The sequence below is a fragment of the Ornithodoros turicata genome, chromosome 3 (genome assembly GCF_037126465.1).
Source record: "Ornithodoros turicata isolate Travis chromosome 3, ASM3712646v1, whole genome shotgun sequence".
Classification (NCBI taxonomy): Eukaryota; Metazoa; Arthropoda; class Arachnida; order Ixodida; family Argasidae; genus Ornithodoros; species Ornithodoros turicata.
Window position 1 is genome coordinate 16,015,145 of NC_088203.1, and position 250,630 is coordinate 16,265,774.

Here is a 250,630-nt window from a genome sequence, read left to right on the forward strand (position 1 = left end):
CGCCGGAGATAATTGGAGGTGCGGAAGGAGCGGATCGGCGAAGATCTGAGTGACGGCAGAGTTTTGAAGACATCGCAGGGAGCTGCGACAGAAGTTGTGCAACCCAGAATTTTGAAGACATCGCAGGGAGCTGCGACAGAAGTGGTGCAACCCGGAGTTTTGAAGACATCGCAGGAAGCTGCGACATTTTGTGAGAATTAGTTTTGTGTGTGAGCGTGACCAGGAAGAAGGAAAGCATCCGACGTGATCCAGAGGGCCGCCCGGCAGTATCGACTGCAACGAAGCCGACCGCCTCCAAGTATCGTCCGCCTCAGAGATAAGTTGTGTTTGAACTTTGCTTTTCATTGTACGAACTTTGCGGAACTATTTTAGACAGTAGTTGGGCAATCGGTGCGTATTTCGCGTTAGGCCGCATAGCATCAGTGGGGTGCAGTATATGTCTCATTTATGTGTCGGGATTGATACTTGAGCTGTTCCTGTCGTGTGCTACTTTGATTGATGTTATGTCTTTTGCGAACGAGTAAATTGTTGTTACTGGTTACGAAAGCAATGTGTCCTCGTCCTCTTGTTCATCGACTGGCCAATCTCCACCCTACCCGCTGAGTTCGAATACCTTCATCGATCTCGGAGCTGGGGGATATCACGCACGATCCCTGAGCCCCGTGACAGTGGCAAAAACCTAGTAGAACAAACGCCGTTGACCGCATGTTTCTAGGTGGAGTAGTTTTTTTTTTTAATTTTTTTATTATTATAATTCAATGACACGTTTTCTGGGACACCCTGTATATGTCATTAGTGCCTACGCTTCACCTGGCTTTAGATCCCATCACTGCCACACAGACGTAAATACACGATTTTGTCCTTGCCAACTCACGGACAGCTTTTGTTTGGAAGAAGAAGACTGCGCGACAAGGAGCTCAAATACCTGTTCAGGGTTTTTTTTTTTAAATTCCCTTCGCTCTCCCCTGTTCCCACAATCATGTTTCCTCTCCCTAGTGCTCTTTCTCTTCCTTTTCCCCCCCTAGAGCGTCCTCCCCCCCCCCTTCTCCCCAACCATCACTTCTCCTCGACTACCCCCTGAAGAGCTGAGATTGAGAGCAGCGAAACTTGGACACTACCATTTTGTAATAAAACCACCTCGCTAACTCTTTATCGCCCAAACGTGAGTTAGAAACATGCGCTTCGCAGCTCGAAAGATATTAATGTAGTGCAAATTTTATGGCACATGGATGTGAAAAGCATATCCGTTGACGTACATCGTTCATGACACCGTACGTTTAGACTTCAGCGATGGGAAGGGGACGCTCAAACCGCACGTTTCATATTTATCGCTTCTCGGCCCTTTCGGCTAAGATCAATTGTGTAGTATCTGTTCTTATCAGCTTAATATCTGATACGGGTTCCAATGGAACCTGGGGTATTAACGCTATTTTTGTACGTGGACGGTGTGAACGAAGCTAGCTTCGCCGCTGTCGCGGGTTGACTTGGCATAGCACTACAGTCAAGTTCAGCCCACAAAAACATATCGAAAAGTAGAAGCAACCACTTATCTAGCCTCCTCCTTTTGGACTTCCATTCAATGAAAAGACGACTCTACTCTGCAATCGCAAACTTTATTTTCGCGCCATGTGCGATTGTTATTCGTAGATGCACTACTACTATTGTGCTGATGAAACTCCCGATTCATAATTTCAACATAAAGTTGTGACTATTGTGCTGCATGATCCCGATTCTCTAAAATGCGGTTCGTGTAACCATTAGGCTTATCGCGAAGCAAACAAATGAAGTCGCGAACTGTAGCACCCAGAGTACGCGAATATGTACCCTGTGCCAGATTCGCGAAAAATTTTGGGCCGCGAGATGTATTACAGTACGTACTTTTCTCACTGCGAATTTTGGTGGTCATTTTATGGCAACACGGCCCAGCCCTCGAAAATTGCTAGGTCGACGCCCGTGCTGGATCACGTGACCTGCCACCCGAGCGCGTGTGCCAGAAATATAAATATAACGGTTTTAGCCGCTTGGATCACGCTAGGGGCATCGCGGTCGCTCGTCTTCGGGTTTCGTCGTCTGCTAACCCACGTGAACTCCGACGTGTGGGGCCAATGAAGGCCCTCGCCACCCTCATGCTGCAGATGTGACGACGCCGGATATGCATAATTGGGCATTCCGCTGCCCGGTCACTTCGAGGCCGGGCGGAAAAAGTGCTAGCTGGCAAACACCTGGCGCTCCGAAAGCGCCACGCGGACATGCCAGACTTGGCAAAACTGGCGGAATCTAGCAAAACAAGTTGCCACGAAATGACCTCACGAAATCACAGTAAGTGTCTCAGTTCGAGCCCTTGTCCGCGTTGAGCTGTGACGTCAGATCCTGCGCACGAGAGAGGGTGAAGTTTGGAGAAACCACGTGACCAAGTATCCGTCCAATCACAATGCAGCAATGAGGCGGTGTCCGAAGATAGGCATGGGCTCACAGAAGAAACCACGCTTTGCAGTTTGCATGCTTGCATGCAAAGCATGCCCGCGACCAGGCCGCGCACTGCAGTGTAGTTGGCGATAGCAGCGCCGCCGCTACTTTCGCCACTTGCTCCATGACTTGCTCTGGCATCCAAGGGCCACTTCGGAGAGCCACGTGTTTGTAGCGAGGGAGTTGAGCTGATTGGAGTAAAGGCTTATCTGTTAATCAGATAGACCACTTTCTGGCCTAGAAAAGCCAAATGAGATGTTCTTTCTGCGCTCTGCGCTGTCGTTTCTGGTTTCGGCTCAGTTGCATGGCTGATGGCTCATTTGCATATTTCAAAGTACGTGCTCATCTCAGAATATTTAACAAGCACTGTGGATTTAAATAAAGACTGGCTCCAATTCTGCTATCTCGCATTTCCCTGAAGACATCTAATTAATAAGTTAATGAATTCTAGCTGATTAGTGATTCAGTAAATGCGCTTTCCCACTGGACGTCCGCAGTCTCCAAAAATTACATCAGTACTGCTTTCACAGCTTTTTTAAAGAATCGGTGAATGAAAATAATAATAATAAAAGAACATCCTATGCACAAGTCTTGGTTCCAAGAAAACCGTGGCTAAAGTGACTAAGGTATATACAGGGTGTCCACGCTATAAGTGTGAACAGACTTTTTAAAAATATATCAATTACTTTTTCCGAGATGAAATCAATTGCAATATAGCATATGCTGAAGGGCACTCCCTAGGGGGGCATTAACAGACTCCTAAGGCAATGTCTTGATTAACTTTCAATAATTAACTTTTTAATTATAAAAGCTACGAAGTTGCTCCAATGAGAACATCTGATCGCTTCGGTCACCAGATACCAAAACCGTTTTCAGAACAAAAATCCGTTCGATAGATCGTCCGCAAAAAATTCGTGAAGGAACGCCTTTTTTTTTTTTCTTTTCGGAATGGAATTGTGTTGTCAAGCCATTCCAGGAGTGGGATCTGACCATAGCTTTTCATTCCGAGGAATTGAAAGGAATGGAATTGGAACGGAATGGGAGACCCCATTCCGCAACCCTAATACCAATACCATTCCTAATACCACGCATGGTATTAGACTGCCGAGGTCAATTGATACTCTATGTAAGGACTGAAGTTGAGGGGCGGGGGTCAGGACATCCGGACCCCCCGCCCCCATAAATCCGACCCTGGATGCAAGACGCACCTTGCTCCCGCTGGTGGCATTCGCTTGGGGACGCGAACTCACATACCGCGGAGAGTAGCCACTCGAGCCCTCCATTCCTGTCGTGCGGAAAAACTTGGCTCTGTCAACTGAATTCACCATTCGGTGACCGATGACCAAACATAGATACGTATTTATCTTAAGCCGCTTAGCACGCTCAAGACACTATATATATGAGCACAAGACGAAACCTCGCTCCATTATAGAAACAGCAATTTGGAAGACCGGTTTCGATTTGGAGTCGGCCTTGTTCTGAAGCTATACAGGTGGCCTCGCAAGTTATGTTTGGCCATGGTGAGAAAAATAAGCACGGAATACAAACACTGGCAACGAATATATTTTCTGAAAATGCGATGTTGTAATTTTTGTGTCCCTGGTGTACCATCCGTGCTCTCGTAGAGTACAATCTCCGTATTGATGTATCTACAGTATATCGTCGGCATTAGAAGTTAAATTAACACTAGTGAATTATAGCACTGCCACGCATAAGTTGGCATTTTCATAGAAATTCATTCAGATCATCATGATGGGCCTTACTGACAGCTTATCAAGTCGCATTAACTCCACAAACCCGCACCTTCAAAACCCATCACTGGAATTTAACTTCAAAACCCACCATTCGACTTCTCCAGCATCACAGCACATCAGATCCATCACAAAACATCACATCATTCTCCATGATGTGATGATGGTGAATGATGTGGTTGATGGTCATCATGAGTCAATCTGCAGACCCCTGCAAGTATGTGGTCTGTGGATCTCTGCAGACCTCTCGCAATACCTAGAGCAGTTATCCCCACTGAGAGCTCACGAACCCTCTTACGACCAACGTGCATCAACAACGTTCTGCCTCGCCCGCGCCCCCTTTCCAGACGAGCACTGCGCTTACGTCATACCAGGGCGGAGCCTCCGGGAGCAGGGGCAATCTTCTAGAAAACAACCCCACAAAATAAGTCCTTCTATGCATCCCAACGCTTCTTTATTTACATTCGCGTCAGAAACTGTTCTTTCTTCGCAGTAGTAGAGAGAGTGGTATCAATCCACCCCCTTAACGTATCACGAAGGTGCAATGATGGACGGAAGCTGTGGAGGAACCGTTACCCTTCCTAGAGAACAGAGCACTGGAGTCCGAACGTGCATGAGGAAGAACGCACGAAGGGAGTAGAAAAGTGGCAGCCTCCGTCCTGAATGTCTTCGGAGGACACACAACTGACATCGAAGACCAAGTTCGCAGAATACGAGACATAACCACTATACGAACTTGAACAACGTTCAGCAGTTGCTGCCTTCTCTGGAGTGAAGCTCCGCGCACTTGTTGCACACGCGCCGTGCGCGAGCTGCTTATTAAAGGTTCACTGCACGAATACGAGCCTCACTCTCCTAAGTACAATCACACTGTATGCTGCACGGGCTTTGCCAGCCACCGAAGGCTTTCTCAATTTCCGATGCGACAGCGAGGCACAAGTGATCCTGGTAGGGCCCTGCTACGACTTGGACGCCTACGGGTCTTCCGTCTTTCGTCCGTCCCACGGGACACCCGGTGGCCGGCACTTTGGCTACGTTGAAGGCCGCCGTGTAGCCTACCACGCCGATCTTACAGGTGTGCATGTTGTGGTACGGGGCCGGCTCCATGTTCCCGGGGTAAATAAGAACGCCGTCTTCCCCCAGGGTATCCTTCAAGGCGGTGGTCAGGTTGTCTGCCATCTGCAGGAACTTCTGCACGATATTCGAAGTTGGCTTGGGCAGCAGTTTGGTCTCCAGAATGGTCAGCAGGATGGAAGGAAATGTGTGCCGCGACATGCACGCGCAGCTCTTCAAGAGCTCAAGGAAAGTGTTGATACGTTTTCCGTCTGCGTTCATCGTCTGCAAGGTCGTTCCTTGGCTGGCGGCCGAGAGCTTAGCCAACCACATCTCAAACCCGTAACGTGCGTCTGACAGGTTCACTTGCTCAACCCGTGTTCCGTGCTTCTCCTTGAAGTGCTTTACCACCTGCGCAGGAAATGTCGTTAGTGAAACCTAATGTACAGGGTGTGTGCAGAAAAACGCAACCCACATTCTTACATGTAACTCGTTGTCTACTTACCCGAGGAACTTTCGGTGGCGTACGATGGCGTATATATGCGTGCTAAAGCTACGAAAATATCCTGGAAGCCATCCTTAGCGTAAAAAAAATAAACAGAGCACGAAAACATCGGCTTCCATTCATTAGAATAGGGCGGTCATGACAGTGCATGGTAGTGCATGGCTGTCTCAGTGTGCAGGCACCGCTAGGGGCACTACCGATGAGCATCCATGTGGGACTTCGTTTCGATTGCTGCACCGATAGCTCCCCTATAGCGGTACCTGAACACAACTCTCCTGCGTCCGCCATGTTGCCCTATTCTGATGCACGGAGGCCGACGTTTTCGTTGCTCGGTTTATTTTTTAAGCTGAATATGGCCTCCACGATTTTCCTGCAGATTTCGCACGCATAAATGCGCCATCGTGCGCTACCGGAAGTTCGTTAGTTAGCTACACAACAAGCTGCGTGCCTCAATGCGGGTTACGTATTTCTGCACACACCCTGTATATCTTACGACATATTAGTGAATTTTAGTGTAACGTACGCTGTCGCCTTTGCGTATGTAAGGGGTAGCGTTGGTGGTTCTGCGCACTGCGCGAAGCTCCTCTTTCTGTTATGGGCGTGCGCGGAAGCATCAACGCTATCCCTTACGTACGCAAAGGCAATACCGTACGATGTACTAAAACTCTCTATTCTCGCTTACGTTCGTAACTGCCGATCGCATGTCTTTGTGAACCCTGGTGAAGAATCGACAGCCTTCATCCTCCATGTAGTATAACTTGATGGCTCGCAAGTCCACCTAACCAATAGGGTAAAGTGACTAACCCGAACTCGAGTAACTCTTTTCTCTCTACCTGGTGATCTAGCTTCATCTGGTTGTTGCTAGGTCCAGCCATGACCCTGAAGAGAGGTAGGAGGTCGCTGGCGTACCGGCTCATGGGTCCCGTTACGTAATGTTCCATCATGACGTCGCTGAAGTAGTGGCGATGGCCAGCGTTCGAAACGATGCCTGTTGGGGGATACGCTATGAGATGTACAATATTGCACGGAAGAAAAGGTCGTACATTCATTTGCAACTTATATAACTCACGACATATCGACCTTTCGTTTGGATGTACGTGGTTGGACCGAGCGATATCCTAGTACACTATGAACTATCCCATTAAACACCGCGGTCACCGTGACGCTGCCAATGTGAACAAACAGATGTAAATGCAGATGATTGCAGTTTCATAGCGCATTAACGGCTCCAACGCCTGCTTGTGATGCCTTCCGGCATGGGCCAAGCTGTCCACGGTTAATGAAGGTCAAGCTATAGTAAGGTAGTCGGCAATGAGAGGAAAGCGAAAAAGCTACCTACGCAGATGGAGACGACACGCACTGTCGATTAGCTACCTTGATTGCCGTTAATTACATGCCTGTTTACTTCAGTTCGCTCATTAAGGGGGCCTCAAAACTTACCAGGTGTCGGCGTATGTCCAAAGACGCCGCAGTACACGGCTGGTATGCGGATGCTTCCTGCAATGTCTGTGGCCACTCCAATAAGTGCCGCTCCAGCACCCAGAAGGCTGCCCTCTCCGCCACTGCTGCCTCCGCATGTCGTCCTTGTGTCGTACGGGTTTCGCGACCTGCCGTGCACTTTGTTGTAGGACTCGGTCCAGAGGCATTGCTGGGGAGTGTTTGTAATGGCCACGAAGATGGCGCCGGCTTCCTTGAGCTGCTGGATCACGCGGGCGTCTTCAGTGGCCCGTTCGCCGACGAAGTTAGGAACGCCCAAGTCGATGAGACAACCTGTATAGTTGAAGAAGCGCGCTGTAGGCATTAGTTGCCTTCGATTCGCTAAAACGTCTAGATGACGACAGCCAGGAGCGGAACCTGACCCCCATCCTTCTTTTTTTTTTTTAGGGGGGGGATTCTTTCTCGAAGCGCGTGGAGGGGAAGGGAAGAGAGGGAAATCAAATGTCTAACCTGACGATTTAGGGAATCCCCCCCCCCCCGGATCCACCACCCACGACAGCACGTAGGTGCTGCCTTCGTGCAAAGTACGCTAGTGTATGCATCCCGATCTCTTGCCACAGACGTTTGCACTGCACCACGGTGCTCTGAGAGTCTGTTGCAAGAACCAGCCGATATCTTACCAAAAATTATCGCCACTATGTACTAGAACGATGATAAGACACCGCTAACAACCACAGCTACCCTATTCGCGTCGAAAAGGTTGAACGGGCGATGAAGGAGCTGCTGCACTTTTGTAAACTAGTGCTGTACTCCAGAGGCACCTTTTCGACTCGAACTGACAAGCGCATAGTGCAAAAGGCTCTGCTGAATGGAATGTGAACACTTGCCTGGTTTGCACCAGTTCACAAAGTGTTGCCCAATAGCAGACATGCTATTGTCTCGTTCGCAGATGCGATGCATTAATTGCCTCACCTTTGACACCCACCGAGTTTTTTGTAATAAAGGGAACTCCGAGAAAGGGCTTAGTGACTTCTAACTCCTGCGGCGAAACGCCTTGTTTGACGAGCTCGTCCACCTTCTGCGCTTCCTCGATGGCCTCCTGGAAACTGCCATCAACGACAGCGTTCAGTAGCGGGTCTACTTGCTCGATCCGGTTGATGTACGCTCGAACCACGTCAGCGCTACGAATCTGAAAGTGAACCGAGGAAATGAGACATGGCTTAAAGTGCCACTACGGACTAAATCTCGAGTCTTCAGAATCCTACCAAAGTTACGTTACTGAAATCTCCTTGTCTCACTTTACGTTCCCACGAAATATTTTGGCTCTACGTGACGCGAAAGCTAGAGAAAATTGATTTTTATTTTTGAGAACTGTGACGTCATGTTAGGTTCAGACGGAGGAGCGCAGCTCTCACCTCGCTCTCACTTCGTGTCCTCCGGGGTGTACACTTTTTGCACTCCGTTGACGGAGCCCCATGCGACATATCACCCGACCGCTCCGACTTCGAGAAACCACAAAGGAGGGAGAAGACACCTCTCCCATCTTCCCCTATTTCGATCAGTGTCACGTGATTTCTCCACGACGTGACTCTCCCCGGACGCCGGCGTCATCGCCAGAACATGACATCATTGCAGTTTGTGGGCTTATGATTAAGTCTCCCGATCCTCGCGTGATCGAAACTTGTGGGGGCTCAGTACGTCTTCAAAAATTGACGGAAATACACAGTGTTAGCAAACAGGGTTGAAATTTCGCGGATAGAATCCTTTAGGCACCTTCTTTTCATGGACTAAATAATATGAACGCTGTTTTCCGAGTCCGGAGTGGCACTTTAAAGTATCACTAGTGACTAAAAACTAATAAATAGTGACTAAAAAGGGCGTTTTATTTCGTACTCTACTCGCTCAAAGACCTGGTACCCAAAATTCAATGGACATTGTGGAAAGAACGTTCTCTGGCTCTATTGTTCCACCCACAACCGCGTTTTGGAGTAGCCAGTCCTAACTGGGTCGGGACTAACCTCTCCATATTTTGCTTTCATATCCAATCCAACCCAACGGTCATAGTTTCTGATTCTCGGAGAGCAGATGACGTCACTACGATCTTTGGCGCCTGTCTCCCAGCAACACTGCGCGCACCCTCCCGGTGTCTGCACTCCACGTCAAGTTGGAAGGCTGCCAGCAGCTGGGGTGAGAAGACGGACATTGACCTTCGAGGGGCAATGTTGCCAGAAGCGTTGATAGACTGCATAGCCTCCAGCGTTATACCTCTCAAAACTAGAAATTAATTTCGAGAAGTTCAATTAGGACTAAAAATCAACCAGTCAACCAACCAACCAACCTCTGCGAACGACTCAACGAACGCACCTGACTACCTTGGCAACTTTCGTTTTCTTGTTTGTTTTTTCTTTGCGCGTGGAGTCAACGTATTGCACCATTTCACGGGAGTCACAGGGCGCCTCCGAAGGTGTCAAGTGTCACCCCGTGTATCTATCCAATGCCCATTTCGAATTGCACGGTAGTTATATCTCAGAACGCTGATTCACCAACGTTTCTCGCCGTATTCTTCACAAACGCAAAACCCGACGCGAGACCCGATCTTTGCGGCACGCTGGTCTCGCTTCCCGGTAATTCCCGCATTCTGGCATGCCGGGAAATTCCGGAAACACGGCGCGTGGACACCGTAATCGCTTCAAGTTATTTTAAGCATCACTTAGCATGCAACGGCGCACTCCGACGCGCATTTTTAGAAACCTAAAGCAGCGATGCAAGTGGATTAAAAGTAGTCTTCACATTCTTGTGAACGACTACAGGTTTTCCCGGCGATTTTAATCCAAGTGCCAGCTAGATTAATCCCAGTGCCAAACAAATTAATCCAGGTGCCATTTAAATTAATCCAAGTGCCATACAAAATAATCCAGGTGCCACTCAAATTAATCCTATATAAATGCTTGGGATAGTAGACACTTTGCGACATAGGTGGTGCGGTCTACTACGTGGAACCCAACTTTTTGTGAGTCACGTATGTCAGAGTTGCATGACATGACATATACTCACTGTTGTGGGTTATGGCAACTGTTTGTGACAGTTTTCGTCATAGCGTGACCTTCTAGGGCCTCACCGTGTCGCAGCTGTATGGAACGGTAATTTACGACCATTATTGACTACCAAACCTTTTTGCCACAATTTTGGCGAAACCGCTTATGGCGTGACTTTTTGGGACTTCTTCATGTCAGAGCTCTATGATAGGGTTGTTTAGGACCATTATTGACTACTACTACACCGTTTTGGGAGGACTTTTGTGATGCCGAGTGCGACTGCGGCGTGCCCTTTTGCCACTTCCTCGTGTCGGAGCCATATGGTGTGGTGCCATACAATCATTATTCACAACTACACCTTTTTGGAACAATGTTCTGGAGCAGGCTATGGCGTGACTAGTCAATATGGCGTGGTAGTAGTCAATAATAGTCATAAACCACAATACGATACAGCTCCGACACGAGGAAGCCACAAAAAGTCACGGCGTAGCCAGCATTAAGAAAATTGTCCCAAAAAGGTAGAGTAGTCAATAATAGTCGTAGACCAGCCTGCCATACGGCTCTAACATGAGGAAGTCCCAAAAGTCACGCCATTGCCTGCTCCGGAACATTGTCCCAAAAAGGTGTAGTTGTGAATAATGATTATAAGGCACTACACCATACGGCTCCGACATGAAAAAGTGGCAAAAAGTCACGCCGCACTCGGGATCACCAAAGTTGCCCCAAATCGGCGTAGTAGTAGTCGATAATGGTCCTAAACAACCATGTCATAGAGCTCTGACATGAGGAAGTTCCAAAAAGTCACGCCATAACCGCCTTCATCAAAATTGTGGCAAAACGGTTTTGTAGTCAATAATGGTCGTAAGTCACCATTCCATACAGCAGCAACATGGTGAAGTCCTAAAAGGTCAGGCCATACTCGGCATGACGAAAGTTGTCGCAAACAGTTGCCATAACCCACAATAGTGGGTATGTGTCATGTCATGCAACTCTGACATACGTGAGTCGCAAAAAGTTGGGTTCCGCGTAGTTGACCCTACCACCTTTGTCGCAAAGTGTCGACCATCCCAAGCATTTATATAGGATTAATTTGAGTGGCACCTGGATTATTTTGTATGGCACTCGGATTAATTTAAATGGCACTTGGATTAAAATCGCCGGGAAAACCTGTAGTACCTTCGGAATGTGCCGTGTGAGCGATCCCTACTAAACGACCTGGCAGTCCTTCCTGTCTTATCGTAGAAAGTGTGAATGTCCCTGTTCTGTGCGCCCCGACTCAGAGTTATGTCACACACGCGCACCATCCGTACTGAATAGAGAATGCTCTGTTTGGGTTACGCGAGTGACAAGGCCCTACAAGAGCCACGACACTGTGACGTAACATAACGTCACCTGCGCATTCCTTCAATGTCAGCCTTAGCCTTGAAGAAGCACATCGCACCTGCAAGTATTAATCGCGTCAATGGGGGGTTCGCCGTTCCACGTTTTCCGATCCTATCATTGGCGAGACGTGCGGAGAAAAAACTTTGAGAAAGTCCGACGTGACTGTGGCCGCGTTTGCTCCCATCCGTGGTGAAACTCAAGGTCAGCTTACGCCACACGAGGAAGTCGCCTTCACGTGCAATTACCGGGGCTTACGGGGAGAGCGTCCACACAAAAGGTATAATATCAGAGGCGAGCTTTACATTTCAAGCAGCCGCCGTTGCGAACTCGGAAAAGCGATGAGATAATACAGCATGCATAAGTGAAGCGCGGGCAAGCTGGAGGATAAACTCCATAGTAGGAGAAGCCTGACACTAACCGTGTATTCACACGGAGGACATCCTCACGGAAGATTCTAGTGGAAGGAAAAGCGAAAACACTGCTCACAGAGACGAAATTCCGCCCCATCCCATGTTATATCCAGCATTCACAAGGCGCCATTCATAGCAGACGACACTTGGCAGACGACATCGTCAGCGTCCTTTCTGTCGTCTGTTACGGAATATCTTGCGGCTGTGTCGCAGGACAGCAGAAAGCTATGACGTTTTCTTTTCTTCTTCTTTTTTGCATTTTCCGTTGTATTCTGGGGAATGTCCTTCGTGTGAACACACAGTTCTTCCTAGAGCTGCGGCTCAGGCTTCTTCAGTGGCGTAACCACGGGGGGCTAGGGTGGGCTCGGGTCGTTCCCCCTACCAGCCACAGGCCGACCCACGGTTGGGGGTCCGGCGCAGGGGCGGATCCAGACCTCGGTTTGGGGGGGGGGCGGTTTCTTTATCGGAGCGCTTAGTCGCGGGAGAGGGAAATCCAATGTATAAACTGACTTTTTTGGGGGGGAGCGATCTCCCCCCCCCCCCCCCCCTGGGATTCGCCACTGGTCCGGCGTGACGATCGCAAAAGTTCTGTTCCTGTTCTTCGACTTCTGTTGTCCTGTTGTTTCGACATCCGTTTCGTCTATAGCCCAGACTCAGGGTGACCCAATCTATCACCTTACACTAGCTCGCTTTGTTCTACATCCTCTCTGTCTTAACGCTAAACGCGGGTTGGCAGCCGCGTCTTTACGGGAACTCTGAGATTACTGGGATGAGTAAACCCCCCCCCCCCCCCCCGCACGTGCCTTTGGTTAACGAGTTTTAAGGTTGAATGACTCCAGTGCTGGGCTCAAGGTCTCTCTTCCTGACGTTGGACGTCTCGCCAGCCCCTGATAACCTTGAGCGGTGGGCTCGTGCAGGCGATTTGAATATTTCTTCAAAAGCGTTAAAATATGGGCGTGTTGGAGATGCGCCTAAGATCTGTGAAACCCACATGCCTTGTGCCTGTACCTCTCACGTGTTTCTAGAACAATGGTTTTTACAGTTACTGATTTTATAGTTATAGTCAAGGGTATTGTGTTACTGTTAAGTCTCGCTGTCTGTGGAGTCACTAAACCCTATTTAATGACTCCAGCTGCCGAAAAAAGCGCTTGCTTCGACTTTCTATGAAGAAAGCACTGTGACCAGTACATCTACCGCATGTGCTTCAAGCCGATGCTTTAGTGCAAACCATGTTCTGCCACGAAATTCTATAGGTACAGGAAAGTTACGTAAATAACTGTCAGTACGTCACGCTTAATACATATGCTGCTATCATATGCTCGCTCCAAAGCTCGTTTCCTCCTTCAAGCATCTCCTGGAGACACGAGGCATTACGTAATCCTCCACACGTGGAGAAATCCAGCAAACTGGCTTGGAAAGACAATAACAGCAGCAGGGGCCAAAGCACAAGGTGGCCTCGAATATTCGCCTCTGTCAGGTGATGGTTTCCCCCATGTCCGACAAGAAGCGCGTGGTGATTCTTTCTTCGTTCTCGGTGAATCACTGGGTACGCAATCTATTTTTTTTTTTTTTTTTAGTGTAAAAGTATTGTTCTATGCCGAACACCTTTATGGTGTAAGTTTCACAACACAAAGAAGGGTGTCTAGTAACACCTTTCTAAATGGTGTGTCAGTCTACAACAAGCAACATTTCAAAGGGGATATTCTACAGAAAACATAGAATAAGAGGGACGTATACAATTCCACGAAAAAGCACTGTTTCAGATGTCTTCCACAAGCACCCTTTTGTTATTGCTCCAATCAACTGAACCAGTGGAACAAAACGAGTGCACCGATTTACAGAAAAAAAAAACATCCCTTTTTCAAGTTGTAAGGTGTAAAAAGTGGAGAGTTCAGACAGTATTAAAGTGGGGGTAAAAAAAGTGTAGAAAGGTGTAAAAAGTTGAGATTTATAAAGTAAGGCGTAGAAGATTACAATGTGATGCAATGAATGTGAGAGGCTCCCAAATGTTGTTCTCTGTGTTCGGAGTAGTGCATAAACATAAATAAAGAGGCTACATAAACAAACATGCAAATGAATGCAAATCCCGCAATTATTGGTGTACTACAATCCGAGATGGTGCAACACATTCCCAATCAGTGCTCAAAGGTTGTGCAGTAGGTTTACGTGACAGTGAACGACGTCAGTAACGCTTAATTGATGGCCCTGCCCCGCTTCGAGACCCTAGACGGGTTACTATACATGCCAGAAACGAGGGTCAATTTAAGTGTGGTCGGCTCTAACTGGGTCTATACTGTCTCTCAGCTACTAAGAGCGAAATGGTGCATACACAGTCCCCTGACTTTTTCCTGTTCGACATTACGCAGTCAGTTGCGTAGAAAACGATGTCGCACATATCATTTGACCCAGAACCAGCCCAAGAGAGCTCAACTGACAAAATTTGTAGGGGCACATGACCTGAGAGAAGTAGTTGGAAGTGAGCACCTTTTAACAGCGAGACTTTACTTTGGTTCCACCTCGATTAATGTGTGCTGTTGAATCACAATAATAACAACAAGAAAAAAATAATGAAAAAGAAGCAATCTGAGTCAATTAGATTCCCAAGCAGCACGATGTACTGAAAGTCGAATGCAATAGGGGTGGACGGGTAGGTGGAAGGCCTTAATGAGACTAGTGAAACTAAAGAACATTGATAAGACACATACCGTCCACCCCTGTTGCACTCGACTTTCAGTACATTGTGCTGCTTGGGTTGGATAGAGGAGAGAAAAAGCACGTTTACCACATGACATAAATTAAGATTTGCATAAACTGGCATTTGAAACGTTCTTGGAAATCAAAACGAAACAGGTAACATAAAGTTTGAGTTTCCACAAGTTTCAAGGAATGGAACTTCCGCAAAAACTCCAAATTTCCAAGAAACTGAAAACCTCTGGTGAACACCCTCCTGCCAAACTCCGAAAAACAAAAAAACAAAAACAAAAAGAAAACGCAACCCTACCAATGGATAAACAATTTGTTTTCTTCCTTCAGACACGCCCCGCAGTCAAAGTCTGTACACACCAGCCCCAAATACGTGCTTTTTCTCTCTTTTTTTCGCTCGCTCAAACTAATGTCACTGAAACACGTACCTTTCCGTGCCGTATATCGTGCGCCAGCTCGACAGCGGGTCGTAGCAGAAGTCTATCCGCGATGGGGGCGAGACAGCTCTTCCGCCGCCAACAGTACACCAGCCAGAAGATGCCGTCCACAACGAGGTCGAGACACCGCAAGAGAAGTTCGGCCAGAAAAGTCCGAATCGCAGCGCATCCGCTTCGCACTTCCATGGTGGCCTGTCGGGGATCTGTACCGCAAGCCGTTCCTTCGCGCGTTCCTCTCTCGGAGGAAGTGACAAGCCGTCGGCGCAACATGGGAACAAACTTTCTCTCCGAGAGAAGAGCGCCGCTGCTCTTTCGCGGTGGAGGCCTGACGGGAGGTACAGCCGACTGAACATCCAGCAGCAAGTGGCCGGCCGTTGTTGCGAGACAGGTTGAACGGACCGAACCTGAAGTGGAAGAAGAGGGGGTGCGAATGATCAACAAACATTTGGCAATGGGAGCGACCTCCTTTTTGGGTGACCAGTCTGGAAGAGACGTCGTGGCGCGCCGGGTAAACAGAGGCTGCTCCAGTTGCATCCATCAAGCATCTGACGACATGTGAAGGAGGTATTTGTTTGCTCCGAAATCAACTCAACGTCAAGTCTTAGCGCGACATTTGTTTGCTTACTCCAAACAGACGAGGCGGGACACGAAACTTACAAAAAAAAAAAAAAGAAAGAAAAAGAGGGACAGAAAAGAAGTGAAGATTAAAGAAGGAAAGGGAAGAAAATATAGTATTTGTAGAAAAGTAATTTAAAAAAAATATCGTGGCTTTCGAATACGGATTACAATAGATGAGCCACCACGATTGTACAGTGTTGTTACTTTTGTAGTTTAGATACGTACGACCAGAGTGTAAGAAGCAACGTCTAATTTGCATATTGGTCCTAATACGAAGAATCATTTATACTCATTTTTAACTGCGTAATAATGGAGAATTTATCATTAATGCGCTACATATGCAACGTCCCTCAAGCTCAAGGCTCTCTCTCCCCATATGCATTCTGTATATGGCGCACAGTTGAAGCTTTTTGTCCGTAACCAGTGGTCAGATTTTAATGCGAATGGTATTAGTGGAAAGGGGACGACAAGGTCTGTAACACGTAAAGCTTGGGATTTTGAAATTATTCTCAGTTATTTCGTGAACAAAGTTTGGACGGTATCCACAAGAAGCCTAAGACAAATTCTAAAATTCCGGGCCCTACACGCCCCAGATCTTGTCGTCCTCTTTCCAACAGAGGGGGCGAGGGGGGGGGGGGATAGAGTGGCGGCACTTTGCTCGGGGAAAGGATGAGAGGGGGTGGGGGAAGGGGGGTAAGCGAAGAGGAAGGCTCACACGTCTGGTTCTACAGTTCCTTGCACTACAACCGACCGCGAGGGTCCACTGCCTTCAGAAAGTTCGGCAGGGCTCTCTGTACGGATTTGGAGCTCGAGAGGTTCTGCTCAATCTGGAGCTTTGATGTTCCAGGGTGCTTCCTGGAGTTCCCGTCTGGCGTCGGATGTAGCCGGACACACCATTATAATGTGTTCCTCCGTTTCTGACTCACCGCATTGGCGACAGTTTGGATTGGAAGTGCGGCGAGCGATCTTTCCCACGATACCGCAGGTATCAAAATTTGACCGTGGATTGCCGAGAAAAAGCATCACATCGCGCGCCATAGAAACTGCACGCGGGAAAGGAAAACTGGTACCTGTCGTCATCCCATAACGCGCGTTAAATGCGTCACTTCGGCCCATGATTCGCCACGAGCTCTGACACGAGCCTATCAAAGCGGCTTTGGAGCGTGCGAACTTTAAATATAACGATAACGATCGCTATGTGAAAGGTGAAGATCGAGGCCCAGCTATAGCCGCCATCCTCTCAGTTATCTCAGCTCAGCAACGAGTGCTTACAAGCATCGCACGTCACTCGTGCTAGGTGATCGATTATATAAGGCGAACTATGTAATTTATTAACTGATTCAAGCGTCACCCACCACTTTCAATGTCCATATTCCCAACGTTGGCCAGAACCAATGACGAACGATGCATTTAGAAAGAAAAGTAAAACACAAACAGAACTATGTGCCTAAGGCGGCTCATTAATTCAGTTTTCCTTGTTTCTTACACTGCTACCCAGCCTCATAGTGCCTGTTCACCCTTGGGAGGTTTAAATAATTATGCAAAATACGAACGCAAGCTTCCACTTGTGTTGACTTTGTGACGTCATCAAGGCCACGTGAAATGGAGCCATCCATGGAAGAATTTCGTCCAGAGAGAGAGACAAATACGTGCCGACAAAGAGTTTAAATTTTAAATGCTGGTGACAACGGAAGAAAAACGCTTACAGAATGGTTCCTACCAAACGTTTTTCTTGTAGAAGTTATGTGGTTCCTCCGACTTTTAAGATTCGAATCTCCTTCTGGACACTTTGTGAGTGGACACTAGTGGCGGGTCCAGTGAAGGGGGGGGGGGGGGGCGATCGCCCCCCAAAAACTTTAGTTTATATATTGGACTTCCCTCTCTCCCCTCCCCCAATACCCGCTCCGACAAAGAAAACGCCAAAGGGGGTCTGGATCCTAACCCCTGGTGGACATAGTGTGTGGTCACTTTTGCAGAAATCATGATACACCATCATGTTGGTCGTCACATGGACAACCTCCCCTCGTTTGGATAGATTTTTGCCTCGACTCCGCTTACAAAGAATAGCCTGTGGTACCACACCACAGACTTCTAGTTATTGTTGCACCTCAAACCACTACCAGGATTCAGTGGTTTTCGTTCGACAACACATTAGGACAGATACACAACATAAAAGCAAGCCCAATGCGTGGGAAGCTTGGACGAGGGAGCGAAGCGCGCTCCTAACGGTGCGTTACTCGGTATGTCACCCGTATTGTGGCAGCCTAATACGTACCCAGCTACCCAGAAATGTTTTCCATATAGGAGCTGCAGCGGGAGTGTGGGGCCTGAATGAGGGGATACCAAATTTAGACCGCCTGGGGGGCAGGGTTTCATTTGCAAAATTGGACCGATGTTGCAAAGATTTGGCCTGTCTGGAACCAATACTGGCCTCCTCCTGCTGCACTATAAGGTGAACTAATACGGGTACTATAGGCTGGACGAATATTGGATAGGTGGAATGCCAGTACTGGATGCTGGTACTGAGATGGTAGAGTATGGGAAATGCAGTGGCCATATCTGAGCCGAAAACAGCCATGCCGATATTCGACCCCTCTTCAACCAGTTTGCAGTTGCACAATTGCGCCAATAGGGGCATTCTATCTATCCAATATATGCCTACTCTGGGATCCAAATCGACCGACTTTCAAGGAATATACGTAGAATATATTCACCTACGTCACGTTGTGACGTGGTATGCGCTTAAGCTCCTCCCACAGGCGGTCACCTTTTGCGGTAGTGGCATTGAAAGATGACAAACTGCGCGATTTTTCAATGCGACAACCATATATAGTTTTCGAAAAAGAAAACGTGAGAACGACAATGACGAAGTGTCTTCGGGATAAAAGAAGGAGATGAACGTGACCGAATTTCGAAACACCACATTCTAGGCTTCGTTTTCGAGTAAACGTTCGGCAGCTGCGCTGACAAAGTGACCACCACCATGGCGGCAAACGCGTTCGTTTGACGTCATGTGTGCCCATTTTCATCCAATATTGTTTTGCCGACGGCTATACATGTACACCATATATTGCACATTTTCATCCAATATTGCTTGGTCGCCGGCATTATGTAGACCAAATTTTCCACTCTCAATGAATGTATTGTTTGGCAGACGGCTGTATGCAAACTATATATTGCCAGTTTTCAAGGCAATATTCTTTGGCCAACGGTGATGTGTAGACCACATTGCCAACTTTCAGCCAATGTTGTGCCAATATTGTTTGGTCGCCGGCAATATATGCAGACCACATTCCCCATCTTGAGCCAATATAGCCTGTTTGCTGGCTATATGGCGACCATATTTCCAATGACCAGTCAATATTGACCGGTTGTTTGCAGCCTTGGACCAATATTCCCCTGCTGCAACGGTTATCGGAAGAATAATGGTAAACATGGTTCTTTATAGGACCGGTAATTCCAGTGTCCCGACAAGAATGGACCAAGTTACCGTGCTGCCAGGGAATTAATAGAGTTGTATTATATAGGATTCGAAAGTGTCGCACCGAAAGAGAAAGCTATACGCTGAAATCCGCACTAAAAGCTTCCATATAAAACGCCCTCTTCGCTGCACTTTACCCATGCACAACGCATGCGCTGTACAACGGCAAATACATTATTTTTCCACCCGCATGAGGTCACTGCCGCGCGCGGTCGGTTTAGTAGGCCGGTCAGGCAAATCTCGCCTTCCTATGCGCTACAATACAGAAAGCTGGCTTTAGAAAAGTGGCTTAAAAACGTGACAATGCATCCCCTAATCCGAGTTTGCCTTCTCCTTCAGTGGAAGCGCACAATGAGGCGTCGAGTGACTGCAGGGCCATTTATGTGACCGCCGACCCCTCGTATCGTCGTGTGCTAGCCTCGTCCCTATCGCCTGCTAGAATGTTGTGTCGTCTGCTAGATTGCCAGAGCTCAGTCGTCTGCCATTCTCGTCTGCTAGCTTCTACAGCCCTGCAGTGGAGACTTCGAAAAACCAAATACATAAATGAAAAGGAGCGAGCTTTTCTTCTTTTCAACGGAACCCGACGTCGCCGTCGGGACGGCACAGCGGAATAAATTGACTGAAAATTGACGTACGACACGACACTTCCGCCACCTTTTCTGTGGCGTCGAGTTCTAAGCGTCATAAACAGGAGTTACCCGAGCCAATCCTCCTTCTACAAAGTAGACACACAACAGAGTAAATAGTTATAGCACACGACACACGGCGAGAACGCTGTTGGCCTTTTTTTGAATCGCAGAGCGCTCCGGTCGCTATAGCAACAGGAATAAATAAACGAGGAAAGCCGCAATAATGTCGCTCAGAGTGTTGCCCATCCTGTATATCAACCTGGGAGGTGAAATGATGTATATCCTCAAGCAGAGGCTCAAGGCACAAAAGATATCGCCCGATAAGGCTCACAAAGGTAAGACCATACGGCAGTTGATTCGTGCACCGCTGTCGATGGCCCAAACTGTCAGGTACTGCCGAGCCGTATCACAATTTACATTTGAATTATCATTAACGTAAAGCGAAAAGTCATGAAACACAGAGTTTCTGACACCACAAGTACACACATAGGTTCAAAAAAGTTCAAAAAAAGAAAAAAGATTGATGGTTGACGTAGAGGGATTATTGAGTTTCCCACCCTGGATTGAAACCTGTGGGACATACGAACAGACAGTTATATGACGATAACACAGGGATCTACAGGCCCACTGCAGCTGTTCTCCAGTAGATAACAACGAGACAAAAAAGATGATGAGAAAGCCCTGCCACAGTCCGGCCATTCGGCTCTTCGGAGACGGTGCAGTATTGAGCCCTACTATTACTTTCATTGATGTGTAGCCGTTACTTCCAGATATGTTTTCCCGCCGATTTTACCGTATAGGGCGTTAGACATGCTAAGGGGCAATGGTACGTCCTGGGACAACTTCACAAAGAGCAGTGCTGGCATTTGCGCTCGAGCATCTTAGAAAAACCCAGGAGGAACACCGAAACAACAAGGGATCTACAAGGACAGCTAATAGGACGACACAGAATAGGAACTTCAACTAACGAGATTGGAAGGCTGTGACGTCACAAGATATTGAGACGACCCGACGATCGCACCTTGTGTACAAAATGTCACTGCAACAACTCCCCTCATGGCCTGTCTGGGACAGACGTGCACGACTTGGTAATCAAAGAAGCGAGAGAGAGTGCTCTCGCCTGTCAGCGTCAAGCAAAATTGATTGCGACTTGGACTGGTTCAGGCGGTTTAAACCTTATTCTCCCAGCACACGATAGTCTTCCTATGGGACCCGGGATTATTTTTGTGCCTCAAAACTCACCAGATTCTTTCAGGTACCCCTAACCCTACTCGCCCAACTGACTTCGGATCCCATACAGTTGCTCACCAAAGAATTGCTGATGCCGGACAATTGCTCGTCGCCTCTTTCACCATGCTTGTATATTGTGATTTTATTTCGCGTTTTTATGCGATGTGATTTTATTTCGCGTCTATACGGCGCTCATATACTTTTTTTAGCTTTCAAGGCTGAGCGCTTCACGCAAACGTCGACTTCTTACATACGGACTGACTGACACATATCTCTTCGCTGGCGGATTTCCTAGAAGCGGCGTTGTTTCTGCAACAGTCTGGTCGTCCTGCAGGACACTGTAAGCAGTCGACGTTTGCGGGAACCGTTCAACCTTAGAAACTGCTAGAAAAGAAGGTCAGCTAACATAAAAAAGTAAAAAGAAAAAGAAAAACGGCGATGCCAAGTTGCCGGTGGTGAGTAAATCAAAGAGTGGTATTAAACGGTAGGAGCAACTTATTTATTCACACACGGTAAACAAGATTTTCGTGCACGAGACTGTACTTCTTCAGGTTACCTTGTTCAGGTAACCTGAAGAAGTGCAGTCTCGTGCAAGAAAGTCTTGTTTACCATGTGTAAATAAATAAGTTGCTCCTACACTCTAAATCTTTTCACACCTTTAAAGGTGTAATAGCGTGCATGGCGCACGCCTTTTTAGGTGTAATTTTGGTAACATCATAATGGAGCACGGTTTCGCACAAATTTTCTTTACTCGAGTGTTGTCTGTCCTCCAAAAATTTATCTTGCAACATCTCAACATTGTTCAACAGTACTGTAGACACTTGCGCGTGCTCGATTATCGATAGCGATGCATATATGCATTAGCTCGTACCTACGATATCCAAGACATAATGAAAGCAAGATTTGCACTGACACTTGATCTTAAGTAATACTTTCCGAATTTTGTAAAATATCATACTGGAGATGCAGTGTTACGCAACCAGATTGAATGTGCATAGCGCACACCTTTAAAGGTGTGAAAAGGTTTACAGTGTACCGTTTAATATCATTCTTTGATAAAAAAGAAGTCAAGTATTCAAGCGCCATAGACTCGAAATTAAATCACATCGCATAAATAAAACAGAATATAAATCTGGTGAAAGAGGCGGCAAGCAATTGTCCGGTCACAGCAGTTTTTCGGTCAGCAATTGCCCGCGCCCCCTTAGTGTAACACAGGTGACGTGCACGTTTATTGTGCGGCCATCGCGGAGTATACCGTGCTCGTCTTCGCCGTGTTTGGTTTCTCCAAACTTTACACTCTCCCATACGGAAGTACCAGCAAACGTACGTAAGGTATTGCTTACATTGTGACTTTCATTCTATCGTGCAGTGACGACGGACATAGTGAGCACCATGCTGGGTCCCCGCTTCATATCGGAGCTGTTAAAGCCTCAAGAGCTCTACACCCAGAGGGCAGTGAGGTGCATCTTCGAGAAGCTTACGCACGCTTCTATCATGAGGCTCAACACTTCGAGCATGGACAAAGTAAATAGTAACAACTTGCGCTTGGCTCGCTGTTTTGCCCAGGTATATAGCTATAAAGTGAAGCGCGAAAATGAATTCATCCAATGCGACTCGATGCGAATTTTACAGCTCGGTGGCGTTATACCGCTTGATACAAGTTGACTCTCCCAGTTGCTGTCACTATTAGAGTCACTAAATAGGGGACGAGGACAACTGCGGCTGCGGCGTGGAAAAGGAATGCGATACTCTGTCCCCTATTTAGTGACTCTAGTCACTATATGCGGTGCTCTATACAAGATCTATAGAGCACATTCTTCTGCGTTGTCCACACTGTATAGCAACCTTCTCGAACTGCACACTCCGGGTCTCTTAACCAGCTGGACTCACGCCCCCTCCCCCCTCTCTTAAAATTGCTTGGTCCCTGGCCAAATGCAGCCCACCGACGCTGTGCCCTCAAAGCTCTTTTGACATTTCTGGACGGACTCCGAACGTTATTGTGAAGGGGCTCATTATTTCATTCCCCACCTCACCATCAGCAATGGGGTAGAGTATCGCCCGTGGCGATGAGACTCCCCCCATTCATCATCCTTAAAATAAATTGTTGTTGTTGTTGTCGTGAAGCGCGGCTGACATAAGCGTCACGGAGCGCTTTCCAGCGCCACTGCGGGGAGCAGTTGTTCTGTGTCACGCCTTTTACGCAGGATACCAACGTTACATTGGCATGCTTGTGCGTCGAACGAGGAATCCAACAGAGCCTTGAAATGACAAACACATAGCATTCCCAGAATTGCGGCACACACACTCTTAAAGTTGGCTTCACCTACACACTCGCCGCCCTCCATTGAAGCTATGTATCCCGTCTGCTTTCGATAGAATCACCATTAGCCCTGAGGGTTAGAGGGTAGCCTGAGGGCTCTAGTAGAGCTGTCCAATATATTTCTAGAGTACTTTTGCGGCTCTTACCCCTTTGGGAAAGGGCAAATCCTATTTGAAAGATATCAGACACCCGCATTTTCCCGAATTGTTGGTTAAATCCCGGGTTTATTTATCTTTTTTTTTTACATTGAATTGCGCCAGTCATGCGAGTTAAAACCTCCCAAACCACATGGAAATTACCTCCCGCGTCAGTGCTTACCTAGAGCTTACCAGCGAAATCGGCTCTTTGAGATAATCAATGGACTCGGTTGTCCTCAAACTGCTTTCGAAGAACTATCACTTGAACTATAAAACGACCTAGAAGTGTAGGTTTGGGAAGCTGGGAAGTTACACATCTCATTTTCTGGTCGACGTATAACTGTGAAAACATGATTTTGGTCATATCTAAATGTTCTTCACGGGCACTCGCTGTAAAGAGATATCACGTTCTCCCCAGAACACCACTCCTTCCTTCCTGCTGTCCTCTCTCCATCTTCCCACGTCAGTACACCGCTAGCTACCGTTGCTTCGATCGCTGCATAACACGGCATAATAATAATGATAAAAGGACATCCCATCCCTTATGATACCACTCATTGGCTCAAATTTCCGGCAAGGCACGTTTAGTGCCCATGTGCAATCAAAATTTACAATCTAACTATATTTAGTAGAACGTCCCTTCTATACACTTACGTCCATTGCTGACGTCCAGACGCTGAAGTGTCATTGTTCCAGTGTTGTTTTCAACTGTTTGCAGCTGTATGACCTGATGACGATGGTGTTCAAGTACCAAGTGTTTGCCTGTAGCACGCCCACGGACCTGCTGCGCATCACACTCAACCACTTGGACGCGATACAAGGCTACGTGGCTGGGACCCTAGCATTAAATGACGTCCAGCAGCTCATTCGTAAGGTGCGGCGTTATCGTAGTTTTCTTGCGCGACAGGCGTGAACCGACGAACCTATCATTGGATAGGCATCGTATGTACACAGCGTCAGCAATGATAATAGATTGTCTTTTCAGATACAAATGTTAGCCTTGAAGGAGCAATGAAACGTCGCAAAAAATGAAGGGGCCAGAACGCCTGCACCGCCTCATTATCTTAACAGACGATGTTGACGTAGAAGACGTATGCGTGACCGTTCATAATGCGACAGGCGGTTAGCTGCGGATGCTGCACCACGGCCTTCTCTGTCCCCAGAGTGAACCGCAAAAAGAAGGTGCCGTGCCGTCAGAGCCGTCGCGAGGCGAGTTCGCGCCCTAGGAGAGGGTGAGCGTGAAGGCCCCTCCACCCCCCACCCCCCTATTCTCACTGCTGTCAGAAGCACTGTAAAGATAGAAAAGAAAACGCTTATGTGTACTGCCGAGATCGTAAATTTCAATCCTCTTCATTGCAGCTTTATACTTAGGGAGTGACTTTTTCGAGTTAAACCCGATTCCGCCCGGTTATTCCCCCCCCCCCCCCGAACTGACCTCCGACCAATTCGGGTTAAACCCGATTTCTCCCCGAATTCCAGTCACTATGAAATCCTCAAGTGACGTTTCCACTGAACACGAACAAAGGTCGTCACGTGTAACACATGTAAGAATGGGTCACTTACTTTCCAAGCAATACACCGAGGTGTGTCAACACTGTCTATGCCTTCGGTGATTACCGCTGGAAGGTCACGATCTCGCAAAAACAACACCAAAAGGACAAAAAAGAGAGATTAGGAAAGGACTTAATAGACAGGAGGAGAAACAAAAACACCCGGTAATACCCGAAGGCACAATTATCGCCCGATTTCTCCCCGAATTACAGATTTAAAAATAGCGCCCGATTTTTACTCTCCGAATCTGAGAAAGGCCTTTAACCCGAAAAAGTCACTCCCTATATACTGTCCAACCAACCTGCAGGGACCTGTCGTTCGGCGCACTCTCTGGCGAGGGCGCACGGAGCGGCTGCCCTCCATGGCTACGGCTCTGCGTGCCGTAATCGTGCGTCTGGGCTCGAGCACTGCGTGGGGCGCATTTTGTTTGCGCCAGGCACAGGCCCGGACCGACGGCTTCATATCTGGCCCGGCCCGGCCCGGCCCGGCCCAAGCCCAAATAATTTCTAGCTTTCCCGGCCCAGATCCAGCCCCAGATAAAGTGGTCACCACCTTCCAAACCGCGTGCAAAGAGATAATTAAAAGCAAAGTTTCACCAGGATCAGCATAGCAAGCTACATGACATAAGTGCTCATGTTAACGATGCGGCGCATATGGAAAAAGCAGAATACATGACCGGAAGTCAGAACAGAAAGCACGTCTAACTCTGTTAAACTAGTAATTACATGGCAAATTTATGAACACGTGAGTTAAAGGTGTAGATCATTGACTGGGTGAGATTTGACGATAGCTGCACCATATATTTTTCAGGCTACGAGAGCAGCATATATATATACATACCGTTTTTGCAGTGAAGAAATCCTCTCGAAGAAAGTATATAACTACCAGATGACTAGTTACTTAAAATTGATTAAACAACTCTTTAATAAGGGAATTTCTGGCCAAAAGTCAATGGAAGACAATCCTCGTTGAAAGCCATTTTATTTATTTATTTCCTCGTCTCGAAACGAGCAAGTGTGTTGAAATACCAATCGCCGAATATTGCTATGCAAATGAGCCGAAACCAAAACTGCGCGCATCAGGAGCGTGTGACCTTCATCGCGGTAGACTTACCCGGCCCGCAAAGCGACGGATCCAAGGAATCCGCATGGAATCCACGTGGATCCACGCTCCGGAGGCGCGCAGTTTCGGCTCATTTGCATAGCAAAACACATTTCAAAGCTAGATATTAAATTCTAGCGATTCCCCCACCTTTCTAGTGTGGATAACACGCGGGCCGATGTTCGGGGTTGGTGGTTATTTTCTGTATTTCTTGTGTATATTCGCGGTAGATCACTTGTGCCGCGATGGTGCGATACTGTTCGGTTCCCCAATGCTCCACCTACTGCGGTGAACGCGGAATAAACATGTAAAAGCAGACGACGCGTCCACACTACGGTAGTTCTCCGTCCTCCGCAGCGCGCCGACACCGTTCGATCTCGGAGCGAGCGCATTGTAATCAAGGCATCACAGGGCTTTAGATAGGAGCGCGAATCTCACACCCCACCACTTCCAGAGATTCACACCTTTCAAAATATGCAGTGCGTTACACAGTGCCTTAATCCACGTGTAGCCCGTACCCGTATGCGGGTGGGAAAACCGCGGCACTCAAGATATCGACGCTGACGACGCTGTCAACGAACGGCAGACTTCGTGTGGGTCGGAAGAAAACATGGACATGGCGCAATCTCCGTTGGTCACATGATTGGACAAAGATGCGCGGCATGCCGTTTGAAATCGTGCATTGCGCGGTCGAGGAAAAGCGGAACGCGGAGGCGGCTTCTCCCGCACAGCCGCAAAAAGTTTCCGCTCCGCGCATACGCGTTACCGCGCGCTTTTGCCACATGTGGGTGTGTGGGTTTTCTTTCAAACTTGAACTCAATGTGGCTACAAGCAGTACAAGCTTTGTGTGACAGCCCTGAATTTTTCCAGGGTTTTCGTCTCTGGTTTTGGCGTCCCGTAAGTGGTGTGCGACACCCATATCTGACGCTTTTGTGGACGCTTTGGCCTTTCTGGCAGGTGCTTTCTGGGAGAGTTGCAACGTCTTTGGGGTGCACCAAAGGTGTTCGAGGGCGTGCTGGGAAAATCCCGGGTGGCAGCAGTAAACCGTGTGTCACCTCATGTCTGCAGACGTGTACGCACTTCCGTGTGATTATTAAGCCTGTGACAAAAATAAGTCAGCTTCTAGACGCGGGAGCTACACATTGCACAAACCAGTGACGGAGCAATATTGTGTGTCTGCGGAGGAAGTCTTTCACGTCTATATCCTGATCGGCGGATGACCCTGTCCTCTCCTTCAGGCCTATAAAGAACTGTCTGTGGGAGAGATGCAGATGATTCGATACTCATTGCTGAACTTCCTGCAGGAACTACGTGTTCGGGTGAGACCGAGTGTGCATATACTCAACAGTACCAATTGAGGGTATAAGACCAAAAATTCTCCTGCAGGTGTCAGTCTTTCTGAAGACTGGCATCCAGCTACCCAGCGGCCTGTTTATGATCCCAAAGTCCTTGCCGCAAGGAGTAGAGCTACCGGGGACCATCAGGTACTCCCTCCCTCACCTTATTCTAACACGCAGCCCTGAACCGGAGGAAATACCTGCAGGGAGTATGGGCCTGGTGGAAAGCTCCTCAAGGAGACTACCTTCCAAAGTGGATGGGAACCGGACAATGGACATTCGCTCGATCTAGGGAGCAACATGCAAGTATAAATCTCGACATGATTTCACGTGTACGGGACACGACCTACTAGATTACTGTTGCTGCATGTCGTCTGCAATGGTCGTATGTGCGCTTCTGCAGGTTCAAAATTTGAATTTCCATTATCCAATCATCATGGAGAACTTGCGGGTCGACGCAGAGTGCCCCTAGCGGATAGTACGACGGGGCCTGCATAGGACTTTCCGATTATGGCATGGTCGCAACAATATAGTACATGGTGGAGACATGAATGTTACGTGTGTGCACGTACATTCTAAAAATTGGCCGTTGGGCAATGCTACGACAGGGGGAGGGGCAAGGTTGAGGAAACACGTGACGAAGTGTCTGTCCACTCACAAGGCAGCAATAAAGGATACAGACCTCTACCCGAGAAACGTCATCATAACGTTGGTAGACAGACTGAAACCGAAACATATCGGAAGGTGAGGGCTGGGTTCCACGAATGGGCATTTGTTCGATGCCTCGTATTGAAAGGAAAGTAGGACCGAAGATCGCATCCCTTTCACGGACCATCGTAATCCCCTCAAGACCATGGCTTTCAGGCGCGACCTTGTTCGCCCCTAGCTTCGAGCGTAGTTCAACTCTACCAAACTGGTGGCGCTGTCGAACACTATGACGTCATTTGTTTACAAACAGGGAGAGGTCTATTCCTAGACCGACGTGGGTCCAAACGCGAAACTTGTCCCCTCGTTTGGGAGGGGGACCAATGAGGACGCCCCACGGGTAATAGGAGAAAGAGGGAAATTTTGGAGCTGCGCAGACTGCCGACCTATACTTGTATTTAGGGCGCCACTGCGCTGGACTTCGTCTTCCAAATCATACCTAATTTATACCATTGCAGTCAACGCGAGTCTTCACATCGCATTCCTCCCAAGTATTCTTTATCCAAAGCGGAAACACACACACACAAAAAAAGTAATAATAATAATTTGTAGTTTTGAGAAATAGTATGACGTATTGGCATGCGCGATCGGCCACGCGTCTGCCTACCATGCTCGTCCAACGTCGTTTCCAGTGTCCTCGGCATCAACTGGCAGTCTAAAAATGTGGGGCGGAGACAATGCACGAACGCGCGTGCACTGTTGCTAAGTGACAGACACAAAAGCTCGTGGTGACGTCATGTACCCTTGGAGGATCCGAAACTATGTAGTTTGGTCTTTCAAAACACTAATGGGAGCAATGGTATAATGGCATGCATTGGCTGATTTATAAATTACTGTAAACGTATTTCTCTTCGCTATGTATTAATTTTCGTGAATTTCGCGAATGCTAAAAAATCGCGAAAAACTGTACTCGCGTACAGATTGACGTTTATCCCGCGTAAGGAAACAACCCTGAATCGCGAAATTAAATACTCGGGGATAACTTCGCGAATGACTGAATGCGTGATTCGGGAAAATTAATATATCGCGAATATAAATACGTCCACTTTCAGTAGTAGACTCAACACTCCGTGGTAGCCATAGTACAACCACGGTCGCAATAGCGTATTACCAGACCAGGGGCGGAATCCAGAAACTGTTCGGGGAGAGAGTTCTTTATCGGAGCGCGCAGTGGGGCAGGGGAGAGAGGAAAATCCAACGTATAAACTGAAGTCTTTTTTCTTTGTGGGACCCCCCTCCCCCGGGCTGGCCACTGTACCATACTACCATAAAAAAGTTTGCTATCGATACTAGTATCGTTTGCTTATGCAACACAGCGTCTATATCCTTGCATTCGTACATCTAGATACAGCCCAACAGAGACCGATGTTCCAAGGGCCTCTTTCCCTATCGCACAAGAAGCAGGCAGTCTGCCAACAGAGGAAACACTGGAGGCAGAGGTGTAGTAAAACAGTAACTCCACCACTTTCAGTACCACAACGAGCATAGTTGTTTCCTTCCAGGACAATGCAGACTGCCAGGCTGAGCTAGGGCTTTTGCTAAACCTTGTAGGCCATAACACAGCAACAGCTTCTAGCTCAAACATCGACATATTTCAGGAACCAGTCCTGGGGTAAGCAGTCTCGCAAAACTACATTATAGCCTCTCTAGTTACTTTCCACCGTGTAGATTACGGCATCAGCTTGTGTTTTCTGCATCTTGTATGTCTTGGTGCAGCTACACACGTGAAAGTGATTCACTTCTGCACTGAGACACAGGATGAGTCTCTGGTACCAGACGCACCTTGTGAGAATGGACAAAGGAAGCAAGCAATTAATATACTAAGATTGCAGTATGCAAGCTTGGTGGCCAGTGACTCCCTAGTCATTACCAGCCTTTCCAGGTACAGTGAACCAGAGGAGCGGATCGTGACCATTGATGGGCAGGGCAAAGGAAGCAGTCAGCTGGACGAAGTCCTGGCAGAACTCTGCATTCCTGAGGAGGAAGCATCAGAAACAGACTGGCTAGAGCTCATGGACAGTGCTCAGTGAGGGACGTGTGCTGAGGTTTTTGAAGGACACATCTGATCCTATCGTGCAAAACTACAACTACACCCGCGTTCAACTAGAGAATGGCACAAAACGCAATATGCCAAGCCAGAGAGAGATACTCCGCTGGAGTAATTATATTGCAGGGGTTCGAGGTTATAGTGGTTAATTATAGTCTCGGTGTCCGCACACTACCTGGTGCAACATAGAGTGGTGCAGCTAGCTGTTGCAACCAGACCTCTGCATAACTAATCCATTAGCACGCTCACTCATGCTCAATTTGGCCAATGAACTGAGTGTTAGAGAGCGAGCAGAGAGCTGAATGGACACTGAGTGAGCGTGAATGAGCGAGCTGAGCGGACGGTGAGTGCGCGAGCAGAGAACTGGCCAGGCAGCGAGTGAACTTGAGTGAGCGCGAGTCGAAACTGCCGAGGTATGTAAACTGTCTATGTAACTGTGTATGTATGCTGATGTGGAAAATCATTGCGTTACGTTCTCAGTGCTCCTTCATAGGCGACACAACGACAGAGATTCCTTGTGAAAAGCAATAATGCGAGTGTGAGTGCGAGAGCCAAATGCTGAGCTGGGGATGAGTAAACTTGAGTGAGCGAGAGTAAAAACTGACAAGGTCTGGTTGCAACCAATAGGAAGAAGCGTAGGGTGGGGCCTAAATCTGCTCTTCTTAGGTTCAACATTAATATAGGTTGTCAGCTGGAGCTTAGAGTATGAATAATTGGTTGTGACTTTTTCAGGTTAAACTCGAGTTGTCCTTCAAATTAGGACCAATTTGGGCTCAACCAGATTTCTTCTCGAATTCCAAACAAACATTGCGCTGTGTCACGTGCACTATTTGGTAACATTATTTGAGTGCAACAATAAACTATGCAAATCACATTTGATGTTACGACACATGCTCCTTGCCACTCTAAACCACGATGTGCGCATGTTTCATCAATATATCCACTTCAACTGTGGGACGCTTACTGGACTGGAAGAAAACCAGTAACCCGATAACATCCCAAAGCATCAATAGCACTGTTTTCAATTTTCAAAACTAGATTTTTTTTCCCTCCTCGGATCAGCTGATCTGGACAAAGTGCCCCTTGTAAAAAAAAAAAAAAAAAAGGTTCTGATGCACTTTGAGGCAATTCCATTTCAGAACAAGTCAAGTGGACAAAACAACAAGTAGTCAAAAGCACAAATATCTACAACATTTATTCCCTTTCGATCAAAAATAGACTTATGTTAAGAGCAACAAGGCAATGTACAGCCTCGCTTTATAAACATTAACAACACCGTTTATGGAACACACTAAGAGCGCCCCTCCAGGAGACACAGTATTCAACATTATTGCCCCTGATCCTGCTGGCAACACAACCAAGTCAAACTTTGCCTCCCGATTCAAAAGGAAATCGGCATGTAACATTCACCAACTCCCCCGCGCAAATCATCCCTTTGTAAGAAAATAGATACTGTGTGATTCTCCATCTGTAAAAGGAAACTTGCTTCTGTGCCCCCCCACCCCAGATCGGTAAGAATGAGTTGTCACACTAGATAGCTCTCATATCTGCCCACGTCCACGCCAGGGCGGACTGCGGGCAGTCGCGTATGACACGTTACACTGCTGAAACGTTCTCGACAGACACCACTGAGGAAGATCACTGGAGTGACGTGAACACCTTTTTACGGATGGCAACAGTAATAAATAAATACGGGGCGAAAGATATGTGAACTGTCAGGGCGAGACCTCAGAGGACCACCAAGAATGGACGGGCTTCAAGACAGGCACGATTGGAAGCACTTCTTTACGGCATCCCTTGGAAAGACGGAGAGGCAAAAAGCCGTAAGAATGTGCACGACACGTCTCGCACGGGGCAAACCTTACGGGAACCTTACCTGGCAAACGGGATGTAAGACAGGGAGTACCAGGTCATGGCCACAAACTGGATGATGCAGAACACAATTGTTAGCGCAGATTTCTTCCACTGTAAGAAAAGTGCACGGAGATGAGCCAATCGCAGGGACATGAACTATGCTCTAAAACAGAGACTGGTTCCTTGTGTTACACGATGACTTTAAAGGGACAGTTCGCTTCGCAAGAATCAAATCTGTAGCCCTTGTTCCCACGAATTGCTCATTTACGGATTTACCGAGTCCATGCTACACTTTTCACCGAGATGAGCAGCATAATTTAGTGCCAGAGTTATCAATCGTTAGAACCCAGATGTTTTGAAATTCCCGCGCGGAGAGACGTATCCGCGAAGTTAGTTTGACAACATTGTGACGACACTGTGTTGCTTCGGTTGTACCTGCCGCAAAATTTTTTTACGACCTGCTGCGGAGACTACGTGACGAGAGACCTGATTGCCGCTCCCTGACAGGGCAAGCCTGGTGCCGGCTCTCGCGACAAAATACGCAAGGCTCTTGCAATACATCGATTTCGAGGAACATGGGTTGCGGGAAAGTTGTCCGGTGTCACAAACTTCTCCCTATTCCTTTGTTTCCATTGTTCTCACTTCAACTCATTATTTTCTTTTAATTCATTGCAATTACACTGGGGAGCGAACTATCTCTTCAAAGGATGTTGCAGGAATGAAGAACATACCCAGAATGCAGCCATCAACGTCAGCACGAGGAACAACTTGAAATGAAGGAAGAAATAAAATAAAATTTAAGCACACGTGCAGAGGTTGAAGAGGAATGGAACAGGGGAAGGAAAAGAGGAGGTTGCAATACACACTTATGGGGCCACCGTTCTCCAGGAGAACGGTGGCGGATTTCCGCTGCTCTTCTACCTTACCTGTTGTACGTTATCACACTTAATTTTGAATGCGTGACAAGTATGTTACGGTATAGAGCTGAACACTTTTAGTAGACGTAATGGTAACAAACACCTCATCTGACCTGATAGTATAATCGAAACGAGAACAAAGAGTTATTGGGGGCGGAGCCCTCTCCGTTTGAGACATCTGCAAGGCTTTGGGCGTAGAATTAACTTTGGACTTTAAATTTAATTCAATCAATTTTATTTTACCAGCTACATTAACTACCAGGTAAATTAATGATTACTAGGGATGTGCCAACCGAGGCATTTCGAATGTGAATCCCAGTGTTCAAAATGGCGAATTGAATCTTTCGAATCCACCAACCACGTTTGTTCGTTTCTTTTTAAAATTGGCGCCTGTGGACTCTGCCGAAAGCCTGATTGGCCGGTGTATCTTTTCTTGTATGTTTGTTTACATTGCTCTGGACTGGCATTCAGGCAGGAACTCTTACATTACAAGTTTAAAAGTAGCACAGTTCTGCTTTGGATTGCTTCTTAGTTTTACGGGAACAATTGAGACTCGAGAATTTATGTATTTCCTGTAGTCGATGAACAACATGTCACATACATTACACTTAAGAAGAGCGAATTATATATGGGTACATTTTCTCCCGAAAGTGAACTATTATTGAATGTCGTTTTCATTAAACAAATATATCATATCCTGCTTCAAAATACTTTTCAGTAGAAGTGCTTTTTCCCCTGGCTTTTTAAACTCTTTTTTTTTGTCTTAAAGAAAGGATTCGAAAGATTCGTGGATGCGCAGAACATTCCCTGGATTCGGATTCGGATAATTCTGGATTCGTCCCATCACTAATGAACACCCATTTGAAGGGTGGGAAAAAAATTACAGCTCCGTGCCAAAACGAGGCAAGGCTTCATAGAGAACGTGCACACCTGATGAACTGTGGAAAGTTATTCATCGAGTATTCCTATGAATATTCCATGAGCATATACGACAGTCATATATTGCTTATACAGTTGAACCTCTCAGTAACGAACGTCGATTTAACGAAGAATTTGCGTCGCCCATACACGTCCCCATGGACTCCAATATATTTCTGCTTGATTTAACGAAATACATTCGTTTGCTCGCCTCTATTTAACGAAGTCTCTGAGCGACGAAAACATTCAACAAGTTGTTTTTCCCCCTTCACCACGAAGAAGAGGAGGAGGAGAAACCCTCCCATCACCGTTGTCCTCATGAGAGTTTCCGTTGGTTACTGTGGTTGTCACGTGCCGTAGGCACACTGTAAAAGGAGCGTGCAGATATGTGCGACCGCTGCTGTCGGTAAGTTTCGGTACGCCGACGCCGTTTCGAGACCTGTTTTCGCGCATTGTTGGCCTCTCGCAAAGTCTAATGTGCTTTTGTTGATGCAATGGCAGTAGATTGCGGTTTTGTGCCGTTTTTCACTTTTTTTTTTGGTCAGCGCCGCTGATGCCGACGGTAATAAAATAGGCGGTGGCGCCGCCACCAGTCAAAGTTCCATTGGCGCAAATGTCTTGCTTATGTGACATGTACCCATTTCTCATTTTTTTTCGGTATTCAACAGCGGTGTAGTCTCGTTCTTTCTAGAACTGTTCATCATGTGCGCAAGTGAACCAACGTCGATACGGGAGCGCGCAGAAGTACCAGGAGAAAGCAGTAGACCGGAGATACGAAAGTTACAAACGCTCCAAGCGATACTGTGCGTAAATTACGTATTACCTAGCGTTATCAGATGAATAAAGCTCGATATTTTGTGCTCTTCACATATTGATACCTGTTTTATGACTAGGGCCCGGATTTTTAGGCACTAACAGGTAGCACTCTTCGTTGGATAAATCGTTCTAAGCCAATCAACCTTCAGAACCGTATTGTTTTATCTTCCGATTGGAAGGAATGTCGATACATAAAACAGTGCCCCATTTCTCAGCTTATCAGGAGACAGAGCGATATCATCCGCGATGATGATTGGCATACTGGGTGCTATGCGTTCAAGAGCGGCCCCTGTTAGTGCCTAAATATACGGGCCCTATTTATGACAAATTCCGGTTTGTGGTACGATCGGCGGAGGTATTGGTGGCAGCCATTTTTGTTTCACTTGGCATGTTCCATTTAACAAATTGTTCTATTTAATGAAACAAAGAGCCAGCATTTACAAATTTGTTATATAGAGGTTCAGCAGTATTTACACTTTGGTTATGTTTAACAAACATGTTTTGTGTTTTTCTACATGTCTGCAAATGTTTGCGAAAGGTTCGACACACTCAACATATATGAATTTGGTGTCTTGCCGTAGCTGAGTGCGCCGGCGTTGCCTGTTGGCGAAGGCAAATGCCTCCTGCTCGTTCGCTTCACTGCGCCGACGTCTGCGGTGCAGGCGATACTGACCCTCCAGCGATATTACAATTATACTTGTAAACATAGCCAACAGATGGCACCACAGTTCTACAGAGAAGTCTCAAGCACTTAAACATCATTCCCGAGACAGCACCATAAAGAGGGGGCATGAAAATTCAAACCTAGACCTTCGGACGCACGGTGCGCCTGTACCCTCAAAAGGGTTAATTAGCATTTAAAATTAAGTTAATTAATAATGAAATCAACTACATCAACCTACACCAAACCACAACGTCAACAGAGTGCACAAAGTCTATTAAGGCTAAATCATCTGCCCCAGTCGTGTGAGCTGTTCTCAATGGATGGTGCCGCTAGTGGCAGAGTCACGTGACTCACTGGTTTCTGTTGGCAGACTGTACTATAACCAAAGTTTCCTAACGCCGGTCTCCATCAAAACACCGTCAGGACTTCTTGTACATCACGAATGACGGTTCGGGTGCCCAGGTGACATCAGATAACCTACTGCTTTATTGCTGCTGCTAGTAAACACCAAGTCATATTTATGTGTAAGTAACTTGTCTGGCAAAAATTAAACCAGAACCTCATGCTCTTTTCATTCTCGATACTATTTCTCAAAATTTATTGACATGCACACGGTGTATCATGGTGCATTACAACCCGCCTCATGTCTGTTGCTCAGAGGACTTTGTACAACCGCAGACACTGTATTTTTTTTAAAGTTTATTTAACCGCGCCTGCCAACAGCCATGGCCTAACTACACATATAAATATAAACAAACCGCACTTCACGAGGAGCTTCCGGAATGGTTTCACACTTCTTGCCCAACATCCTGACCCTCAGAACCCGCTTGTACGCGCTCAACGAAACCCTGAATAGCCTATGCGGCCAAAGACAAACGAGGACGGAGTACATCAGCGCTGAATAGCATCAGCATTTGACCACGCTCTCAATCTCCTTCTCCCGTTACGTGCACCCCGAACAGGAAGCTAGTCGTAGTGGCAGCACTATGCAGCCCCAGCTAGCAGACGATAAAATTCTTCTCTCTCCTTTTTTTTTTTTTTTGTCAAGGTGGCCACAAGGGTGTGAATGGCTACATGAAAAATGTTGCTTGAATTGTGATCCTTAAGAAAGGACAAACAGCTTAACAGTATTATCAAGCAGGCCGTTCACCACAGAAACATTCTGTTGAGCATTTTTGTGTTGTCTCCATAGAAATACATATATTAATTTGAAGAGAAACAAAAATGTGCATAAATTCAACCAAGTGCTGCAGAGAATTGGAAAAGGTGTGATTCCATGCAGGATATCTCATAGTATTATCTGCGCGACGTTTGATTCCGTATGTAGAGCCGTTTCAGAGATAACCTTGATAGCACGAGCCCCACAGACATTACATCGAGGTGGTTCCGCCTTATGTGTCAATTGTATAAATGACTTAAATTCTACAGCGAAAACTGGGCTAGATTCCCAGGATACACTCCCAAGGATACTTCCAAGGAAGAACAATGGAAGACTGATATAGAATAACTGACCAGCATAACACAGGTGGCAATCGCTCTTGTAGGCGCAAACATCTTCTTGATCTGATTGACGGGACCCATCAAGAAGAGTGTGCTGCAAGGCAAGACAATACAGGCAGGGGCATACAGGCATGCAGGGAATTGGCACACGTTCTCACCTGCCTATGGCAGTCAAGTTGCCGAACGTGTAGAACACTGCAAACATCTTAAGCCCTCCCGGGAAGGCTAAGAATATGGAACCCTTCAGAAATCAGAATTAAACCGTTAGAATTATGGTTAGCACGGTAGACATCAGAATTAGCATGTAACTTAACAACGAAAAACCCATAACGAACGAAAAAGTTACGAAACGAAATAAAAGTTAGGAAACAAAATGGTATCTCCACCTAACATGTAAGATGGAATTAGAATTAGAATTAACACATCCTGGAGACCACTTCTTGAAGAGAGTTCACACATTTTTATGTGGCTAATATGTAATGTGCAAACTGACAGCATGCACATAGCAATTTCATAAAGCTTGAATAATTTTGGTACGAGCACAATTTCAATTCGAGAGCAGCATTTCAGGCAATAACCAGGGTTAATCGGGTACAGGGATGTGACAGTAAATAGCTGTAGCCCATGAAAAACTGCATGGAGGTTACCATGCCGATCTGACAAAGTTATCATGTCGAAGGGTTATCACTTGTGCAGGCAACTCCATGCGCCCTGTCTGATGCACGCACAATCTGTTGCTCGTTCCAGCAACGGCAGGACGGCACAATTTATAGCCACATTACTTGATGTGTTAATAACCGCCCCCGTGAACATGTTTGGGCAGATTACGAAACTGCACATCAAACTTCGAAGATAAGACTGTTTGCTGATGACTGTGTAGTCTACAGGAAAATCTATGGTCACAATGATGTAGCCACGTTTGTGCTAACTTCTATGTGCATTATAACATAGCATATAAAACTCGCAACTGCACAGTCAAGCCAAGGGTGTGCACAAAAAAAAAAACAAAAAAAAAAACTGAGAAATCTGTATTTACATAGGCTCACTTACCAACAGAGAAAGGACGAAACCGAGGACAAAGCAGATGGCAAAACCCTTTACTCGGGTGGACCAACTAAGCGATGAGTTGTCGATAATCTGGAAGACCAAACACTGCTGTCAGTACCTCTAAATTCCAGAGAGCTTGCAGAATAGGGATGTATGGCATTATTTGACATAACAGTGGCTGTAAAATACTAAAAGCGATAAAATCCCAGTGCAGGGGACACGGACAGACAAAACACAGACGAAGCACTGACTGACAAACACCTTTAATGGCAGAATCAATGCTTAAGTACACCAACTGCACCCCACCGACCCCTAGTTATGTACTTATGCGTTGTCTCTGCCATTAAAGGTGTTTGTCAGTCAGTGCTTCGTCTGTCCGTGTCCCCTGCACTGGGGTTTTATCACTTTTAGAATCTACCACCAAACAGCCCGGTTTTTATCGCTTTTTAACCTGTAAAACACCGTAGACTGAGAATACCATGGAAGACAAATGCTTACCGCAGCCAACTGTGTTCAATGGAAATGTTACAAACAGTCATGCAGGGTTACAGCACAGGTTTCAAACACAGCGCACAGAAGTAACAGCTGCAACTATACCGTTCTGCGTTGAGCCAGAGCAATAAAAACTGGTAGTTGTATAAAGTGTGGTAGATGGGTATTATTACATAGTATCAGATGAGAGTTAGTATGACTGCACAGACGATGTCACTCTCCTTACATACTCTTGCATAACCATGACCATGTGCACTGACTGTCTGGCATAGAATTTCATAGTGTACAGCAACACACCATATGTCAGTAATGTCCACTGCAAAGTTATCAACCAAGTTATGCCAACCTGAAGGCACAACCACTATCTCATGATTAGAGCCCGGTATTTTAGGGATTTGCCTAAAAATGCCTATGAACGCCTAAATGCGACATTTTTAGGGTTGCTTGCCTTTTTTATCGACTCTATTGAATTGTAGCCTTTTTGAGCATTTCTTAGATGTCATAATGGCCTTTTTTTAGAGGTGCAAGTGCGAGTGCATCTTTCAGTCTCATGCTGACTGCTGCATTTTGGTTTTCGTTTCTGCGTTTTGCACCTTTTGTACCAGATTAGCATGCCTATCTTTGTATTTTATTGCATATTTTGCTGTTTTTGAGGGCATAATTGCCAGCTATTTCCATCGTTTTTAGTGCCTAAATTTCCAGGCCCTACTCATGATGTCGACAACATGTCAGGCAGCAGAGCATATATTGTTTTCTGCTCCAGACCCTTTTCTTCTTTTTTCTATCAGCTTTATTCGTTCTTTCATGCTGGGACTACGGTTTATGCAAACTACAGCCACTACAGCTGTCAACACATAGACTGTTTGAAAGGGACACAAACTGTTCTCGTGAAACATTAATCCATGTTGCGGACGATAAGAGGCAAATATGTGGGAATATCATAAAAAGTAAGAAATAAAAAGGCCGGTCCACGTTTGACAAGCTCGTCTCGTCAGACACGTCGCACGCAAAAACTGTTTACACGTGTAAAGATGGGACGTTTAAAGCACACGGACGAAAATATTGAGAAGCATGTGAAACATGGTCCACGACTATTCCGCATTGTGATTAACAACATATTGTAAGGCGTTACGGACAAGAGTTGGGATGAGCTAATAACAAAAGTCACGGCAGACAAGATCCGTCACATCGGAATGGACGTGAAATCATGCGGTCGTTCTTCCTTGTTGATTTCCCCGAGTACTGTCGCCAGTTTCCCACCGGTGAGGCAACTTTATTCCGAAGCCATATTCTCGCACGACAGCAGCACACTTCGACCACCGGTTTGGCGAAGTGGAGGAAGCCTCTTGTAGTTCCTACTAAGTAGGCCGCAAATTCAACAGGTGGAATGAAACGTGTACAGCCCCTCCGCTCGCGACAAGAAACCTGGAAACGACGCTTTTAAAAAAAGGCACTTCACTCACTTGGGTAACGATTCCCTGTTCCTCATCTCCGCCCCGTTCCTCGCCGCTTAGAGCTCGCTTCAGTTTATCCATCGGTATTTCGTTCGTGTTCGGAGAGTTCGAGTGTGCCAAGAATCTACTAACAGCCGCTACAAACTCATTTTCTTACGCTACACAAATAGAAACATGAAACTGACATAGGCAGCGAAACGACTTCAACAAAAACCCAAAAGCTTGCCGTGCGAACTATCTAAAGTGAAGACGTAGGATAGTTGGTGTAGGCGGCGCCACTAGTCAGTACGTTGCTCTTCTCTACCTGTATCTGTATCGCCGATTCCGCCTGGAGGCTGGAACACGGTGGGCTGGGGCTGGAACCTCTCCACGGTATCTATGGTGAGCTAGACGGTATCCATTTGCAGAAAGAACAAAAGGTATAAAAGACGTGGCTAATCCACGCTAAGAGTATCAAGCAAGAGGCTAAATTTGGCGTTTTTTCCCCATGCCACTTTCTAGAACTGCACCTACCGCACGCTTTGCGGGTCTTTATGGGGTTTACCGTTTTATCTGTTATGCTCAAAGGCAAAAGGCACAGACTTATGCCTCCGACCCAATGAGACCCAAGCTATAGCAGCACCACTTACACACAAAAAATATGCTAGAAGATTACTGCTCTCATACAGAGACCTTTCATCACAAAAATCAGGTAGTATATCACTATAAAGCAATAAAATTCACTTTCGCCCTTTCCCATAGGACTGCAACAACAGTGGTAGTAGGTCAACCATGTTTGTGAGACTACCCACGAAATAACACTGTCAAGGCACCACGTCACAAAAACCTCGGAAGCTGCTTTATTACAAGGTATAAAACGGAGTGAATATACAAATTAAAAAGTCCTGTACAAATTTTACAACATATGTATATTTTTTGTACACTGTCTGTGCACCCACAAGGAGACTAAATCTGGTTCTTTTTGTTTAAAACGAAAAGCCTTGTTCAGGAGCAGGTGCAGAAAAGGTGTAAGAGTCCCCTTGTGCCTCTGGAGCAACAGCATAGTCTTGGTCACCCTGAAAGAGAACACACTCATTAGAGCTACAAGGACTATCTCTGTGCTCAAGACCAGACTTTCCCCAAAACCGCTAGCGCTTTATCCAGGGTTGTAGTGCAGGTTATTGCAAAAGAGTTTTCTGGTGGTGTTACGTTGTAACAGAGCTTTATACACGATTGCCAACGTGTGTCTGAAGCTGTAAGAGTTCCTACTGTTCCCTGCAGATGCTAGTCACCGTCAACTGCATTGCAGCACAAGTCTCAGTAGTCATAATTCGGAGTAGGTATACAGTAGTAGACAGATTTTGCAGACTCAACGGTGACCAGAAAAAAGTCAATAACACAGCAGTCCGAAAAACCAGACTATCACTAAATTCAATATTTTGCCACAGCTGCACCAAAGGAACATCCAATTAGGGACCAGATGCAACGGTGCACAAGTATCATGATGACCGCTTACATTTGCAAAAGAGTTGTAGGTTCGCCGCACATACAGTTTCCGGCCTTTAATTCAGACTTCAAATACTATTTTGGCTTCATCAAAGTCCCCACAGAGCAAATGCATTTTCACTTAAAAAAAACTCTGACCACTTTGAGGAGTCTGCGCTCGATAATTCGTACATATTTTAGCCCCACCTCATCTACTTTTTTGGACAAATTGTGACATAGAACTTCCAAGCCAGCCAGTCATTCCACACTGTCCCAGCGTGCAGTGTCCGCGGGAGACTAAGCACATGAGTGTGCAAAGTTGTCTTATGTGACCTGCTGCGCGAGAAGCTAAGGTGGTAAAATGTCGGCATCTACATCAAGTCTGAATCCAGGACAACGCTGGAAGCAGATTTTTGTTATTGCATACTAATTCGGACTGCTCGCCCTAACTTGTCTGAACTAACGGTCTGCGACCGTATTTGACAATCACACCACAAGACCAGGGCTGTCTGTTGGCAGTGCGGCAACCCTTACCAGGTCATCCCCAAAGTACTGTTCGATGATACCCAAGGCAACGTTGTACACCTCCACGTTTTCGTGCCTCTGGAGGGCCTCCACTTTGTCCAGACCCCCTGCCTCTTCCACCATGAGGCAGATCTTGTCCCGCTGACCCAGCTTGTCACCCGCTGCAAGAATGTTGCGGATGGCATCCAGGGCCACCAGGAGGGTCTTGGCCTCTGGGATAGAGAGCATCTGGCACACAGGGCCCAGTACCCCAGCCTGCACAAGGTACACTATCTGCTCCAGGGTGCCCCCCGAGGTCAGGTTGGTCACGGCCCACACAGCCTCCTTCTGGCCCTTGTAGTCGCCGGAGGCCAGCACCTCGATGATGGGCTCCACGAGGCCGCTGTCAATCACCGCCTGGATCTGAGACTCGTTGCCTGCTGTGATGTTTGAGATGGCCCAAGCAGCTTCCTGCACAGAAAGAGGTAAATGTACTGCACGTGGATGGTATTTGCCCTTCCGCTCAACAACGCACCTTCTGCACATTGGCCTTCGTATGCCGCAGGAGCTTGCGGAAACAGGGGAGTGCCCCTGCGTCGATGACGGTCTGCGTCTGCGCGTCGCTTCCGGTGACAATGTTGCCCACAGCGCGCAGCGCGGGAGTCAGGACCGAAACGGAATTCTGGTCCAGGAGCTCCGCCAAGCGAGGAACCACCCCGGCACCCACTACGGCCTCGATCTTCTCGTTGGAGCCGTCCGTCAGGTACGACAGGGCCCAGCACGCGTCTGCCACTACCTCTTTATCTGTGTGGAAGGAACAGCTAAAATCAGTCGCAGAAACTAAAGCCTATGTTACAGAAAGCTCTTTGGAAAGGAGGCTACCGTTATTTGGATTTCACGCAATTTCCCCCGCATTCCTTTTAGCTTGAGCAACCCCACAACACATTATGCTGGCTCTCGTATGACAACTGTTTTTCACTTAGTTATGCATAGAGCCTGAATTTTTCGGGAAATATTTGTTTCTAAATTCGGGGGGTAAAAATCTGCTAAATAAACATGTGCACTAAATTCATGCGAATTCGGGTGAAAAAACTTCAATTACGCTAAAATCGGGGAGAAATCAGGCACAGTTATTCAAACCAACTGTAGCGGTTTGGTACAAACGGTGTTGTAACTGCATTTTTCTGCCAAACAAGTAAGTTGGTGCATTCCAACAGACATCCCAGAGAGGGCAATTCGCCAGGTAAAAATCGGGTTTCACCCTAAAGAGGCAACCTTCAATTCGGGGGTGCAAATTCGGGGAAGAATCGGGTAAAACCCTAAAACTTCAGGCCCTAGTTATGCAGCGCAGAAATGGGGGAGCAGCTTGTTGCTTTATGTGCAAAGAGCTTTGCGTTCCACAGTTAACCCTTGGTAATGCCAATTTTTTCCACCTTTTGGCATGAGACAGCATTCCGTGTACCTGTGTGGTAAATGAGCTGTGCCAGGGTGGGCAGGCACTCGCGGACAGCCTCAAAAGGAGGAGGGGGGTTCTTGTTGCGGCAGAGGTTGGACACTGTCCACGTCACGTTTCGCAGGAAGGGGGCCTGAAAGCGAGAAGTCGTATCAGGTCAAACGGATGATTATCGAACGACACACTGGCTATGCCAAGGACCAAAGCTAGTATTATCCCAAGCTTCGAGGTAACAACTGATCACTGCGGTACGATCCCAAACCCCGCGGGAGAGTTAACGTGTATTCCCGCCAGCAACACCTGCATATAGAATTTTAGTGCAAGAAAAAATCTGCTCACTGGGCAGACATTCTGATGCATCATGCTTAGACCCTGAAGTTTTCGTGTTTATATTTTTCCAAATTAGGGGGGTAGAGATTGGGTCAATGAATTGATGTCGAAAATTCACGCAAATTCGGGCAGGAAAATTACCATCGGACTAAGTTCGGGGAGAAATCTGGCAATAAACGTTCACTGTACCGTTTATCCAGAGTGCCAGAAGTAAGGGGCAGTCGCATATTTTGTGAGAAACTAGTATGTCGATGCCTTGAGGTGCCTAGCCTAGGTGCAGTTTTGCAGGTAGAAATCGGATTTAACCCTAGATAGGTGAACCTCAATTCAGGGAAAAATTGGGTTTAGCCCTAAAACATCAGGGTCTAATTATGCTGAGAACTCTCAAATGCGATCACCGTCATGCACATCTTCACCAGGATCACTGCTACCAAAGCAACTACAGGGGAAGCCAGAGGCATGGGTACCCCCAGCTTTCACCGCCTCGCACAGCTACCAATGAATACATCTCACCGGCGTATCTGGCTTGATGAGGTTGAGCAGAGGCTTGACGATTCCCAGGCCGATCACCATGTCACGGAGGGCAGGACCATCGCCTGGAAAGGAAACGTTCCTTCACCACGTCCACCTACATGACCACACCATCCAACTTACCAGCAATGTTGCCCAGTGCCCAGACTGCCTGCTCGCAGACCGTTGGGTGTGGAGAGCTCAGCAGGCGGATGAAGAGGGGGACTGCTCCCACCCGCACTACCGCATCAGTCTGCTCCGCCGTCCCCGACGAGATGTTGGTCAGGGCCCAGGCAGCTTCAAACTGGAGAGAGGGACTGACACAGACGAGTATCTTAGGGATCTCTCCTAGCATGGCCTTGCTCGAATCAAAGATGGACATGTGATGAAGAATGTAGCAAAGACTAGAGGACAAACTGCTTTTGTTGCAGAAGTATGCAAAGTACGAGCTTGTTGAAAGTCCTTCGAGAGTAACTACTTCCTTGTACAGCCGTGTCTTACTACAGCTTAAAGTGACAGTCCATTCAAGAGCTAAACAAATGCTGTCACATGCTTTATGATTAGGGCCCCCCCCCCCCACCATGTTTTACGGTAAAACCGAACAATGAACTGGTAAAGTGCCAATTTAGCGCCCAATACCGGCACTGAAGAATTCTAAGCATCGGACACTCAGTACAGTTCTTCCGCGTCTCATCTTCATCTAAAATGCGAAAAGCGCTTGCTATTTTCCACCCGAAAATTTGCTTTCCCACCCAACATCACCTGATTTTACCATGTTTTACAGCTCCTGAAATAAAACCTGATTTTCACACCCCCCCCCCCCCCCCCGAAGTTCTCAGAAAACTTGCAACCTGAAAACACAGGGCCCTATTTATGATGCTTCAACTCTGAAAAATATTTCAAATCACAGCCAATTATTAACAATTGAAATTTATGCTCTTTTGGTGCCACAGCACCACCGTATCCAACTCCCAGTTTCTGTTCAGCAAGGCACCCTATTCTAGACAAATTTGGCAATTAGGTATGTTTTACCACATCTAAAAAAAACTGAAGTTTAAAATCACTGTTGCACACCGTTGTGGAGTCTGCCGAGTCACTGTAGCTCACGCTTGTCTCATCGTGAAACCGAAGCCCAACGCGAACATGTCACCCATGATGGGAAGTACAGTAAAACCTCGTTAGAACGAAACGCGATATAACGAAATTCGCGATAGAGCGAAATAATTTGAATTCCCCGGCAGAGGGCCATAGAGATCAATGTATTTTAACTTCCGCTACAACGGAACACTTTTTATCCGCCGCCTCGATACAGCGAAAGAACGAGATAAGCTTTATGACCCCAAAGCCGACTTTAGGGTCATGAAAACAAAGGGCGCAAGGAGCGTCCTGTTCCCGCGGTGGATGGCACGCGCGATTAGGGTCGGGAGGAATCTGGTGCCTACAAAAGGAAGTCTGAGTCATTGAAAGGTTAGGGATTTTCTTCCGAGGCATCTCCTTTTCGCGCTTGTTGTGAACTGTCCAGTTGCAGCTAGAGCCACTCTAGTTGCATCCAAGTAAAAAGAGCACGAGACGCAAGGCGCCATCGCGCGCGTGGGAAGCGCTTCGTTTGCGTGGCGGCGGAAGGGACGAAATCAGCCTAGATGATTTTCTTGACGGGGACAAACATGCCGTAGCAACGGGAGCCTTACGGAAAACGCACTGTCATAGATGTAGAAAGTTTGCGGGAGGTCGCAACACGATATGGAAAAAGCTGCGGCGTCTTCGGCGGCGTACGAACAATGTGTGACACCGCGTCTTCTAGGCACGACGCAGACGCGTATAACCGGCTATTTCACGCAAGAATAAAATACCGTAGGTGCACTTTGGCGCTGTATTTGTAGTTGTTGTCATTTTTCACGAAAAACTTTTCCGCATCGTAGCGGGAGTTATCGACGCTTATGTAAAGCGCGCGCCCTCGCAAAGGTCGCGATCCGTGACCTTCAATTCGGTACAACGAAATGTTCGATACAACGAAAGAAATTGCAGTCCCCGTGGGTTTCGTTATATCGAGGTTTGACTGTAATTGTATTGAGGCTCGAACATACAAAGGGACAAGCAACAATTCACGTTCCTTAGTTATCCCCGGAACCAGTGCTCTTCTGGATGGAACATTCGACATCAGCACAAGAATTTCAAATACGCACTACCCTACTCTCAAAATTAACTGACACCTGCAGACTGTCCCTTTAAGCGAGAAAAAAACAAAAAAAAAACAAAGAAAAACAAGAAAAGTAGGCAAGTATCACCGCACGATCCGACCAAACGAGTCAGTCCTCCAGTCTCCGCACATGTCTCAACACAGCCCACTTCATAAACAATATGTTGTCGGCACTGTCTCTCCGAATGTGAACAGCAGTGAATAGAGATTATAATCATCAGCAGGCAAGAGAGAGGTGCACCAAGAAAAGTCCCCAAGCGCATACCAGTCGTCCCGAGACAGGAACTGCACCAGGACGGGGACCACACCAGCTTCTATCATGGCGTCGATGGGCGGGTGTCGCTCCCGCGAGAGGACCTTGCGCACCGCCTGGGTCGCCTCCAGCTGCACGGCCGGATCTGTACTGACCAGACCAGAGATCATGTCCTCCAGGGGCATCTGGGCAGCCTGTTGCTGCAAGGGAACACCCCACTTTGAAACATCTACGTTTGGACACGTGACCTACTTGATTTTTAAAGCGACCATGTCATACGGACCCCTTCCCAGCGCCGCATTTGGGGCTAGCGGTGGCGCTACTCATCGGCCCTGGTTATTACTTCCTTAATTTCTACAGTGCTCTGTACTTTAGCTTACCTTAGTATTTTTGTACTGATGATGATGATGATGATTGCAGTTTTTATGGCGCATGAGCAACTAGACTAATATTTTTGTACTACATGCGGTAGATATCCCATGGAAGATCTTTCATTCTAAAGTTGAATATAATCATCCTTCCACGCGTTTTCATAAGAATTGTTGCTGTCGTCTGCTACGGTAATCGCGTATCCGCTTATGCGCGTTCAAAATTAAAATTTCCATCGTCCGATCCAGAGTTGGATTTCGTGGGCTGATAAGTAGCTCCCCTAGTGGATCGTCCCCACACGGGCTTCTCATTGGGTTCGACGATTATGACATGGTCGCTATAGTCTAGGTCAAGGTCTGGATACATGACGGAAAGAACCGCACCTTGTTCTGTTCTTGCAGGGGGCTGACCGGGTCCTCGGAAATGCTCACGTTGCGCCTCTTGAGGATCTGGTCATCCTTCCTCTGCTTGCGAAGCTCTATGCTGACTTCTGTGCGCCGTCGACGCATTTCCTGCGCGGACAACAATGGCTGTGAGCAAAGCGTCGTACCGAACCAAGAACCAGAATTAACTTGTTAGCTAGAACTGAACCGGAACTACCACCACCACCTTGGTGCTGAACTGGAACCAAACCGATCTGAAACCTTTGATTACCGGTTCGTGTTGGTGTGTGCCATCTGTTATCTATCCCATCGTCTGGTGGCGACACCCGTTTTATGTGACATAATACTCGAGATGTGGCAGACCATTCAGTAGCACGGGACATACACAAGGCCAAGGGTGAAGAAAGTTGTGCTCTCGCTGCATAATAAGAATTTTCGGTAGCTCTGTGCGCTGTGGTTAATGTTCAATTAAAATGTAAATATCTGAATCATTGAAAAAAGTAAATTTTCAGAAGGTCGTTATTAAGGTGCGGATCGCTGTATGTTTGGTACTACTAAAAAGGGGTCACGTACTGGGCTCCTAAAGGAAATCTGGGAATTTAAAATCTGGAAATGGAACGTAGAGTTGCCTTCACACCAGCACAAAAGGAACTGTGGTTGTCAGCCCAGTTATTAGTGATTTATGAGCAGAATAACCTGCAATGCAAGTTCCCTCCCCCAGAAGGCCAGCAATGCAGGGCACTCTCTCATTGGTCTCCCTGCAAACAGTTTGTACAATCATTGCGGGAGATCGTCTGAGGAGAGCAATCCTGGGCCCTTCCACATCGTTACTCCTGTTCCTTTTGCGTTGGTAACAAGGTAACAGGAACTTTCATTCCACGAGAAGAAATTCGTGCACTTCAGTGCCCCTATAATAAGGCGGTGCCAGCAACCTTTCCATTCGCAATGTACTGTACCTATTCAGCATGTCTGTGGCTAATTTGCCACAACCTATACTAGGGCCTTGTGTTTTTGGGAAAATGGGGGGAATCTGGTTTTATTTCAGGAGCCGTAATATAGGGTCAAATCGGGTAAAAGTGTATTTTCAGATTTAAAAAAAAAAAGGGCACTTCTCTGACAAGATGCTCAACAGATGTGCCGAGTGTCCAATGCTTAAGGCAGCATTCAGATGGGGCAGCTATTTGAGAGTTTAGACTTCCTGGCAGTCGGAAGACAAGAGGCAATTTCCAGCAACTCGAGTTGCTCGGAATTGCTCCGCCGACTGCAAAACACAAGAAGTTGCTCGTGCACCGGCCAAACAGCGAGGGGAGCATTACCACATGACTCCCGATGGAGCGATGTAATTTCGTTCGTGGGTCCAAATCCTGCAGGTGCGGCTGAGACATGATTTTTTTAAACTAACATCGCACAAACATGTCAATAGCCATATTTTTAAAGATTATGATCTCTTGGCATAATAAACTGACTAAAACTGGATAAACAGCAGCTAAAGAAAAAGACCACCTATTAAGACTCGAACCCAGATTCTCAAGGATGCTTGTGGGTGGAGCTACCGAGTTCCTACATGTGAACGCTGTCTCCAAGATGTCGGTTCCAGTTGCTGGAAAAAGTTGCCTCGTGCGAACACTGCCTTACACACTTTAGTACCTGTATGTGTGGCTGAATTGTGAATCGCTGAATGAAGCTTTGAGGGTATAAAATAAATTGGCACTATGCCAAGCTTATTTTCGGGTTTTACCTTACATCACAAGGCCCTACCAATACAAGTGATGCTCCAAGAAGACACCGCGAGCAGCTGAGGGAGTAGAGTGTGGATGATGGGTGGGGGCTATCTATGAATATAAGAGCAAACAAGCTAGCTGGTACAAGTTACATGGGAACTAGACATTGAAAAGCAGACAATTTGAGCAGCATGTCTCCAACTTACTACGTGCTGGGAAAAATATGCTGGAGATCCATATCAGCCCGCTAGCTCCATGTATGTGAAATCCATCAAAATTTTGAGCCAGGCTGGGGTACTGAGAAAATTCCGTGGCTCCACTGTTTAGGTTCGCTCTGTTCATGATACTTGCGCTAATATTGCAAGCACCGACAGCAAGTGCCTTTTGCTTGTACCAGTAAGTGTGACAACATGTGCTACCCTTGCGATTGAAAGAGCTCAACAAATGACTAAAAAGGCACTTTGCTTCGATGCGGTAGTCTTGCTACTGAGGAAGGTTTTATGGGAACTCATTTCCACCATTTTGCTAGTCCTTTGCTCGGTCAATCTCAGGGAGATTCGAGGTGCGGTAACCCAAGGAACAAGGAACTCGCGGGCCATGCCAGTTGTATTTGCATACGAACAAGAAAACAGACGTCACGGATGAGCATTGACACGACAATTATACCCACGCCACAGCGCCAACGAGATTGCGCAATATTAACCCCACTTGTGAACGAAGCGGCAACCAAATTCGGGGCAGTCCTCTCGTAGGTCCTACAAGGTAAATGCGCGCAACTATGGCGAAATAAACGCAGAACTATGAAAAGGCCAGGTAACGTTGGCGGGAAAAACGTTACGACGTTGCTAGCTGGTATGCGCATCCGTGTACAACAGCATAGTACGGAACACACCTCTTGGTCCTTCCCTTTGTTTTTGAAAGTGTTGATCCGGCTTGGCGTTGGCATCGTGATCTGAAACGAAGGAGGAGGCGTAAGCACATCGTTATTTGGACTCTTTAAATGCAACTGGTGTTACACAATGTTTGAGCCGTCTGGACAAGTGTTCTTTCACAGGGTGTGACCGTTATGTCAGGCACGAAAACAGCGTGCCCTCTCGAGTAAAATCTGCATTGCAACCAATGTCACGGAAACAACGAACAACTACGGCAGACCGGTAACCGCTATGGGCATTTTTGTACAGTACAATAATGGAACACGTTGTGGCTGTTAGGCTTAGTCGATACGGCGAGAAAATGTAGCAACCGTCGGCTGTTTGGCATGGGAACTCAAAGTTTCCTTATCCAGAAACTGTGAAGTGATCTTACCTGCTAGAGTAGCTTCAGATATTAAGAGAATTGATGGTGCACACAGTGATATCAAAATAAACGCCCTCGACCTCGTGAACAACGCTCGGCAGAGACGAAGCACCTTTTGACTCGTTTGAGTTGTTCAAACGGCTGACGCAGCCAACAGAGTGTCACAGTCCTGTTTTCCGATTGGTCCGGAAGAATGCCCATATTCAAAATTTCGTTTTGTGCCATCCTCATTGGTCGAAAGTATGGAGAGTCGTTAACCGTCACCGTATTTATTTTATTCTACAAAAATGGCAGAAAAAATCGTCTACAAATATGTGTCTGCTGTTTGAATAAGTAACTACTTGACAATTTTACAAACAATGACGTGGTGATAACTCGAGGAAACAAACAAGAACAGAAACAAGTGACGTAGCCATGGCGCTACAATCACGATGAAAGTGTGGCGTGTGGCAGTCACTAGCCAAGCCACAAGCTAAGCTTGCTAAGCCCCCAAGCCAGTCTAATCCAATGAGGCACATTCTTGTTCTTCCGTGGAGCTTTGTGAGGTTGTTATGGCCTTATCTTGGTTGAGTTGATCAGATGTTGGAAGAGGATCGCATGTCTTCATGAAGCCGTACAGCACGGTGCAAGATCAGCAGTGTGACATCGGCGCGCGTTGAGCTTGTCGATTAGCTCGCAGGATGAATTTGTCGGCCGACACTTGGAACGGGACATACGAGGATGCGGACTCCGCATCCTACTTGGTATGTCCGGCCTGGCTGCCCACAAACCACATCCTCTTCCAGATGGCCAACATTTTCTTGTTCCTGTCGTATATGGCCCCAGGTGGCATTCACGGACTGCTCTACTTGCGGATCTGCTTGGCCATCGGCAGTTTTTTCTTCGCCCTTTGGGGCTACGTGATTCTCTGCGCATTCGACACGCTCGTGTGGAACGTGTTTTTTACTCTCATCAATCTCGTACATGTCATCGTGCTCATGTATATTTTAAGACCTGTGCGCTTCTCGACAGACATGGAGAAGGTGTATCGTGAAATGTTTCAGCCTCTCAAGGTGTCGAGACAGCAGTTTCAGAGTGCTGTAAGTTGTGTGAAAGAAATTGTGGAACTGCGGCCCAAAGAGAACTATACAGTCGAGACGAAAACGGTGGCAGATCGCCTCAGCCTGGTTCTCAGCGGCAGGTACGATGATTCTTTCCACTTCTGTATCTCGAAACATGTGCTCGTCTGTGCTCAAATAAATGTTTTTTTTGTTTGTTTGTAGGTTTTTTCTCGTTTGGCGTAAGTGCACGTGTTTGACTCAGTGACAGCGAAATGCAGGAATGTTGTGTGTGCATGTGCAGTTTCTTCTTTCAATCCTTGCCTAAAACGAATGACAGTATGCTTTAAAATGTAATTAGCCAAATTTAAGTTGATGAAGACACCCGTCCAGTTGCGCATTGTGCACGGAACCTAACCACCAATTGGTGTCCATCACCGTTTTCTGTTCTTCCTATTGTCCTACACCCTCTCACAGGCTTGTCGTGTCACAACGCAAGCGCGCCCTGCAGGTTGTGGACAAGCACGAATTCCTCGACTCCCCAGAGTGGTTCGGGGTCTGCAGCAATGACCGTTATCAGGTACGAGCCCGTCTTTTCGGTGTACAGTCGTACTTCTGAGAATCCCAAGAGTAATCGTGCAAATGACACATCAGGTGACGATGACAGCGGTCGAAATGTGTCGTCTGCTGGTCTGGAATCGCGACAAACTCAAGCTTACCATCAGCGGAGACCCCTTCCTGCGGGCAGTGTTTGATAACGTGGTGGGCAAGGACGTGGTCAAGAAGTTGCTCTTTGTTACGTCCTGCAATGGGTTGGCCAACCATGAGATGGACGCTGCGTCAGAGACGACCAAGCTTCTCATTCAGATGAAGGAAGGGAAGGCAGGCATGGATGTTTTGCTCAACAGGCACTGCAAGGGTATGCCATGTATACATATTTAAAGCCCAGTGTTTTTGGGTTGAATCGGGGATGTAAGAATCAGGTTTTATTCCGTGAGCCGTAAAAAAGCGTAAAATCGAGTGATATCGAATAGAACAGCACATTCTCGGGTGGAAAAAAAAAAAGAGCTCTTCTCACACCTGAATGTGCACTGCATAGCACTCTCCAGTGCCCATATTTGTGGCTCAATTGGCACTTTGCCAAGTTAGTTTTTGCGGTTTACCCTTAAACACAAGGCCCTATGTGTATTACATATTTATCCCTGTTGGAAGTACCAAGAGGGTGCACTCTCTCCATTTTCAGTTTTCCCCAAGTATGACCTCTGAGCAAAAGTGATCTTACCACTTACAAACTATGAGTAGTTTATAAAAATTGTCAGCAGTTCATGCTTGGGGACTTCAACACGTCGAGACTGCAGGTTTACTTCGCTATACCCATACCTTCGCTACATGCAGGTTCACTGTGAAGAGGCTCTTACAAAAGAGCATTAAAATGCCACATGCAGCACAAAGGGTGCGATGCAATACTTTGTTTTTTTTTAACACTCTTTTATAGTTTTTTTTAAAAGTAAGTACTTTTAGTATTTATATGTTTAAATTTTTTTTTGTATTTTAAATGAAGTGACATTGTTGAGGCTAATGTAGTATCAAAACTAACGCAAGCAAAGTCAGCCAAATACATAAGTACGAACTATATACGACACACTGTCTATGGCATTCCCAAGTACATAGTAGAGAAAGTTGCTCCATATCTAACGACAGTGACAACGGCAGCGCAAGTGGTACTCGACTGCCTTCTTGCCTCTCCGCATCGCTATCTGCGTGCCTTATCAGTTGCGGAAGATGGAGAACGTCAGTGATAACGGCTGCGCAATATGCTTGCCACGTGCTTGGCCGGACCAGGCATGCCGACTTACGGGTCATTTGAACCTGTAACTCTAACTGGAGTGAGTGACTCCCGTACCTGCTGACTTGTCTTCAGTTTTTCTGTCTGTGCAAAGTAGCAGACGCAGTAGGTAATGATCTACAGTCTGGTTCACCTGGCGTGCCACAAAATTCTGTTGTCAAGAATACTTATCCTCGGCAAACTTTTGACTTACGAGCATTTTGATTGATCTTCACCAACGAGAAATTAAAACTTCTGAATTGAGTTCCTAAATTTTCCAAGTCATCGAAACAGTCTTTACTTTTTTGCAAGAAACACAAGGTGTGCATTGGATTTACCCCATTCTATTACAACATACATTCCCTACTGGTTGTACCCGAAAAAAATAAATAAAATAAGAAAGAAGACTGCTAACAGAAGCTAATTGGCCGTAGGTAGTGTGTTTTGAAGATTGCAAAACCTAATTCAGTTGAATGTAACATTATATGTAGTGCAATACCAGAGGCTCTCATGCAAACTTAAATGTGATATGATTGCATAATACAGTCAAACTCCTTTATAGCGAACACCTTTTTAACGAAAATACCACTACAGCAAATTTTTTTGCGGTCCCGCTGGAGCCCTATAGGTCCAATAATGGACATCCTTTTTAACGAAAATACCTTTACTGCGAATTTTTTTTGCTGTCCCGTGAGTTTCGTTGTAAAGGAGTTTGGCTGTAGCACCACATAGCAAAGGTAGCTAGCAGGAGGGAGTGGGGGCAGGGGGGTTAGCATGCGTCCTGGGTCGACTTCAGGGGAACTGTGTCGACATTCGTCTCAACAGTAAAACCTCAGATATCACAGCCGATGGCATATACAATTCTAAGGTACTGATGCCCGATAGCACGAGTTCAAAGAAAATCGTCAGCCGTGCAGCCGTAGCTTGCGTGATGAAAGGCTTGTCGACACATTTGCGGTGTCCGCTGAAGCATTCCCCCTTTATCCTGTGCAGACCGGTGCGACGTGAACCTGTGGAACCTGGGAGTGGCAGATCCCGAGACGACCGTATGACACAAGCATTGGAGGGTTCCATCTCGCGGAAGACGCAGGTCCCCGCATCCGCGCCACTACTGGGTCTAGAGATGCTGCTGCCCTCCTGTCGGAGTACCCTGCACAAGTGCCTGCCTCAGGACGCACAGCCTTTACGCCGTTGCCACGAAATGTTTGCAGACGCACGAAACTTGCATTTTATAGCTTTTTTTTCTCCATCTACAGGTTTTCCCGGCGATTTTAATCCAAGTGCCAGCTAAATTAATCCACGTGCCATGCAAACTTTATGGGGACATGGATTAATTTAGCTGGCACTTAAATTAAAATCGCCGGGAAAACCTGTAGTTTCTAGAAACTGTTTAGTCTCCGAATGAGCCGTGCGTTGCTCCGACCTCTTTGTGCTGGTCGCCGAAGGGTCAGTTGGATGCGCCCAGAGTCTGTTTGAAGTTTTATCATCTTTGTCAAGGTGTTGTTCGTGTGCCATCTCGATCGTGTTGTCTGTTTTTTTTTGAAGCTCCAGTAGCAGAACGTTTTCCCATTGCCAAAAGCACTAACGTTGTCCTGCAGCTATTTTTTAACGAGTTGAAAATGTGGAATGCACTGTTCGCTGATGTTGCATTTAGAACTGACTGTGTAATAGGAAAAAACAAATATTTTTGTTTAACAGTTCAGTGTTTTTGTAATGCCAAAAAATGAAACATAACGAGAAAAGAAAGTGCCAAAGGTCCCGTAGGAAACATTGTTTGCCATATTGCATTGGCTAGCATTTCTATGCTGTGATCTACTTCAGTTGTATGTTAAACGCTCTCAAAAATCTGGATGCCCCAGGGCAGTAACCGTGTCAGTTTTCTCTGGAGGAGAGTCAGCATATCATGGCACAGCTCAGCTGTTGTGTGTCTCCAAGATGTGTACATAACACCATTGAATGCTCAGTTGCTATCTGAATTTGTTGTGCTTCAGTGTCGTGCAGACTATGCACCTCATCAGCAGCCTGCCATGAAACATGAGATGCAAAACTACAGAAGCTTCCATTGTTCACGCGTTGTGTGTTTTTCTTTTCTTTTTCCGATACAGGGAACAATTTCGCATTCTTTAGCAGAGCCACAACGGCTAACATATCTTAAAGCTGAAGGGAAACTTTGGCCTGCTCTTGATGTTGTCCTTCGAGCAGCTTTAGAAGCGAGACGTGCAAGGCTGCCCTAGAGCATTGCACGTGCAAGCTAATTGTAACGAGAACAGCATGTGACGTTGTCGTACAGTGTAGCTGTGACTTCTCAGGTAACTGTAGCAAGAGTGGAATGTGCATCGGGCCTGACATTTTTTTAGTTATGCTTTTCAGCAAAATCGGGGGTAAATATCGGGTTATATATATTTTGCTTCAATAATTCCGGTGTAATCTGGTTGAACTGATCCCGATTCAACCCAGTTCCGGTTGAGTCTGATTGAATGTGGTGTAAACCCTCGGTTTACTTTGCATGCTACTACAGTGAACCTTTGTTAATCCGACATACTCGCTTTATAACAATTTTTCTCGGCATGTAAATCCCCCTCGTTAATATGACAATCCGTTTATCGGACAATGACCAAGGTTTTTGTCACAAGTAGGGTCAACAGGGTGTCTACCAACCTGGAAAACCGGGAAGAGTCAGGGAATAGTCAGGGAATTTTGATGTGACAGGAAAAGTCAGGGAATTTTGATGTGACTGGAAAAGTCAGGGAATTGTCAAGGAATTTGGGTAAGAAGCAGCTGAAGTCAGGGAAAATCGCAGACATGTGCCGTGATGACGCACAGCGAATCGCGAGTGCCGACCGGTGGTTGAGAGGCGATGCCACAGCAACGTTGCTGCGAGTAACAGTTGACCAGTATGACAAGCTCTGACGCAGAAAAGTAGGGTAGCCTCACTAATACTTAATAAATGGTCTGTTTTATGAGGGATCTGGTATCAAAACGTATGAGCAGGCACCAAGTTCCCTTTTGTTTTTGTCAGGGAATTCGCTTGAAATAGTCAGTGAAAACCTGGAAGAGTCAGGGAATTTGAAGGCTGCAGTTTGGTAGACACCCTGGTCAAGCACAGGCATTATCTTCCCGATATTATGACGTCCGACATGACCCTCACATGACCCTCCGAGTAGCCCCCGGGAGAGGCTGTCTCGTACCTCGCTCAGAGGGTGACACGTGTTAAAGTAGGGCGTCAACGTTTGGGATGTCCCCTGAAATCGCTGACCTCGGGATTATACTCGTTATCGCTTTTCAAACGACCAAAGTGCTTAAAAAGGCGGGCACCAGGTCACGCCGTGCTGCTGCTTTCACGTAAGGATTGCCGAAACAAAGCGGAAGAGGCATTTGACCGTCGGAATGGAGAGCGGCGTTACTCGAAGGAGACAGGCGAAGCCCTACAGGTTGTGTCGTTACTGTTTGAGCAGATAAAGGTCGGTAACGTGTCCGCAATCGATGGTGCTATTGTCCATTTAAAAAAATAATGACTGAAAATTGTTTGACGTAGTCATTGTTAACTGACTTTTCAGAAAATAAATCATAATTACGTCGGCTTTTGTTGCGCGTAGCGGTGGGTCCGGTCCGCGGAAGGGAGCGTCTCTCCTTAATACGACAATTCGCTTTAGGACTAAAATCTGCTAAAAGACTAAATGACTATGACTAAAAAAGGTGGGGTGGGGGGGTGACGGAAAGAGCTCCCGCACAAGGTGACTCGTACCCTAGCGACGCCACTGGTATGAGTATAATTGAACCTCTGTATGCAATAAGGGGATAAGTTGACCTATCCTCCCTTTTTACTATTTTCGCTGCAATGACATCTACATACCTGGATGTACCTGTCAGAGAAAATTTAGGACCGTATTGCAATTTATTGGCCTGCCACAGGAAAGTAAGAAACTGGAAATGCACTTGTGTCAGTGGGACGGACAATCAGATCAGGCCCCTTTTCTCAGTTTGGGATTTTTTGACTTCTCCCCCTTATTGCATGCAGAGGTTCAATTATGCATTTACCACACAGTTTCCAATGTTCTGTGTCTCTTGTGATGATATCGAAATCCCTGGTCCAGCAGTTTTCGGGGAAATACCAGGCTAAACTGTGTTTCGCCGATTTGAATCTCTGGGCTGGAAATATCGGGCATAACCTTAAAAAGTAAGGCCCGAAATATGCAGCCCCACGAATGGCAACCTCATCCACTTAAATGTATTTCGTTTCAGAATTCTTTACTGTAGAACTCTGTTAGTCAGTTTTAACAAAGAGCTTGCAAACGGTTTGGTGCTTCTTGTGTGAAAAATAATGAAAAGCCGTTTTTTTGTGGAATGCAACCATTGCATTTTGAATTTCTGGTACTCTGTAGGCAATAAGGTCAGGCCCTGTCGTGGGTATGATGTACCTGCCACATTCTTGCACACACTGCACAGAAAATCGTGATTTTTTCTTTGCTGCCTTTACAACCAGCGAAAGTATGCAAAATATGTAACTGTGGTGGTCCGAGTTTCCATTCGATTACTGTGCTTCTGCAGATCAGCAGCACAATGAACTGTTGTACAAAGATTGGCATTGCTAGAATTATGAATGAATAGTTATCCCAGGTAGCTTAGTTCAAACTCCTGTCTCCTGATTTGACATTATCGTGCTTCACATTAGATTCGTCATCATCATCTTCACTTCACTGTATTCTCCTTTGGAATCTAAATTTCGGAAAAATAAAATGGCATCATAATGAAACTTTGCACCTCTCAAGCCAGGAGTGCAGAGTGGGGATCACTCGACTCAGAGTCCTGAAATCTGGCTTAACGAGAAGTGCAATACTTTAAAATTTCAAGATTAAAAAAAAAAAGAAGAAAAATAAATTTCTATGGAAGGTTTGATCAGTACACGAACTTTTCTACACATGAAAAGTGAGCACAGAATAAGGTTTCAAGCATAAAATTAGGAATCAAGGAGAATAATTCATGTGCGCTCCAGGAAAGCAAGTTTCGGCTTATGGCGAATCCCACAGGTCGACCTGTACCACCCCCACTCGCTACCAAACTCGCTGCCCGAAACCGCCTGGCAGAAGTTGTTGCACGTTGTCGTATCAAGAAGTGAAGATGACAACGGTGCTTTGTCAGAGTTTCGGATCAATCCGAGCTACCTCAGGAGGGTAGGAGAGGGGCTCTTTGTAGCCAAGTGAGCGGCCAGTGTTACATGCAATTTCTATCATGTCCCATCACGTTCACTGAAGTCTGGCGATTCCTAACTTGCTTTAAATGGAACGGTTTCATTGATCAGGCGTTGATGCTTGCTGGCGAAATGCTCAATAACGATAGGATGACTGCTTTTTCTGTGGTTTTCCATCCAGTTACTGTGCAGAGAACATCAGCCGTAGACTCTTCTAGTGAAATTGTGCAAGTCATGTCTCGTCTCTCTAATGCAGAGAGTCGAACCGAAATGTTTTTCGGTTCGGGTTTAGGTCCGATGATAAGGATTCAGTTCCGGAAGGAGACTATAATGGTCGTTTTAAAAGATTTTCCGCGATATGAAAGGACAAGAGGCATAACCATGAATTTGGGTTGATTACCCCAGCGCATAGCTCATGTGTGTTGTTCACAAAATGTCGGCAGGAATATAACAGTCAACCAAGCCTGCTTCCTTAGCCCAAATCAATGAAATTATTGATTGACAGTCAGTAGTCGCGAATACTTGGTATGTTCTTTTCGTTCTGGTCAGCATGAGGGCGGCTGGCCCATTACTTTGTGAGGGGCTTGTGTAAGCTCACACGCACTATGTGTCAACGATCAGTTCTGCAGTTTGGATGGACACCCTCTATAGCTAAGGCTATATGTCACTTGAAGAGTGCTACCCAGTGATCCCTAGTCCTTATATATTCACGTGTGTGTGATAGACATTAGTAGTCATAATAGTTTCAAGTTACTATCTTTGTTGTTATTTTGCAACTCCAGAAAATCCAGAGCATTCCTACAGGGCACGACTTTTTTGGCAAGCAACAGGAAGTATACTAAGCTAGTACATAGAAGAAGAAAAACAAGACAGAAAAAAGTAGTTTTTATGTCCCTGCAGAACATGCAAAGTTCCGCATTAACCGTTATTTGAATGGGCTACCAGTATTTTTTTAATGCCTCAGTTCTGGTTCAGCTCCAAGATGGCGTCGACTGTTTCGGTTCAGTCAAAAATAACAGTTTTCGGTTCGGGTTCGGTTCGACTCTCTGCCGTAATATGTGTACAATAATTTTTTTTTTTACTCTCGTGTATTTTGGCCTATACACTTTATTCACAGACATTCAGTAATTTTACAACATGTCCTGGAAAAAAAGGAAATGAAAGGATGAAATTAAAATGCTTGAATAAAATATGTGAGTTTTTGTTCTAAATTTCCTAAGTACATACTGCACCACATCTTCCTTGTGCAGTTCTGCATCGATGCCCTCAAAAAGAAAATGGACAACTGAAATGGCACAAAAGTTCTATGAAAAACAAAAAAAAAAACAAAAAAAACGAGATCCTGCCTGCAACAAGAAGTGACTATGTACATTTTGGTAGATAGGACAAGGCTAGACTTTGGTGGATAAAATGCATCCGTTAAAGCTGGTCGTTCCCTGTAGTAGTTTGTTTTTATAAAATGTGTAACTGCACGCAGCAAACAAATTAAAATCCACTAAATAAAAAAACTTTGCGATTGTTTTTTGGCAGTCACGAAAACTGCGAGCTGCCTGCGCATTTTTGATTGGATGTTTAGCAACAGCACTAGAAGAAGAAGAAGAAGAAAAAAAAAAAAAAAAAAAAGACAGAAGGATTTGGAATGCAACGGCCTGACGGGCGAATACGACAGGCCTGAAACCATCACGAGCGCTGGCCTGTGTAAATGGTGGTGGGACGATGGTGCAAAATAAATACTGAAGCTTACAACGAGGAATTAGCAGTGAAATGTGGCTATGTACAAAGAGCGGGGGGGGACGACCGTCCACTACATGCCGTTGGGAATCTCCAGCTTGGCAGCGAGCTCTGCTCCGGGTAGATGATGCTGAAGGCTGGGAAAGTGCTGCTGCTGAAACGGTGAGTATTGCTGAAGCAACTGCGGCTCGTAATGCTGAGGCTGGTACAGGTGGTAAGGCTGGTAGTGCTGACCGAAGGGCTGCTGGCCGCCAAAGGGCAGGTCCGGCACGTATTCCTGCACGTACGGCTGCGGCTGGGTGCCCTTCGCCGTGGGGTGGCTCCAGCTGCCCTTGTGGCGCTCCCCCGCTTCGAGCTGGCCTGACATGGGAGTGTGCGGTGACTGTGGCTGAATGTGAGGCTGGAAGGGTGATGAAGGGAACTGCCATGGCTGATGCTGATGGAAGTCTGCAAATGACCTCTGCTGGAAATCTGGGTAAGCTGGGGTTGCTTGAAAGTGGGAGAAGTGGCCCTCGGACATCCTGTCCAGCATCTGCAGCGGTTCCATCGGGCGGTGCTGGGCAGAGGGCTTGTCCTGCTTTTCTTTGGAGGCGGTGGACTTGTCATTTTGGCAGCCGTACAGGTTGTTTGGCTCCATCGGGTACAGGCGTGGCTGGAAGGCCTCGTCGTGTAAGGTGTCCGCCAGCTTTGCGGGTTCTCCGTTCTGCACGCCGTGGTGGACGAGCTTCCCGGAATCTAAGCACTGGATTGTTGCAGTACTTTGATGGCTGCCGTGCAAGTGCTGGTTCTGATGCACAGCTGGCCGTTTGCCATCTGCTGCGTGATGCATGTTAGTAGCAGCACTCTGTTGATGCACCTGACGTACAGGATGCTGAAGCTCCAGTGCTCCGTGACTGCCGTGTTGCTGCTGAGAATCTACCATTCCTGGGCTTTGTAACATGGGCTGATTGGCCGTTCCTAAATTCTGGTGCATGCGATGCAGGGAATCGATGGATTCCGTGCTCCTGCGTATGTGCTTCTGAGAATCTACTGCCCCTGGATGTACCGGATGAAGGGCTTCTAAATTTTGGCGAGTCTTCTGATGAGAATTTACGGGCTCCATGCTGTCCGGCGCAAGGTGCTGCGAATGTTTACGGTGAACGGGATTCATGATGCTGGAATTCTGGTGCATGTGACGCACGGTGTCCACGGGTGGCGCACCCTGGTGGTTGTGCGTCTCAAACTCCGTGGGCCTCGCGCTCGGATGCGGAGGCAGCAGGGCATCACTAGAGCTTAGATGCGGGTTTTGGGAAGAACCCATAGTCCCTGGGTTCCAGTGCATGTGGCCTTCCAAACCCTTCATGCCCTGCAGGGAGCCTGCTGCATTCCCGTCCACCTTACGGTCCGCGATTGCGCTCTGTTGCATCGGCTGCGACGAGTGTCTCGGTTCCGGACTGGGGTGGGCTAGAGAGTTCTGACACCTCTGAGATTCCGCGGCTTTCGGGCTAGAGTGCAAATGTTGCGAGGTGTCTCTGCTCCCCTCCGCAGGGGACTGCTGAGAATGCGGGAAGTGCTGAGTACCATTCTGGACACCGCTCGGCATCCGCAAGTGCTGGCTGTTGAGCGAGACGGAATTGGCTCGCGGTGGTGAAGCTCTCTGCTGGCTCTGGACAGGATGGCCTCCCTCCTGGATGCTGTCTGCTGGGCTGTGGAGAACTACGTTTTCTCGCCGCTGAGACGCCGTTTGGGGGCTCAGTTCTTTCTCATGATTGGGCTTTGCCGGGTCACCTTCTGACGGCCTCGTCTCCGCCTTTCTGTCGGTGTCGGGCATGCTGGGCAATGTCGGCCTTTCAACTTTGTCTTGAGCCGTCTGCATCTTTAGTTGCACTTTGATCTGCTGACCAGACTCTCCCTTGAGGACAACGGGCTCAATTTTGAGCTGCATCTGCACAGGAGGGGCGGCTTCCGGTGGCCTTGCTGGCGGCTTCTGTTGGACTGGCACCTTGTGGACTATCGTCTGCTTCTGAATGAGCTGTCCTTTCTGGATCATTTGGATGGGCACTTTCTGCACAAGGTGACATCTCGGTTGAAGCACTGTTTTGGCACCGGGCTGCAGCATAGATACTGGGCTTCTGATCCGGATGGTTGGCTCCATTTTCTGCAAGATTGCCACAAAGAGAGTAACTTTTGCAACGAATGAGAAAAAAAAAGGCGAAGAAAATTTCAACAAAATAACTCGCGCTTGGGCAAGATAGGTACGTAAAGATATGGCTGAACTCACTATTCTCTTTATGTTTCGTTGTAGTAGCGAGCTTCCCACAGCTGAAACGAAAACAAGAGCTCAATGTTTCGTTGCCATACTCGAAAACAGGCTACTAGACTGACAAGGACTGCACTCCTGCAACTTGCATACGAGAGAAAGGGAGACCAGACAGATAGCAACACACACTGGCAAGGCAATGGGCAGTGTGCAGCCTACGTAGGAATGTCGTTGTGGGCAAAACGTATAGGTTGCACTTACGTTGCTTGTTTCCTTGCTGCTTTCCGATGTTCATAGTGAGTTCCATCAACTCCGCAGGTAGGGACCAATCTTTGGCATCGATGTTGGAACCGTCTTCCTTGAACAGCATGGGGACTCCCTCTACAAAAGCGCAAGCAATCACTGCTTTTCAGGTGCGATTATAATCTAGTGAAGGCCACTATGAAACCAAATGTGCAGATAAGAGGTCATTATGCAGAAAAGAATTAAAAGCATGCCGTCACTGAAATTCACAAATACAAATCAAGTTATCAATACGGATGTTTTCGCTGCATGGAACTGACAAACTGACCATGAATTATACATAGTAATCACTGATTGTTTAAATGAATCACTTCAACTGAGTACGGAAAGTGATGCACAAAAAAGGAACCGGTGATGTATAACAATGACGGTGCTACTGCTTTTTCTGCAACAAGTGTAGTGGTACTGTATATGGTACTGAAGCAAAAGCTCCCCTTAAGTGGCAGAACAAGTTAGTGCTGAAAGTCATACCTTTTGCTGGGTGTCCCTGCGCTTGGATCTTGGCCACTTGCTGGATGAACTTGTAGACGTCTGGAGGAATGTTTTTGCCTAAAAGCTGCACTTGTTCAGGAGGACCAGTGCCACCAACCCCTCTCTTGAAGGCCACCAACTGACTGTTGGCCCCTCCAGGCATTGTGTACTGGGGCACCCGCGTGCCATCCTTGAAGGACACCTTGATGTTTTGTCGCATCTCCTTGGCCTTCATGAATGCTTCGAAGCAAGGCACAGAGCACAGGATGCCCTTGTTTTTCTGTGCTGTTGTAGTCAGCTTCACCGGCTACAGAGAGAGCAGAAGCTGTCCTCTTAAAAACTATTTGTAATTGATAACACGTGTCGAGATAATGCTGCATTTCACAGAAACAACTAATCAATTTTTATTTTTTACATCCATTCGAGCAAAACTTGATATCATGTGTTTCTGGTTTTTGACGTTTTCTGAAAACGTTCGAAAGTATCGCCTTAAGGTAGAACTCCGCTACAAAAGCATGTCAAATGTAGTGCTATACAGTAACCTCTTGCCTATTAGGAACACATGACAAAATTTTATCGTTATATATCAGAATTATCATTATAGATGATCTTTCGTGAAACCTTTGGTCACCATCTCATCATTATAGATGATCTTTCGTGAAACCTTTGATTGGAACCATCTCAACAAAGGAGAACCACAAACGTTGAACGCTGCTGAGCATGCACATTTATTTGAGTTTGCAAAAGCATTTTATCTAGCTCCAGATTGTCATACAGCTTTGTGTCGAAAGCTTTTCCAAGGACAATATAACTGCTAATTTCATGCATTGCTCTGCACATTTTCAGATAGATGATTTCGTCCGTTGCTTGTCATCCAGTGGCATAGTCATCGTCATTCTCACTATCGGAACTACACGGTCCATTAGAACGTGCCTTGTCCATGGGTAATCCTTCAATGTGTGTCTGGGTGGCGACGCGCAACTGTCTGCCAACTCACATTTTGGAAGGAACGCCATTTCGCAACAAGGTTTTGCAACAGCACAAAATCCGTTGAGCACGTAATACTTTCAGTCGAGCCATGATGCACGAATAAATGCACTGCATTCTCACTTTAATGCTCAAGGAGGGTTAGGCTCTTCAAAATGCCACCTTTATCTCTTTTCAATGAAAAAAAAAAGAAAAAGAAAAGAACCTTGCTTCTGGATTTTCATACGGTTCACCAGCTGCCAGGAAATTTCTGATCGCTATATGTGAGCAAACTCTTTCAAGGTGATCATTATATCGATGTCTTATTTACGTGCACAGCCTCGATTTATAAACCTTCGATTTATGAATTCCCTCGTTTTACGAACACGAGCACGGGGAACCAAACTTTTTCCATTCATTTTTCCCTCATTTTATGAACCTCGATGTTCGAATAATGAACGGAATTTCTGGGAACCAACTAGGAGTTGCCCAGTGTTTTTGCCCTCAATTTATGAACGGATCGTTCCGAGGTCAATAGAAACCTTCAAAGGGATAATTCCGTGGTCTTATGAATGACGCCTGAACGGACAAAACGTTTTCCAGGTATTGCACCCTCGGTTCTTAACCCCTCGAAATCCGAACAACAAACTGGTTTTCCGGGGTCGCACAAGGTGCGACCAAGTGTTCCTGACCTCAGTTGATGAATAAGGTGGTCGCTGTCACCCGGAGATTAATAAACGGAGGTTAAAAATCCCGGAGGAAGTCCGAGACCAGTCTAGTGCGAATGTGGTGACATCTCTTATTTCCAAGATTGACACAGCGGAAGGCATGGTCCAAAGCAAAATTAAACAATTTAGTATTGCATAATAAACAGAGTGTGAATGCGCTAACGTCTGTTCTTTGTGAGATTGATACAGCAGAAGGCATGGTCAAAAGCAAAATTACACAATATATGGCATTATAAACACAATCCCAACTCGGAAATACTGTTGCATTTGCTCGATAGTACTCAGTTAACTGAATTTTCGATTTATGAATCCCTCGATTTATGAACGATTTTTCGGGGAACCGAGGGTGTTCATAAATCGAGGGTTGACTGTATTTCGCTTGCTCGAACTTGATCGTCCTACCTAAGTTATTGTTATAAAGAACATTGTAATAAACAGACTAGACTGTATTTAATTTTCCTGGTACAAAGAAAACGACACACAACCTTTATCGCCCTAAAGGCTGAACCGCATGGCACAAAAAACTGTCCGAACCGAAATCGGGACCAAACTTTTTTTCTGTGCATCACCGCATGCTACCGAAATGCACCCCGAATTTCGGCTCCTAAGACTTCCGACCTTGGGGGACATCGCCTTTCAACCATCCAGTTCAATGAGATAATCCCTGTATTGATAGGGGTAGAAGTCGCACATACGGCAACAATCGACCTGATTGCTACATCTTCGTTGTTGCTATGGTTCTTCTTCTGGCTGAACAGCCATTGGATGCTTCTACTTTTTCGGTTGGCGTTACTAGCCATTTTGGAGGAGAAATCTGGCTTGGGCAGATCGGGCCGAATTTGGCACGAAATTCTGTTCTCCGAAAATAGTTCGGTCCCGAATTCGGTTCGGAAAGAATTCGGACACTTTTCGGGCCATGCGGTTCGCGCTCAAGACAGTAAAATAACACCATTCTTGCATTTACTTTTAGCCTAAACATTACAGTCAAAGAAGTACAGAAGGGACAAAGAAGTGTGCATCACCAATTTATGCACTTTGGAGAGCTTTGCTGGCGACCGCATACAGCATATGCAAATTTTGTGGGCACATGGCTCAACTGCAACATTTCAAACATGTGACAGTTAGGATTGTCGAAAACTTTGCTTAGATGACCAGAGGCTATCAGGGAAGATCACCATGGGATATGGGACCACACACATCCTTCAATATCGGTTTCTCGAGCACATGTGCGCTCGTTCGTGCATTTATTCTCTTCTGCGCCTTGCAAGGAATAAACAGTGTTGTCCTGCCCTCGTCCTAATGACTCACATAGGTCAACGACGTCTTAACATCACAATTTAAAAATTTGTTACAAGAATCACCAATGTGTGAAACAGCCACATCCAAGTAAATTCCCTGCTGCCACAACACCTAACACCCAACAGTGTCGCAGCGTGAAATGACCACATATTGCTGTTGTGGTGAGTGGACGTCCTACCTAACTGGAAGAAGAAATGTTCTCACAGAGTGATGGAAAATGCACATCTGTTACACATACCACCACAACCAAGGGGTAGAAAATTTATGCAGGCGGCCTTCATCATCCTTGAGGAACACATGCTGCATATCTGCCACTGCTGCAGCAGTAACGACTTTATGTCATCTCATCATCATGCACTACGTCACTCATGCAATAGGCTGAGTCTCTGATTGCATCAATCAACTGTGAAGCCCTAGGGAAACTCGATTTGTTGCACATGACAAACATGCTCATTAGATCCATGACGAAAAACCCGAGACTGGGAAAAAGACGAAAAACAGACGACACAACACAAAGTCTCAAACCAGATAACACAGAGGGGACAAACGGAACAAAGCTTGCATCGGGGAATGATACAGATAAGATGGTTAAAAAGCAAGCGAGCTGGTGGCTAAGATCCATGACGAAAAACCCGAGACTGGGAGACTGTTGTGTCGTCTGTTTTTCGTCTTTTTCCCAGTCTCGGGTTTTTTCGTCATGGATCTTAGCCACCAGCTCGCTTGCTTTTTAACCATTTTATCTGTATCATTCCCCGATGCAAGCTTTGTTCCGTTTGTCCCCTCTGTGTTATCTGGTTTGAGACTTTGTGTTGTGTCGTCTGTTTTTCGTCGTTTTCCCAGCCTGGGGTTTTTCGTCAGGGATCTTAGCCACCAGCTCGCTTGCTTTTTAACCATTTTATCTGTATCATGCTCATTAGGAAAGGCGAAGAACTTACGGTGAGGCACTGGGCACAGAGCTTGAAGGGGATGCTGTCCCCCTCCTGCGGTGGTGGTGTGGTCTCGTTCCCCTTGGGACTTTCCGCTTTGACCGGTGGTTGCGCGCAAAAATTCTCCAGGGACAAGTACCCAGTTCGGGCCAGTTGATAGAAGCGACCCTTCTCAGGCAGCACCTGATGACCAAAGAAGCAGTCGGACATCTCTCAGATCTCCTCACACATGTTTCTTACTTACCCCCGTATTCCCAACCACCCCTGAGGGCTCCCTATGTAACCTCTAGCCCTGAGGGAGACGAATTTTGTTTTCCAAAGCGCCCGTATCTGCAAGGGGCGCCCCAAGGGCACGCGCCAGCCAAGTGAGCTCGCAAGCTCACTGTACGCTCCCTGAGGGACGCTCGCTTCAAAACAAACATGGATGACATGTGCATTTGTGGATCGCGTCGTGCGATTCGAGCGTTATACCCTCACGGTGGTATTGCCGTAGTGACGGTTCGACGAATTTGTGACTGGGAAAACTACCTTGTGCGGTACGACGAATATGAATTGAAAGAAAGATAAGTTGCGTGTGCATGAACACAACACTACAGACTATACTGAACATCAGGAGGGGCACGGACAATCCTGGCTTCCCTTGTCCGCCCATTCAGTGATTGTTACAATCTGGCCGTTTAATACAACACACACACACACACATAAGGAGACGATGGTGAGATGTGTACATATCATATCCGCAATATCCAACAGTTGTACAACATCTGAATACTGACACGAAGTAGCCCACCATACATGAAGTTTGCAAGTCGAACGCGAACAGAACAGGAGAGATACCAAAGTAGCAGACGACAGCCATCGGAAGCGGATATGAAGCGCGGTCCTGCGCATGCGCTTCTGCTTCGTTCTACGAGGAATCAGGCCGAATCCCCTTCGAGCCTCCCGACGGCCAGCCCTTCGCTGAGGGCGTGCACGTTTACGTTTGAGAAACGCATGCTGCCCTCAGGGGATGTTCGCCCTCAAGGGACCCTGGGCTAAGGGCGCCCTGAGGGCAAAGTTGCGGGTGGTTTGGGAATACGGCCCTTAGATTCCCCATGAGAATGCTGTTATGCGGGAATTACGCTTCAGCCGAAACTAAGAAACTGCAGTGACGGGCTTGTTAAGGATGCTACATATGACTAGGGCCTGACTTTTTCGGGTTTTATTTTTGGCCTAATTCGGGGGGTAAATATCGGGTGATATTTTTCATTTGAAAATTCGGGTGTATTCGGGTTAAATCCCGTTACAGCATATTCTGTCGTCAGGAATTTGGGTGATTTTTTTTTGTTTATTAAAAATTTGTCTTAACATGGAACTAATGTTTAGCAATGTTATCAAACTTTATTTTAATGGACGCTTATGAGTGTGCCACGAGACCCGGATGTTTTCGGGTAGATTCGGGTTAAACCCGAATTTTAGAGATTTCGTTCGGGGGGTAAATATCGGGCGGATACGGGTTTAACCCTAAAAAGTCAGGCCCTACATATGACTGGGCAAAATCTGTCAACTAAATTCACAGCCAAAGAAACTTTATAACCGGCGACTTCACTGCCCGTAGCTCCCTTCTTTCTGTCCTCACAAGCGTCGAAGACACAGATTCCAAACAAAACTTGCATACTACATTTCATCCTTAGTGGTACACGCTTGTGACGTCCGCAAGGGTGCAGCACCTCCGTAAGAACAGTATGAGATGTGAACTATGCTACATTTCTTGCTAAGCTACGAATTTCAGTTGAACAAAATTGCACAACATGAATTCTCTAAGTAACCCACAGGGGAGCACCACGCTGATCTCAGAAGCAGTTTGCCCATTTAAAATATTTTGTATCACCGCCCTTAAAGCAGCCTAAAACGTTGCTTAACTTCACTCATCAAGCACTCTAAGGGAACAAAAATCCAAAATAATTTTGCTGAACAATCTGTTTTGTTCTGGACAATTCGCAAAACATCCTCTAAAATCAACCACAAGCAGCACCATTTTCCCGAGATGATGTAATCACACTTAGCGTGACAGAGCGTCCACATAGCCATGAACCCGGGGTGTCACCGCACGTGGCAATACCCCGATACATATAACAAAATGGTTGCCAATATATCACTATTACATTACAGGCTCTATGATGCTGATTTCTACTAACTTTAAATATTCTCTCTTGCAATACAAGTCAGTCACAAACACCGTCCACTCGAAAGAACGCACGTTAATTGTTGGACAATATGTCGCAGCCAAAGTCCCCCCTTACTTCCCCTTGATTACAATTTATTATGTGCATCAGCTATAACACTACGGTAACCTTACTTAACGACACACATCAGTAGACACACCTTTGTTCCCTGAATTTGTACTACAAATTGAAGGTTGCCTTTCTAGGGTGAAACTCGATTATCGCCTGGCAAACTTGTAATGTAACACATCACCATTTGTAATGTAATGTAATTACATCACCATTTGTACAGTGCTGGACAAAAGTTCACAGAACATGCTCCGGCACATTCCTTCCTCAGAGTGACATACTAGCAATGAATGGGACTGTACGCACTCGCAAACAGGTGACTGAGTTACCTAAGTACATGTCTGCAAATCCATACAGTGCCATTCGCGTGTCACTCTGGATAAGGAATGTGCCGGAGCGTGTTCCGTAAGCTTTTGTCCAGCACTGTACCAAACCAGTACAGTTCTTCTGAGTAAAAGAGCCTGATTTCTCCTGGAATTTAGCACACTGAAAGTTTTTCCATCAGAATGTGCATGAATTCAGAGCACGTGCTGATTTCCCCCCAGTTTTTAACCCCCTGAATTGGAGAAAGAAAAAAAATTCCCGAAAACTTCAGCCTCTACACATCAAGGTCAGCGATACCAAGCCTGTTTACCTGAGTGCAGAAGTTAGGGTAGACCCGACTCAGGCCCGCGTCCTTGGAGATGTCGTACATCATGAGCGCGAGCATGGTGTTGTTCAGGGGAAACATGTGAAACCAGAAACGGGAAGACTTGGTGATGCCGTCGTGGGGGCGTTGGAACAGCGCTGGGCATGCCAGGTTCAGCTTGCTGAGGTACAGCTGGAACGTCTTGACAGGGCACAGGGGACTGTCCGGATCGTCGAACACGGGGGCACCACGAGACTTTCCCTCCACCTTCTGACAGAAATGTCCACGTAAGTGATGCAAAAATCGTGGTCCCCACCGGGTTTTGGAACGAAAATTCTAGGGTTCTCCTGGGACCTTTTAAGCTTCAGACCATGACCTACTAAATCATAGCCACCGTGTCATGGGCACCCCTTCCCAGCGCCGCATTTGGAAGCTAGCGGTGGCGCTACTCATCGACACATTTATTGCTTCCTCAATTTCTACAATACTTTGTACTTCAGCTTACCTTAGTATTTTTGTACAAGCGGTGGATGTCCCATGGGAGATGCTTCTTTCTAAAGTTCATTATCATCATCATACTACGCGTTTTCATAGGAGCTGTTGCTGTCGTTTGGTACGGTAGACATACGTCCGCTTCTGCGCGTTCAAAGTTGAAATTTCCACACTCAATCACGATGTAGATCTCGTGGATTGATATGTAGCGCTCCTAGAGGATCGTGCGGACAGGCTCCTCATAGAGGTTGCCGATTACTACATGGTCGCTATAATCTAGTAGGTCCTGGTTCAGACGTCAATTTGTCTGGGAATGCAAGACACTTTGTGCCCAGGACTTCAATTTTTTTTGCTGAAATATTTATAGGCTGCAAGTATCGCATGAGAGAATACACAGGGACTGCTGATCAGTTCACAGATGCAGCTGATAACCACTGAATTTTAAAGATCGTAGGACAGTAAGGAAAGGTGATTAATATAATAGAGGCTGCCGTGCATTTCTTGCCGCTGATTCCCATTCCAAAGAGTGCTAATTCCAGTGGTTTCGAAGCTACAGTTCTGACCCTGGTTAACCGTAATTTGCATGAACAGCTCCATGAGAACAAGAAAAAGATGCAAAATCGAAGGTTTTTGAAAATGGCATTTGGAAATTCCAGGGTATTCAAGGTCTCATGGATCCGTTGAAACCATGATAAATGCCTTCATTATGCAGACAATCAAGGCAACTGTCATTTGTCATCAATGTCCGACAGTGAACAAACAAATTAAAAGAAGTGCAGCAACATCATTGTGTTTTCATCAAATAATCGACCACTTAATTCAGTCCTGAATGTCGAAAGCCTAGGGTCCTCTGTATTTCTATTAACAGAGATAAAACGTTGTAGACATAGAACATGTCAGCCTGAAACATGTCTATGATCAAAGAGCTTGTGACAGAAAGAGTGGTGGCAGGAGAAGATATCTGGCAGGACATATGAAACATGAGACGAACAGCTTGAGCATTGATGGTTAGTGCAGTACTGTCAAGCAGGTTTCAAAGGTAACTGTGATGTTCACCAAATACTGCTACACAGCACAAGCATAGCACTACAAAATTTGTTAAATGTCGTTTCTCTGATCATTCTTTAGATCTTGCAGCTTCAGTCTGCTCAATGGCAAAAGCATCTTTATTTGACAATTGCTGAAAGTGTGATAGTATGGTTCTAACTATCTTCAGATTATTTCTTTGGTACGTTCATTTGCAAGCATTCTAATTATGAAGAAAGTTTGGGATCTGAACAGCACACAATGTCATGTTTAGACATGTTTTCTCTGTGGCCATCGAAACACCTCTCTCATGCATCAGGGGATCACGAACAGGTAATTTTTCACAAGGTGGTCCATTCTGTCAGAAAGGCACCGCACTACAGTAATCAATGTCACGCTGCACCACTGTTTGACAATAATATGAGAATTCTATGCGGTAAGCCGGTTGAAGCATGTTACATAACGTGAGATCTGCGTTGATCGCGATCATGTCCCGCAACATAAACTTACTACTTTGCACGTGAAGGTGCAAAATCCCACTGCTAGAGCCTTGTTAACTTTCATGTTTGACAAAATCGCGTGGATTTCAGTCTTGATCATTCAGCTTTACGAGTGCAGTGTGAGGAACACGTGCGTCTATTAGCAAAGGCACCCGCCAGAAAGTGAAAGTGAACGCACCCATTGCAGTCGTCTACGGCCGTCAGTTTGTGACTTGAGGATGACAAAAGATTCTCTTCGCATGGAATGTTGGTTCTCGATGCCCTCCGCACCCAAGTGGATCATGAGGTCGAACCACACTTTCTGCTGAAGGCCTCGAGGTGTATTGATTACCCGCCAAAAGTACTGGCCGATCTTTGTCAAGTCCTCCGTGCTAATGACAACAGCGTCAGCGGTCTGTGTCATATTTGCCGGCAGCTTGCTTGAGGGTCGCATCTTGCTCGCCGCCGCAAAAGAGTTGTTTGCTTCCACAAACGCAGGGTCTCGGCCCATGTCAAAATCGCTGCCAAACTGCGATCGGAAGTATTGAGTGAGGCCAAGATGAAACCTGCGAAGGGATCGCGCGTTGCATACACCCTGCTTGATTCGCGACTGTTCATAGAACTCTTTTACGAGGCCAGCAAGATCATCTTTACTCAACAAGCGGAGGTTTGGGAATCCTTTCTTGATGCACAGGTCTCGGAAACCCAGCAGGCCGTAAGTTCGCAAGCGTTGCTCATCGTCGGAACACTCGGCGCTGTTGGGGCTCTCGTCCGGAGATTCCATCCTTGGAAGGGCCACATCAGGAGGCGATCACTTTTCGGGATCGAGATACATTGGGCCGAAATGACAAACCGCTTTGTCTAACACTGACAACATCGGATAGCAAGAACAAGCAAGAAAAAAGAAGCAACCGAAGAACCCACGTGACCGCCTCACCCGCCATCTGTTGATGGCTACCTTCGAATTCCCCTCGCATGCCCTCTCCACTCGTCAATGATGAGAAGCGCAGGCAGGCAACACGCGGCTCTTTCGAAGAAATTCCACGCGCCTGGGCCGCATGCAGCAATGCGATGAAATGAAAGTGATCAAAACAAGTTTAGCTGCAGACCATATAGGAAGTATAGAACGAGGATAGTTTCACTGCGCATTTTCATGTGGCTTGTTGCATTCCAACACATGTCACGATTTGAGAGAGGGGAAATTCCATTTCGACAGGGATGGAAATTGATGTTCTGAGGCTGGAACACAGAAGAACAACACACAAGCCTCAAGGTAGGGAATTTAGCGGACAGTGAACCCTCATCAACACGAAGGAAGGGGAATATGTTTATTATGAAAGAGGAAAGATTAGACAAATGTCAACCTGGCCACCCTAAAAAAAAAAAAAAAGAAATGAAATAGACGGAACAGTGAGTCAATTAGTTGTTTCCCAATACCTTATTACCAGCAGTGCAACACCATAAACTGAAAGGAATGAAATTGTGCATGCAACAGTTATTATGCCACATGCCACATACAGGGTGTTTCAATTAAGAGTGACCCCTAATTATTAAAAAAATGTACTGGAGATAAAAATTAGAAACCTTCTGTGTCACAGTTGTGGTTTTTTGCCGCCCATACAGGTGGTTTCCATCAGTATACCTCATTAATTTGTCTAAATAATTAATTCTGTCTGAAGTAAAAAAATTCCCAAATTAGAAAGCCCATAACCACAACACCCCATTTCAGTCACAATTACAGGATCTTTCCACAAAAATTTGACACCCAAAAACACACAGAAACTGCCCGAAAAACCGTCGCTCATCAAGGCATGCTCGTTCAAGTTGCCCCGCCTAAAGTATGGGGAAGAGGAAAGGACAACACAGGAAACAGCACAGAACATCCGATGGCCCGTGATTATCAGTAACTGATAGCTGCGAACAGATAAGCTTGGGAAGACAAAATGCGTGATTGGGCCGGTCCCCGCCCTCCCTACCTTTTTTTCTGTTTTTCTCATGCTGTTTTCATGTGCCTATGGGAGTGTCTTCGGGCTTTGCCGACAGTGCCACTACACTCTTAGAAATGAACTTCACCGCATAGCATGCTCGTAGCCAACCACAATCTTGAAAGATATCGTTATCTGCCCTCATTTGTTGGAAACGGGAGGCGTACACCTTTTTTGTGACAATTATGAACAGCATAAGTGTCACAAAAAAGGCGTACGCCTCCCGTTTTCAACAAATCAGGACAAGATTATGGTTGGCTAGGAGCGTGCTATGCGGTGAAGTTCATTTCTTAGAGTGTACTGATAAAATCCGAAAACGGCCTTGCAGAGATGGCAAGTTTTCGGGTGTCAAAATTTTGTGGAAAGTTCGTGAAAGGTCCTGTAATTGCGACTGAAATGGGGTGTTGGGGCCATGGGCTTTCTAATTAGTGCAAAAAAACGTTACTTTTCCTTGGGAATTTTTTTAGTTCAATTAAGCTAATTAGACAAATTAATGAAGTACACCAATGGAAACCACCTGTTTGGGCGGCAAAAACTGCAAGTATGACGCAGAAACTTTCTAATTTTTATCTCAAGTACCGTATTTTCACGCGTATTAGCCGCGGCTTATGCGCAATTTATTTTTTTCGCGGACGCTCTGCAGCTTATCCGTGGGTGCGGCTTATCTGGTGACTATTTTTCCCTGGTACTTTCCCCATACCCCGGGTTAAACGAAAGGGCCGACAGTGCCTCATGTTTTTCGGAACAGGACCGCCCTGCCAGTGCACGAACAATACCGAACAGGGGCGGGTCCACTCCACATTCGAGTGGACGAACCCGTCAATCCACGAAAAACACGCAACAAGGGCACAATCCGATCTTAGTAGAACACTAGAACTGACCTCCTTTGTTATACATCATTCCGACACCGGAATGTGGACAGGGTTTATGGCCTTCCCTACGGTCTCCTTTGTCGGCAGACCCACAGGAAGGGTTCAATACACCTGACATCGGGATAAAACGTGGTCAGCTAAGCGTCAGTTCTCATTTGACGAGAGCAGCAGCATTCGTGGACACGGGCACGGCAGTTTGAGGTGAGGCATGGCTCCAACGCTGAGGCACAGCCACGACAGCGGCTTCAAAGTAAAAGTCGTCGACTTCGCGGACAAGTACGGGAACAGGGCAGCTGGCAGGGAGTACGGCGCTGACAAGCGTTGAGCGTCTCTGTTGATTTTGTATGTGAATCACTGGTTTAGCGCACAAAGCAGTCGCGTCGTATTACCCGCGGCTTATCTGCGAGTGCGGCTTATCTGCAAAAACATTTTCAAAATATATCTAAAAACGAGTCCTGCGGCTTATCTGCGGTGCGGCTAATACGCGTGAAAATACGGTACATTTTTTTTTTAATAATTAGTGGTCACTCTTAAGTGAAACAGTGTTTCACCCTGTATAGATACATGCTTAATGACCTCATTACTTACTATACTGTGCCAATTTTTTTTTATTGCATAACTAAGAATGGTTGCAATTTTTTAGTGAATGAAAAGGGGTCACTGCTGTCCGGAAAATCCGCTTGTAGAGACATTTTTTGTTTCACAGTACAGGAAATTTGAACGTTCAAAGCTTTGAACTCTCTCTTGTTTTATTTACAAAAAAAAAAAAAAAAAGAAGACATGAATGTGCCAAAATTTTGACACCACAGTCATCGTTACTGTGTGGTGCAGTTACAACAATGTGGTGTAATGATTTAATACAAAGGAAAAAAAATGGTTGTCTATAACTAATTGTCATTTACAATCACACTACATCAAAGACATCAGCAACCATAGGTGCAAGAGCTCCCCCAGCGTGTGGCTTCAACTAACCACACATCAAACATAGCTTCTTTCCCTGAATTACACACATTCCATCAACATCCTTCAGACGCCAACACAGTGAGGTTCAACTATGGACCTGCCAATGTCCTTGCACGTGAACTTGGCTCTACCAGAACCCACTTCTGCTGTTCCGTTACCACAATCACTTCACACCCGAGGAAGTGTTCACTCTGCATAAAAAAAAAAGTTCCTTAGCAGTTTCCTCACAGGGTATGCCTGATGTCCTGCAGCAACTTCAACAAGTAACATCCCAGCTGTTCATCCTCGTGGGCCCACGATACGCAGACTACCTTGTTGGACTCCTCCGACCCGTCCACCTTGATGAGGGCCGACAGGATCGAGATGGCTCCGTCCGACAGCAACTGGATGGTCTCGTCCTTTATATTGGCCTTCAGGGCCGCGTAGATGGCGTCCAACGTCCTGGCCACCGGACCTCTGGCCGTTACATTCACGGAAGTGGTGAACCGCATCTCGTGACTCACCAGCCCAAGCTCCTGCATGGCCTGCGCAGGGTCCAGCAACCGCAGGCCATTGTCCTGCATCACCAGGGCGCCGTGGATGAGTTTGGCCCTCTTGGAGTCTGAGCTTCCCTGCAGGGTACGTTTCAGCAACGGAAGCGAAACGTCCATGGGGATGGTGTCGGGTGTCTCCATCTTGACGGTCTCTCCGTTGGCGGGCATGTAGCACTCGATGCCGAACTCCTGGAGCACTTTCTTGCGTAGGAACTCCATCTTCCTGGCTTCTCCGTGAACGAGCAGGACGTTGGCCGGCTGGCACTGGTGGATCAGCTGCATGATGCCCTTGGCATCGGCGTGCGCGCTGAATGACATGTACTGCACGGACATGTTCACTTGAATGACTTGCCGATTTTCCAGCTCCACTTTCTTGGCTCCTCCTAGGATCTGAAATGGGATGACCGTAAAAGCAAGTTTGATAAAAAAGAGGTAAACAATGGGAACTAGACGAGGGAGGCTGCATTTATGGGCAAGCACGAAGCCTCCAAAGCCCAAGAATCAATGAGATCAAACAACTCTGGAAAGAGGTGCTGATGCCTTTTTCATGAGCTGTTTGATTTCATCGATATAAAGGTAATGCCAGAGTTAGAGTAACAGTAAAGTACATTTTTCTCTGAGAACGGTATCACGTGAAGGTTTTGCATGCAATTTAGTGCTTTGTGATTGCCCTGTGAGGCGGTCGAAAGAAAATTCTTCAATAGATCAGACTCTTTCTAGATGCACAACTAACCGCATCTGATGTACATTTAATGAGTCCATTTCATAGGCTTTGAGTTACTTGTCTGGATATACCATTTACTCTAAAAGAATACCAATCTTGTTTAATACACTTATACTGTTGAGTCATGTGTGTTAAAGTCTTGCGCTGTTCTCACATTTGTTGCAAACCAATGACCCCTTCAAGTTTACTTATTCGTCATCATGTACTAAAAATTCAATACCTTCTTTCCTCTCCCTCCCAGTTTTATGCCAAACACTGATATTGTGTTTTTTTTTTACCTTATGTCCAACTGTGCCAGCCACACAGTACCCTGGCATAATAACCATGTTGGCCTCGACCGGCGCCCACTTCTTAAAAATCTGCAGCGACAAGCCCGCGTGTAACATGCCTGGAGTCGCAAACACCACCATGGGACCCGGGTTGTCCATGTAGGCACGGTCAAACGGTTTGATGTGCTTAAAATCAAACATGTTGCGCTGAACGAATGTCTTGCGGATCTTCTGATTCGTCCACGTTATGAACATCTTGTAGTAGTTTGTGGCCTTCTCCGTCAGCCCCACAGCGAAGTAGATGGGCACCTTGAGGTTCATGCGGTCCCAATAGGTCTCGAGGAGGATGCAGAGTTCCTGGGCGCGACCCAGGGCAAACACCGGGATGAGCACTTTACCGCCTTTGTCGATGCAGTCGTGCACCTTCATGAGGAAGTCTCTCTCGCGGCAACGTTTCGAGTCACGGATGGTGGTCGCGTAGGTGGACTCGGTGATGAGGAGGTCCGGTCGACACTTATCGATCCAGGCAGCGCCCAGGTGGCGGTCGGGGGTCATGTTGTAGTCACCCGTGTACACCACAGACTGGGAGCCAACCTTCACGTGAAACATGGCCGCGCCGAGGACATGACCGGCGTAATACGCTTTAATCTCCAGTTCGTCGTCCACCTGAACGCTCTGATGAAGATTGACGGCAACCACTTTCTTCATGCAGTCCTTGATCATCTGCGAAGTGAAAAAGTTGGTCTCCCCTTTGCGCTCGACGGCGATTTTTCGAAAGTCTTCGAGCAAAATCGGGCAGATGGCCTTAGTAGGATGCGTCATGTAGATAGGACCGGCGTAACCGATCATTTCGGTCATGAATGGAAGGGCCCCGCAATGGTCCAAATGAAAGTGGCTGATAATGACGCAGTCCAGATGTTCGTTTAGAGGTCCGCCGTCTTGCGTGATGTAGGAAAAATCGGGAAAGCGTCTTTCGTCGTTGTAGCCCATATGCATGCCGCAGTCGAGCATGATGTTCTTGCCTCCAATTGTGAGCAGAATACAGCTTCTGCCCACATCCTGACCGGCACCCAACGGCGTCACACTGATTTGAGGCATCTTTTCAGTGAGAGACTCTTACTGCAATGATTCAAGGAAATGAAGATCGATGCGTTGACGACATCATGCGCACATGTGACACTGTTTGGCGTTGAGCATTCGTAGATTATGGATGTTGCTTGAGATTATCGCAATCCTAAATCCACCATCCCATGCTTCCGATGAAAAAGCAACAAACACACAACGCACTAAACACCGAGTGGATACTAGTGGCTCCGAGTGGCTACAATATTGGATGTCCGCCGCCGTTGCCAGATGTCAAATCACAAAACCGCCAGAATAAAGTAAGAAGAAAATTACTAATGAAGCTTAGGATCAGAGGTGTGCATCCTCACGAGGAGGGCAGATGAGGCCCTCACCTCACGCACATTGAGGTGAGACGAGGAAAAAATTTTCCAAAAGAGAGATTGAAGTGAGGTGAGGAAAAAACTTTCGAGAAGGAGGTTGAGGTGAGGTGAGGAAAATTTTTCGACAAGGACGTTGAGGTGGAGGAGATGTTGCGCGGAAAGGGACGGTCTCGTACAGCCGGGGCGATTCCGAAACTTAGCCAAAAGTAGCTTCACGAGTACTGTACACATACAACCGTCGAAGTTTCATTCGGAATAACCAAGTCGTTTTCGAGGAATTTGTCAAAACGTGCCGTATTAGCAGACGACGAAACGTGCGCTTCTCTCATGCATACGTCACGTATGACGTCGGCCTGCGGGTACGTCGTCGTTGTCACGGTAATTGTAACTTGCAGAAGCACCTTGGGTTGAGTCATCCAGTCATCCCCTTTGCTCTCGAAATGGGGAAACTCAGGCATATACCTCCGCGAGCGGAGAATGTAGTCCGAGCATTGACTGTGGGGTGTCCGATAATGTGAGCCATAATCGGATACGTGGAAGCTAAGTCACGCGTTTTCTGTCCGCGAGTACTTAATGCGGTTTTTAAATAAACACGCACTCCTTCCCCATGTACGTCGTCAGCGAGACTTCATTTCGAAGCCTGATCAGTGTACAACGGGGCGTGTAATGGAAGCGCGCGTAATATATTTTTGGTCTGAGCTGTAATGCGACCGCGCGCGCCGATGGCCGGTGACTTCAGATTTGTGATTGTGGGTGGGGTTGTCCTGCGACTTTTAACTTGTCTCTGAGGATTAACATAGTTGCTCTAAACCACCATGCTTGCCACTTCTCAGAATGTGCATTTGTCACCTGAGAACTGAAAGAAAATGTACGAGAGTTGCCGCGGTGCCCAGTAACTTCTGAAAGTCGTCTGCTCACGCCGATGCACTAGCGCGCGCAAAAGGAGAGGATTTCTGTATCTTATCTGTATCTGTATCCGCAGGGCGACGTGACTGTTCTTATTGTTGCCAACACAGATCGCGGCATGCTGTGCAATCTTTATCAATTTAATTCGGTTATTTAATAACTGTGGCGTGTTTTGTCGGGTAAATTCGCAGTATTCCATTTTCAACAAAGGACAATCGAATGGTACACTTTGTGAGAGGGGCAGGGGGTATGAGACCGTCCCTTTAAGAGAGCCAGCTTTTTCTATTGCCAAGGTGGCAGGAATGGTTTTGTACTGTGAGCACAGGCTCTCCGCGCTAAAATGAGTACGCTGTAACCCCGTTAGTTTCAGGCTTTCAGTTGAGTCAGATCAGATACATGTACAAGTGAATGCGCTTTATGTATTTAGTTTAGATTTAGATTGATTTCAGATTCGATTCGCCGTTTTGGGCACTGGGGTTCGGACCAGGCCAATGAGGCTTTCGGCAGACTCCGGAGGCGCCAGTTTTAAAAAGAAACAGGTAAACGTGGTTGGTGGATTCGAAAGATTCGATTCGCCGTTTTTGGTACTGGGGTTCGGATCAGGCCAATGAGGCTCTCGGCAGATTCTAGAGGCACCAGTTTTAAAAAGAAACGAACGAACGTGGTTAGTGGATTCGGAAGATTCGATTCGCCGTTCCGGGCGCTGGGATTCGGATCAGATCAATGAGGCTTTCGGCAGACCCCGGAGGCACCAGTTTTAAAAAGAAACAAAATAACATGGTTGGTGGACTCTAAAGATTCGATTCGCCGTTTTGGTCACTGGGATTCGGATCAGGCCAATGAGGCTTTAGCAGACTCCTGAGGCGCCAGTTCATAAAAGCAACGAACGAACGTGGTTGGTGGATTCGAAAGATTCGATTCGCCGTTCCGGGTACCGAGATTAGAATCAGGCCAATGTGGCTTTCGGCAGACTCCGGAGGCGCAAGTTTTAAAAAGAAACATGTAAACGTGGTTGGTGAATTCGAAAGATTCGATTCGCCGTTTTGGGCACTGGGGTTCGGATCAGGCCAATGAGGCTCTCGGCAGATTCCAGAGGCGCCAGTTTTAAAAAGAAACAGGTAAACGAGGTTGGTGGATTCGAAAGATTCGATTCGCCGTTTTGGGCACTGGAGTTCGGATCAGGCCAATGAGGCTTTAGCAGACTCCTGAGGAGCCAGTTTTCAAAAGAAACAGGTAAACGAGGTTGGTGGATTCGAAAGATTCGATTCGCCGTTTTGGGCACTGGAGTTCGGATCAGGCCAATGAGGCTTTAGCAGACTCCTGAGGAGCCAGTTTTCAAAAGAAACGAAAGAACGTGGTTGGTGGATTCGAAAGATTCGGTTCGCCGTTCCAGGCACTGAGATTAGAATCAGGCCAATGTGGCTTTCGGCAGACTCCGGAGGCGCAAGTTTTAAAAAGAAACATGTAAACGTGGTTGGTGAATTCGAAAGATTCGATTCGCCGTTTTGGGCACTGGGGTTCGGATCAGGCCAATGAGGCTCTCGGCAGATTCCAGAGGCGCCAGTTTTAAAAAGAAACAGGTAAACGAGGTTGGTGGATTCGAAAGATTCGATTCGCCGTTTTGGGCACTGGAGTTCGGATCAGGCCAATGAGACTTTAGCAGACTCCTGAGGAGCCAGTTTTCAAAAGAAACGAAAGAACGTGGTTGGTGGATTCGAAAGATTCGGTTCGCCGTTCCGGGCACTGAGATTAGAAACAGGCCAATGTGGCTTTCGGCAGACTCCGGAGGCGCCAGTTTTAAAAAGAAATAGGTAAACGAGGTTGGTGGATTCGAAAGATTCGATTCGCCGTTTTGGGCACTAGGGTTCGGATCAGGCCAGTGAGGCTTCTGGCAGACTACGGAGGCACCAGTTTTAAAAAGAAACCAACGAACGTGATTGGTGGATTCGAAAGATGCGATTCGCCGTTCGGGGCACTGGGATTCGGATCAGGGCAATGAGGCTATTGGCATACTCCGGAGGAACCAGTTTTAAAAAGAAACCAACGAACGTGGTTGGTGGATTCGAAAGATGCGATTCGCCGTTCGGGGCACTGGGATTCGGATCAGGTCAATGAGGCTATTGGCATACTCCGGAGGAACCAGTTTTAAAAAGAAACCAACGAACGTGATTGGTGGATTCGAAAGATGCGATTCGCCGTTCGGGGCACTGGGATTCGGATCAGGGCAATGAGGCTATTGGCATACTCCGGAGGAACCAGTTTTAAAAAGAAACCAACGAACGTGGTTGGTGGATTCGAAAGATGCGATTCGCCGTTCCGGGCACTGGGATTCGGATCAGGCCGATGAGGCTTTTGGCAGACTCCGGAGGCACCAGTTTTAAAAACAAACAAAATACCATGGTTGGTGGATTCGAAAGATTCGATTCGGCGTTTTGGTCACTGGGATTCGGATCAGACCAATGGGGCTTTAGCAGACTCCTGAGGCGCCAGCTTTCAAAAGAAACGAACGAACGTGGTTGGTTGATTCGAAAGATTCGATTCGCCATTCCGGGCACTGAGATTGAAATCAGGCCAATGAGGCTTTCGGCAGACTCCGGAGGCGCCAGTTTTAAAAAGAAACAGGTAAACGTGGTTGGCGGATTTGAAAGATTCGATTCGCCGTTTTGGGCACTGGGATTCGGATTTGCGAATCTCGAATCCCTGCCTAGGATTCGCTCGCGGACTCGGTTGGCCCGTCCCTAATGAAAACATATTTTGAGTCAGTGCTGGTTGTTTTACTCCATTGGCAAGCGCAAGCAAGCTTCCAGAATTTTACAAACGTTTACTATGCTACACAATTTTTGGATCTTACTACATATACTTTGCTTGCTGCACGTATCAACAGTGCGACGACCTTCCTTGCGTGAAGCTAGCTGAAGCAAGACCCGTGCTATAGTTCATCAAGATTTGTATTTTCTGTCCGTCCTGGAGGCTTGTCGTTGTGGCGATGTCAAGAGTCTTGCATGGGCTGGTCTTTCCGGATATGTGGACTACGGATGGTTACAGGAAATCACAGTTCCCAGCAGGGGCTTCGGAAGTCCTTCAAGGCAAAGAGGGGGGGGGGGGGGAGGGCGAGAGCCTCTGAACTGAACTGAACTGGAGGAAAGCAATGCGGTGCACGGTTCTGCGTACGGCAAATACAAAAATGGGTGTCCTGATGCGCTTATTAGAAATGACTCGTCCACGCAATTCGATGATGCTGGAGGCTGTAACCCATATGGGGGAGGTCACCTCGCGTTCTTGACGTTAGAGCAGCACAAATTGAAATATTTGTTGATGGTTTTACAAAGTACGGTAAGGCAAACCGATAGAAGTACACTGTAAGAAAATATTCCGTTTCAAAACTGGACCGAATGCTGCTATCCGTTGATGCCAGCCAAGTCCCCGTAGTCTTCCGTTACGGCTCTGATGGTAGACGGCGAATGTACAGGAATGCACCCGTAACTGAGAAAAAACGGTGTTGAGTCTGTTGTGAACTGCCAACGGCTACCACTCAGTAAATAGTACATCATCATCACGGCTGAAGTGCCGTTTGGGCAAGGTACTGCTATATATCAGTAAGTATAGGAAACTGTACTCGTGATGTGCCTCTTCATTACGGCAGCAATTCCCTAATTATAATGACGGGGCCCTGTGCAGTAATGAAACGATGATTCCGCTTTAAAACAGGGATATATGCTGTCGACCATGATGCTAGCTGGTTTCCTGTTGTTCTCCTTTGCAGTCCTTATGATCAATGCGAGATGTCCAGAGATTTTGTTTCATGGTTAATTGTTCAATTCTCATGTTTTGTGTGTCCAGAGAGGATAGCTTTTCAATAATAACCCTTTATTTTGGAAATTAGTGAAAATACTACAAATAACTTGTGCATGACTTTGGTGGCGGAACACTTGACTGCTATGTATCACACGAGCTGAAAAGAAAAGAAAGTATTACTGAGCCTCCTTAGTCATAATACTTCCACAACAAATTAAATTATTTGATGAATAAAGAAATGTAATATGCTCGTAGGAAGCATTTACAACTTACATGTTCCCACTTCTTGCTGTATTCATCTGCGGCCCTCATTGCCTCACGCATTTATGTATGTAGCCCTCTTGATTTTTTTATGCCGCTGGCTCCCTTCGTTCTCAATGATACCAACCCAATGGTGCCTAAAATCACAACCAATTAATAAAATTTCCTTATGAGTATTTAAAATAATTGCATGAAATATTCTTAGTTTCACATGGTGTAATGATCAGTTACAATCACTTCATTTCTCTACCAACTATTCCAAATAAGTTTATGAAGAACACTACACGTCCACCACTGCAAGTGGCACAACAAATTTCTGAGCACATAGATAGAATTTTTTTTTTAGCTCACTGTCCACACGGCTGGCTGCAAGAAGCCACAGAACAAAACTTTCAAGACAATAGTTTTTGTGTTGAATGTGGTGGTGTTTCGTCAGGATGACTCATGGAGGAATTGGTGCTATAGTTCTTGGAAGCAGCATTACGTCCCTCTATGGTACAAGGAACACCACTTGCAAAATCTTCATGTGATAGCAGATGTTCGAAAAGAGCTCGACGAGAAGAAAATTTTTGCAGCAACAAAGCGCACCCGTATATCACCTACCAAGAGAGTGCAAAAAAGGGATCCATTTATAAATAGCCTTCAGCTGTGCGAGCATCAAACCGTTACTGGTGAAAATTTTGACGCCGCTAAGACTAGTGATAGGTACATTTGTTTGGAAAGACTGTGAAATGTGACCTCTTTGATGAATTGCAAACTGTAGAGGATCGGAATTTTGCAAACAGGAGGCCTTCCTATAGTGCAAATGCAACAGATTTCAATGGAAAGTATAACAGGCCATATCGGAATGATATATCCACTTTGGAGATTGGGACACTTTCAGGTGAACATTCCACAACAGAGGAATTCCGTTTACTCCAGCCCCAAGGGGGGGGGGGGATAGAGTCACAACATTTACCAATTTTTTGTGCGAGATCACAGCAAAACACAAATTATTTCAGTAGCCTCCCCCTGCACGACTGAACGTTGGGCAACTCTTTACGTTTCTGCTCATGATCTACACACAGTGACACACACAGACACTGCTTTCCTGCTGTTGCACACCGCTGCTGAGACGCGTATGCAACGAAACAATTTTTGCAACCATGCTTACAAGTGGTGCTCGTATTTGACTTGGTATAGTGGTGGAACAACGAAACAGGTTTTCAACTCACCTTTGCTTTGCGGGGGTACAGTCGGCCCAAGACCAAACACTAGATGCATTTCCAAACACTTAAAACTGCACGGAGCGTCTCATGCGTCTACGAGGAAAGAATTTCGCGGGCTTCCAGTTAGTGGCTCAGGTGACAATGCTGTATTGCTCCGCGCTGCGCACTCGCTGACGGCGAGACGCCGGCGTCCTTGAGCCTGCCACATTCATCCGAGGAAAAAGTTAGGCCCGAATATTGCGATATCACTGTTGGATCGTTTAAAAACGGTAAATATGTGATCGTCTTCCATATTTCTGCTAGTATAATCGTGACGTGGTCTGAACAAAATATTTCATTTTCAACGATATTGCTCTACTCATTCCTGGAAAAGACGACGGGATAGCAACGGGCAACGGTTCATGTGCCGCTACGGAATTGGAGCAGCAATGAAAAGGAGAAGCTCTGGTTCCGTGGGCGGCGTTCCGTAAATTTACGGTCTTTTTTAACAGTGTAAGCGAGCGGTGGCGTGATTCTTTATTTTCGTTTTCGTTTTGTTTCGTTTTTGTTGCGTTAGCGCAATGGTTTCGTCTGCGAAGAGTGGCTGCACTATGGGCTCTGTCGGCAGTGTTCTGGCCACGACTCAGGCAAATGCAGCAGACATGCCTCATGAGCTACCAAACGTACCAGGTCCTCGCCGCAGGATAAGAGATTATCTTTCTAGCCACGAATGCTTCCCCGCGTTGACCAAAAACAAGGCGACGTCCTTAGCTGGAGCGCAAATCTGCGTTTTCCTGTGCCGTCTAAGCAAGGCCACTGAATGGCGTGTCCCTAGTCTTCGTGCAGCAGGTCCCCCACATACAGTTAAGAGTATCAAGTACCTATTCGTGCGAATTTCGTTGTCTGTACCTTTTAAACCGGTGTTCGTCATCATTCTGCGGTAACAGAGCTGAAAACGAATCTGTCTCAGAGGACACGTAGGGATGAAAGATGAGGTGGCGGGACACTCAGTGCAAAGGCTCAAGGGGGGGGGGGGGAGATGGACGACAGCGGCCCCTGGCCCCACGTTCCGACGCCCATGGTTCCCAGAAGGATCCTCAAGTTTTACAGAAGGTGGTATGAGACAAGGGCCGTACATGCATCGGCTTGTCTCAGCAGCATTTCTGTGCATGCCATGGTGTACGTGTTGTCATGTTGTACAATCTCGAATACAGCTTCCTCTTCGTTCGTGTGCCATGCTCCCAAATGGCAAACAGGAAGCCTTTATTTTTTTCTAACATGAAGTACAACATGGCTATCGTACAACCGTAAAGAAATAAAATTTTAGCCGAGAGTGAGGCCTGCAGGATGGCCCTTAGGTGCCATGCCGTCGGAGATCATCAGATTGCGAAACTTGTCACGAATCGTCGTGCAGGTCAGTGGTCAACACTGGGCGAAGGGCGAGCACAGCTCATTCATTCACGTGCGAACCATCCGCAAGCACCTGGGCGTTCTTGAGTCTGAGAACTTTCAGGAAAATGGATGATCCGCAAGGTATGCATGTATTTACGGTATCGGTATGGTGCGGGAGGTGATTTATGTGCCTAGTGAAGATGGACATGTAAAAATGTTAACTTTTTTTTTTTTCAGAATTGCGCCCATTACGCCGTGGACAGCTCCCTGAAGGGTGAGTCCCCAGAAATGTCGATTGCCTAGAGAGTTCACGTTGTTGTATGTTCATAGTGCTGTGCCGAATGTCCGTGAGGATGAGAAGCCGGCAGACAGGTAGTGACACCAAGCGACCTTTCGTGTACCAACATGCTCACTTAATGTATGTAATGTCAATCGCTGTTCGCAGTAACAGCCCTCCAGAGTTCGACGCGCCATTCTTAAAGATCGCCCTGGTAGGAGGATGCATACTGCTGGTTGCTGTCATCGTGATGGTCACCAGCAGGGAGGAAGAGCTGCGCCATAATGCTACTATGGGTGGGTTGAAAGCCTCCATTATTGGGTGTTGATTAAATGCGTTGTCTTCCCATAGCCCGCGGCAGTTCTTCACCCGTCTATGTACATCATGTCGTGAAGGGCAGCTCTGCTGGTAAGGATTTTACGCACTTGTTGTCAGGCGATCGAGAAGAACATCCAGCTACTATCCGTGACGACGGAGGTACGCTATGTTCTTATTGCTGTTGTACCCAAGCTCAGGCTTCGTCGTTATGAATTTTGTCCACTAGCTTGCCTGTGTACACTGTATCCTGTAGACAAATCCTGATCCTGATGCGGTAAGAAACAAGCCGCCATCAGCCGCATGGGCAGCCACTGGCACGTCTGCGGTGACTGGTTGAAGCAGACGACATTGTGACGTTGAGCCACGGCCCATTAGATTATAACGACTGTCATAGTCGGCAACTCCTGTGGGGAGCCCGTCCACAGAATCCGCTAGGGGCGCTACTCATCGTCCCGCGTGATCTACACAATGATTCGACATTGGAAATTTGAATTTTGAACGAGCAGAAGCGGACGTACAAATACTGTAGCAGATGACAGCAACAGCTCATATGGAAACGCGTAGAATGATGATGATAATCAACTTTAGAATGTAACACCTTCCTTGGGACATCCACCGCTTGTACAAAAATACTAAGGTAGGCTGAAGTACAAGTTGAGAAAGTAATATCTAGGCTGATGAGTAACGCCACCGCTAGCTTCCAAATGCTGCGTTGAGAAGGGGTGCCTGTGACATAGTCGTTGTAATCTAGTAGCTCGCAGTTTTGGCATATATTGCAGGCAGGAGATTTTTAAAAGCGTAGCATTGAATAAATCTAGTAGTTTTTGCGTAGAGCAGGCTTCTAGGCAAAGCTAGGTGGAGTTGGCTACAAGCGCTACGCAGTGCCGTGTATGCCAAAGGAAGTCTGGCCATTAGGAGGAGCCTAAAAAGGAGGCTAGACCTCTTAATCAAACTGAGCGTTTTTCATTGGCTGCTGTTTTCTATGCGAGCCGCCATGACACCAAAATTTTCCCGAAAATGGCGGCGTAGCTTCGAACGGCGAAGCGAGGATTTCATAAGTTTTTTTTCCCCCACAAATTACGTAAATTTTATTCCGTAAGTGTACATACTGGTGCAATTATCTTGCAAACCACTTTTAAATTACGCTCCAGTGTCTATGTTTACCTGAAAATATGTTTCGTCACCCTTGTTAGGCCTGGTAACGACAGCGATCACAGGCAAATTGCAAGAAAAACGCTACAGATGGCCAAAAATTTGCGTTTTATGAGATACTTTTATTCATGTACACACCTTTGCCCATTCTTGATTCAATCTTGTTATATTTCATATAGTTAAAATACGTATAATACCGGCAGTCTGTTCAAAGTAGCGGTTCTGCTGGCCAATCAGTTCTGCTAGCAAGCACTTCTGCTTCTGCTACTTCTGCCCTTCGGCGTCTTCCCGACATGCCCCTCTCCATCCAGATGGCGCCGTTAAAAGTGGACGCAAAATCCATTATGTTGCTAGGTCGTCAGGGAATATTCTATTCAATCTAATCCAATCCAGTTTTCCGAAAATGTCGGCACCCAGTGAATACAGGTAATACAGTGAACCCTCGTTAATATGACCCCCGATAATATTACATACACGCTTTACGACTACGTATACTCTTGGGGAACAATGTTGTGAAACCCCCTGCAAATCTCCCTCGTTAATATGACAATCCCGCATTATGACCCAAATTTTCGGGAACGACCGCGGTCATAATAATGAGGGTTCATTGTAGCTTGGATAGCCTGGGATTAATAGGGAACTGTATTTTGGCTCGTGATTGGCCAGAGAGCTCAAAAAGTGGGTGGAGCACTAGGTATAGGCATTAATGGCCAGACTCCCTTTGGCATACACGGCACTGGCGGAACGGAACAAAGAAAATCAAAACAAAAGCTGAGGTAAGCATGGTGTCTAACCGAAACTGGTTCACTATTTCTTTGCCGTCTTGGAACCAGGGTGTCGAACCGCGAAAAATACGGGTTCGGTTAGGATTCATGGTGGTTGGATTTCGTTCCGGTTGAGTCCCGGTTCGGCCACGTCAGAAGTCGAACCGGTTCAAGGCTTCAATTTGATATCTCCCATAAAACTGCTTTTATCAGGAAATGCGTAGTTAATAGTAGCTTACTGCTGCTGTCTGCATTGACGTTTTTAGTGATCAGGTACTCCCTTTAGTGAGAGAAAGGAGAAATTTATGAACACTTGAAAATAGCGTCCACGCTGATGAAGCTGTTTAGTCCACCTATTTTCTGTTCCCGAAATCTTTTTTCACATACACAGTGCCGACAAGAGATACACTTAAAGGAAGCCTAATAAGAGGGGCATCATTTAGACGACGCCATTTGCTGGCACACTGCATTCGCAGCGTGAATCGACCTGAAACCGTACTGAAGCATGGCGAAAATAAGTTTGCCGGCCTTGCTCTGTCCGAGCTCACAGCACTGTACCAAGTAATCCACCACAAAGGCAATGTGTCACGACACAGCTGCACTACCAGTATAAGCAGAACTACACCTTTGAAACCACGGCAAATCAAACAGGCACCGTCCTCCTTTAACACTTCTGATGTTCCTGACTTGTTTAATTTTTACTGCTCACGTGTAGAGGGAAATGTTGGGCGCTTGCTTAATCACATACTCGTCCACCTAGCGGACCCCAGCAGAAGCACTCAATGAATGATAGTAACAGCAGACGACAGGTATATTTCGCGCTGACCCGAAACTGCCGCAACTTCCCTTCGTGTGCGATGGAGTGTCCCGGCTTACAGAGCTCAAACAGCAACAGAACTGCTCAATTTCGCGGTGCAAAACTACCGCGGAGAAGAATATTCAATGTCGGGAAGAGGACTATCTATACTCTATATGTCGGGAAGAGGATCTATACTATCAATCGAGGAAAAATATACTATCAAAGGAGCGGCGTGAACGAAAACAACGAAGACAGCAGGAAACCACGGGCGAGTTATGTTATTTGGACAATTTTTGAAGCGTGTCTCGTGGAAGAAGGCATGAAGCAGGGCGATTTGTTCATCGGCAATCATTCTTTTCTGCGCCATCTTGAAGACGACGCGAGCGCCTCTATAGGTAATTGGAGAGGCGAATAGCGTTACACAAACGGCCTACTCCATTGCTGCTTCATTCGTCCGCGTGACGCTAGCCGCGGCGCTCACAAGGACAACTGTGCTTCAACGTGAAAGCGTATTTACTATACGTCCTCGTTTGACTGCTAGGGGAAAATCTGCAGAAACCCATGATATGGGGACCAGTGTGTACTCGTTCGGGGGTTGAGAGACACTTGAACTCCTATGCTGACTTTCATGTCCAAACCGTTTCGTTGCGAACCGGTTACCGCTATTACTTTTTCCGGTTCTGCGCCGGCTCAGGCTCAACAGTGTCATGAAAATCTGTTTGGTACGGTACGGTTACGGTACGGTTTTCGGTTCGGGTTCAGTTTGACACCCTGCTTAGAACTGAACCTGAACCGGGACTAATGACAAGTCCTGTTCTGAACCGGTTCGACAAACGGTTTGGCGTTATTTTTTGTGTGCTTAAGGTGCCTGGATAAGGATGATATCGAAGGTGTGAAGATTATCCTGAAGAGCTAAAGCCTACCTCATATGCTGCAACTGTTCAAAATTCCATCTACATGCGAGTATGGTACACGATGCTCGTAATGCGCTTTCATGCGCTTTGTGTCTACGTTTGAGTCGGTCACCAGCTACGGTCGTGTTCGTTGTTCGTGATTCGCCTTCTGTAGACCTGTGGTGCTGTAGACCTGGTGTGGCACAACGAAAAGCACGTACTATGCTATTATTTTACTAACAGTTTCTCTTATGATTGCGTTCAACAACACTAAGCTTTCACGTTGTCATCAAGGCATCAATGCTTGATGTCAAACGCTGTTGACTTAATGTACGTGTTCGTGGGTTCCGCACATTCCAGCGAACTACCAGAGGACGTTGACACATATTTTTCTGCTTTTTCTGCTGAACCGTTATGAACTCGAATAAGCCGGTTCGGGCAGGTATCTCTACGCTCCGGAAAACTGAACTTGAAGCGCATTAAAATACCTGGCCCGTACCCGTAATTTGTTCGGTTCTACACCCTGAAGCTAGGTGTATTAAAAGATGCTCACACAATCTCACGCAAGCACAAACTGTTCTGACGAAACTGTACCCCGTATATGGAGATATCGGAGCTACGTAGTGATCTGATTTCGAGATATTCTATATACTTTCACTCGCTTTCTCTTCGATAGAAAACATCACGAACATTAGCAGAACCATTGGCCAACCCGCTGCATTACCAAAGCCCGCAGTTCAAAGTAAGTCAACGTTAGCTCTTGTACACAGGAAATGTCCAACATATGGTTGCCTTCCGAATTAGTATTGCACCAAGAAGAAAGCAAGGCTTCGAGAGCGGCCATCGACAGAATACTCTGTAAGTATCATCACTATTGCGTGCTTCAAGCAACAAGTGCCACTGTATTTCTTTACAGTGGAGGCTAAACCGCGGCTGTCGGTCCTTCGTCCTCAAGGTATACTGTCTATATATATGTGTGCTGTCTTAGTACCATGTCTGTATACTTCAACGCGCCTCGCCCTTGTAGGAGCCAGACCTCTTTTGTGCGTGGTGTCTCCAGAAGCAAAACACCCGCTTCAGTTTCCCAAGAAGTACTGCACTCACCTTGTCTATTCCGATGTCGAATACGATCTCCGAAACACCACCTTCACTCCCGTTTGCGGTAGGACTATTGATCATCTATGGTAACGATGCTGTTGTCGTGACCAATATCTGTGATTTTGATCCCAGAGGCCACATTCGCCGTCTTACAAACGCTCAAGGCTGCCTCCGAGATGCAGTTTCTGGTGAACATGGTCCCACGCACCCTTAAAGCCTTGACTCGAAAGAGCGAAGAGCGAGTACGCTTTTCGGACGCGGTATCACGCTGGCTCACCTCATTCGGTTTTAACGGCGTTGCATTTCTCGGTCAAATCGAGGATTCTGCCTCACTTGAAGCCCTTGTGACCACTATACGCTCTCTAAATAGTGTTCTGGGACCACTCAAGCTTGAGATCGCCGTCGGCGTAACAGTACAGGACTGGGATGGAAACCCGATGCTCGTTGCTCGAAGACTGGCTGCCGTTGGAGAGTAAGTATGAATGGACGGAGCGCTCTTTCTTTCCACGTTGGGAAACTTCAGATTCCGCTGGAACTTCAACGGAGGACTGCCGTCACTTCCGCATCTTGCAAGACCGAGCAAACAGTAAACATTGTGTGTTTTCGCTGAATTTGCCGGGTTCGCGCAACTTCCGCCATCGTACCCGTTTAAGATCAACCAGTGGAATTCGCCATAAGTGCATAAGTGACTACTGTTTAATAACGGGAATCATATGTGCAGGATGCACGTTTCCGTTCTGTATCACAGGAGGTACGGGCTTACGGCCTGTAGCACTTGAATTAATGCCCAGATTACAACCTCGTTGATGCCCTGCATGGCAGAGGCTCATAGTACGGCTTCTTCTGAGGTCAATTGCAGAAGGTAATCGTTGCCAGGCCTTCAGATTTCCTGACGTCATCTGGGTACAGTGCATGTCTCCTCACGTAACACTGCAACGAAGATGACGTACACAAAATATGTTGAGAGCAGAAGTATGCAAGCTAGCAAGTGCATGCGTTCTCTATAGGTGTCATATCATCGAGACTGAGGCAACACAGGACAAATAGACGATCAGCGTGCTTCGTGTACGTGTCTTGCATTGCTTCAGCCTCAAGGACACCTAGACAAAGAGTGTGTGTGAATCTCAAATGACACGGCTACTTCGTATCGCACCCAGGCACGCCGACTACCTTATTCTAGAGACTCACTACCAGGGAGTCCTGAACGAGACCTGTCGCACGGCATTCCCTTCAGTCTTCTACTCTGACGATCGTCATACGCCATCCGTACCTATTGTTAGTATATCCTATATTGTACACTCAACATCCATTGAAGGCAATGTCCGGTTGCAGACTCACGCCTTGTCCTGGATGACCAGCATGCTTCTAGACCAGAAGTCACAGGTCAACACATGTTTTTCGGTAACGCTTGCAGCGTTGCTCTTCAAAGGTGCCGGAAGTCCTCTGGCAGCGTGCAAGACCAGTCATCCCGTCAGTTACATGAAGGTGGGGTACGCCTGAGGTGTAGTTTTGGGGACTGAGGACGGGGGTTGTAATGTTGCTCGCAGATCTGCAAGGACTCTCAATGGACTGCTGGTGTCACTACTGACGTGGATGTTTTGGCAGAGAAACGACTTGGCAACGGACAAGTGGAGTCTCACGAAGCACCTGCTCTTCTTGCAGCCAAGGTATTATAGGGAATCCTATTGAGAAGAAAGGCACAAGGGCATGAAAATTACATTATGGCATCGTGGAAGACCATGCAGCCAGTAGCGTAGTCAGGAATTCTTTTTGTTGGGGAGGGGCAGCGTAAATGCGGCGTAAAAACAAATCTGGCTGACCACGAATGATGCGCATTGACATAGCAATGGTGAGGTGATCATTTAAGCGAGTCAGCGTCCACCATGAAGAAATGATCCCACGCATACATGAGCGGCTCGTTCTGTTTTTCTCGTGAGGGACCAAAGCCCCCCACGAGAGCAGCCACCCCTTGCTTCTATCCTGGCGTGCTGTATCTCAGTCAAGCCTACTGAGCATTACTGAACACGAGAGGGAAAGTGCAGAGGGAAAGTCTATATTATTTCCATAGTGCTATATAAATTGTTGATGCAAAAGTGAAGTCTCACAACAGTTCTCTCTGCGGAGAAGTCGACTACACCACTAGACACCTGTGTTGCATAAATATTGGCACTCTATGGTCCTGTTGGTGAGGTACTGTAAAGCAGTAGAGTTGTAACATCAGAAAATTTCTGTTCGATAGTCTGATCCCTCGGTACTCTTACGTCCCAGTTTCCGTCCCAACTGCGTCCACTTTTTTAGGACATTTGCTGGACTTTCTACCCTCCTATGTTGCGAAATGGTTGACAAACATGTTCATAGTGCTGTAGGGGCAAGCTCCAGTGGAAGTCTTTTGTACTCTAAAGGTATCACGCGCGATCTCTATGTTCCCGCTCTCATGCGTCGCTGCTTACCAAGTGGATATGGACGATTACGAAGGCGAATGCGGGAAACCGTTTGGCCGACTGAAACTTGTACGCCAAGCACAAGTAAAGCCCATAGCGAGCGACGTTCCTCCTTCTGATATCCCTCCAGGACCGGGTGAGTCACTGCCATTGCTTACTCTGAGCAACTCCGAACTTCCTTGCTTTACAGAGATAGTCAGTGAGACTTCGCCCATAGGTAAGCTCATCCTTGGGTATGGATTCATTGTAACAAGAAAGCGAAATCTGCCGCTATAACCCCTTTTTCGTATTTATGGTTAGGTTGTCTGCTGGAGCTTTTCAAGTTAACGGCAATTTGTTTTATTTCACCAAATTCTGCGATATCATATGCAGGTAGCACCGACAGTGAACGACGTCGACGATGTATGGCCCCTGGAAAAGGTGCGTCAGTATGAGCACGCGTTTAATGCTAAATGGCGTACATGACTGTGTGCGACATGGTTGTGCAGAGTCAGCGCGCCCGTTGGTATGTGTGCTGTCCGACCGAACCTCCGTACCTCGTAATTTTACGAAGCAGCACTGCACGCACATCGTGCTTTCCCTGCGACGGTATCCTACAGTCGACGCCATGCGACATGTGTCGTCAGGTGAGTGTCTCGTTGTGAAGTCCTGACCATGCAGTTTGGATTCTAGAGCTGTTGCTTCAGACGTATATCAGCGACTAAAGGGGCGTGACGTCAAGGTATTGGTCGCTCTGCACGAGGATGTTCTCCTGTACACAAGTGCTGATAAACTCGCGGAGTCTACCGCTGTGTTGCTCAGGGGTACACAGCTCGACGGCCTGGCTTTCCTTTACGTCAGTCAGACGGCACCACAGCTTCACAAACTCAATCTGAAGCTGCAGGTAGGACAGCTGAAGTAACAAGCGCATGCTTTACAAGGTCATTCATGTGGTGCCATTGGTATTACAGACCTTGCACAGTTTTCTGAAGGCAAGCGATCTCTGTCTGCTGCTCAGCTTGCAGCTATCCGGGTACATCGCACAGCCACGACTCGTTGATAAGGCGCTGCGTGACGTGTCGAAGTAAGAGCGCGATTTAGTGGCTTGCCTACTGGAACTTACCTGTTACTAATGTAACGGGGATAACATAGCTTCAAGCCCAAGAGATCAGTCCAGATCGAAAGTTACGTTAAGCCGTTCTTTTTCTCTGCAGGAATGTGGACATCCTTGTAGTGAACAGCCACTATCCTGGGAGCTCCGACGTCTGTCGAGCTGTGCACACGTCCGTGTACAAGCAGAGGCTAGATTCTTGTGTTCCCGTCGTTGCTGTGGTATGTTGATGTGCTACTGATGTGAATATCGTGGAATAAGCACCCTTCTTTGTACAGGAAACTGCCTTGTCATGGTTAAAGTTCATCGCATCCACTAGCGTTGAGGTACCATACCTGTGTTTTTCGGTGGATCTGCGCGTGTTCCGCTATGCTGGCAAGGCGCCACTTGGCGTCTGCGACTCGGAGGAACAGCTAGAGTATTCCAAAGTGAGTATAAAAAACCGCGTCGTTGGCATGACAGCGGTCTAGTAGATCGTACGCTATCGCTTTGTGCACGCAACAAGATAGCATTGCTACACTTGCGCCTGCGCAGTGGTACTGTATGGAAAGACGGCTTGCGAGTGGACGCTATTTTTCAGGAATAGCGTGCGTACCCTAGAAAATTTTACGCGCGCGTCTCGCAGGACTCCGGCTAGTATCGGCTGCTGTTTGGACTTGGAAATGCACAGAAACTACAAAATAACACAAGAAAATTACAAAAAATGACAAGAAAATTACAAAAATAAATTCGCGCGCATCGTCTTGTCAGTTATAATATTTCATCTGTCTGTGTTATGCGACATAGTTGTAGGCGATTGCTTGGTGAGCCTAGGGCCGAGAATACTCAGGGAAAGGTCTTGAAGACAGGAGCACGGTATAATAAAACGTGTTTTTGCTTCGTTGAACATTGAATTCGTAGCGTACGCAACACGTCAACCTACGACCCACAAAAACTTCGCATTTGTAGGTGTGCTCCGAAACAGGATGGAGTACAGTATACGATGTCGCCACTGATAGTCTCATGCGACGTAAGGACACCGAGCTGGAGACATTTGACACTGCAAGCTCTCTGCGGAGGAAGGTAAGTCTGCTGCACACTTAGTAGCGCTGGAAGCAAGGCTCTCTTTGCAGGTAGAATCGGCCATAGCAGATTATCCGAAAGCGTGCGTCGCAGCGTACAACTACGACTTCGACGACGTGGTCGGGTTTTGCAAGGTCCAGAGACTTCCTGGTATTCGAGCAGCGCTGGGTAAGAACAGCTGAAGATGCCTTTCCGATCCTCTCCACATTCGCATGTCTCCAGACTACTTCCTGCTTCAATAACGATACGAGTATGGTTCTATAGAGCCATTGAGGAAGTCAGACGTACGAGTGTTCAAAGCCCCTCCTATCTCACGCGGATCGTGCCCGAGCCTCGCGCCCACTTTCTTTCCACCCGGTTTTGCATCAGAGGTGCTGAATCAACTACAGGCATGCGATATTTATTCGTACCCTTTACTCCGCGGTCCAACCACCAGGAGAACTGATTTTCAGATAAACTTCCACATGAACAATGTATGCTCTGAACAACGACAACAGCTTCTACTTGATCTTGCCCCTCTGACCCCATAACTCTCGCTACGTCCCCCTCTATCTCTGGACTGGGGGCGAATGTACAGATCTGGACCTGAACACACAGATAACATCCAGTGTGTCCAGACATCTTGTACATTACTTCGTATGACTAACTGCAGTTCTGCAGCTATTTCAACGCTTTTTCATAATGGTAGCGAGTTCTTCGGCTAACTGTGTTCCGGAGGAGCGGGACATGGTCGCATGTGTACAAAACGGGAAGCCATGTTTGTTGTGGCCTTGTTCCCACTGAAGGCATACTACATGGACGCGTCTCATTTGTAGATATTCTGTTAATTCCAGATCGAACGATTAGGCCCGCTTCGCAAATGCTTCGGGAGTACGATGGTAAGCGTTGTCCGGTAATTACTCCGTCTCGTATTGAGGGCTTTGTGTGCGTTGCGCAGAACCAGTGTCGGTGCATGGAGATTCATCAAGAGGTGGGATCACTCCTCATCGAAAGGCGACCAACGCATGCAGCTGATATTTTTTTGCAGTGGCCTCTAAACCGCTGGTGTGTGTTTTATCGCGGGTAACTCATGGGGTGCCTGTCATTCCACAAGCCGAGTGCACACATGTCGTACACAGAGAAGCATGGTACGACGTCCTCTCTGGAACTATCCACATCAAAGGTACCTCTTGTTCTTCCCTCTTGTGCCTTCCCTGTACTTAACTATTACATCAGGAAACGTGTGTGAGAGCAATACGGTAATGTTCAGCACAGCTTCACAGTCTACTTGGCCAAGGAAACTTACATATTCAATAAACGAGTTTTAACGATTCGCACTCCCTCTGCAGCTAAGGAAGCCCCAGCGATAGTAGCATCGTGATGACGTTAGTCATGCGTACGAATGTGAGCGCAGCGCAAATGATTGCCTTCGAGTTCGTCTACTTCGCGTTCGCACTACAACTTACAAAGCGAAAAGTAAAAGATAACTACTCTGATCTTCGCTCACCTCGCACACGATCACAGGCTCTCCGCGACTTGCAGATGCCGTCCCACTCACCCGCCGGCCGCTCTTCGACTGGACTTGTCCGCGCTGAGGGGCGCTCAACTCTTTCGTGTCGGATTTTCGGCGTTGTTGTTGTCGGTATTGAACGAGAAGTAAAACGGCACTGTAGTTTCGGAATCGACCGGCATGAATGCGACGGTCCCTTTCGCAGTCATTTCGCAGAGCAAAAGCACGTGAACGCTCACTCGGATATGACTATGTCAACATTTTTCTTCAGAATCTTCCCTAGGTCTTATAGCAGAGCGGCCCAACATAAAACATGTGGTAGATCTGGGCGGCGAGATCTTCCTCAAGAATGTGCTGGGTGGTAAGCCGGTCGTGCTCGAAGAGATAGCCGCAAACATTGCAGTCTCGTCTCGACGAATGCACCTCGACGGGATGGCCATTCTGGACTTCAACCGCACGTCTAAGACCATAGCTTCGCTCGCCCCTGTACTGTCGGTATGTTGTCATATGCTCATGCCCTCTCACGCGTGTCTTTTTGAGCATGGTGCTGGGTTAAAATGCAAAAAACCGAGGCGACATCGGCAACAGTTCGGCCGCAGTTGACGGCAAAACTACAGAAATTGCCAGGGATCTGCAAGTCCTTCCTTCCACTTACAGATATTCCGAAAGGCGTTTTCTCACGACCTGATCCTTATCCTAGGATTGGAAGTGCTGGACGGATCCCTCCCAACGCGGACCATGACAAGGCGCTTGCTGAACACCATAAAGTGAGTGCAGGGAAACAGGAGCGTGTCAGTCAATGAATATACCGTTCACTTTTACAGACTCGCAGACATCACAATATTTCAGACCCACTATAGGAGTGGTCGAGGGTACTGCCAGGTGTCCTACCCTTCCGTGTACGAGTACAAGGAAGGCAACCTTGTTCCATTGGTAGGCGCGGCCTCTGCTCTTAGACAGCGCGCCCCAGAGCTCTGGCTTTTGCTGTTTTAGGCCACCGCTCTGGACTGGATGAAAGACCTGGGGCTACCGCACACATGCATCTCCTTTAACATGGCCGTGCTAGAATTCGAGAGGCTGAACAGCGACATCCGCGACTGTCAGAGAGTCTCTCCCCGGAACTACTCAGAGGTGCAGTAGGAAGGCTACCTGCTGTGGTTCGGTTTTAGGAAATTTGTGGGAAAACAGGTTATGCAAATTTCGAATGTCACACGTAATACTTGGGCATCGTAAGATGCCACCTAATGTTTGACGCGCCCTCTGGCTCTAACAAAATTCCGAAGAGAAGTGTGTATGCTGCTCGAGGAACTGTCCGACGAGGCCATCGCATTGTGAACACATCATGGGTACAAGCCAATTGCCGGCTACACTCTGGGGAGTATGGGGGAACCCCCTTGGGGATGTTCAGGCTCGTCACACATATGACTCCCTTTGCTTAACTCGCCATTGTTAAGTGTGTCCCTTCGACTCCCCTGCCTGAGGGCGTTATCCTGATGCCCTTCCTGCTGGTGTTCCCTCGAGTGCCCTATCAAGCACCCACCCACCAAGTTTTCTACCCTGTCATGAAGTGGTGTTAATTCATTGATGTTACTACTTTTGTTACGTTCTTTGGTGGAGATTCGTTGCACCGCATTACAAAAACAATACTGCCGTCGAGCCCAAAACGCGAACAAGCGCAGTGCCTCTCCTGAAATTTTAACCCGAAAATTTTACAAATCACTTCAATCAATCAATCAAGAGAACAAATGAGCGAAACGATGGCGGACATAGGCCTCATCAACTCGTATTGCATCTGCGATAACTTCATGGCAGTAAGCGTTACAGAACAGAACCTTTCTATTGGACATTGCGTTTCCTACTGGACCTGCCGCTTCCCTTGTCATTAGTAGGGCCCGGATTTTTAGGCGCTAACAGGTAGCGCTCTTCGTTCATCATTCTAGGCCAACCAACCTTCAGAACCATATTGTTTCGGATTGGAAGGAATGTTGATACATAAAACGGGGCGCGCCCCCTTTCTCAGCTTATCGGGAGACAGAGCGATATCATCCTCGATGATGATCGGCATATGCGTGCTATGCGGTCAAGAGCGCTCCCTGTTAGTGCTTACAAATCCGGGCCCTAGTCATTAGAGAGTATAACGAACATTTTCCCTCAAATGAAACGACCGATCCGGGTATATATACAGGGTGTCTCACGTAACGTGGCAAAAAATTATATTTAAAAATCTAGACGTCGGAAAATTATGGGGTCAATGGTATTCGCCTTCAGAGGGTTTTTGCCATCGTGTCAGGACACTTTTATTAATTTTTTGCGATGAGAAATTTAATTTTCCGAATTGCCTAGTCAACCTAACATTTTTTCGACAGATTCGGGAAGCACGGGACGGGTTTAGCAAACCACGGAAAAATTGATTTCGCGGCACAAAGGTATGGAGCGGTAAAAAATTGGGAAAATATCCCATTTCGTGCCTCGCAAATTGGCGCTCGCCTTTCGCATTCTGCCACAGCGCTCCGGGAAGCGACGCATAAAAAACGGTAGCCCCACCCTTTCGCAATCGGCCCTTCATATCATGCAGGTTGGCGAGCCGTATCACTAAAGCAAAGGATAAAAAAAGCGAAGAGTAGAACAACAAAAGAAGATAAATGCAATCACCAAGTGAACCTGTCGCTGATAAGATGAGGGCGTTGAGAGTGGAATTAAAGGGGCGGGGCGACTGTTTTTCATGCGTCGCTTGCCGGAGCGCTTTGACGGGATGCGAAAGGCGAGCGGCATTTTGCGCAGCAAAAATGGGATAATTTTTTCCCGCTACTTACTTTTGTACTACGAAATCAAATCTTCCGTGGTGGGCTAAACTCGACCCGTGCTTCCCGAATCTGCCGAAAAAATGTTAGGTTGACTAGGCAATATCCGGAAAATTAAATTTCTCATGGCGAAAAATTCATAAAAGTGTCCTCACACGATGGCAAGAACTCTCTGAAGGCGAATACCGTTGACCCCATAATTTTCCGACGTGTAGATTTTGAAATATATGTTTTTTGACACGTTACGTGAGACACCCTGTATAGAGGGTGTCCGGTGAGAAAGTGTCATTAAATTTCTAAAACTAGGTTTACCTTCAGAAAATTATGAAACGACATGGAATACACAAACACATACTTTTGCCACAGATTCAGGCCGTTTGCATTCACGTCACACATTAATTAAGCTAATTCCGCTAATTGAACTCGAAAATTAGCCAACAAAAGATGCCAAAGATGCCAGCCAAAAGTTAACGTATTTCTTGATGAATTCGGAAGCCAATGGCCATAGCACACTATTCCAACTGATATTACAGGTTTTTTCTGAAGATGTGTACAAAAATTTGGCAGCCGCAAAACAGTCATTTGGCAAGGCGTGTTTCATGAAATTTGCGTTTGCGTAAATGCTGGCTCTGCCTTTACCGAGACAAAGTGGAAACAGCCACACCCGATCGAGGGCATTACCGTGGTAACCGACGTTATCAGTGGCTGGGGACTGACGGTATGCACGTTGATAAGGGCGGAAGGCATGATTATGTTCTTGTTCGCATAGGAGGGAGGGTATTTGGATGGAGCGAAAAGTTCCGCAAACGTAAATATCAGCGAGCGCACCTCGCACGGGGACGGTTTTGCGGCTGTCAAATTTTTGTACAAATCTTCAGAAAAAAAATATGATTTCGGTTCGAATAGTGTGCTATGGCCATTGGCTTCCGAATTCATCAAGAAATACGTTAACTTTTGTTGGATAATTTTCGAGTTCAATTAGCGAAATTAGCTTAATTAATGTGTGACGCGAATGCAAACGGCCTGAATCTGTGGCAAAAGTATGTGTGTGTGTACTCCAAGTAGTTAGAAATTTAATGACACACTATCACCGGACACCCTGTATATACAGGGTATTTCAAAAAACGTGTCATTCGGACTTTATAAAAAAAAAAAAAAACGGGGCGATGGGAAAATACGGGGTGAACGGCATTTGTGTAGCAACTGAATTTGCCACTTTGCAATTATGCTTTCATTTGATTTTAGTTAAAAGAAATTGAATTTCTTTAATTGAACTCCAAAATTTCTCAGGTCAACCTAACGTTTTTTTTTTTACAGAATTAGAGAGCCCGGAGCGAACTTATTCAGATCCACCAAGAAATCCCCTCGATATTGCAAATGGAACTGCCCAAAATAAGTCCCGAAATTGAGGCTTCAGAGTTTCGGATCCGCCTCTTTTTTCCCGGCCTCTTTTTTTTTCGGCCTTCTATCTTTCATGGGGGCAGGAGCATGTCCTGCTCTCCGCGCATCTTTGCCACTGATTTGGTGCGCCGTTGAATACCCGAAACTCTGAAGCCTCAATTTCGGGACCTTTTTTGGGCAGTTCCATTTGCAATATCGAGCGGATTTCTTGGTGGATCTGACTAAGTTCGCTACGGGCTCTCTAATTCAGTAAAAAAAAAAGAAACTTTAGGTTGACTTGGGAAATTTTGGAGTTCAATTAAAGAAATTCAATTTCTTTTAATTAAAATCAAATGAAAATATTTTTGCAAGGTGGCAAATTCAGTTGCCACACAAATGCCGTTTACCCCGTATTTTTCCGTCGCCCCGTTTTTTATAAAGTCCGAATGACGTTTTTTGAAACACCCTGTATATATACCGGGTGTTTCAGTTAAATCCCCGGGCTAAATAATTCGCGAACGGGTGCACCAATCCACGAACTTTCTTTTTTACAAGTATCTGTCCGATACCACCTACAAGCTGCACACCGTGTGAATGAGCGGGAGGCGCTCATTATTAAAATAAAAATGCAAATGAGTTTCGTCAAAAAGCGTATCTTCTAAAGCAGGGCGCTGTCGGCATTAAAATGGGTACTACCCCTTTTGGGACCTTCAGTGGACACCTTTTAGAGAAAAATCTGCCACCGAAGCGGGTCATTTGTTGCAGTAATTAATTGGTTTCGGTTTACGTATTTTTGTCGCGGCTGGTCGCGGCGAAGCTCAAAAGGGCGTATTTCATTGGTGTAATTCATTGGTGTAATTCATTAATGTAAGGACGTAATTTATTGATGGATAAGGGAGTGAAAGAGCGTCCTTTTGCGCTTCGCCGCGAGCAGCCGCGACAAAAATACGTAAACCGAAACCAATTAATTACTGCAACAAATGACCCGCTTCGGTGGCAGATTTTTCTCTAAAAGGTGTCCATTGAGCGGTCTCAAAAAGGATAGCACCCATTTTAATGCCGACAGCGCCCTGCTTCAGAAGTTACGCTTTCTTACGAAACTCATTTGCATTTTTATTTTAATAATGAGCGCCTCCCACTCATTCACACGGTGTGCAGCTTGTAGGTGGTATCGGACAGATACTTGTAAAAAAGAAAGTTCGCGGATTCGTGCACCAGTTCGCGAATTATTTAGCCCGGGGATTTAACTGAAACACCCGGTATAGCGGGTGTTTCAGTTAAATCCCCGGGCTAAATAATTCGCGAATCGGCGCACCAATCGAATAACTTTCTTTTTTACAAGTATCTGTCCAATACTGCCTACAAGATGCGCACCGCGTGAATGAGCGGAGGCGCTCATGAGTTTACTGAAAAGAGCTAACTTCTAAAGCAGGGCGCCGTCGGCATTAAAATGGGTACTACCCCTTCTGGGGCCTTCAGTAGATACCTTTTAGAGAAAAATCTGCAACCGAAGCGGGTCATTTGTTGCAGTAATTAATTGGTTTCGGTTTACATATTTTTGTCGCGGCTGGTCGCGGTGAAGCGCAAAAGGACGCTCTTTCACTCCCATGTCCACCAATGAATTACGTCCTTACACCGATGAATTACACCAATGAATTACGTCCTTTTGCGCTTCGCTGCGACCAGCCGCGACAAAAATATGTAAACCGAAACCAATTAATTACTGCAACAAATGACTCTTTTTTTCTCAAACAACAAACAACAACAAATTTTTCTCTAAAAGGTGTCCACTGAAGGTCCCAAAAGGGGTAGTACTCATTTTAATGCCCACGGCGCCCTGCTTTTTTTCACGAAACTCATTTGAATTTTTATTTAAATAATGAGGGCCTCCCGCTCATTCACGCGGTGCGCATCTTGTAGGCGGTATTGGACAGATACTTGTGAAAAAAGGAAGTTATTCGATTGGTGCACCGGTTCGCGAATTATTTAGCCCGGGGATTTAACTGAAACACCCGGTATATTATTATTGGAGGGTTACGTCGCGAGACAACTGAGACTATGAGCGACGACACAGCGGTCGGTCTGTGGATTGCTTTGATCAACCTGAGGGTTCTTTTACGTGCGATGAAAGCTCACTTACACGGCACCCCGTATGTAACGTCCCTCGCGGAAGACGGCGTGTCTAGGCAACTTGTACCTTAGGTTGTCTGTAGGTTGCCTGCCACCAAGTTGCTGGCGTCCTCGGCCGGGTGCGATCCCCTGATCTCGGGATCAGAGGGCGAACACGCTACCGACTGAAACATTGTAGAAGCAGGCATCTTTATGAGCACAAGAAAACAAGATGTAAGCCCCAGCTTGCTTGTAGAGTTGCAATACCTGTTCCTCAGTACGTAATAGTACGTAATGTTGGATACTTTCCAATGATATCTGCCACCAACGGCTTTTGTTGGTACAGTCAGGACTTGCGAAAAGTAGATGTCCTCTGCAGGGATACAATTACTTTGATCAGGCAGAGGCTTGTTCATCTCTTGTTCATCCGTATGAATAAAGGTACAAGGCTGCAGTGTTGCGTACTGTGGAGGAACCTCGTCATAAACAGTTGGGAATGAGCCTAACACTCCTTCCTGAAGGGAGTGCACGCAACACCCGGCAAAAAAGAAAAAAGGAGAAAACAAATCAATTACAGAAGACACTTGAATGCAAAATGCATTCTCGCGGAGGCGCGAATTTTCCCACGTCGCGTGGCCTTCGCTCTCCCTCCTTCCCTCTCCGCTTGCACAGAAAAAAAGAAAAAAAGAAGAGAGCAAATTGAAAACTGCACAACGATGACATAACAAAACCAGAGAATGCATTCTGCATGCTGCGTTCTGTGTAGTTTGGTCCCTAAGAAAAACGGGTGTCCTGCACCTTCTCTGCTTCTTTAATAGACGTGCAATGAGAGTGGATGGAAGAGGGATGACGAGACATCGGAGTCGTTCTCAGCGGTTCGCGAAAAGGGCTCTGTGTGGCAGTCTTTTGAATCCGTCCAACTCCTCGGACAGAAGGTATTGCGGAGTCTGTAATCTCTCTGCAAAGCAGAAAAACGCGAATTTGATTTTACGTCCAGGTGGAACGCGCACTCGATCAGCACCCAGGTGCCTGTGTGGCAGCGTTCAATGTCGATCTCGAGGATGCCACTCAAGCTTGCGAAGCTCATGAAAGAAGATTCGCCCGAGTCTCCGCGATTGCAGAGAGTATGTTACCTCTTGGCTCTGACACAATGGAGAGCAAATTTGTTGTGTTTAGGGTACGTGAAGACTGAAGCCACCGTTAACCTTGCGTACCAACAGCTTCCTCAAATGACTGAAGGTGAGTACAGTTGCCAGAATGTGCCTTATCATGCAAAGTGGCACATGTCTGAAATTTTACTGTATAGCAATATGAATATATGTTACAGGAAGAGCTGCAATCGTGTCTGCGGAGCTTGTAGGTAAAGTTTCAATGATCATCCATATATGCTGCTGATGTTTTATAGCGCTGGACATTGCAGGTTCTCCACCGCTTCATCCTGTTGACACTCAACCTTCGAGAACTGGTATGTGACTACGTCTCGCAGTATTTTCAAAACTCACGGCCACCCAACCGTATTTCCAGAGCGTCCAGTGGCGTATGAGCGTACAAATGAGAGCAAGCTTAGTAAGTACTTCGTTATAAGAGGGCCCTCTCGCCGCGAGGCCTTTCCCTTTGCGTTTCCATAAAGTTTCGCTGGATTTTCTACCTTTGTTAGTGAGGCCTTCGTAATATTCCGAAGCCTTCTGCTCGGTACAGCTATGCGATATCCGGATATCTGCACGAGCGACTTTATCGAGCGAGGTGTCGGTGTGCTAGAGCGCAGGAGGAGGCACGCGCCAAGTAATAGTAGCAGTATTACTAAAAGCTGGATGGTGTACTGGAGCAGTGTGTCTGCCTGATGGGGCGCCTACGGACTAAATCTCGTGTCTTCAGAATCCTACCAAAGTTATGTTGCTAAAATCTTCTTGTCTCACTTTACATTCCTGCAAAATAGTTTGGCTCTACGTTTTTATTGTTGAGAACTGTGACATTATGTTTGGCTCTGACGGAGCATACGGCTCTCATCTGGCAGCGTTGCTGCCCTTCGCGTCTTCGGGGAGCTCACTTTTTGCACTTCGTTAGCGGCGCCCCACGTGACATATAATCCGACCACTCCGACCTTCGAGAAAACAGAGGGAGAAGACGTCTCTCCCATGTTCCCGTCTTTCTGACAGCCTCACATGACTTCTCCACCACGGACGCCGTCGTTGTTGCTAGGAGACGAGTGCCCCCTCCGAAACATGACATCATTGCAGTTTGTGGGCTTATGATTACGTCGCTCGCTTCACACGAGGCTCAACAGATCTTCAAAAATTGACACAAATGCACAGCGTTCGTAAACAGGATTGAAATTTCGCGTATACAATCCTTGAGGCACCTTCCTTTCATGGTGGGAGTGACACTTTAATAGCTTTAGTTAATAGCGATGATATCTATATACCACTACATACATACATAGAGTGCCTTTAGCGCTTCTATTCTTGCTTCTTTGTCTGACCTTGCAGGAGGAGGAGATTCTGATAAGGGCGTGTAGGGCCTGTCGATCGTCAAATTCCGGGCATTGCACGCAGTGGGTTTCTTCGGGGAACGCTGCAGCGCGTGCAGAGGTTCGAACGCGCAAGCCTTAGCCGTTGTTGGGTGGTTGTTCGAAGCAGCGCACCGAGCCTAATATGGCGAATGGCTGTCTTCCAGTGGACGCCCAAGTAATTGGAGTAGATTTACACGTAAGGTGAGTCAGCCAATAGTGTTGTGAATGCTGCACGTGCCGCAGGGGAGGACTGCGGATAATTTCGACTATTTGGCTTGTTTTGAGGTGCACCGGAGTAGAGCCCTGCGCGGAAGAGGTTTTTGGCACCGCATCCTACCCGCACCCGCGCACACGTTATCCGCATCGGATCCGCATCCGCAGCATACACAACAGTTTACATCTGCATCCGAATCGCTGAGCAAAACGCACCATCCGCATCCGATCCGCAAAATCCGCGTGTTTCGAAGGACGCGTAAAAACCGCCGGAAGCATGTTGGTATAATTTCGGATGCTTCCATGCTGTCACGGAAGGACTCACGACGACAAGCACAGGTAAACCTTTCTACAAACGCGATATGGAGAGTCCTCTGGAACGTGTGGAACGCTACCTCGCCGGTGCTCGCGTGGTTCGAGACGCCAGAACGCCTCCTCTCCCGTCTTGGCCGTGCACGGCCAAAGGTGAACCCGAGCATGCGCTTGCTGTCAGCGCGCAATACAAATAAATTGCTGATGGAAAAATTACAGCACGCGGTATATCCGCATCCGACCCGCTACCGATCCGCTGCTTTCGCATCCGCATCCGAACCGCATCCGTCCTCGAGCCATCCACATCCGATCCGCACACCGCAGAAAGTGCTAAATTTTCATCCGAATCCGCAAGTATTTTGCGGATATCGGCGGATGGTGGAGGGCTCTACACCGGAGATCTCTAACACACGGTGATGGACGCAACGTTTACCTCTCCCACATTGCTACCGTCCTCTGCCGGGGTTGAACCTGAGTGTGGTCGCTCAGTTCCAGCATAGGTGTCGATAAGCGCAAAACTAGTCTGTTGGATAGAGGATCGATTTCCATAGGATGTGAGCCCGTCTTTCTGCACGCGCCAAGAAGATATCGCGATACGCACAGAGTATTTGGACGACGCTGGAAGAAACGAGGAAAGACAAAACGCGAAAGAGGGCGCTCAAAGCGATGGTGCTAGCAGACGACACAAGCAGACCAGGAGCGAAACAAGGAACATTCTGTGCTGAGCAGCAGAAACCTTCCTGAGGGGAAGAGTGTACTAGAGCACTGCACGGGCCCGGGCCCGACCCGGCCCGCGGGCCGGGCTGGGCTTGTTATTGGCTGTGTGCTCCGGGCCGGGCCGAGCCCGGGCCGACAAAATACGCCAGCACCGCGGGCCGGGCCGAGCCCGGGCCGTTAAAATACGCCACCACCACGGGCCGGGCCGGGCCCGGGCCGACAAATATGTTCCCGAGAGTCAGGCCCGGCCAGGCCACGCAGCTAATTCCACACATTGGAGATGCATTAGTTCATATCATCATGCGCTTGCGTCATTCCTGTGCATATTTTGCAAAGACAAGCAAAGGGTACTGCATTATGCATATGATTCGACCCTCTAGAACATTCTCCAAGCCACTTTACATTGCTCCTCACTCCTCACATATTTCACGATCACTTTGGCAAAGCTTGGTGAGAGGGATAGGGACTGGGAGAAGCAGTATGTCGACAGCATGCTCTATCTCCGCAAAATCTTGACAGTGTAACGATAACGCCCCGTGCGTTCTGGATTTAATTTGGTCTCGTGCGGTTACGGTGTTAAACCGCCATCACTTGTATGTTTGTCTTCTCTCCTTATAAATTTACTTATAAATTTGTTTGATAATCGCCAGAAACGCGTACGTCGTGGCTAGAAATACTAGGCCGGGATCTACTCGCCGGGTCACCGGGCCGGGCCGGGCCGGGCCGCATAAAAATATGAAGGTCCGGGCCCGGGTCGGGCCGGGCCATTTTTTGATGCGCCCGGGCCGGGTCGGGCCCGGAAAAGTCGGCCCGTGCAGTGCTCTAGAGTGTACGCGAGAGGACGTGACGTAACCTTTGAATGGTTACGTGCATTCAGGGAACTCTGACGTTTCTCTTTTTGTACTATCGTCTCCTCCGCCATTTCGTTCGATAAAGTTGCTCATGCAGACACTCCGTGATGAGAAGGCACAAATCTCCGCGCAAATGGAGCATGAGCGTGGACTGGACAATCTCGTTCCGTTCGGCGTTCTTTTGGAACTATTAATTTATTTTACACTATAACGAGCAATCTGGTGAACGTTGGTGCCACAAGTGTTCTGTTTCTGTTCTGAAAAGGCGCAAGTCGTCCATTCGTTTGCTTCATGAGTCGTGAATGGGTGGCAGCGAACAACCCTCCTCCGAGTCAATGCACGCACGTCGCCTTCTGGCAAGAGACAGCTGGAGGTTAGAACATTAGGAGGTCAAGTTCTTGTACACAGTTTCCATGAGTTTACTTCTAGTGAAAGAACTCCTTGGCCAGCTGAAGCGGAGGGTGAATTCTCAAGTTAAATACCTACTTGCTGAAGAACATTTCATGGAACGGAACAATACTCGGTTGGCACTTGCTGCTAGCGACTTCGACGGCGTAGCCATCATCAACCTCCGGATCCGATCCACCGCTGTTGAAGATCTTGGTGGTTTTCTGGAGGTACGCGATGGAAAACTGCCGCTGCTAAACTGAGTAAAACCAGCCTATGTCTTCCGCAGACCTTCCGCAACCTTCTGCCTAAAGAACACATACTGGTCGTGGGACTGGAGGTGTTGGATTTTCACCAGGACGCCGCCTTGATTGCTAAGCGTCTAGAACACGTTCAGAAGTGAGTAACGTAGGGGGTAAGCCTATCGTAGAAAAGTATCGTGTATAACCACCCGCATCTGCCTAGGCAAGCCGACATTGTCATCCTTCAGACTCACTTTAGGAAAGGGAGCTTCTGCCGAACGGCCTACCCTTCCGTGTACCTCCCATCTAGTGACAACTGCATTCAAACATCGCCTATTGTACGTATAGTAGAAGGCTGCTGATATGGTTAAGAACTGAACTACTAGCGATACCTGCAGGTGATGGTGCTCCGATGGATGGAGCTCGGGTCTTCCCCAAATATGTGCGTCTCCTTCAACTTTGCCTCGCTGCGGTTCCACCTTACACAAAGCCCGGGCATCGGAGAACTGTGTCAGAATGTGGAGGAGATCAAAGATGTAAGTACGCGAGTCTGGACGGTGCATTCAGGCGGAGTGAGCCAAACGCACTGTAGACTATATGCCTCATCCAGTAATACAAAGCCTCGAACGTTGGATGCAACTGCTCATTTTTAGCCTCATTGGCGAATCAAATTGCTTGCTAGAAAAATCATTATGCAACAGTGTATTTCCCCCGTTTGTACCCAACAATTCCCTCCATAATTAACTGGCGAAGCTAACGTCCAACAAACTTGGCAGTCGAAATATTGGTACGTTTGCCCCCGTGAACTCCGCTCACCCTGACGTTAGTAGTTGAGGACAACTGTACCGTAGAACCAGGAGGGCGAGCACTGGTGTTCGTCGCGCAACTTGCTACGGGAATTTTGTCTCTGTGCATTAGAAGTGGACAGAAGGGTGGTCACGTGACTGACCATGTAGGGGGGGAGGTCAAATCATCAAACATGTGGTCGTTGTATGGGATATCGGTTTGATGAAGCTAGAGAGACGCGTGGTCCCTTGACCTACTTGCATAGGCTATTGGCGCAACTCCTCCATGGGGAGTAAGTACGGAAGGTCCTTTCAGTGTCGTGTAAACCGCGAAATGCGCTATGTACGTAGGTCAGCTCTCCCCAGCAGCGCAGCTCTCCAGTTTCCCTCACACTCCTATTGACAGTGGAGAGACCTGATTGGTCCCTCTCCCAAATATGGAGGAAACAGCTACAACTGCTCGAAGTGAGGTGCACGTAGGTTCTTAAAACGTTACCCTCCCCTACCCCCATGCCTCCGCACAGACGAATTATCTTAGCGCGCATTTGCGGACACTGAGAAGCTGTACTGCAATAATTTTACACCTTAAAGGGTGTAAAAGAACATGTGCATGGCGCACACCTTTTAAGGTGTAACGGAACACCCTCAAGAAATCAAGGGTGTAATTGTATGGAAGGGTGTCATGTAACCTGCAAATCATTGAAGAGGCAGCTGGAAATTATTACAGCTTCACTGCGAAAATATAGTGTTTCTAGTTTTTACAGAAGGCACATGCTTGGTACTTTGGAGTGTCATTGTGGCTATCTTGGCATCACTCTTCGATCACAGCCATTCAAAATATTATTTAAAAAGTCAAGAATATACTTTTCTCACACTGAACTTGTAATACTTTCCAGGCATACTACTCAGCTGTACTCTGTGTGAAGCAAAAATAGGACATTGCAGACACATGTTGCACAGCACACGCATGTTATATAGGTGATTGATGTGGGTATATGCGGGCATCATACATATCAGACACAATCACAGGAACTGAATAGTTATGCTTTTATTAGGTTGACATTATGCCATGCAGCATACATATCCTACATTACGTAGGCATGAAGGTATTCAAACGTATCACTTAATACAGCTTTATCACATAGTAGTAATTTTATATTTTCCAGTCATCTAACCTTGAGGGGTTAGGTGACAGTGTACCAAATGTTGAGTAACTGTGCATTTGGTCTTTATATCACAACTTGTATCACAAGCTTAAGTTCTGAGTACCACAAGCACTCCAACACTGCACAGGAACAGGAATACATTTAGCCTGTGTTATGGAGACTGTCCCACCTCCAAATACACAATCTGTTGCACACTTACCACACCCTTTTGACAATGTCTCATAAAAGGGTGTAGTTCATCATAGTTACACCCTCGAAAATTTTCAAGCTAAGGTTTTATAGTGTAAAATAGGTGTAATTCATGAGAATACACCAATTTTACACCTTTAAAGGTGTGAAAATATTTAGAGTGCAGCGGAGAAACGTTTCACGACTTTCTATTGCCTCATATATAGTTGTGCGGTACCGAAGAGTGGCAGAAATCGGAAGAAGGGCAGTACTCCCTGGCTGCCAGCCGTTACCTAGGAGATATCTGGATTTCTCATGAAACAGAACGGCTTCTTCAGCGAAAGGTTTCGTGACTTTGCCCGATGCGTCGATGTCCGAAAGAAAGCACGTGGTGACCATATGATTTCCTGTCGCAGGTCAGCGGAGCAATGTCGATCTACCCTAACATATGCGTGGCTGCTTTCAACACTGACTTCGACGGGGGCAGTAAATGCCGCAAAGAAGCCTACAGCCGTGTGAACGTTACGGCCGTTGCGGCGGGTAAGCACTTATTGTCGAACGTCTATTTTAGACGTGAAATGACTTTAATGTGTTCCACTAGGCTACAAGGAAAAGGATCTTAACATTCAGAGTAAGTGCTGAGAGTCCTCATTACATCGACGTGACTTTGAGTTTGCCTTATGTTTTTTTGTCAATTCCTTCATTCAGAACCCAACGTGGCGCGTCAGTGGGGACCCCTGCACAGTGAGTATACTGTCAACATAACTCTAGAACTGCCACACCATTCCAATCTGGACGATGACAAAACATGAGTATATCTGAGTTGAGCGGAGAGCAAAATGACACTAGGGTGCAAAGTTCGTTCTGCAAGACCACAGTGGACAACGCAAAAGGCGCGACCAGTGCTGAGAGCGAGCGCGCTCCGTCTGGTGCAAGAGTACGGATGCGCGATGCTTTGTATCAATTCGTGCCCAACCCGAGATGATCCAATAAGGCACGGGCACGTAAATGACAAAAGAGTGATGTACACTTAACACTACATATTGGATCCTTTCGCCACCTCAACGACTATATACGTATCTTTGCCTGAGACCTGCACCTACTCATCTGTGTATTCATATCTGAGATGGTCGAGCGGCCTGATTGGAATCTTGTGCGAAAGAGTGACCCAACTGCTTGCTTGGTGCGCGTTTGATACCACAGTAATCATAAGGTGTGATGCTAGAACGAATGTTGGGAGGGAGAAAAATTGGGTGAAAGCAAATGATTTGTAAGGATCCGATGCTCTTTCCCAACGAAGTTCGGCAGGAAATGGCAGGCTAAAGCCACGTCTCTTTGGCGCCACTCCGCCTCAGCCTTCCTGGTATCCAATCCAATCCAGTACAAGTCGTCTTTTTATGCAGAATTTCCGTCTTTCATGTCGTTTGACGTCAGGGGTTTTAGCGTATGAAGCATACCATTTCCAAAAGCATAGAGCCAGAATATCTACTGAGCAACCTTCGACATCTATGGCTCTTCCACGAGTTTCGTCCCAGCGTTCGATCGCCAAGCAACGGCTGTCAACGTCGTCGTGTTCCTCAGCTGTTTCAAACCTAGTCAACTGGTGCGGCAACTTACTAGTCTTGCAACTTCACCACAGGAGAGCGACATGCAAATCTTTCTTTTTTTTTCTTCGGGTCCTCGATACCAGTAGTGATCACTGATTAGCATTTCAGGGTCGTAAAGGACTAATCAACGTACTGAAATACAAATCGACATTTATAAGTATTGTTATAGATATTGCTACCGAGATACAACAACAATATATTGCACCGTTCTGTCGCTGGGCCTCGAGGACACAAGACTGAAGACTTCCTGCTTGGCAATGCCGTACTTTCTTTTATCATTCATAGTTCTTGGGTTGTGGCTGCCAAAGTGATTCCTGGTTTTTGTGAGCGTTGAGCTCACCCGCCGTCTGCGAGAGCGGTTCTTCAACTGTTTCACAACTGCCAACTAGTGCTGCAACTTTCCAGTGAGCCATCACCAGTCAGTCAGTCAACTCCACCACACAGTTACCATAGGGAAGGTCACCAAAATAAATTATACGCCCCCCCAAACCCAGCAGATCTCACCAATTGGGGGACATTGTACTACCTAAACGTTCTACTGCGAGTTGTTGAGATATCCTTTTTTCGGTTCCTTGGTTTCTACGCATTACGATAGTCCTATGGTTGGCGCAAACAAGGACGCAGCCATGCTACCAATGAAAGGGTTCTTGTTTTCTTTGTCTTTCAGAGCCGAGGAAACTAGTGTGTGTCTGTACCGGTAGTGACAACCCAAACGACATTCCGACAGACTACTGCGACTACTACGTCTACGGGTTTATTGACTATGACACCAGTACCTACATGCACATCTTCCCCGATGTCGACAGCGTGCGGCTGATGCAGAGATTCAAGCGACCAGGAGTGAAACTAATAGCAGCTATTGTACCGCTGAAGTTTGCTACTTTCCTCAGAGACATGGGAGACCAAACCAAAGGCGAAATTTTGTTCGCCAAAATGGTGGGCTGGTTGTTTGAATACAACCTCGACGGAATGGGGACGGTCTATTTGAAGACGAGTTTGAGCGACTGGGACTGGTTGTCACACTTCGTCCATCACCTAGGGTGCAAGTTACATTCTGCTGGCTTTGAGTTCGTCATTGGCGTAACAATTACTGACATGCAAGAAACGCCGATGACAAAGGCTATTGAAAACATTAGATTGATATCCAGGTGAGCATCTCTCAGCTGCTTTGGGAACGTTTGGTTCACTCGGTTCAGAAGAAGCACCGCGTTAGTGTCACTTGTTTACTTTGGTCATGATGAGGTGCTTCATCGTCAGAGGCGATACCCTACCCTGTTGCTCGTGGTAATTTAGTTGCCCAAAGTGTTCAGTAGTGCTTTTAGGACTGGTGGTGGAGGGCTGAGATTGACCATAGACCAAGCAATGTCGTAGTGAGAGGGCGAGGGTCGAGTAATACCCTAGTCAGACAGCATTTCAAATGTCAATTGCGAGAAATGGCCTTTGTTCGGGGGCGCCTGCCAGACAGGCGGGAAAGGAGTGCTCCTCAACTGACTAGCCCTTACCGGCTCCTTTTTTCGGTTTCGTTTTCCCTGTCTGCTGTGGAAATTTGAAGTTGGTCTGTGCGCCACAAATCAAGATGCAGAAGCCATATGCACTTCTCTAAATAGGATCTAAATACGCTTACACAGTTGCACTCCATTATCCGCATTTTATAGGTTTTCCTACATTCAGCTGCGAAGGTAGCGAGGGTACAACGGCATAACACTGTTGTCGAGATTGCTCCTTTCTGCTCCTCAAATGTCGTTGGGGGCCTCCTTTCGCGTTGATGGTCATTTCTTAGAAAGGTCCTTTGAGCTGCCGTCTGACACGGCTGTCAGAGGTCATTTTTTGCAAATGAAAATTCCCCGAAGTGCTTCGAGCATGCCGTCTGACAGGGGTATAAGTGTGGCCCTGGATTGGTAGTGGGGGCAAGTGAGAATGCTCGTTCGTTGCACTGGCTACTATTACGGGCTAATACATGAAGTATTATTCCATAAATATTGTCTGGTTTAGCGCTTTTCATATGCATGATGATAGGGACAACTCCGGCCATAAATATTGCGGAGATCATAATCTCATAATTTTTTTCTAGGGGAAAACCAGCAGTACAATTGAACCTCTGTATGCAATAAGGGGATAAGTCGAAAAAGCCCAAACTGAGAAAAGGGGCCTCATCTGATTGTCCGTCCCATTGACACACATGCATTTCCCGTTTTTTACCATGCTGTAGCGGGCCAACAAATCGCAATAAGGTCCTAAATTTTCATTGGCAGGTGCATACTGGTATGTAGATGTCATTGCAGCAAAAATTGCAAAAAACGGGATAAGTACGTAGTAAGACTTATACCCTTATTGCATACAGAGGTTCAATTAGTCATACTGGTTGGAAGCGCCCGGTATTTAGAAATACATCTGTGCAATTCCAGCACCACAAACGTGTAATGTGCTAATAGTTTTATTGCAGAACATGCAGGCATGCACGCGCGCACACATATGTTTCAAACAATTTTTTTTTTACTGCAATATGTCGGCGACTTCATTCATGATGACCTTCACCGACCTTCATCACGGGGAATGATGGGAGGTTGAATGAAGGGCTATATGAGGAGAGGTGAAGTTGAACTAGAAGGAAGGGTTATGATGTGATGTAGTAGGTTTTGAAGTTATAGTTCGTGTGACCGGTTTTGAAGGTGAAGTGATTGTGCTAGTACTTTGTGCGAATTTTGCGGCCTCTTTGCAAAGTTTAAAACTGGCTTTGATATCAGCACTACGAGGGCACTAGTTCATATTAAAACGGTCTGGTGCTACTTTTTACGGTCTCCACTTCTGCAATCCCTGTGAAATTTAAAACGTTTTTTGTTATCATGACTCTGGCACCAGCGAGGCGAGGGCACTAGTACATATTAAAGGGTCCGGTGCTACTTTTTGCGAATTTTGTGGCCTCCACTGCTGCAGTCCCCGCGAAGTCTAAAACCTTTTCTTCTCATTATATGACATTGGCACCACAGCGGTATGAGGGCATTGACTCATATTAAAGGGGCACGGTGCTAATTTTTACGAATTTTGTGGGTACCCATGATACAATTCCAGTGGATCTGAGAGCAATATTTTTGTAATTATGACTTTGGAGCCAGCGATGGATTGGTCCTTTAGTTGCTTGTATTAGCGGATGAAATATAAAACGTAAAGCACGGCACGGCACCCCTTTAAAATGCACGATACCAACGTGTCGTCCGCCAGTACCAAAGTGGTGAATGGCTGGCAGCAAATTTTACGTAGTGGACAGCACCCGCAGTAGCAATAACAAAGTCACGGGAAGAGTGTGGGTGCCCTTTAAAGTGTGCTACTGCCCTTCTTCCAAAGTCTTCCAAAAGTAACAACGGATTTACTCACGCTTCGCTACGATCGTAGTGAATGAACCCTAAAGCACAGCACATCACCCCTAAAATGCACGATAACATGTGAATCACGAGTACCAAAGTGGTAAATGGTAGGCAGCAAACTTCCCATGGTTCACAGCACCTGCAATAGCAATAACAAAGTCACGGAAAGTGAGTGGGGGTGACCTTTAAAGTGTGCTACTCCTCTCGTTGTAAGCTTCAAAAGTGACGGATTTAATCTCGCTTCACTGCGATCGTATAGTGCATGGGGTATGGAACCCTGAAGCACAGCTCGGCACTCATGAGGGGCGCTCACGAGGCCCTTCGTGAGTGAGTTTGCGCCGCCATGCGGCGGACGCGATATAAGCCCTCGCCAGGATTCAAATTCTAAAGCCATCATCGACTTCTGAACCGGTCATAGGAATGCAACTTCAAAAACGTGGTGATATCCGAAGTTCAAGTCAGCGTGATGGGTTTTGATATTGAACGAGGGGCTGTGACGTGATGGGTTCTGAGGTTGAAGTTGAATGAGGGGCTGTGATGTGATGGTCTCCGAAGTTGAAGTTGAATGATGGGTTATGATGTGACGGTTCGTGATGATGATGTGATGGGATGCGCGGAAATCGTATCATTATGTGATGTCGAACGAATTTTTAGGAAAATGTCGACATATGCTAACTGCACAGAAATACAGCCTAGATAGATGCCACGTGATGATGATGATGATTATTAGTATTTTAATGGGGCAGCAGCAACGGAGGCTAGATGTCACGTGCATTCATAGTCTTTATAGTGCTCAGCAGCAATATGGTCTCATTCCAACAACCCCAAATTTCATCACCCTTCTTTATAGTTACGAGTCCGTGCCACTCCAATCCACGTGCCTCACAAAATATTCCTTCTCCATGTGACGTGGACATATCGTAGAACTAATTTCTTGTGTCTTGCCTCTTGTCAACAGGCTGTCTTGCAAAAAGGGGTGAATGTGCGCGTGCACGCCCGCTGTTGCTAGCAGAGCCTGCGCGCAAGAGCCTCCGATGACGTAGTCTACTTTTGGAGAATCCGAAACAATGCAGTTGTGTGCCAGACTTCGAAAATTCGTTCAAGCGCGTAATGTTCGCCTAATTCCTTTTTTTTTCTTTGCGTACTGAGCCCTTGAGCGGGGTTGATTTTTATACGAAAATAATTTCTTAGTCCGTAGTCAAAAGGAGCTAAAGGAGTGCGAAATGTGAGCCATCCGGAACACGCGAAAGGCAACGATGTTACCAGCCATCGGAGCATAACGTCACAGTTCTCAAAAATAAAAATTAATTTACTATAACTTTCACATCACGCAGAGCCAAAATATTTTGCAGGAATGTGAGGCATGATAACAGGCATGATGTTTTAGTAACATGGTAGGATTCTGAGGACACAAGATTTACCGCGTAGCACTTTAAAGGGACAGTCAAGCCGCCTGTTATTGAGATGCGTAAGCACGTCAAACGCAAGTTTTTCCCCATTACAGCGCCGTAGTATTTTTAGATGAACAAGTTTCGACTTCATGATGACGTAAGCATGACGACGTACCTTTCCGTGTATAACAAGGGCGTGCACCCGAGAGCTTGTAATCGACGGCGCCATTGCTGGGCAGAACAGGCTTCGGAAGTGTAGGGAAGGTAACGGTTTGAAAAGAGCTAGCTCTAAGATTCAGTGATTATTATGACAGATAAGGAGGTAAGTCACTGTGTCAAAGGCGGATCGGCAAGCTGTGAAGTGACACATACACTGCTTGTGGTTTCTAGGGCTGTCGACATTCTCATAATTGAGAGTCACATGGGTTACGATTTCCCCAAGGAATGCCACATACACTTTCCAAGTCGGATGAAACACACGGAACCGGTCCTGGGAGATAGCATCACTATTGACAGTGTCGCCCAACACGTGAAGCTTCTCAGCGATGCTGGCGTTGAAACACCCATCTGCTTTTCCTTATCGATGGGAGTGCGTACCTATGAACTTGATTTGAGGAAATCAGGTAGTGAAAAACCAGGGGCTGCATGCGCCGTTTTCAAATACGACAACTACAGCGTCGTAAGTTACTTTTTGTTGTCCCTGTGCTGAAAAGTTCCAGTTCAAAGCTAAACAAAAAAGAAGAGATATAAGGGTCGGCTACTGTGCAGGATGTTTGACGTAGAACGACAGACATGCTGTCTATGACGGTTGACTTCAGGTCGTAGCATTAAAGGGGCACTAAAGTTTGTCTTCGCGATATGGACGATACGAAGAACAACCTGAAAACTTCCTTCGCTCTTTTCTCTATAATCAGCGTATGGAGAAACGCTTCTCGGATGCCGGCCTCGTCTTGCGAAGATGTCCTCGCACAGAGACTGAAGTGTATACCTCAAGGATGCGGATTTCTCCAGAGACCGAACCAGGAAGATAGTTCTTCATAAGCGGCCAATCGTTGATCAAGATAAGCTAAAGGAATCCAGAGCCGGGAGACAGTTCTTTCCGCGTAACTTCTATGAAAGGCCACTGCACTGTGCTTCCCGGGCAGTTCCGTAGCCTGCTGGCGTCAGCCGTTCACTGGGTCGTCGATTGCGCTTTCTTACTGCAGTAAATTCTGTCGTTCCAGTTACATCTTCCCCAACCATGCGGTATAGTGATCGCATAGTTCACGCCTTCAGGTCGAAGCACGTTCAGGTCGCTCCTCATGTCAATCTTTGAACTTTGTAACGTATTGCTGGTCTTATCCACCCTGTCACTCTGCCTAAAATATCGTCCGAAAACGTCTCATAAATTCCCGTTTCAGCTTAAACCATTTCACTTGATCGCTAGCACTGACTTCGAGCGTTTGTCGAGGTGACGGCTCTCGCAGCATCCGCCCAACAGGACTACCTTGTGCCGGTGACTGTTTTGGGTGTACTGGAACAGGTTGCTTTGCTGAGTCGTCGCTTGACACCGTTTCGTCGCGTCAGGAACTCGTATTCTTGCTCGAGGAAATCTAAAAAAGCATCAGTAGCGGCACAGCACTCGGCAGCTACTTTTGCCACCCGGTTAAGACATAGCGCTGGGCAAGGAACCCACCTAGCTAGAGTATTTTTCTGTCGTATCCGGGCTTGAAGACCTTGGTACTTTCCGCTCAGGGACGCAGCATTGTCGTAGGGCTGTCCTTCCTTCCTTCCTTTATGCCATGTGCGTCGAGTAAGCTCATTAGAGGTTCGAACGTGTCCTCAGCATTATGCCTCTGGTTAGGCACGAACCGTACACGATGGGAAGTAACTGCCCCGAGAGTGAAACACATAACAGACGCTCACAACACAGGCCTTAAGGTGCCTAAGAACGTGAACAACGGATTTATGGCAGTGAACTCTACGAATTTTCAGCTGGGCTGGTATTGCTTAGCTGCACGAAAGTTCTTGAACATATGTGATTTTGGCGCTGTAGCGGTGACAATTGCAGCGGTGGGAGCCCCCTTTTCGTGGGGCCCCTTGGGGCATGTGCCCCGTCTGCCCCGCTTCAATCTGACACTGATTACGACGTATCCACTTGTCGTTTTGACGCGAAACCCCTCATTACACACACCTCACAACCAGCGTGCGTCGCGAAGTAGTGCACACTTGTTATTCTTGAATAAGAGTAAAAATGCAGGCTAACTGGTGATAGATGACGAAATTTGACTGAACGCCGAGAACAGGGAACGAAGTCAGTGTTTTCCTTGTGTCGGGGTTCTGTCAAATTTCATTTGTTATTCTACCTGCGTTGCATTGAGAATGTATTCAAAATAATGAGCATTGAGTACAGAATATACCTGCTTCCAGTAGCCTATGTGACCCCTATGAGACGCCTTCAGAGCCCCTTTAACGCCCCATGGCCTTGGTGATGTAACGTTGCTGATAGCGCATGCGGTGGCACCTAAAACCTTCGCCTTCCTATATGGGACACATCGTCTTTGTATTTTCATCGCATGTCCGTCTAGCTTCTCATAGCCAAGGTCGCTTGGCGACGCTAACACAAAATTACAGAAATACCGATATTGTCAAAATATTCGCGCTCCGGCACACTACTTCGTGCCGGACTTTCAGATGTGAAATTGACATCCATTTATATTACTGAGAGGCACGCTGTAAGTGCTACGGGCGCTGACTGTACGGCGACTGGCCTCATTTGCGCATCATTATCCCTCCCCCCGCACCATTACCCGTGCCGCGTGCACTATCACGTGAAACTTGTCTATACTACGCCCCCTCACTCCACAAGAAAGTTCTACGCCAAGAAAGGTTCGACGGTCGTGCTACTGAAGAGCACCGCTGAACCATTCCAGGGCAAGCTCACAGGGGAGGGATCGGGATAGTTCGCTGCCGCTAATAAGAAAAACGGGAAAGACTGCGTGCACAGTGCACTTTCGGTCCGGTCCTGCTCTTTAGCACAGCTCTGCCGCGGCCACCAATTTGTAACTGGTACATTGTACTTGCGTAGTACAGACGTCGTGTGTAGATGACGGCGTCTACCGTATCTGGTACAGGTATCACGCATTGGTACGCCACGATTCAGCACATGGGACGCTGTGAAATGCATCATGTGTAAAATGTATGTGGATGAATGGCACTATTGAGCTTTCAGACATGCGACACCATGGAACATTGGTCCGTTCCCGTAGTTGATGGTCACGCCAAGTCCACTTGGAGATGGAAGCCAAACATGGTACAGACCTACGACACCAAGGAAAACATTTTCGCAAAGGTCTTTCTGGTCGTAACGTCACGAGAGCTTTGTTAGGCATGAATTGTGTTACAGGTGCTAGTAGGCAACACACACTGTGCGGCTGTGTATGAGGTTGAGCTCGACGACCCCTACGATGCTTGTAAGTCCGGCTACAAATTCCCGCGGGTCCAATATGCTCATCAGACACTCGGTAAGTAAATGCAGTGTTTCATGTCGGTATCTGTTGAATATTTATGGAAACCCTTGTATTGTGTTCTGGTGTCTGGGGAAGAAGCCGGATGAATGGGCCGCCGATATTTCGCAGAATTCCCGAGGCCTGTCCCCCCCCCCCCCCCCCCAAAAAAAAAAAGTATTGATAGCAGCATGTTCAGGAAATAGACAATGGGTGGTCCGCGGTGAAGGCTGGCTTTATAATTCATTATATGCCTTCATTTTTTTTTGAACTAGGCTTGCCACTCAAATGTTGGCCACAGGGCGGTCCAAGGGCTGATATAATCCACACCAGACAACGGGAGGCGTCTCAAAAGCGCTCGTTGACTGGAAAGTCACTGGGGCTTGCGCGGAGGGGTGGGGGAATTGTTGTCCAGTTTCGGTTTTTATATTTCTAGGAGCATTGTTATAATTATTGTATTCGGCTCTGCGTGCAGCCTGCCTGTTAGAATGTGCTATGCTCATGACTTTTCTTTTCACCCACCAGAGACCATGGCTAAGTTATGGCCAGGTATGTGGACGATTATATGAGGGGCGTTCAAGTCAAACCGGGGCGTTTCATTTTTTGCAAAGGTAAAATTAACTTACAGGCGGGAAATTAGTTTTATTTTACAACGTAATTTCGAGCTGCCCTAATGCACTTGTCCCAGCGTTACACGAGGGCTTGGATGGCAGCAGCGTAGAAATCCTTACCGGCGCGTATAGCAGTCATGACCGGACCGCATTCTTGACCTCGTTGTCGCAGCTGAAGTGGCGGCCCCCCAAGGAACGCCTTCAGTGGCCCAAAGAGATGGAAATCCCTGGGGGCGAGGTCTGGACTGTAAGGGGGATGTGGCAGTAAGCCCCAGCCAAGTTCCTGTAAGGTGCGTGTCGTGAGATGCGCGGTATGCGAGCGTGCATTGTGCTGTAGGAGGAGGACTCCTTTGGTGATGAGGCCCGGCCGCATTTGCTTCAGCGCCTTATGCACATCCCTGAGAACCTGGCAGCAATATGCACTATTGATGGTGGTGCCAGTGGGCAGAAAGTCAACATGAATAACGCCAGCCTTGTCCCAGAACACCGTGGCCATGACCTTTCCCGCAGACGGCGTGCTTCGGAAGTTCTTGGGAACTGGCGAGCCCGGATGCGTCCACTGTTTTGATGCGCGGTTAGACTCTAATAAAATGGTGCATCCACGTTTCACCGCACGTGATGATCCGATCAAGGAACGGCTGTCCTTCAGTGTCGAAACGGTACCTTAGCTCTTGGGAGATTTCTAGTCTTCTCTACCGGTCAAACACGGAGAGCTGCCTCGGGACCCAACGGGCGCTAACTTCCCGAACCTGGAGGTGTCCATGAATGATAGCGTTCCCACAGAATGGTCCGTCTTTAGTGCCAGTTTTATCGGTCGGTCCTTGATGATCAGGCGCTCCACAAATTCTCAGGAACTCTGACACTGGTCTCTGAGCCGCCCCGGCCGGGATCGTCCTCCTGTGATGTATGGCCGTCTCGGGATCGTTTGCACCACTCAAATGCTTTGCTGCGGCGAAGTGTATCGTGGCCATAGTGAGCCTGAAGACTTCTGTGAATTTCAGATGACTTTACGTTTTCGTTCACGAGAACCTTCATGATAATTCGCTGTTCGATGTGCGCCCTCAGCTCGTTGTCGGCCATCTTGTTCAGCACATGTCTTCTATTTTGCACAAACTTTGGACCACCACGTGGTGAACACGGAGGCCTGTCGCGTGTGAAAATGACAAAAAAAAAAAGTAGCGCGAGCTATTTGTACACTCAGGAGACAAAGTCCCGGTTTGAGTTGAACACCCCTCGTAGTTTTGCTTGGTAGGTTGACAGTTTCCATATTTCAATTGCAGAACCGAAGAAAACTGTCACGGCGGACGGTAGGTTACTTTGAGCCCCTTGCCCAAGCTACCAGAACCATTTGAAATGTATTGGTTTCAGAACCGGTGTTGATCTGCGTCGTTACTGACAAGAAGCCGACTGTAAACGCTCCTTGCGACCATTTTGTGTACTATGCTGCCCGTTACGTTGGTGGAGAGGTTGGCCTCGAAGACACGTCATGTAAGTTGACCGCGTGCTACCATCATTTGGATTCAGGAAATTTGCTTGCTTTGTACCACCTCACTCCTTTGCCACGTGACATATACCGTGTGTTCACACTAGCTACGTTTCCACGGAATGGAAGAAAAAGAGAAACCTGCTCAGGGAGCTGAAGTTCCTTCGCGTGCCAGGCATCTGCCAGGCATATGTAGACAGGTTTGGAAACTTCCATAGGACCCTGCGTCCTCGGAACGACGCCATGATAGCGACAGTCAGCTCCGTCCATCCGTTGCGAGCACTGCTACTATTGGAAATAAATGACGTCACAGATGACTTCACCAATATGAGTAACGAGAAGTGCAAAATTAGCCATGGCGTGTTTACATTGGCGCACCTTGTTTGCGCTAATTCTCTTTTCGTGATCCAGCCATACTCACCCAGGGCAACAATAGCAGACGGGAACAGAGAAGCATATCACGTTTAATGACGCACATCAATTGGAAAGGGGTACAATTATTTTGACAAAGCAGAATAGTACATGATGACCACACAGAAATTAGGAAGGTCAATTTCTTAAGGTCAACTTCTCACCTACAGGCTACAGCTAAATGTACACGTGGTTACTAGCAGTTCGTCACGGAGATGACACGTTGACGTCACATTCACGTCACGACTACGTCATGGAGATGACAGTGTTGTCGGGTCGGATTTGTTTTTCCCCCGCCTTTGCTACCTGGCTACCTTGTGTTATGTTGAGCATCCGGTGCCCGAATGTCGGTATGGCAGAATTCGTAGTCAGAAAAATATTGCGGGAGGGGTTCTATGGGGGCTGTACATGGGGAAGGAAGATCTACCACTTCTTTCCCTCTCCCAAATGCGCTTTCAGAGGTGCGATTTCGGGGGGAGGGGGGTTGAACTCGTTTCTATGAACCCCGTCCTTTTCCATGACGCCGTAGACGCTTGGAATGAGGGGATGGCCACCGGAGAGCAGCAAGGAAGCAAACGCATTCAGGTAAAACGTCACTTCCCGCTTGCCTGCCGACGTCCATCAACGCGTGTTTAGCGCCACCACCGAACGTAGTTCGAAAAAGTCGCAGTTCTAAAAACCCTACAGCAGAACACAAAGAGAAAAGTTGAAATGAGGAACAACTGCTGCTACTTTATTCTGAGGCCAGCGTCTGCAAACCCGTGCTGTCACGAAGCATCCAGGATAGCGATATCGTCCTGATATCCTCGCAATCGAAGCCGCGGGTGTCGTGGCCCCTAGAACGTGTCAGCAATGTCATAATCAGCGAGGACGGAAGGGCACGGTCCTGCGTAAATGGGCTGGCAGATTGGAAAAACGATCAGCAGGCCCATCCAGCTGCTACACAATATAGAAGCCGACCAAGCATAACTTGGGGGATGGGGTGGGGGATTGTAAAGGAAGATTACGAAGAGAAGTTTCGTGGGCTAACGTAGCTCGTGAACCCGAGCCAGATCCTTGGTCAGCGCCTGTTCCCCTATACACAGACGTCTTTACGCATTTATACAACGGAGCCGTATGTGTATTGTTTCTCAACCCCTTTAGTAACCTTATGTAACGGACCAAGTTATGTAACCTTAGAAGTGAATACGCCAATAGAAACTGCTGAATGTGCCATCTAAATTATACTGTCCCTACTGTGTAGAACTGAGGGCCGTACCAGGTCTAGAATAATATCAGCAGGGCGACTGACCGAGTGGCTGTATTCTCGTTTGGGCCTCGGCAGAACATTCTGCACGCGAACAGAGCGAGTGGACTGTCGAGGGTGTGCCCTGTTCAACATTTAAAGGAACAGTCGCAACCGTCGCGGTCGAGTCCGAAACTAGTGTGCCGTTTTACTCCGATTTCATAACCGACAAAAAACTGAAGGGCAATTAATGTAATTAATGCGGTGGAAATGCGTTAGCACTCAGCCAACTCACCCACTGCCACTACCCACCCTTATCCGCCTCTGTCCACCCCTAACTATCCCGAACTAACTATACACAGCCACAACAGCGGCGCTGCCATAGCGCTGATGCCATGGCGCTGCCACCTACTGCCATATTCAAAATGCTCACGCAGTTTCTCGACGGCTGCGACAGCAACGCAGAGCCGCAAAAGCCAGCTTTGCGTGTCCCCGCCATTTTCAATAAAGAGCGAGCATAACCGAGCGTACGTTCTAGGCGCGTTCAGTTTGCGATAACGCTATTTCTCACGCACGCAAAGCTCCTGAGCCCACTATTTTAAGCTCCCTTTTGGTTTCGTAGGTACGGTACCTTGACAGTGGCGTTGCCAACGGTATATACTAAAACCCGCTGCTATCTCACTTGCACTTAACGCTAAAGAAAAGTTCGATTGTAAGATTGTAAACGTGTGCGTGGCCCAGCGTCTCTGTTCTATACGTCCTTGCAATATTCAGCGCTTACCAGTGACTACGGGTGAACATCAACTGTCCCAGTTTCTTGATCTATCCTCAAGAGGCCTCCATTCTTTTTTTCAGACATCCCATTACAGAGCTCTCCCATGGCGCAGTTCTTGGGGCAAGGCGACAACGATCGCCGCTTTGTTTCCCTCGCTCCGCAGAGTCCTTCGTGGTTCAAGGAGATGGAACAAGACTACGCTGCGATGACTGAATTTGAGTCCTCCGTCCCTAAGTTCCTGCTAAAGCACGCCCTTCGTGGTTTGGCGTTCCTGAGGCTAAACATCTACGACGAGGATGCTACAGACATGTGGCGCTTCTTGCAGAAGGCGCACTGCGAACTATCTCGCACTGGTCGGAAGATAATGCTGGGAATCCACCTTAAAGATGACGCCTCACCCACACTCCTAGCTAAGCTCAACATCTTGAGCAGGTAACTGTCGCCTGCATCATTGTTAGATCCCAGTAGCTGGCAGTGTCTTAAAATAGTGCCAGTGTGTTGACAGGGACAAAACGTGACACGACAAAGAAAGTGGGGGCACTTGCGCAGGTGGTATGTCTTTCATTAGTGTTTCGGATATTTCATTAGTCTTTGGGAATTGTAGAACGCTGTCTATAAAGATCTTGTACAACTTGGTAAGCAACGTAAAGTGCAGACGCTGAGTGGACAACACAACATTTAGTCATCACAAACGTGTTAGCCACAGTGGTCAACAAAATGTTATTCAGTAAAGGTGGTGGGGATCAAACCCACACCACTAGCGGTCAGACTGGCCGTCCGATGTAAGTGAAAACGGGAAAGATCCCTCAACCCTAATATAAAAAAAAAAACGTCCTTGTTCGCGCTACAACAGCTCATACAGACAGGTCTCTCTTACACTATGTTCCAGGGCAGTGGATGTCTTCATTGTGGAAACTCACCTGGAACTCTTTCCCACCGCAACCAAGTGCGCGACTCGGTATCCGTCCAGCATGTTTGGCACCTTCGCCGACGCTGGTACCATCCCTGTCCAGTTGGCCACAAAATGGTTCAGCGCCCTGCCTAAGCCACAGCCCTTGCTCTGCTACTCACTTTCCATGGCAGCCTTCCAGTTTGATAATTCGCAGACCCCCGTTGGGGGCCCCTGTCATGGGGCCAAACTGGTCGACATCAGTGAGGTACGTTCTCGCTCGCATGCACCCCTAGGGATACTAACCTACGTTCCGTGAGTGACTCACTATCCAAGCAGCACTACTGGTTCTAATAACTAATTGAGAGTTAATATGTAAGTACTCGTCTGTATCTCTGCACAGTAATACTGTTTTGTCACGTGCGAGCACCACCCAAATATATTCAGCATCGTTTCTGTTACCGGATCCCCAGTTCTTTCGAGTAACAGAAAACACTTCAGCTGGTGATGCTCATGCATAAACAGCTTTCTTGTAGGGTTATGCTGGTAAACATTTTGATACATATTTTTTTCATCCTTTACTTATTTATTTGTTGTACTTTATTTATTTGTTTTACTGTTATATTTATTTATTGAACTCATTCATGACTCTGTTGCCAAATCATCTAGCCTATCCAGGGAGTCCTTATTCACCCCGAAACGCAAAGAAGACTTAAGTAATGTAGTTTTATCCACTACATATCATAAATCACTTGTCAATACCAATTCCATTCTTAGACGCCACCTCAATATATTACATGCTGACGAGCAATTAAAGGAAGTTTTTCCGACTCCCCCATTAGTAGCATTCCGTAGATCCAAAAATTTGCGCGACATCCTCACGTCATCATGCATCATGAAGCGCTCGCCGGGTTGTTATCCCTGTGGTAGTGCACGGTGCCAGACCTGTAAATTTATCGCGCCGTCCACTATTGCCCGTAGTACTTTGGGTGACTTCTGTTTGAAAATTCGTCATTCACTCCACTGTAATTCACCCAATATTTGTTACTTGATATTCTGCTGCAAGTGCAATTCACAATACATCGGTGAAACCTCCAACACAATGAGAAAAAGATTTTACGGCCACAAATTTGATATCCTAAATGCCCGCCAAACGCCTGTCGCCATTCATTTCAATCAACCTAATCACGATTTTGAAACTGATTTGAAAATTTTATTGTTAGAATCTGGGTTCCGCACCGACATCAAACGTAAGAATAGGGAGTCCTACTTAATTTCGCAATTCAAGTGTCTCACACCAAATGGTCTGAATCTTAGTCCTGGCTCGTTATATCCGCTTATGCCAATCTAATAGTTATATATCTATATTTAATTGTGCACAATTCTTGAATCTTCGCTTCAGTCATCGTCTGGCACTCCGTTAGATAATCCGTAACCTTCCCCTTTGTCCATTCTGGGCCACTCGTTTCCCATACTCCTGACCCCCCCTTCCGCGAAACTGGGTTGGCGAGCCTTTTTGTTCACAATAACACCTTTTACTGTTCTTAAACGGTTAGAGGTCACTTATCCGTCTGCCCAGCTATTCATTGTGCACAGACATGTGGCACCATACCTCCTTCCCCTTCCCTTTCTTTGTACAGCTGTATGTTTAGTCGTGTATATGGCTATACTATATATACTTATGTGTGTCACCACTTGACTTTGTACCTGAGGAAGCGTGGACCTCCACGCGAAAGCTTGTACAAATTAAACTTAAACAAAAATCTTCAGTGTCGGTTTCTGTATTTTATTTATTTCACCATGATTTGTCATGGTACAGAGTCATAGAAACTGTGTGGTCACACAGCCATGGCTATTTGCGACAGTGGCATTTCACACTAGAATATGTCCTAAAAAGCATCACAAGAGAATGACACACTACACGAAAATCCCCGAAAGACACGAATACATAAGCATAGGGCGTAATCGGCATAATGAAAATTTACTATAGTTCGGATCTTCAGACAGAATCTGTTTTCGATGAAGCTGTAGTGCTGAAGCTGGTGGTGAAACGAGAGAAATGTTCAGCCTCTCCATATAGTCCTTACATGCTCTGGTTTCTTACAAGTCTCATCCAACTGGTGTGAATTCCAGTAGTACCATGAAGTGAGGCATTGAGTAATGCACATATGTAGCGTAGAGACCATTAAAGACACTGATAGAATAGTTAGGAAGAAAGCGAGCTGATGGTGTAGATCCATACTGACGAAGCACGGCCCAAGACAAGGGACATGAAAAAAAAGAAAAAGAAAGAAAGGTGGTGGTGTTTCGTTCGGGTTGTTTGTCCTCTTTTGTTTTCGTGTTCCTCGTCTCGGGGTTTCTACATCCCACGTTGGCAAAAATGTTGCCGTGTTAGAAAAAAGGTACTACTTAGACAAACAATAGCACGTGAAGCACCCTATAGGGTGGGGCAAGACGCAACATTTTGGCTTCCACGCCGCCAGGCAGGGACGCTTACTTAACGTTCGCTCGCAGGTCAGGTATACGCTCGCAGGTAATGTTCGCTCGCAGGTGTGCGCTCGAAGCTAGAGGTGAACAAAGTTGCGCCAGAAAGCCACGGTCTTAAGGGGATCATGCGCTTGCAAGAACCAATTGAAATGACCGATGCTCTTGCTCCTCTGACGTCAGGGTCAGACGATGGAAGTGTGTAGAAGGGTTTGTAGCCCGCAAATATGAAAGTAGAAAACTAATTATTGCTTCCTTCCTCTCAAAAATGGAAGCAGAAACTTTAGGTCGTGAGACGACTGTATTTCGAACATAGGATGTTCCTTTACTGGGAAGCAGTACAACACTGTACAGGTCAGCTTCAGTCTACACTCACCATTTCGCTAGACCTTTCGCTTACCGATTTTCGCAGCTATTAAAGTGTCGCAAGCATTGTTTGAGAACCAAGGGTGCAGACCTAGGCAACGGTTTTGCACCGGACAATATTACCTTGAGGTGACTCTGAATAAAAATACATGTAGCAAAATAGAGCAGTGTTTCATGGGTGAGCGCTGTGATGCACTTGGACCCCCTTTCAGACATGCAAGAGAGGGCACCCACCTGCACAAGCCAGTCACTTGGCTGTCTCCAGTTTCCAGGCTATGAGAAACACATTAACCACGTATGACTCCAAGACCGACTTAATTCTCAAGGTAACTACCTGTATATTATCTGCAGGATAACAATATCAGGGCCAGCGATAGGGGCAGCAGAGGCGTATCATTTTGGATGGTAGCTATTCGCTGCGGGATCGACCTACTGTCCCCTTTCTACTGTGGAGAACACGCCGGCCAATATCATTTGTGCCGCGACGGTACGACACTGTTCAGTTCCCGAATGCTCAACCTACTGTATACTGAACGCGGAATAAACGTATAAAAGCAGACGACGCGTCCACACTACGGTTGTTCATCGTTTCTCCGCAGCGCGCCGACACCGTTTCATCTTGGAGCGAATATAGTTTGCGTTATCTAGTGCTGTTCCTAACGTGCCCACTAATACTCTGTGCACCATGCAGGTCGACCTAGCAAACACACAGTGTTTGGCGGCGTACGATGTGGACTACGATGATCCCGAGGGTGCTTGCGACGTCCCCTTGTCGCGCACGAAGATGGTAAACGAGTCGCTCTGTGAGTGCCACGTACATGTCTGACGCACAGAAATTATATTAATGTGCTGAGGGGAGATCTGTGGGAGGGGAGGGAGGGGGGGGGGAGTAGAGTAGTGTTTCCAAAAGTGTTTTTGCTACATTAAGACATTATCACGGCTATGGTATTGTGGTATTCACGGCTATGGTATGGACAGTGATTACTGCTTTTTTTGTGTGTATTTAAGCACGGACGTTGTAGGCTTTGTGTACGAGTTGGATTTGGCAGTGTCCGTTGTTATTTTCCACAACGCTCTGAAAAGAAGAAAAACATCACGGAAACAACGGTGCATTGTTTTGAATCTGAACATGGTATGAAGCATAGATTGAGAAGTTACCCGAACTCGTTACAAGTTAAGGTACCGTGCGAAAAATGTAACTAAGTTAATAACGAAGTTCTTTAGCCTGAAATGTAACTCGCAGTTACTGAGTTACTTCCAAGTTACTTCGGACACAAAATAGCATTACGCAGGTGCAGCGCGCGTTAGCAGTTGAGTTACACCTTGAGTTGCCTCCGGAGGAGTGCAACACGCTTAGATCGTTTTCGTTTATGTCGAACAATAGAGCTCTCCCTGTTTGTAAACAAATGACGTCATAGCGTTCGACAGCGCCACAAATTTGATAGAATTGAACTACGCTCGAAGCTAGAGGTGAACAAAGTCGCGCCCGAAAGCCACGGTCTTGAGGGGATTACGATATGGTCCCTTACAGAGACGCGACCCTCGGTCCTGCTTTTCTTTCAATGGGAGGCTGCGAACAAGTGCCCGTTCGTGGAACCCAGCCCTCTCCTTCCGATTTGTTTCGGTTTCAGTCTGTGTACCGATGTCATGATGACGTTTCTCCGGCAGAGGTCTATTGGAACGCTTTGCATCTTACTTCCTGTGGGCGTACAATGGTTCAGCTTCATTTTAGTGGCAGCGGTTCTTACTTCCTGAATAAAATACTGTCATTGATTGAATATCACATTTTATGGCAAAAAAATGCAATGAAGGAACCGGAGAGAAAGCAAGAAAATACGTGGACGTGAGTGAAAAGTAACTTGGAACTTAACTTAAGTTACTTTGGCAAAGTTACCTGAAAAAGGATCGAGTTCCCCTGAAAGTTAGCACGGCGCAAAAGTACTTAGAACTTAGAGACAGTTACAGAGACAGAGACTAGAGACAGAAGAACTTAGTTACAGTAACGAGTTACCTCGTAACTCTGGTATAAAGTAGAGATGAGACGAAACCAGAATTTTTCGAATCCGGATCCGAATCCAAGGAAGGTTCTGCGGTGTTTTGAAGCAGAATGATACCTTTGTTTAATAAAAACAAATTAAATCATAGTTCAATTTCAGGATACCCATATAGTTTTTCGGAAACTTAACATGTTGTTCATCCACGATAAGAAATCCATAAATTCTCGAGTCTGAATTATTTCCATCAAACTAAGCAAGAATGAAAAGCAAAACCATACGGTACTTTTAAACTTGTAGTGTAACAGTTCCTGTCTGAACTGTTTCAGTCCAGAGCAATGTAAACAAAGAAACAAACAAACAAACAAAAAAACAACAACAAGAAAACACCCGTCGGTCAACGAGGCTTTCGGCGACTGCGGAGGAGCCATTAAAAAAATAAAATAAATAATGGTGGTTGGTACATTCGATTCGCCGTTTTAGGCACTGGGATTCGGATTCCCGAATCTCGAATCCCTGCCTAGGATTCGCGGATTCGAATGGCACATCCCTAGCATAAAGACTAACGAATAAAAAGTGCGTTGTAGTTAGAGTAGAAAATACTAAAAAATACTTGAAATAGTGTAGAGATGCATTTCGGAAGTATTCAGTAAGGTCATGAAATACGAATAACATACTTAAACGAACTTTAAAAACGATAAAATGCATTAGTGAGTTTTAATACATTGTACGCTATCGCCTAAGCGTGCGTAAGGAATTGGATGGTTGTGGGCACGGCGCGAAGCTCCGTTTTGTGCGTGCGCAGGACCACTAAACTAGCACTAAAACTCTGCTACTTTCGTTCATACGGAGTGGCATGCTACGCCACGCGAGAATGGTAGGAACGAGAAACCTATGGCTGTGGGCAGGCCATCCTAGTCACAATGAAGTGCAGGAAAAGGGACACGAGTACATGAACTCTCCAGGTAACTGTGGAGAGCGATGAAGTAGAACATAGAAAAAGCGAAAACGTTACCGTCTTGAAACCAGATAAGAGCGACTTTTAGAGAAGTTCCGACTCAGTATCGCTCTCAGCCAACCAGAGCCAACGCCACCTAGACACAGAAGGCCTGCTTAATGCCCCCTCTCCCTCCTTCACTACGTGGACACATAGTCAGAATTCGTCTGCTAGCGCAGGCACAATTCACCATTCTGCGAAGTCAAGAACTTGCAACTGATTACAGCTTGCAAATTTGAGCCTGTCAACGAGTGCAACACGCGTTCTAGAATATCAGTCTCGAAGAAAATATGGGAACGTTTTTGCGCATTTTTTGTTTTCCCATTTGGTACACAGCAGAGGTGGGGAAATTACTTTTATTTTGTAATGAATTACCATTACTCATTACTTGTATAAAAAACTAATGCATTACATTACTCATTACTTTTTGGATATTAGTAATGCATTAGTAATGCCATTACTTTAACGAAGTAATGGCATTACTCTGGCATTACATTTACGTTTTAGGGCATAAGCCTCAAAGGTGCTATGCATAAGTTTTTTCCTTGCTTTTTTTGCTATAGGCAATAGTCACCCGAGTGTCCCTAAATCGGTGCCACTAAATCCCCGCAGAAGCTAGTCTGATAGGCAAAAGCTATAGATAAGATTTATTGCAGATGATGCCTTTTCTAGCATTATGGATCCGGCGGATGAGGCCCAGCTATACAGTTCTGTCCTGGCAGAAAAACTACCCCTGACAGCACAAGAGAAGCTAACATGGTACCATACCAAAACAGTGAATCCCTACGGCAATTGTTACGGATTACCCTCATAGAGGCTATGTTTCTATTTCATTGATTTTCCTTTACTCCAAATGCGCACAAGAGAAAATCGGTGATATCATCATGTAGACACTTGTGACACACACCGCCGACTGTTGAACTCTTGCAGAATTCCCCAGGCTGCGCCTTTCTCTTTCCTTGTTGCCTTGTGCTCATTGTTAAAGGGGGGTTGAAGAAAACCTGGATGTTCCCAATCTTCACGTGGCGCAATGAACATTCGACAAAAGTAATGAGTAATGCCACCCTGCATTACTCAGTCGAAATGTAATGCATTACCATTACTCATTACTTGCTGGCAAAATGTAATTCATTACCATTACTCATTACTCAAAAGTAATGCATTACCGGTAATGCATTACTTTGTAATGCATTACTCCCCACCTCTGGTACACAGGGACGTTCATTACCCGCAGACGACAGTGGCTGCTCGTCTCCATGGCCACGACCGTTGAAAGCACGTTCGTGGTTGGCTACTGCCGTTGAAAACACGATCCTGATTGGCTGACTCTTAGATGTTACGTCACGTCGACGAGTAAGCAGGCTTCCTCTATCTAGGTGGTGTTGCCAGAGTGCAGCCCGATGATTCGGAGGCTGACGCGTTTTACGGGACAACGACTTTGCAAGCTGACGACTTTCTTTCCGAGTCCGTCTCGTGAAATCAAAATGACCACCCGACGAAGCTCCATTATAGTTTATTCACTAACGCCACTCCTCCAGAGGGCACTAGCTTCGAAAAAGCAACATGGCCCCCATTATGTAGGTTTCGGTTGGCGTTCGCTGCCATATGCTATTCAGAAGACTATTAAAGTTGAACAAAAGTAAATTACTTGAGTGTGGTACAAATAATATTAACGCAGTACAACTGCTTCGAAAGAGCAAATATACGTTGAATGTGATGCGTGGCCTGTTGAGTAAAACCATAAGGACGTATATCATGTCGGCAAATCTGCCAGCGACGGTGGCGCTCCCCTGCGGATGACCTCATGTGATTAAACCCTATAGCTCGACCACTGTTTAGGTAACCTCATGAATAACATGGAAGCGCTTGACGGTGGAAGGTGATTGGAAAAGAGATAAAGGGGTGACACAACAGCTAAACGAAAGAGCCAAACGAAGGGAACGTCACAGACCCATTTAATTCCTCCCATCGTTCATAGGTGCCGCCACACTAGCGTTGTCGGAATCGTATACTGTCGAGGCGCCAATTTCACTAAAGCCAGAGGGCCGTACTAAAGCTCTCCAAAGGGAGCTCCTGGATATAGGGAGCAAGGGCTCGCTTATAATTCTCTGAAACTCTCTAGTAAGAAGTTTACTGGATCATAAGCACTCTTCGGAAACGATAGGATAAAGGAGGCCACGTGACGTGACCCACTTGAAAAACAAAGCTTATGTTTTCGGAGCTTTCCCGCGAATACCTCCCAATCTACTAAAACTCGCCAATAACGAAGGCTGCATACAGAGTGAGTTGTGGGAACGGTTGGAAATGTGGCTCGTATGCGTGGCCCTAATGACATGTCTTCCTCATGAACTGATGTGTGGTCTCCTGTCCAGGGGCATAGCACACAAGGAAGATGTCAAACTCCGGCTGCAACAGAATACGGTTCTACTACTGGTTGGCTATGACAACCGTAATCGCTACCGTAGTACTCTTGAAATGCTGAATCTCAAGGGATAACGTCTTCTGTAATAATGACAGGGATTGTGTTTTCAGATGAAGTCGCCAAATCCTACGAGCTGACTCGAGAAGAATGTAAGTAACCATACGAAGAGAAAGAGAGTGCAGTTGTTCTGACCACATCTTTAACTGCAGACGCTCCACACCGAGCAATAAGGCCTCTGAGCACCGAACGTAAGCAATAAACTAGGGGGGAGGGGGGCAGAGACTGTGTAGTTGGTAAGGATTCATATCGAAGAAAGGAGCCAAAAATAGCCATAGGACATAGCTGAGGCTAATAGGGCATAATTAGCAGCTGTACTGTCTCGCTGTGCTCTGTTGTTCGTGCCAATTTTTGAGGTCCTTTTTGGGTCGCACCTACTTCAGCAACAGTTTCTGTGTTTGTCTGTCGAAGCCTACGACATCAAGCAAGAACGTCGTTCCCGCTGTGCGTATTTAGGGTGTTTTATCACATATATATCTTTTTTAAAAAGCTGCGAGGGAAGCATTAATGCCATTTTTGAGGGCAGGTTACGCGGCAGGGCGGACATCGTGTGTGAAAAACAGCCGCGTAACTATATTGGATGACGAAGAACCTAAAATTCAAAAATCAAATTTTTTAATTAGATGTTTTCGCGAAAATGGGGGACAGCAGAAATTTAAATCCACCCTCTTTCTTAAGAATCATGAAACGAGCACTAAACAAAACGATATAATTCCTGAACCGAGTCCTGATATAAGTCCTGAAACGAGATATAAATCTTCAAACTTTGGTATGCCAATGATGCGAGACCAGTACTATGCGCTTCTCGAACGCAGAAACGACATCGCTTCGGCTTATCTGAGCCGGAAGGCGGCCATCTGGACAGCAGATCAGCGCTTATTCTAATCAGCGAGTTGAACAAAACGCCCGCAAAACCATTTCTCTGTTTCGGCGCTCGAGAAGTACGCGGTGTCAGTGTATGGAGAAGTCCATGGTGCACTAGCAAAATTTTGTAATAATTTCCGTCTCGAAGTACGTGCTCGTTTCAAGATATTTAAAAAGAGCACGAATTCAAATGATGGCAGGCTCCAATTCTACTATCTCGCATTTTCCAGTTTACATCTAATGAATAAGTTACTTAATAACTTACTTAGTTACTTTTGGTAATTAGTCGTCCAGTAAATACAAGCTCTTTTGCACAGGGTGTCCGTCTTGCAGCATAACCCCGTTGTGAAAGCAGCATCTCTTTATAGTTATCCTATAAAAATTCCGTAAAGGATAAAAAAAAAAAACCTGTAGATCCGAATACATCTCTAAACGTGGTTGCTTTGCAGACATTACGATATGTGTCTTCTCCGAAGAAGCCAAGTATATCGACCTGGTGACGTTCAGTGTGTGCGACTACATTGCCATCGAACACTTCGAGCTCGATTCAGCGCTCAAGGTGTACGTCAACGGTACGGAACGTTATTGGAAAACTTATGTTAGGTCGTGTAGGGCAGTGTCTTTTGCATAGTTGTGCTTTTTGATCCGCTCTTGCCTCGTAAAACCCTAAGGCACATTTACGGGACAGTTCACTGTGTGAGTGACAGTGCCACGAAAAGGAGAAAAAAATTCACTGGGGACTTCGCGGTAAATGCGAGAGAAATGCGTTAGCATTAAGCGCCTTTTCCGGGTCTTGACTTCCGGTTCGACTCCGGATTACTATATGTAAGTCTACTTAATTGACCTTGAATTAGCCTCAATTGCTCCTAATTAGCATGTAATTACCCTTTAATTACCGAAGGTAATGGCTTCCATTACGTATACTTGCTTTAATTACTCTCAATTCCTTTTAATTGACGTCAGTTACCTTACATGTAATTACCTCCTGTAACCTGCCGTTAGCCTGGGCAATCTTTAATTTAATGTAATCTATCTCTTAGTTACGAGTACATATATCTTACATTCAACTTTCTTTCTTTCATAACTTTTAATTCCCTTCAATTACCTGTGGTAGCCTGTTGTACAGCATGCATAGATAATTGTAGGCGAGAGACTCACTCACCTGTTGACAATGTGGAAGTCATGATTCGCTTTCCAGCCTATATCTTGGAACAAGTTCGACGTTACAGCAACGATATCACGACGATTTTCGTAATGATGGCGACTGCTGAGGGACTTGTGAGCAGGTATAAGTCCGGGCAACGCATCGACGACGTTCTCAAGGAACTGGTTGTGTACATGACTGATGCCGGGTTCTGGGGTATCGCCTTTTCCTACAACAAGACCATGCCTACAGATCTTGTGACGCAGGCCGGCGTTCTGGCGGTGAGCAGCCCTACGCGCTAGATAGGAAAATTATCAATAGCTGCGTTTGCATAAGAGCAACACAAGTCGACTGAAATTGTTGAGGCGATCTACCGTCTGCATGGAAATCAGTCTATAAAGACCCATTGCCGGTCGTGATGCGGAAAATGAAATAATGAACCCGTTCACAACGAGGACCGAAGTCCTATGGTGTCAAGAGGTCAAAATGGCTTTATGGGCAGTGCGTTGATGGGAATGAAATAACCTGGAGAGAGCGGTTCGGGAACGTTGGTTGTGAGGGCAATGAGGAAGAATGTGATCTAGATCTTCTGGAGCGTCGCAGTGGCAGCATCTGGGAGAGACTTGTCTCAAGCGGTAACGCCACTGAGCTCTGAGCTGTCAAAGCCACGTCGGGTCACATTCGATGTATTATTGGACGAATCGATGATGAATCTTTTAGATGAAGGAACGTGGACCTCACGTGTAGTAGTTGTGGTCCCTTATTGAAGAGCGGCACAGTCAGTCTGTTCTACGTGCTCGAGGGAAAAGGGAAAAGCTGAGGGGGCTGCGCGAAAGGCTGATCCACTTGCGTAGCGTATAGCTGATAGAAGGCAGCAGTAGGAGTACGAGGCGATACGAGTGACAGCTGTAGGATTATGGAAAGAACGACGTGTCGAAACAACAGGAGACTGAAGGAGAAAGCTCAAAGGCTGCAGAAGTATTGAGAAGTGCAGAAGACAACGATGAAAGATGAAAGTCACTGAAAAGGTTAGCCAGCTGTAGGGATCGAACCCACATCTTCTAGATTGCCGGTCCAGGGCTCTACCAATTGAGCTAAGCTAACATGCCTCTCCAGTGACTTTCGGGGTGCGTCATCTGAAGGGACGACAAACCAGCCACTCACTCTCACTCACCCTCCTTTCACTCTTACATTTTTGCTCACTCATACACACATTCATACGACGGAAATCGACGCAAGCGGCACCTGTTGAACAAGAGATAAACTGATGTTCTGAGGCTGGAACAACATAGAAGGGACAGATACAAACAAAGCCTCAAATTGCCTAAGAAATCAACGATGAAAGATGAAAGTCACTGAAAAGGTTAGCCAGCTGTAGGGATCGAACCCACATCTTCTAGATTGCCGGTCCAGGGCTCTACCAATTGAGCTAAGCTAACATGCCTCTCCAGTGACTTTCGGGGTGCGTCATCTGAAGGGACGACAAACCAGCCACTCACTCTCACTCACCCTCCTTTCACTCTTACATTTTTGCTCACTCATACACACATTCATACGACGGAAATCGACGCAAGCGGCACCTGTTGAACAAGAGATAAACTGATGTTCTGAGGCTGGAACAACATAGAAGGGACAGATACAAACAAAGCCTCAAATTGCCTAAGAAATCAACGATGAAAGATGAAAGTCACTGAAAAGGTTAGCGAGCTGTAGGGATCGAACCCACATCTTCTAGATTGCCGGTCCAGGGCTCTACCAATTGAGCTAAGCTAACATGCCTCTCCAGTGACTTTCGGGGTGCGTCATCTGAAGGGACGACAAACCAGCCACTCACTCTCACTCACCCTCCTTTCACTCTTACATTTTTGCTCACTCATACACACATTCATACGACGGAAATCGACGCAAGCGGCACCTGTTGAACAAGAGATAAACTGATGTTCTGAGGCTGGAACAACATAGAAGGGACAGATACAAACAAAGCCTCAAATTGCCTAAGAAATCAACGATGAAAGATGAAAGTCACTGAAAAGGTTAGCCAGCTGTAGGGATCGAACCCACATCTTCTAGATTGCCGGTCCAGGGCTCTACCAATTGAGCTAAGCTAACATGCCTCTCCAGTGACTTTCGGGGTGCGTCATCTGAAGGGACGACAAACCAGCCACTCACTCTCACTCACCCTCCTTTCACTCTTACATTTTTGCTCACTCATACACACATTCATACGACGGAAATCGACGCAAGCGGCACCTGTTGAACAAGAGATAAACTGATGTTCTGAGGCTGGAACAACATAGAAGGGACAGATACAAACAAAGCCTCAAATTGCCTAAGAAATCAACGATGAAAGATGAAAGTCACTGAAAAGGTTAGCCAGCTGTAGGGATCGAACCCACATCTTCTAGATTGCCAGTCCAGGGCTCTACCAATTGAGCTAAGCTAACATGCCTCTCCAGTGACTTTCGGGGTGCGTCATCTGAAGGGACGACAAACCAGCCACTCACTCTCACTCACCCTCCTTTCACTCTTACATTTTTGCTCACTCATACACACATTCATACGACGGAAATCGACGCAAGCGGCACCTGTTGAACAAGAGATAAACTGATGTTCTGAGGCTGGAACAACATAGAAGGGACAGATACAAACAAAGCCTCAAATTGCCTAAGAAATCAACGATGAAAGATGAAAGTCACTGAAAAGGTTAGCCAGCTGTAGGGATCGAACCCACATCTTCTAGATTGCCGGTCCAGGGCTCTACCAATTGAGCTAAGCTAACATGCCTCTCCAGTGACTTTCGGGGTGCGTCATCTGAAGGGACGACAAACTGGAGAGGCATGTTAGCTTAGCTCAATTGGTAGAGCCCTGGACCGGCAATCTAGAAGATGTGGGTTCGATCCCTACAGCTGGCTAACCTTTTCAGTGACTTTCATCTTTCATCGTTGATTTCTTAGGCAATTTGAGGCTTTGTTTGTATCTGTCCCTTCTATGTTGTTCCAGCCTCAGAACATCAGTTTATCTCTTGTTCAACAGGTGCCGCTTGCGTCGATTTCCGTCGTATGAATGTGTGTATGAGTGAGCAAAAATGTAAGAGTGAAAGGAGGGTGAGTGAGAGTGAGTGGCTGGTTTGTCGTCCCTTCAGATGACGCACCCCGAAAGTCACTGGAGAGGCATGTTAGCTTAGCTCAATTGGTAGAGCCCTGGACCGGCAATCTAGAAGATGTGGGTTCGATCCCTACAGCTGGCTAACCTTTTCAGTGACTTTCATCTTTCATCGTTGATTTCTTAGGCAATTTGAGGCTTTGTTTGTATCTGTCCCTTCTATGTTGTTCCAGCCTCAGAACATCAGTTTATCTCTTGTTCAACAGGTGCCGCTTGCGTCGATTTCCGTCGTATGAATGTGTGTATGAGTGAGCAAAAATGTAAGAGTGAAAGGAGGGTGAGTGAGAGTGAGTGGCTGGTTTGTCGTCCCTTCAGATGACGCACCCCGGAAGTCACTGGAGAGGCATGTTAGCTTAGCTCAATTGGTAGAGCCCTGGACCGGCAATCTAGAAGATGTGGGTTCGATCCCTACAGCTGGCTAACCTTTTCAGTGACTTTCATCTTTCATCGTTGATTTCTTAGGCAATTTGAGGCTTTGTTTGTATCTGTCCCTTCTATGTTGTTCCAGCCTCAGAACATCAGTTTATCTCTTGTTCAACAGGTGCCGCTTGCGTCGATTTCCGTCGTATGAATGTGTGTATGAGTGAGCAAAAATGTAAGAGTGAAAGGAGGGTGAGTGAGAGTGAGTGGCTGGTTTGTCGTCCCTTCAGATGACGCACCCCGGAAGTCACTGGAGAGGCATGTTAGCTTAGCTCAATTGGTAGAGCCCTGGACCGGCAATCTAGAAGATGTGGGTTCGATCCCTACAGCTGGCTAACCTTTTCAGTGACTTTCATCTTTCATCGTTGATTTCTTAGGCAATTTGAGGCTTTGTTTGTATCTGTCCCTTCTATGTTGTTCCAGCCTCAGAACATCAGTTTATCTCTTGTGCAGAAGAATTTGCGCGATGACAAAGTTGTGTGTAACGTATCTAGATTTCAAGATTACAACTCAGGTGCGTGTGGCGCTTCAATCGCGGATCAGTTCTTCTGTATATTGTAGATTTCTACGACACCCTTAACGATCAGTCGACTGGGGCCTTAAATCTGTGAAAGAAATACAAGTAGACTTTACTGAATAAGTTGATCTATATAGTCTGCATGTAAACGGGTCCATAAGGTGGTCACAGTAAGGGGCGTTACAACCAGCATAGCGTGATAGGAAAGAACAAAAGCTCATGTTGACCAGTTTTTATTGCGCTAGTGCATCTTAGTACAGATCAACGTGATGAGTCACTTTCCAGAGTTATTGTGACCTCGTAAAAGGAGCGATGATAACTCTCAGTTCATGTGAAAGCCAGAAAGGACGAATGCACACGCAAATCAATAGCTTGGTGTCCCTGATAGCTAATTCCAACTACAGCTCCGATAGGTTTTACGTCTTCATCGCCAGTATGAAACGTAGCGGATGAGAAGAATGCCGTGTGTTGATTAAAATGAATGTTCTTCCAATAGAAATTGCGTGACGCAATGAAAATGGAACAGAGGGCCTTCTACGAAATCATGTTGGTGGTACCATTTACCACCAAATGGATTATCTGGTCTCGGAGTGCCGTCTTCAGGTATGCAGACTTCATTGTACCATATCATGCCGTCTTACGTTTAACACCGCATGACTGCTGCTCTGCAAGGAGCATGACATGTTGGTATAGTGTAGTGCTTTTTGCTTGTGTACAAATTGCGTTTCATTGAGTCCGTGAGCGCTGCGTCAGTATGCGAACCGACGCAAGCCCTTTAGAAAGCGACGGACGCATTTTTGGACGGAACCACGTAAGAAATGGCGGTCGTTGTCCCGGTAACCGTGCCGCAGCGCCCTCTTATGTTCTCTTACTTCATGTAGCCGGCTGTGTGCCGTTTCTCGTATAATATCGCCGCAAAAGTGCGGGCGTGAATTGGAACCCCATGAGTCCGTCACACAGACACGCTGACGGACGGACGTATTCAAACGCAATAGTGCGGACCTTTAGGATTTATACCTTATTAGATACATAATCCATGACTGGCTTGAAAACTGACGGGTGGTTGTCATCTACCAGCGCAGAAAGTGGTCCAATGTAAGGGGCACTCACTCTTGTGTGCCACGAGGTTACTGCGCTTCGTCGTGCATGCAACCGGTGGACGGTACAGAACGATTGGGCCTACTTAGTGTCCTTAGTGATTATTATGCGGTGAATTATTTTATACCTTAAAGATTCAGTGCTCCAAACAACAACGACGACTGTATTTTTAAGATGATGGATGGGGAGTTTCGTCGCCACGACTGAAATGTAGTCAGTGCTCCAAATATAAATGCCCTTTCAAGAATTTTCGAAAGATGAGGTCATGGAGAGTTGGCGTCTGTCTCCTAGCGACAACACGAGCGTCTCCGCTGTTCAACCGACTTTGCAAACAGTCTGTGGTTTGAAATCGGTCAGTTGTGACGAGGATACAGAAAAGGCATTTCGGGCAGGAATGTCCGCGTATAAACAGTGTGACCACACCTGTTGACCGCACACAAAACACGAAATTAATTTTCTGACGTCACGAGAGTTAGTTCGTATATAGTGACGAATTACAAGTAGGATCCTATTCGCTCCGAGATCGAACGGTGTCGGCGCGCTGCAGACAAACGATGAGCTACCGTAGCGTGGTAGCTTCCTTGCGTCGTCTTCTGCTACACATTATTCCGTGTTCAGTGTTGGGGAACCGAACAATATCGTACCATCGCGGCACAAATGATCTTCCGGTGAATATACACAAGAATTACGGAAAAGAACCATCAACTCCGAACATCGGCCGGCTTGTTATCTACACTCGAAAGGTGACGGTGTCGCCCCCTATACGTCGCCCTCGCAGCGAATAGGTCGCTGCCGACCATAAAGTTAACACAGGAAGACTGTAGAGAACGTAGCTGGCGCGCCGTCAATGGGATTCTCCTATCCCCGAGCATGACCGCCCGGGCTCGGCATTCCGTTTATGGACAGTGATAGTGGACGAATTTCTGCCTCCTAACTACAGCGGAGCTGCTCCGTTTGTTGCCAACCCTGTGCAGCGACGTGGGATAACAAACGGGGAAACTGGGCCGATGGAGGGAACGACGTCCAGCGTAGGAAGCGAGGCAAGCCGTGTAATTGCGCTGATTACGCACGAACCTTTGGGATACGCGAATAATTTTGTGCTATCGGAATCAAAAAGTAAACGTTGTCACATCAAACGTGAATCATATATCTGAGATTGCCTGCGGCACCACCAGCCCTTTGCTTTCCACCGACACGGATGAAGACGTTTACCGCCTATGACGTGTTGAAGTGGCGCTTCTATCAACAGCGAAATCAATAAATCGTTACCCATTGTAACGAATGTAGGCATGTATTTCCGAAGACAACAGTAATCCAAAGATGAATTAACACATGGTGATTTCGGGTGATGCATTTGGGACACTTATTTCTGCACCGAACCCTAGCGGTGAATTTGGGCAGTGCGGTCGGAGCAAGAGCCGCGTGTTCGGATGATGCACTACGGAGCGGTTCGGTCGCCCCAAGAGCACTTTTTTTTTGGCTCCTGCTGCGAGAGGCCGAGCCAAAACCGCCCTCAACTCTCTTCTTCCGCTCTCGACGGCGAGCATGCGCATATATGCGCCTCGTGAGTGTCGTCTGCTACGTATTGCTCCTGCTGCGGTCTGCCTGTCACGTGGTCTGTCATCTGTTTCTTTTATTGCGTTCACCATTGACGGCATGGATCTTTACGAAAGTAGTAGCGATCAAAGTTCAATTGATACCGATAATGCGAATGACAAAGAGGATGATGTGACCTGCTTCTCGAAAGCTATGCTTGTGATCAGACGAAACTGCGCGACGACGCCAACGACGCTGCCGAAAGTTCACGAATGCACACTGCGTAGCGAACGCAGCGACCCTCGTAGAAGAGCGGTAGAGCGTCCGACAAATTCGGGTGATGACTGCCCCAGAGCGACTCCCGTGTAGAGCGTGCACCGGACCCGGGCGCTCTCGCTCGGATTACCAGGCACATCACCCGAAATCGCCAACAGTAAGCAGTCATCGATGCTGCTCTGCGAACCAACGGGAACCGGAAATGGTAAAAACGAAACCACCCGCTTGGTCTGTCGAGTTTCGTGATAATAAAGTGACGAACGAACGACAGCACACAAGCAAATGATGTAGTGGGGGAATATTTACTGCTTAGTTGTTTAACAAATACATATGAGATACGCACATAGTACGCCGAATTTAGATATCAAGTGATGAATTTAGGAAAACGAGCACGTCAAGTTTAGCGGAATGAAGCAGTCAACGCAAGGCAACGCCTTCCATGACCAACGGATGGCGGCTCCCTTGTGGTCACGCTTCCTTGAGCGAGTCCGACCGCCCTGCTGCCGACGCTGCTCATATTTTGCCCCTTGTGACCAGGGGCTTTTCTGAGTTGCCAGGCTATGGCTGGCATATCCTGTCCCTGTTCTGCCGGAATCCCTGACTCTACCACTGGAATCTCTAGACTGACACCATCAATATTATCGCAGCACCGAGTACAGAGTTAAAGATCTTGTTGCATCAAGTAGATCTCTTTTCGATACCACAGCTACGTGGACCATATCATCTTCCTTACTCACAATGATGACGCCGAGGGACGGTGCAAGATAAGGTTCTCATCGAGCTACACTGTGGACAACCTCACCATCTCCAACGTGGTATGCTAACCTTATTCATATATGCTACGGACGTGGTAGTGGTAGGCAACACGTAGCCCTCATGAGGCACTGCCCTCTCTTGTCGCTGACCCAGAGATACAGCGTGAAAAATCGGTTGGTAATTTCGCTCACCGCGGTGGTAATACGTGAACGTCAAACGTGAAAATCATCGGGAAACGAAATTTACCTTTCCTGTGCGTACAGTGATCACAACACTTTATTCTTTCGTTGCAGAAGCAAGTGCTAGAACCTAAGCTTGTTGTAACTTGTTGTAATAAATTACCACGCACGAATTGAGGTAACCTTTTGTTGCAACACCAGCCTCAATGGCTCAGTCGGTAGCGTGTTCACCCTCTGATCCCGAGATCGTGGGTTCGAACCCGGCCGAGGACGCCAGCAACTTAGTGGCAGCGTACATGTTGCTTAGGCACGACCGATGTGGCGTCGCTCATGATCTCAGTTGTATCGCGACGTACACCCCCAATTATTTTATTACTTTTGTTACAACGTCGCCGCACCAGTGGATTTTCTTTGACTGCTGCAAACCAGGAAACAGCAGGAAATAAGTAATATGAAATGCTCGTTTCGGTGACTTATTATTTCCAACTGCCCACGTCAAACATCAACCCGCGTACATATATCAGTGGTTTTCGGCAAGCCTCGATAGATACCGAAATCCCAGCCTAGAATAAAGTTTGATATCGCCCAAGCACACATCTATGTTACATCATTGTGTTACAGACGGACGCTGCGATACTTATGGAGACCCTACGGAAGTCCAATAGGAGCCTTCCTCACATGTGTTTCTCCCTAAGCATGGCTGTACTGCAGTTCGATGTAAGTACTGATACGAGAAAGCACGACATCAGGTTGGCAATGATTTAATGCCTAAGAATGACCGATCCAACGTGACATGCAGTTAGACGTAAGTTACATTTACATGGGCCATTCCATGCGAACTGTTCCATGGGTGCTGCATAAACAGCACAAAGATCAGGGTGCATTTTGGGGAAAGGGATCTCAAATACGCAATATTAGCCTGGAATACAAAATCACTCTACCGCTAAATGGCTCTAACGTAGCTTGTTTTTCATTATCTGTTGAGGAGGTGGCTGAGGTGGATGGCCGAGGAGGTGCAGGAAGAATTGCCTTGTATTGACATTTGTAATTCTGTGGACAATTCTGAATGAAAGACGAGGTGACTGCTGTGCTGCCATTGGTGACAGGTGATTGTACTAAGTTTGATCGCTGCTGTCATGGACATCGTTTATTCACGGGGCTCGGGAGCTATCTGTGGTCTTGATGGTTTCGTCTAAAATGGCTGCTACGTCATCTCGGATTCATGGGCGTCTAGGTTTTGTCGGTATCAAAGCTGGGGCACCGACGACCACGACAGCAGCGTTGGAGCTAGAGCACAGTAGGAACAATCCGGGGTAGTTGGTATAGGTTCATGATGACGAATAGCAGCAAGAAGACAAGGACAGGGTAGAAGGAGACAGGAGAACTGCTAGAGGAGCTAGAGGCCCAGCAGTAGCAGGCAAGGAGACAGCGGTTGTGCAGAAAGATGTCATGCCCCCGCACGTCCACTATATGATGCATGCGGTGCATATGTATGCATATGCTTAGCATGCATATGTGAGGCATTCATCAGGGTAGCAACCCTGATTTATTGCCAATTAACGACAGCGTGGTAAGGCTGGAACCTCGTTGTCCTCTTGTTACACACAGCACAATCACCTTTTCCTCAATAAAACCAACCTTTCCGCAGGGTACCAACGAGGATTCATACGTGGGTGATCCCTGCACAAAGATGTCGACCGTTCCTTATGAAAAGGTCAGTATAGCGTTTTGTCAGGTGCTCGAGATCTGAAGGGAAAGAACCCGATATGCAACCTAATAAGGTCAAAATGGAGATTGAAGCTGGGCTTGTTGGTATGAGAACAACACAGAGCAACGACAACAATGGACGCGAGCGCTTCTACAACTGATCTGGCCCAGTTCACATACTTCCGAGGAAGAGCAATTTCGAACTCACCTTTTCCATACCTAAGTGTCATTGTTGGTTCCAGACACAGGGGTGACACAAACCCGCCGTTGTTGTAACTACCCTCAAGCGGGTGCTTTCGGCAAAGCTGCCATCTTGTCCTGGTAGCACGTCATAGGAAACGACATTTTGAGGTCATGTGACTTTGTATACGTGTCGTTTTGCCGCTTACCGACATATTTTCGCGTCATAACACCAACAGATGAACGTATTTTGCAAGAGTAAACTATGCGATGCTTCTTCTGCAACATATGGTAGCCCATTTAAGTACAAGTACAGTACAAGTACATCGCAGCGGCTCAGTGAATCTAAACGCGCGGTCGTCATCACATCTTTGGAAATCGTCAACAGTCGAGGCCTTATGTGTAAAACTGCGCGTTTTACTGCGAGATTATCGGGTAAATATTTACCGTGATCGAAAGACATCCAAAACGTCGTTGCAGAAACAACAACCGCATTGTTTACAAACGGTTTGGCCGCCGATCACGGGCGCCGCCATCTTTGAGGTCACGTGTGCCTTGACGTTGGCTGTGACGTGCCACCAGGACCTCTCCAGGATGCATTGCGTTCGGCCGGCACGTTTTCGTCTATACGGAGTAATACATCGGATGCCACTCCTGTGGTTCCAGAGCGTTGGTAGCATCCACTGAGCAGGCTTTGTGGGGTATAGTCGTCGTTCCGCACCAGGACCCTATCAGCGAAAGCTCATACTTGAGGGGGGTTGCAGGCAGATGTCACTTTCTTCCACGCGCATCATTTAACCAATGACACGTCCCATTAACAGGCTTGTCCGAAGGACGCACATGAGGACGATGCGGAGTCTGCCTTTATGAATATGGGTAGCTACGTGCTCACCTACGAAGACGAAGAAACGCTCGCTATGAAGGTAAGCCTTCACCCTGTCAGCCGAAACGGGACGAGACTAGAGGTCAGCAGAGAACATGGCACGCGCCGGCCATCATGCCTATAACTGTGATATTGTCTCAGAGGGGTTGCGACACATCTCCCCCAAGTTATGCCAGAATGTGAAAGACATGGTCGTTCCAAGGTGAGTATCGAAACGCATCCGGTCCTGGCATCAGTGCAGGAATCCCCGGCAATGAAGCAGCACCCGACAGGTCACGTTCCAATGAGTACCAATAGGAATTGCCGTAGCTTTCACTCACCTGACGTCGGACGCGTACGTGCGTTCGATGATTTGTATCTGAATGCTCTGGCGTGCTGCACAAAGCCTGCTTGATGTTACGAAGAACATTCGTAGAATCGTGTATTCAGACGAGGCGATGCCCCTACGGAATATTCTACTCCTCGCGGGGCGGAAGTTCCGCCACATCTTGTGTTGAGTATTCGCACGGAATATGGATAGTGGCACAGTGCACACATTGCAGACGACACTGTCGGCCCTGTCGTCTGCTACGATATATCTTGTGGCTCAGTCGCAGGATATTCCCCACGATTACCAGTGAACGCTCGCGCTCAGGTGGCAGCAGAAAGTTATGGCGTTTTCCGCACCTTCCTCTGGGTAATACGGCTCGTATGAATACAACGAAAGTATCACAACCCTTGTAACATATCCAGAAAGGTGCTGATAAAGAAGAACGTATTGATACAGAAGTCCCTTTTAGTGATATTGTATAGTACTGCGCCGTAGCGATTGTGAGCCTTATGATCTCTGACGTCCCCTGCAGATGGTCGCCCTTTCCGGCTTTTTGCCCAGGGTGTGTGTAGCTACATTTCATACGGATATGGAAGACTTCAAGGGCGACTGCAACCACCGTCCCCACGCGTCACGTTTGCGAACCATAAAATACAGCCTAAGTGAGACGTCATTGGGTGGGATCTCTGCTAACACAACTGACACAATCGCTTTTGCAGGCATACCGGAAAGTGTGGCAAACAGACCGCACCTGAAGAGTGAGTGGCATCTTAATAATGGTCTGCAGTTAGTCGGGTGCGACGTAGTGATAAGTCTTCATGAGTGAGGTGTGCATAGTGATGTGTGCACCGATGTGTGCGAAAGGCCGATTAACATAAGACGGGCATGGTTTGCCAACCATGATCATCGCGTCAGGCATAAATTATGCTCTTATATGGTAAAAAAATCTTGGTCGATCCATTGGAGGACCCGACGGAAATGCGTAAGCATTAAACTCTTTTGGGAACTCCCTTTCACATCGCTACATAACCCTTCACACGACCCTACACAACGCTAACGCAACACAGCATTCTTAGGCTTTCGGGCTTCCTCTGATTCAGCTTGGCGGCGCCATCTCGCAGTCAGGCGCCTTTCGCCGCCGCCCCTCCGCACAGCTTCATAGCCCATGGCATGCCCACGCAGACGCGTCTCAACCGGTCGACCACCAGCTCTTCCCCCCGTCCTCTCCTTTTCTAATTCTGTCTCCACGCACCGCACCGTGAGGCAGGCCCCGCGCAGGCTTTCCACGCCGCGATGCTTGTGTACCGAGGACACTTATGCTGACGCATTAAAAAGAAGAAATCGACCACCAGATTTGAACTGTATAGATAGAGGAGCACGGCGCTGGTATACGTATGTCATCACACTATGCTTCTAGAAAAAGGGGTGAAGTAGAATGCTATGTAATAGACCCCAGCAAGAAATATGCACGAAGCCTAGTGGAGATACGCCTAAGATGGCAGCTATATTTCCTTGACAATGAAAATGAGCTGTAAAAGTAAGTTAGAGACATGACGAAAGCTTTTCTTTTTGAAAAGCTATGTGACAATATGTGATGGCTTTTGCAGTCGGGTATGCTTCCAGGCGGACATCCTGTAGGAAAGCGCATGTGACTACTGGACGACTGATCACCTAAGTTTCATAAATTTACCTTAATTGTTTCCGGGCAAAATGCGAGACAGCAGGATTTGAGGCAATCATTATTCGAATCCACCTTTATTTTTAATATCAACAAACACGTTGATGCACATGAGCCGAAATCAGAAGTGTACGCACTTCTCAAGCGAAGGAACGACATGACCTTCGGCTTACCTACGGCTTTGCCTCGGCCTATATTGTGCCGGAAAGCGGTCTATCCGTCCAATCAGCTCTATCGCTACAAAACACGTGACCCTCGGATGCGAATGCCCGTCGCTCCTTTTGCACTTGAAAAGTGCATGGTTACGATACTCATTGGTCAGTAAAATTTAGCGATTGTATATCTCAATATACATGCACGTGGATTTAAATAATAACCTACTCCAAGTCTGCTATCTAGTATTTCGCCGCGATGCAACTGTGTGTGACCACGAGAGGCGTACAGACGTGGACAAAGGACAGCAGGAAGAAGTGGGGGAAGGGCGGGTTAGGATGCGTCCTGGGCTGACTTCAGGGGGAACTGTGCCGACATTCGTATGGAAAGTGGAAAACCGGTGGAAACCCTCCTACAGCACAGCCGGTGCCGGGATTCGAACCCTACGTCACGTCCCAGTCTCGGCGTGGAAGGTAATCATCCTAACCACCACGCTACGCAAGCTGGTCAGGAAAACATGTATTTAATTAATGAATTTTAGGTAATTAGTCGTCTAGTAGTTGCATACAAGCTGTCCGCCTGGCCGCAAACAGGTATAGCTGTAAGAGGTACACAACCTTGTAGTTCGTATGGGGTAGTTAATGCGTGGAGTCAGTGTCGCCCGGACGGGGTTGCCTCACTGCTTACACGCCCGAATATACCCTCGCAGATCCGTTGCTATGCACTGTTGGAAAGGCAAATATAGTGAAGGCAATCCATACGGGACTCTGCGATATGTTCATCTTTACTGACGTAGAGTACGACGAGGCAAACCATTTAGTGAGAGCTGCCCACAACCGTAAGTATCAGAAGAATACGTCGGCTGCCTTCTTCACAATGGCTTTGTATGCAGAGGAAGCCTTCGCTGAATTCATGGCCTCCCACGAGGGCTCTTTGCACGATCCAGCGCGACCCAAGCGAGCAGTTGCTTTGGATGCGGGCCAACCGAAGAGTGGGGCGTACGGTAATATGAAGAAACTGGAAGACCTTGCTCTGCACATGGCCCTCTGGCTCAACTTGACCAAATTGGACGGACTGGCCATATTCGGCGACGTTCTGTCACAGGAACTGCTGATACGTCACATATTTTTCATGGAGGTATTTTTGACAAAAGACAGTGTATGAAATCTCACTGCCGGTGTCTAAACCGTGTAATCAAATGTCATGACGTTAGTTTTTGCAAAGGTGTGCCGAAAGCTAGGACAGCGAAAGCTAGGACAGCGAGGCACGAAAGGGAAGGGACACATTTCACTGGATGAAACGATGGTGGGAAAACCGTGCCTTTCCCTTTCTGCACCACTACCATCTTAATGGGAGGATAAAATCCTACGGAATCATACAGAGCTATAGCGAGTGGATTCTACCTCCGTACCATCACTTACGGTCTCATTTGCGTCAGCAAATTAGACGTTTATACAATTGGACCGTAACTAGTGATTACGGTGAATGTCGACAGTGCTTCCGTAAGATGTCTGTTCATTGCTAAATATCCAGATTTCAGATTTAATATAGTTTTCAGCGCAGTGGAAGCCCGATCGAAAAATCCATCAGAGATAATCCTAATGAGACCACTAGGCCAATAGGCCTATCGTAATTTCGGAGATTTCCAATATGACTAATGGGCCCTTAGGACCTAATAGCTTGATAGGAGCTTCACAGTACGAAATGCGCGTTTTTAGTAAAAATTAGCATTTGTTTCTTTCTGCCTTTTTTCCAACCTCTGTCACCGCACGATTTATTACCTGTTGCTTCGGTTCCTTTTTGTTTCCCGGACTTTTCATGCGCGCGGCGTTTCGAGAAGACTGTGCCTTGTCGCATTTGGATGTAGTGTCAGTTTTTAAATTCCGAAGCGAACACAGCTTCGTTGACGGTGGGAACGCGATTAACTGCTGACGGGTCCAAATGACATTCTACGGTATGCGTGCGTTGTGTTGTGTTTTACGGTGGCTACAAGAAACCCTTCAAACACGGTGCACTACCAAGGCTCTGCCTTCGTGGTGCAAACGAACAGCACAACTGCAGTTCAGTTTAATGTGCTGTTTTGAATGGCCCCATAGAAGTTCTACCATCTAATAACAGTGGAGTCTCACACTTTACCAGGAACGAGCTTGATCATTGCCCGTTCGGGTGCCGCTGCCGCAGTATCGGGCTCGAGTTGCCTCGCAGTGGAAGATGCATGCTCGTCCGCGTGCTGAGGCATGGTTGTCGCCGTCCTGTCGTTCACGGGAGTTTAGACCATTGTAGCTGCCACGTGACTAAATTTACCATTTCTACGAGATATTCTCTACGAGATTTCTTCCCTATAGATAGTTGTCTACTCCGCTCCGCGAGCCCGTAATTGGAACACAATCAGAAAAATGTTTGCAGGATGCTCACACGAGCGAACTTGTGGAAGAGCCGAATAGTGTAAACTTCTGTCTTTCGTCGATAAAATCATCCCCAACGAAAAGTGGGACATCTAATACAGATATCGGAGCTGTTTTTGCCCTCCCGGGGGCACGGGTATTTTGTGCATCGAATGTTCGCTTCATGGTTCCTCCGGCCAATCAGGAGCGTCCTAGAAACATCACCGTGACGTCATGCGCATTGGCTTGTGGAGCGTCTATTCCAAGTCACAATGAATCAGACGACATAAACCATTAGCAGCTTGACGGTCGTCAGTCTATCGGCACGACAGGACAATGTGACCTGCCATATTGAATGCTCGAAAAATGTCTGCTAGTTCGTTGCTAATTTCTTATAATCGCTAGAACTTTTACTGCAAGGAAGCACTAAAGCACAAGACTAGGACACGACAGGATGCGGTTTTCGTGTTGTCTTTTGTAGTCTTGTCCTTTACTGAGTACAGTAAACTAAATAGTACTGAGTTACTGAGTACAAGGGACAATACTGTAGTGTCCTTTACCTTACCTTTCATTGAGGGTTTTAGCGATTGTAAGCTATGCCAGATCTGTGATGCCCCATTTGGGGCTCCTCAGATCTACTGCGAGGCGTCGTCTGTTTGACCGTCAAGCCTCGCTCACGGACCATTGGGTTCTCCTGTGGGGCCACTAAGCTCACCGGATGATGATGTTAGATACTCTTTGTCGAACCGCCAGGGGCCCTGTCGTACCGTCAGGCCTCCCTGTGGGGCTATTCGGCCCACCTGACGTACTGTGCGACACCATTTGTCGGACCGCTAACAGTCCTTTTGGACCACTAGTTGCTAATGGCTCGATAAGCTGGATGAATGGTTCATCAAAATATTCTGATCGTCCATTATAATTTCCATGATGGAGAATGGAGATGGTCCATTAGGATGACCCATTAGAATTTGTGGTGGAGTCTTGTGTGATTTTTCGGTCGGCAGGCCATGCACATGTATTATTCACAAGATACTGTAAGCGCAAAGAGACAAGAAATTCTCCACAGCTACTCCAGTATCTTGGTGTGCTGAGAGGCAGGGCAACAAAGATGACATTCTCGTGCAACCTTGTAGCGGATAAGGCAATTAAACATAGGACAAAGACAACAGGGGCATCACAACGCCCAGATACTTCAATTAAGTGATGGCAGTTGAAGAAAAGGCACCAGCAATGGGACACTACGTGTTCATGTGAATGTGGGAGTGACTAAGAGGAAGTGTTGAGGGTGAGTGCGTGTCCCCGTGTTTCCTAGTGTGACCTGGTACGTTGAAGGAAGGGTATCTAGCATGATGTAGCAGAGTGTGTGAGTTGGAATCCCACAGCTGGTGCCTTCTCAGTGCCATTGGTCAATGGAAAGTTGATACTGCACGAGCTTTCGCCTCATTTCATGTTGAACAGACCATGACCTTGTGCTGACTGTGCTTCTGCTGTGGACGTAACAACACCGCCTTTTTTTGCTTTCTAGAAAATGCATTCAGCCTTCGTGCAACGCAGACGTGAAATAATTCTGATCTACGGCTCCTCCATCGTCGAGGGATACAAAATCTGGCCGAAGTCACGCATCGCAACGTAAGCGTTTCTTTCGAACGTTTTTTCATATCTTCGATTTTGCCTTTCGATTCGACTTTGAGCAATTTTCGAGTTGCTGGCTGTCGGCCGACACCGGCCACCTCCAGCAACTCCCCGACCGAAATCTTGATAAGCTGCTCGTGCAACGGCCAATCAGCGAGGGGAGCATTACTACGGGACTCCGATGGCGTGATGTGATTTCATTCGTGAGTTCATGGGTTCGAATCCTGCAGATGCAGCTGAGAAATAACTTAACTTGTAAATTTTACTAACGCTACAGAAACATATTAATAGCCATTTGTTTGAAGGTACCGATGATCTTTTGGCGTAATAAGCTGACTAAAATTTGATAAACAGCGGAAAGAAAAGACAGCATCAGTTCGATTCGAACCCACATCCTCAAGTTGCCGTAATGTTCCTTGTTGTTGGAGCTACCGGGTTGCGACGTGTGAACACGGTCTCGACGTTGCTCGTAAGGCGCCGGTTCGAGTTGCTTCGAGTTGCTGGAAAAAGGTGCCCCGTGTGAACACTGCCTTAGGCGGACGACGACATCTTTGACATAACAAGTTTGCTTTTAAGAACTGGCGACTGATCTTTCGCGTTGGCGCACCAGAAGAAAAATGCATGATCGAACGAAGCATGAGGCAGGTCCGTGTACCTTTCATAGAAAAAGGAGACGCGGATAGAATGGTGTATCTGTGTTGGGCCTTGTGACTCTCTGGTGAAACGAACAGTGAACGTTATGTAGAAGGGAAAAAGGGGAGGTATTGTCTCCATATTTTTCATATTACCAAACATATCCTAAAATCATGAAGTGGAATCTGATGCTAAACTGTGAAGGCGATCGCAGCGCGTTCTTTTTTTAAATGCTTCCGACCTCGCATTAAGTAATGTCTTCTGCAGTCTGCAAAGTCGAAGGAGCACATGCAGGATGCACCAGTGTTATATCTCCTACCGATTAACAACTGCACTCTGTACCATCTTGTCATATCTGTCCGCCGTAGTTGTGATATTTACAATATACCCAAAATACTCAGCCTTTATAACACACCACGTGCTGCACCTGTTTCAGCTACGTCGACGTGATGGTCCTCATGGTTCACCGAAACACCTGGACGAACTCTCCGTGCATAATAACGATGCCGAACACGTTTGACACGACACCCGAGTCTAAGCAGGAAGACATCTATCGGAACAGTATCCGCGGTCTGCAAACCGTCGTGTCCGTGGTACCGGCGGTTACCGTGTCCCTCCAACTGGCAGTACGCCAGTTCCGCACGGATAAAAAATGGGTGATGCACGAAACCTGTCTCTTCGAAACTTGGATCCATTACGAAATGGTAAACAACATCGTACACTATCGCTTTTACGCACGAAAGGCATAGCGTTGGTGGTTCTGCGCACGCCCATAATAGAGAGAGAGCTTCGCGCATTGCAGAGAACCACCAACGCTATGCGTTACGTACTAGAACTCTCTAGTTGCTCAGTTTGCGTTTCTAAACTTAGTAGAGTCGTCCAGAACGAAAATTACTATCGCTTAGGATCCACGAGATTGAAAGAGTACTAAAAGAGCACAAGAGCAGAGAATTAGGTCTTCATCCGCAGTAAGGAACAGCCGTATGGAACGATCTATGCTATTCCCTCTCCTTCTCTACCCGACAAGTACAGAGCGCTCTCGGGGCATTCGTCACCATCACACGCTAAAAGCATGATAGCTAACCTACGGAACGACAGCACTGCTAGCACTCTGTATAGGAGTTGGGTAGAAAATGAAAGGGAACACCATATCGTCTCTTGTGGTTGTTCCTTATCTTCCGTCACCCAGAACCAGGCGGATGAAGACTTAATTAACAGCTGGATAGCGAAACAAAAGAGGGTGCTGCTATGCTGCTGCGCGCCCAAAAATATGCAAACCGTTGCCAATTAATCACTCGAAAAAGTGACACGGGTCTTTTTTCTGGAATATTCTTCGCTGAAGGTCGTTATTCTGTAAAACAGAGGTTCATGGAAAAAAGGAAGCTTTTCGATTACAAATTATTCACCTGGGGAACCTTCGAAATCTCGGCTTATTTAAAAAGTTCTCTTTTAACAGATAATGCTTGCGAAACAAATGACAGGACGTTAGCGGTCTTGTGTCGTAGCCGCCAGTATTTTTTGTCATTGTGCCCTGTGAACTACACGATACTAATAAGCTAACCTTTAATCGTGCAAAAATTTCTCCTTGCCCAATGGAAGACGCCGTTACTCTGGAACGAAATTCATCGGTTGCTTTGGATTCATGAGTGAAAGAGACCGCATCAAAGTAACGGCGTCTTTCACACCGCGAAGATAGTTTGCCAGTTAGTACCGCTATAACTATCAGTCGCTTACAACAGTCGTGATCGCTTACTGTGAGTGCACTGTGAGAGTTCCTCCCGCTAAGTGAAGAGACGCTCCAACTCTCCGGATGATTGGCACTAATTTTCAGACATGTGGAGGACCTACAACGAGCGTGGGAAATTTCAGCGGCTCCTACCAGGCGCGGGATACCATGACGTTCAGAACATTCGAGACAGAGGATTCCGTGCGAATCAAGGTAAGGCTTCCTTGATGATGAGGGCGAGAAGTGAACGATGTGACCCGTGCAGGTCACGCTGTTTAACGAATGGGTGAAGGGTATGGGCGTGGTCCTCTTCAACGTCGACTTTGAAAGTCCTTTCACCAACTGCAGCACCATGAGGGACGACTTCTCCAGGCTAAAAGTAGCTCATCGGACTATGAGTATGTCTTCTGTTTCGAGATTGTAGAACATTAATTTCATTGGATGTGGACGCTGTCGCTATAGGCGTGACGCGGCATCGAACTCTACTTGAAACGCGAACAACAACGTTGAAGAGGGAACAGGAGTAAATATTGACGAAGTCCGGCGCAGTGGTAATCCCAATCCACCAACGAAAAACAATCGCACCAGTTGAATTCGCCAGAACCTGCTATTCGTGAGCATGAGCTTGATTCGCCATTAGGTGAGCAGGCCCAACGCAGTTCATCGGCATTGCAAGGTTTGGAAGGGACCATAGATCCGGCAGAATGCGAGGTTCCTCTGGGGAACAAGAAAGAACATTCCGTGACGGAGCGCGTTTATCTAGAACTGGGTGATTTTACGCAGAGTCAAGCAGGGTGGTCCGGTCGACCTCTCAGATTTTTTCGTTCCATTGAACCTGGCTATCAGGGGCGTTTATGTTTACTCGTTAGGAGGTGCTCGGAGCGGATATGTCATCACGGAGCTGCGCTTTAAGCAAAAAAGGTAGAATTTCCTACCCAAAGTTTCAGCAGGACGGTACTTCTACCATTTCGTGCCAATGCACACGCGACTTCTCCACCGCGGGTATAAGCGGCGGCGTCCCTTTCCCTTCCTCCTCTCTCTCACGTTTGCTCTACGAAAAAAAGGGTAGAATTTCCTACCGAAGCTGGTAAAACGACAGTTTCTACTTTTTAGTTTCTTTCTTTCTACTCTGCAGTTATAGCCAAGAGGTAAAACTGTTTGGAGTGGAAATGTGGTTGCAATGCAGCTCTACCGAAATGGGTAGAAAATCATACCCTTTTTCTTAGAGTGTGCTCACTACTAGAGAGAGATCACTAAACAAAACAAAGAAAGCGCTCGTTTACACTGCCGAGATTCAAATTCTTTTCATTCCCGCTTTATTCGCGACTCCAGATGGCGGAAGAGTGCAGTTCTTCCTAGCAAATCGAGCGTAAGGACTGCGGTGTGGGCCGAATTATGTTAATCTGTTTGAGCTTTTAATATGCAAATTGACATGCTTCATGAAAAATTCCGAGGTTCAAATTATTTTCATTCCCGCTTTGTTCGCGACCCCAATGAACCATAGGTGGCGCACCGAACTTCCAAGATGGTGAAACGGGTGCAGGCCTCCCGAGCAAATCGGGCGTAGGGACTGCGGTGTGGGCCGAATTATGTTAATCCGTTTCAGCTTCTAACAGGCAAATTGTCATGCTTCATGTAAAAATGAATTAATTTTCTCTGCTGGTCATGTCATATTCTGCACTTGGCAGTTGAGAAGTTGGCAAAAAGAGAGAAGAAGAAACGAAGGAGGAATTTTAGAATGGCGGCAAAGCCAGGATTGGTTATTCAAGAAGAGTGACACAGCATGTGTTATGGAATGTGTATCAGTAGTCTGCAAGCCATACCATTACAGACGATAGGGCTAAGAACAGACGGCCACTGAGGAGATGTAGACGGGACGAGCGCTTCCCTCTACGTCTTATGAGTGGTCGTGTGTTCTTCGCAGGGTGCCGAATCGAGCCCGAACCGAAAACAGTACCCGAACCGTTACTTTTGCCGGGATCGAACCGTCCGTAGTAGGTCTGTATGTAGGTCCGAACATAGAGTCAACCGTGTTGAACACGGACCGGAGCAGAACTGAAAAAAAAGAAAGAAAGAAAAATAGCGGTAACCAGTTTGCAGGAAAAAGGTTTCGGACTTAAAAGAAGCAGCATAAGAGTTCTGTGCCTCTCAATCCCCGATCGAGGACATATTGGTCTTCGTATCATGGATTTCGCAAATTTTCACCTAGCCGCCAAACGAGGACGCGTAGTAAGTATGTTTTGAGCGTCTTTCTTTAACACGTTGAAGTGCAGTTTGAGCGCCTTATGAGCGCCGCGGCTAGCGGCTCACGCATGCGCTGCGGCGGCCGTTCCTGCTCGCTTATGGAATTTTCTTTTCTCCTCGGTTTCTCCCGTCCGACCGATTTCCGGTTCGATGACGCGCTTCCGCGCAACTCTGGCTCTGCTTCCAGCGAATAAACATAAACGCTCCAGATGAGCGCCTACTGCAATCAGCTCCACCGCCAAAGAACACTTGACCCTCCGACGCAAACGCCCATTTAGCCTTTTGCGCTTCAAAAGTGCGTCGTTTCGGCTCATTTGCGTACCAACGTTAATATCCAATAGGAAGACCAATAGGAAAAACTCTTTAATTAAAGAGGCACTGAGGTGACTCCCAATTTTTTTCCATTTTTGGGTGCAGAGTATTTATTCTCCAACGAATAAAATGAGTTCCTGCCAAATAAGTATGGGCGCAGTTGACCTACAGAGCGAGTGCGAGGACTCTCTTGCGCACATCTCTTTTCCGCGTGAAAAGAGGGCATCGCAGAACCAGAGGACGTCGTGACGTATGCTACTCCCGTCACGTGACCAGTGACGTGCAGCGTGTAAAGCATAAGCAGCGTGTGCTCTGCGAAAAAAAAAAAAACGGCACGGCACGGAGCGTTCACTACGTCACAAGCGCATCGTGTCGGCCGTCCGCGACTGCTTCCTCCCATTCGATTGCACACCTGTAACGCACCGCAGAGCGAAACTATTTTGCTTTGTGAGTCCGGGTGGACAGCTTGGCAGACGAGGCAGTATGCGCGCGCCCTGCTAACTGTCACCACATTGCTCCTTTAAGGGATTTCGGTCAAAATCGAGATAGCAGAAAGGGAGACAATCCTCGTTAAAAGCCATTCTATTCTCTCTCTCTCTATATATATATATATATAAACAATAACGATCGTGTGCCGTGAAACATCCATCGCTGAATTTCGCTAACCAAACAAAACCAAACCAAGCCAAACGAAACCAAAACAGGACGCGCCTCAGAAGCGCATCACCTTCGCCGACGGATCTGGCCTGGAAAGCGGTTAATCTGGCCAGCAGATCAGCACTTACTCCAATCATATCTATCCTCCAAGGCACGTGACCCTACGACGCGGAGTGGACCGTGTGCTCACTGTGCTCGCGGTCGCCGCTGTTTCGGCTCATTCGCATATCGAAATTCAGCGATGTATATTTGAACGCGCGTGCGCGTTTCAGGATTTTTTAAAGAAAGGAATGGCCTTCAACGAGTATTATCTCTCATTCTGTTATCACGATTTTGCAAGATATCTCCTAATTCAAGAGTAATGCTTTTTAGGTAATTAGTCGTCTTGCAGTTACATGCTTTCTTCGAGAGGATGTCTACCTGGCCGTATAACTCAACTGCAAGAACGACATCTGTGCTGGTCTCATAGCTTTTCTTATAAAAAAATCTGTATATGACATAAGAAGTCGTCCTGTATAGTTGCGTTGAACTTAAGAACGGCATCTCGAGTGCTGAATGAAAACCTTCCGATATATTCTTACTACATATATGAAAATAAGCTTTATAAAACAAACACCATGTAATCTGTAACAGCGGCCTCAATGCCGTTCTTACGTTGAGCACGACCATACAGGTTGATGAAAGTAAAATACATGTGATATGTGTAGCTTTTTTTTATATTGTGCTTATCGTTGAACAGGAGCCATACGTCCCTTCAATTGACCAGTTAGGTCAGACATCAGGCCAGATTCATAGTAGAGCAGAACTTGATAAAACATTCAGCTATCCGGCCAATGTCGGTCATTCCATCAGGGGGGGGGGGGTATCGTGCTCGGTGATATGCTTCTGATGGAACAAAAGCGAAGCATTCTGACTTTCACGAATCGCGGCGCACTCTGTCTAGCACTACACTTGTACTGTATTTACTTTGCAGATTCAAATAAAGGCATCAACGAGGACATTCCAGGTAAGGGCCCTCCCTTGCGGAAGTGCTTTTGATGTCTTTCCTCCTTTCAGTCCCGTTTCCGCCGGTGTTTCCGAATTCGACGGCCCCTGAACCAATTGGTATGCATTGTCTTTAATTACTTTACGGCGCAAGGCGTCATACGTGAGTCCTTCCTATGGTGGACGCCATGTAACCTCATCGTGTAAAGTCATAACGCTTGCAAGATTGCCGGTTGCAGATGTATTCTCTCTCCAAGCACCGATTCTTAGATATTTGTTTCCCTGACCCCAGTTCCCTATAATTCATTATTGGCGTCGTAAAGAATTGGAATCCATCGAGTTTGAAATTCGCGCGTAGAAAACGTATCCGCTACATCAGGGGTGTGGAAATGTGGGCGTTTCCCTTGGCGCGCTTGGTATGCTGCAGTGCATATCTAAGGAAGAGGTGTAGCAGAGGACGCTGATATGTTACGGGAACGTCACCAGAGTGCTTGAAGATATTCTGCGGTAGTTCCTCCCTCTTGGTTCGTGTCCGCGCGACGAATATACGAATATACGAAAATACAAATATAACACAAGAAATATGTCGATTCCTTGCGAAAGAGCTCGCAGGATGGCTGTTCGGAATCAAATGGCTCCTGCCGTACATATGTCAACGATGTCAGGGAGCGAGTTTTTCCTTTAAAGTGTCACTCGGAAAACGGCGTTTATTTTGTTTAGTCCATGACAAGAAGGTACCTCAAGGGCGTGCTCAAAGGTTCTATACGCGAAACATCAATCCTGTTTGCGAACGTTGTGCATTTTTATCAATTCTTGAAGATCTGCTGACCTCCACGAGTTTCGATGACGCGAGGAGCAGGTGTCGCCCAAAGATTGCAGTGATGTCATGTCCCGCGTCCGCGGAGGGTCACGTGTAGAGTTGGGAATCCCGAGGCGTTTTCACGATCTCGGGATTTCGGGATTTAAAAATTCTAATCCCGGGATCCCGGTACGGGTCCAGAATTTTCAGCAGCGGTTTTCATAGTCATATTTCCAGGGGTCATTACATATGGAGGACACTGTCTAAAGCTGCGAAACAGGAGGGGTTTATTAATTTTATTGCCTGCTTTGATTTTCAATGTTTTTTAAGGTTCAACAAACAAAGCTTTCCCACGCAAGCAATGCGACCTTAAAGTCCTCTGTCGCAATGACCACTGCCTCGTTACTCATAAAAATGCCCTCAGGAAACACAGAGCGTCGAAAGAACTGTCGTCAAGGCGTGATCGAACTTTTATGCAAAGGTTTCCTGCCGAGCTGAAACTTCTTTCCGATTCCACGCTGGTCGAAACAATTGATCGCAGGCAGAGATTTGCTTCTTTTGCTTCTTTATCTATTTATTTAAGTCTTTATCGCATCTCTTACATTTCGCCGATTGTCCATCTACTGCACGTAAGTAGTAGTACCACACACTGCTGCTATCATTACATTTTGCCTCAACCTCGAAGTAGAGAACGGCAGAGATTGTCACGCTTCGACCAGTTACTGGTGATGTAAGGACAACACGCGGACGCTGGGCTTGCGTCCGCGAGACAGTCGGACACGGGTACGGCCGCTTCCTCCAGCTCAAGAAAGAGAGAAAACCGTGCACTTGCCGGTCCCTCCCTGGCAAAGGACTAAGCTCTTGCGTTGCGCTGGAAACTTTTTGCGCACGGAGGCTCCAAAGAGTGAATCAAGGGAACCATCATTTCCATCGAACTCCTGCACAGCGCCTGCAAGTTGAAGCCATAGTGGGTGCTTTTGAAATTCCGGAATTTTTGGTCAGAAAATCTCAGGATTTCGAGATCGAAAAATCGTGCGTGATCCCGGGGACACCGGGATCCCGGGTTCCCAACTCTAGTCACGTGGTAGAGAAGGCACGCGACGCGGATCCAAAGAGGAGAAAATGGGAGAGATGGTTTTCACCTCCTTGCGTTTCCTCGTAGGTCCGAGGATATGTCACGTAATAGTCAAGGGGGCTCCGCTAAGTTAGTGCCAACAGCGAGCCCCCTCAGTAGACGACGCTAAGGGTAACAACGTTGCCCTGTGAGAGCCGGGCGCTCCGTCGGAGCATAGTATGACGCCACAGTTCTCGCGAAATAAAATTTAATTTTCTCTAACTTTCGTGTCACGTAGAGACAAAATATTTTTCGAGAATGTAAGGTGAGACGAGAGGATTTCAGTAAAGGCATGTTTCGACATATAGCGACTTGCGGTATAGCGCTAGAAAATAGCGCGATATTGTTCTCCTCGCAGTGCTCCAAACCGCTTGCCGGAGTTCAGCTCGTGTCATCTTTATCAGCGCTAATATTAGCAATACATTCGTGTTGGCCAATGAGGACGCCCTTTAGCGATGACGTCGCGCAAGTCGTGGAGTTGTTTTGCTTCCGCATTTCACGCCACGGCGACGGTATTGGAACCGGCGAGTCTGTCATCCAAAATGTCTGGTAATTTCCTGTTCAGTCAGTTGATCGAATTTGTTCGTCTGAATGCTGTTGAACTCCGGAGGCGACATGATGGGAGAGATCGGAAACGACAACCGAACTTCCGCTAAATTATAGCGCTAGCGCCGCTTTGCAAGTGTGAACCGTCCGAAGACAGTGAGCGTTGTTTTTGCGCGTCGTTTGGTAGCGCTATATTAGCGCGCTGCTATATGTCGGAACAGGCCTTCACACGACACGAGCAACGACACGGAGACACGAGATTTAACTCGTAGGGAAACTTTAACAAACGATTTCGTTTTTTCTTTGCAGCCCGACCGGATAGACTATCAGACAGTAAGTTCTGTACCGCTATGTAAGGAATGGCATTAAGATATAGGCGACGGGTGCTTCCAGACCCTATGGCATGCATCTTCGGGAAGCACACCACTATGTTTCCGAAAAACTTCCCCAGGCGGATGTGCGACGCCATTATTCTCATGGCATTCACTTACTACGGCCCTTCCAGTAGTGTTCTGCATATCACCAACAGTAAGGCACATTGACGTGGGGAAGAGTGTCGAAATGAAATGTCTCTTTTGGTTATTCTTCAGCCCGGGCGCTCAATGCGTTCTTGTGGCTAGAGATGAACATGAATAAAACGCCCCACTACTACCTCGGATTCAACCCAGAGTCTTTCAAGCGTCGTTGGATCAGCGATCCTAGGATTTTTCAGCACTTCGCCGAAAGAGTGGCTGCAATGATGCAGACAAGTGCACCCAGAGTTCACGGCATCTTCATTCAGCACGGGATCCTCGTTGGTGACGACCCCCAACATTTCTCAACCATTATCCTCGTGAGTGCACTTGCGGTGCTAGGAGGTCAGTTGAGTCCCATGTGAAGAAATCGCGTGATGCAATCTGTATGAACTCTGGTCCCTACCGGCTTTGCACTGCCAGAGACTCAAACGCGTTAATCGAGGTTGTGCCTCGTTTTCTGCGTTATGTGGGCTTTGCCGCTAAGAGGACGCTTGTCTGATGGGGTGGGGTGTATTAGGCGGGGTGTTACAGGGAGCATCCCAATGAAGACATCTGAGGGATGCTCGTGTGTTTGGGTGGGAGTTCTGTTGGAATGCATCCCAGACCAGGAGAGATGGCACATCCCTCCCTCTCCTGTGCCACAATCACCTCTCGCATCCCTCTTTCGCCCTCCCCTGGGTGCACCGAGCCGCCACTACAGAGCAGGCTGACCGCAGCTTCGCCCCCACATCACCTCCCGCACCCAGGACGCTTGACTGTACGAAACCTTTTTCTTCCTTGCACAGCACAGAGCAGGAGATCATGATGTAGCAAGCAGACAAGGACACAGAAAGAAGTAAACATGACGACTGCAGACTCTCAACTGATGCTTCATCATAGAAAACAGCTTCTTAAATCCAAGCATCAAGGTCATTGACTATGAACTCCCCCCACATTGATAACACTGAAGGCGCGGACCTAACAATATATCCAGGGGATGCTATCCAGTCGTCTGAAAGATTGCACTCAACAACTTGCCCATATGTGTAGAACATCCATTTTCACATCTGTCAACGTGACTGAAGGGGAGCTGACGCATCTATCATTACTTTTAATAATAATTAGGGGTTTACGTCGCGAGACAACTGAGATCATGAGTGACGCCACAGCGGTCGGTCAGTGGATTGCTTTTGCCCACCTGAGGGTTCTTTAACGGGCGATGAAAGCTCATCACACGGCACCCCGTATTTAACGTCCCTCGCGGAAGACGGCGTGTCTAAGCAACTTGTACCCTGCCACCAAGTTGCTAGCGTCCTCAGCCGGGTTTGAACCCGCGATATCGGGATGAGAAGGCGAACACTCTACCGACTGAGCCACCGACGCCACGCATCTATCTTTACACGTGGCAATAACAAATGCCTCCATTACCTCCCACACCAACTGATCTTTATGCATTGCTAGCACCTCCGATTGACGAAAAAAAAAAGTCAATCTCCGGCAATGTATGCTCAAGTGAGCGGAGGGGGGGGGGGGGGGGGTTTCTTCGAAGTGAAGAGCCAAAGCTTAAGCCCAAAGTTAAGGCATCTACATGACTGTCCAACATTGCATCTGCCAATCTGGAGCGGTATGCAGTAGACTATATCCAGCTTACAACTCACAAATGCCCGCCAATGTTTGACATTACATTCTGTTGGCCCATTGGGTACGTTTACTTATGCGCAAATAGACTTACTTCAAGGGAGCGGTAAACACGACATTACTCCACTTCTTGCGGCAACTTTTTTGCAAGATACCCATACGGGATGAGCACCGGACTACCACTTAGCCCGTCCGGGTTGCTGGTGACAGTCTCTCAAGAGCATGACGAAGAGAGCACTGCCAGACGAAACGCTAGATAGACACACACCGATGCGCTAACTTCGAACACTTTATTTTGGAAAAGGTAACCCACCCCAAGCAGCAAAATGCACTGAAAGTCGAGTGCAATAGGGGTGGACGGGTAGATGAAAGGCCTTGAACAGATTCATGAAACTACAGAACATTGATAAGACACATACCGTCCACCCCTAATGCACTCGACTTCCAGTACATTGTGCTGCTTGGGACCCTCTTAAATACACGTCATCCTACCGGTTGTTTCCTTCACTACTACACATGTCGAGGTACGCCAACTCCTTATCTGACCTAATTTCCTTATCTCATGGGCCTCTATAATCTATCTAATCGTTCTTTCACGATTTCCCCCGTACACACACAGTGATCCAACATCGGCTGACAGCCACATTCCCTGCAGTGCACTGCTAGTCAGCCAACCCGGTTGTTCTTAACGTTTAAGCGGTGCTCACACAGTCCGTCGGTCCGGTCTGACCGACATACGCTTTCCTGCACGATATGGTAATCCCGTAAGTCACGCTCTGCTTGCGTCCTACATACAGGAACCTGTGCTGTTTCATACACTGCTTCTCCTCTTGGTCTGTGCCATTCACCGTTCTACAAAGCTTTATCAGCTTCGCAGGGGCAGTGGGGGGGGGGGGGATCGTGATATATAAAGGCTAGAGAGATTATAGAGGCACATGAGATAAGGAAATTAGGAGAAGCATGTGTTGTTCCTTCCATAGCACTGTCAGATAAGGAACTGCGTACCTTGACATGAGTTGTAGTGAAGGAAACAAACGGTGACGTATATTTAAGGGGGTGAGTTATCTTTTTCTAAAAAAGGTGTTGGAGTTATCCAAGCAGCACAATGTACTGAAAGTCGAGTGCAATAGGGGTGGACGGGTAGGTGGACGGCCTTTAACAGACTCGTGAAACTAAAGAACATTGATAAAACACATACCGTCCACCCCTATTGCACTCGACTTTCAGTACATTGTACTGCTTGGGTAGGGTATCGGTGTGTCTCTGTCTAGTGTCTATTGTGTTTCGTCTGGCAGCACTCTTTTCATGATATTCGCGTAGCAACAGGCCCGAATTTCTTCACTGTCCTTCAAGAGGATCTACGCGGTTGACAACAAAATTTGCTCGGGTAGCCCGCGTTCCTCATTCTAGAAAGTCGCATTGTAAACTGGTAGAGGCAGTGTGCGCACAGGACCTATTGAGAGAAGATCTCATAGATGACTTAACTATTGCTCTCTTCACAACCTTGGAGTGAGCCTTTTTTTTTTTTGTTCTTGGATTAAATCTCGAGCATCCGACAAGGAAGAGCCTTTCAATCCTTTAGTAGGATTTGCCAGACTGAGAATCTGGATGGGCTCTACAAGGCTACTAAGAGTAAGAAAGATAGGCATTATAGAGTCTGAGAAAAAAAAAAGAAGAAACGGGGCAAAGGTCAGTGTCATTCTTCCTACAAAGACAACTTGACAACAGACCCATTTGTAGTGAAAAACTGTCTCTATCGTGCAGTTTCTTCAGCAGTATGGTGCAACGGGGTCGGAATTCTTGTCTATAGGTGTCGAGGATTTATATATTCAAGAGACTTCAGAAAATCCCAGTGCGCCTAGCGCCGCTTTGAACTCTGGGAGCTTACTAATATGAAAGAAACGGGTGGCCTCCAAACTGGTCTTCCTTACTGGTTGTCCACGACGTGTCAAGGTCAGTGAAAGAGAAACGAAGGATTATTCTTCGTTCCCCCACTCAGTAAGCGCCCAGGATGCAATGCGAGCGCAAGGAACACTGGGATTTTCTGAAATCGTCTATTCTACGTGCAGCTGTCTTACAAGCGGTTGAAACCCAAATAGGGAGACGGGTGCTAGTGGGGTTTCAGAATGCTACTGGTATGTCCGTGAGTTTCTTGCCTTTCGGCTACTGTGACCAAACATGAAGATATGTTTAACATCCAACGAATGCAGCGCCCGCATCGGTTCAGGTCTTTCGCCCACCTTCTGTGCAATTTATCTTGGCAAATGTGACGAACGTATCTAAGTGGAGTTGAGCAACCAATGTCAGTGCGATGTCTTTATGTACATGGTCGATTTCTATTTTCATGATCAAGGCTCTGAGGTAGGACCTGAGGCAGTACTGGATGTGGTCAGGAATTGTGCAGAAGGGCTTAAGTTGGGGGGGGGGGGGACCTCTGAGGTGTTACAGGCTTGCGCTTGGAGAAAACGCCGCACCATACATGCTGGAGATATAATCCGAGAATAAAGGATTTCTTCCTTATGGGTCAGCTCACTTCAAGGTTGTGAAGAGAGCAACAGTTGTGATCTATGAGCGCCTCTCCGACGAGGTCTTGTGCACACACTGTTTCCACCAGTTTTCAAATGCAACTTTCTAGAATGAGGAACACTGCTCCCCAGGACAAGTTTTGTTGTTCACCGCGGAGATCCTCTTGAAGGAGTTATCACCAGGCACGCGGAGAGGCAGCCGTAAGTGCAGTAAGAAAAAAAAAGTGTGTACCTTACTCCTTTCCTTGCCACATACAGGGTGTCCACCGTAACTATAGAGGTAATTTTAAAAATAGAAAAATCACTTTTTCCTGTTTTAACTAATGGCGATGTACTCCACGCCCAAAGCCCACCTTAGGAGGGCACAGGCAAGCGTCGATGAATTAACTTTTAATTATCAACGATAGAAGATTGACCCAATGAGAACATCGAACCCCTTGGAGTCACTAGTAGCATTCCCGTTTTCAGAACAAAAATCGAGACAGTTATAGCGCAAGGAAAGAGCCTGGAAATAAGGCGATCTGGTGGTCGTTTTTCGACGCTCAAGTGGAAGCGCTCCGTTTTCCTTTCCTCTGAATGCGGGGGAGGCAAAACACAGTCGCAAGGGGGACAGATTGGTGCGGCAGCTATTTCCCACCTCCGCATACACAGGAAATGAAAAGGGGGCGGCTTCTACTTGTGCGTCGAAAAATGACCACCAGAGCACCTAAATTTCCTCACGTTATAACGGCCTCAATTGTTGTTCTGAAAACTGTAAACGGTACCAGTGACCCCAAGAGATCCGATGATCTCATTGGGTCAATCTTCTATCGTTAATTAAAAAGTTAATTAACGAAAGTTAATTAATGCGCCGTCACAGAACCTTGCCTAAGCCATCTTAAGGTGGGCCTTTAGGTGTAGAGTACATCGCCATTGGTTAAAACTGGGAAAAAGTGATTTTTCTTTTTTTTTTAATTACTTCTATAGTTATGGTGGACACCCTGTATATCACTCCCCTTTCGGAGAGTACAATTACTCAGAAAAGCGTTTCCTCACCCCCTTCAGACCCTATAACTGCCTACTGGAGAGTAATATTACTCTCTAGTAGGGAGTCTGCTCACTCCCTTCAGACCCTATAAGTGCCTACTGGAGAGCAATCTTACTCTCTAGTAGGGAGTCTGCTCACTCCCTTCATACCCTATAACTGCCTACTGGAGAGCAATCTTACTCTCTAGTAGGGAGTTAAAGGGTCTGAACGGAGTGAGCAGACTCCTTAGAGTAAGTGTACTCTCCAAAAGGGGAGTGATATATGTGGCAAGGAAAGGAGCTTTCTAAGAGTGTGGTAGACCGGTGCCCATCCCGTATATTCATAGGTATCTCACAATCTTGTTGCCGCAAGGGGTGGAGTGAATGTCGTGTTTACCGCTCTTTGCGCGAGATTAAATGTGCCAAAGGGGCCAACTGAATCTAATGTGAAATGTCTGCAGCCATTTGTTGGTTGTAAGATGGATATAGTCTACCGCATACCGTTCCAGTGTGTCAGATGCTATGTTGGGTAATCTTGTAGATGCCTTAACATTAGCGTTATGAAACATGCCTCTTCACTTTGCCACTCCGGTCCCTTTTCGTGCATTGCCGCGATTGTGAGTGTTCACCTTTTTTCAGTCAAACCGAGGGGTTAGCAGTGCATAAAGATCAGTTGATGCGAGAGATAATGGAGGCATTTGTTATTTGCACGTGTAAAGATAGATGCGTCGTTTCTACGCATGGGCAAGTTGAGTGCAATCTTCCAGCCGACTGCATAACCTTTGTCCTCTGGGTATTGTTAAGTCCGCGGCTTCAGTGTTATCAGTGTGTGGGGAGTTGATAATCAGTGACCTTGATGCGTGTATTTAAGAAGCTGTTTTCTATATGATTAAACCTCAGTTGAGAATCTGCACTTGTCCTGTCCTTCTTTCTATGTCCTTGTCTACTTGCTGCATTTCGCCATCATGAACTTGTACCAGCTACCCCTTATTGTTCCTATTTTTTGCAGAGCAGGAGAGGCAGCGAGTATAGCTTCCACCTGTATAGAATTTCGGTCGTGCTTTTCTTATGTTTCTTTTCGTTTTGAATATGCAAAGCGGATGCAAGGATGAAGCGATTTTTTTTTGCTCTCCAGCGTTTTTGTTTCGGAGTACAACCCAGTGGTGTCTTTTTGCGGTCACCCTTGATTTACTGGACGTAACTAATTTTTTTCAACATATATCAGCTGCATTGTTTTTAAACATAGTAGGACTATACAATTTCCTCTTTGTGCAAAGCTGCGAGGCTGTGTCTGGCATCAGTAGTGAATCCGGGAAGCAAAATGTTATAGGAACGCTACCAGTGTCCACTATCTTTCAGCGTACTCGCAAAGAGGTGAAGAAATTTCGACATGAAGGCGTATTCCTGGTTGGCATGGCTGCACTGATGCCCCTGTACCCCAGAGACTGGGAGCAGGTCATGTACCTCGTACAGTAAGTAGATACGGTGCCACTAAACACGAGCACTAGCTGATTCAGTTTCTAAATGCAGTTACACCAATATAATGGTCATGTTGTCGCACCGGCTTGAGCCTTCGACAGGTCCATGTCGTGTGGAAACCCCGTCCACGATTCAGCGGAACGAGTATACTCTGGGTATCTGGGTAAGACCTTCGTTGTTTGATATCCTGCGACAGAAACAGTTGTATTGAGAGTTATTGACAGGAACACGCTATATAAGCGTGACTTATCCATCATTAGGAATAAATTGGAACCGAGATCGAGTATCAAGACGGCGGGTATAAAGTAGCTTTGCTGATACATATTCCTGCTCGACACGTAGCGCCTAGAGACGGTCTCCTGCTCTTGCCTGCAGTACTGGCCCTGAGAAGGAGTGTTTAAATCCCCGCGTTGGAGGTTTGCTTGGAGGAACGCTTGCTGGAGTGGCACATAGGGACTTCGCAAAAGGGTTGTGAAGCTTTGAAGTAGTTCGTTGCCTCACTGCAGTATACTGTGTGCTCACTATTATCCGCGCATGTATACTCATGGTATTTCACAGTTAAACAACGTTAAACTTTATTTAAAAACAACAAGCACACTTGCTTTGTAAAGTAGTATTGGATCAGCTCAAGTAGCCGACAACTCACACAGTCATCTGGACGCCATTAATTAGCAATTAGAGCAATTTGGGACCCCCCACAGTAATTAGGATCATTCAGTGAGTCATTACACTAATTGGGGAGCATCTAAGACGTGTCCAGACCACTGTGTGAGTTGCCGACTACTTGAGCTGATAAAAAAATAAAAGAATAGGGAGAAAAGAAAAAATAGAGATAGAGTGGAGAGAAGAAGTTTAGTTGAAGATCAACGACGTCATCTGGGAGAAAGCGGTCGGGAACGGCCGCTGACCTACGCTGGGTAACAGAGCACAGAGGCAGGTTGCAAAGCATCTTCAGCTGCGACCACAACTTCTGGACATCCTGTGACGTCATCATGGCATGCCTGGGCTGGTTAGGACAGATCTGGACATGCAAGGAGAAAAACACTCAATACGAAGGCTGTGAAAGCAAGAGTAAATATGTTAACCATCAATAGCTAACAACAAAAAGAATCAGACACAGAAGCAAAGCAGCCCCCCACAACAGCAGTCACGGGGAGCGCAGAACAATGTGACTGCTCCATCTGACAGCCAGGCAGAGAACTGACTCGTAATGCTTTTTTCTCCTGTATAAAGCCCAGCAGCTGCACCCCCTAGCGGTTACTTTCTCAACTAATCTCACGACAAAATTATTCAGAATCATGCGAGCGCTACTCTCGTTCCCAAGGCAGAAGATAGAAAAGGGCGAGGAACAGCAACCAGCGCCCGACAGGAAAATATCAAACAAAGCGGGGACAAAGTTGGCGAAAGAATTAGTTACACAACAAATCAACCCACCAAAACAGGAGCGCAGACCGATGCGACCCCTCCATGTGACAGCCAGGCAGCAACTGAACGAGCACGGTGACTGCGGAGGAACCGAGCGCACGTCTGCTCACCGCGACAGCCAGCGAGCAACTGACTGGGGCGCCGCGCCGCGGCCGCTACGCATGCGCGCGCTCTTAGCGCCCTCTGCGGCAACCACCTGCGAGAGGCTAAGAGAGACGAGCATTCCTGCGCTCTCTTCTTGCGTTGCTCATTGGTCGTGACGTCGTCCCGACTGTCCCAAGGCTACACCTTTTTTTTTTCGCACGGTCGACACAACTGGACAAGGTCAATCTGCAATGAAGCCATGGCATGACGTCATCATGCACCTGCGTGGCTCAAGGACGCGTACGCTCTAGACAGGGGGCCTATTATTTATTGAATCACTATCCCAAGCACCATGCATGAAAACTGATCGTAGTAATTCCAAAGTCTTACTAAATGAGACTTGCAGAAGAACAAAATATCCTAACACGTAACTCCATCAATGGCTAATAAAAGGACTTGGCACTCAACAAATCAACACAGAGTATGGGTAACAAGGAGTGCAGAACGATGCGTCTACTCCATCCAACAGCCAGGCACGGAACTGTATCGTAATGCTTTTTGTCCTCTATAAAGTCATGCATCTGTCCCTCTTGCGGTTGATTTCTGAACTAATTTAATCGCAAAATTAAGAATTGTTCTAGCACTATTCCCATTCAGGGCAGCACTAGCGTCATCATCAAGACATGATTCTTTCTCATCCAAAAAGAAAAAATACAAAGCGTCAACGAGGAATGCATGCATGTCGAGGCATGTCAGGACATGTCAGGAAAAATCGCACGACTGTTGGGCAACAGAGGAAAACAACGTAGGCAACGAGATTTGGCTGAGGCAGACCACACTTAGGGACGACACAAACATGTAAGCCTCATACGCCCGGAATCATCGAATGCAACAACTCAGGGAAAAGAGTTCTTTTCCCTGAGTTGTTGCATTAGAGGAAAACAAACACAGACACTTGAACAGTGTGAAAAGACACTCACCATCATCGGACACGTACACTACGGTTCCCTCATTATAAATGCGCTCGTCACAAAATCCACCTGCATCATCGAACACCATTCACTAGTGACGAACCACACATCCGAACCCCCATCAGAGGCAGACTGAACCCCACCGAGGCTACGCTCTTCCACTGACGGCGAACACAATTGCTAAGAGCAGAATTAACGTGTCCACACCCGCCAGTGTCCAAGAGAAAAGTGAATCCTTGCGCCCCCTGCAGGCTTTGCTCATTGCTCGTGACGTCATCCTATTGTCTCAGGCTTACACAATTTTTTTCCACTGATGCTCCTTTGGACAAGGTCCACCTGAAACAATAGTGTCGCGGTATGACGTCATCATGCAGCTGCGTGGCTCAAGGACGCGTACGCTCTACACAGGGGACCTGTTATTTATTGAACCACTACCCAAAGATTATTTACTTTATTCTACTATAATGATTGCATAGGGAACATTTGCAGAAAAACACTATACATGAGAGGAGATTGTAGGAATGAAGCATTTCATTCCCAAAGTCTTACTATACAGGAAAAAACAAAAAATAATGGTTCAGCTAGACATGTTGATCCCATCCGAGAGCCAGGCAGGTAACTGAAAAATGACGCCCCCTGAATAAAGTCACACACCTGTGCCTAAATGAAACACAAAATTATTAAGAATCATTCTAGCTCTACTCCCATTCAAGGCAGCACTGTCGACATCGTCAAGAATGTTTCTTTTCAAAAAGAGAAAAAGCTACATGCAGAAGGAAAGCATGTCAGAACAGGTCTGGGCATGTCAGCGCATGTTTGTCAGACAAGGGGGAAAAAGCCAAAAGAAACACTTGAACAAAGCAGAAAACCAACATCAAACTATTTCTAAGCACACGCACTCCTCTTATTCAAACACAGTGCTCATCATAAATCCGTCCAGGATAATACACACCATTTTTCTATTGCGACACTTTTTTCCAGTAACAGTCAATGCATTGCTATAGACTGTCTGAAGAAGACAGCGGCAATGACAAGGATTCCTATTATTCTCTCTTAGCCTCTTGTAGGTGGTCGCTAAGAGCGCGCGCATGCGTAGCGGCCGCGGCGCGGCGCCCCAGTCATTTGCTCCCTGGCTGTCGCGGAGAGCAGACGTGTGTTCGGTTGCTCCGCAGTCCCCGCGCTCGTTCAGTTTCTGCCTGGCTGTCGGATGGTGCAGTCGCATCAGTCTGCGCTCATGTTTTGGTGGGTTGATTTGTTTTGTAACTAATTCTTTCGCCAACTTTGTCCCCGCTTTGTTTGCGATTTTTATGGCGGGCGCTGGTTGCTGTTGTCCGGGCTTCCCCGCCAGTTTCTATCTCCTTCTGCCTTGGGAACGAGAGTAGCGCTGGCATGATTCTGAATAACTTTGTCGTGAGATTAGTTGAGAAAGTAACCGCTAGGGGGTGCAGCTGCTGGGCTTTATACAGGAGAAAAAAGCATTACGAGTCAGTTCTCTACCTGGCTGTCGGATGGAGCAGTCACATTGTTCTGCGCTCCTCGTGACTGCTGTTGTGGGGGGCTGCTTTGCTTCTGTGTCTGATTCTTTTTGTTGTTAGCTATTGATTGTTAACATATTTACAATTGCTTTCACAGCCTTCGTATTGAGTGTTTTTCTCCTTGCATGTCCAGAGCAATCCTAACCTGCCCAGACATGCCATGATGACGTCACAGGATGTCCAGAACTTGTGGTCGCAGCTGAAGATGCTTTGCAACCTGCCTCTGTGCTCCGTCACCCAGCGATGGTCAGCGGCCGTTCCGGACCGCTTTCTCCAAGATGACGTCGTTGATCTTCTCCTAAACTCCTTCTCTCCACTCTATCTCTATCTATTTTTTCTTGTTTTTAGTTTTTATCAGCTGAAGTAGTCGGCAACTCACACGGTGGTCTGGACACGTCTTAGATGCTTCCGAATTAGTGTAATGACTCACTGAATGATCCTGATTACTATGGGGGTCCCAAATTGCTCTAATTGCTAATTAATGGCGTCCAGATGACTGTGTGAGTTGGCGGCTACTTGAGCTGATCAAAAAAGTGCTTCAAAAGTGCTAAAATTATGCCCAGATTCGCAACCGTATACTTCCACCATTTGCTCCACATCATCTAGGGCAAGTCACAACCGAACCCGTGATTTAGGTGAACTGCGACGGCCAGTTCTCACATAGCGACGCCTGATGCGACGTCGTGAGTGGGCGGCGGAAGTAGAGGTGCATATCCGCCACCCTAGCGGCGCTAAACTGGCCGCCGCTAAACTGGCGCCCGCCTGGTGCTAATCTGGCCAGGGCCAGTTTAGGGCCAGTTAGGGCAAGAGCGCACGATTTTCATGTTCCCACCAGAGCGGCATTACGTCGTCCAAAGCAAACGAAAAATGAGGAGGCATGGACTTCACTGATCGTCACTATATCGTTCTAGGGAGCTCTCGCCGACGTCGTGAAATGGTTTCGGCATGGCAATTTTTCGGGGAGGCTCGACGTCGCGCCTCTCCCAACGCTCGAAATGCGCGTCTATTTCTAGCGCCTCACGCCGTCGCGTCGGGCATCGCCAAGTGAGAATTGGCCGTAATGGAGAAAGAGCCCGGCCGACGGAAGCATATTGGCGTTGCGGTGCCGCTGAAACAATGGCCTTCGGTTGACGTTGGGGCTGACGTTCGCGTTGCTACCAATAACTTTGGTAGCAAATTAAAAATATTTATTCCCTGACACGCAGCCGTCGCCAGTTCGGAAATACGTTGAGAATGCGCCGCCGTCATGACAATAGCCTTCGGCGCACACATCTAGAAGGAACATAGATCCTGCTGCTTGACGAATTAGGGATTATTTTCCACCCGAGCCGTTTTGCTGCAACTTTGGTAGCAAATTAAAAATATTGAGTGTTCTCTGTCACGTACATAAGTTGTTGCGCTTGGTTTACAAGCAAGAAGCTGTTAAACTACGCAGTCAACATAAGATTCCTGTCTGCTGCTTTGCGATACCTTTAAAATCGCCGTTGCCGAAGGACAGCCCGTGTATTGTGGTCCTGCGATGAGACAGATTTACTACTGCATGTATAAAACTGCTTCCGTATAACGGTTTCAGAAGTGGACCCAGAGCGTCATGGTCGCCATGGTCAACCTCGCCCATAGGAAATCTCTGCCGCCTATGTGCTTCAGCATCAATATGGCAGTCATGAACTACTCCGTCCCACCGTACACACATGACTTCGGTGGATTCTGCAACGACGAACAGTGGACAGGTTATGCACAGGTACGCGAGTCTGGCGACAGTTTCCCTCGTAATCGCCTCTTGTCTCGTAGAGCTGCCCAACATTCGGAACCCCCACGTACGTGTCGTCCAGTAAGCTCACCGCGTACACTCGGACCCGAGATGTCTTCAAGGCCTTCGAGACCGAAGACACTTTGAGAATAAAGGCAAGTGTCTGAGAAGAATGTCCAAGGCAAAATATAACAAGAATAATAATAATTCGGGGCTTTACGTCGCGAGACAACTGCGATCATGAGCGACGCCACAGTGGTCGGGTGTGTGGATAAATTTTTTGCCCATCTGAGGGTTCTTTAACGGGCACTGAAATCCCACACAGGGCATACCACATTTAACGTCCCTCGCGGAACACGGCGTGTCTGAGCAATTTGTACCCTTCCACCGTCGCCGGCCGGGTTTGAACCCGCGATCTTGAGATCAGAAGGCTACCGACTGAGCCACCGAGGGCGGCAGGCAAAATACGATGGTCGCAGTAGTAGATAGCAGAGGGCGGTGCAGGTCGGACGCAATGGCCGGTTTTAATGTAATCTGTGATATTTGTGTGGTTGGAGATTGAGATGAGTGGTTTGGCAAACCGACGTCGTGGTCGGCATGTGACGCAGTCATTGGGAGGCTTGAACTGTAGTAGCCAGGAAACTAATCGCCATTAGCCATAGCAAAAGACATTCCCTGTTCGAAGCCGCCTGCGGCAACCGTTTGAAGCGGACGACACTGACCGTATACCCACTCACGTAGCCAATGACGGAAAAGAGGCATATGTAGCAGGACTTTAGTATTGAATGTGGCTTCATCAGGGATCGGAACCGAATCTGAACCCGAACCGAAAACCGGAAAAAACCGTTATTTTCTGACGAACCCGAACCGAACCGAACCCGAACGATTTTTTTGCTTGTCCTGAGCCGAACCGGGACTGAACCGAAAAAAATTGATACGGTTACCGGTTCGGGAATCGGTTCAGAGGTGAATTAATTGTACTACTGACCGACCTTTTTTTTTTTCACACCTGAACGGTTATCTCACATCTTTCTCTTACAATCGTGTACGGTGAGCGTAATACCCCTGTCACACGAGCATTTTCGATCCTGCTCGACCGAACCTGCTTCAACCCAATGCAGATCGGATGGTGCTACACGGCCGCTTCCAAGCAGGATCGAACTTTTGAAGCTACAAATGATGCTTACATCGGTATACGATAAATTACCACTAATATCGCTGTTATATAGGAAACGCGAAATTAATGAGTTCCGTTTATTCATTTGCCTATATCCTCGACCCCGCGCGACAACAGCCGGAACAGCTAATCGGATACGTACTCAGACGCGGCTCTGCTCAGACGGCGACGGTTGCGCCGCCTCTCGCGCCACAGGTCAACCATTCAATGCGCATTGAAAGTGGCCGTGTAGCAGCGTCAAAACTCGAGCGTGCTCGGGAAGTTCGATGCAGATCGGATTCGAGAAGGATCGGAATGCCCGTGTGACAGGGGTATAAGCTTGCTTGCATGTAGCAAAATTACTGCCCGTGGACCGGTTAATCCGAGGCCGAAAAAAGTAACTGTTCCAATCCCTGTAAATGCCCCGACCGCTGACAGATTTTTTTTTGTCTGTGTATGTGCAGGGGGGGGGGGGGTTCTCCCTGAGCCGAACCCGAACCGAACCGATATACCTGAACCGGTTCAAGCTGATAATTTCGGTTCAGCGGAGCTAAACCCGAACCGAATCAATATGCCTGAACCCGAACCCGAACCGAACCGAAAAAAATACCGGTTCCGATCCCTGGGCTTCATCGGTCCTTCAAGGCCATGCCATTTATACAGTGTCTTTTTATTCGTTAGATTGCTTTATGAATACGCTGTGAGAGCAGCACAGATGCCATTTGTGCGGTCTGGGCACAAATGGCAGGCCGGACCTCTTTTCGTGTACGGGCGTTTTCGGAACGTTTCGGGCGTTTACGTATCGGGACATTCAGCGAAACATATTCCAGAAGGAAAAGATGAAACCGCTTCGAGGATATTCCGAGTTTTTACTTTCTCGTGCGGCGCAGCGTAACAATGCACTCTCTTGCTCAACTGTCCGACACTAGATTACACGTGTGTTGATACGCACAATATTACCATATTCCGCGTAAAAAAAAATTGCAAATACGTAAACCGAAACGGAGCAAAGCAGAAGGCGGCAAAGCGAGTTTTGTCCTGGAATATGTTTCGCTGAAGGTCCCGATACGTGAACGAACAGTTCCGAGAGCGTCCAAAGTAAAAGTTAAAAGTTAGCCGCTCACTGCTCAGATCATGACCGATGTCTGAAGTATTTTTAGCAAAAAGTAAGTTCTTCGGTGGCGCAACCTGTTTACGAATTTCAGCTGGTTCGACCATTGTGGAGCAAGCAGTGCACCTAAGTGCCTGTACCCACCGACCAGTGAAAATTCTCGAAGAGGCAGCTAACATGTATTCTGGCATGCTATAGTGTTGCTAGGCTTTTTTTCCGGTTAAATGCCTTCCCCGGTTTCACCCAGGTGGGGGGTATTGGGTGCTTTTTTTAATAATGTAATTCATGATCAAATCGGGTGCTAATCGGGAGTTATCGCGCTATTTTTTTTCTGCCTGTCCAACAAGCCGGATGCTGTGCCAATAACCTCAAACCTCGATATAACGAAACTCATGGAGAACATGATTTCATTCGTTGTACCGAATATGTATCGATCCGTCGAGCCTGACGAAGCCAGCAGTGGCAGGGAATAGAAATGATTTTGCTGTACCGCGAATTTTGTTGTGTAGGGCGTTTCGTTATGTCGAGGTTTGATAATATCGGCCAAACATACATGTCTTGTCATTAACAAGCACTACACGTTGTCATATCAAAGTACTTCGGGTAGTTTACTGTTGCATTTGCATGGGTACAAATTACTACGAGATAGTCCAGATGATACCTGGTACCATGGTGTCCAGCCGTACCCGAACCGTTTTTGTCGGGAACCGAACCCGAACCGAAATTTTCATGACACTGTTGAACCCGAACTGGAACAGAACCGGAAAAATAACGGCGACCGATTCGCAACGAAAGTGTTCGGACGGTTCGGAAGAAGCCAGCATAAGAGTTCACGGTCCTCTCAATCTCCGAACGCGGACACACTGGTCTCCATATAACAGATTTTGCAAATTCACCGAGCAGTCGAACGACAACGTATGGTAAGTACGCTTTCAACGTGTTTCAACAAGCTGAAACGCAGTTGCTCTTGTGAGCTCCGCGGCTAGCGCCCCACGCACGCGCTGCGGCGTCTGCTCTCCAGAGGAGGCGCCACGCCGACGCTTGTCACACGCTGGGCTTCCAACGAACGACGCAACCGTCTTCTGCTAGCAACCGCTGTATTTTCTGAAACGTGAATGGCCTGCCATCGTCCGCTGAATGGAGTAGGCCAGTTATGTAGCTCTGTAAGAAAAATGTGATTAAGCAAGCGCTGAACGTTTCCCTTTACGCATGAGCGGTAAAAATTAAACAAGTCAGAAACATGAGAAGTGGAGAAGGAACATACGCAGAACGGTGCCTGTATAATTGGTGGCGGTTTGAAAAATAAATGTAGTCCTGCTTACTGGTAGTGCTATTGTGTTGTGAGACATTGCATTTGTGATGTGGATTAACTGGTACGGCTCTGTGAGCCTCGGACAGAGCAAGGCTGGCAGACTTATTTTTGGCATGCTTATGTACAGTTATGTATGGCGCAGGATCGTCGTATATGTAAAATGCTTTGTGTCTTATTGGGCTTCCTTTACGTGGATGTTGTTGGCACTCTGTGTGCGAAAAAAGTTATTTGGGGTACAGACAGTAGCAGGACAACACAGCTTCATCAGCGTGGACGCTATTTCACCCATTTCTCCGTTCTCTCGCTAATGGGGAGTACCTTGCCACTAAAAACATCAGTGCAGACAACAGCAGTAAGCTATATGGGAAATATAAAAGGCAAGCGTTGAACCGGTTCGTTTTTTGGCACGGCCGAACAGGAACTGAACGTGAACAAAATCCAAGCAACGCGAACCCGAATCGAACCCTGTATTTTTTTTTGCGGTTCGACACCCTGGATGCAACGCGGCTGGAATCCAGAGAGGAAAAAAGTCCAACCCTATAGATTACTACCTGTATTTCGAAGGACCCCTGTAGGTCACGTACCAAAGGGTTGCCTGTGGTTTACCATAATAGGTTCGAAAGGGAGCACGTGACAGTGATTTGTCCTTGTCCGCAGACAGAAATTGCTTCCCGTGACTTTCCGAAGGTGTGCGTAGCTGCATACAACGTGGAGTTCGAAGACGAAGGTGACTGCAAACAACGGCGTGCTTTCTCCAGAATGGCATCTCTGCGGAGAGCGCTCAGTAAGTAGCCAACGAGATGACACCCCAACCTATAGCGTGCCATTCTTTTCCAGACAATATCATACCGAAGGTCGGCGTACTCAGCAGTAAGCTTTCCGGCTTTACGTCTCCTTCTTGACATTGAAGTGATGAGTGAAGGCCATCAATGAGATAATTTTGCCATCGACAGCGTTGGCAGACATCTACACACAGCACACACGCAATTATACCGCACACATTCCTCGTCCCTCTGCTCTTGGCCCTCATCTAGCCCTCGTCGAAGTAATGAGCGTAGGCCATCGATGAGATGCGTTTACTATGGATAGTATTGACATATGAATAGTACAGCACATCTTTATTGATAGTCCTCGTGTCCTAGTCCACGTCTAGCGCCTGTCGAAGAAACCAGCAGGGTGTCGGAGCCAACCGAAAACCGGAACCGGAAACCGAAAAAAACCGCTATTTTGGTGCGAACCGGAAGGGAATCGAAACCGTATACGTTTTTTTCGCTCAGGAGGGAAACCGAAAAATATATTTAACGGTTTTCGGTCCAAGAAAAAACTTCGCCGGTTTGAACTACGGATAGGCGAATGAAACAGACGTCGTGTGCTCTGAAGTCATGTCATGGATACTATACGAAGGTTACCGTTGCGGTGGAATCTATGTCGATATACTATGACCCTTAGGCTCCCTTTGTAATGGTTTATCATTCGCGCACGCACACAGACTTAGAGGTACATGTGGCTCTCTAGCAATGTGCCCTAGTGTTCGTTTTAATTTGATCCCCGCAAACTCTCCTCAACTAAACAGCGACCCAAGGCGGCTGCATAACGGCTTCTTTATCGGTAATGTCGCGCAACGCGTCCCTTGTTTGAGAGCAGCTAAGTTGAATACATTTACGTATACGCGAGGGCAAGCTCGTGCGAAGTGGCAACTCTTTTGTGGACAGGACACGAAGAAAATAAAACGGAGCCGTCGAGCGCGTTTGTGAGTGAAGGTGTTCCTCGATTTGCGTCCTACTCGTGCGGTGGTGCTTGCTGGCAAGACAGTAGCAACAGACATTCGGATGGGACGCGATCGCTCCAATCCAGCAAGAAAGTACTCTACGTATGACATCACGACAAACAAGTCCGTTTGTAGCATGCCCTTCAACAAAGGAGAAAGCCCATTTGAACAGACAGTAGCCTACAGGAACCAGGAGCTACCAATTTCACAGCTGTCTATTAATATTAAATACCATGTATGCGGAATAAATGGGTTTACATTTTGTAACCGGAGCAGAACCGGTACCGGATCGTTTGATGTAACAGGAACGAAAACCGGAACGAAAAACGTTTCGGTTCGACACCCTGGAAACGAGTGTAGGCCACCGATGCAATACTTTTGTTGTGGACACCATTGGCGTTCAGATATGCAGAGGCTCCTATAGTCCTCGGCCTTCGTCCTCGTGCTCTTTCCTTAATATTTCTTCACCGGTTCGCTGGGTTTTTACCTTATTGATACTACACTCTTAAAAATGAACTTCACCACATAGCACTCTCCTAGCCAACCACCATCCCGAATGACAACGTTCTCGCCCCTGATTTGTTGAAAACGGGAGGAGGAGCCTATTTTGTGCCGTGCATAATGGGCACAAAATAGGCTCCTCCTCCCGTTTTCAACAAATCTAGGGCGAGAACGTTGTCATTCGGGGTGATGGTTGGCTAGGAGCGTGCTATGTAGTGAAGCTCATTTTTAAGAGTGTACGTTTGTTATGCGTAATGTAAGGATACCAACACTTTTTGCATAACGTGTATGATGTGACCACCTGATTTTGAGAGGAACGTGTGGTGTTCTGATTGATTCTTCCGAACACTTCTATTGTAGGACGCCGTCGGGGCGGTAAGTACGCAGTCGTTTTCTTAGTCGTTACCTTGGAGGAAAGAAACTAAGGAGCTGCCCTATGCGCCCCTCCAAATGCAAGCAGGCGTGCTGACCTGCGCACGGCATTGTGCTTAGTTGCTCATACACAAGACCTATAAACGTCACGGCAACATGTCATAAAACATGGCGTCCTCTATACTCGTGGCGTATCTTACCTGAATACGGAGGCGAGCGGCGGCCGAAAAACTTGCAACACAAAATCGATCATCTCAAGATCTGTATGCATTGAATCACTAAATTGCTAGAAGACTTGGGACTAATGTTTAGGAACACCGGAATGTCGATTTCTCCATTTGATTGAAATTTCAGCAGCAAATAGGAGAGATCCTTATAGGTACGGGGGCCGCTCCGATCAAGTAATTCGCCAGTGCCGTGTCCCGCAAGCTTTTGTCCTAAGCTGTATGTAAGTCATCGTGACATTGCCTGGCTTCTCTTCTGTTCTGCTGAGCTTTCGCTAAGATTTGTTACGCGGCAAATATAGAAATGCCCCATCACCTTCAAAGTGTTGTGCGAATGGACTCCTAGAAGGCCAGAGGTTTCCTGAAGATTATGTTTGCTAAACGTCCAAGCCTCCGCGCAGACCGCCATAAAACAGGGATCACGTGACCGGGCAACTAGATGGGCGTTGCATCGCCAGGAGCGACCGCTGCAGGAGTTCCACGGCCCGCCGTGTTTATAGCCCTCTCCTTAGTTCCTTACCTCCATGCCCGTTACTGGTATCAATGAAAACGAAACATGATGTATTTTCGTGTGTTCCAGCTTACTATTTCGACCCTTTCAACCCTTCACCGCTTCTTCCGAGTACCGAAAGAATACAACGTAAGGCCTCTGTACACCTATGACGTATCATTCGTGAGCGGAATCTTCATTGCAGGTACATACATATACGGCGAACCATCGTACAAGAAGAAGAAACGAAGGCGCTCATGTGCGTATAATTTTACAGCGTTTTACTTACGTCTTCGGCCTTAGTCGTTGCGCGATTGATGGCGAATTCCGTTGGCGGAGCTGCGTCAAAGTTGTACTGCAGGAAAATACAAACATTGCGCCATTGGCAGAACCAGGTCAGCCGTGCATTTGGGGGAGGTGCATCGTGTATTGCACTGGGGGAGGTGAGGCAAGACATTTGCTCTAAGAGGCAAAAGCTTTTGACACATCGATTTAGGGGAACCGTCATGCGGCAAAACGCGACGGAAGAGAGCACCCGTGTGTTCTAGAAGTAAGGGAGGCAATGGTGCGGAGAAGAGAGTCAGAGACCGTCAGTTCCCGCAGAGGACATGTCACTTTGCACTAGGGACGTAAACACGTACGACAGAACAGGGAAGATTGTAGGAGCTAAGCTAAAGAAGTGCTCGCTACAACAGCTGAATCGGAACTGAAGGTTTATTCGGCCGGGCAAAGCCCGTGGAAATCCGGGTGAATCGGTCAATAGCAGTTAGGAGGTAGCGCTGACCACAGGATACAGGCAGCGGCCAGAGTATATCCACGTGGACATGGTCAAAACGGGAGTCGGGCGGTAAAAACCGTCCAAGTGGTGCAGATGTGTGCCGGGTAACCTTGGACCTCTGGGCGATTCCACGCGAACTGATCCAGCGGACCTGCTCGGCCCTCACAAAACGATCCCAAATTTTTACGAAAATTTTTTAGCAGTCCCTAATAGTGCAAAACGACACACCACGAAACATTTCTTCAAAAAAAAAAAATCTTAATGTGGTGGGTGCTACACACGAGCAGAGTTCGATGCGCTGACGAAAACCGTGCCTGGCGTGAACGGCAACTGCGGCTCATAGAAAGCACCTAGAACTCTGCGGTTTTCTTGCGTATAGAGGAAACTATGCTCTACACAGCGTGCAAATCTCGGTTGTCGTGCTGTAATCGATGCAGGTATACAAAGGCCGGAAGTTTCGCAATTTTCCTCCTACTTCGCGACCATTAAATTAAACCATTAAATTTTAATGAATATTTTTTCCTGCCAAGGCCCCAAAGAATACTTCACCAGGAAAAATCGCCAGACACGTACCTTTCATAGTCATTGCAGGAAAAAGAGGAAGTATGCGATTTTTCCAAAATTCGCTACAATCGAGCGTAAAACACGCAATGAAGAGGTCGGAAGATACGCCTGAAACCAACGCAGTTTTATAGAACGAGCCTTCCTCTACAACATATTAAAAAATCTCGAGGGTGTTTTTTCGTGTACAGGAGAAAATATTCTTTTTGTAGTAGAGGGTATTACGACCACAGTGACCCACGTTGCATGTGTCCAGTGGAGTGCTATATTTGTTTCTTGGGCTCCTGTTTTAATGCTTTTTACTTTCAATTTTTCTCTGGTCTGGTCGGGTTTTAATGAGCAAGCAATATGCTGTGGCACAGACTTCTGCAACGTTACCATAGCCTTTGCTTCTGCACCATAACAGGCCCGCGAAGACGAATGGGAGGCATCTGGTTACCATGTCTATAAATCGCTGAAACGTCTGCGCAGCGTTACGAAGGCCGAACGGCATGCGGAGGAATTCGAAGAGACCGAACGGGGTGGTGATGGCCGTCTTCGGAATGTCCTCGGGAGCAACTGGTATTTGGTGGTAGGCCTTCGAAAGATCGATCTTTGAAAACTTCTTCATGCCGTGGAGGTGGGCCGTAAAATGCAGACGTGTCAGAGGATATCGATCCGGAACGGTAACAAGGTTCAAAGCGCGATAGTCCCCGCAGGGCCTCCAGTCTTCGGTCTTTTGGGGGACCATATGAAGAGCCGATGACTAACTAGCAGAAGAAGGTCGTGGTCCAGCATGTGTTGAAACTCAGCCTTCGCAATTTTCACCTTCTCAGGAGCCAGGGGACGTGGACTTGAGAACACGGGTGCACCCTTGGTTTCGATGCGGTGAACAACAACATGATGCACGGGCTTCGTCCAGTCCGGGGGTTGCAGAAGCGAAGGGTACTCGTGAAGGAGGTCTGCGTAAGGCGATGACACAGAGAGGTGGAAAACGTCACGGATGGCAAATGGCGGCGAAGGAATGGTGAGGATGGCTCGGACACAGAGGCGTGTGCTGTCGTCGACGAGCAGACGACGGGCGACATTAACAGAAAGGCCGAAGTGGTCCAACAGTCCGCCCCGAGGATCGGCTGCGTGACATTAGCGACGAGAAACACCCCCGGGAATATTCTTCGTAGGCCGAGGTTTAGGCGGATAAATTGTTCCTTGTAAACGGGAATGGCGGTGTTGTTGAGTTGGAATGTAATCAGATGGAATAACGGCTCACACCGCCGATCATAGGAGGACGCTGGTATGACACTGACGGCAGCCCCGGTGTCAGCAAGAAACCTTGTCTTGGTTGTGCAGTCGACGACAAAGAATAGGCGACTTGCTGCTTGAGACGGGGAAACGCTGGCTGTCATAATCGGTTCCCGGGGGCATTTCCCGACCAGCCAAAAGGACGTGTGCATCGGATAGCTGCGTCGCCGAAGCGCTCGTGATACCAACACGGAGGTGGGCTGGCACTGTCGTGTGGTGATGGGCTTTGTCGCCGTCGGGACAACTGCCGGGAACGGCGTGAGCGAGAGGATCTGCGTGGAGATCGTGGACGGTTGTCAGGAGAGTGCAGGGCAGCCACAGTCTCGGAAAGGCGCTGAACCTCAGTTCGCATGGCAGCTACCTCTGCCACGAGCTCAGCTGGAGAGGGTGAGGGTGGGTGGCAGTCATGCAGAGGGCGATCCGGACCGCGAGACGGTCTGTTGGTGCCGGAGACTGCGGCTATGCTTAATCCAGGGAGAGCAACCTCCATCACCTTGTCTGCATGCTCAGCCAGCTGGGCAAGTGGCAAACCGCCGGGAGTGGAGAGGACCATCTGGACAGTAGCCGGCAACCTCTGCAGGAACAATTTCTGGAGCAGGGATTCATCAAGAGTGGCTGCTCTGTCAGCGAGAAGGTTCCGCATGGCTCTGAGCAGCTGAGACGGTGTTCGGTCGCCGAGCTCTTCAGCCGTTAACAATTGCTGAAGCCGCTTGCGCTCAGATAGCGTCGTCCGTTGGAGAACGGCTGCCTTGAGGCGGTCGTATGGAGTGGTGCCGGGTGGGCCTGATATGACCGGTGACATCCAATGCGATCTTGGGTGGCAGATGCGATGTGCCTGTACTGGGTCAACTGGTTGGTGATGCCAGCGAGGAGAATTTGAGCCTCAACTTGCTGGAACCAGATGAACGGGCTCTGGTGCCAAAAAGGCGGCAGCCTAACGGCGATGTGGCCCATCGCTGGTGGTGTTGGCTGGATGGCTTGGGCAGGTGCGGGATAGCGGGCAGGACGAAAATGAGGTTCCTCAGATGTTTCTGCGGGATGGCCGGGGTTCGAGTTCTTTTCGTGTCACCAGATTGTAGGAGCTAAGCTAAAGAAGTGCTCGATACAACAGCAGAATCGGAACTGAAGCTTTATTCGGCCGGGCAAAGCCCGTGGAAAAAGGAAGACCGTGATAACGCGCCACGAGAAGGTGTGGAGCCAACTTCGTCGAAGCGGGGCGCCACAGAAGCACTTATTTCACATCTCTCGTATGGCAAAATTGGAGGGTTACAAACAAAATTGGAAGTGCAGTTACATTGTAACAGTAGTACACAATGAAGAAGTTAGGGGAGTACTACCAAACCTTTGGGGGTGCTGGGGGGGTGGGGGGTGGGGTGGATAAACCACTGGCCAGTCCATGTCACATGCTCGTCTTGTAGACCACCTGCGCACGGCATTCATTTGCATGGGCTCATTTTAATAATTGGAGGACACCGCAGCTAAAAAGTATGAACGAAAAGTAAGACGAGCTCGCATGCAGTAGGGCAGTGGTGGGACCCACATCACAAGCATCGAGCTGTATGTCCGTGAGATGTCAATGTGGAGTTGCAACGCAGAATGCGCTCTTGGGCTCGCAGTGGCAGTTCTCAATGTCTATATGCGTCGCAGCGCGCCAAGTGGGAGTTACAGGAAGGGGAAAGGTTTATCAAGCGCCAACGATTTCGTCATGTGCAGCAGAACTGGGTGGTTCCAATCAGCTGTGGTACGGTCTGTACTTTCTAGACACTTGTGTGGCGGCGCATGCACAGGATCTCTACCCTCCTCTTCCAATGTCTCAACGCGTGCTAATGAACGAAGTGAAATCGTTCCTGGTGCATATATAGCCATAGCCAATATCTCATCGGCAATAAAAGCTGCTTAACCAAGAAAGCATTCCAATGTAAGCAGAAGTTGTCGGTGAGATACGACTGCGGTTGAGACCGGTCAGATTCCTCGTTTGATACGGAACAGAATTTGCCTTCGAAAGGGCCCGTATCGATATGCGTTGTCGATAAAAAAGAAAATCCTGCACAGTCATGACTTGGATTCGAATCAGTTTAACAGCTAGTGTTCTATATGCCATTTTATAGGGCATTTTCACAACGGAAGCCACGTCCCTACGAATGCATCGACAGAACCAAGTAAGTTTAAGGCATATCGCAGGTACTTGTAAGCCAAGTAAGCACTTATTTCTTTGTTCTTACGCTTAGCATGTTAACTATTATACCACGGTCCGTGGTTATACTACACTTTTTACTATGCTAGTCTGGCGAGTAAAGCTCTCGCATGAAAGCAACCTGCTTTGTGCTGAATTCGTGCAGCACCCAGCGTGTGCTATTTCAACGCTCCCGCTCCGGGTTTGCCTTGCGTTGCGAAGCACGTGTGCACATATGTCATCTATGACGCTCCGGACTACGATGAAGGAAGAGGGAGCTTCTATAGCGCAGGTATATCACATCCATAGATCGGTAGATTCCATCGCATACGTGATGGAATGTGAGGCTGAAGTACTTAAGAGTAAATGTCTTTCCAGATGGAACGTGGGAGTCCGCATTTGCAGCCGCGGTTGCCAACAGTATGAATTTGGTGATTGGTACGACAGCCGAGACCCTGTTGAATTTGTACTACGAGGGTCCGGTGGCACTGGAAGCTTTCTTGAATTCCATTCTCAACCTAGCGGCGAGAGCAGATGGTCTTCTAGGCATCAGCGTGAGCATCCTACCAGAAATGACGGCTGCCGATGCAGATTACTTCCCGGATGTCATTCGAGTGAGTTGTCAAGACTACGGGCATTGTACCCGTCGACAAATACCAGCCCCTGTTGGTTATCTTGATCTGTCTTGTAGAAAGTACGAACATCATTGGACAACATGCACTTGGCGGCCATATTTGTAGTATCTCCTGCTGCTATGGACAACGCTGACCTGAGGAAGCTAGTCGCCGAGTAAGTATTTCTACGAGTCGTCATTCGGGAACTGAACGCGGTTATAGCAAAGTGTTTTAGCTGTGGGATAAACGGAGCAGTGAGGTCGCATTTAACGTGACTCAAAACCCTGTCTTATTCGTCAAGCTGCCTATGGGGGGGGGGGGGGGAGGGGGTCACCATGTAAAACGTTTTCCTTTTGCGGTGTATTGCCACTGCGGAGTCAAATTTACAAAACACACACGCACGCACGCAGTCCCAGGAAGCAGCCGCGGACACGATCTTCGCGTGACGTCCTCCTCCGTTTATTCCTTCCACGCCATGCTTATACCCGCCTGAGCTACGGAAGTCAACGCCACGAGTCACGTACCAGAAGCACAGGCTGCGTGAGGACGTTTCCTCATTCACCGGTACGCTCTTTCAAAGAGTGAAGGATTTTTGAAAGGTGCGCGGGAGCAGAGCTGTCGCGCGCCCACTGCAGGTCACGCGGGTTCGTCATTCTTTCGCAAGAAAAAAAGAAAAAAGCGAGAGGGAGGGTTACCTCAGTGCTCCTCTGAAGTATCACTAGTTCTAAATGTCCTGTATTCAGAATCATAGGGGATTCGTGTTATTCCAGCCAGTGGCGTAGCCAGACCTCCAAGGTAGGGGGGGCTCGATACGAAAACTCGCCCCCCCCCCCGCTGATCCTGTGTCGACAACACACACATTCTTGTGCACACTGCAAACTGAGGAAAAAGGAACGAAAATAGTTGGTTTAGAAGTTCACAGTACGATTACATGTATAGGCTGTCATGACCAATGAGGTGGTGTCACGAGATTGGAAGTATTTTGAAAAGTAACATGAAAAACGGTTAGGAGTGGTTTTCATGTTACGTGTGTGATTCCCTCTTCGCGGGCTCCTTGACAGTGTTTTATTTTTTTCCCCTTTTCGACGTATTTTGAAAAGCTCATACTTTGAAAGCCATTCAAGAGTGCTTCTTAGATAGACGCCATGAACTGTAAGAACGATCGTCACACTGGTCCCCCCCCCCCCCCACACACATATATTATGTTCTGGGATTTGCACGATTTGTGTGGGTCGGTCCGTGGCAGGTAGGGGGGGGGGGCTCGAGCCCCCCCTAGCCCCCCCGTGGCTACGCCACTGATTCCAGCCCACGTGTCTGACGTTGTACTTTCGCTAACTATTGCTTCTCCATTGATGCCGAAGTATCATAAAGTTAATTTCGCGTTTCGAGAAGTATGACGTTATTCGCGCCTAGAAGTTTGGGAGTCGCCCCCTGGTGTTCACTGAACGAACCTTGTCGTGGGGATGTCCCCGGGCAGTATTCTCACATTGCATTGCGTATAGAGGCATTGCACGTGTTAGGGGCTGTCCAGCATTGATAACCGCATTTTTATTCCAATATGACAGTTTTTACTGTAAGTAACAGAAACGAAACCGAAACGGGGATCCCCACCAAGAGACGGCACAGTGGCGCCCCTAGTGAGGGTCACTAGGGGCGCCACTGTTCGCGTTCGCATCACCGCGTTCGCATCTGCGATCCGTCTGGCAACATTTGCTCCTTCGAGGTCGATTTCCGTTTACTCACCACTGCTCCACTGCTGCTGGGAGGCTTCCAATGCAGCGCGGAGAGCAGAAGGTGCGCGCTCTGCCTCTAGGCATTCTCCGTGACGTCACCTTCTCTTGCAAAATCCGAAGCTGGTTCTTAGGAAAGTTAGTGGAAGCGTGTAATGTACACTGTCAGAATTTGTTTCGTGCACAACCTCTTTCAACAACGTTGATATACAGGGTGTCCACGCTAACTGTGAACATATTTTTTAAAAATATGTATAACACTTTTTCCAAGATGAAATCATTGCAATATAGCATATGCTGAAGGGCACTCCTTAGCAGGGCATTAGCAAAGTCCAAAGGCAATGTCTTAATTAACTTTCGTTAACTAAGTTTTTAATTACAAACGCCACAAAGTTGTCCCAATGAGAACATCTGTTCCTTTCGGTCACCTGATATCGTAGCCGTTTCCAGAACAAAAATCCGTTCGATAGAACGCCCGCAAAAAAATCGTGAAGGAACGCCATTTTTTCTTTATTTTGTTCATTGCGCTTCTTAGAAGACGCGTCTTTCTTTCACACCCAGTGTAAGAGGGAGAAAGAGCACACTATCGCCTCTCGCGTCCTGGAAAAAGATTAAAAGGAAACAGAAAATGCAACCCAAGATAAGGCCAGTTCCGATAGAGTCACCCGATACATTTCTTTTTGTTTTGTTTCCGTAAGTTAAATCTCATCTTCGACGCATGAGGCGGCACTGTGCTCCTTCCCACTCTTCCGTTGGGGATGAAGGAAGTCTCCGAAGATGCGCAATTAAGAAAATAAAGAAAAAAAATGGTGTTCCTTCACGCCTTGGGAAAAAGTGTTATACGTATTTTTTAAAAAATATGTTCACAGTTAGCGTGGACACCCTGTATATAATAAGAAAAAGATACATGTTTTTTATGGGGAACACGCAATTTTCAGTGCGGCAGACACGATCGTGTACGCTGGCAACGTCGTTGCCAGAACGGTTAAAGGAAATGTCAGTACGATCAACGGCGGCACTACAGGACTTCCCGGAGGAATCCTCAGGAGTGAGGAGAAGAATAACGAGTACAAAAAATTTCCCGACGGAGATGCTCCAACGAAAGTATGAAATCGGTAAGCAGTAGCACGTGGCCTCCGACTAATGTTATCACGGCGCAGATGTCGTCCATGGACGGGCTTCTGGAGTTGTTCCAAGCAGACAGCGATAATTCCTCGCTGTGCGTGAGCATCAACTTGGCGGTCTACGAGTGCACGGACGACGGCTGCAGGAAGGCCAGCTATTCTGATGTAGGAACAATTAATCAACTCCGCAATTTCACTCACTTATCTTGCAGACCTGCAACCTTGTTGGCACCGTGGATCCAGACTATTCCACAATAAGAACAAAGGTTGGGTCCTCCGTCTTCATCTATGACGACGAAACAACGCTCTTTTCTAAGGTACGCTATCCGGTGGTCTCAGCAGGAGCGGACGCCTCTTAGTGCAGCAGGCTTCTTGGAACCGAATGGTGCCAGAGCATTTGTCTGACTTCTACTGGTTGCGCGTGACGACGTCACAATTTCATACGTAGCTGAACTACTTCCGGCAACTGTACCCGTTCGCTTGCGTTGCTCTGCTGAATGCTGATGCGGAGGATCACGGTCGCACGTGTGGGGCGAGGCTATCCTTCTCTCGACTGGCTCAAGCTCGAAACATGCTGGGTATATAAAGTGTATTTGACGGCTAACAAGTGTCGCAGAAAGTCTATGGTGACGTCATTGCTAATACGGCAACGTGATTTAGACTTCCTGACTGCGCTGATGCTATGTAGCGGCTCACCTTCTGGTTTCTGCACTGCTTCTAGTATGAGCCAGGAACATTTGCTAAAGATATTTCCAAGAAGGCGATGATAGTTCTTAATCCCGTAATTGTTGCATGTTACATACTATTTGAAAGTTGCAACGTTGTTCCATCCGGAGCATAGGTACGTGGCCGACACAAAGGACTGACTGGATGTTCGGAACGCACTGTGCAGCGCCAACGCCCACGTGTTCATAGCATGAGGTAGCACAGAGGCAGAGTGGTCAAAATGGGTGTGGGTGCTCCTCCTGAGAACAATTTTGTGTATCCATGAACTTCTGTGCCATAGACTTTCTGGCGTACACTATTTCACTCTTGAATTCAACGCGTACGTAACAAAAACCTCTTTGTAGATGGTGGTGAAAACATCACTTCGGGTGAGTCGAATATCTACGTTGGTCGTTTACCCTGCAGAAGACACCGATGAGAACTACATTAATGCTCTTCAACTGTTACAGTTCCCCTTCGCTGGACAACAACAGAAGCACAAACAAGAACACCAAAGATAACGAGTGCAGTGACGGTACCGTCTTTTAAAGACAACGTGCCAGTCACACAGAGCGGATCACCCGCCCTACATACTACGTCGGAGACTCCACGGAGCACAGTCTCACCTGCTGGAAGAGCAATGCCATACTCAGAAGGTACACTTGTTGCTGCCGATAGTCTCTCGTCTATAAATTCAGTAAACTTTCCTTCGTTTGCAGGCACTGAATTCTCCGGTACGCACAATGGTAGTTCAGTTCCTTCGTACAATGAGGATGTACTTACACTGCTTCTCGTTGCAGCCACATTGATCTGCCTCTCTGGACACGAAGCCACGCTTGCTGACGTAACGCGTATTCCTGCAAACCTCTGCAACTACATCGTGTATCCTCCAGGCTCTTATGACCACCGACGGCGCACCATTAAAGCTGCAAAGCCAACCGGTTCGTACCACTGTTTTTTCTGCAACTGTGCCTGGCACGCTGTCGTTTTGCAGATGGGCATAGAGGATCTCGCCTCGTGCTCACTTTGAGCCGATCCAGCTACGTCGATAGATGGGTGGTCAACGCAACTGAGCTCGTTGCTTTCACAAGCACCCTGTTAGCCTTTATACGGAACGACCAATGGGCAGCTTTTGGAGTATTCCTCGAAAATCCTAACTATACTTCCAATATAATGGCCGTACATTCGGTAAGGCCATATATATGGTACGAAATGCCATTTCTATGAAGACACTCAATGTACGCAGGCCGTCCTAACAATGCTGAGGCAAACCAAACCGACACCGTTTCAACTGGTCGTAGGCAGCGTCCCGCTTCAGGACGGGAGGGCCTTCTTCGGACTAGTCCTGTAAGAATTCTGCGGTCTTCCTGTACAGCTTCTGCTCAATAACGTTGAATGTTCTGCAGCGGTGCAGACTTGTTCGTCATGATGACTCAGCATATCACAAGCAAGCAGTGCACTGTTGAACCTCCGACAAGAACCCCAGCCTTGCGTGCTTTCATCGCTGACCAAAGCGACGTAAGAACGCTTGCAGGGTCATGTAGCCCCTCTTAATGAATATTGTTCGTTTCAGAACAATTTTCCTTCTCTTATTTATCTTTGGCGAAACTCGGGGGTACTACGCGGTCTTATTTGCGCCCCGATTAATTTGGGTGTGTTCATTTACCAACTGAAAGGTCCAGATTTTGGGAACACGGGTGACCATTGTGTCATGGAAGCACATGAAAACTACGCTCAGGTAACAAGCCAGAATTCAGCTGACGATCCATGAAGCTCATGGACTTTGGTTTTCCAGACGTGTAACAAGACAACAACCACGGATGCAAACGCTGCCTATTCCTCCACTTCAACGCACCTGACGACGTTTGAAAATGAGGCTACAGTAGTGCTTCGGGTAAAATGTTCATGTGATATTCACGTGTCAAACGGCGCGTCGATTTCTTTTGGTTACAGCCCCCTGTATAGTTACCAGGTGACAAGGTGGCAAGCACGTCACATATCGGTCTATCAGCGTCCGCATGCGACATTTTGATACGGAACGGACTCCATAGAAAATTACGACAGAAATCGTTGTGCAGATTGTCAGTGAAATGTGACAGGGTTTATGAGCTTACCGCGGGAATTCTCTTACTGTGGATAGTAGAGGCCTGTGGAGACTAAAGTAGTCGATGCAATCAGTAGCTTGTCTATGACCCTGACGAAGACATTATCTAGTGTAACACTTCCCATACGCGCTGTAGGGATATTATCGGTAGAGACCCCCCTCATGCGTGAGACGCCGGACGCGCATGAAGCGGATCCGAGAGAACACAAACTTTTCGCTTACCTCGTTCAGGGCCGGCGGCAGGTGAGAAGGCTTCGCGGGGTACACAAAGCCGTTGTTGCAGGACAGACAAGGAATCCTGCCGGCGGACAACGCCGTCTTACACGTTGCGCACATCATAAGCCCGTCTACCCGTTCGTGGGAAACACCGCCTATAGGGCACAATCAGGGAGCTTCAGTGCTTCACAGCGCCGACGTCCGCCTTAACTACAAGCGGTCGCACAAATGGGCGTTTCCATGCGAAACGATGCAACGGCCCGGCCCTCACAAAACTATCACGAATTTTGGCAGTTCCAAATAGTGCGAACCCGTACGAAAATTCCGGATGAGCCAGACACGAGCCCAGATACAGGCCAGATCCGGTCTGAACTGGATCCGTTCATGGCAAATCCTACTATATCCGGCTTTAACCGTCACGTGCCGGACCAACGAAATGTCCGGGTACAAAATAGGCAGGCCGAATTAGGGTCAGATCATAGGAAATCCGACTCTATCCGGCTTTAGCCGACACGTGCCGGAGTCAGTACCAGACTCGCGTATAGAAGGCACCATTCGGAACATATTTTCAATGCGGAAACCTTAAAATACATTGAAATGTAAAAACCTTAGTGTAGTCGACTTTCCAGTCGACTGTAATTAAAGCTTGTTGTGGGATCTTTCATTAGGTACGTCGAATGAATGTTACAATGCTTTAGCCGAATAATTTAGCCAAGAGAATTTGCAACATTTCCAAAATGTAGCAGCCCAGCCCCTCGCTCCAACCCGCTAATAAAAGAACATGCCGCAGTATAAAGTCAAAACGTTCATTTCGTACACTAGCAAAAGCAATCTAGCACAAAGTAATAACGATAAACTACACACAATTGAGAATGACAAGGCTGAAGGCTCGTACTCTCCGTTCTTTAATTTGCAACCTTTGGGTACTTTAGACCTGTGTAACTCAATCGCTACAAATTTACTTGGGCGACAAGCAGATATAGTCCCCAGAACCCTTATATATTTCTTTAGGGCGTGTAGCACATCGATGATTTCAACTGTGAACCTTCCGTGGTAACTGGTATTACATGAGCAACCTTGAATCCTGAGTCATCATGTCCTCTATAGGTAACAGTCGTTTTACAGCAATAGACACTAAGTTCGCTGAACTGATGAAAAACCTACTTACATGTAAAGCACTTCTAGTCATTTTAATAAAATACTTATTTATACTTTTATACAGCACACACAGTCACTAAAACAGACTACTAGCAGTTACAGCTTTGCAATTAAGGTGCACCAAGGCTTGGAATGAATACTATCCCAGCGTGGGTATCCTAAAAGTACATTTCTGTCATGAGGAAATTCAAGACAACACGATTCATTTCGACAGTGACTTTTTTTATTTGTGCAAGATATCAAGATATCGAAGGAAACAAATCTGGCCTGATCATATTAGCGGACCTGGAAATGTTAAGCCCCCAGGGGGCTTAATCGCTTCATCGTCGTTACGGTCGTTATCAGCTAACGAGCGGCGGGAAATTCAAAAAGATGGGCACGTGACACATTGCGCGTGACGTATCCCACGCCCTTCACGTATCGCGCGAAGAGCCCTGTGCACGTGTTTTGTCACATGCCCTTCTCGAGTGCTCCGCCTCTCGTTAGCTCCTAACGCGTGCAAGTGATTAGGACGTCAGATCTGGAAATCACCCAATTCCTGATCGGAACCAGATCTGACTTTTTCGTAAGGGAAACGACATACCACGAAGCGTTTCTTCCCGCATCTCAATGTGGCGGGTGGTAGATACGCGCGAGGGTCGCAGTGCTGATGGAAACCGTACCTGCCGTGAATGGCAGCTGCGGCTCATGGAAAGAACCTAGAACTATACGTTTTGCTTTCGCGTACAGAGGACACCATGCTCTACACAGCGTCGCAAATCCCTGTTGTCACGCTGTAATCGGTGCTGGTGTACACAGGCCGGAAGTTTCGCAATTTTCCTCCTGTCTCGCGAACTTTTTGTGGAAAATCAAACCGTTAAATTTTAATTAATATTTTTGTTCGAAGTTGTCAGAAGTACTTCAACACGTAACTTTCGTAGTTATTGCAGGAAGATATAGGGCAAGTATGCAATTTTTTCAAATCGCTACAATTTTCGCTACAATCAAGCGTAAAACGTGCAATGAATGGCCGGAAACAAGGTCAAAAACTTCACCACCCAGTTTTGCAATACTTTATGTTACAGAAGGACGAAGACTGTGGAAACCTTGCAGAGGTCTGTGCTACGGGGTACATGCAAATCGAAACCCAACCAGACCAGAAAAAATTTGAAGCGTTTAAAGACAGAAAACCCCACCGAATATACGCAACGTAGGTCAATGTAGCCAATGGTCTTACTACCAAAAAATTTTATACAGAAAAACAGCCTCGAGATTTTATTATATGTTGTACAGGAAAGCTTGTTCCATAAAAGTGCGTTGGTTTCAGACGTCTCTTCTGACCTCTTCATTGCGTGCTTTACGCATGATTGGAGCGAATTTTGGAAAAAGTGCATACCTCCTTTATCTTTCCTGCAATAATTACGAAAGTTACGTTGCCTTGCGATTTTTCCTGTTGAAGTATTCCATGAGGCCTTGGAACAAAGAAATATGGATTAAAATTTAACGGTTTGATTTCCCACAGAAAAAAGAAAAAGAAAACGTGAAATAGGAGGTAAATTGCCTGTTTACACCACCACCGATTACAATGTGAAAACCGGGATTTGAGACACTGGGTAGAGAATGGTTTCCTCTATCCGCGAAAGGAAACCATACACTTCTAAGTGCTTTCTATGAGCCGCAGTTCCCGTTCACGCCAGGCACGATTTTCGCCCGCGCTGCGACTTTCGCGCGTGTCTAGCTCCAGCCACATTGAGATATCGTCAAGAAAAATAATAACGAAAGAACGAAGCACGAAGTCGGAGTAACTATTTAATACGTGAGCTTTCGGGCACAGCCTGCCCTCTTCAGACAAAAGAAGCAGTTAACATTGAAGCAGTTAAGACAAGAAGCAGTTAAAACATACTCTCTAAGCAAAAATGGTAGCATTTCCTTCCCAAACTGGTAGAACGACAGTAGTTGCACCATTTCGTGTCAATCCACGCGCGCCTTCTCCTCCGCGAATATAGTCGTCGGCGTCCCTTTCCCTTGCTCCTCTCTCTCACGTTTGCTCTAAGAAAGTAGAATATTCCTATCCAAGCTGGTAGAACGACAGTTTCTACTCTGCCGCTATACCGAAAAGGTAAAATTGGTTGAAGTAGAAATGTGGTTAAGTAGAAATACAGCTCTACCGAGATGGGTAGAAAATTCAATCTTTTTGTAAGCAATGTTTTTAGATGGTAAGAAACGTATCGTGGTACGACTTTTCGCACTATTAGGAACTGCAAAAAAAAAAAAAAAATGAGTTCTTAAAAATTCTTCAATGGTTTTGTGAGAGCCGAGCAGGGCCGTTGTATCGTTCGCGTGGAACCACCCCACATTGTACACGCCGCGCGAAATTGATCGTTTAGAAAATATTTCCCAAAGTACTTGTCGGACACGTTTGCGATCTCTGCTCGGTCGCCGCCCCGCAGCCGGTGTTTCGGCTGCGGAAGCACGGTACCTCGTGTTTCCCGCTTGCGTTGTAAACGTATTTACCGTCCCTCGTAGGTTTCACGAGACTTCCTGGGCATCTAGTTTGCACTGTGAATGAGCCGGTCTCGGTAGCTCAGTTGCTCACACTCACCGTAGTTTTGGCGCTCTATGGCCTTTGTTGCCTTTGTGCCATTAAACCCATAATCCATCCATCCAGCTCAGTTGATAGGATGTTGGCCTGCTGATTCCAACGCTGTGGGTTCGGACGCGGTTGCGGACGCCAGAAACTTAGTGGCAGCGTACAAGTTGTGTTGACTGGCCGTCTTCTGCGAGGGATGTTAAATACGATGTGATGTACGTCGAGAATTCAGGCCTCAGGTGGGCAAAATCTGGGGTGGGCAGGTGGGCCTTAGTTCTCAACGTGATACGTCTCTCGTTGGCGTGCAGCTGAACCCTCCTTTGAGCAGTTGATTGTTAACCAGGAGTCAAAGGGGTGTACTTCATATTTGTGGTCGCAGTTTTGTACAGATTATAAATGTCGCACTGATGAGCGTAAGGTGAAAGACATTTAAAAATAAAACGGATGAACAACAGAAAATGGAAGCATTAATAAATGAGTGACACTTTCGTGCACAAGTCATTCCTGGCGGCGCGCTCACCGATTGTCCTGGTTCTGCTGCCGATGATTGCAACGTCAATACAGGACTGTTGTTCGACGATGTTCGCCGCTACGAACAGAAATAGGTTAATGAAATAGTTAATACAGTGAACGTCACCGTCATCTCTTTCACACGTGAAACTTCAGTATAATGCGGTCGCTTTTCGGAGCAGGGTGTCGTTGACATCGTAGCAACGAGGATCCCGCAGACGTGGCAGAAGGCACTATCACGATCTTGTCTTTTGCAGATGCAGGAATTTTATGACAAGATCCCTGACCCTTGCGTGGCTGCATTCTACGCGGATTCCGAAGACTCTAAGGGGTTGTGCACACCAGCATTCTCGAGACTCAAGGCCATACGAGCGCGACTTGGTTTGTTGTGTTATTCATTCCCCAATGCATTTTAATATTATCTTCCTTTCAGACGAGTACGGTGTCTCCAATTCAAGTACGGGATTGAGTAACTTCACCGGGACAACTGGTGGTGATGAATTGTGTACCCGCGTGCACTCTATTCTCACCCGATTTGATTCCACAGGTACACCAGGAAGTAAATCCTCCGGAAGTGCTACAGTGACAAAGCCATCTGCCAGACGATTCAGCATGCATCCAACGTCATCCAGAGCAACGAAACCGAGCAGAACTACTACCGTGCAACCAGTGGTATCCAGAACAACATCTAGGGACGCAATGACGATCCCAGAACACACAAGTGTTCCACAATTTGGAAGTAAGGACATAGACAGAGTGCGCGGAAACTGCAAAACAAGATGGCGAGCTGGATTACGGTGCGATGTGGCGTCATTCCTTCTCATTCTCGCTCCTCTCTGTTGCAGATACTCTCCTGTGTTTCATGTCACCACCGTTGGCAGTTTATGTCAACTTCCCTAAGCTCGTCTGCGATGTCATCATATACGACGCACTCTGCCTGAGAGGCGATAGACACGAAGTAATCGGTGCGTGTTTGTTTTATACAAAATCTCGGACTATCTAAGAATTATACTCCATCAGATGCCGAATGGAAGACCTTCTTAAACATAAGGAACACGCCCCAGACTGAACGCGAGAAGTTCGCTGCAAACCTGGACAGCGAGTGCCTTGTGAATGCAACAAACACTGATAAGGATGCTGTTAAAGCTGTGGCCATGGATGCAGCATCCTTGCTTACCACTTATAATTTATCTGCTGGAGCCGTGGTCGTCCAGGACAGTCGGCACGAGTCTGCCGTGCCGTATACTATCCTTTTGCAGGTGAGGTAACTAAAATCGTTGTATGCGACAAGAACTGTGTAAAATACTTCCTGCACACATTTTAATTGTGCTAGAGGGACGGCTTCTCTTCTGGGCTCTTAGGGGATGAGGATGTAAGCACGACTTAATTTGCACTGCCGGTCACACGATGTTAACTTCATGGAGGTGTAAAGCGCTCATTACTGGAATAGTGTACGTGACAAACTGGTGCAAAAAACCCACACCTGTAAGTAGCCAGACTTCTTAAGAACGTCCTTCGGTTCTTCGGTTAGGTGTCGGTGGCTTGCCATCAATCCATCATGAGCGACGTTTCGGGCTGAGGGTACACAGGCCTTGATTTACCAAGGTGGCGTCGGTTCCCTCAGTTCAAGCGCAACACATTTATGTAAGTCCATGAAAGCTTGCAGGCCTAGATGAAAATTTTTGTATTCGCAACAACTGCAGGTTAGGAACTGTGTGCCATTGGGTGGAGCAACTCTAATAAGGGGCGAGGAGGCGGCTCTAACTCGAATTGTCTATACCGGGTGTTTCAGTTAAATCCCCGGGCTAAATAATTCGCCAACGGGTGCACCAACTGAATAACTTTCTTTTTACAAGTATCTGTCAGATACTACCTACAATCTGCACACCGTGCGAATGAGTGGGAGGCGCTCATTATCTAAACAAACATTCAAAGTGTTTCCTAAAAAAACATCACTTCTGAAGCTGGGCGCTGTCGGCATTAAAATGGGTACTACCTCTTTTGGGACCTTCAGTGGACATCTTTTAGAGAAAAAGCTGCCACAAAAGCGGGTCATTTGTTGCAGTAATTAATTGGTTTCGGCTTACATATTTATGTCGCGGCTGGTCGCAGTGAAGCGCAAAAGGACGCTCTTCCACTCTTAATCACCAATGAATCATGTCCTTACACCAATGAATTACATAAATGAATTGCACCAATGAATTACGCCCTTTTGCACTTCACTGCGACCAGCCGCGACAAAGCAGATTAACAGAAACATATTAATTAGAGCAACAAATGACCCACTTCGGTGGCAGATTTTTCTCTAAGAGGTGTCCACTGAAACTCCCAAAAAGGGATAGCACCCATTTTAATGCCGACAGCGCTCTGCTTTAGAAGTGATGTTTTTTGCGAAACTCATTGGAATTTTTATTTAAATAATTAGCGCCTCCCATTCATTCACACAGTCCGCAGCTTGTAGGTGGTATCGGACAGATACTTGTAAAACAAAGTTCGTCGATTGGTGCATCCGTTCGTGAATTATTATAGCCCGGGAATTTAACTGCAACACCCGGTACATCCCTGGTGTACTGTACACAAAAATTCACACTTCACGATACATTACAATGTAACTTTTGACAGATACCAGAGGTCCATTCCCACGCCCTGTAACTCCTGCTTGCGTTCGTGTACCTTTTGCTCGTTGTTTTACTTTATTTGTGGCTCGTTTGCGGTTCGCGAATTTCTTGCGGCGCATTATCTGTGCCATGAAACCGTGTCTGACCCGAAATGTACAGTTTGCCGTCATGGCTGGCCAAGTATACCAATACACCGCAATGCTCATGTATCTACCTTCTATGTACCTTCTATGTTCCTCTATCACCCTTTTATGCGTCTGTATCTCGCTCTCACTTTTCTGTCGCCTTTACAATCACAGCAATACCGGTCCCGAATGAATGAGCTTAACACGGATGGTACACTGATCTTCGGAGCATCTCCAGACTACCTTACGAACAAGATCATTTTGAAGACAGTTCTCCAGTAAGTTGCTTACCACCTAAAAATTTTCGCTACTGCAAACTTGTCCATTTGTACCCAGAACTGTGGACATCCTGATCTACGTCAACCATCACACCATCATGAAGGATGAGCTGTGTAGAGTGAGCTACCCAAGCGGCATGTTCTTCGAGAACGAGGTATTATCTTCAACTGCATTCTGTGAAACATCTCAACGAATTGGCGTTATCTGTTGTTCTTGTATTGTCGACTGTCCCCTATGTTTGTCCTTGTAGAATGACCGCGCCCTGGAAAGCATGCAACAGAATCAAGACAAAGTAGTTTGCAAGTCGGTCAGCATGGCGGTCTTCCGTTTTGCCTTAGAAGGAACGAACGACACCTTTGGCTCTCGATGTCGGCAAGAGGTCGTGGACAGTTATGGACAGGTAAAGATGAGTTGCTGCACGCGGTTGCTTCGTGGCTGTTAGGTACGTTTCTGTCCACACAGCTGTACTATTTTGCTTTAATGGAGCCATCAATGCACCTGCTAGAGTTGTGTCCTTTGCAAGGAACTATACTGAGCTCATTGACAAGTCCATAAGAATAAAAGGACCTGAAATTGCCATTCCTCTTTGATGACATGATCTCTCGTGCCTTAGGTTTGTCCTTCGCCAAGAGTCGGAGCAGAAGACGAGCCTGCCTGGTTTCCCATCCACTACAAGGACAGGTTCAACCTGATCACCTACGAAAGTGAGATGACCCTCCAGGAAAAGGTTAGTCCTCACACAAAACAAGGTAACTGCCTTATCCCTCACGTTCTGTATCTTCTGCAGATCCTGACACTGCGGAAGTCAGTGACACGCGCTTGTATCGCTGCCTTCCACGTCGAGCTTGAAGCAGCCACAGGGATTTGTCCGCACCGCCCTGGCTTTTCCAGGATAAAGGGAATGAGAAACGTCCTGGGTACGACACAAATAATAACCGCAATTTATGACCCATGTCGTCTCTTGCCTTAATTTTCAGACAATCCTGTAGATTACGTTCCTCCGAACGTACCCGGTATGTTGTGCTGAGCGTGTAATGTGATGAGGAATTTGTAATTTTTTTTATCCCCTTTCAGATCACGAGACAGGGACAACCGGTAAAGACTTATTTGTCGATGCGTTCATTATGTTCATGTGTTCAACGAACGCTCCCTAGGTACCGTTTCAACGATTTCGGGCTATAGAAGGCTCGCCAATGAACCGAGTGCACAAGGTATTATTGTCTCTGTAGGTATCTTATCATGAGCACCAACAATTTATCTGCATTTCCAGCTCGGCTCGTCTGCCTCGTCGCTCCACCTGTAAAGTCATTGCAGGATTACCCGTCGTACTTGTGCGATTACATCGTTTACCAGAGCTTGGGTTATGATATTTCATCCAAACATATGTCCTTGCCAGGTATATTTTGTATGTCGCTCAGAAGCCGTACATCATCTGACACAACGGGTTCGCAGACGAAGTATCTTGGACGGGGTTCTCGAAGATGAGGAAGCCCCCTTCAACAAGGCTTATGGTGTCTGTTGACAGCCAGTCCGTCGTCAATGTAACAAGAGCAAGTGCCGCCAACTCCTTCGTTAATGAAGTACAGGTCTGGCTCCAGAAACACCACATTGGAGGCGTGGGAGTGATCTTCGATTCTCAGGAAGATGCTCTGCATGCTCACCAAACATTGAAGGCGAGTGCACAATGCAGCGTTGCCTGTACTCCGACGGAATCGTAAACTACCGCTCTTTCCTTGGGAATCCCTGAGGAACTAACTCTGTGGATCTATTCTGTAGATCCCGCGTGCGTTTCGATACAAAGATCTCGCCCAAAAAACAATTTGGTGCTAAGTCTGAAATTACAGCTCAGTGCCCCGTAGAAACGTAATAGAATGCGGAAGGAAAGTGCTCCCTTCTATGTCTATGTATCAAGTAAAGCAGTAGCAAAGCAACAAGCAAAAAAAAAAAAAAAAAAAAGAGGAAGAAAGAAGAAAAAAGACTTGTCCACGACAATCCTGCAGCCCAAATAGGGCCTGCAATGCTTAGTAGGGCAAGGCCTTCTCGTAAACTAGGGCCACCGAAGGCAGGCTGTACTGTCCTTGTTAGGTGGATGCGCCCAAAATGCAATACTGCGAACATACCTGTATTCCTGTCTTAATAGTTCACATAAATGATTATCCGGTACTGCAGGTCCTCCGCGAGCGCCTCGACCAATACGAACAGGGAACATACGTACTTCTCCTAGGAGCCTCTGCTGCTCTTCCCGTTCAGCTTGTTCAGTAAGTGTTGATATCTCACATCGTACGTACACTCGCACGTGAACCTCGTTTAGGTTGGCCCATACATTTGTGTTCGTGACTAACCACGTTCCGAGCGCAACCTCTTGTAAGATCAGCTACCCATCCGTCACCACGCACATGTCGACACTGGTAAGCTTTGCCCGCTGTTGCCTCGCTTTGTCAACTGCGACCGTACATTTCAGTCGGAGCCATTGCTGCTGGCAAAGAGCCTCAGGGAAGTGGCAGGCAACGTGAGCGTCTGTCTCTCTATCAACCTCGCCGTCCTGGTCTTCTGGCAGGAGAATATTGACAGGACTGTCGGTGCAATGTGCAAGCGAGGCGCAGAGACTGACTTCGCTGAGGTGTGAATTGCAAAAATGTTTGGCCTAGTCCCACCTACCATTATTGAAAAGTTAACTTACAAGGTAGTACAGAGTGTCATTGTTGAGGGCTGAAGTTCTCGGAATGAAAACACGTGCGCCTTGTGAGTCTGCAAAGGGGAGGGAAGTGCGCATGGTTAATGCGCACGTCAGCCTCCTACTGTAAACAACGGTAATTAGCCAAGGCAGGCTACATTTAAGGGCAAGCACGAACATGTACGTGCCCAAGAATTAGGGACAAAACGTAAAGCAGGCTTCACCTAAAACGGCTCCCATAGAGCCTGTGTATTCTGGAACGAAAAGCGCGTGCTACATATTCCGCTGGCAGCGCTTTGCATTCGTTCTCTAATGGCATCTTGCCTCTGCGAGGACAAAACTTTTGAGCATTTTTTTGTGCATGAATAGCGGCATCTTCAAGGTTCCATTCGAGTTCCAAATTTTGAACCTGTAAAGGAGCCTTCAATCGCCCCACGAACGCGTAGCGGCGAAGCCTACGTCCAAGGCCACGCGCAACCACAGGTTTGGGAAATGGCTCGCCGCAGAAGAGACTACAACAGATAAAGAAGACAAACAAAAAATAACAATACGAGGAGCAAATATTTGTGTGTTACTTCACGTGGTAAGGGTACAGGACATAAAAAACTAAAAACTTGACAGCTGTTAGGAGAACTAACATCGTTGATGTTGTTATAAAGAGCAAACGTGTGTACATTATGGCTGTTACGAAGTCTGTTGGTATCTGCTAAACAGTGAGCAATCAAACAAAACATAAAGGTGTGGTCGGAGTGAAAGTCACAACAAAAACAACAATAAATGATGACGATGAGATGGGCTGTTTCACTGCGGAGGTGCGTACCCTACCCCATTGCACGTGGAACATTATGTGAAGATGATGAAGGAAGACATGTACTACTTTGCATAGGAAAATGTGATATCTGAGGTTCCACGATGTGCTAGGGTTGTCAAACCAAGTTTATCGAGGGTAGGTTCATAATTATAGACACCACTGTGGCGGTCATAGAGAATGTACAATGACTCCAATGGATTCGATGCTGTCATTCGGTCAATCTCTTATCTTTGAAAATTAGTGAAGCTAATTAAGTATACCATTTTAGTTAGCCATCGAACACTGATGCGACTGGCTAGGAAAGATATCCGAGAGGACAGGTATGTTAGGCGCCCAAACGGCACGTCCGGGGCTCTCATAAATTTTTAATAGCAACTGTGGCACCTAACAAAGGACAACCTGTATATCCTCATGCGTTTCCATACTGACTCCCGGAAGAATTCGAGGCTCGTTCGAGTAGACCGAATGTACAATCGGATTTATGAAATAGCGCACAAAAAAAAACTAAAAAAATTGGACATATGGTTGCAAAATTTGAGACATACACAAATAAAAGATATGACTAAAATTGGCGGGCTAAAGTGTGCCTCACTAACCAACATTCAGTTTGCTTATAGAAACAAAGTATTCTGAGGCACGATAGATCTATAACTTGAGTGAATGTTGGCGTGGATATGTCGCGGTGACGTAGATGGTGTCGTCTAGACGAAAAAAATGCTGAAGGCTTGAAGGTTCGGCAGTGCAGAGATCCTACGGATACGCATGTAAGATGAGGGAAGTAGGACAACCATACACGCACGCGCATGACGCTTTGTATAGACTGCGGTTTTCTTTCTTCTTTCTCGCGCTCTCCTTTTTCCTTTTTCTTTTCTTTTTTCTTTTTTTTTTGTGGGGGGGTGGGGAGCTTATTAATACCTGAAGACAATTTATGATACAGCTATAGGATGTCAGGCTTCCTCGCGAACGCAGGAACCTCTCTAGGGAGGAAAGCGCAATTGTAAAAGGCGGTCACGTGTTCCGTATTATATTATCCGTTTGTATTATAACACATTACTCTGCTCTCTTTTGATCGCAATCATGCTCGTTGCCTTGTCAATGTCATCTGCATTTTTTAGATACTGTAGATATGTCGAAACTGCAAAAAAAGTTAAGAAGTCACGACTTTCTATTGTTTGAGTTTGATTTGCGATTTTGTGGCGACTTTCTGTTGTCGTCATCTCTCAAAATCTATCTATCAAAGTTTATGCACAATTTCAGACAACGGAAAAAAAAGAACATATCATGCTGGGTTCCTGTCTTTATTTTCCATACTTAATACAGCTAACGCCGTAGTGGCTCAAATCTACCCCTATTGCAGCCTAATGCCGCGTGCTTTTCGACAGCCGTACTCCTGGCTTTTCTTTTCGTCAGTGGAGAGGGATCTAGCAGGTGTGCTGCCTTATCAGCGTATTTCTTCTGAAGATTTACTATCTTGATCCAGCCGTCGTACATGCTCGTGCTTTCAGCAGACTGATTGGGACTGTGTTGTTCGCTATAGCGTCTTTTTTCATTCGTTCATCTTTGTTTCTGTAGGTGTGAAGAAAAGTTTATTGACTAGTTGATAAGCAACTGCGTGCACCACGTACAAGTGAGTTGTGTAGCATCGATTGCTAGTACGTATGAGTTGAATAAATATGAATGAAGCACGATGAACATTTGATTTACACATAAGAGTTAGTGACGTCTTCATGTTGGGAAAAACTTTGCATGGCTGCATATGCGATCACAATGTCCTCCTTTTAACGTTGAAGCCAAAATAATCGGGGACACTTCAAACCACTTTACTCGAGTTGTGACGCAACATTTGCCTCAGTTTGCCGTCGTCAGGATCTGTGGACGTCGTTCCATATTTCCGTTCTTAGCTCACCTCGCGTCATAGAGTCCACATCTAACATGCGTGACACGGATGCCACTGCCTCTTGGATGCCACCTTCTTCCCAGTACGTGACGTCACGTTTCTGATATCTCCTAGCCTGTAGCGCAGATGAATTTGCTTCTATGCTTTAACATATTTTAGCCCATCCAATGCTGCGTCCCATTTGTTTGTTCGCCGATGATGTAGGTTCTCTAAGGCAGAATTTTTCTTTTCTAGTCCTTGGCTAGAAGGCCATCCTAGTCAGCGCTGCTGCATGTGGCTCACCGCGGCGTGGTGCGAAAAAACATGTATAAACGGGGTCACGCTCTACTGTCCGCGTCCGCTCGTTGGTGGTAACCAAGGTCGTGCTGAAGACTGGGAGGTGGTGGGTTCGAATCCTACCGCCGGCTGTGCTGTCTGAGGTTTTCCCTGGGTTTTCCGAAGACTTTCCAGACGAATGTCGGCACAGTTCCCCCTGAAGTCGGCCCAGGACGCGTACTAACCCCCCTGTCCCCCACTCCTTCCTGCTATCCTCTCTCCGTCTGTCCACATCTGTACGTCGCTCATAGCCACAGTTGCTTCGCGGCGCTAACACCCAATCAAAAAAAAAAAAAAAAAAAAGCTCTACTGTCCGTACCCCTTGCATTTGTTTCCCAGATCTAGAAACATAGTTAGGACGTTTAACGTCTCCTGACGCAGATCTTTCCCTGCAGTACCTTGCTCAAAATTCTTTTACCACACGTCTGAAAAGATCCCATAAGTGTACTAGTTTATCTCTGGTGTCTGAGGAAAGGACTGGAGTCACAAGGCGTGGTAGATCATCAAAAAGTAAATCGACATCCTTTCCTGTTAATGATGTGAATTTAGCAACTTCCGTTTTGCTGTCAGTGAGCAGTATGACGTTCGCGCTAGCATCCTTTACAATGTCAAAAGAAGTTACAAAAGAAGTTGCTTTTCCTGCTGCAATGTCCACCAGTTTTCTCATGGACGTGTAATATATTCCTTGCATATTCCCATACAGATTATCGAATACCGTTTTAGCAATTATTCGTTCTATGGCGTACAGGCAGTCTGAAGACATATAGGAAGGCCCATCTGTTCGCACTCCCGTCGCAGACTCCCAGAATTCTCAGCCGCAGAAAATACGGGCACGAAAGCTCTTGCATACAAGAACAATAGCAAGAACGCGCGCAGAGCGAATAAGCTTTGGCAAAGTCGTAGCATACTTCCTACTCAAGACAAGACCGCAGTGCTATCAGGTCCAGTAGATATCTTGATGAACAAGGAATGATTTCATTGGATGAAGTATGGAAGAAAAAAAAGACACTAAAATCAAACAAAACAATAAGTCGGTCATTACTTTTGTGCACGGGTTTCGTTGATAGCTGCTTTAATCGCCCTCGCCTTTCTGTCTGTCATGTAGTTAATGCAGAAGCCGTGATGAAGCGGGCAACTCAACAAGATACAGATAAAATAATAATTCCGCGCCAGGGGAAATAAATAAATGAGTCTGTAGGTCTCACAGCAAAACAACCGTCCATCTTCCGCGTACATGCTTTGAGAGCGATAAGAGCGATAATCAGCTTCCTTTGCGGGACTCGCCGATGCCACTCGACTACTGAAGTTTCTCTCATCTCTCTCTCTCTCTCTCTCTCTCTCTGTTATTTTTTTTTTCTTACAGCGGTTGCGGACCGGCCACTGCTGCACGGCTCATGACGTACTCGTACCGGGGCATCAAGCGCGGAATTATTATTTTACACACAAATCTCAAACAAATATAATCAAACAAATATGAACACGTCCGTGAGAAAACTGGTAGACATTGTAAAGGATACTGGCGCGAACGTCATACTGCTCACTGACAGCAAAACGGAAGTTGCTAAATTCACATCATTAACAGGAAAGGTTGTCGATTTACTTCTTGATAATCTACCACACCTTGTGACTCCAGTCCTTTCCTCATACACCAGAGATAAACTAGTACACTTATGGGATGTTTTCAGACGTGTGGTAAAAAAATTTTGAGCAAGATACTGCAGGGAAAGATCTGCGTCAGGAGACGTTAAACGTCCTAACTATGTTTCTAGATCTGGGAAACAAATGCAAGGGGTACGGACAGTAGAGCGTAACCCCGTATATACATGTTTTTTCGCATCACGCCGCGGTGAGCCAGATGCAGCAGCGCTGATTAGGATGGCCTTCTAGCCAAGGACTAGAAAAGAAAAAATGTGTCTTAGAGAACCTACGTCATCGGCGAACAAACAAATGGGACGCAGCATGGGATGGGCTAAAATATGTTAAAGGATAGAAGAAAATTCATCTGCGCTACAGGCTAGGAGATATTAGAAACGTGACGTCACGTACTGGGAAGAAGGTGGCATCCAAGAGGAAAGAGGCCACGTTTAAGTGTCGAACTCAACCAGCGCGTGTCACGCATGTTAGATGTGGACTCTATCACGCGAGGTGAGCTAAGAACGGAAATCGGGAACGACGTCCAAAGATCCAGATGACGGCAAGCTGAGGCAAATGTTGCGTCACAACTCGAGTAAAGTGGTTTGAAGTGCCCCCGATTATTTTGGCTTCAACGTTAAAAGGAGGACATTGTGATCGCATATGCAGCCATGCGAAGTTTTTCCCAACATGAAGACGTCACTAACTCTCATGTGTAAATCAAATGTTCATCGTGCTTAATTCGTATTTATTCAACTCATACGTACTAGCAATCGATGCTACACAACTGACTTTTACGTGGTGCACGCAGTTGCTTATCAACCAGTCAATAATCTTTTCTTCACACCTACAGAAACAAAGATGAACGAATGCAAAAAGACGCGATAGCGAACAACACAGACCCAAGCAGTCTGCTGAAAGCGCGAGCATGTACATCTGGATCAAGATTGTAAACCTTCAGAAGAACTGCGCTGATAAGACATCACACCTGATAGCACCCTCTCCACTGACGAAAAGAAAAGCCAGGAGTACGGCTGTCGAAAAGCATGCGGCATTAGGCTGTAGTAGGGATAGATTTGAGCCTCTACGGCGTTAGCTGTATTAAGTATGGAAAATAAAAGACAGGAACGCAGAACGATATTTTCTAAATTTTTTTTTTCGTTGTCTGAAATTGTGCTTATTTTGATAGATTTTGAGAGATGACGACAACAGAAAGTCGCCAAATAATGGCAAATCAAACAAAAACAACAGAAAGTGGTGATTTCTTAACTTTTTTTGTAGTTTCGAGGTGAACGACATATCTACAGTATCTAAAAAATGTAGATGACATTGACACGGCAACGAGCATTATTGTGGTCAAAAGAGAGCAGAGTAATGTGTTATAATACAAACCGACCACGTGACCGCCGTTTACAATTGCGCTTTCCTAGCTAGAGAGGCTCCTGCGTTAGCGAGGAAGCGTGACATCCTATAGCTGTATCCTATATTGTCTTCAGGTATTAATAAGCCCCCCCACCCCCACCCAAAAAAAAAAGGGAAAAAGGAGAGGGCGAGAAAGAAACGAAACCACAGTCTATACAAACGGTGTTCAGCCACTCGGAGTTTCGGAATATATAGATCGGTTTTATAGTTCAGTAGCGCGTGCGTGCATGGTTGTCCTACTTCCCTCATCTTACTTGCGTATCCGTAGGTTCTCTACACTGCCGAGCCTTCAGCCTTCAGCATTTTTTTCATCTAGCGACACCATCTACGTCACCGCGACATATCCAAGCCAACATTCACTCAACTTATAGATCTATCGTGCCTCAAAATACCTTGTTTCTACAAGCAAACTGAATGTTGGTTCGCTAGGCACACTTTAGCCCGCCAATTTTAGTCAAATCTTTTATTTGTGTATGTCTCAAATTTTGCAACCATGTCAATTTCTTTTTTTTTTCTTTTTTTTTTTTGTGCGCTCTTTTATAAATACGATTGTACATTCGGTCTACTCGAACGAGCTTCGAATTCTTCCGGGAGTCATAATGGAAACACATGAGGATATACAGGTTGTCCTTTGTTAGGTGCCACAGTTATTATAAACTTATGAGAGTCCCGGACGTGCCGTTTGGGCGCCTAACATAACTGGCCTCTCGGATATCTTTCCTAGCCAGTCGCATCAGTGTTCGATGGCTAACTAAAATGGTATACTGAATTAGCTTCACTAATTTTCAAAGATAAGAGATTGACCGTATGACAACATTGAATTCCTTGGAGTCAGTGTTCATTCTCTATGACCGCCACAGTGGTGTCTATAATTATGAACCTATCCTCGATAAACTTGGTTTTACAACCCTAGCACATCGTAGAACCTCAGATATCACATTTTCTTGTGCAAAGCAGTACATGTCGTCTTAAGCTGTCGTTGGTCCATTTTCTGCCGTTCATTTTAGTTCTTGTGTTTTCATCCTTCCTTCATCATCTTCACATAATCTTGCACGTGCAATGGGGTAGGGTACGCACCTCCGTTGTGAAACACCCCATCTCATTGTCATCATTTATTGTTGTTTTTGTTGTGACTTTCACTCCGACCACACCTTTATGTTTTGTTTGATTGCTCACAGTTTAGCAGATACCAACAGACTTCGTAACAGCCATAATGTACACACGTTTGCTCTTTATTACAACCTCAACGATGTTAGTTCTCCTAACAGCTGTCAAGTTTTTAGCTGTTTATATCCTATACCCTTACCACGTGAAGTAACACACAAATATTTGCTCCTCGTATTGTTATTTCTTGTTTGTTTTATTTATCTGTTGTAGTCTCTTCTGCGCTGAGCCATTTCCCAAACCGGTGGTTGCGCGTGTCCTTGAACGTAGGCTTCGGCGCAACGCGTTCGTGCGGCGATGGAAGGCCCCTTTACAGGTTCAAAATTTGGAACCCGAATGGAACCTTGAAGATGCCACTATTCATGCCTAAAAAATTGCTCAAAAGTTTTGTCCTGGCAGAGGCAAGATGCCATTAGAGAACGAATGCAAAGCGCAGTCAGCAGAATATGTAGCACGCGCTTTTCGTTCCAGAATACACAGGCTCTATGGGAGCCGTTTTAGGTGAAGCCTGCTTTACGTTTTGTCCCTAATTCTTGGGCATGTAAGCCTCCAACGCATAAAGGTTCAAGCAAATCATCATCGCCATCGAGGAATGCTGTTAGCTGTGTGCGAATCCAACTATTTGAAGTCGAATCGGAAATCGGGTCGAATGGGGGAAAATGCCAAATACAGAATTGAATATCAAAGATTCGTACAAATTTTACAATATGAGCATTTTGCACTCAAATTTTGCAATTCGTAGCTCGTTGCTTCAGTGTAATTTTCCTCGCATTAACTGTCACAACAGAGAACGCAGTTCCTTTGTTAAAAGTCCCTACTCTTTAATTTTACGTGATAGTCTACTGGGGTAATTATTTTGATTTCAAAATTTGATGTCTAGTAGTCATGTTACACCGACGAGGCTGTAATTGTTTCTGACCACCCACAGATTACTTGTGAAACAAATTGGCATCCTGCCTCAGCTTTGCGATGAATGTACTTTAGCTTCTTTGCTGGATTGTGTATGTCTCGCCTGAGGAAGGTGTGTTGCTGAAATTTTAAACGTAAGGAACGTCTTTAAGATATCCTTTTTTTTCCCTGGGCTGCAGGCATTACTCAAATATTTTTAAAAGCAACCTCCTAGATATCGGATCAAGAGATCCCCGCCTGCACCGCTCAAGTGCACATGGGAGAGACGCCGACCCTTCCTTAGACGAAGTATACGTAATTAACATGGGCTAACGTTGTCTTAAGCTAAACGACAACGGTCCACCTGTGTTGGTCCCGGATCACTGGCAATTACGTAAAGCAGGCTTCGCCTCACGCAGCGAAGCATCAGGTGAAGCCCACTTTTGTGGTGTCGTTCATGTTTGGGGAATAGCTGAATACGTATTGGAGAACCCGAACATTGGGGGGGGGGGGGGATATTCAATTCGCGAATCGAGTACTTCGAGTGACTGATATTCGATTCGAATTCGACAACCTGAATATTCGCACCCCCTCTAAACACTGTATCTAATGCGCCATGTCCCAAATGCTCGTCCGTTGGACCAAATTCGCCCACAGTCAAGCACCACACTGAGTCACTCCTTAACAAGTGCATGCATGGAATACTTAACCAAATATTCATAACAAAATAATAATGTGCGTTGAACACGTGCACGCAGTGCTCTCACGATCGACGGTTGCAAGTTTTGGTGGCTCCAGTTAGCGTCTCACGCATTCGGGACCGGAAGTGGATCATCCTCCACACAGGGAATTTTGTTTTACCACCAACTCTTGGCCCCACATTTTTCGCCTGCAACGTACAAGTGTAATCGAGTTCTTACATCTTCATCCTCCACAAAGACCTGTGAACCAGTTCCGCCTGCACGAAGCTTTTTTTTAAAACCCTCGTTTCCCCGATACATGTGTTCAACCTTCGGGAGGTGAACAACTTCTTGATGTATACGAAGCAAAAGTACAGCCTTGGGGAGTTCGGCTCTGGATTACATTTCCCGAAGTCGTGATACGCATAGTAGGAACATGCTTAAGGATCACAGTGGAATTCTACGTCTCCAAAGGTTCCGTAGGATCGTTTACGATGGTGCACACATCTCACACAGGGGGATAGGTAGTGCGATGTATTCAGAACGCACGTCTACTAGTGGACACGGCTGGTAGCTCTCGATCGTCAAGACCATGACCATCCCCTATCCATTCTGTGCAGCTCTGCAAGCAAGCCGAATTGAAGATAACCCCAGACAAAGAATGGATGAGCGCCTATCTTCAGACTGATGAAAACAACACGTTGTACACATTCGAGACAGAAGACATGTTGGCTACTAAAGTGAGAATACTTCGAGTCGTACAATGGAAGGTATTCTTTCACACTCTGTCCTTATAGGTGTCCTTCTACAAGTCCTGGTTCCCGGACATCTGCGTGGCCGCCTTTCATACGGAACGAGACGTGTATGCGTATCCCTGTCCTCGTCTGCCACCTTTCTCGAGGCTTATGAAGATCGGGGATGCTCTCTGTACGTCACTCTCATCGCTGCTATTGTCAACTAATTCGCAAGTTCTCTTTCAGACGGTAACCATCAGGAATCAACCTCTTAATAAAATATAATACATACCCATCGTCGTCTTTGATATCGCACAACGAAGCCACAAGACTTGCTAGTAATAGGGAGTTTTTGTCGGCACGATGTAACACAGGAAGCTGTCCAATCCAAAGCTTTCGGAACCGTTAACAACTTGCGTTCTGTTTGAGCGTAATCGATAAAGGGTACGAAAGTAGTCACTTGCAGTGCATGTGCATGCATGGTAAAGGTTATTGGAGTACACTGTAACAGTTTTTCACACCTGTAAAGGTGTAATAATGTGCATGGCGCACGCCCTTTTCGGTGTAATTTTGGTAACATCATAATGGATTACGGTTTATCACTAATTTTCTTTACTCGCATGTTGTCTGTCCTCCAAAAATTTTTCAGTATCTTTCAAAGTCTCAACATTGTTGAACAGTACTGTAGACACTTGCACGTGCTCGATTATCGGTAGGGATGGATATATGCATTAGCAAGACGATATCCAAGACTTAATGCAAGCAATATGACACCTGATGTTTTGTAATGCTTTCTGGATTTTGTAAAATACCATCCTGGAGGTACAATGTTAGGCAATGGGCATGTGCATGGCGCACGCCTCTAAAGGTATGAAAACGCGTAAGGTGTGCACGTGCTTTCATTGGAACGCACAATTATGGGGTGGAGGGTACAAAGGAGGGCGGCTAGGATGTGTTTCCTGTGCTTCCGCTTAGCTGTGCGGACCTATCCACCGACTCCTGTGCACGAGAGTACGTGATTACTGCTAGGCTTACTACTTAGATATCGCCTAGTGAATGATGTAGGGCAAGGTGGCGCATGATGAGACGCGGGACAAAGCGCGGCATTTTTTGCTCTTGACGGCACTTTTTTCAGGCATAACCTCCTATACTACATGCCTACCCAATGATCCCGTAACACACGGGCACCGGTCGTCCACAATAGTGGCGCTAGTTTCCTAGGTCGGTGATAGCTACCTCGATGCGATATCAGCAGTATTGGTCATGACGCAGTCTTCCTACACGCAGATTGCAGTTACAACCGGTGGCGTCTGACAGGCAGAGAAATGACATGCCATCCAAAAGAGACTGTGCCAACGCTAACTGGCACGGTGTCTTTCGATAACCACTGGCTTATGGAGCAATGATACAGCCTGCACAGCATGGGCCCATCCAGGACGCTTATCTCCGCAAAGAACTGTAGAGCAACGTATGCACCGAGCACACGGCAGCGTACACTTACGGGGTAGGCAAAGGTTGTCACTGCTCTGACTGTCCGTGCTTTCGACATAGGAAACTGTCGTCCCCCGTACGGTTGCGTGAATGGCCGCATTTTCGTAATTGGGCAAGCATGTAGTATATAGGAGGCTATGTCTTAGGCATGCGTTGCTAGCTAGAGGTCTAGAGTAGAGTCACTGTATACGAGGAGAGTATCGCAATCAGCCCGCGCCGTCTGCTACGGCGCCCATGAACCTTTCAAATCACCGTTAGGTAAACATAGGATAGGCCGTGTCTCTCACTCGCGTCCCGTCTATTCTGTTTTTTTTTTCTTTTGTGGTGATATTTTGTTGTTTTCTTATGATGGGGACCCTGACACATATTCTACGAGCATGTACGACACGTGATCATCAGTGATTAAGTGATAAACGCGCGAGATCGCGAGCTGCTTGGTCTGCTTATTTTGTGACCCGCGCACGTTCCGTGACAGAAAACTTGCTCTTTTATGTTTTACTATGTTATGTACTCTATTTTTTACAAGGCATTTGTTAAAATACACAGGTGAAGTGATTAGAATGAAATGTTCGGAAAAGTTTCAGCAAAGCACTCCTCTTCCGTCTTCACCTCACTGAAGCGACAGCAGCTCGCATGCCAATGCTTTTAGATCCGCATTTTGCTTGTTGGGGCTTTTTCTTTTGTAGCTCCTCGTTCTTTTTGGCGAACGATGTGCCAAGATGCTGGGGACTGCTCCGGACTTCCTCCGTCCATCTGCCCGCCGCTTCTCAAAGTCAACAGGAGTTAAGTGATCCTACAAGTCACATTTCTTTTCCTCACACACGAATGAAGACTTTCCCACTAACCTGCCAATGTACCCGAATTCGTTTTATAGCTGTCTTGACAAGTAGCTTACCTCACACAAGCGCGTGTTTTTCGTCGGCACAAAACTTTTGCGCGCGATCCTGTGCAGCCACGCCGATCGCCGCTTCTAGTTGTCTCTCCCGTATGGTATCGAAAAGAAGCTCTTTCCTGATTCTGTCCGGTCGCTGCACCCGACAGCACAGCTGCAAAGCATGTTGAACGCGAGGTACGAAGGTGAAAATCACAGACGCCTGCCTTCCACTGCGTCACTCCGGCGGGCGCTTGGAAGGTTCATGAAGGGCGAAGAGCCACGTGACGCGTCTCGCCCAATCGGAGGACGGGCGGTGCATGGAAAAGGGATGCGCTACTCTTCCATCCCTAGTCTAGAGGTGTGCACCGCGCCGCCGCCGATTCAGTCGATTGGCGCGCCGCTTCCGTTCCCATTTTTAGAAAACTACTGGGAGAAAATATAGATCCACCATCATGATGTGCTTTCTTGTTTCTGTGGCCGGTCGTTCATTGTTTGTAGCAAACAGTAGCTTCGGGCGTAGACATGACTCTCAAAAATGGAAGATCACGACATCCAACCACGAGCACAAACACACAGGACAATCTGGGATGATAAAATGTGTATGTGTGTGTCAAATCCCGTGCGTAGCATATCTTGTCCGGAAAACATGTTCTGAAATCTTTTAGAAATGAACGAGGTATTTACGTTTGAAAAATGATATTTCATCTTCATCTTCTTTGGTGTTACGAATACAGAGGCGGCGTTTTCGAAAGTATTATATTTGGATTGAACTGGACGATTTTGCTGTGAAACGTAACTGATCTTGTAGATCGGTAATCCATGTCCAAATGAGTACTCCGTAGGCTGGGGTAGGCGTACTAGAGCATTTAAATAGATCCGAAGCCCATTCGTCTACCCTCCAAAATGGTACTGCTCGCACTGAAAATACCCTCATGGTATAGCATATCACTTCTTACTAACCCATGCTCCAGTGCTTTTGGCATACTCCCTGTGAAAACCGATAAAGCAGGAGAGAAACAGGCAGTTAGGCTACAATCAGGTGCCTTGGCTGGGAACATGTGTCCACGGAAAAAACGCTGCGGCTACCCGTGACAATAAGTGTGGAAAAGTTACTAGGGGTTACCTACACTTACGTGAAAGAGTTCAATAATAAGACAAAAGCCTGTCCCACGGGTCGGGTCGTGTCGGTATCCCACTGATGAACAACTTCGTTATCCAACACCAGTTCCACCAGGATTCTCGGGATAACGGTAAAGCACTAAAATAAATAAATATAAAAACAACAACAACCACCTCATTAAGAATCGTCGTAGGCAGGTGACCATGTGTCCTGTAAAAGAAACATAGTTGTGAATTCTAATACTTCTTTCACTTATATGACGACATAAGCGTCATCGCAACGACACCGAGTAAGAGTGGACATGGAAGTATGAGGCCAAAGTACAGATGACACCGTCGCAATGTGAGGAGGAGATCGGCGGCTACAGAAGGCACTCTGGTCCTGCGACGATTGATCACCCCCATGCCCATGCCCATGCCCATGAGAGGTATCCATCCACGACGTGAGGCGTTCTTTGGAAAAAATGTAAGTCGAGCAACTCTGGTCTGTGTGTGTATTCTATATCTGGCATTATTTTCCAGGAAACGATCGTCACATAACATGAAACACCTGGGACTCCTCCAACCGTCGAACAACCTCTGCTATAGCCCGACTACCTGTCTGTATGGCAGTACGACCCCTCTTTGTGCAGCATCGGAAAAACCCGGAAGAGAGCCCATGAACGTCCTTGTGAGTCGAGTGACCGTGGAACAAGGTGCAGGCATCTATCGACCAACTCAGATGTGTTTGTACGTATTCAATAAAGATGTTTTCGTGAAAAAACACAGTCTCGTCAAAGTTATCCAGACTGTTTAATGCATTGCATTTTGATAACCAAACAGTGTTTAAATAAATCAGTGACAAAGTTCGCTATGTAGACTGCTTGCAAACGTTGCTGCTTCCGCAGTGCATACTTAATGCGAGCAATGGCACGAGCGAGAAGGTCCACGATGTCTGCAGAGACATAGTTGAATTCAGTGGATGAGCTCACAAATTCACCCATCTGTCCCAGGGGTCCGTCCGGAACTGTGATGGAAACGTTCTTGTAACAGGAGTAGATCCGACGCGCCATCTCCTGCAGTGGCCCCGGGATCTCTCCTATATTGCCAAAGCCCATCATGTCTATGATGTAGCGAAAAGAAGTGATGACGAGCTCGTTACGGGGATTCTCCCTGTTGAAGCACTCCACTTCTTCCCAAGAAGCGTGGATACGGGGACAAGTTTTTAAAGCGTGGTGGCTAAACATTTCCACGTATTGGTCACGCGAGCGCAGTGTATGCTGCCTTTATGGAGCGTTTTCAAATTAAGAGTCCATACTAGTCGGGGAGCAACTCCGATTTGGGATTTTCTCGACACTAGATGGCGCCACGCTCGCCGTGCCTTATCACGCCGTTCGCCTCCGACTCCGAAATAATCCCATTGTGCACGATTGAGGTCGCCAGTTTCAGGCTGCACGCTCCCCTGTGCTGTTTGTCGAGAGGTAAAGTGGCGGACATTGATACGGAAGGTCCGCAGTTCGATTCGAGACATTCATGTCTTTTTTGCATGTCTCCTATTGCTATATGGCTACTTTGTTATTTTTATTTTGTTGTTACATATTTATGCTATAATTATTCTTTTCACAAGTCACTGGTGTCTGTACTGACTGATTATGGCATTTTTAGTTGCTCTTCGTATTGTTGTACTACTGCATACTTACTATATGCCGATGTACAAGTGTGATCGGATAGTACGGATAGTAATATGGGCAATACACCATAGATACACACACAGATGGTATTATATACGAAGGTTGCCAGCACTGAGTCTGAGCACTAGTCGATTGCCAATTAAGGTCAATTGTGGCCACGGAAAGGTTACTTCATATGCTACCAAAGCTCGCCCGATGTCGGTATCTCGGAGGCTCTCAACTGGATGTACTAGAGGCTGTAAATTAGGCTATAAACATTGCCTGCACACAGCGCTTACAACGCCGGTCTGGAAAATCTAGTGCTCAAAACACTATTTTTTTTGTGAGCTCGCTTACAGACAATGTACCTTGATAATACCTCTATTATTCATGCAAAAATGACATTTTGGTATGTATATTTCTGGTAAGTGAGTATTATCAAATATCTGAATTTATTTTCAAGGCGTTGGTGCAAAATACTTTTCAAAATTTCCGGCGTAAAATAGACTGCTTATTATTACCCGGAAACTTCAGTAACATATTTTAAAGACTCCTTTCCCCCCATGTTCTCCCTTCTTTTTCTTTCACATTACGCCAGCCCAGAAATGATGTCAGTGGAAAATCCCCAGTGACAAGGGACTTTCTTTTGTCTCGGCTTGGTGTGCCAGTATGCCAAACTGTACAAAGGAGGTGAAGGGCGACCAGCTCCGGTGGCGCAGCGGTAACGCGTGCGCTTGGAGACTGGGAGGTCCGCGGTTCGAATCCTGGGGTTTTTCCTAGGTTTCCCTCAGATGTGTAATAGGCGTATGCCGGCACAGTTCCCCTGAAGTCGTCCCATGGACGCAGCTATCCTCCCCCCGAGCGGATTCCGCTCGGTCTGTGGTCGCCTGAAAACTATCTGTCACCCCAGATAGTTTTCAGGCGGACTCGCCCTAGGACTGTGGGAAAACTTTGAAAGGGGGAAGAAAGGTTTATAGCTAGCCATAGGACTATGAGCATCAACGCGCTCGTGAAAGAGGGAAATAAATCTTCTTCTTTGTTGGGGATGAACGTGTCTGCCTGGCCGAGAATAAAACACTCCCGAAAACTTGAGAAGTTTGGAACTGACTGAGGCGTGCACTCGTAGCGGAAATAAAAGGAAATGGCAAATTATTGTTATGGGAGGCGACGATAGAATTTCTAACATTTTTTCAGCATTACAAACATTACAGCACAGTCCTGTTGAATGTTACTGTAAAGAATGACTATAAATACCGGCTTGCACTAACTGGAAATATGAGATTCTCATTAGCCTTCTGAGAAGGTTCAAACAGTTGACTGAATCCGCACAAACTCGAACCAGCAAAATCGGGCAAATTAACGTTTCATGTGAAGCCAATAAGCTCGTCTCACTCTTCTATACGTGCACCGTGCGCAGAGAGAGAGAGAGAGAGAGAGGTTTGTTGAGGAGGGTTGTTGGTCTCAGTGTGCTTTTCTTTACATTGCACAGGCACGACTATGCAGGCTCAGAGGATAATCCCTTTACGAGCAGCTAAGCAACCTTTTGTACTGGTCTCCAAGGCCATGCCCTAAGTCAGGAAAGTAATGAGAAGAGAGAGAGAGAAAGAGGATGCAGGAACTCGCATGCCATCCACACCCCCACGCCACCCATACAAGGCCGCACTATGCTGCAGATGCACGTTGCTTGCTCGGCGGGCGGATACCATTCGCGCGGTTTTTCCTTTGCATCACCAGATGGCGCCACAGAGTGATATGGTTCACTGAGCTTTCAGTCGTTGTGTATGTGTACTCATATTTCATGCTTTTTTTGATAAAAAACGAAAAGTGGTAGACATATAAATTTGGTGTCTATCAATTCCTGAAATATTTCGAGACAAGTAAATGGGAAGCTTTTTTCCAAATGGCTATAGTAGTTGAATAAAAGCCTGTTCAAAGGGGGACGAGAAAAATAGTGTATTTTTTCACATTCGTGACGTCACCGTAAAATACATATGACTTGTATCAGAAATGTATAAAGGTTATCCGATTCATCTCGTCTTTCTCTTTATAGTGAAACCACCCGCGTTAAAATCTGCGTGGCGGTTACCGAGAAAGAGCATAAAATATGTTCCACAGGAAATACAGTGGCACAGAGGGCAGCAAAGAAACGGAGCAAAACGGAGAAGCAACCCATTGCCGGCAGGAGTGCGCACACAGAGAAAGGAGAGAGTGGAACCGAAATGGGGAGCGCCTGCGATGGGATGATCGATCTCCTTAAGCCTTTTCTTCGTGCTGTCGCATGTTTAGCATTTGCCGTAGCGGCTAGGCCTTTTCTCCAGTGTCTTGTACGCACATGTTTCGACTTGTTCAGCAGTGTCGTTCTTGTTGCAATTTTTACCCCCACTAGTATTTTGTTGTTCTCTGTCTTTCTCGCATAGAGCTATGACGGCGTCATCTGGTGCGATTCCTTGCAACTAGGTGTCCACCTGTCGTCGATCTCTGCAACTACTGGCCCTCAACAAGCAAATAGCAGTCGGTGGTCACTCTGGAGTGATTTCCTTGACACGGCATCGTTGATTTTTGAATAAATGGTTTCTCTCCACTCTATTTCTATCTATTTTTCCTTTTTATGACCACTAGTTGCCGGCAAAGTACAGGGTGGTGTGGACACGAGTTAGATGCTTCCCAATAGTGTGGTGAGTCTCTGGGTGGTCCCAATTACTGTGGGAGTTCTAATTAGCTATAATTGCAAATTTAATGGTGTCACATTCCCTTCTGTTGCCAGCAGCCTGTGGTCAGCGCTTACTACTGTGGTCATGGTGGCACACGATGGGTAAAAAGTCTCACTTTTGTTACACAGGTACCTACTGTAGGATTAATCCTGCCGCAACATGCATACCTGCCAACTTGGGAACATCCAAATTAGGGAGATTTCAAAAGCGGGGAGGGGGGGTAGGAGAAAGCCGATGTTGGGAGGCTTTCATTTGCATATGTAACAGGAGCCAACTTGACCTCAGCAGGCACATCAGGCAAGTTTTGCAGCAACAGACTTTGCCCTCTCCAAGAAACTATCTGGGTGTCAAGTTGTGATAAGGTCGTCACATTCAACACTAATCGTTCAGCACTACCTCAGTAATGTGTCTGAAATTCAAAAACCAATCTGGACTTCCCAGGAGAGCTTAAACATAATAGTTGAACAAGTCAGTTAATGAGTCATTAAAAAGTTGTTTGCATAATATGTCAGAACCATCAGTCACAGTTGTACATCGCTGTGGTCAGTTCAGTGCGCATATCATGAGCTCTTGTGCGCGGTTTCCCATTTCACTGACAATTGCAGTTGACTTAGTTTAAAGCACAATCCTCCTCCATGCTTTCAACTCGTGACGACGGCATCGTCGGGACTTGGGAACACGAATGACCAGGGCCCGCGCAGATAACATTGTAGTCCTTGTCTTGCTTTCGTAAAGACTGACCTTTGTCTTTGCATTTAATGTGGTTCTTGTGCTTGCTCGACGTAACATGGGTAACAATGTCGGTCCACCCTCCACGCGGAATGCTGATGTCGCATCCCTAAACTGTGCGGAACACATGGTGCCCTTCCTCATGCGTCCCAATTCATCTGTGTATTGCTTCAGACACACGTGTACATACTTGTTTCGCTTACACTGAGCCGTGATGTGCAATATGCAACGCGGAGACAGTGCAAAGGCACCTTTGTCGCCCGAAAACATGGAGGAAATGCCCGGAAACTAGAAGTGCTAGAACTAGAACCATAACCCTTCAACTCTAAGACATAGAGTCTCCGCAAAGAGGCAGCGATGCCGATGGCAATCGGGCTGGTATTGGATTGACGTTTACGTCTGTGTGGCCAGAGAAAAAGCAGGCGTTCGAGATATAGAGGGGGAAACTGCATTTTCCGGGAGATTTGCTTCTCGGTCGTACAATCGTACAAACCGGTCTGAATCCGGGAGTCTCCCGGATGAATCGGGAGAGTTGGCAGGTATGAACATCATGCAGAATGCACGTCACTGATGAAAGCTTTGCCTCCCACTTTTTGATCGTCCTGGAATCTGCTCGTCGACTAGTGCTCCTTTGGGTTACTGCCTTCACGGCCTTGAACTCGACACAGCGGTATTCCTGAACCTTCTGCACTATGGTCGTGCATTTATCGGAGGAACGTCATCTGCATTTCGAAATGATCAACATCAGATAAAAACAAGCACCATAGAGGGCCTCGGTAGTGGGCATTGTGGCATCGTCGTAGACACGGCTGAAGTCTCACTTTGTCATACAGGTAGTTACTCTATAATTAATCCTGTCGCCACATGATGCAGAATACACGCCACTGTAGGAACGAGAGCGGAATTGATGTTCTGAAGCTGGAACATAGAAGATGGACAAGACAAAAGCCTGAAGTGCCCAAGAGCAATAAAAGAAGGTAGGAAGTTTTGCTTCCCACTATTCATTGCCCTGGGACCTACTCATCGACCAGTGCTCCTTTGGGTTACTGTCTTCACGGCCTTGAACTCGACGTAGTGGCATTCCTGAACCTTCAAGACTATGCTTGTCCAATTATCGGAGGGAGGAACGTCACCTGCACTTCCAGATGACCAGCATCAAATAAAAACAGGCACCACAGGGGGTCTTGGCAGTAGGCATGGTGGCATCGTCGTAGACCCGATGGCTAAACATCTCACTTTTGTCATAGAGGTGCTTACACTAAGATTAATCCTGCCGCAACATGATGCAGAATGCACCCCAGGCGAAAAAATGAACTGGGAAGTCAACTGGTACCAGTTCGTTCCCAGTTGCCTCCAACTGGTCATGAACTGGAACCAAGTGGGATCAAACTGGCGGCAACTGGAAACTAAAGTGGTACCAGTTCAAGCTGGGCTGGTGGCAACTGGAAAGTGAAGTGGTACCAGTTCAAGCTGGGCTGGTGGCAACTGGACATGAACTGGTACCAGTTCAAACTGGGCTGGTGGCAAGTGGACATGAGCTGGTACCAGTTCAAGCTGGGCAGGTGGCAACTGGAAAGTGAAGTGGTACCAGTTCAAACTGGGCTGGTGGCAACTGGACATGAACTGGTACCAGTTCAAACTGGGCTGGAGGCAACTGGACATGACCTGGTACCCGTTGAAGGTGGGGGTGGCAACTGGAAAGTGAAGTGGTGCGCCAGTTCAAACTGGGCTGGTGGCAACTGGACATGAACTGGTACCAGTTCAAACTGGGCTGGAGGCAACTGGACATGACCTGGTACCAGTTGAAGGTGGTGGTGGCAACTGGAAAGTGAAGTTGTGCGCCAGTTCAAACTGGGCTGGTGGCAACTGGATATAAACTGGTACCAGTTCAAACTGGGCTGGAGGCAACTGGACATGACCTGGTACCAGTTCAAGCTGGGCAGGTGGCAACTGGACATAAACTGGTACCAGTTCAAACTGGGCTGGAGGCAACTGGACATGACCTGGTACCAGTTCAAGCTGGGCAGGTGGCAACTGGAAAGTGAAGTGGTGCCAGTTCAAGCTCGACCAGCTGACATGTTTGGGAGAAGTTTCGGTTTGGGGGTTCCGGGATAGGTTTGTAATAACATATATGAAGATTACGAAAGAAAGGTTGGGGGGACGATCGCAAAGCAACTTTATAGTAAAAAAAATCATATTTCTATTTTTTTTGAAGGTGCGCTAATGTTAACAAAAGCTAATTTGGAATTATTATGTTTGCATATTTTGCGCGTTCCTGCTCCACTGATGAATGACGCGTTTCAACAAGATGTAACGGTCGCTTGCTGCTTCAAGATGCAGCGTTCGCGCTTGTCTGCCGTGTTTTGACTTTTCGCGTTCGTCTCAGCATGCCCCAAGTGACATTTTTGCTCTTAATCTTATTAGCGTGACATGCGACAATATAAATTACAGTGAGCGTAATCGGCTTCAGTACGACCAGACAGGTGTCATGCGATTGCGGCTCTGTTGCAGCTGCGAAGACTGCTTCATCGTGAGTACTATGCTCAAGTGTTTTTTGATTCCTGCGAATAAAGCAGAAATATAAATAATGGTACCGTCCTGCTGCACGTAAAGTTTGTCTCCCCAGTGTGTTGCACGAGAACATATTGACGCGTTTCTTTCACGACCAACGCCCGGTTTATGTAAATGCGATGTTAACGTTAACAAAGCAACTTTTTGCACACCACACGCTGTGAAAAGTGTCTCTTGGTTTCTCGTTCTTTTATTCATCATGTGCCGTTAGTCTGCGCGTTCCCGCTTTTAATGCATGCCATTCTGTGTTTCAGATCCTTCACCCTGAAAACACGGGTTGCTCTAGAATCCGCATAGCTCACCAGAGTACTCGTGGCGTGGATCGGAAAAGCATGTGAGTCTGTCTGAGTAGTTGTGCCTTTCAATTCATGTTTTGGTGATAGTATTGTGCTTCACAGGACGACCGCGAAGCAATATGTCGGACTCCACAAGCGCCTTCTGTAACGGGGGATACACAGGAAAGGTGAGTGTCTGCGACATATGTGTGTATAGTGAACTAAATGAGTTAGTAATGATAGCTCTTCTGCGCTCTATACGTAGAAAAACAACTGATGACATGACTTCCACGGCTGCCGGAATGCTTCCTGTTTTCCTCAACCGTTTCTGTAAAGTCAGTGAGAAACTGCATCGTGAAATACAAAATGTCTGTTTCAGAAGTGCACAATAAAATAATTCATGTTTATTTCAGTATCATGCATCTGTGGGTTTCATCATGGAGATCCAAATGAGTTCCGCTTGGAGGAGAAACGTTGCTACTTCGGCTGCGACCAGTTGCAAGCTGGTATTTTGAACTGGGACCAGTTCAAGCTGGGACCAGCTACCAACTGGTTTTGAACTGGTCCCAGTTCAAACTGGGACCAGCTCAAGCTGTGTTATTGAACTGGGATCAGTTCAAGCTGGGACCAGCTGCAAACTGGTTTTCAACTGGTCCCAGTTCAAACTGGGACCAGCTCAAACTGTGTTATTGAACTGGGACCAGTTCAAGCTGGGACCAGCTGCAAACTGGTTTTGAACTGGTCCCAGTTCAAACTGGGACCAGCTCAAACTGTGTTATTGAACTGGGACCAGTTCAAGCTGGGACCAGCTGCAAACTGGTTTTGAACTGGTCCCAGTTCAATAACACAGTTTGAACTGGTCCCAGTTGGAAAATTTTTCATCTGGGACGCCACTGATTATTATTGTTCTGTTACGATAACAAATATCTCTCTCTGCTGCATGCAATCTAGTGTGTTTTCCGTGTTTTGCAAACTTCGAAGTGTTGTTGAAATGACACTATTAATGAGCAGTGATGTAGAAGGAAATGCAGTCCCTCAAGATGCCATATTGGATTACCTAAAGAAACTTTCAAGCAACACAAAGATGTACTTATGAAGGGAATTGCCTCAGGACGAGAGCCGCCGATATTTCGAAGAGAGACTGTTCTTCGTCTAGGCATTGGGACTGTGCTCTTGCACGGGCAAGGGGCCGAAGGGGCTTTCGCAGTCTGTATTCGAAATATCGGCGGCTCTTGTCCTGGGACAATTCCCTTCATATTTCCTTACTGGTTTGCTGGATGTCTACCGGTCTAGGGTTGTACTTAGTGATTTGAAAAAAGGGTAAAGACCAGCAAAAACATTCTGAGAAGCTGGACGGTCTTTCGCTCAGAGCTCAGAAACTCGAAGACGAGTAGGAAAAAACAACAACTTTATTACGAGATGATGACTGGGGAGTTTAATCGCCAGAGGCAATACTCTATCCCATTGCTGGTGGTGACATGGAGAATGAAATATTGAGCCCCTTCACAATAAGGATCAAAGTCCTATGGTGTTCAGAAAGGTGTGCACAGTCTTGAGGGCAGAGCGTTGGTGGACAGGATGTGGCCAGGGACCAAGCAATTTTGTGAGAGAGAGGGGGCGAGGGTCTATTTCGTTAAGGGATCCAGAGAGTACGATTCGGCAAAGTTTGTAGTGTGGGCAATGGAGAACAATGTGCTCTAGATCTTCAACAGCAGTGATTGCAGTGGGAAGAGTCAACTTGCCTCAAGCGGTAACGCCACTGTGCTGTGAAAGCCACATTGAGGCACATTCGATGAACTAAAGCGGCATCTTGACGAGAGATATGTCGAGGCATGTGGACGAGCGCTGGATCAACTCTGCTCAGCATGGTGGGGGGGGGGGGGGGGGAATGTCAGCGGTTCATTGGCGGGTAGCCAGAGGAGTCACGAGGCGTCGAAGTACGGACAGACGATCTCTTGTCAGTAGGGCCCTGCGCGGATGAGATTTTTGACATCCGCATCCGACCCGCATCCGCGCAACCGTTAGCCGCATCCGCAGCACACACAACAGTTTACATCCGCATCCGATCCGCTGACCAAAACGCGCCATCCGCATCCGATCCGCAAAATCCGCACGTTTCGAAGGACGCGTAAAGCCCGCCGGAAGCATATGTTGGTATAATTTCGGATGCCTCCATGCTGTCATGAAACGACTCACGACGACAAGCAAAGTTAAACATTTCAACAAACGCGTTATGGAGAGACTTCTGCAACGCGTGGAACGCTACCTCGTCGGTGCTCGCGCGGTTCGAGACGCCAGAATGCCTTCTCTCCCGTCTTGGCCGTGCACGGTCAAAGGTGAACCCGAGCATGCGCTCGCTGTCGTAGCGCAATACAAATAAATTGCTGGTGGAAAAATTACAGCACGCGGTATATCCGCATTCGATCCGCTACCGATCCGCTGCCTTCGTATCCGCAGCCGATCCACACACCGCAGAAAGTTCTGAATTTTCATCCGATTCCGCAAGTATCTTGCGGATATCCGCGGATATCCGCTTCCATCCGCGGATGGTGCACGGCTCTACCTGTCAGCAGTGCAATACGCGTCCGTCTCCGAGACGGGAGAGCTGCTTCTGCGGCGCTGTTGGCCTGTTCGCTGCCTTCGACACCGCGATGGGCTGCAACCCGTTGGAGAACCAGCCTGTGCCCTGCTTCGTAGACAACTTTGTAAGCCATTAACACATCCATAACCAACGGTGCGGATTAGCCTCGGATGCAAGAATCTGCAATTGCTTGCAGCGCAGATGTTGAGTCCAGTGATTACGACCCAAACCCACGGGGTAAAGTGAACGAAGTGCTGCAGAAAGAAAAGTATGGCATAGACTTCCACAGCTGTGGATGAGGTTTGATGCGAAAGGCGACGTCCTTCTACCACGCCTTCAGATGGGATGACGAGTGCCGACGCGGTCTTGCCATTTCGAGATGCGCCATCGGTGTATGCTGCGGCAGAGGTAGAAAACTTTGCGTCTAACAGAGCATAAAAATGGGCTCAAAGGACTTGAGGGCGAACCTGATCTCTGCGGTCCTGGAGGTCCGGAAGACGTGCGAAGGTGGGAGGCACAGACAGAGACCAGGGGGCGTTCGGTGGTGTGACGTCCTTAGGTATGAACCTATGAAGCCAGTGAGAGCATGGCGTGTCCTCTGCGCTACGCGATGGAAATCACTTTCAGGACGGTATCGAATTTTCCTGAGGAGTGCGTGACGAGGAATGTGCGCACGCGAACGTAGGAAGTGTCGAGCCGTTTCTCGGTCACGGTGGACTTCCACAGGGAGTTCACCAGCTTCAGCTAGGACTTGCAGTGTTTCAGCCATTCTTGGAACTCCAAGGCAGCAGTAGTAAGTACTGGACTCTCACAGTGCACAACGCTACAAGGCTTCTGGACGCCATTAATTAGCAATTAGAGCTAATTGGGACCCCCCACATTAATCAGCACCCTCCAGGGAGCCACCACACTAATTGGGGAACGTCTAACTCGTGTCCAGACCACCCGAGCGTTGTGCACTATGAGAGTCCATAAAAAAGAAAAAAAATAGATAGAGATAGAGTGGAGAGAAGGAGTTTAATTGAAGATCAACGGCGCCATCTTGAAGAAAGCGGTCCGGAAAGGCCGCTGACCGTCGCTGGGCGACGGAGCACAGAGGCAGGTTGCAAAGCATCGCAGCTATGACCACCAGTTCCGGACATCCTGTGACGTCATCACGGCATGTCTGGGCAAGTTAGGACAGCTCTGGGCATGCAAGGAGAAAAACACTCGTAATACAGAGGCTGGAAAAGCAAGAGTATGCAAACCATCAATAGCTAACAACAAAAAAAATTAGTTACACAACAAATGAGCCCACCAGAACAGGAGCGCAGAACCATGCGACTGCTCCATCCGAGAGGCAGGCAGAAACTGACTCGTAATGGTTTTTGTCCTGTATAAACCCCGCAGCTGCACCCCCTAGCGGTTACTTTCTCAACTAATCTCACAACAAAATTATTAAGAATCACGCCAGCGCTACTCCCGGTCCCAAGGCAGAAGATGATAGAAAATGGCGGGAATGCCCGGACAACAGCAACCAGCACCCGACGTGCACGGGCATGAAAATCGCAAACAAAGCGGGAACAAAGTTGGCGAAATCATTACTTACACAACAAATCACCTCACCACAGTAGGAGCGCAGACCGATGCGACTGCTCTCGTCGACAGCCAGGGATCAAGTGACGACGGAGCGAACGACCGCACGTCTTCTCCCAACGAGAGCCAGAGGTGGACTGACGTAAGCGCCACTCTACGGGTGCTACGCATGCGCGCGCTCGTAGCGCCCTCTGCGCGCTCCTACCGCCACCTGCGAGAGGCTAAGAGAGAAGAGCATTCCTGCACCCTCTTCTCTCGTTGCTCATTGGTCGTGAGGCTAAGTGAGAAGAGCATTCCTGCGCCCCCTGCTGGCCGTTCTCATTGGTCCAGACATCATCCTATTGTCTCAGGGCTACACTGTTTTTTCCACTAATGCTCCTTTGGTCAATCTGCAGTGAAGCCACGGTATGACGTCATCATGCACCTGCGTGGCTCAAGGACGCGTGCGCTGTAGACAGGGGACCTATTATTTATTGAATCACTATCCCAAGATTATTTCCTTTATTCTTCTATAACGATTGCATAGGAAACTATTGCAGAAGAGCACCATGCATGAAAACTGATCGTAGGAATTCCAAAGTCTTACTAAATGAGACTTGCAAAAGAACAAAACATCCTAACATGTAACTCCATCAACCGCTAATAAGAGGACTAGGCACTCAACAAATCAACGCGCGCAGAACTCAGGGCAGCACTATCGTCAAGGCGACAATGTTCCTTGTCAAAAAAAGACAAAATACAAAGCGTTAACAAAGGAAAGCATGCATATCGGGGCATGTCAGGACACGTCAGGACAAATTCGCACGACTGTTGGGCAACAGAGGAAAACGAACACTTGAACAGAGTGAAAAAGGCACTCACCATCATTTTTCCCGTTCACAGCATTCCCTCATTGTAAATCCGCTCGTCACAAAATCCTCCTGCATCGTCGAACACCATTCACCAGTGACGAACCATACATCCACACCCCATCAGAGGCAGACAGAACCCCACCTAAGCTACGCTCTTCCACTGACGGCCAACGCCAGGATCATAATTACCGTGTCTACACCCGCCAGTGTCCAAGAGAGAAGTGAATCCTTGCGCCCCCTGCAGGCCAGTCTCATTGGTCGTGACGGCATCCTATTGTCTCAGGGCTACACAGTTTTTTTTTTCCACTAATGCTCCTCTAGACAAGGTCAACCTGAAACAATAGTCTCTCGGTATGCGGTCATCATGCAGGTGCGTGGCTCAAGGACGCGTACGCTCTAGACAGGGCACCTGTTATTTATTGAATCACTATCCCTAGATTATTTCCTTTATTCTACTATAATGATTGCGTCGGGAACTATTGCAGAAAAACACCATAGACAAGAGGAGATTGTAGCATTTCATTCCCAAAGTCTTACTGTACAGGAAAAAAAAAATGGTTCAGCAAGACATAAAGTCACACACCTCTCCCCCTCGCGGTTACTCTCTGAACTAAATGAATCGCAAAATTATTAAGAATTGCTCTACTCCCATTCAAGGCAGCACTATCGTCAAGAATATGCCTTGTACAAAAGGAAAAAAACTACATGCAGAAGGAAAGCATGTCAGAACAAGCCCAGGCATGTCAGCACATGTTTGTCAGACAAGGGGGGAAAAAGCGAAAAGAAACAAAGAAGGAAACCAGCATCAAACTATTTCTTCTTATTCAAAAACAGTGCTCATCATAAATCTGCCCAGGACAATACACACTATTTTTCTATTGCCACACTTTTTTCCAGTAACGGTCAATGCATTGCTACAGACTGCGTGACGTCATCACATCCTGTCTGAAGAAGAAGACACCGGCAAAGACTCCTATTATTTATTGAATCGCAAGATTATTTCCTTTGTCCTACTCTTAATGACATTGATTCTCTCATTAAAATTCAACAAAAAAGCACCCCGCATATTATCGATTTTCACCCCAAAGGCTCATCATGGTCATTAGAATTACAGTAAACTGCCACTGCTCTTTTAAAATAATAAGTGAGACCACTCAACATCACCTCCAGGCTTATGTAATACATGACCCTTTCTATGCTCATACATTCGTTGTCTGAGGCTACACCTGCGAGCAAAAAAGGCGCGGAAGCCGGGTGGGCAAAGTTCCATTCACGCACGCCAAAGCACAAGACAGAACGCCTTTACGGGAACACGATAGCATTCCTATACTATATTAATGATTATTGCATTGCAGTTTAGAAAAACTACAACTAAACTATAATTTTAGGAGCCCAACTTTCTATGGAAACTATAATTGCCCTATTACTTGGATCGCTACTAATGAAGCGCTCCAATTTTTTCTCTCTTCCCATTTCAGCCTTGTCATGCAGGGAAGCAGACTCATATCCAAAATAATTAATTTACACTGAGGGTGCCGTGCTTCAGGAGTTCCTATCCTGCGCTCAGATGCAAGCATTTCTTCACGGATACCTTTAACAGCTGACTTCCTCACCATATCGAACACCCAACAAAATCAAACAAACAAACAATCAGAGAAACCCTCTTCTCAGCTGCACCATGCGACTTTCTTCTGCGTAAAATCGGTGATTTGAAGAAGAGAGCAGCGAAAAATTGCGCGCACTTGTGCTTTACTTCAAAAACCTGAAGCATATGCCAATAAACCAAGAAAAAGACACTCATGTCTGCTATCTGATAGTGCCACATACACAGACGCATTGTCGCAAAGAAAGCACAGGACAGGGATACACAACTTTCCTTAGGTGAGCAGGGAAAAGGCTTAAGACCTCAGGGATAATAGCAGAGTCACTGGACATCGCTACGCGGCTAACACAAATAATAAGATCATAGCGGCGGGTAAAATTGCAACACTGCTAAACAAGCCCCAACATGTCATCATGACGTCGCAAACCAGGAAAAAGAAGCACGCGCGCACACACAGCAGCTCAGGAATGCACAAGGAGAGGTGCTTTATAGGAATTTCTACTCCACACACTCAGATACCAGCATTTCTGCACAAATACCTATAACGGCTGACTTCCTCAACATATCGAGGAAAGCGAATACTGACACTCAACATATAACAAAAAACAAACAAATTCCATTCTCATGAACTCTCCTTTGCCGAGCGGCTTTCTCCTGCTCTACCTGGATGCTGACTGTTTCCCCTCATCTACATTCTGAGTAAAAGCCGTGAAAGGAGAAAAGAACCGCGAAAAATTACACGCATTTGTGCTCCAATAGCTGTAACTGCAAGAAACCGTAGCGCACGCCAATACACTGAGAAAAAGACACCCATTTCTGCCACCAGATAATTCTTGCATAATGCCACATACACAGCCGCATTACCCTTGCGTAAAGAAAGCACAGGACAAGGATACACAAATTTCCATAAGTGAGCAGTCGAACCGCTCAGAAATAACCGGAGAATCAACGCTTATCGCAACGAAACTCGACGGCTAGCACAACATGACACCAACAACATACTAGCAGCGGGTAAAATTGCAACACTGCTAAACAAGTCCAGACATGCCACGATGACGTCACAAATCAGGAAAAAAAAAAGCACACGCATGCACGCACAGAGGACAACGCATTAAACACACGGAGCGCTCAGGAATAATCGTAGCGTTACCGCACATCGCTACGAAGCTCAACGTCTAACCCAAGACGACAGCAACAAGATATTAGCGAAGAGTAAAAATTGCAACACTACTGAACAAGTCTAGACATGCGACATCGCATACAAAACACTGGTGATCGGGGAAAAGGCCTAAGCCTGCGGCGGATCATCATAGAGCATACACAACTTCATTTTTCTATTTTGCCTAAACTAAACGCGGTCTGCATGGAAAACGACGTACAAATTTTCTTAAGGAGCAGAGAAATATAGAAATTTCTACTCCGTGCTCAGATACCAGCATTTCTGCTCAAAAACCTGCAAAATTAAGCACTGATTACTTCGTCAAGATATCGAACACCCAACAAAATCAAACAAACAACCGCACTTCCACTGGTAGAACACTATTCAGCTTTTACGCCGGAGGCTTTCTTCTACATAAGAGTAGAGAAAATAAGGAAAAGAGCAGCGAAATATTACACGCACTTTTGCTTGACTTAAAAAACCTGAAGCATATGCCAATAAACCAAGAAAAAGACACTCATGTCTGGTATATGATAGTGCCACATACACAGACGCATTGTCGCAAAGAAAGCACAGGACAGGGATACACAAATTTCCTTCAGTGAGCAGGGAAAAGGCTTAAGCCGTACCGCCTAGGAATAATCGGAGAATCACCGCTTATCGCTACGCGGCTAGCACAACATGACAACAAAAAGATATCAGCGAAGGGTAAAAATTGCAACACTACTGAACAAGTCTAGACATGCGACATCGAATGCCAAAACACTGGTGATCGGGGAAAAGGGCTAAGCCTGCGGCGGATCATCATAGAGCATACATAAGTTCATTTCGCGTAAACTAAACGCGGTCTGCTTGGAAAACGACGTACAAATTTTCTTAGGGAGCAGAGAAATATAAAAATTTGTACTCCTTGCTCAGATACCAGCATTTCTGCTCAAAAACCTGCAAAATTAAGCACTGCTTACTTCGTCAAGATATCGAACACCCAACAAAATCAAACAAACAACCCCACTTCCACTGGTAGAACACTATTCAGCTTTTACGCAGGAGGCTTTCTTCTACATAAAAAGTAGAGAAAATAAGAAAAGAGCAGCGAAATATTACACGCACTTTTGCTCGCATAGCTATAAGAGAAAAAAAATAAATAAAAGAACGACGCACACGCTAATAAACTGTGACAAAGACACCCATTTCTGCTATCAGATAATTATTGCATAATGCTAAATACTCATTTGCATTGGCCCTGCGTGAAGAAAGCACAGGACAGGGATACACAATCTATCTTAAGCGAGCACGGAAAGTCACTTCTACTCGAACAGCTTAATACCATAAAGTCTGAATTTTTGCAAAGAAAATAAAGCTTGAACAACGCTACGAAGGTGACAGACACATACTAACAAAAAACAAACAAATTCCATTCTCATGAACTCTCCTCTGCCGAGCGGCTTTCTCCTGCTCTACCTGGATGCTGACTTTTTCCCCCCTCACCTACATTCTGAGTAAAAGCAGTGACAGAAGAAAAGAACCGCGAAAAATTACACGCATTTGTGTCACAGGACAGGGATACACAAATTTCCTTAAGTGAGCAGGGAAAAGGCTTAAGTCGTACCGCTCAGGAATAATCGGAGAATCACCGCTTATCGCTACGCGGCTAGCGCCTGAACAGCGCTACGAACGTGACAGATACATACTAACAAACAAACAAACAACAGCAGGACCGGCGTCGGGCACTCATAAAATACCCTGCCCAAAACAAAGACTTCACCAGGTTCGCGAGGCAATTCCATTAAAAACGCTCGTCCTATCCTACAGATAGCAATGCAAACGCGACTGCCCCTATTTTTTAAAACCACTATTTCACGCAATAGTACATAAATGTATCACTCGTGTCACACGAAAAGGCAAACACTTACCTGTCAAGTGGGGTCCCAGCGCGTGCGCGCGCGCACACACACTAACATTTTCACACTCACAAACACAAAGTCTATTTTCACAACCACATCAATCCATATTATTTATCAGGTCAATAATTATCCTACCATCGCCAAAAGACGGTACAGACATGTATGCTTACGCAAGACAATCGGCCCTCGTTCCGGATGTAATAGGATATCGCCACTCGGCCGGCGCGAACCAATAAAGAAAGAAAGGAATGCATGTTCGCTACGAAGAAAACGGTGCCGTGCTTCTACGCAGCGATCATTATACAGACGCGTAAATGTGAACATCATTCGCTACACACTGTAGCTCTCATCATTTTTAAACCAAACCAAACCGTGTTCATAGGTCTTCACTAAATAGGTGAGCCGATAATGACTCCAAATAAAATCAAATAAAATAATCATTCCAGCATCGCTGGCTGCAAGCTTGGGTACCCAACAGAGCAGCGCGCTCCTATCAACACGCCTTGGGCTGACCTTACACACCCGAAGCCTTTTCTGAATACATTCTGCCGGCGCTGGAATAAAAGATTTATCGCGAGGGTACTACAATGGTGAGCTCTGTTGCTGTTTAAGTGATAAAACAGTGCGCCCGAACCGCGAAGCGCGCGCGCGGGCCCGGTCTCGCGGTTTGGACTCGCGACGCGTGCGATTCCCCGCGGCGCGAGCGCAACGCGGACCCGTTCTCGCGGTTTGGACGCGCGCGATTGCCCGAGTAAGCGCACTGTTTTATCACTTAAACAGCAACAGAGCTCACCATTGTAGTACCCTCGCGATAAATCTTTTATTCCAGCGCCGGCAGAATGTATTCAGAAAAGGCTTCGGGTGTGTAAGGTCAGCCCAAGGCGTGTTGATAGGAGCGCGCTGCTCTGTTGGGTACCCAAGCTTGCAGCCAGCGATGCTGGAATGATTATTTTATTTGATTTTATTTGGAGTCATTATCGGCTCACCTATTTAGTGAAGACCTATGAACACGGTTTGGTTTGGTTTAAAAATGATGAGAGCTACAGTGTGTAGCGAATGATGTTCACATTTACGCGTCTGTATAATGATCGCTGCGTAGAAGCACGGCACCGTTTTCTTCGTAGCGAACATGCATTCCTTTCTTTCTTTATTGGTTCGCGCCGGCCGAGTGGCGATATCCTATTACATCCGGAACGAGGGCCGATTGTCTTGCGTAAGCATACATGTCTGTACCGTCTTTTGGCGATGGTAGGATAATTATTGACCTGATAAATAATATGGATTGATGTGGTTGTGAAAATAGACTTTGTGTTTGTGAGTGTGAAAATGTTAGTGTGTGTGCGCGCGCGCACGCGCTGGGACCCCACTTGACAGGTAAGTGTTTGCCTTTTCGTGTGACACGAGTGATACATTTATGTACTATTGCGTGAAATAGTGGTTTTAAAAAATAGGGGCAGTCGCGTTTGCATTGCTATCTGTAGGATAGGACGAGCGTTTTTAATGGAATTGCCTCGCGAACCTGGTGAAGTCTTTGTTTTGGGCAGGGTATTTTATGAGTGCCCGACGCCGGTCCTGCTGTTGTTTGTTTGTTTGTTAGTATGTATCTGTCACGTTCGTAGCGCTGTTCAGGCGCTAGCCGCGTAGCGATAAGCGGTGATTCTCCGATTATTCCTGAGCGGTACGACTTAAGCCTTTTCCCTGCTCACTTAAGGAAATTTGTGTATCCCTGTCCTGTGACACAAATGCGTGTAATTTTTCGCGGTTCTTTTCTTCTGTCACTGCTTTTACTCAGAATGTAGGTGAGGGGGGAAAAAGTCAGCATCCAGGTAGAGCAGGAGAAAGCCGCTCGGCAGAGGAGAGTTCATGAGAATGGAATTTGTTTGTTTTTTGTTAGTATGTGTCTGTCACCTTCGTAGCGTTGTTCAAGCTTTATTTTCTTTGCAAAAATTCAGACTTTATGGTATTAAGCTGTTCGAGTAGAAGTGACTTTCCGTGCTCGCTTAAGATAGATTGTGTATCCCTGTCCTGTGCTTTCTTCACGCAGGGCCAATGCAAATGAGTATTTAGCATTATGCAATAATTATCTGATAGCAGAAATGGGTGTCTTTGTCACAGTTTATTAGCGTGTGCGTCGTTCTTTTATTTATTTTTTTTCTCTTATAGCTATGCGAGCAAAAGTGCGTGTAATATTTCGCTGCTCTTTTCTTATTTTCTCTACTTTTTATGTAGAAGAAAGCCTCCTGCGTAAAAGCTGAATAGTGTTCTACCAGTGGAAGTGGGGTTGTTTGTTTGATTTTGTTGGGTGTTCGATATCTTGACGAAGTAAGCAGTGCTTAATTTTGCAGGTTTTTGAGCAGAAATGCTGGTATCTGAGCACGGAGTACAAATTTTTATATTTCTCTGCTCCCTAAGAAAATTTGTACGTCGTTTTCCAAGCAGACCGCGTTTAGTTTACGCGAAATGAACTTATGTATGCTCTATGATGATCCGCCGCAGGCTTAGCCCTTTTCCCCGATCACCAGTGTTTTGGCATTCGATGTCGCATGTCTAGACTTGTTCAGTAGTGTTGCAATTTTTACCCTTCGCTGATATCTTTTTGTTGTCATGTTGTGCTAGCCGCGTAGCGATAAGCGGTGATTCTCCGATTATTCCTAGGCGGTACGGCTTAAGCCTTTTCCCTGCTCACTGAAGGAAATTTGTGTATCCCTGTCCTGTGCTTTCTTTACGCAAGGGTAATGCGTCTGTGTATGTGGCACTATCATATACCAGACATGAGTGTCTTTTTCTTGGTTTATTGGCATATGCTTCAGGTTTTTTAAGTCAAGCAAAAGTGCGTGTAATATTTCGCTGCTCTTTTTCTTATTTTCTCTACTCTTATGTAGAAGAAAGCCTCCGGCGTAAAAGCTGAATAGTGTTCTACCAGTGGAAGTGCGGTTGTTTGTTTGATTTTGTTGGGTGTTCGATATCTTGACGAAGTAATCAGTGCTTAATTTTGCAGGTTTTTGAGCAGAAATGCTGGTATCTGAGCACGGAGTAGAAATTTCTATATTTCTCTGCTCCTTAAGAAAATTTGTACGTCGTTTTCCATGCAGACCGCGTTTAGTTTAGGCAAAATAGAAAAATGAAGTTGTGTATGCTCTATGATGATCCGCCGCAGGCTTAGGCCTTTTCCCCGATCACCAGTGTTTTGTATGCGATGTCGCATGTCTAGACTTGTTCAGTAGTGTTGCAATTTTTACTCTTCGCTAATATCTTGTTGCTGTCGTCTTGGGTTAGACGTTGAGCTTCGTAGCGATGTGCGGTAACGCTACGATTATTCCTGAGCGCTCCGTGTGTTTAATGCGTTGTCCTCTGTGCGTGCATGCGTGTGCTTTTTTTTTTCCTGATTTGTGACGTCATCGTGGCATGTCTGGACTTGTTTAGCAGTGTTGCAATTTTACCCGCTGCTAGTATGTTGTTGGTGTCATGTTGTGCTAGCCGTCGAGTTTCGTTGCGATAAGCGTTGATTCTCCGGTTATTTCTGAGCGGTTCGACTGCTCACTTATGGAAATTTGTGTATCCTTGTCCTGTGCTTTCTTTACGCAAGGGTAATGCGGCTGTGTATGTGGCATTATGCAAGAATTATCTGGTGGCAGAAATGGGTGTCTTTTTCTCAGTGTATTGGCGTGCGCTACGGCTTCTTGCAGTTACAGCTATTGGAGCACAAATGCGTGTAATTTTTCGCGGTTCTTTTCTCCTTTCACGGCTTTTACTCAGAATGTAGATGAGGGGAAACAGTCAGCATCCAGGTAGAGCAGGAGAAAGCCGCTCGGCAGAGGAGAGTTCATGAGAATGGAATTTGTTTGTTTTTTGTTATATGTTGAGTGTCAGTATTCGCTTTCCTCGATATGTTGAGGAAGTCAGCCGTTATAGGTATTTGTGCAGAAATGCTGGTATCTGAGTGTGTGGAGTAGAAATTCCTATAAAGCACCTCTCCTTGTGCATTCCTGAGCTGCTGTGTGTGCGCGCGTGCTTCTTTTTCCTGGTTTGCGACGTCATGATGACATGTTGGGGCTTGTTTAGCAGTGTTGCAATTTTACCCGCCGCTATGATCTTATTATTTGTGTTAGCCGCGTAGCGATGTCCAGTGACTCTGCTATTATCCCTGAGGTCTTAAGCCTTTTCCCTGCTCACCTAAGGAAAGTTGTGTATCCCTGTCCTGTGCTTTCTTTGCGACAATGCGTCTGTGTATGTGGCACTATCAGATAGCAGACATGAGTGTCTTTTTCTTGGTTTATTGGCATATGCTTCAGGTTTTTGAAGTAAAGCACAAGTGCGCGCAATTTTTCGCTGCTCTCTTCTTCAAATCACCGATTTTACGCAGAAGAAAGTCGCATGGTGCAGCTGAGAAGAGGGTTTCTCTGATTGTTTGTTTGATTTTGTTGGGTGTTCGATATGTTGAGGAAGTCAGCTGTTAAAGGTATCCGTGAAGAAATGCTTGCATCTGAGCGCAGGATAGGAACTCCTGAAGCACGGCACCCTCAGTGTAAATTAATTATTTTGGATATGAGTCTGCTTCCCTGCATGACAAGGCTGAAATGGGAAGAGAGAAAAAATTGGAGCGCTTCATTAGTAGCGATCCAAGTAATAGGGCAATTATAGTTTCCATAGAAAGTTGGGCTCCTAAAATTATAGTTTAGTTGTAGTTTTTCTAAACTGCAATGCAATAATCATTAATATAGTATAGGAATGCTATCGTGTTCCCGTAAAGGCGTTCTGTCTTGTGCTTTGGCGTGCGTGAATGGAACTTTGCCCACCCGGCTTCCGCGCCTTTTTTGCTCGCAGGTGTAGCCTCAGACAACGAATGTATGAGCATAGAAAGGGTCATGTATTACATAAGCCTGGAGGTGATGTTGAGTGGTCTCACTTATTATTTTAAAAGAGCAGTGGCAGTTTACTGTAATTCTAATGACCATGATGAGCCTTTGGGGTGAAAATCGATAATATGCGGGGTGCTTTTTTGTTGAATTTTAATGAGAGAATCAATGTCATTAAGAGTAGGACAAAGGAAATAATCTTGCGATTCAATAAATAATAGGAGTCTTTGCCGGTGTCTTCTTCTTCAGACAGGATGTGATGACGTCACGCAGTCTGTAGCAATGCATTGACCGTTACTGGAAAAAAGTGTGGCAATAGAAAAATAGTGTGTATTGTCCTGGGCAGATTTATGATGAGCACTGTTTTTGAATAAGAAGAAATAGTTTGATGCTGGTTTCCTTCTTTGTTTCTTTTCGCTTTTTCCCCCCTTGTCTGACAAACATGTGCTGACATGCCTGGGCTTGTTCTGACATGCTTTCCTTCTGCATGTAGTTTTTTTCCTTTTGTACAAGGCATATTCTTGACGATAGTGCTGCCTTGAATGGGAGTAGAGCAATTCTTAATAATTTTGCGATTCATTTAGTTCAGAGAGTAACCGCGAGGGGGACAGGTGTGTGACTTTATGTCTTGCTGAACCATTTTTTTTTTCCTGTACAGTAAGACTTTGGGAATGAAATGCTACAATCTCCTCTTGTCTATGGTGTTTTTCTGCAATAGTTCCCGACGCAATCATTATAGTAGAATAAAGGAAATAATCTAGGGATAGTGATTCAATAAATAACAGGTGCCCTGTCTAGAGCGTACGCGTCCTTGAGCCACGCACCTGCATGATGACCGCATACCGAGAGACTATTGTTTCAGGTTGACCTTGTCTAGAGGAGCATTAGTGGAAAAAAAAAACTGTGTAGCCCTGAGACAATAGGATGCCGTCACGACCAATGAGACTGGCCTGCAGGGGGCGCAAGGATTCACTTCTCTCTTGGACACTGGCGGGTGTAGACACGGTAATTATGATCCTGGCGTTGGCCGTCAGTGGAAGAGCGTAGCTTAGGTGGGGTTCTGTCTGCCTCTGATGGGGTGTGGATGTATGGTTCGTCACTGGTGAATGGTGTTCGACGATGCAGGAGGATTTTGTGACGAGCGGATTTACAATGAGGGAATGCTGTGAACGGGAAAAATGATGGTGAGTGCCTTTTTCACTCTGTTCAAGTGTTCGTTTTCCTCTGTTGCCCAACAGTCGTGCGAATTTGTCCTGACGTGACGTGTCCTGACATGCCCCGATATGCATGCTTTCCTTTGTTAACGCTTTGTATTTTGTCTTTTTTTGACAAGGAACATTGTCGCCTTGACGATAGTGCTGCCCTGAGTTCTGCGCGCGTTGATTTGTTGAGTGCCTAGTCCTCTTATTAGCCGTTGATGGAGTTACATGTTAGGATGTTTTGTTCTTTTGCAAGTCTCATTTAGTAAGACTTTGGAATTCCTACGATCAGTTTTCATGCATGGTGCTCTTCTGCAATAGTTTCCTATGCAATCGTTATAGAAGAATAAAGGAAATAATCTTGGGATAGTGATTCAATAAATAATAGGTCCCCTGTCTACAGCGCACGCGTCCTTGAGCCACGCAGGTGCATGATGACGTCATACCGTGGCTTCACTGCAGATTGACCAAAGGAGCATTAGTGGAAAAAACAGTGTAGCCCTGAGACAATAGGATGATGTCTGGACCAATGAGAACGGCCAGCAGGGGGCGCAGGAATGCTCTTCTCACTTAGCCTCACGACCAATGAGCAACGAGAGAAGAGGGCGCAGGAATGCTCTTCTCTCTTAGCCTCTCGCAGGTGGCGGTAGGAGCGCGCAGAGGGCGCTACGAGCGCGCGCATGCGTAGCACCCGTAGAGTGGCGCTTACGTCAGTCCACCTCTGGCTCTCGTTGGGAGAAGACGTGCGGTCGTTCGCTCCGTCGTCACTTGATCCCTGGCTGTCGACGAGAGCAGTCGCATCGGTCTGCGCTCCTACTGTGGTGAGGTGATTTGTTGTGTAACTAATGATTTCGCCAACTTTGTTCCCGCTTTGTTTGCGATTTTCGTGCCCGTGCACGTCGGGTGCTGGTTGCTGTTGTCCGGGCATTCCCGCCATTTTCTATCATCTTCTGCCTTGGGACCGGGAGTAGCGCTGGCGTGATTCTTAATAATTTTGTTGTGAGATTAGTTGAGAAAGTAACCGCTAGGGGGTGCAGCTGCGGGGTTTATACAGGACAAAAACCATTACGAGTCAGTTTCTGCCTGCCTCTCGGATGGAGCAGTCGCATGGTTCTGCGCTCCTGTTCTGGTGGGCTCATTTGTTGTGTAACTAATTTTTTTTGTTGTTAGCTATTGATGGTTTGCATACTCTTGCTTTTCCAGCCTCTGTATTACGAGTGTTTTTCTCCTTGCATGCCCAGAGCTGTCCTAACTTGCCCAGACATGCCGTGATGACGTCACAGCTGACGTCACAGGATGTCCGGAACTGGTGGTCATAGCTGCGATGCTTTGCAACCTGCCTCTGTGCTCCGTCGCCCAGCGACGGTCAGCGGCCTTTCCGGACCGCTTTCTTCAAGATGGCGCCGTTGATCTTCAATTAAACTCCTTCTCTCCACTCTATCTCTATCTATTTTTTTATTTTTTATGGACTCTCATAGTGCACAACGCTCAGGCTGGTCTGGACACGAGTTAGACGTTCCCCAATTAGTGTGGTGGCTCCCTGGAGGGTGCTGATTAATGTGGGGGGTCCCAATTAGCTCTAATTGCTAATTAATGGCGTCCAGAAGCCTTGTAGCGTTGTGCACTGTGAGAGTCCAGTACTTACTACTGGCAGCAACAAAGGCTTTGGGCAAACAGGGTCCGAAGGGTATTTAACGACGTTGTAGAAAGCCTGTGCAAGATTGGAAGACTGTAAAGCACAGTCGCACTCACCAGAGCCGCGTGAATAGCTAGAAGGGAGCGTTGATCACAGCCGCATCCTAAGCCAGAAAGATGTTGAATTGCAGGAAGCCGTCGCTGCACTTTGGTTTCAAGGTGCTTAATGTGGCGAGCCCAGTGCAGGTTGGAGTCCAGAACAACACCAAGGAAGCGATGCGAACATACAGACTCGAGCTTCTTTGCACCAACCCAAAGAGGGAAATTTATTATAGCCTTGTTAGTGAAAGGCGCGACGTACCTTTCGGGCGAAAGGTCCATTCCAAGTCGCATGAGGTAGAGATGGGCATTATTTAAGGCTAGCTGCAAACGGCGCTGAATGGCTGGTGGTGACTTGCTTAATGTTCAAAGGGCAACGTCATCGGCATACACAGAGAATGCTACTTTGCGTGGAATTATCGATTTTAGGCCTGCCATTACCACATTAAAGAGTGTAGGACTCAGAATGCTTCCTTGGGGTACGCCTTGATGAACAAGGTGCTCAGGGCTTTGGCCGTGGGATGTGCGGACAGCGACAGTTCGGTCCGCAAAGAAATCGTGGAGCCAGCTGAAGAGTCCACCAGATACTCCAAAAAACAGCAAGGCGTGGAGCACACAAATGTACCAGACGGTATCATATGCGCGCTTGTTGTCCAGGAAAACCGATACAACGATCCACCGATGAGCACGAGCATGTTGGACTGGGGAGAGTAGGTCGAGAACTGGATCCATGGAGCTTCGGTGGCGACGAAATCCAGCCATTTCTTGCGGGAACACACCTTGTTTTTCGATCCACCAGTCGAGGAGATGCAAAACCATTCTCTCCATAAGTTTTCTCATACAACTTGGCATGCTCACAGGGCGAAAGGACGAGAGGGCATTTGGTGGTTTGCCTGGTTTCAGGATGAGAATAACTAATGCCTCCTCCCAGGTGAACGGTACGGATCCTTGTCGCCAAGACGTATTATAAACATAAAGGAGAGCTTGGAGTGATCGTCCGTCAAGGTTTCGCAGAGCGGCATCGGTGATTTTATCTGGTCCTTGGGACGATCGCATATATTCACAAGTTTCAACGCAGTCTTCAGCTCGATTATAGTAAAGTCGCGCTCCATAAAGTCTCCCGTGGACGGGGCCAGTCTTGGTGAATTTCTGTCGTCAAGCTCTGGACAAAACTGCTGTGTACCGCAGTCGTCGAGGCAGCCGCCGGTGTCGTTATTACGACGGGGAAATCTGTCGCTAGCGCGATTTCGTCTACACCCTTAACGATAGCCAATGCCGCGAGAGGATTCTTTTGTGGGGGCGCGTCCTTCAGAGCTCGACTTACCCTCCAGATCTTTGTGGGCGGGTCAAACGGTGAAAGGTGTTGACCAAACTTACGCCAACGCTTCGGGTCTTCTTTCTCGTGTCGAGTTCTCGTGTGACCTTAGCTTTCATCTGGCGGTAAGCTACAATGTCAGGAAGTTGCCCAGTTCGGCGAGCCGTTCACTCTTCTCGGCGACGTATAACGCTGTTCTGCTCTCAGAGGATTTTTGAGATTGATAGGTTGTATAACCATTAACGCGATGTGCAGCATCCATGCCATGTTCGCATACAGCTGTGAAAGGGAACTTGTGCTGGTGGAGATGAGATTGAAAATCAGGGAGCTTGTTACGTAGGCTGCGAGGATTCCACTACTATTCCGCTATGACCTTTCTATACAATTCCATCATGCGGCGGTAGAGATAATGCCTCCAATGCCAGAAGCGCTTGAACGTCGGGCAGTTGCGACGCACCAGGAAACGCAGAGACAATTGCCTTGACTGCCGTGAGTACCGCTGAGAAGAGTGTCAGAGAAGGCACAGGTTCGGTGGTTAATTGTGGTAACTGTCTTCTCATGCCTGATGAATCTGTCACACCGGCGTAAGTGCGCGTAATCTGCCGTGGTGGACCAGGGCTTGTCTGGTGAAATAAGGGTGAGCAGGCAAGCGAGCTGGTGAAGGTTCGACGAAGGCATACGTCGTCTTGTCTCGTCTTGTCTACTCTCTCGTCTTGTCTACTTCTTCGTGTGTTATCGTTCCCTCAAGCTCAAGGTATGCCTTCGTCGGACCTTCACCAGCTCGCTTGCCTGCTCACCCTTATTTCATCTATATACCCCTCTGCAAGCATACCTAGTTTCGTGCCCCCGCCTCCGGGCTTTTCCCCCATTTTTGCACCTCTCCACCTCCAAGCCAACCGCACAGCCTATCACCTGGGTTGTGTTCTGACCAACTTGGATGCCAACCTCTGTCTACTTGGCTTCGCCCTTCGGAAGAAATTTGCACCCCCGGACATCTTTGGCCCCCTTTTTTACAATTGCCTTCCTTGGTCCTACAAGAAAAGACTGCTACGCTCCTCGAGGAATGTGCTCGCAAGTCAGCGATGTGATCTTGAACAGCTAGTGCATCGGTTGTGGTCCTTAAACCATGGTGATGATTACCGCAAGTCCCCAGCTTTTCTTGTTTGGTCCTGTCGCTTGCAGACACAGTTTCAACGCTCTTGGTGGACATTACGTTCTGCCTACAACCGCTTCTATTCTTCGAACCGTGCAACCACTCAAGCCAGGCCGGAAAAAGAAACTCAGTTGCTCAACCACTCCAGAGTTCCTCTCTCGGAAAAAACTATCTCCCTTCTTTCCAACGGACCCAAGTTTGCTGTGCATGTTCCTCCTTCCAGACTAGACTTGGCCTCAGTCCTGCACAAGGCCACAAGGCCGGTTCCCACCTTTCTCAACCTGGTGAGCCAAGACAGCCCATCATCCAGAATCTCCTGAGAAGAGTTGCCAACGCTTACACCATCGATGATCTTCCCCTCTTCCCAAGTCGCTCCTGGCAAAGACGGATCCTTTCTGATCTCCAACGTAATCAAGCCACCCTATTGGAAACTGACAAATCTTCGAAGTTCTATGTTCTCCCTACCGCCACCTTCGGACAGAAGTGCCTTGAGACGTTAAGCTCTGTTCTCCAACCCTATGACGGCGATCTGAAAGAACGTAAGAGCAAGGTACTTGCCCTCCTCCGCTCGCATAATTTCAAACAATCCACCATTCACCAGGTGAAAAAGAATAAGCACAACACCTTCTCGGTTAAGTTTGTGGTGAAGGACCATAAGCCACTTCACCCTTTCAGGCCAATCAATGAAAATGGCACCTGGCAAAAGGTTATCTCGTCATACATCAATAACGCCCTAAAATGCATATTCTTACCGTCTTCCCTGTCCCTCAGGAACTCGGAAGAGCTACTTACTTCCCTCTCATCTCGTCATGGCAACAAAGTTTCCCTAGTTTCTCTCGATATCAAGGATCTATACTTCTCGCTTGATTCGTCCCTACTCCTCATCAGATTAAAAGCCGCCATCGAAATGGATCTGATCGGTTTCCGGACTAATGCTGGCATTCCCGCATCTTCATTCCTCGAACTAGTTTCCCTATACCTTTCCTCCACCGTAGTAAATTTCAACTCGCAACTCTATACACAATCTAAAGGCGTTTGTATAGGCTCGTCTATAGCACCCAAGCTATCCGAAATTTACCTCTCCACCCTCGATGAAGCCTTCACTAAAGGGGCTGACACTCTAAATGACACTGTCTTAATCAGACGTTATGTTGATGATATCCTTGTAGTCGGGCCTGACCCTGACACTGTAAGACAAGCTTTATCCGTCGCTCAGACATCTTCCCCTGAGTTGCAATTCACCGTTGAAGTTCCCAATAACCACGCACTAAGATTCCTTGACATTACTTTCCACACTGAAGCTGGGCTGTGTTGGTCCTACGGACGCGTAGATCCAAAACCCCTCCTTCCCTATAGCAGCAACCATCCAAAGGCAGTAAAACATGCCGTAGCAAAAAACCTGCTGTCTACATGCATAAAGAAATCCTGTCACCACCATGTTTCCTCTGCCATTACTAACCAAATGTCGAGATTGACACTTGCTGGTTTTCCTCTTAGTTCGGTTATCGGTCATTTAAAAAACGCAGTTTCTCAGACCCCTCCCCACAAAGCTGACCTCACCAATTCCGACTTGTTGTTCTTCCCTTCTTTCACGCCGTTTCGCATGCCATTGGTAAATCCCTCATCGCCAACGGGATACGCGTCGTCTACACTGTAGAAAACAAACTGGCCAGCCTAACTAATTTCATAAGCGATTCCCTCAAAGGTTGCACCGTTGAGCATTCCAAACCATTTGTTGACTGTAAACAACACATTGTGTACTCCATCCCCCTAACTTGTGGGAAATCCTATGTGGGCCAAAGCAAACGCTGTGTCAACGAACGTTTACTTGAACATTTCAGCGCTGTCAAAAATAAGAGCCAGTCCTAGGAATTGGCCAAACACGTGATCTCCTGTCAAGGTTGTGCCCCCGTTTTCCCGCGGACCAAGTGTCTTTACACTGTAAGGGATGATGCTAACCGGGTCATTCTTGAAGCCGCTGTAATAGGCTCGGACAATGCTTGCGTCAGCCAGCCTTCTGTCCTTCTCCCTGAGGCCGTTTCTAACCTCCTCTCTCCCTCCTGACTCTTTTCCTGATCAATAAATGTTTTCATTGCTGGTTTTGAGCCTCGTCTTGTCTACTTCTTCGTGTGTTATCGTTCCCTCAAGCTCAAGGTATGCCTTCGTCTTGTCTGGTGGCCGGTTCTGAAGGGCTTCGCCGCGATGTTGTTCTGCAACCTTCGTTCGCCTTGTGCAGACCGAGGTGGGAGTGCAGGAGAGTCGTGTTCATTCGTACCAGACTTTACGGTGGGATCACCGCCTCTGGAAGCGTCAGATGGAAGTCGCCCGGTCTTGATGTCTTTTTTTGGCAGCGGTCTTCACGGGACATAAACAGAACGCTGCAGGATAGCTGGATCTACAGTTAGCACACGTTGGCTCTCTGTTATTGTTACAGTCTGATCATATGCCACACAGGCCCAGCGCATATGTCACACCTAGTGGCACCTCGGCAATTTCGAGCAATATGGTCAAATCGTTGACAGTTATGGCACTGCATGGGGCCTTCTATGCATACGTTAACGATGAAGGTCCGAAATCCGAGGGCAATTCGGTTTGGAAGAGGGATTGTGGGTTGAAAAGTTAAGATGACGCTGCGTAATGGGGTGAACACATCTCCGCTCATCTTTTGTCATGGATGCCGAACCTGTCGCCTTGCAGATACAACCCCTGCGTCTTTCAGGTAGAGCACGAGATCGTCATTGGAGTACTCTTTAGGTACAGCATAAATCTTGCCCATATTTCTGGCGTACGATTGAGGTACTGATGAGGTACCACTGGGATTCCAGTTAAACACTTAGCCGACAAAAGGTTGCGGGCAGCCGCTTCAGACTGGACGGAGACGAAGAGAGAACCATCTCGGTGGAAACGGTGGTGCATAACCTATTGTTGTGCTAGCAGGCGTATCTCGCTAGCGACTACATTAGGATTGACCTTCCAGAAGGAGTAGTCACTAGTTGCTGGCTGAAACAGTACGGGAATACCATCTGCTTGGTTCTTCCTATAGGTGGTAGTGGTGAACGGGTCATGAAGAGAAGACGCAGTGTCGGCATCGTTCATCGCAACTGTCTGTTGGGGAGTGGCCGGTACCGAAGTGTCCATGGTGGTATCGGGAACATTCATGTCTTGCGGATTGTCAGCATCATCCGAGGAAGGGCTCTCCACCCGTTGTCGTTCGGCAGGGCTGGGGGAAATGTTGACCCGTAGGAAGTGTCATACAGACGTCGGACCTCCTGTCTCCGGTTTGAAAAATCCGACAGAACTGCATCAGGAATTCCTGAGGGTCCGCGAGGAATTCTTAACGGCTCCTTAGCGGACCCTAACGGCCCTTTAACGGACCGCCAAGGGAGCTTGAGGGACCATTAGAGGCACCTAACAGCCCGACACGGCTCCTTGCGGACAGACAGATGGCCTTTTGACGGGCACTGGAGGAAACGGGCTCTCCACCAGGACAACCTAACGGTCACTTACGGGCATCTAACGGACCACTACGACCCGTTAGGAAAGCCTGGCGGCACATACAGCTGCTCAGTATTCCATTAGGATTATCCAATAACCCATACAGATTGTGTGACTATGTTATCAGATTGACTTGGTGGATATTGACCAGACTGTATGCTGATTATATACTAATATAATTGGGCTCAATTGTACGCTTAAGGTCTCATATGTTCCATTTGCATGTCATGCACGAACAACTTCTTTTTAGCGCGCCGTTATCCCAGTGTGTCATTAAATTTCCATAAAAACTACACTTGATAAAAACTTGTGCTTGCATGTGACACTCTTGAATGTTTTTGGCACCCAAACAATTGCCCCACGAGAAAACAAACAGACCCAACAAAAACTACGCAACAGAAATAGTAAAAAAATTAGTAAAAATTCTGCTTTAGCCCCGCCTGCGTGATTGTCGCAAAGAAGCGAGCGCCAAATGTGTGTCTAGAGGAGAAAATGTTCTCGCCGTTTGCCCTCTTTATGATAAGATGGAATTGTCACCAGCATCAAGGTCAAAGCAGGGAAGCCAGAGGTAAAACAAAGGAGGTGGAAACACATCCTCCTCACCCCGCACCTCCTGCGTGCTCTCCTTTGCGACAATCGAGCAGGCGGGGCTAAAGCGGAAATTTTCCTAATTTTTTTCGACTATTTCTGCTGCGATACTGTGCATAGTTTTGTTGGGGCTTTGGTTATCTGTGGAGGACTTCATATTTCTGTAATGAAAAGTGAGTTTCGCTGGACAATTTTCGAAGTTAATTGAATTGACAAAAATAAATTTCTCCAACTAAACATTGTCCAAAGCCTTCCGTAATGGTGGCCAAAGTTCCCAGAAGACAATTGCCGAACGTCCCACAATCCTCCGGCGAGTATGTCGCAGTTATAATTTTTTATCACGTTAGTTGAAACAAACACCCTGTATATTTCCCAATTACTTGACACCCGTAAAATTGCCATGTGTGCAAGCGCGCTTTCGTATTAGGAATCGGCAGCGCCCCCAAGATCCCACCGCGCATTAAAACAGCACGGAAAAAAAGAAAGAGAAGAAGGGGGCGGAAGCGGGACTGACTCAATCATGCATTATGTCTTAGGTTATCTGTTCGCAGGCATCTGATAATCACGACATCAGATGTTTGTCTGTCGTTTGTATACTGCTCTGTTGTCCATCCTTCCCATACCTTAGACGTGACAACTTGAACGAGCGCGCCTTGATGAGCGAAATTTTCTTTCTTTTTTGGTGTGTGGTTGTTTTGGTGTTTTCGTGTGTCAACTTTTTGTGGAAGATCCTGTATTTGTGACTGAAATGGTGTGTTGTGCCATGGGCTTTCTAATTAACGCAAAAAACGTTACTTTTCGTGGCAAATTCTTGAGCTCAATTAAGCTGATTAGACTAAGTAATGAGGTACACTCACAGAAGACACCTGTTTGAGTGTTTGGGCAACGTTACCCTTTTATTACCTCAAACCTGCCTAGTAACTTTACCTTTTCGAAAGCACAATACGTATCAAGAGTCCCTCCTGTTAGCAACTCCTAAGTCCTGTACTTTCGACAGAAAAGCACTTGGCAGGCTTGAGGGAGTAAAAGGGTAACCTTGCAGAAGAGGGCGTTGCTCTCTGAGGTTATTTAAGAGACAGGTTTCTCAAGCAGCACAATCTACTGAAAGTCGAGTGCAATGGGGGTGGACGGTATGTGTCTTATCAATGTTCGTTAGTTTCACGGGTCTATTCAAGACCTTTCACCTACCCGTCCACCCCCATTGCACTCGACTTTCAGTACATTGTGCTGCTTAGGTTGTCAATAACAACCTTGTTCGTCCGTCTGTGCTGTGGGTTGTGTCGTCCTTTTGTTTGTTGCACGGCACGGGGTTTGTTATCACTTGTAAAGTATGAAATACCGAACAGCCCAATTTTTAACAATTTTCTATAAAAGCCACGTGCCATGCGCGAGCACCATAAGCATCCATAAAACGACTGGGAGCTTCACAGGTGGACGTCGCTTTCCGTATATCCGCCGGATGTCGCGTGTCGGCAGTTTCAAAAATGTTCCTACTCTTGACGGAATTCTCTGATGGAATTGAGTGTTGCGAGAGAGACAGAGAGAAAAAAAAAAAAAAACGCTCGATTGCACTGCAGAAGAACGATTCTCGATGGATCTACAGCATGTGTAAACCAAAATGAGTAAGAAACACAGACTTTGTGGTAGCCTTCAGTTCATACACCAAGCCATTCCTCGCGTCAATGTTGCGTGCAACAAA

At 46.9% G+C, this 250,630-nt stretch overlaps 9 protein-coding genes, 2 long non-coding RNA genes and 1 other non-coding gene across 19 annotated transcripts; 6 read left to right on the forward strand and 6 right to left on the reverse strand.

The window, feature by feature from the left end:
* The first annotated feature begins 1,327 nt into the window (after positions 1–1,327).
* LOC135390229 (U2 spliceosomal RNA) lies at positions 1,328–1,521 on the forward strand. The gene has a single exon (XR_010421791.1). It is a non-coding gene; the product is annotated as a U2 spliceosomal RNA (small nuclear RNA).
* A 3,125-nt stretch (positions 1,522–4,646) lies between these two features.
* LOC135388207 (fatty-acid amide hydrolase 2-like) lies at positions 4,647–24,575 on the reverse strand. Its single transcript, XM_064617606.1, has 7 exons — positions 24,250–24,575; positions 15,172–15,584; positions 8,185–8,401; positions 7,216–7,545; positions 6,609–6,763; positions 6,458–6,553; positions 4,647–5,681 (listed from the first exon to the last, which is right to left on the reverse strand). Exons 1-7 carry the CDS (start codon positions 24,281–24,283, stop codon positions 5,073–5,075), a joined length of 1,854 nt encoding a protein of 617 aa, XP_064473676.1. The 5' UTR covers positions 24,284–24,575; the 3' UTR covers positions 4,647–5,072.
* LOC135388208 (protein OSCP1-like) lies at positions 20,132–31,165 on the forward strand. Its single transcript, XM_064617607.1, is given in 9 exon segments — positions 20,132–20,243; positions 22,508–22,662; positions 24,314–24,448; positions 27,432–27,566; positions 27,634–27,731; positions 27,791–27,886; positions 29,635–29,728; positions 29,792–29,901; positions 30,172–31,165. Coding segments are annotated over 9 exon segments (1,083 nt in total). The 3' UTR covers positions 30,320–31,165.
* Positions 31,166–31,512: 347 nt separating this feature from the next.
* On the reverse strand, positions 31,513–40,273 carry LOC135388213 (vesicle transport protein SFT2A-like). Its single transcript, XM_064617615.1, has 7 exons — positions 40,008–40,273; positions 38,056–38,142; positions 37,164–37,246; positions 37,018–37,099; positions 32,922–32,957; positions 32,213–32,301; positions 31,513–32,132 (listed from the first exon to the last, which is right to left on the reverse strand). Exons 1-7 carry the CDS (start codon positions 40,077–40,079, stop codon positions 32,093–32,095), a joined length of 489 nt encoding a protein of 162 aa, XP_064473685.1. The 5' UTR covers positions 40,080–40,273; the 3' UTR covers positions 31,513–32,092.
* Positions 40,274–40,814: 541 nt separating this feature from the next.
* Positions 40,815–50,611, reverse strand: LOC135388211 (importin subunit alpha-5-like). 2 transcript variants are annotated; one of them, XM_064617613.1, is made up of 10 exons: positions 50,488–50,611; positions 50,075–50,134; positions 47,462–47,590; positions 46,722–46,903; positions 44,404–44,576; positions 44,263–44,345; positions 43,429–43,552; positions 42,502–42,770; positions 41,997–42,437; positions 40,815–41,053 (listed from the first exon to the last, which is right to left on the reverse strand). In XM_064617613.1, the coding sequence occupies exons 2-10, from the start codon at positions 50,126–50,128 to the stop codon at positions 40,964–40,966; spliced, it is 1,545 nt and encodes a 514-aa protein (XP_064473683.1). In that variant the 5' UTR covers positions 50,129–50,134; positions 50,488–50,611; the 3' UTR covers positions 40,815–40,963. The 2 variants fall into 2 exon arrangements, with proteins under 2 accessions (XP_064473683.1, XP_064473682.1); XM_064617612.1 differs by having other exon boundaries at positions 46,722–46,909.
* Positions 50,612–50,918: 307 nt separating this feature from the next.
* On the forward strand, positions 50,919–58,190 carry LOC135388212 (blood vessel epicardial substance-like). The gene is made up of 4 exons (XM_064617614.1): positions 50,919–51,658; positions 51,993–52,095; positions 52,170–52,434; positions 54,334–58,190. The coding sequence occupies exons 1-4, from the start codon at positions 51,159–51,161 to the stop codon at positions 54,390–54,392; spliced, it is 927 nt and encodes a 308-aa protein (XP_064473684.1). The 5' UTR covers positions 50,919–51,158; the 3' UTR covers positions 54,393–58,190.
* Positions 58,191–59,957: 1,767 nt separating this feature from the next.
* LOC135388209 (uncharacterized) lies at positions 59,958–73,035 on the reverse strand. Of its 3 annotated transcripts, XM_064617610.1 has the most exons (8): positions 72,744–72,822; positions 72,289–72,655; positions 70,099–70,362; positions 67,201–67,374; positions 63,273–63,579; positions 62,760–62,879; positions 62,520–62,560; positions 59,958–62,396 (listed from the first exon to the last, which is right to left on the reverse strand). In XM_064617610.1, the coding sequence occupies exons 2-8, from the start codon at positions 72,598–72,600 to the stop codon at positions 60,333–60,335; spliced, it is 3,282 nt and encodes a 1,093-aa protein (XP_064473680.1). In that variant the 5' UTR covers positions 72,601–72,655; positions 72,744–72,822; the 3' UTR covers positions 59,958–60,332. The 3 variants fall into 3 exon arrangements, with proteins under 3 accessions (XP_064473680.1, XP_064473679.1, XP_064473678.1); XM_064617609.1 differs by having other exon boundaries at positions 70,099–70,359; positions 72,289–73,035; XM_064617608.1 differs by having other exon boundaries at positions 72,289–73,035.
* A 2,638-nt stretch (positions 73,036–75,673) lies between these two features.
* On the reverse strand, positions 75,674–78,747 carry LOC135388210 (integrator complex subunit 11-like). Its single transcript, XM_064617611.1, has 2 exons — positions 77,445–78,747; positions 75,674–76,832 (listed from the first exon to the last, which is right to left on the reverse strand). The coding sequence occupies exons 1-2, from the start codon at positions 78,531–78,533 to the stop codon at positions 76,134–76,136; spliced, it is 1,788 nt and encodes a 595-aa protein (XP_064473681.1). The 5' UTR covers positions 78,534–78,747; the 3' UTR covers positions 75,674–76,133.
* A 7,721-nt stretch (positions 78,748–86,468) lies between these two features.
* Positions 86,469–176,103, forward strand: LOC135388214 (uncharacterized). The gene is made up of 82 exons (XM_064617616.1): positions 86,469–86,562; positions 86,659–86,695; positions 86,752–86,793; positions 86,867–86,994; positions 87,050–87,106; positions 91,301–91,366; positions 91,429–91,482; positions 91,541–91,579; positions 91,652–91,786; positions 91,855–92,194; positions 92,880–92,997; positions 93,055–93,207; positions 93,270–93,389; positions 94,125–94,299; positions 94,354–94,380; positions 94,536–94,583; positions 94,652–94,789; positions 94,850–95,046; positions 95,114–95,226; positions 95,357–95,474; positions 95,532–95,681; positions 96,202–96,315; positions 96,366–96,483; positions 97,149–97,193; positions 97,253–97,285; positions 97,343–97,477; positions 98,076–98,299; positions 98,462–98,571; positions 98,629–98,737; positions 98,798–98,935; positions 104,913–105,029; positions 105,092–105,218; positions 105,271–105,333; positions 105,422–105,454; positions 105,515–105,559; positions 105,619–105,660; positions 108,962–109,069; positions 109,126–109,313; positions 109,373–109,482; positions 109,549–109,663; positions 109,724–109,861; positions 111,672–111,788; positions 111,861–111,984; positions 112,046–112,075; positions 112,153–112,188; positions 113,719–114,199; positions 118,195–118,483; positions 121,016–121,135; positions 121,190–121,307; positions 121,815–121,838; positions 123,181–123,207; positions 123,269–123,388; positions 125,875–126,226; positions 126,684–126,951; positions 129,746–129,859; positions 130,225–130,336; positions 135,057–135,095; positions 135,156–135,194; positions 136,317–136,439; positions 137,066–137,292; positions 141,607–141,713; positions 144,727–144,835; positions 145,577–145,672; positions 146,604–146,669; positions 147,664–147,765; positions 148,568–148,697; positions 148,755–148,793; positions 150,576–150,704; positions 150,759–151,003; positions 153,776–153,879; positions 154,952–155,219; positions 156,347–156,454; positions 156,507–156,639; positions 160,428–160,460; positions 160,511–160,558; positions 163,207–163,230; positions 163,291–163,425; positions 163,488–163,729; positions 169,919–170,031; positions 170,090–170,201; positions 175,627–175,794; positions 175,845–176,103. Exons 1-82 carry the CDS (start codon positions 86,547–86,549, stop codon positions 175,968–175,970), a joined length of 9,780 nt encoding a protein of 3,259 aa, XP_064473686.1. The 5' UTR covers positions 86,469–86,546; the 3' UTR covers positions 175,971–176,103.
* LOC135388215 (uncharacterized) lies at positions 92,482–165,280 on the reverse strand. Of its 2 annotated transcripts, XR_010421304.1 has the most exons (4): positions 165,124–165,280; positions 158,065–158,296; positions 93,061–93,404; positions 92,482–92,652 (listed from the first exon to the last, which is right to left on the reverse strand). It is a non-coding gene; the product is annotated as an uncharacterized LOC135388215 (long non-coding RNA). The 2 variants fall into 2 exon arrangements; XR_010421303.1 differs by lacking the exon at positions 158,065–158,296.
* Positions 176,104–180,043: 3,940 nt separating the features above from the next.
* LOC135388216 (uncharacterized) lies at positions 180,044–213,790 on the forward strand. 4 transcript variants are annotated; one of them, XM_064617617.1, is made up of 43 exons: positions 180,044–180,166; positions 180,220–180,252; positions 182,012–182,026; positions 182,828–182,887; positions 182,943–182,996; positions 187,466–187,516; positions 187,697–187,822; positions 187,909–188,144; positions 188,222–188,319; positions 190,813–190,978; positions 191,035–191,163; positions 191,211–191,315; positions 191,447–191,576; positions 192,069–192,092; positions 192,174–192,359; positions 192,423–192,449; positions 192,504–192,644; positions 192,698–192,891; positions 192,950–193,050; positions 193,110–193,221; positions 193,277–193,441; positions 193,499–193,597; positions 198,518–198,641; positions 198,694–198,753; positions 198,808–198,999; positions 199,106–199,225; positions 199,281–199,519; positions 201,178–201,281; positions 201,340–201,436; positions 201,533–201,682; positions 201,896–202,009; positions 202,070–202,199; positions 202,260–202,295; positions 202,357–202,377; positions 202,437–202,493; positions 202,553–202,678; positions 202,735–202,955; positions 203,452–203,540; positions 203,594–203,690; positions 203,744–203,902; positions 213,386–213,505; positions 213,563–213,692; positions 213,746–213,790. In XM_064617617.1, exons 1-43 carry the CDS (start codon positions 180,142–180,144, stop codon positions 213,772–213,774), a joined length of 4,692 nt encoding a protein of 1,563 aa, XP_064473687.1. In that variant the 5' UTR covers positions 180,044–180,141; the 3' UTR covers positions 213,775–213,790. The 4 variants fall into 4 exon arrangements, with proteins under 4 accessions (XP_064473687.1, XP_064473688.1, XP_064473690.1 ...); XM_064617618.1 differs by having other exon boundaries at positions 198,694–198,750; XM_064617620.1 differs by having other exon boundaries at positions 198,694–198,717.
* Positions 213,791–240,694: 26,904 nt separating this feature from the next.
* LOC135388217 (uncharacterized) lies at positions 240,695–242,086 on the forward strand. The gene is made up of 2 exons (XR_010421305.1): positions 240,695–241,467; positions 241,888–242,086. It is a non-coding gene; the product is annotated as an uncharacterized LOC135388217 (long non-coding RNA).
* The last annotated feature ends 8,544 nt before the right edge of the window (positions 242,087–250,630 follow it).

Excerpts from the sequence above, each read along its gene's own strand:
- LOC135388207 (XM_064617606.1), bottom strand. The coding sequence starts at position 24,283 with ATGACACTTCAGCGTCTGGACGTCAGCAATGGAC. Across the intron at positions 7,546-8,184 it reads AAACTCGGTGGGTGTCAAAG|GTTGTCTCATCGACTTGGGC; the intron begins GTGAGGCAATTA and ends TCAACTATACAG. Across the intron at positions 6,554-6,608 it reads AGATGAAGCTAGATCACCAG|GTGGACTTGCGAGCCATCAA; the intron begins GTAGAGAGAAAA and ends CCTATTGGTTAG.
- LOC135388213 (XM_064617615.1), bottom strand. The coding sequence starts at position 40,079 with ATGGATAAACTGAAGCGAGCTCTAAGCGGCGAGGAACGGGGCGGAGAT. Across the intron at positions 37,247-38,055 it reads GTTTCGTCCTTTCTCTGTTG|GGTTCCATATTCTTAGCCTT; the intron begins GTAAGTGAGCCT and ends TGATTTCTGAAG. Across the intron at positions 37,100-37,163 it reads AACTTGACTGCCATAGGCAG|CACACTCTTCTTGATGGGTC; the intron begins GTGAGAACGTGT and ends CTTGCCTTGCAG.
- LOC135388211 (XM_064617612.1), bottom strand. The coding sequence starts at position 50,128 with ATGCCAACGCCAAGCCGGATCAACACTTTCAAAAACAAAGGGAAGGAC. Across the intron at positions 47,591-50,074 it reads ACAAAGGGAAGGACCAAGAG|GAAATGCGTCGACGGCGCAC; the intron begins GTGTGTTCCGTA and ends TTGTCCGCGCAG. Across the intron at positions 43,553-44,262 it reads TCATCAAGCCAGATACGCCG|GCCCCCTTCCTGCGAAACGT; the intron begins GTGAGATGTATT and ends TCTCGCTTTCAG.
- LOC135388212 (XM_064617614.1), top strand. The coding sequence starts at position 51,159 with ATGAATTTGTCGGCCGACACTTGGAACGGGACATACGAGGATGCGGAC. Across the intron at positions 51,659-51,992 it reads AGCCTGGTTCTCAGCGGCAG|GCTTGTCGTGTCACAACGCA; the intron begins GTACGATGATTC and ends ACCCTCTCACAG. Across the intron at positions 52,435-54,333 it reads GCTCAACAGGCACTGCAAGG|ACCGGTGCGACGTGAACCTG; the intron begins GTATGCCATGTA and ends TATCCTGTGCAG.
- LOC135388209 (XM_064617608.1), bottom strand. The coding sequence starts at position 72,873 with ATGGAATCTCCGGACGAGAGCCCCAACAGCGCCGAGTGTTCCGACGAT. Across the intron at positions 67,375-70,098 it reads ACCCTAACTTCTGCACTCAG|GTGCTGCCTGAGAAGGGTCG; the intron begins GTAAACAGGCTT and ends TTTGGTCATCAG. Across the intron at positions 63,580-67,200 it reads TCTGTGCCCAGTGCCTCACC|CCGGTGAAGCTGACTACAAC; the intron begins GTAAGTTCTTCG and ends CTCTCTCTGTAG.
- LOC135388210 (XM_064617611.1), bottom strand. The coding sequence starts at position 78,533 with ATGCCTCAAATCAGTGTGACGCCGTTGGGTGCCGGTCAGGATGTGGGC. Across the intron at positions 76,833-77,444 it reads CTGGCACAGTTGGACATAAG|ATCCTAGGAGGAGCCAAGAA; the intron begins GTAAAAAAAAAA and ends ATCCCATTTCAG.
- LOC135388214 (XM_064617616.1), top strand. Across the intron at positions 91,367-91,428 it reads ACCAAAGCCCGCAGTTCAAA|TATTGCACCAAGAAGAAAGC; the intron begins GTAAGTCAACGT and ends CTTCCGAATTAG. Across the intron at positions 123,208-123,268 it reads GAAAACTGTCACGGCGGACG|AACCGGTGTTGATCTGCGTC; the intron begins GTAGGTTACTTT and ends TATTGGTTTCAG.
- LOC135388216 (XM_064617617.1), top strand. The coding sequence starts at position 180,142 with ATGGCATCTCTGCGGAGAGCGCTCA. Across the intron at positions 188,145-188,221 it reads ACTTCCCGGATGTCATTCGA|AAAGTACGAACATCATTGGA; the intron begins GTGAGTTGTCAA and ends TCTGTCTTGTAG. Across the intron at positions 202,296-202,356 it reads CGTTCCTCCGAACGTACCCG|ATCACGAGACAGGGACAACC; the intron begins GTATGTTGTGCT and ends ATCCCCTTTCAG.